This window comes from Cavia porcellus, unplaced genomic scaffold, assembly GCF_034190915.1.
Source record: "Cavia porcellus strain 051 isolate PalLab524CR breed Dunkin Hartley unplaced genomic scaffold, mCavPor4.1 scaffold_2, whole genome shotgun sequence".
Taxonomy (NCBI): Eukaryota; Metazoa; Chordata; class Mammalia; order Rodentia; family Caviidae; genus Cavia; species Cavia porcellus.
Genome location: NW_026947485.1, coordinates 26,080,120 through 26,337,612, shown reverse-complemented (window position 1 = coordinate 26,337,612; position 257,493 = coordinate 26,080,120). Strand labels below are relative to the sequence as shown.

At 40.2% G+C, this 257,493-nt stretch overlaps 3 protein-coding genes, 1 non-coding gene and 1 pseudogene across 11 annotated transcripts; 4 read left to right on the top strand and 1 right to left on the bottom strand.

Moving 5' to 3' along the window:
• Window positions 1-5,788: 5,788 nt before the first annotated feature.
• On the top strand, window positions 5,789-5,924 carry LOC111756266 (small nucleolar RNA SNORA52). Its single transcript, XR_002790744.1, has one exon. It is a non-coding gene; the product is annotated as a small nucleolar RNA SNORA52 (small nucleolar RNA).
• A 42,994-nt stretch (window positions 5,925-48,918) lies between these two features.
• LOC100736010 (ubiquilin-4-like) lies at window positions 48,919-51,093 on the top strand (annotated as a pseudogene).
• A 5,050-nt stretch (window positions 51,094-56,143) lies between these two features.
• On the top strand, window positions 56,144-81,276 carry Tra2a (transformer 2 alpha homolog). 4 transcript variants are annotated; one of them, XM_063239491.1, is made up of 9 exons: window positions 56,172-56,356; window positions 67,016-67,322; window positions 67,603-67,736; window positions 71,207-71,372; window positions 73,620-73,808; window positions 77,773-77,888; window positions 79,417-79,545; window positions 80,105-80,172; window positions 80,419-81,276. In XM_063239491.1, exons 4-9 carry the CDS (start codon window positions 71,340-71,342, stop codon window positions 80,427-80,429), a joined length of 546 nt encoding a protein of 181 aa, XP_063095561.1. In that variant the 5' UTR covers window positions 56,172-56,356; window positions 67,016-67,322; window positions 67,603-67,736; window positions 71,207-71,339; the 3' UTR covers window positions 80,430-81,276. The 4 variants fall into 4 exon arrangements, with proteins under 4 accessions (XP_063095552.1, XP_003467980.2, XP_063095557.1 ...); XM_063239482.1 differs by lacking the exon at window positions 67,016-67,322 and having other exon boundaries at window positions 56,144-56,356; window positions 79,420-79,545; XM_003467932.5 differs by lacking the exon at window positions 67,016-67,322 and having other exon boundaries at window positions 56,145-56,356.
• A 27,646-nt stretch (window positions 81,277-108,922) lies between these two features.
• Window positions 108,923-235,564, top strand: Igf2bp3 (insulin like growth factor 2 mRNA binding protein 3). Of its 2 annotated transcripts, XM_063239455.1 has the most exons (15): window positions 108,923-109,631; window positions 110,861-110,921; window positions 161,353-161,401; window positions 189,857-189,908; window positions 189,998-190,061; window positions 200,767-201,048; window positions 205,772-205,906; window positions 207,076-207,198; window positions 209,283-209,418; window positions 211,688-211,810; window positions 228,018-228,134; window positions 231,259-231,333; window positions 232,817-232,948; window positions 233,610-233,723; window positions 234,214-235,564. In XM_063239455.1, the coding sequence occupies exons 1-15, from the start codon at window positions 109,457-109,459 to the stop codon at window positions 234,310-234,312; spliced, it is 1,737 nt and encodes a 578-aa protein (XP_063095525.1). In that variant the 5' UTR covers window positions 108,923-109,456; the 3' UTR covers window positions 234,313-235,564. The 2 variants fall into 2 exon arrangements, with proteins under 2 accessions (XP_063095525.1, XP_063095533.1); XM_063239463.1 differs by lacking the exons at window positions 108,923-109,631; window positions 110,861-110,921 and adding an exon at window positions 113,903-113,928.
• On the bottom strand, window positions 212,572-247,434 carry Malsu1 (mitochondrial assembly of ribosomal large subunit 1). 4 transcript variants are annotated; one of them, XM_003467881.5, is made up of 6 exons: window positions 247,163-247,434; window positions 245,784-245,962; window positions 238,728-238,809; window positions 237,170-237,352; window positions 236,314-236,374; window positions 212,572-213,188 (listed from the first exon to the last, which is right to left on the bottom strand). In XM_003467881.5, exons 1-5 carry the CDS (start codon window positions 247,398-247,400, stop codon window positions 236,331-236,333), a joined length of 726 nt encoding a protein of 241 aa, XP_003467929.2. In that variant the 5' UTR covers window positions 247,401-247,434; the 3' UTR covers window positions 212,572-213,188; window positions 236,314-236,330. The 4 variants fall into 4 exon arrangements, with proteins under 4 accessions (XP_003467929.2, XP_013005906.1, XP_063095542.1 ...); XM_013150452.3 differs by lacking the exon at window positions 212,572-213,188 and adding an exon at window positions 228,836-232,810; XM_063239472.1 differs by lacking the exon at window positions 212,572-213,188 and having other exon boundaries at window positions 228,836-236,374.
• Window positions 247,435-257,493: the final 10,059 nt, after the last annotated feature.

Here is a 257,493-nt window from a genome sequence, read left to right as displayed (position 1 = left end):
AAATAATTGATTAAAAGATAATTAGCAAAAATAGTCACTTAAAAGGATAGTTATTAGCAATATTGTCATTCTGTACTGAGCTCGTTACCCTAATAACCAAGCACCAACCACATAGTTATAAATTAACTGACCACGTCGTTCTGCTGTTCTATAATGCGTCATCCTCCCCACCTTAGTAACCTGTTTGCTGTGTCAACTTTTGTTCCCCTTGTAAGAGACAAATGATGCTGTGTCAACCATTGTTCCCTTTATGAGAGACAAATGTTCCTGGAATTGGCAGACCAAGGGCTATGAGTTGGCTAACCACCCACTGTGAAATGCCTCTTACCTCAAGCAAAGAGGAACAAAGGCCCACCTTATTTCTGTTTCTCATCACTATGTACTTAATGATCAATGAGCTAATCATAAATGAACTATAAAAATCAGTCAAAACTCTAACTCAGTTGCACAGCTTTGCAAATTCCATCTGCACTGTGTCGCCGGGCCAGCTAAAATAAAAGTGCTTCTTCCTAAAAACGACGTCGTTCTGCCCCATCTTTTCCATCTCAGGGGTTTTGCCTCACTTTTCATCTAAGGGCTTTTTGGGGAAGTACAACAATTCAACCACAGGATATCAGCTGCATGATATCAAAGACTCAGTCTTCTCTGCAGCCTCCCACCACCTGTACCACGGCCTGACTTCGAGGACGTGCCCTCCATGAACATTTGTTGACAAAGTCAACCCTCTAGAATAGATTCCAATGTGAACTCCAGTCCTGCAGTGCGGATTTTCATCTCCTCTCTTGCCAATCTCTTTTTTATTACCTTACTTTACTTTTCCTTAGACTGTTCCTTTTTTTGGAAACTGAGGATTGAATCAAGGGCCTCATGCATGTTAAGCAAGTGCTCTGTCACTGAGCTACATCCCCAACCCTAAGCATCCATTTTCTGTCTCCTATCATGTAACCATCAGATCCATGAGAGCAATGCAGATGTGTCATCCTGTGCTCACCAGAGAAATAGATTTAATAATAATAATAATAATTATTAAAATTATTTTTTTTAATTTTTTTTAATTTAAGGAGAAAAAAAAACAAAAAAAACAGTGAAAGGGTACAAGTTATACAGATTTACAGAAGAAAAAAATGAACAGTAGGAAATCATTAGTTAATGGATTACATATTGCCATCTTAGAAATAATTGTTCAAGTCACAAAATTAAAGCTTGTAGAGTGGACATTCCAACAATGATACTGCAAACAGTTCTGTTCAATGATCCAATAAAACTTTGTGATATCATTTTCTAAATTATTATTATTATTATTATGGATTTACAAGGTGGGCTTACAATAGCCATTCTGCAGAAACATGCGAAAGAATATAAAAGAGGTGTCTGCATATTGGAGATCCAAAGGATCCAGTCAAAACTTGAAGACCTGGAGCTCACTGTAGTGTCCTGTCAAATCCATTTCAGGAAGCCGAAGGATCTGTGATGGAGCACCCAAAGTCTGTGCATGCTAGACAAACACTATACCACCGAACTATAACCCCAACTCCTTTTAGGATTTCTCTATTTCCCTGCCCCCCGAATAAGAAGTGAAGATTTTGAAAACATTAAGCACATGTTTTTTGGGTTTTGTTGTTTCTATTTGTTTGTTTGTTTGTTTAGACAGGATCTCATTGTGCAGTTCAAGCTGGCCTCATGCTCACTTTGTAGTCCAGGCTAGTCTTGAACTCACAACAATCCTCCTATCTCAGCCTCCTGAGTGCTGGGATTATAGGTATGTGTCACCATGCCCAGCCTACATCATTATTTTATAAATTACTCCTAATTAAAATCACTCCTAATTAAAGAATGACCCAGTGCTTCTCAGTAAGTGCTATAGTTTGAATCTTGAAAATTCCCCCAAAACCCATGTGTTAAGTCTTGTTTCCCAAGGTGGCACTACTGGGGGGAGGTTGGAACTTATGAGCGGTGGGGCCTGGCAGCAGGTCCTTATGTCACTAGGGTGTCCCTTCAAAGAGGATTGTGAGGTTAGGTTCTCTCATTCTTTGCTTCCTGGCCATGAGACGTGAAGTTTTCTGCCATATGCTTTCCACTACTACCACTGAACACCCCCACCAGAAGCCTAAAAGCAAGGGTCCACCTGATCATAGGCTGTGAGCAAAAATAAATATTTTCTCTTTATAAGTTGATTACCTCAAGTATCTTGCCATAGTAATGGAAAGTTTACTAGCACAAGAACTTAGAATTTTTCAAAACAGCCTCATCTTCCTTGCCACACCACCAGGTGCAGTGGTGCATGCCTGTCATCCCAGTACTCTGAAAGCTGAAGCAGGAGGATCACTATGAGTTCATGGCCAGTCTAAACTGCATACTGAAATCCTGTCTCAAAAATGTTGCAATGCAGCATTTCTTTTTTCTTTTTCTTTTACAAAATGAACAAGTTCATGGAGCTGAGACATGGAAAGGAGCAAACAATCCATGGTGGTTGGGCTGTGTCCTTCAACCAGATACAGCGAGGCAGAGGGTTATATGACCCCTGATGGGAAGTGGCACATGCAGCAGATATTGATGACGTGTGAAGAACCAATTGGCACTCTCTGTGCATGAAAACAGGAAAGGAAGTTGCAATTAAGGCTGAAGAAGGAGAAAGTGGTAACTGCATTCCCACTTTGGCCTTCCGCCACATTAGACCACCACCATAATTGTACAGTAATTTATACTAGGACAAGAATCTTTCATTCCCATCTTTATGGTTAGGAAAAGGGCAAAGACCATCCCTTACAACTTCCTGCTGGATAGAGGCATCGTGTTGGGGTCTAGAGGGTTGATGGGATGACAGTTGATGTCCACGTAGAAGATGGTACCAGGTGTTCAGGATAAGGAATTAATCACTGATGAATGCACGTATCCTGAGTCCTCCATTGAGACTTGAGGCTTGAGGCTCTGAGAAGGATACCATAATGGAGGTTGTGGGCCCCAAACCCCAACAATCTTCAGCAGCAAGTCCAAGTAGATCAGCCAGTGATGAATCCAAAGGTGATGAGATCTCCTGTGAGGGCAAGGAGTTAGAGGATGGCTTACCCACTCTCTGTGGCTAGGACAGTCAATCTTCCAGTGGCCCTTGGAATTGCAGAAGGGGCATTCTCTTGCCCAGCATCTTTTTTGTCACATTTGAGGCATGGTCCATGAGGGGCTCAGCAGCTCCACCTTGTCTCAGTTTTCCTGTCTTAGAGCTTCAAGTGTCACTGCTATGATGAATGAGGAGGGTCAGTGTTACATGCAGGTTAGCAGCGTCAAATAAACAAGTCCCGGAGGAAGGAAAGGTGGTTCATAGGCAGGGGAGCTCAGACTGGGAGTGACTCCCCGGGGCCAGCCTCTGCCATCCGAGTCTCAAGGCACCATGATGTTAGAGAATTCTGGCACAATAAAGAAGCAAAAAGTACAAAATGCACAGGTTTACTGAGTTGAGGATGCAGAAAGGAGTATACAACCCATGGTGGTTGGACTGTCTCCTTCCGATGCAGCATTTCTTAAAAGAGGTTCCCTACTATTTCTTGGATTCTCTACCAAATTACTGACACCATCCTATAAGTCATTCTGTACAGCAATTACACTCAACATGTGTGGCACCAATAATGCATTTAACTCAGTTGAACTGATGACAAGCAAAAATGTCATGTTCAAACCCCTATTTTCATCCTATTATATCCATTTCATAACTGCCACCTGGCTGACCATGATTTCACACCCTAATTTCAGAGACATTTACTTGTGGAAAAAAAATGAATCCTAGAAGTCATGTAATTCTAACATATTCAGAAGACAAGCATTTATTCATGAGCTTAAACTCTGAAATTTTATTAACTGTAAGGACGAAGAGCTATAGCTTGCACAGATGTTTGCAATAAATCATCTTTGTTGCTGTAAACTTTGTAGAAAGTTGCTAAAAGTATTACTACAGTGATTACTAAAATGAAAAGCACTTTCAAAACCACCATGCCACACATATGCAGAAAATTTTTCTCAGAATCCAAAACTTGTAAGGGGAGAAGGGACTTATAATGAGACTTTATTCCAACTATTCTACATTATGCCTGACATATGAAGGTCAATCAGTCTATTGAAACACAACAAGAAACAACAGACTCCATTAGTGATGGTAATAAACTCACTACTTTCAAATAGAGTTCAGTTCATCTTTAGGAAAGTCTCTTTAAAATTATTCCACATATCAAAAACAAACTTTTTGTTTGTTTTGTAGCACTAGGAATTGAACTAGGGCCTCACATATGATAAACAAGAACTCTACCACTGAGGTACCTCCTAGTCCTTATGAGAAATCTTCAAAGGCTATTGGAAGGCTGAGGCATGCAATTTACAAGTTTGAAGCTAATCTAGGAAACTTATAGAAAGACTTTATATTAAAATAAAAATAAAAATTGGATACATCTTAGCACCAGAGTGCTTGCCTAGCATGGGTGAAGCCCTAGGTTCAACCCTCTATGAAACATGAAGATAATCTCCCTGTGCCATCCACCTCTTGGGCTCAGTATTGTCCTTTAGGATGATCTTCCCAAGTACCATCATTCTCCATGACCCCTCTGTGTCTGCTCTTTTCTAAGGACTCCCAGTTTCCACGGAACTGGGATGAGCTCAGTGGCTCAGTCTTCCGGTCTTCCTTGGAATCACTTGTGCAGCTGCAGTCACCTGGCAGCCTCACTCACACATCAGGTGGCTGTCTCCTTATCAGTTTGACCTCCCTCTTTACCTAATCTTTTGCCCTCAGGAAGTTTAGACTTCCTTACCAATAGAAAGAGCAGAATATGCAAGGAGGACTTCTAAACCCAGACGAAGACCTCCCAAAGAGAGAGCACTGCTAAAACCACAAACAGGCCAGCTCAGGCTAAAGGGAGTAGGGAAATAGACTCCACCTCTAGGGAGAGTGAAGAAGTCAGAACACAAAGGGCCATGCACGTTGGGATGGGAGACATTTGTGGTACTGAAGCCAGGGAGCACCGAGCTATGTCCCCAGCCCTTTTTTAAATTTTATTTTGAGACATGGTCTAAATTGCCCAGGCTGGCTCAAACTTTAATACCCTTACCTCAGACTCCCAAGTAGCTGAGATTACAGATACGTGTACTCATGCTTAACATAACCATTTGTTTGGTAACTACCACATAAAGTAATAATCCTAAAAAATAATAATAATAATCCTGCTTGGTGTGGTAACACATGGATGAAATTCCAGCACCTGGGAGGCTGAGGCAGAAGGATCACCACAAATTCAATGCCAATCTGGACTACATAGTGAGACTGTGTCTCATAATCATCATCATTGTCATCATCTCCATTTTCCCCTAGTGGAATATGGTCTTTGACCCCTTTCTGTCTGCTCTTTGCTTTTTCAACATACCCCAGTTGTTCCTCCTAAACTGAAAGGCAACCAGAAATAAACAGAAAGTATCCCATAAACATGATTTCTCTTTTCAAAGCCATACATACTACAGTTTTTATATGTGTGTGTGCTAAGAATTGAACTCAGGATCTTGCACTTGCCAGGGAGGCACTTGCACCACTGAGCTATATCCCCAGTCCAGTTTCTTAATTTAGAGTTAGATGAATCCAGTGTCAGGTACCTGTAGTCCCAGCTATTCACACAGCTGAGGCAGGAGTATTGCTTGAACCAGAAGTTCAAGGCCAACCTGGGCAATAATTAGGCCCTACCTCAAAAAAGAGTAAAATAAATTGAATTCTCTTATTAATGTGTAAAATACATATATACTGCTACAGTTAAGGAATACCTGGCCCATTCTAACTCCTCCTTGTCAGCCTATGGCTTGCCAGGTTTTGCTTGTGGACCACAGCACCGTCGAAACTTGTCCCAGATGAATGAACAAGGCCTCTTGTGGGCTCATGCTACAGGAACTTCTGGACACTTTCATGAAGGTGGTCAGAGCTGCCCTGTACTCTGACTGTACCTGCCAGCTCTGGTATCTGGGGCCTGTCTGTTCCTATCCTCTTATCTTTTCTGCAGGCTTCCTCTAGAGCTCTGGGCTCTGTAAACTATTCTGAGTGCCTTCTATGAATGGGTTAAGAGCAGGGACCTAGGGTGTCAGGAGTGACCACAGAGTTCTGGACTCCTTTGCTGGACAGATGATTTTCTGGTGACATCAGGCTGGAGCTGGCAGAACATGTTCAGACTCAGACAAGTAAGATCTCTTACTGCAGCATTTCTGTCCTTGTGTTTGTGACAGGGAAGGCCAGCTCAGTGAACTTTGGCCCATAAGCTAACTGCTGTGACCAGCAATCTATGTGATCACTGGGGCAGCAGACTCCCTGCCCAGTTGCAAACATGTTTTTCCAACTTACCTCTGAGGTGAAAGCTGCTATGAGCTTCATTTCTGGAAGCCAAGCTTCTGAACAGAAACCTCTCCGTGGATTAGGGCTGGAGGGGCTCCTGCTTGTGTATAGGGGGAACAGCCTCATGTCCTGGATGAGCAGGGGAATCTTGTGATGGTGATCTGATTGGATTTGTTGAGTGTACTGCTATCCTCGGTGAAACACCTAGCTGGCACCAGCTCTGCTGTCACCTCTCCTCTGCTCTGCTCTGAAAAGAAAAAAAAAAGGAATTCCTCCGTATACGTCTATTAAAGCTAATAATTTTGTACTTAATGATAATGGTAGCAATAATAAATTCATTCACGGAGAATGTGTTTGTATATTTAACATCATGCCTGGCATTTTACTTGTGTTATTTCACATCTTCAACAACCAAAGAAGTAGATATTATCGTAATGTCACATTAGATATGCATATGGTTGGCACACTGAACAGGTGGGACTCAGAAGTTATCACTGGAAAAACAACTGTCTTTTCTCCACTTTCCGCTCAAACTTTTTCTGCAGGGATAAAACCTAAAATAAGTCCGTATAACTTACCTGGTCAATTTTTGGCCTGGTTACTTTTTTCTTATTGCTGAGACAAGATAATTGGTGCCCAAAATTAAGGAATGAAAGGTTTATTTATCTCATAGTTTGTGGAGGTTTCAGTCCATAGTTGCTTGGCTCCAAAGCAGAGTGGAATGTGGCAGAGGAGCAACCGTCTGTGGTGGCAAAAGAATAAAAAACCACAAAACAACAAGAGCAAAAAGAGGGGAGTGCATTGAGCAAGTATCTCTCCTTTCCCTATATTGGTATGCAAGCTACCCATCCCGAGATGGGTATAGCACACCCATAATCCCAGCATTGGCCAGTGAGTCAATCACAAACTCTAGAAACCCACTTCCATGACTGCATCAGGCTTTGGGGGTACATCCAGACACAAACCATAACTGTCTTAGATAATAAAAAGTATGAATTTTCAGTTTCTGAAATAGTCACTTGCAGAAATTACAAATATCCATCTCTGTAATAAATTAACTTCCAACCTCACGTTCAATAATCACAGTGTAGGGTCAGGTGTGGTGGTGCATGCCTGTCATCCCAGCACTTGGGAGATGGAGGCAGGACCATTGTGAGTTCAAAGCCAGCCTGGGCTACAAAGTGAGTGCAAGGCCACCTTAAACTACATAGCAAGACTCTGTCTCAAAAAGATCAAGAAAGAAAATCATAGCACTGATTGGCTCAGAAAAGATTCATCAGTGGATACTAAAACTAGTCAGTGAAAGTTTAGTAAGGAGCAGCAGATCTGCACTGTTTCATAATATCTGTCTGCAAGATGTGAATTAAGTATGAATGGAAAAATTGTAACTTTCTAGTGGAGAGACCTAGCAAATACCACCTTATCCAAATGATCAAAGTTAATGTGAAGAATCATGGCATAAAATGACACCAGGCATCTCCTGATATGCTGCCTTAAGAGGAACACAGCATCAGATTTAAAATGTTCATGATAAAAATCCAAAATTTGAGCCAGCCATGGTTGCACACACCTGTAATCCCAGGCATCTGAGCAGCTGAGGGAGGAAAATCACAAATCCAAGCCTTGCCTGGGTAACTTTATGACCTAGTAAGTCTCTGTCTCAATGATAAAGAAAACATGTAGTTCAGTAAGAAGGTCCTGCGTTCAATTCCTATACTACCACCACTAAAACAAAGTCCAAAACTTGAATCCAATCCTGAGGAAGTTTCAATAATTTCTAGTGGGGCTGCGGATTTAGCTCAGCGGCATAAGCGCCTGCCTTGCAAACAGGGAATCGTGAGTTTGATCCCCGGTACCGATAAAAAGGAAAAAAGACCAAAAAAAAAAAAAAAAAAAAAAGTGAAGGAGAAGCTGATTATACATACCAACACAAAGTAAATCCTTAGAAGAAGCTCAAAATGAATACAAAAGGGTCCTGAGCTTCCTGGAAGTGAAGATGGAAAAAAAATCACTGCAAATTAAGAGCTCTCATGGCATCTTATCAAGTCATAAGGAATATGTCCCTTGGTGAGGAATGTAGCTCGGTAGCTTAGCATGTACAAGCCCCTGGGTTCATTATCCAGTGGGCTGTGAGGGAGCTTATCAACTGCTATATAGAAAACCACCGCAAACCTTAGTGATTTCTGTGTGCCGAATATCATTATAAGCACTTTATATGTACTAATAAGTCTTCACAGTAATCTTAAGGTTCATATACCATCGTATTCCCATTTTATCCATGAGAAAACTCAGAGATCAAACAAGTAACTTGCCCAAAGTCTTGTAGGCAACCAGTAGTAGAGACAGGATTTGAACAGTTCCAAGGGTCTGTGCTCTTAATTTTTCTTGAAAGAAGATGGAGGCAGAATTTGAATGTATTTGTCATAAAGTTATATAAATACTTATTTTCCTTAGAATTCTAAAATTCTGTATTGTATACCAGTGGATGAACCCTAAATTTCATAGGCTAAGTTAACTGAGAAAAGCATCAGACAATACCAAGGACAAGGCTTAGCAGGCTTGCCATGAAAACATTTCTTTAATGCATGAAAACCAGAAAATGGGGGCCAGATATTTAGCTCAGGGACATAAGCACCTGCCTGGCAGGAGTGAGGTTATGAGTTAAATCCTCAGTACCAAAAAAAAAAACCCAAAAAAAATTCACATAATTTTGTTTTCCAAAATAGCTGCTTTTAGCTGTGTAAATTCAAACATCACTCCTGGCTTAGAACTGAGATGATTATACTTCTCAGATCATTTCTTCCTACTGTTGTTGTTCAGGGCAAAGGTCCTCTTTTATGGTTATTTGTACCATTTATTCCTTCATCCTCAATGCTATTCCCTCCTCTGACAGAAATCTCTTCCTGTATACTGCATGGAGCTTCTTCCAACATAATCTTCCATATTTATTTAAATAAATAGTTTTGAATACACATTAGAACTCTAATCCCAGTCTCTCTGAACTCCACTCCAACTCTGCCACTTACAAGCTATGTGGCCATGATTAAGTTACTTACTCTGTCTTAATTTTCTCAAACAAATATATGTATATATAGTAATAATTTCACAGAATTTTCATAAAAAGCTAATATTTATTTAAATGACTTAATATTATTAAGTGCTTGGGCCATAGTAAAGGTTATATGGCTATTAAGTGTCAAATAAAATGTACATTGTTTAAAAAAATGGCAGAAACAAGATGTACCTTTCCTGTGTGCCAGCAGTGACTGTGGGCCAAGAGGAGAAACAGGAAGTGCCCTTGCTGTGAGCCAGCTGGCACACGAGTTGGGAGGCAAGAAAAGCCAACCCTGCCCACACCCTGGTAAGCCATGGGCTAACTCACAGGAACATTTGATAGCAAACGAGGTACAAAAACAACATGATGCTTATATTGTTGGATTGCCTTTCAGGTCTAAAATCAGTAGTCTGAGCATCTATTTAGGGAATAATAATATGCAGTATAACAACTCAGGGAGATTTTCTTTTGTCTTGTTTTTGAAACCCCATAATGTGCTGACTGCTTTGTTTTGCTCTGTTTTACGGTTTTGTTTTATTCAATGCTTTGTTTTGATTGGTTCTATTCTGTTCCTTTTTATTATTATTTTATTATGTCTGATGGTATAGGCAGCAATTTTGAAGATAACAAGAAACATTATGATAGCAACGGTTGATTTCCTATTATCCTGTATCACTTTCACTCTTTTGTTTTGATCGGCTTCACTCTGGTTTACTTGTTTGGTTTTATTCTCTTTGAAGTAAAAAAAAATACAATTTAAAAAAGAAAACACAAAAAATGGCAGTCAGTTTCTTCTTTATTCCTCTTAATGGTCCTTTTTTGAAGTCAACTCATATTATGATATAGAAATCTAACTGCATGACACATTTTGCCAGTCAGATGCACCCTTAATGTTTGTGGAACCTGAGGGAACAGATCAAAGGAGACTGAGATATCATAGTCTAAATACTTTTAAAAGTCTTATATAAAGATAATGCTCTATAAAAGTAGATATTATATCCTTTTCCTTAATAAATATTTCTTCATAAAGACAAAATCAAAACATATCTGTAAAATTCTGATTTATATATATGTGGCATAACACAGAACAGGAATAAATTTAATTATGTTTGCTCATGTGCCATTATTTTGTTGACTGATCATACCTGGGTCAGTTAAAGATATAGGTAATTTAAAAATTAGATCATTATCCCAAATTTTAATTTTCTTTCCCTTTATTTCACCAAAATCACATGCTAAGGCATCCCAAACTGCCAATTTAACCTTAACCAATACCTAGAAACTATAGCATATATGAGATACATAAATACCAGACTTATTGCTATACTTTTCTGCTTATTTTATATTACTTATTTTATTATTTTTTATTATTTAAAGAAATAAAAAACAAAACAGAAAAAGGGTAGAAATAATACATAATTTCAAAGATAAGATAAACAGTAAGATGACTGATGATTGAGCTTGCCTCCCTGGTAAACGGTGGCAGTGTGGGTGGCAGACTGCGCCCTTCCAGGGGGAGAACCACCAGTGTCTCCTGCGATCCGCACCATGTTGAAACTTAGGACCCTGGGAAACCAAGCAAGCAGCTCGCCTCCCTGCTAAGTAATAGTGAACCTACTGGTGCACAGCCTAGAGTCAAACATCCCACTTCCCCTACCTCCATTCTTCTGTCCCCCCATTAGCAAATGGGAACCAGAAATCTGAGCATCTCTTGGAAGGTTGACCATACCAAATAAGGGGGATTTCCTTCTACCATCTCTTTGAAGGCAGATATTTTTATTACTGTTTTGCTTTATTCTGATTAATGGTACTGCTCTATTCCTTGATAAGTTCTATAATGTTCTGTATTTCATTTTGATATATGTGATTGAAAGAACAACTATTGTAAAGATAATGAAATATACTGTGATAGCTATTACTGTTATCCTGGTAACCTGCTGTTAAGTTCTGTACCAGTTTCACTGTATGATCTTAGTTGGCTTTATTCTGTCGTGTTCTGTTGTATTTTACTACTTTCAAAATAAAAAAAAAGATGATTGATGATTACATATTGTCCTCTTACAAATAGTTGTTCAAGTTACAAAAGTGAAGCATACAAAGTAGACATTAAAACAACAAGACTGCAAACAATTCTGTTCAACTATCCAACAAGAACTTAGTAATATGGTTATCAATCCTACACACTTAAACATACATGCAGTTATCCATACCTTCATGTACATTAAGATTAAACAAAACAAAGCAGGCTAAAATCACTCTGAATGAAGAATAATAGTATTGCTGGATTTCACATCATGACACTACGGGATCAGCACTGGGTACTGTGGCATCTCTTTTTCTTCAAAGTAGTTGTTCATTTCATCATGCATTATAAGATGAGTTCTTTTAAACTGTTTATATCTTCTACGTATGCATGAGTTTCTATCCTTTCTATATTAGAGGGAGAAGCAAAACAAAGCAAGACAAAACAAAACATATTCCTATAAAAACATAAAATGAAAAAGTCATATAAAACCACAGTACAAGGTGTTCTACAATGGTTACTGTGTTGTCTCTTGATATCTTCAATAGAATTGTCTATATCATCAGACATAGTATAATTGAATATAGCAGTACATAACAATATTAATAAAAACAAAAAATTGTAGCTAGTGTAAAACTTCAAAAATAGGTAATAATCAAACCAGAATGGGTATCATAGTGAATCCTGTCATCTTCAGTGTAGTTGCCTATACTCTCTCAGATTTGATTCTGTCAATCATAACAGTTTTGAATAAAATCGGTCAATACCAAGCAGCAATCTAACAAACCAGATTCAACTAAGATCAGTCATGGTAAAACAGTATAAGTTATACAAGTCTTCAGATTAAGTTAATAGTGAATTAAGAATGATTACCATAGTATGTCCTGCTATTTTCGGAATAGCTCTCTGTGCCCTCAAATCTAGTGCAAGTAAACAAACTGGGACAGAATATAATCTATCTAAACAGAGCGATGTGAGTAATGTGGGTTTTAAATCCTGATACACTATTAACAATATCCTCTGCCTTCTTTTTTTAAACTGTTCCTCCTCTTTCACTCCCACAGGGTACACTGTGCATTTTTGGGTCCCACCAACTCCCTCAGTTTTTAGATTAGTGGGGGGGCAACCTGGTATTTACCTAAGTAGTTCTGAACCTTCTCACTCCTGGACTTGATCTCAAGTTGTCTTCCTTTACCTACAAAACCTGTCTTTCCAACCTATTTACAGGTGCTGGTCAAGTTGCCCCTATTACTCTCTGGTTCCCTGCCCCATAGAACATTGCTTTCTCATATTTGATTTTCAGTCCATAAACCCTTTTTCAGGTTAATTATATTTCCTATATAGAGCATCTTGGTGGACCCTACCTCCTGATCTGTATTTCTTTTTTTTTTTTTAGTGTATCAAGGCCATCTATATTAGAGATTATAGCTAACCTTCTCTGCCTCATTTCTGCTGTGCTATTTTTCTGCCATTAGTTGCTTGCTTTTCTCTTTCATTCCACTTTCTGCCCCATTCATTGAGGCCTCTCTGCCACTGTTCCTGATACCCTGGGATTTTTTTTTTCTCTGTCTCTAGAATGTTCTTCAGTATTCTCTGTGGGGTTGGATTGGTGGTCATGAATTCCCCCAGTTCCTCTTTGTCTTGGAAGCATCTTGTTTCTCCATTAATTTCTAGAGACAGTTTTGTAGGGTACATCAATCTGGGCTGGAGGTTATTTTCTTTCATGGCTTGCAATACTTCACTCCAAGCTCCTCTTGTTTTGATGGTCTGTGTCAAGAAGTCTGCCGTGATTTTGATGGGTTTTCCTTTATAGGTGATCTGTTTCTTTTCTCTGATGGCTTTTAATATTCTGTTCTTATATTGAATTGCTGGGATCTTGATTATTATATGTCTGGGTGTAGCTCTGTTTTGGTTGTAGGTGGCTGGATATGCCTCATACATCTGAATATCATTTCCTTTTCCTATGCTTGGGAAGTTTTTCTTAATTATTTCTGTGAATAGCCTTTGTAGTTCCTTTGTTTTGACTCCTGCTTCTTCAATCACATGCTTTATTCTTAAGTTATAGATCCTCTTGTCATCTTCTAGCATTTGTATTGTTACTGCTTATTTCCTTGTTATTTTTAAGAAATTTTTCTTTTCATGATCAGACATTGCAAACCTGTCTTCAACTTTTGATAGTCTATCCTTAGTTTCTTTCAAGCAGTTTTGCCAGCTTTCAATGGAGTTTTTTATTTCCTGGTAATCTCTTTGAACCTGCTTCATGTATTCTATGTTTTCTTTATATTCTTCATCAAATGTTTCTCTCCTTTTTTGTGTGTTCCTCCATTCTTCCATCTGTGTCTTCTTGAGAGGTGCTTAGCATTTCTGTTGTTAATCTACTTATATCTTGCTTTACTAAATATTTCACTTTTGAGCTCATCTATGAGGTCCCAAAGATATCTCTTTATGTTCACTGATGCCCTTTCTGATATTGCATGTTTGCTGCCCTCTATCTCTTTTGTATTTACCTCTCCTGGATCAATGTTGTCAGGGCTGGGGGCTGGGGACTTTTTCTTGTGTCTTTCTCTTGTCATGCTTTTGATTTCTTCCATATAGGTGTACGGAGGTCCCAGCCCCTCCCCTCTGGGTCAGTCAACCTGCGGGGCCCTTCACTGCCATAGTGTGCGCTGTGCAAGCAGAATTGGTTTGGGGCAACTTACTGGGTCCCGGCCAAGAAGATCCCACCAATATGGTCTGGGAAGGGAATAACTGACTGAAGTCACTGCTGTTCCTTGTTCCTGCCAGTGCTGACTGATTTCAACATGCCGTCCAGTTGGTTGCCTCTTTCCCATGGGAGGGTTATATTCCCAGCACTCACCGTGGGTCAATGCAGGTCCCTTGCTGGCTCCATTCTCTGTTGGGCTCGCCAGCCTCCAACTTCAGCATCCTGATTCCAGCAAGTTGCAGTGGTGGAAGTTTGGGCAGCTTGGTCGAAGCAGCGGGAATTCAGGTGGCTCGGCAAGTCGTGGCAGCACAAGATCAGGCACTCCAACGAAAGCACCATGGCCGCTAATCTTAGCTGCTCCAATGGGTAGCCCCAGGACTACGTGTTTGACTGGGTTTTTTCCCTTTAGTTTCTTCCTGGGTTGAGAGGATCCATCTCCTTCTGTTCAGATTTCCCCACAATGTTTTATTCCAGCATTTGAGTTGTCTGTCTTAGGGAGCCTCTGTATTCTGATGCTTATCTATCTGCCATCTTTAGCTCCTCCCCAATATTACTTATTTTAAACTAGGAATAGTGATACACATCTGTAGTCCTCAGTATGCTTGGGAGGCTGAGACAGGAGGATCATAAATTCAAGCACAGCCTGGGCTATTGGGGAGCAGCTGAAACTGGAAATTGATAACACTTGTGGAAAACAGGCTTATGATTTAGTTCTTCATCATTTTCACTCTTTTATTGTTTGTTTTTTGTGGGGTTTGGAGGGATTCTTTGTTTGTTTGAGACAGGGTCTTGCTATGCAGTTCAGACTGGCCTCAAAATTGTGGTTGATATGGGCAGAAAAGTGACGGACTCCAAAAATTAAAAAGAAGCCCTTTATTAGTTGAGCTCAGCTGTGACACTGTCCCAGAAAAGCAGCCAGGGTAGTATGCGCCCCAGCCAGGGGCTGCAGGAAGTCAAAGGGGAGGGGTCAGGGTCTTAGGAGCAGTCGGTCCCCATAAAAGGAACCAGAAAGGTGGAACAAACAGTTACAGAAACCAGGGAGGCGGGGAGAGGGTTACATGGTGGATATGTTACAAGGTTGCAACTTAACTGGCAATTACACAAGTTTTACAGGAAGAGAACAAGTTATAATAAGTACAGCACAGCGCCTTCCTGCAAAGTCATGCCAGGAGACACAGGCAGAGGCCTCAAGGACTGGAACTCGGTGCTGAGTGTGAAATGTGCGACACCGTCTTTGGACTGAGAAGCCGCTCAGCTCCAGCAGCACCCTGCAGGGAACCCCAGCCAAGAAAGCAGCCTCTAGAGGAGAACAATCCATCGGTCACCGTGCTGAGCAGACACACCGAGAGACAGCTTTGTGCAGCCAGTGTTTGCTCTTCGGACCCCTCACCAGCTTCTGCATCCCAAAGAGCCGCAAAACTCCCCGACTCAGATAAGCCCCGCTCCTGAGAAGCTAATATGGGAAATTTCAGGAGCAAAGCACGATTGACCTGGCTGGGGGCAAGATGAATTCGACCTTCTGCTGAACCCTGGAAAATGACTGATAGCTGAGGTGGTAATGAGAACACTTCAAAAGAAAAACCTCAACAACAACAACAACAAAGACTCCATTGCATCCATTCTACCTGTGCCTGAGGTGATTATTTCTCCATTATTCAATGTGCCCCAAGTCAAAAACATACATCTGAGTGACAGTGTGTCCTGCGTTCCTTGGGGATAGACTTTACAAGCCCCTTCCTAACTATCTTGTTCATTTAATGCCATTTAAAGCATCTTTGAGAAAAAAAAAAAAAGTTCTGTGATTCTCCTCTATCCACACCCCCTCCCCAAAAAGAGAGAGAGACTGAGAGGGAGCTCCGGATGGAAAGCCTGTGAGAGAACCTGGTGATTCCTTGAGGTGTCTGTCACGTTTAACTGTTTTCCCCTTTGTTGTAGCCTTTTCTTTATGCATTGACTTAATGTACTTACTATCAGCTATGTTTGAAATGGATGAAGACAGCTTTTACGACTGTGGACCAAATTCTGTGCTACCACTAAACAAAAACTTCACTCAATGTCTTTTTAATGGTATTTGGAGATTTCAACTAAGCTTTAAGGAGAGAATAGTACAAGAAGCCCAAAATATGGACGGAATTCTTTGGACCTGATTTTGCTGCTTCAGCTGCTCTGTATGCCTCTGAAGAGCAATACTGTTTTATTATTACTGTAATTTTTTAAAGACTTTAAAGTGCCTCAGGGGCCCCCTGAATCTAATTTTATACTTCCAGGATTCCCTACAGTAGAAGGATTCATTTTTAGTATGGAAGTTGTCCCTTTTCTACTTCAGTACATGCTTCCCCCTGACACTGAATTCTCACAGGCGCATAAGTAGCTGATTATTAAATTTCTCTCAGTAAGCGCCCCTCGCCCAGTATTTATTTGGCTCCCTTTAACCACCTGAACCCAGGAACCCAGGAAAAGAAAAAAGAAGCTGGGGATTTAGCTCAGCGGCATAAGCGCCTGCCTTGCAAGCAGGCAGTCGTGAGTTCGATCCCCGGTACCAATAAAAACAAAAAAGACAAAAAAAAAAAAAAAAAAAGAAAGAAAGCTCATTAAGGCTGCATCCATTCATCAAAGGACAGTAGCAGTATAGATACACCGAATTGTACTGTGTACTTGGGATTTTGAGATGCTCCAAGAGTGGACTGTATACTTTCCAGTTTTCTTCACTCCTGAACTTTGGATGTTGGTCTCCTTCATATGACCTCAAAGTTTAGACTTGTGAAGAAACGAGTATGATGGGCATAACAGTCTTGAAAGGAGACAAGAAACAAGAACTTGACCTCTTGATCCTTTGCTGCAGGCCAGTTTTGTTTCTCAAGGGAAGTTGAACCACCTGTCCTGCTGGCTCCTAGGAGCTGCTGTTGCAAGTGGCTCATCAGGAGGTGAAATTCACGTAGTCTTGCTGGGAACATGGAAAAGGAAGAAAACCATGGGACTCTCTATTCAGTCTTGGGAAGTGTTGTAACCCACCCAAAAACAAGGCCCCATGATGAAAAACGGGGCAAGACCCCCGAGATGACAAACAGGGCAAGATGTCTTTTTAAAAGAAGTGCTTTTATTTTAGCTGGCCCAGCGACACAGTGCAGATGGAATTTGCAAAGCTGTGCAACTGAGTTAGAGTTTTGACTGATTTTTATAGTTCATTTATGATTAGCTCATTGATCATTAAGTACATAGTGATGAGAAACAGAAACAAGGTGGGCCTTTGTTCCCCTTTGCTTGAGGTAAGAGCTCTTGGTCTGCCATTCCAGGAACATTTGTCTCTCATAAAGGGAACAATGGTTGACACAGCATCATTCGACTCTTACAAGGGAAACAAAAGTTGACATAGCACATAGGTTACTAATGTGGGGGGAGTGACACATTATAGAACAGCATAGCGACATGGTCAGTTAATTTATAACTATGTGGTTGGTGCTTGGTTACTAGGGTAATGAGCTCAGTACAGAATGACAATATTGCTAATAACTATCTTTTTAAGTAACTATTTTTGTTAATTATCTTTTAATCAATTATTTTAATTTTTGAGCATCTTAGTATAACATTCCCCACTGATTTTTGTCAGTGATCCAAGTCATTGGCCCATGGAATTTTCAAGCAGTGGTATTTGTTCATAAACTTGTGTCCTTAAAACCATGAGTTTTATTGTTTGAACCCACTCTTTGACATAATTTACTAATCTGTTTATAATGCAAGGTCCAATTGTTAAACAAGTAAGTAAGATTAACAGAGGTCCAGAGGCTGCTGTGATTAACATTGTCAACCAGGGAGATAGAGAAAACCATCATTTATATCAATTCTGTTTAGCTTGTCTGGCTTGTTCTCATTCCTGTAGCTGCCTTTTAAGGCTGGCCGTACTTTGTCTGATAACCCCAGAATGATTGGCATACAAACAACAATTTTTTTGTAATGTCAGACAGAGGCCTCTTTAGGAACAGGAGATCTAGACCCCACCAGTCTTGTAAAACCATCTCAGCCAGTGAACTTAATCATCTAATTTGGAGACAGAATCACTAAGGGCTGCTAAATCTTGGCCAATGAGTATACTTAAGTGTCTATAATTTTGGTCTTTTATCTATTAGGCTGGACACTCTTAAACCTATTGACCTTTTTGTCTCAATTTTTAGTAATACAGGTAAGAGTACAGGATTTTTCTTTTTTTTTGCTCGGACTGGACTCTTTAAGTCAAAGCTAGGGAGCAAGTGATTCTTACCATTATCTCCAGAGTACCAATACACTTGGGGAAAGATATGGACTAATATGCAAAGCTCAGGGCACTGGGTGAACAGGTGATGCATAGGACAAGGAGATATACCACAAGTACAGGCAAACCGGGCTCCATTGGGAGCAACAAGGTGTTGATTAGCAGGATAGGAAAAATTATGAATCAAAGCTTAATAGGTAAGATTACAGAGTGCAGCATAAGAAGAAGTGTGTAAGGAGTAGGAGGCAGAGTAAACACAGGTTCCTGGGGTATCCTGTACATTGTCCAGTGTGAGCAGGGGCCTAGTATCCCACCAATAAGAGGTGTCATCTGTACAGGAATTAAAAGTTGATTTGCCATAAGCAATGTCCAGAGGCAAGAAGGGACTAGAGATGGTGCAGAAATCGCAGAGGGCAAAAAGGTCTCAGGAGCAGGAAGTCTAGTGGAAGAAAACAGAAGATGGGGTCTCCAAGAGTGAGGAAAAAGGTAACGACCCCCTTTATTTTTCTGTCAAGGAGATACAAATTTACAACCCCAATGTCTACAAAAATATTTTGTCTCTACAGACTGTGAACACCTATGATCAGAGGCTGGCTGTTGGTTTTGGGGGCAAAGATACCAGCCAGTGGACTGTAACTTCTTTTGACTACATAGGTCCCTGTAAGTCTCTGTTAGCAGCCAATCAGGCAGCATAGCATGCAAACCCAACAACATTTTTTTTTTGTCTAATTTTTGCTGGGATGTTATCTAATAGGGAACATAAATCTATCTTAATTATCTCATAGACAGTAGCATTGGCTACCAATAATTTACTAGTGAAATAGTCCCAGTAATTTTTTAAGTTTTAAACAGTGGGTTACAAGGTATCTCCTTGGGGTCTCCATAAGGAATAACACCTAAGAACAAGATTATCAGATACATTTGGCAATCTTAAGCTTTAAAGAATCCTTGGAGGGAACAACAGTCCACTTATCTGTAGGTTGATTGCTGTCAGAGGCCAGAACTGGCTTGAAGTGGCAATGATGAATCGAGGCAGGCTTTTTCGTGACTTTGACGGCAGTCAGAGTGCTGAGGACCACGGTGTAAGGGTCTTCTCACCATGGTTTGAGAGACTCACGGTGATGTCTCTTGATGACTAGTGTCCTGGGTTTCACTGCAGGATGTTCGTCCTCAGGATGGGCTGCAGGCAGAGGTTGTTGTTCTCGGAATAACCAGTGGATGGAAGTCAGAGCTAGCTGAAGGGCCTGAAGAAACTTAACAAGATCTTGATTAGCCTGATCAGCTAGGTTTTTTTTCTCAGAAATCTTAGGAATAAGAGGAGGAGGTCTCCCACATAGAACTTTAAAGGGGAAACAACTGCACCATAGGGGGTACATTGCACACGCAAGAGGGCAAATGGAAGGGGACTCACCCAATTCTCACCAGTTTTTAATGCCATCTTAGTTATTACCATTTTTAAAGTCTGGTTTATCCCTTTTACTTGTCCTGAACTTTAAGGCCAGTAAGCACAATAGAGTTTCCAATCAATCTGCAAAGCTTGGGTTAGTTTTTGAGTTATCTGGGCTATAAAAGCCGGGCCATTGTTGGACCCCATGGATAAAGGAAGGCCAAATTGGGGAAACTGCTATCAGGGCTGACTCAAGACTTAGTAGGAAAAGCTATCTACAAGTGCTCATTCCCTTAAAGTCCAGGCTTTTTTTATTTTTGTGAACTCTATTTCTCAATGTTTTCCAGGCATAGTCCTATGATACCAAGTGGTTTCCATTTGTTGTGGTTGCTTAGGGTTTACCAACTGGCACTGAGGGCCTCTAAGGCTCACAGACTGAGTAAGTTTTAATAACTGAGGGATAAAGAAATGATCTCAGGGCTGGGGATTTAGCTCAGCAGCATAAGCACCTGCCTCGCAAGCAGGCGGTTGTGAGTTCAATCCCTGGTACCGATAAAAACGAAAAAAAAAAAAAAAAAAAAAAAGAAATGATCTCAAAAAGAGCAGCAAGTATTGATCTTCCCATGTGAGTGGACTGATGAGCTTGTTGCATGAGTTTTCATCTCAAGGCCTCAGGGAGGAGGACTCAATTATCAAGCAGTTGGTACCAGCCCCCAGGGATATCAGACTTTGCTTGGAGTTGAGCTGCCAAATGTAAGTCTTTTTGAGTGCAAAAGGGCTCTGACAGAGTGGGTAGAATCAGTAGCAATGCCAGGACTGTCTCAATCCCCACTGATTTTGTGGGGAGCGGCATCTATTAGATTATTTAATAGCCATATTCCTTGGCATCCCAATAGCAGCTAGCAAATCCAAAACTTGGGGAGCATTTTGATCTTTTGGCCCCCTTAAGTCAATAAACCTCATTCCTGATAAATGGCCCCATGAACATGGGCAGTAGCAAATGCATATCTGCTATCAACTTGAGGGCCTCAGTGAAGGCAATGAGTTCAGCCCATTGGGCCGATGTTTTGGCTCCAAGGTTTGTTCCCATAGAATCTGAAAGTCCGTGACAGTGGCTCCCATGACCTGCTTACCTCAATAGATGTGATTGCTTCCATCAGAGAAATATGATGGAACTCCGGACATTGGCTCATCTGTCAAGTCTGGTCGAAGCCCCATGAGATGATCAGAGGGGCAAGGAGAGGTCATCATCAGGCAGCCTGTATCTTTACTCCCAGTATCTGGGATTAAAGACACTGTCCCCTTGAAACTGATGGTAGTCAGATCCAGAAGTAATTTCTGATAGTGCATGACTCAGGAGTTAGGCAGCCATTGGTCCAGGGGAGCTTTGATGAGAGTCTCCAGTGAATGAGAGGAGATAATTAAAAGTTTTTGTCCAAATATCACCTTTTGGGCCATTTTCACCAGGAGGGTCACCGAAGCAATCATCTGCAGGCAAGGCAGCCATTGGGCTGCCATGTATCAAGTCTCTTGGGAAGGTAGGCAACAGGCCTTTGCCATGGTCCTAAACTCTGGATCAGTACTTCTTTTGCTATCCCTTGTTTTTTATCAACATAGAGGGAAAGAGGTTTTTGCAACTTTGGCAGAGCCAGAATTGGAGCTTCTGTTAAGGCTGATTTCAATTGCTTAAAAGCCTGGTCTTGTGAGTCTGTAATCTAAAGCAGGCAATATCCTATGGCTTCTAGAAATTCTCATTTTGCTTTTCAGTCACAGGAACTAGAATCTGTTGAATGGCTTGCATCAGCTGGGAGGAAAGAGTCAGTTCTAAGCAAACTCTAATAACTAACTGAGGGGCATTTCCTCAAATCTCAAGCCTTTGCAATTTTTGTTTAATATCAGGACTGACAGTTACAAAGGTTTTATTAATGGCCCTTGCATTTTCAGGTGCAACCGGATCTATAGGTGTACAAATGTAATAGGCCTCTAGTAATCTCTCCAGAAACCCCCGAAGGGGACTCATCATCCAATTGTCTCACCTCTGCTACCTTGGACAAATTGGTGGGTTTTCTGGCAGCCCTTAAAGGCTTCTGAGAACAACTGGTGATACTGAACAAGAGCTGTCTGGTTGTCCGATCAGGGCAGGACGGTTCTGGCATCCAGGATCAGAGGACAGGTTTTTATTTGGAATGCATACTACTTTTTATCCCGCAGCATGAATGTTTTTTCTCTCTTCTACTGTAAACAAAACCTGCAAAATCTGCTGGCAGTCATCCCAAGTGGGGTGATGAATGGAAAAGACAAATTCCAAAAGAGAAATAAGGCCCTGAAAGTCCTTAGAAAAAGTGGGGTGAGAAAGAGGAATCCAGCAATTGTGAATGCTGATGGCTCCTAGTCCAGATGGGACTGAGAATTACAGTCCTTTTTAATTTTTATTTTCATAGGCAAATATATTTTATATATGGTCAACACTGACTTTTTACTATTATATAAACTTGGGATGACAAAGGGCTCCAGTTTCTGCCCCTTTTTAGAATATAATCTCATTTTTATGGAAGCATTTTGCAGTAAAGGTTTACTGATCCAATTCTGTCAAATTCTGAACACATTTGTTTCTTTGTTCTTACTTATTACCAATTACCTTTTCTCTAGCTTTTTAGACAACATTAAAACTTTTAACAAAATCCTTGAAGTGACTTTCTTAGTAGTCTAAAATATATTAAATCATTTTATGTCTTTTTACCACCTTAAAATGTTACACTTAAAAACTGTAATTTTTTAAACTCTCTCAGTAACAGTATGACCTGGCTTTACTTGGTAAAGTCAATATGATTTTAAAAACCATAAACATATATATGTGTAAATATATATGCATATATATTTACATTTTAACCAGAAAAAATACTTTTAAAGGCATGCCAAGGTTGTACATAATCAGTTGAGGACTAAAACATTAAACAAGGCACCACAAAAGACAAGACTAACATTAAAGACAACAAACAAAGGTTTTTCTGTCCGCGGTTCAGTGACCTAAAGGGAAATAAGTTTTCATTATGACCCTTAAGTCCAATAAGCTGCATGGAACCTGCAACAGTAGCTTAAGAGAAAAAGAAATCTGAATGTTAGTACTGAGGTAACAGATTCAAATGAACAAATGGCTCCACAATAAAAATATACCAAGCACAAAACCAAATGGATAAAAAAATCCCAAATCACAAATGGGCTAGAAGCCCTTTCCCGGAGGGCATCCCACTCCGGTGCAGAAGGAGCCAGCCAAGCTCGTCTGCAAATTCAAATGTGCCACTCAAATTACAAAGAACAAAAGATCCAAATACATACAGATGGTTCAAGCCAATCGATCAGCGAAAAAAATGTGGGGAGGGCTTCCCGTGTAATCCCAGATGAGCCCCCAAATGTTGTAACCCACCCAAAAAACAAGGCCCCATGATGAAAAACAAGGCAAGACCCCTGAGATGACAAATGGGGCAAGATGTCTTTTTTAAAAGAAGTACTTTTATTTTAGCTGGCCCAGCGACACAGTGCAGATGGAATTTGCAAAGCTGTGCAACTGAGTTAGAGTTTTGACTGATTTTTATAGTTCATTTATGATTAACTCATTGATAATTAAGTACATAGTGATGAGAAACAGAAACAAGGTGGGCCTTTGTTCCCCTTTGCTTGAGGTAAGAGCTCTTGGTCTGCCATTCCAGGAACATTTGTCTCTCATAAAGGGAACACTGGTTGACACAGCATCATTCGACTCTTACAAGGGAAACAAAAGTTGACATAGCACATAGGTTACTAATGTGGAGGGGGGTGACACATTATAGAACAGCATAGCGACATGGTCAGTTAATTTATAACTCTGTGGTTGGTGCTTGGTTACTAGGGTAACAAGCTCAGTACAGAATGACAATATTGCTAATAACTATCTTTTTAAGTAACTATTTTTGTTAATTATCTTTTAATCAATTATTTTAATTTTTCAGCATCTTAGTATAACAGGAAGATCTGGATGATTGTGCACAAGCAAAAATGACTTGAAATTTATGTACAGACACACCGCTACCAATCCATCTTCAGCTGACTGAATGTTGTATTATAACAACCATCTCAAAGTAAGGGTAGAATGACTTCCAGAAGAACGTGGCAGACAGATAACAGCAGCTACGGAGGCTCTCTGAGATACCCAGGTTAGAATCCAGGAATGGTGCAGTGTGAGGAGTCCTAAGCAAGAGAAGATATACCCTGCTGACCCAGGGATGAAATAAGCTGAGAGAAACCAACTGGAAATGCAATCCTGGAGCTATAACAGGAACAGATAAAATCTCAGCATGGAAGCTGGAACCTGCGCCACTAGAAGCGCAATTTGAATTTCCTGCCACTGGCGCTGCTTCTGAATCAGAAGGATTACTTGAGCCCAGGAGTTCCAGGCCAGTCAGGGCAACATTGCAAGACCTCATTGCAAATAAAAGAAAACAAAATCTGGTGCATGGTACACATCATAATCGTAGCATCTTGTAAAGTGGAAGCAGGAGGATCAATGTTGAAGGCATATCTAAGCAACTTAACAACAATCTGTCTCAAAATAAAAAAGGGAGCCAGGGATTTAGCTCAATGGTATAAGCTCCTTCCTAGCAAGCACAGGGTTGTGAGTTCAATCCCTGTGCCAGAAATAAATAAGTAAAAAGGGAGAGAAACTGGGGATGTAACTCGGACTGACAGTCCTGGGCTTAATCCTCAATACAAAACAAAATTATCACATAGAAGAATGTAATATAGCCATTATCCAGAATCATTATTCAGCAAACATTGAAAAGTTTGGGAAGTATATTAGTCAGCTTTGAGGAGAAAAGGTTTATTTTGACTCACAGTTTCACAGATTTTAGTTCACGCTTGGCCAACCACATTGCATTTAGGCCTGTGGTATGGCACAAACATAATAGTAGGGAGGCATGACTTTTACAAAATAGACCACATACAAATCCACAAATCTTAGTTATACAAATGAATCAAAATCACCCCATGTTTAATATCTGACCAGTGTGCACTTAAACTAGAAATCAATCACAGAAAAGTTGTAAATACCTGGAAGCTTAATACCATAATCTTAAACACTTAATGGGTCACAGAAATCAGTGAAGAAACAATTTCTAGACTCAAACAATGTCAGTAGAACACACCAGAACCTATGGACACAATGAAAGTGGTCCTAAGAGGGAAGATTATTGCAACCAAATTCAGCAGCATAGCAGGATACAAAGGCAACACACAAAAATCAATAGCATTTCTGTACACAATAATGAACTCCTGAGAAAGAAATTAGGAAAACAATTTCACTCACAATAGCATTTAAAAAATGAAATTCCTAAGAATTAACCTAAGAAAGGGAAAGATCTCCACAAACGAACTATAGTGTTCTAAAAAGGCAACTGACACTTCCAGGAGAACATGGTGGATAGATAACAGCAGCTATGGAGGCTTTCTGAGATACCCTGCTTAGAATCCCAGAATGGTGCAGTGCAAGGAGTCCTAAGCAAGGGGAGATATACCCTGACGACCCAGGAATGAACTAAGCTGAGAGAAACCACCTAGAAATGCAATCCCAGTGCTATAACAGGAACAGATAAAATCTCAGCGCAGGAGCTAGAACCCGTGCCACTGGAAGCCGCGATTTGAATTTCCTGCTGCCGCTGCTGCGTCCAAATCTTCAGGGCAGGGAGAGAGACACGCGAAAGCTCTGAGAGTGGGAATCGGTGAACGGAGTTGAGACCAAGACTGGCGGGGAGGCTTCTATCGACCTGCGGTGAGTGAGACGAACGAGGACCCTTCCATAGACTAGGAGGCTCCAGCAAAGGACATTCGGGGACCAGGCAGACTAGCCAGAACAAGACGCTGCAGCGATTTTAGTCACATATTCCTCTTCAAGCAGGATTGGTGCAGAGCGCTAGGCCTGGATGACACCACTAAGACCCATAGGCTAGTCCAAACCAGGTCCCAGCACCTAGCGGTGCACCCTAGCAGTGAAGCCTTCAGTAGGTTGACTGGAGGGGCGGGCCCAGCAGAGGCTGCCCAGGTCTGGCTCTCCCTAGTTCACCACAGTGGGCGGGAACACCTAGACGGCAGATGCAAACAAACTGTAACCAACAAAGAAAAAAACTGGGCCTCCTATATATGCTTGTATGGAATGAACAAAAAGTATGGGAAGAAGGAGCAAAAAGAAAGGGTCCTCAGTCCCCAATACTGAGAACACTGAGCCAGGAAACGTAAATGCAAAGGAGGACACAAAAAATGCAATATCAGGCATGGCACCAATAGACATAAAGCGATATCTCCGGAGCCTCATAGACAAATTCAAAAGCAAAGTATTTAATGAAATAAAGCAAGATATAAGTAGAATAGTTACAGAAATGCCCAAGAAAAAACAGATGGTGTGGAATGGAAGAACAGAAAAAAAGGGGAGAATTGTTTGATGGAGAAAATAGAGAAAACATAGAATACATGAAGCAGGTTCAAAGAGATTACCAGGAAACTAAAAACTCTATTGAGAGCTGGCATAACAGCTTGAAAGAAACTAAGGATAGATTATCAGAACTGGAGGGCAAATTTGTAATGTGGGAGCATGAAATGAAAAACTTCCTAAAAATAACAAGAAAACAAACAGCAATAATACAAAGGCTAGAAGATGATAAGAGGATCTATAACTTAAGATTTAAGAATACCAAAGAAGTAGGGACACAAACAAATGGACTACAAAAGCTATTCACAGAAATAATCCAGGAGAATTTCCCTAATTTAGCAAAAGGTAAAGATACTCAGATGTATGAGGCATACAGGACCCCAGCCACCTACAACCCAAACAGAGCTACACCCAGGCATATAATAATCAAAATTCCAGAAATCCAATATAAGAACAGAATATTAAAAGCCGTCAGAGACAAGAAACAGATCACTTACAGGGAACACACATCAGAATTACAGCAGACTTCTCGGCACAAACCATCAAATCATGAAGAGCATGGGGGAAAATAATTCAAGCTTTGAAAGATAATAATCTCCAGCCAAGATTGATATATTCTGCACAACTATCCCTGGAAATTGATGGAAAAACAAGGTGCTTCCAGGATAAAGAGGAACTAGGGGAATTTGCAACCACCAATTCAACTCTACGGAGAACACTGCAGGATATTCTAAAAAAGAAAAATACCAAGATTCCAGAAACAGTGGCAGAGAGGCCACAATGAATGGAGCAGAAAGCGAAATGAAGAAGACAAACTGACAACTAATGACAGAAAAAGAGCTCAACAGAAATGAGGTAGAGAAGATTGGATGGTAGGAACAGCTATTTTGGAGAAAACAAGACATCATAATAGCTAGTGCTGATTTAGTATCATCTTGTTTTGAAGTCCCATCAAGCTTTTATTCTTCTGTCTCCATTGGTCTTAACAGGTTGTGTCTTACTGGATTTTATTATATGTGATAATATAAACAAAAACTTTTATAGACAAGGAGAGTATACAGAAACCATTGTTCATTTTCTGTTAGTTGATTCTAAATACCCTGTAATATTGTCATTCTCTTGAATGGTTTTACATTTCTTTGATATATTTGATGCTACAGTATACGAAGTTATACTCAAAGATTTCAAGGAAAGAGACACGATGGTAACTACTTTTATGTCGGGATTATCTTGTGGTGAAACACTATTTTGCTTAAATGGTTATGTTTTGAGCTGCGCTGTTTTGTTGTTGTGCCCTCTTTTATCTCAATCTCCTTTTTTTAATTATTTACTTTTTTATTTTTATCTTTGTAATTAAGGGAAAAATTAAAAATAGCAGGATATAGTAATCCACTTTAATTTCCTATTAACTTGATTTGAAACCCTGTATTGCCCTCACCATCTTGTTTTGACTGATTTTCCCCTATTCTGCTTTGCTTGTTAGTACCACGTTCGAAAGTATAGGCAACAACTGATAAGATTCATTATGACGCCCATTCTGGTTGACTACTATCTTCTTTTGAAGTCCTCTAATGTCTCCAATGTTTTAGTCTTATTCTTTACTGTTTTATTCAATTTTATTGTAACTGGTGATATAGGCAATTCTTTTTAAGATAGCAAGAGGCAGTATGGTAACCATTGTTGACCACCTTGTATTTTGTTTTTACATTATGTATTATGTCCATCCTTTTGATTTGACTGACTCTGTTCTGTTATGTCACATTTGGTTTTACTCTCTTCAAAAAAAAGTAATAAGAACTGTGGGGGTAATAAAACCCAAAATTTGTAATTGTCATTGTACAAAAGAGATGAAAAGAAACTGCTCTAAAGGATATAAGTGCATGTATATTTAAGTGTATAAGATAGATAACCATATTACTGAGTTTTGTTGGATCAATGAACAGAACTGTTTGCAGCCTCACTGTTTGAAAGTCCACTTTATGGGGGCTGGGGATTTAGCTCAGCGGCATAAGCACCTGCCTTGCAAGCAGGCGGTCGTGAGTTCGATCTCCAGTACCGATAAAAATGAAAAAGACAAAAAAAAAAAAAAGAAAGAAAATCCACTTTATGGGGCTGGGGATTTAGCTCAGTGGCATAAGTGCCTGCCTTGCAAACAGGCAGTCATGAGTTCGATCCCCAGTACCAATAAAAAGGAAAAAGACAAAAAAAAAAAAGAAAGAAAGAAAGTCCACTTTATATGCTTTAATTTTGTAATTTGAACAACTATTTCTAAGATAACAATATGTAATCTATTAACTAGTGATTTCCTACTGTTTATTTTTGCTGAAATTCTGTATAACTTGTACCCTTTTTCTGTTTTCTTTTTCTTTTTCTCCTTAAATAAAATTTTTTTTAAAAGGCAATTGAAGGGGATATCAGAAAATGGAAAAATATCGCATGTTCCTGGATAGGCAGACCCAATATTGTCAAAATGGCGATAGTTTCAAAACTGATACACAGATTTAGCACAATATCAATCAAAATAATAACAGCATTTGTTTGATAACTTTTTGTTTGTTTTGTTTTGTTTTGCTTTTCTGAGACAGGGTCTTGCTGGCCTTGAACTCACTATGTAGCCCAAACTGGGTTTATACTCATAGCAATCTAACACTCCTGCCTCAGCCTACCAAAAGATGGGATTATAGGTCTGTACTACCACACCTGGATTAACTAGAAAAGACATTCCTAAAATTCTAATGGAACCAAAAGAAACCCAGAATAGCTAAAACAATCTTAAGCAACAAGAATAAAGCAGAGCGCCTGACTTCAAATTATACTACAAAGCTTCAATGATAAAAATGGCACAAAAACAAATACACATATCAATGGAATAGATATCAATACTACATCAGATGCAAAAACAGCCCCAAGGGCCAGGAATTTAGCTCAGTGGCCTAAACACCTGCCTGGCAAGAGCGAGCTTGTGAGTTCAATCGCTGGTACCAAAAAAAAAACCACACCAGTTCCAGACTTACTCAGCTATTTTCATAATTGACCAAGGGGGCAAAAATTTAATGTTAAAAGAAAGACAGAATCTTTACCAAATGATACTGAAAGAATGGGCTGTCCCTCCACATGCCGAAGATTGAAGCTGGATCCATATCTCGCACCATGTATCAAAGATCTAAGTATTCAAACAGAAACACTTAATCTGCTGGAAGAGAAAGTAGGTAAAACTCTTGAAGGCGTAGGGGTAAGCAGAGACTTTCTAAACAAAACCCCAATTGCACAAGAAATACTTACCAAGAATCAGTAAGTGGGATAATATCAAATTAAAAAGCTTCTGCACAGCAAAAGAAACCACTGACAGGGTGAAGAGACAACCTATAGAATAAGAAAAGATTTGCTAGCTATTCCTCAGACAGAGGACTAATATCTAGAAAATATATAAATCTCAAAAAGATCAAACCCTTTCCCAATTTAAAGACTCAGTCCAAATATGAGCATCGAAATGCCCTACACTTCCCAAATTAAGAAGTATAAATGGTCAATTAATACATGGAAAAATATTCAACAGCACTAGTTGTTTGAGAAACGCAAACTGAAACTACAATGAGAGTCCATCTCCCTGCAGAAAGACTGGCTACCACCAAGAAATCAACCAACAACAAGTATTGGCGAGGCTGCAGGAAAAAGAATACTTCACTGCTGGTAGGAGTGTAAACTAGTACAACCACATGGAAAACAGCATAAGAGATTCCTCAAAAAACAGCAATTCCATTTGACACAGATATTCTCAAAACTTCCGGGAGAACATGGCGGACAGATAACAGCAACTACCGGAGGCTCTCTGAAAACTAGGCTCAGAAGCCAGGTATGGTGCGGACTAAAGAGACATAAGCAGGTGGAGTTATGCTCTGCTGACTCAGGAACGAACTCGGCTGAGAGAAACCAACTTGGAATGCAGTCCTGGTGCTAAAACAGGAACAGAAAAGCCTCGCTGCTGAGGCTGGACCCCACGCCATTTGGGTTTCCCGCCGCGCGGTGGCTGGCTGCCTCTACATTGGCTCGGCAAGGAGAGAGACGCAAGGAAACTCTGAGAACGGGAGTCTGTGAACGGAGTCGAAAACAGGACAGGCAGGGAGGCATGTTCTGACTTGTGGCGAGGTGAGTGAGAGAAACTGACACTCCACCACAGTTTGACTCCAGCGGACTTTCTGGGCCCGGGCAGTCCTGCGGGAGCAGGGCGCCCTGGCGACTCCAGCCACACATTCCCCTGTCGGGCGGGATTGGTGAAAAGTGCCTGGCCTGCGTGACGCTGCCGGCGGACCCCGTAGGCTGGCCCAACCCAGATCCCAGAGCCTGACGGAGGCTGGGAGGGGCGGGCCCCCGCGTAGGCTGCCTGGTGTGCAGCAGTGAGTGGAAACACCTAACCGGCGCAATTCGATCAGGCTGTGGCTGACAGAGAGAGAAGCTAGGCCTCTCATATAAGCTTGCATATATAAGGAACAGAGAATATGGGAAGAGGCAGCAACAAGAAAGGCTCCTCGGCCCCCAATTCTGAGAAACAGGCAATAACAGACACCGCACCATTACACATAAGGCGCCATATAGAGAGCCTCATAGACCAATTCAGGAATGAAGTTATCAACGACCTGAAGCTAGAAGTATGCAAAATAGTTAGAGAAATACTAAGCACCACCCAAGAAAAAAACAGATGGTGGAATGGAAGAACAGAAAAAGAGGGGAGAAGTGTTTGATGGAGAAAACAGGGAAAGCATAGAATACGTGAAGCAGGTTCAAAGGGACTACCAAGAAACTAAGAAGTCTATCGAAGACTGGCATAACAGCTTGAAAGAAACTAAGGGCAGACTATCTGAACTGGAGGGCAGAATTGTAATATGGGAGAATGAAATGAAAAACTTCTTAAAAATAACAAAGAAACAAACAGCAATAATACAAAGACAAGAAGATGATAAGAGGAGCCATAACTTAAGGATTAAGAACATAAAAGAAGAAGTAGGGACACAAACAAATGAACTACAAAAGCTACTCACAGAAATAATCCAGGAGAATTTTCCTAATTTAGCAAAAGGTAAAGATACTCAGATGTATGAGGCATACAGGACCCCAGCCACCTACAACCCTAACAGAGCTACACCCAGGCATATAATAATAAAAATTCCAGAAATTCAATACAAGAACAGAATATTAAAAGCTGTCAGAGACAAGAAGCAGACCACTTACAAGGGAGCACCCATCAGAATTACAGCAGATTTCTCTGCACAAACCATCAAATCACGAAGAGCTTGGGGGGAAATAATTCAAGCTTTGAAAGATAATAATCTCCAGCCAAGATTGAGATATCCTGCACAACTGTCCCTCGAAATTGATGGAAAAACAAGGTGCTTCCAGGATAAAGAGGAACTGGGGGAATTTGCAACCACCAATTCAACTCTACAGAGAGTATTGCAGGATATTCTAAAAAAAGAAAAATACAAAGAATCCAGAAATAGTGGAGGCCACAACGAATGGAGCAGAGAACAAAGTGAAGAAGACAAACTGACAGCTACTGACAGAATAAGAGCTCAACAGAAATGAGGCAGAGAAGATTGGATGATAGGAACAGCTATTTTGGAGAAAATGACATCTTAATAGGTAATACTGATTTAGTATCATCTTGTTTTGAAGTCTCATCTAGCTTTTGTCCTTCTGTCTCCAATGGTCCAAATAGGTTGTATCTTACTGGATTTTATTATGTATGATAGTATAAGCAAAAACCTTTTAAAGACAAGGAGATTATACAGAAACCATTGTTCATTTTCTGTTAGTCGATTCTAAATACTCTGTAATGCTGTCATTCTCTTGAATGGTTTTACATTGTTTTGATATACTTAATGCTACAGTATACGAAGTTGTACTCAAGGATTTCAAGGAAAGAGATAATATGGTAACTACTTTTAGGTCAGGATTATCTGGTGGTGAAACACTATTCTGCTTAAATGGTTATGTTTTGATCTGTGCTGTTTCGTTGTTATGCCCTCTTTTATCTCAATCTCCACTCCATTATTTACTTTTTTATTTTTATCCTTTTAATTAAAGGAAAACAATAGCAGGATATATTATAGTAACACACTTTGACTTTCCATTACCTCGATTTAAAGCCCTGTATTACTCTCACCATCTGGTTTTTAACTGATGTTCCCCCATTCTGTTTTGCTGGATAGTATCAGGTTCGAAAATTTAGGCATCAGCTGTGAAGATAATGAGATTCATTATAACGCCCATTCTCATTGACTTTTATCTATTTTTGAAGACCTACAATGTCTCCAATGTTTTGGTTTTGTCGGTTTTATTCTTTACAGTTTTGTTCAATTGTATTGTAACTAACAATATAGGCAATTCTATTAGAGATAGCGGGAGGCATTATGGTAACCATTATTGATCACCTTGTATTATGTTTTCACATTATCTATTATGTCCACCCTTTTGACTTGACCGATTCTGTTCTGTTATGTCACATTTGGTTTTACTCTCTTCCAAAAAAGTAATAAGAACCATGGGAGCAATGAAACCCAAAATGTGTAATAGTCATTGTACAAAAGAGAGGAAAAGAAAGTGCTCTGTACTATATAACTGCATGTATATTTAAGTGTATAAGATAGAAAATGATATCACAGAGTTTTATTGGATCATTGAACAGAACTGTTTGCAGTATCATTGATGGAATGTCCACTTTACAAGCTTTAATTTTGTGACTTGAACAATTATTTCTAAGATGACAATATGTAATCCATTAACTAGTAATTTCCTACTGTTCATTTTTTTTTCTGCAAATCTGTATAACTTGTACCCTTTCTCTGCTTTTTTTTCTTTTCTCCTTAAATAAAATTTTAAAAAAAATTAAAAAAAAAAAAAAAAAAAAAAAAAAAAGAAAGACACAGATATTCTCCTTCCGGAATCTTCCCAAAAGAGTTAAAACATCATCCAGGTGTGGTGATGCACACCTATAATCCTAGAGCTAGGGAGGTTGAGGCAGGAGAATCACAGTGAGTTGGAGGCCAGCCTGAACTAAATAGTGAGACAATGTTTCAAAAAAAATTAAAGACATCATATTACAGTGACCTGTGCATACCCATATTTATAGCAGCATGATTCATAATGGCTAAATTTTAGAACCAGCCTGTATGTCCCATCCAGAGATGAATGGATAAAGAATATGTGGTGTTTATATATAGAGGAGCACTACTCTGCCATAAAGGGTAAACTGAAGTCACTTGGAAAATGGATGCACCTTGAGACCATAATATTAAGTGAAATAAATCAGACACACAGCTTAAATATTACACAACTTATTTTATATGAGAAGCCAAATATATAAATAAAGTACAAAATAAAAGATAGACAAGAGGAAAAAGTTAGTATAAGCCAGCATGAACAATGTATCTAAAAATATATCTTGGTTTAGTCAATTGTCTTAGATGTATCCTTTTTTAACCTATTAGTTGGGCTGTTAATCAGTATGTATGATAATTAACTTTATAAGACCTAGCCAGGCCTGGGGCTCACACTTACAAACTCAGCATTTAGAAGACTGAGTCTGGAGGATTGCCAGGAATCTGAAGCCAGCCTGTACTACACAGTTCAAGGTCAGGCTGAACTACATAGCCAGAGTCTGTCTCAGAGAACAAAGCTAAAAGCCAGGGCTCAGGGGTGTGGCACCTACCTGGCAAGCATGAGGTCCTGAGTTCAATTCCTGGTACCCAAAAACAACAAACAAGCAAAAAAAAGAAAAACTTTATAAGGACTTATAAGTAAATGAATCTGATACTGACAAGAAGAATTCTAAGGGGCAGAGAAGGAGGGGAAAAAAATTGGTATGCATTATGTACATGTATCAATTCTGCACAATGAATGTAATCATCATATCCTGCAAACATGTGCTAATAAAAACTTAAATTAATTTTAAAAAGCCAGGCCTGATAGAACAGGCCTGTAATCTTAGCACTCTGGAAGGCTGAGGGAGGAAGATCCCAGCTTTTGAACCCAACCTAAGCAATTTAAGAAACCCAGCAAAAACTTATCTCAAAATATGTTCAAAAGGGGCTAATGATGAAACAGCGTAAACACTCAAGCCAGTGATGGGGAACCTTTCAGAGCTTTCAGTGATAACAAACACCTCACAGTGGCACATGTGCCATAGCTTTGCCATCACTACTAGACTCAATTCCCACTACTGATAATTAAATAAATTTAAAAAACTCTGTTATGCGATGTGAAAGCAAGATAGACTTGCTAATTGTTCCAAAACTGCATGCTTTTCCTATCATAAAGATAGCTTTTATTTTTCTCCTACAGTACTGAGAATTGAACCCAGGGCCCTCACACTATGGTACACAACTGGCCCTTTTTAAGATTTTGAACAGGGCATCAGATAATGTGCCCAGAAGGATTTCAAACCGACAGCCTTCCTGCACCCTGCAGTCCTGAGATTATAGGCCTGTGCTACCGCATCTGGCTATCCTGTTTATTTGTTGTTTACTGTTGTTGTTTTTATGGTCATTAAGACGGGTCTCACTCTGTGGTCCAGGCTGACTTGGTATAAAGTGCCGGGTGGTCACCAACTTGTGATACTCCTGCCTCAGCCTTCCCAATGCTAGGATTGCAGGCATGTGCCACTATGCCTGACTATCTTGATATTTTAGGTGAAACTCCTAAAAACATAGCCTTATTTTTTGTTCCACAGATAAATCTTTCCATTTAAAATCTGGTAGACAGGGATGGGGATATGGTTCAGGATGGAGCACTTAGCTAGTGTGTGTGGTTCATTACCTAGCAACCAACAAAAAAACACTGACATACTGTATAATCCTGATTACATGAGATGCTCTAAACAGGCAAATCTGTAGAAATATAAAGTAGGTTACAAATTATCAGAAGATGAAGGAAAGGACTATGCATGGTGGCACACACCCATAACCCCAGCACTGTGGAGGCTGAGGCAGGATTGCTGTGATTTGGGGGCCAGCCTAGGCTACATAGTGAGTTCAAGACTGTCAGGAACAGCTGAGTTAGTGATCGTTCACACATACAGAACTGAGAGAACAAAATGCCCAAGGAAAGGAGGGGGGAACAAGCTAGTTAAACAACAGGTGTCACATGGCAAATGATTAAATAAACCCAATGCGATGATTTCCTCCCATCCAGAGAGAGGGATCCACCTGACCTCAGCTTTCTGTCTTATTTTTCCCCCAGGAACCTTGAGAGCTATACAGGAAGCAGCACAAAGCCAGCCTGAATTGCATAGTGAGACACTGTCTCAGAAAAGAAAAGGAAATGTACAAGTCTCCTAAAATCCACTGAATTATATACTTTAAATAGTTTTATGATGATTTTTTATTACCTTAAAAAATTTGTTTATCATTTTAAATTTAATATTGCCAAGTGTGAGAGAAAATATAAAACTCAAACCTATAGCTCTGCAGAAAAATAATGCTAATAAAGATAGGTTGGTCAAAAGAAGAAAGCAAAGTGGAAACTTTCATGTTTGGGGCGCTCACCCGCTGTCTCAGACCCTTGCAGCCTGGACCCCAGATTTTGAGTTTCCAGCATGGCCACACTGCCCCCTGGTGGTCGTGAGTCTCCAAAAGAGGCTGGGTCCTATCCATCTCAATTCTCCAAAGTTGCCCTCTTCTGGTTGGAAAAGATAATGCAAAATGAATTTGTTGAAAAGGCTTGAAAATCCAAGCAGCTCAGTGTAGTATCACAACCTAGGAAGCCCCCAATAACCAAGCAATCTAATAAGCACTGAATAACCAAGCAAGGCCCTAGGGAAGTAGTAGCTGTAAAATATCAGACACATCCCATTCGCTTCATTAAGTAAGTGTGAGCTGAGTTTGCATGGTGCCAGGTACCATACCAAAACCTGGAAATACGGCAGAAAATAGAACTGAAATCTGTCTTCAAGGAATGTGTGTTCTTTCAGGATAGGGAAAGATCATAAAAAATGAATGAACCAGAGTGAAGCCTGCTAGTGGTGTAGGGGGGGAGGTCACAACAGAAAACACAGCATATTTTTTTCTTTTTTTTTTAAATTTTATTTAAAGAAAGACTAAACAAAACAGGAAATAAGTAGAAATAACACATACGTTCAGAGAAAAAAATAAACAGTAAGAAATCACTAGTTGAGTTTACATATTATCGTTTTACAAATAGTTGTTCAAAGTATAACAGTGGGACATGTAAAGTGGGGATTCAAACAGCGAGACTGCAAATAATTCTGTTCAACTATCCAGCAAAAACTTAGTAACATGGTTGTCAATCCTATACACTTAAACATACATGCAGTTATTTACGTTTAGATTAAACAAACTAAAGCAGGTTAAAATCATTCTGAACAAAGAATAATAGTATTGCTGGATTTCACATCATGACACTCCATGATCAGCACTGGGTGCTGCAGTGTGACCCGGCCCGCGGGTCAATCCGGATCCGTGGGGCAGTTTCCTGGGGAAGGAACGGGGATTGACAGATTCAGGGTAGGAGACAGAGAGACTGAGACAAGTCGAGAGAGTCCTATCAAGCCTCATTTATTAATAAAGTGGTCACTGCTTTTATAGGGCAGGAGTGGGCCGGTGGGACAGGAAGAGGATATGGGGTGATCTCTGATGGGTCATTGTCACGTCCAGGTATGTGACATAAGCAGGAGAGGATTATGGTTAATGTAGGCAGACACATTATGTGCCCATAGGATAGAGAAGCGGGGAGGCAACAATGGGGCTGTCGCACTGCTCCCTACATCTCCTCCCTTTTTATATTATTTAATCTGGAGTATGGCAGGCTCTGTGAGGACAGCACTTGTCTTAGGTCAAGGAACCTCATTACATGAACCCAACCAGGCTTTACTCGTCATGGGCTTGCAGGACAGCAGTTGATCCTGTGCCTGTCTTAGGCGGCCAGTGGTGTAATCATGCATGTCCTAGTTGCCTGTCTCTGGCTGCCTGTCCATTGCCCCAGGGAGTTAGACCACATCGTTGTATGGGCCACTCATGGGAATTCTTTCCCCATAGGTTTCTTAATTTGCCATCTCCAGCTGGTGACAGTGTACCTGAATGGGCTTTGTCATAAACACATCTACCCAGTTATTAATGAGTGCCATAGTCCTCTGAAAAATACAAGGACCCACAGAGAGGAGAAGCAACAAGGCAGCTAGGGGCCCCAGGAGGGGCGCTAGGTTAGGGAAGAGCCCCCCCTCCCCGAGCATGGAGAAGGGGTTACAGGCCATTTGCGATGGGAGGTCTAAATCCACCATTGGTCAAGGGTGGTCCAAGTAGGATCTCGAGAAGGCACCACGTAATCCATCAGTTTGGCATTTTCTGTAAGAAAGCACAAGAAGTTGCCTCAGGGTATGTGTTTACTCCTGGGCCTTTTGGGGGTTATTATTTGGCTCATTAATTTGCCTAACGAGGCATTCGGGGAGCCATCTAGCCTCTTTGTCTTGGCGGGAGTATACACACACTGAACCGTGTCCCCATATGAGAACGGGGTCAGGGCCATGCCATGAGTTAGTCAGAGGGTCTCTCCATAGTACAGAAGCAAATTGCTTTTGTGTTTCAGTATGCCAAAAACGCATGGCTGCTGACTGTCCAGAAGCATCTAAATTTTAAAAATTAAGGATGAATAAGGCATGAGATAGAATATTTCTGGGGAATCCTTGTATACGATACCATGATCCCCCTTTGACTTTATCAATAGTGAGTTTGAGAGAACGATGTGCACGTTCAACAATGCCTTGGCCTTGTGGATTGTAAGATATTCCTGTTGTATGGAGGATGTTGAGGCACTTGCAGAAGTGGGCAAAGGAAGTGCCAGTATATCCAGGACCATTGTCGGTCTTAAGTTGATGAGGGTTTGCAAGCACTGATAAAGCTGACAGCACGTGAGCAATGATATGTTTAGTAGCCTCTCTGGTTTGGAGGGTGGCGAAGATAAAGCCAATGTATGTATCGACGCTCACATGGACATATTTTAGATGGCTAAACTCTGGGATATGAGTGACATCCATTTGCCACAGGGCATTGGGAACAAGGCCCCTTGGATTAACCCCTAAGTGTTGCACGGGTAGGTGGATAGCACAGGATGGGCAGTCTTTTACAATCTGTCTGGCTTGGTCACAGGTAATTTTATGGAGGAGGCAAAGGGACTGAGCATTAAGGTGAGTGTGTTGGGTGTTTAAGATATTTTGGTCTACCTTATTGCCTGGGGGATCGGAATCTTGAAAAAAGATCTGTACTCGTGTGGCTAGATCTGCAAGGTGGTTGCCCCTTGTTAGGGGACCAGGAAGGCCTGAGTGGGCTCTTAGGTGCCCAATGAAAAACTTATGGTGGCAGAGCCATATGTGGCTTTGTAATTTAGTAAACAGGTTTGTTGCTGGGGAGGCCTGGCAAATAGCACCTACTGTCTCCAATAAGGGGACAGAGTGAGCCAAATAGGAACTATCTGTATAGAGGTTGAAAGGCTAGAAGGAGAAGGCAGTGAAAACAGCCAGGATAGCCTGGAGTTCCGTTAGTTGGGCTGAGGTGGAACTGGTTTGGAAGGAAACCACCTTATCTTGGAAGGCATAAGCGGCTCTGCCCAAGGAGAAGCCGTCAGGAATAGCACCAGGGCGTTGGGAAGGGGCTGAGAGGCTGTAGCCTTTGGAAAAACGAAAGCATGGCGGTTGGCAAAATCTAAAAGCTTATCAGGTGGGTAATGATTATCAATTTGTCCTTTAAATGTAGCCAGGGCAATGGGCCAGGACTCAGTTGTCTGGAATAGCCAGTCTATTTGATTTTTAGTGTAGGGTTGGATGATGACATCGGGATCTTTGCCAAAGTAGCATTTAGCTTGTTTTCAGCCTTGGATGATTAGGTCTGAGACAGCCTGATAGTAAGGATTAAGCATTCGCTTTGGATTGACCGGCAGGTGAACCCACATGAAGGGTACCCGCTGCCAAAACACAGTGGTGGGAGAATGTTTGGTATTAAAGATGAGGAATTGTAGAGGTTGGCTATAGTCCATAAAGGAAATGGTCTGATTAGAGATGGCCTCTTCTACAGCTGAGATAGCCTGTCTGGCCATTGGAGTAAGCTGTTGGGGAGAGGTCGGATTTGGATCTCCTTGAAGCAGGTCGTAAAGGGGTGCGAGGTCATGTTTACTTATCTTTAGGTATGGAATGAGCCAATTGATGTCTCCTAGGAGTTTTTGGAAATCATTTAGGGTTTTTAAGCCATCAAGTCTTAGTTGACGCTTTGGGGAGAAGAGGCGGGTGCCCCTCAACTGAAAACCTAGGTAGGTGCATGGGTCTCTCAGCTGGATCTTGTCTGGGGCAATAGTAAGGCCTTTCGCGTGAAGGGCCTCTTGGAGATCTGAGTAACATAGGAAAACCTGTTGACGATCTTGTCCCGAGACCAGAATGTCATCCATATAATGGAGGATATAGAGTTGTAGCCAATTATCTCTCACCTGTTATAAGGCAGAAGCCACAAAAGACTGGCATAGGGTGGGAATATTTGCCATCCCTTGGGGGAGGGTGAGCCATTGAAACCTTTGCATGGGGCTTGGAAATTTTGGACTAGGACACTAAACGCAAACCTCTTTTGGTCTTCTGGGTGAAGGGGAATAGAGAAAAAGCAGTCTTTCTTTTTTCTTTTCTTTTCTTTTTTTTTTTTTTGTCTTTTTTCATTTTTATCGGTACCAGGGATTGAACTCATGACTGCACACTTGCAAGGAAGGCGCTTATGCCGCTGAGCTAAATCCCCAGCCCAAAAAAGCAGTCTTTAAGATCAATGATGATCTTATAGTGGCCTAGCGGAATAGCGGAGGGGGAGAGGAGGCCTGGCTGTAGAGCCCCCATGAAAACCATGGTCTTATTGATGGCCCTAAGGTCTTATAATAGACGCCATTTTCCTGACTTTTTTTTAATAGCAAAGATGGGTGTGTTCCACGGGGAGTTACTTGGGATGATATGCTGTAGGGCAAGCTGTTCCTGCACCAGCTGTTGGACGGCAGAGAGTTTTGATTGAGCAAGAGGCCATTGATCGACCCATACAGGATCATCTGAGAGCCAGATGATTTTGTCTGCGTGGATCACTGGAAGATCAATGGCCTCTATTGAAAATGGCCTAATCCTGTTTTTGTTAGATTTGAAATGGGGGAGATAGGGATTTTAATGCCTGTGCCCTATTTTCCTAGGCCTTGATTTGGGAGAAATCCACTTTTGAGCATTTGTGCTATGACTACCCATAATCATTCCCATTTGGGTTAGTAAATCTCTGCCCCATAGATTAAGAGGTAGTCCTGCAATAACATAGGGCTGTTTGTGTCCCTGGTTACCTTCTTGGTCTTTCCAGGTAAGGAGGTTGGCACTATTCTGTGGGTTTTTTGATTGTCCAATTCCCTGTAGATGTGTCATAGTTGTCTCTAAGGGCCACATGAGGGGCCAGTCTTCCTTTTTGATAATAGTCACATCAGCGCCCATATCTGTGAGGCCTGAAAACCTTTTTCCATCTAGTTGTAGGACCATAAGGGACTTGTCTTTAGATATGTATTGGGCCCAATATACATCCGAGGACCCAAGTGGGGAAGCATCCCTATGAGATGACATGAATGGATTGGGAATAGAGACTAACGGTAACAGGAGCAATTGGGCGAGGCGCTGGTTAGCCTTAATGGACGCAACACTGGAAGGCGTGGAGATAGTGACTATAACATTAATTTGCCCTGTATAATCTGAGTCTATAACCCCAGGCAATACTTGCAGTCTCTGTAACATGGAGCTGCAGCGCCTATAATAAGCCCAATGCATCCAGGGGGAGGGGGACCAAAGGTTGTAGTGGGGATGGCCGGGGGCCCATATCAGGGGTTAATACTGTGTCGGAGGCGGAACAGAGGTCCAGTCCTGCGCTTTTTGGGGTTTCCCTAATGAGGTCTGAAATGGATTGTTTTAGGTTGGAATGAACCTTGGTGCCCCAGATTTTTGGTAGTAGTTGGGGCCCTGGGGCTGGCCCTGATTCCCATTTCCCTGTGGGGGTAGAGGGTTACCATGGAATCCTTTTTGGACCAGCATTCATTGGCCCAGTGATCCCCTCTTTTACATCTAGGGCAGAGGCCTAGTTTTTTTTGTGGGATTTGTTGGATCTTGTTTTTGCTTTGAGGGCAGTCCCAGGCAAAATGCCCTGATTGGTCGCATTTAAAGCATTTACCAGTATTTTTTTGCACAAGAAAGACTTGTTTGACTGCAGCGGCCATAACCAGACCCTGGTGGTAGGCAGGGCCTATGTCGGCGCATAGGCGTATGTAGCCAGCTAGATCTTCCTTTTTTTTATGAGGCCGAATTGTGGCTTGGCAAGCTGATGTCGCATTTTCATAGGCTAATTGTTTAATTAGGGTCACATTAGTTTCAACGGTGCCAAAAAGGCACTCACCTGTCTATACAAGGCAGTCAACAAAATCAGAGAATGGATCTTCTGGCTTTTGTCTAATTTGGGTGAGGGAGGAGGTTACATTACCTCTGGAGGGAAGTTTTCTCCAAGCCCTCGTAGCGGCCACGTTAACTTGTGCAAAGAAGCCAGGATTATATTTCATTTGGGCCTCTTTTGTGTTAAAATCCCCAGTTCCCGTTAACATGGGAAGGGGCCAAGGGTTTTGTCTAGCGGCATTATCTCTAGCAATATTTTCACATTGTTCCATAAATTCAGATTTCCAGAGTAAATAATTGCCCCCAGAGAGAGTAGCTTTGGCTAGATCCCTCCATTCATTTGGAATGATCCAACCTTGGGTCATAGAATCTAAAACAGCAAGAGTGAAAGCAGCTGTAGGGCCATACTGGGCAACCGCTGTCTTTAATTCTTTTAGAGCTGTCACTGTGAATGGTGTATGGGTCCTAATGACTTGTGGAGCTACCGGCGCAGCACTGCACTGTCTTGCGCCTGTGTGGCGCCATCTTGGGGAGGTACGTTTGTTTCCATCACTGGAAATGCCATTTCGGGGAGGGGCCCATCCTGTTGTGGTGGAAGTGAGGCAAGCGCCAGGTTAGAGGCTGGCGCCATCTTAGGGGTGGCATCTAAATTGCTCATTCATAAACTTTGGAGTTGCAGAATGACTCTTTGTTTTTCTTGTTCTAATTGGATCTGTTGTTGCAAGTCATGAATCTCTGACTCTAAGTCGAGAAGTGAGGTAGAGGGGCCGGACAATTTGAGTATCTTATTGTAGCAAGGGGGTGGTTTTATGGAAAAGGGGGCTACGATAGAGTCCAAGTGATGTTGGCTAGCTTTTTCTGCTAATTGTTTCCAATCGACCTCTTGTAAAGGAGCAAGGTTGGGATATAAAGAGTTGTGGCGGGCCTCAGGTGGTAGGGGCTCAGATGGCGGTGGGCCACTATCTTGGGGCTTTTTTAACATATCATTTGACTCATTGGAGAGGCAAGAAGGTTTAGATTCGTCTCCTGAAGGGAGCGATGTTGGCAAAGTGAAAGCACGTAAAGCTACTTTACCTTGGGTGATTGTTTTATCAATTTGAGGGTCTCGGCAACACTGTGTAAGTAGCTCCGAGAATAGGTTCCAGTAGGCAAAGGCTGTAACTGGCACCTTTTCAGGGCCAAAGACCTGATAGTAATCCTTTAATGCATCTCCTACTCTTTCCCATCTTTTTTGCATCAATAGAGCCCTCTAAAGGAAACCAGGGGCAAAGCTTATGAATAAATTGAAAATACTGCAATAAATCTTTCTCTTTAGCCTTTATCCCTTTTGTCTTTAAAGCTTTACTTAAACTTGATACAAAGCATTTATGGTCACTTAATGCCTGACCCATGCCAGAGAAAAGGGAAAAGGATCGCCGTCCACTTACCATGACTCTAGCGGAGCAGCAAGCTCCCACCTAGCGTTGGTCACAAAACTTTTAGTTTCACTTTTACGCACGTGTCTCAGGATGGCTCCCTCATTGAGCCCTTCATACCAGGAGCCCCACAAAGGGCGCCACTTGACCCGGCCCACGGGTCAATCCAGATCCGTGGGGCATTTTCCTGGGGAAGGAACGGGATTGACAGATGCAGGGTAGGAGACAGAGAGACTGAGACAAGTCGAGAGAGTCCAATCAAGCCTCATTTATTAATAAAGTGGTCACTGCTTTTATAGGGCAGGGGTGGGCCGGTGGGACAGGAAGAGGATATGGGGTGATCTTTGATGGGTCATCGTCACGTCCAGGTATGTGATGTAAGCAGGAAAGGATTATGGTTAATATAGGCAGATGCATTATGTGCCCATAGGACAGAGAAGCAGGAGGCAACAATGGGGCTGTCGCACTGCTCCCTACAGTAGTGTCTTTTTTTTTTAATTTAATTTAAAGAAAGACTAAGCAAAACAGAAAGTGAGTAGAAATAATACATAATTTCAAAGAAAAAAATAAATAGTAAGAAATCACTAGTTGATGATTACAGATTGTCTTCTCACACATAGTTATTCAAGATACTAAACTTAATTTGAAACCCTGTATTGCTCTCACCATCTTGTTTTGACTGATTTTCCTCTATTCTGTTTTGCTTGATAGTACCAAGTTCAAAAGTATAGGCAATAACTGTGAAGACAATAAGATTCATTATGACACTCATTCTGGTTGATTATTATCTTCTTTTGAAGTCCTCTAATGTCTCCCATGTTTTGGTTTTATTGGTTTCGTTCTTTACTGTTTTGTTCAATTTTATTGTAACTGATGATATAGGCAATCCTTTTTAAGATAGCAAGAGGCAGTATGGTAACCATTGTTGATTACTTTGTATTTTGTTTTTACATTATGTATTATGTCCATCCTTTTGATTTGACTGACTCTGTTCTGTTATGTCACATTTGGTGTTACTCTCTTCCAAAAAAAGTAATAAGAACTGTGGGAGTAATAAAACCCAAAATGTGTAATCGTCATTGTACAAAAGAGAGGAAAAGAAAGTGCTCTAAAGGACATAACTGCATGTATAATTAAGTGTATAAGATAGATAACCATATTACTGAGTTTTGTTGAATCATTGAACAGAACTGTTGCAGTCTCACTGTTTGATGTCCACTTTATATGCTGTAATTTTGTATCTTGAACAACTATTTCTAAGATGACAATATGTAATCTATTAACTAGTGATTTCCTGTTTATTTTTTCTGAAATTCTGTATAACTTGTACTCTTTTTCTGTTTTTTTTTTTCTTTTTCTCCTTAAATAAAATTTAAAAAAACAGGCAGTAATCAAACCAGAATGTGTATCATAGTGGGTCTTGTCATCTTCAGTGTAGTTGCCTATACTCTCAGACTTGATACCATCAATCATATCCATTTTGAATAAAATCTGTCAATACCAAACAGCAATCAAACAGACCAGGTTTAACTAAGCTCAGTCATGATAAAACAGTATAAGTCATACAGGGCTGCAGATTAAGTATATAAGATATTAAAGATGATTACTGTGCTATATCCTGATGTTTTGGGGATAGCTATCTGTGCCCTCAAATCTAATACAAGTAGTCAAACAGGGACAGAATAAAATCTATCTAAGCAAAGTGGTGCAATAACGTGGGTTTTAAATCCTGATACACTATTAACAGTATCTTCTGCCATCCTTTTTAAGACTCTCCTTCCCCTTTCACTTCCCCAGGATACACTGTGCATTTTTGGTTCTCAACAAGACCCTTGGTTTTAAATTGGGGGGCAGGCAACCTGCTATTTACCTAAGTGGTTCTGAACCTTCTCTCTCCTGAGCTTGATCTGTAATTGTATTCATTTACCTATTAAAGCTTGTATTTCCAACCTATCCCCAAATACTGGTCTAGTTGCCCCTATTACTCTCTGGTTCTCTGTCAGAGAGAGAGAGCATTGTTTTCTCATATTTGATTTTCAATCCATGTACTCTTTTTCATGTTAATTACATTTCCTATAAATAGCATCTTAGTGGACCCTGCCTCTTGATCTACTCCATGTGTGGTTCTTTTTTTTTAATTTAGTGTATGAAGGCCATCTATATTAAAGATTATAACCAACCTTCTCTGCCTCATTTCTATTATGCTCTTGTTTGCCATCAGTTGTCTGGTTATCTTCTTCATTCTGTTTCCTGCTTCACTTGTTGAGGCCTCTCTGCCACTGTTCCTGGAATCCTAGTACTTTTCTCTCTCTCTAGAATGACCTGCAGTATTCTCTGTAGAGTTGGATTGGTGGTTGCAAATTTCCAAGTTTCTCTTTGTCTTGGAAGCATCTTGTTTCTTCATTAATTTCTAGAGACAGTTTAGCAGGGTGTATGAATCTGGGTTTGAGGTTATTTTCTTTCAGGGCTTGGAATATTTCACTCCTGACTCTTCTTGACTTGATGGTTTGTGTTGAGAAGTCTGCCATTATTCTGATGGGCCTTCCTCTATAGGTGATCTGTTTCTTGTCTCTAACAGCTTTTAATATTCTGTTCTTATATTGAATTTCTGGGATCTTGATTATTATGTCTGGGTGTAGCTCCGTTTTTGTTGTAGGTGGCTAGAGTTCTGTATGCCTCATATATCAGAATATCATTTCCTTTTCCTATGTTTGAGAAGTTTTCCTTAATTATTTCTGTGAATAACCTTTGTTTGTACCCCTGCTTCTTCATTCACATTCTTTATTCTCAAATTATAGATCCTTTTGTCATCTTCTAGCCTTTGTATTGTTACTGCTTGTTTCCTTGTTATTTTTAAAATGTTTTCCCTTTCATACTCCCACACTGCAAAATTGTCCTCCAGTTTGGATAATCTATCCTTAGTTTCTTTCAAGCTGATTTGCCATCTTTCCATAGAGTTTTTAATTTCCTGGTGATCTCTTTGAATTTGCTTCATGTATTCTATTTTTTTTTAATTCTTCATCAAATGGTTCTCTCCTTTGTTTGAGTTCCTCCCTTCTTCCATCTGTGTCTGCTTGAGGGGTGCTTAATATCTCTTTTATTAATCTACTTATATCTTGCTTTATTTGGCTAAATATTTCACTTTTGAACTCATCTATGAGGTCCCAAATATATCTCTTTATGTCCAATGGTGCTCTGTCTGATATTGCATGTTTGCTGTTCTCATTCTCCTTTTTATTTACCTGTTCTGGGTCAATGTTCTCAGGGTTGGGACCTGGGGGGCTTTTTGTTGTTGCTTCCTCTTCCCATCTTTTTTGCTTCTCTCAGGAGGCCCCAGTTTCTTTCTTTGTTGGTTACAATTCTTCTGAAGCATACTGACTAGATGACCCTTCCCACTGCTGTGTGCTAGTGAGTTGCAGACAGAGACAGTGTATGCTGGCCCCTCCCCTCCAAATCAGCCAAGTTGCTGGTGCCGGCACCATACTACCTTGCACCGCCTCCCCTCTGGATCAGCCAAACCTCCAAGGCTTCACTGGGTTAGTGTGGTTAGTGTGCACCACTGCTTGTAGGGACTTGATTTCAGATAACCTATTGGGTCTCAGGCAGGTCACATGACCCAGGCCTAGCTCACCCCACCAATCCCATTTGGGAAGGGAACAACAGACTGAAGTCACTGCTGCTCCTTGTACCTGCCAGTTCCACCCAGTACCAGAATGTCCCTGGAGCCCCCCCTATTTATGGAATGGCTCCACTCCCATCACTCACCACAGGTCAATGTAGGCACCTTACCAACTCAGCTCTTTCAGCTCGCTGACCCCCAAACTCAATGCAACTGCGCCTCCAGTTAGTCAAAGCAGCGGAATCCTGGATAGCTCAGTAAGTTGCCATAGGACCTCAGCAAGTTGCAGCGGGACCTTGATGGTCGGTAAGTTGCCTTAATTTCTTCTTGGGATGAGAGAATTAATCTTCCTCTGTTTGGGACTCCCCACTCTGTATTACGTTGAATTCTTTTTTTTTAGTCTTCTTTTTTTTGTGGCACCAGGGACCAAACTTACAACCTTGCACTTGCCAGACAGGCGCTTATGCTGCTGAGCTAAGTCCCCAGCCCTATTATGTTGAATTCTAAGTTGACTATCTCAAGGAGCCTCTGTAGCCAGTTGTTATCTATCCACCATCTTTGCTCCTCCCTGTGTTTCCCCTTAAGTGTCCACAGAGGGCCAAAGCAAAGGCCGAGGGAAGCGCCGCCTCCGCTTCCTCTTCAACCGGATCCCACTTAGAGGCAGCTGTCAAACACAGCATATTAAACCAGATATGTAAATGGAGGTAAGGCACTTGCTCCCAGTAGCACAGCATTTGCCTAGCAGGCAAAAGATTCTGCGCTCACTTCCTAGCACCATAAAAAGACCCATACCCAAAATTTTAAAAAAAGTTTACAAAATGACACTGTATAAGCTATATAACAGGAACAGGCAAGACATAAATGTTGAACAGTCAAGTCCCAGAAAGAGAGGATAGTGTTTTCCTGGGGATATAGCTCAGCAGCACAAACACCTGCCTGGCAAGTACAAGGTCCTGAGTCTGATTCCCAGTACCAAAAGCAAAAACACAAGAAATAATGTTGATTAGAAGCATTTGCTGATTTTTATAATTCAAACATTCCTATCATGGTTCATTACAAGCTACCAATAATTTAATACCCAGCTATCATAATTCCTGAAATATTGATGGTCAGCCTTTGTGAACCTTTGTGAGCAGGCTGCAGCAAACAGTGGCTGGGGAGTTAATATCATCTGGGAGGAAAATGTCGAGCTGGATAGAGCTGCTAGGTGGTGGCATGGTAGGGTGGTGGGAACTTCAGCAAATTCTCTTCTGTTTTCCTAGAGAAAAAAAAAGTAAGGAGAGCAGCTAGATATAACTTCAAGGCAAAGAAAGTCTTCAAATTTATGCATTTTGTTTTTGTTTGTACCAGGGATCAAACCATGACCTTGAACTTGGCAGGCAGGCACTTGTGCTGCTGAGCTACATCCCCAGGCCCTAAGGTTTCAAATTTAAAAAAGAGAGAGAGAAAGAAAAAGAAAGAGTAAAATAGTTACTTAGAAGACAGAAAATAAATTAGCAAAATATATTGTTGGGCAAGATTTACATTAGTAATCAAAAACATTACAAGAGTTAGCATAATTGAATTTTTAAAATTTTATTTAAGGAGAAAAAATCAAAAAAAAGAAAAAGGGTACAAGTTATACAGAATTTCAGAAAAAATAAACAGGAAATCACTAGTTAATTACATATTGTCATCTTAGAAATAGTTGTTCAAGATACAAAATTAAAGCATATAGAGGGGACTTTCAAACAGTGAGAGTGCAAACAGTTTTGTTCAATGATCCAACAAAACTCAGTAATATGGTTATCTATCTTATACACTTAAATGCATAATTGAATTTTTTTCCTCCACATTTAGCTACATAGGTGCAAGCTCTAAGCAGATGGAAATTGGATTTTATCAGAGACAAGGAAAAGTTGTGAGGGTCAATGGGTTGTCATTAATCAGATCAAAAGTTTTTGATATCAAATTGTTAGAAGAAACGAAGGTCAGAACGTGGAATGTTTGAAAGGAAGAGATGGTGGGAATGAGTATGGTTAGCATATGCTTCTAGGAGGCTGAAGCAGGAGTATCAAAAGTTCTAGCTCAACCTGGACAATTTAGCAATTTATTTTTGTTTTTTTGTCTTTTTCATTTTTATCGGTACCGGGGATCAAACTCACGACCACCTGCTTGCAAGACAGGTGCTTATGCAGCTGAGCTAAATCCCCAGCCCCAATTTAGCAATTTAGAAAAACCCCAATTGGGCATGATAGTGTACACCTATAATCCCAGCATTCAGTTTAGAGAAGAAATCTCTCAGAGGTTTAAAACTCAGCAGCAACAGCTGGTCCTGATCTTTGCAGGCAAGATCTTCAAGGATGCAGACACACTGAACCAGCCTGGGATCAAAGATGGGCTCACTGTCCATCTGGTCATCAAGACCTCACAGGAGACTCCAGATCCACCGCTTCTTCCCTGCACTGCGCCTGCTTCTCCTGTCCCCACTGCCCAGCCTTCCACTTCTGTCTGGCAGCACCACTCTGGATGCGTTACTGCACCTGTATTCTCTAGCTTTGGGGGTATCAGGGGCTGGGCGGCCTGGGCCTTGGTTCTACCAGTTTCATAGAGCTGCAGCAGCAGATGCAGAGGCAGCTGTTGTTCAGCATTGACATCTTGTCACAGGTCATGGAGAACTCCTTGGTCCAGGATATGACATCTAACCCTGACCTTATGTGCCACCTGATGATGGCCATGTGCCAGAGACAGCAGCTGATGGAGCAGAATCCAGAGATGAGCCACATGCTCAACAGCCCTGAGTTCATGAGGCAGATGGTAGACCTTGCTCAGCATCCCACCATGATGCAAGGAATTATGTGGAACCAGGACTGGGCTCTGAGCAAGCTTGAGAACACCCCCAGGGGTATAATGCCCTCTGCCTGGTATGGTTTGTGCCTAGATGCCTCCGTCCCCCCCCCCCCCCCACACACACACATACACACATATATACACACAAGCCTCATGCAATTTTAGGCTTTTTTGGAGGTGGTTGAATCTAAAGTATGTGATGCTGGGACTAAGAGTGGGTGATTGCTAAATCAGTCCACTAATTGGATTGTCACTGCTCTAATCCCAGCAGACCAAATACAATACAAAAGGGGCAGAAAGAGGTTTGTTTCTCTCTCTCTCTGTTTCTCTATTTCTCTCCTTCTCTCTATCTCCCTCTCTCTTTCTTGTTGCTTTTGCTATCTTCCACTGCCATGAACTGTTGCCCCTCTGCCATATGCCACACTTTCTTGGAACCAGCCAGTTATAGACTGGAACCTCTACAAACTGTGAGTCAAGTAAACCCTTCCCCCATTAACTTTGGGTGTCAAATATTTTGTCTCAGCAATGAGAGAAAAGTCACTAAAACATTACCCAGTGCACACAGACAGCCAAGATTTCGTGTTCAGTGCTGCCCTGCAATAGTTTGGCAATAATCATTTTCTTCCTTGGCCAGGAAACTGACCAGCTCGTTCTCCTAGCTCCCACATAACTGCCTCCTTCACTCCTGGAGCTTCTTGCCGCCACCTCCAAGGCCCGCATGTCCTGTGGGGAGGGCACCTGAGGGTCAGGGACCAGCCAGGTACACCCAACAGTCTGGAACCCCTTTGGGATCAATGCAGCTAGCCTGGAGTTGGGGATATTCAGCAGCCCAGAAACGCAGGCACTTCTCCAGATATCTGAGAACCCCTAGGGATGTAGAATGTGATCTCAGCCCCGTCTAAGCACAGCAAGAGATAAAGGCTGGTCTGAAGCCCTAACTTTACTATTTGAATGCTGCTGAATGTGCTGTTCTTTGCAGGGAACCCCAACTGCAGGTCGAGTTCCGCCTGTAGCTCCCTGACCTCCTGCAGCAGACGCTGAATTCCAAGTCCCTACTGGCCTCGCCAATCCCCCCACATCCTGTGAACGTTACTACAGATCCACAAGGACTGCAGACTATGAAGACTGAGGCCCCTGGGCTGGTCCCTAGTCCTTGTTTCTTTGGGTGTCCTGCACCCCAGCATCCTGGAAAGACAGCAACTCTGGGTCTGCAGCTGTGGGCCCAACCCTCTTGACAACTACAGCAGCCACAGCTCCTCCCACAGGGGTTTCCACGCCCAGCAGAAGCTCATGCCCCAGATGATCCAGCTTTTGGTTGGAGGTAGAATGCACGGGGCACCAACACCAAAAGTCAGATTTCAGCAGCAACTGCAGTAGCTCAACTCTAGGGGATGCATCAGTCATGAGGCCAACCTGCAGACCCTCGATTGCTACAGCAGAGGACTTCAACTCAAGTTTGCTCCTGGACTCCTGGGCTCCTAATTCCCCATGTGTCGGGCTTCTCTTTTGACTTAGTGCCAGCCTTTGGTGCTTCTGTCAGCCCCAACCCTCTGCACCCTCTGCATTCTCCCTTATCCTCCCCAACAGCAGGGTGATCTTAAAGGCATGGGTCCCAGCCCTGGAGCTCTGAGGATTTCTGTTTTAGTGCTATCTCTTGAAAGAACCTTCTCTCCTGTTGCTTCCTGAGCAGAGCCTGCTGGCTGGCCCACCTCCTCACCCACAATCCTGACTTCTTGGGCAGACTGCAGAGTCAGAGGAGGACTCTACTGTCCCACTGACTGGAACAGTCTTGCACGGGTACCACTGGGGCTCAGCTTGTCCTACAATTATTTTGATAACTCTCTTCCTTTTCCCCAGCTCTGCTCCGCCCCAGCGCATCCCTGCTAGAAAGATTTTCCACTGTGAAGGAGAGGGGCAGAGGCTATGGGCTTTCCTCTTCAATTTCTATTCCACTTACTTCATCCAGCACTTTCTCTCAGTCTGTGTTGGGACTTCCAGGAAAAAGTGAAAGATGCCTGCTCTTGTCCGAAGAGGAAGCTGAAACTTAGAGCTCTGGACGGGCCTGAACAGGCCTGGGGCCAGCCCTCTGGAGTGCAAGAAGAGGGACTAAGATTTCCTAGACAAGGGAATAGGCAAATTACCCTGAGGCAAAGCCGGGCAGTTGGCCTTGACAACTGGGATGTGGAAGCTTTTGTAGCTCTTTTTGGTCAGGAGAACTCAAGCCCAGGCCTGCCCTGGGTGTAATAAAGAGCCTGATGGAATCTGAATAGAAGAAATGTGCTCCGTGAAACTAAGCAGTTTGACCCTCAGAGAGTCATGTTGGCTTCACTTCCCAAAAACACACACATTTCTGGTCTCTCTCGCCAGAGGTAGCTGGCTGAAGGGCTAGTCTAGTGCAGGAATAGGTACATCCAGGAGAGCTGGGTTCCCTGAGCCTCTGGACATTGTGTCACTGAAAAGCAGTGTAACGGACCCCTTGTGAAGCTGTCCCGCTGCGACTGGCACCCTTACTTGCTGTCATTGCTTTGAGGAAGAGCAGAAGGGTTTCTCCCTTCAGAATTCTTAGTTCTTTACTGTTTTCTTATAGGCCAAATAGAAAGTGTTTCTATTTGTTTGGATTTTTTTATGTGTGATGCTGGAGACTGGGTCAAGTTTTCATACATGTAGGCAAGCACTGCTGTACCACTGAACTGTGCTCCCAGCAGTTCTTTCTGAGAAAGGAGAGGGGCGGGCAGAAATGATGCCTCTAATCTGGAGGTGGACACCACTCTATGCTAGCATTACCCCTCACTCACTGCATGGTCCTGCTACTGCAACGACCCCCTGGCTAACGACGGGGGTTCTGCCCCAGGTGGGAAAGTATCCTGAGCGGTCTAGAGACAGATGTCTGCCCTTTTCCTCCTGACCTCCCCCAATTCCTACACTGGCCTTTGTAAATAAAGGGTGTTTTTTTTTATTTCTCTCTTCCATTTAAAAAATTTATTTATTTTGTCTTTTTTGAGACAGGGTCTTGCTATGCAGTACAGGCTGGACTTGAGCTCAATTTATAGCCCAGGCTGACTCAAATTTGCAAGAATCATCCTGTCTCAGCCTCCCAAATGCTGGGATTACAGGAATATGTCACCATGCCCAGTTTGTGATTTTTTTAAAATAAGCTGTGACTGCAGCTCAGAGCAAAGGCCTGGGGTTAGATGCCCCTTACTAAGACAGGAAAAGATAGACACAGCGATAATGCCCGAAAGAGAAAGAGGGAACTACTGTATGTCAGTTTCCTGGTTTAATCATTATAGTGTGGTTATATAAGACCTTCAAACTTGTATAAATTGGGTGAAGGCAAATATTTTTACTTTTTGTAAGTACATATATATTTAAGCCAGGGGCTCACTACGTAGTTAAGACTGGCCTTGAACTCACTGTGTAGTCATGGCTGGCCTCCAACCCAGTGACCCTCCTGCCTCAGCTTCCCGAGTGCTGACATTACAAGTCAGCATTACCACCATGTCTGGGTATGGAAAATTTCAAATACACAAAAATAGAATAATAAATCATCTGTACCCATTATCAAGTTTTAATAATCAGTATTCTCCCCACACAGTGTTTATTTTCTGGTCTCCACCCATCCTGGAATAAATTAAAGCAAATCTCAGATATGTGATTGTATGGTGAAGTTTTTTTCTCTAAATATATCCACTGTATCACAATCATGCCTAATAAGATCAATAATTCCTAAATATCATCCAATTCTCAGTTCTTACTCAAATTTTGCCTATTGTCTCAAAAGTTTGTTTGAATCAAAGTCATCAGGGCTTTGATCCTGTATTTTAAGTCTTTTGGTTCATAACAGTCTACTCTGTCCCCATGTTTGATTGAAACTGATGTAGAAATTAGGTTCTCTGTCCTATAGAAGCTGATCATTCCCTCTCAGTGTTTTTATTTCCACTTCCCTTCAACTATGGGTTAGATATCTTGATTAGCTTTGAGTTCAATTTCAGGGCCCAAGAATACTTCCTAGGAGGCACTTGGGGTTTTCTATTGCATGACAATATGCAATTTTTCACGTCTGGTTGTCTCGAGGTTTATTGTTTTATTACTTTCAGCACTGGAGATTAGACCTAGAGCTTTCATGCTGTTTTATCTCCAACTATACCTCCCTTTTTAAATTTTGAGATAGAATCTTACTAAATCATTAAATTGTCCAGGCTGGGCCACAATTTAATCCTCCTGCCTCAGCCTCCCAGAAAAGTGGAATTACAGGCTTGTCCCCTGACTGGACAAAGTGGTCTCACTTCTAATGTACTCAAATTGATCGCTTTTGACCAGTGCTGACTGTACCTCAAGCATCCAGGATAAGGCACTGCTTCTCAGGAGCTTGGCAGGGCCCTATGAGAAGTGTACGCAGCTCAGGGAGCTGACGCACACAGTAACTTGGCCTCCCCCTGAGATAATATAGACAGCTCCAGGGGCTGGGGATTTAACTCAGTGGCATAAGCACCTGCCTTGCAAGCAGGTGGTCATGAGTTTGATCCCCGGTACCAATAAAAAGATTAATATATATATATATATATATATATATATATATATATAGAGAGAGAGAGAGAGAGAGAGAGAGAGAGAAAGACAGCTCCTCTCTTGTTCCCCATGTAACCACCAAGGCATGATGTTTTGTTGAAGATTAGGTGTTCTTCCTGTTCCAGATCTTACCCTTCCCTTCAAATTCTCTGTAAACAGCCTCTCCTGTTGATTTTATAAGTAAACACACTGCAGTTGTTGGGCGGTTCCTTTCTCCCATCTGGAGAGGGGCTCCACGTGATCTCAGCTTTCTACATCTTGACTCTTGTCTTCATTTCTTCATCCTCATCTGTCTTCCCCCTGGAGTTTCAAGAGCTGTGCTGGATGCAGCAAGAGTTGTGCATGGAATCAACCTGATGCCCTTTTCTTTTTAAAAAGGAGACATCATACATGTTTATCAATGACAGATATAGCCAAATGTTAAACTCTTACCCAGGGGTAGCAATCTTCCCAATGATGTTCCATTAACTTTTGTAACATTGAGCTATAGTTGAAGCTTTATCATCACAAAGCACTATGGGAACTAGTTTTTAAAACTGCATTGCACAGCCTGGTATAATGGCACATGATTGTAATCTCAGCATTTGGGAGGCTGAGACAGGAGGATCACCAAGAATTCAAGGCCTTTTTGGGCTACCTACTGAGTTCAAGACCGGCCTGGACTACATAGCAAAACACTGTCTTGGGGGTAAAAATTGTATTACAAAGTGCCAGAGATTTAGCTCAGTGGTGTAAGCATCTACCTGGTAAGTGCAAGATTGTGAGTTTGATCTCCAGTACCAAAATAAAAATTAAAATTAAAAATAAAAAATTCACATTACACAAAACCCAGTGCAAAGGGGCATACTTGTGATACCATCATTGTGGGAGGCTTAGGCAGGAGGATCCACGGTTCAAAACCAGTCTAGGCAATTTAAAGGTTTAGCAAAATTCATGTCTCAAATGTTTTCAAAGGAGTCTGGGGTGTACTTCATTGGGAAAGCCTTGGGTTCATTCCGAAGTACAATATATATATACATATATATATATATACATATATATATATATGTATATATATATATATATATATATTGTAGGGTGTGTGGGGCTGAGGATCTAGCTTGGTGATATAAGTACCTGCCTGGTGAGTTCGAGGTCTTGAGTTCAATCCCCGGTACCGAAAAAAAAAAAAAAAAAAAACATAAGCAGGGTGTGGTGGCACACTCCTGTAATCCCAGCACTCAAGAGATTGATGCAAGAGGATGGTTGCAAGTTTGAGACCAGCTAGGCTACAAAGTGAGCCCAAGGCCAGCCTGAACTGTATTATCAGACCCTGTCTCAAAATGACAAATATATATATATATATATATATATATACATATACAAACATATATATATATGTTTATATCTGTTTGCATTATCTAAATTCAAAGCCATCTCAGAAATTATAACTGTGGAATTCAAGTAGGTATATTTCAGAGGTCTTGTCAAAAAGGTCTTAAGGAAATACCCGTTTTAAAAAGACTAGTGGAGACGGGCCTGTGGCTTACACCTATAATCCCATCACTGGAGAGGCTGAAGCAGAAGGATCCCAAATCCAAGGCCAACCTGAGCTCCAAGGAGTTCCACGCCTGGTGGGCTACATGGGATTCTCAGGGAGAGGGGCAGAGAGAGACAAGAGACAGAATAGAGTGATGTGTCTTTTCATTACAGCTCCATCTGGGCACATTACTTCGAAGCAATCACAAGACGCAAATGTTAAAGAAAATGGTCTGCTTAATTACGCTTCCAATTTTTTTCTGTTCTCTTACTCGAGTATTCGCGTGAACACTATTTAAAGGGGGAAAGGTTATTAAAATCTCCTCCGAAGACCGAAACTCTTGAAAAGGCTCGACACCTTCGAGGGAAGTCAGAGCTCCGCAGCCCGGCGCCCAAGGAGTGGCCCTGAGACACCCAACCTCGGTCTGCGTCCACCCGTGGCGCGTGGCCGCGCGCACACAAAGCCTCGCGGGAGGCGGGGCTCATGACGTCACCTCCACGCACGCCCCCTGACGTCGCGCCCTGGAGAAGCCTGAGGCTTTCAGGCGGCGCCGGCGCCATTTTGACGGAGCCTGCGACCGAGTGGGAGTGGAGTGGGACGGCCGTTGTTGCCGACTCTTTCCTGCTCCCCACGGTCCAGTCAGCCGGGTGATTAGGCCGTCGGCCCTCGAGCCGAAACTTGTCTCTTATTTAGTTCTGGGGAACGTCTGGCCGACATGAGTGATGTAGAGGAAAACAACTTCGAGGGCAGAGTGAGTACAAAGCCGCGGGAGCCGTCTTCGGCGGCGGCCCGATGCCCGGGGTTCTACCCGGACGAGCACGGTCGGGGGTTGCGGGGAGTCCTGCAGGGCCCGCGGGAACAATCTCCGGAGCCATCGCGACTTCTTCCTCGCATCCCAAGATGGCTTCTAGGTTCCACTGCTTCCCCAGGCGATACGAATAACTCTCCGCCCCGTTTTTTGGAGACTGACCGGTACCTGGACTCTGGGGTCGCCTCCGTCCCTCCGCTGCCCGCCCCGAGGCTTCCCCGTCTCGGTTCCGAGGTGTGGGTCCCGTGGCGGGGGGGCGGGAGGCGGCGGCCGGATGGTGGTAGGTGCTGACTGCGGTGGCGGTGCTGCGACCCCCGAGCTTCGCGCAGGGCTTCGGGGTCCCCGGCGCGCGGGGCTGCGGCCCGGGCGGGGCCGGTGTCTCCTTGGCTCTCTGTTGCAGTGAGCGGCCGCGGCTCTGTTGGAACTGGCGGCGTTGCGTCCGCACAGGGCGAAAGCCTTGAGGTTGGCGGTGGGACGCGCAGTGAAGTGTGGTTAGTGATCGCGGAGACCGCGCCGGGAGCTTCTCTCCTTGGGTCCTTTTTCCTTTCGCTTCAAAATGAATGTGGAGACGCTCTAACTCCTGATTTTTCTAATTCCTTGATGTTGGTTTTTTTTTTTTTTTTTTCCTTTTTACGTATCTTAACTTCTAATGCTTTCTTTTCTTTGACCTTTCATCTAAAAGCAGACCACACCTTTATACAGGTTTCTGCAGTTTAAAAAAAAAAAAAAGACCTTCTCTGTCTGTCTTTACTGTTACATAACTGAACAAATTTCATGGTTCAGTCTTAAAAATACCTAGTCTAAACTCTGTTCTTTAAAGTTTACCTAAAAATTACAGGCGCTCTCCCCGTTTCTCTTCCCACTGCAGCCCCAAGAAAGAGGGCTCAGGAGAACGTTTTCGTTATTTAGGGTCGGAAATACAAACATCGAAAAGAATGTGTCATATTCGCGTGCATGCCCTAGAACGTTTTGAGTGTGGATTTTATTTTTGAAATAACCCTAGCAGTGGAAATTGGTGCGAGTGAATTAGTGTGAAACCCTGAAAAGAAAACAAAAGCTCCAGGCAGCATATTTGGGCTGTTTGGGTAGTCACTAGAGGAAACACACACACAAACTCTGGAGGGGTATGCTGGAGGGAATCACTTTGTCTTTTTTGAAAATTCATAATACATCCTTTGGTCAAATCAGAAGGTCGAGGAAAGAGATTTTTTTTCCCCTAAAATTCATTCTTCAGAGGAAAGAGATTTAAAGTAAAGGGTTAGAGGTCCAAGGATACAGCTCAGCGACCCAGTGCCTACTTAGTAAACACTAGACCCTGAGTTCGATTCCAGGTACCTAAATAAATGAAATGGAATGAAATACAACCTTTTAAAAGCTAGATTTAAGATTAGGTTTTTTAAAATAAATTTGGAGCTTGGATTTGGGTGAACCTCCTTATTGTATATTTTACAATAGGGTACTGATTGTCCCTGTGAATTTTTTTTTTTTTTTTTGTCTTTTTTCTTTTTATCGGTACCGGGGATCGAACTCACGACTGCCTGCTTGCAAGGTAGGCGCTTATGCCGCTGAGCTAAATCCCCAGCGCCGTCCCTGTGAAATTTTTAAGATGATGCACTAAAAATATTTGATGGTAGTTGTTTGTGTTTAGGTAGTTATAGAAAGAAATTTTTTCTATCCATTTTTATGTCGGCTTAATATAAAAGCTCTTTTTTCTTTTTAAATATTTGGTTTGGTTTGTGGAATGTAGACTGCTAATGGGACTTGGATTCCTTTCGTTCATTTTAATTTGGAATCTAGTGAAGGAAGTCCTAGGTAATTGTCACCTTAACCTACCTTAGGAAGTATCATACAGAATTCCACCTATTTTTAAAATTTTTTTAAGCATTAACAATTTATTTCATACAAAAGGGGAGTTTTACCCTTTTTTTCACTTGTAGCCATAAAAATATGTTTTCCTGGTTGCTACCTAAGTATATTTCAGTGTAAATCAAATCAGCAGATTGGATAATAAATACTTCCAGGCTCACCTGTTTTTTAGGTTGCCATAACTGTCTTTGTAATTGGTTAAAGAATTAGAAGAACGCTAGAAGCTTTTCTAGAGGTAAACTTTTTTCTTAAAGTGACTTAATATTCAGTAGTGCATTTGCTTTTTAAAATAGTGACCTTTATCTGCTGACTGTAAGCCAGCATTTTATGTAACCCACAAGATGTATTTTTATGTAATACAACCTCTATATTCTTGTGTTTGTTTCTAAAGATGTCTAAAGGTAACAATCTAGGCTCACAAAAGGATTTTCCAGTACTGTGTGTTGTTTCAGTAGTTATGCTTCTTCAAGCATATTTTTTACTAAAATTAGAACATTGTCAGGTCTGTATTGAAATGGTATGACTACCAGAAGTGTTTGTGGAAATTAACAACCTCTAGGAATTCTTCAGTGAGAGACTGCTTCTAATATGTTGACACTTGAACTATGATATCGTTAATCTACAGCATATAATGGGATGCATATGAGTATCATCTCAATAAGAAACAGTATTTAGAATTAGGTGGAAACATTCCGAAGGCTACAAAACAAACTGAAAAAATCAGCATTAATACCAATAATGCCTCCTTTCACAGCATTTTAGAATCTTATCACCCCCCAGTATCTTGGATACATTTTCTGACTTACAGCTCATGATAGTCTTGCAATTTAAAAATTAAGTACTGAGAATCAGAAAACTGCACAACCAGGAATCTGGGCAAATTCTAGTCCACACTATGCCATATGTGTTTTTATTAAGTTTTGTGAAGAGCACAGTGCTTTTGTGTCTCAGAGCCATTAATGGAATTTGCTAAAAAGCAGTTATCAAAACTTATTTTCTATTTTTATGTCTCTCATCTTGAAGGAATAGACTAAAAGAATTTAAGGGGGAAAAAAAGATAATTAGCTGGCTTCTGTTTAGGTAACATGGGGTGAAACTCTGAGTTTCAAGGATTAGCTATAGCAGGGATTTCTTTTTATTTTGACTAGGTGTTCTAAGCAGTTTGGGACACATCAAATTAACAAATGCCTTAAGTGGAAATTTTCTTTGGAGTTGAGGATAAATTGAGCACTTGTGTGATTCCTGTGTCATCTTCAAAAAGTAATTGTTGCCTAATGTTCACACCTTTAATCCCAGTTACTTGGGAGGGGGAGGTTGAAGCAGGAAGATCATCATGAGTTCAAGGCCAGCCTAAACTACACAGTGAGATCCATGTGTCCCTCCTCAAAAAAGAAATTGTTCTGCTTCACACAGCTTCAGCTAAAATTAGGATTTTGATCTTAATATTTTAGTGCCTTTTATATAAAAAGGCTCAGGAGGCCAGGCATGGGGTGACACATGCCGGTAAAGCCAGCACTTTTGAAATCTCCAGCAGGGGAATTTCTGTGAGTTTGAGGCTGGCCTGAATTACAGAATGAGACCCTATCTCCAAAACCCAAATGGAAAGATAGGCAAATATTAAGGAGAATGAAGATTAAGCTTCACAAATGTGCTTTGTTTTGCTGCTGCTTGTCTGCTTTGCAAGGCATGTTGAGGCTTCAGTAACTGGAATATTTTTTAAAAGTCTTGAATGGTAACAAACAGATGCTTGTAATCCCCAGCACTCAGGAAGGCTGAGGCAGGGAGGGGTCACAAGTTTTCCATCCTGGACAATTTATTGATTCAATGAGACCCTATCTCAAAATAAAAAATTATAAAAGGGCCGAGGGCAAAGACTTAAAAGTTTCAAACTCCAGTACTGTCCCACCCCACAGAATTCCTAAGATTCCTTCCCCTCCTTAATATGACTGGACAGTACGAGAAAAGGAAAACAAATTTATCAATACTAATTAGAGCTGAAAGTTGTATGTTGTTAAAGAATAAAAGTGATATGGAACCAGGTATGATATGGCGTGCCTATAATCCTAGAGGCTTACTGCTGTGGAGGTCAGTCTCAGCTCCATAGTGCATTCAAGACCAACCTGGACTGCATGGCAAAACCCTGTGTCACAAAACAACAACAAAAGAATATGGGGAGGTTTACCCCCAGTTTCTCTGAAATTGGATTTTGTTAATAATGAAGGGAATAACAGTAGCACATACCTGCCATCCCAACACTGTGAGAGGCTGAGACACAGGATTGCAAATTTGATTCAGTCCCAGGCCACTCAAATGTTGAGACTGTCTCAAACTTAAGTTTTCAGGGGACTAGGGATGTAGCTCAGTGTGATAACCCTGAGTTCAACTCCCCAGTACTATAAAAAAGAAAAAAGGGTTGGTGGATTGGCCAGTTTTTGTTTTTGTTAACTGAGGTTTAAATTTTTGTTTAAAACTTTTAATGTGGGTGATGTCATAGCACTAGCTTTAAAAACATACTCTTCTATAGCAATTTGATTTCATATATAATAAAATTTTAACCTATTATATGAGTAAAATTTTCCTTTCTTGGAGTGGGGATAGTATTAAACCTGAGTATCACCTTGGATTTAGTTTTTCTGAAGTTGAGTACTGTCGTTTATCTAATTTTAATGCTTTTTAAAAATTATTCTTTCTCCCTCATTTAATTAAAGAATTTGCAAACTAAAAAAAGTTTTTTTGTTTAGAGACAAGGTGTCACTGTGTAGTGGAGGCTAGCCTCAAACTAACTTGTACTCCAGGCTAGCTTGAACACTTGTTCTTTCTGCCTCGACTTTCGAAGAGGGGGTTGCAGGTGTGTGCCACCACATATGGCAGGAAATAATCATAGAGCTCATATTGTAAATTTAAGATTACTTCAGAGAAGAGCACTAATTTGCTCATTATTTATATTGAAAAGAAGCAGTGTAAGTAATTATACCCACAGTGTATATAACTGTAATTTTACAGATCTGTTTTAAATGCTCATTGTACCATTTTTTAAAATGAGACCAGAGCCTTGAGATCTGAAAGAAATCAAAAGATTTAAATATTTTAGGGATGATTTTTAACAAAGTAATTTTTGTCTGTGAACTTTTATACATGAACTGGACTGACTTAACAGTGGTATCCCTTATGTAACCCTTGAAATGATATAAATAATCACCATAAGTGGTTTCCTAGAATCTGCCTGACTGAAAAACCTTTGATAGTATCAGTGGGTACTTAGATATTTCCTAACCATGGGGGCTTTGTAAAAGGTATATATCCCCCACCTGAGTGAATTGATACTGTTATTCATATGTCATAAAGGATGTAGCAGGACAGAAGTAGAGATTAAAAAAAAAAGAGATTGGAAACACTGAAGAAAAGTTGCAAAAATACTAAAAGGAAGTATGCTTGCCTCCTTCCCCCTTGATGGCACTGTAATATATGCTTGTGTGTAATCCTTACTGTGTTGTGATAGTCATTAAAAGTATGAGTATAAGGCCCTACCTATGAAGAATGTTTTTTTTTTTTTTCTTTTTCATTGAAACTAGAGCCCTGCCATTAAGATTCATAAATATCCCAAGAAACCAGAAGATGAGAATAGAAGTAGAGAATGCTAAGTCTTAGTAACTGGATCTTGGAAATTTGGGTTTATTTACTATTTTTTGGTTTTTGATAATAGCTAATCCACTTTTGATGATACAATCTTGTTTTTTTTTTTTAAACCTTTGAAATTACCACTTATACAGTGGCTTTTTGAACATTACAATTCATTTTGGTAGGTGAGCATGGTGTAGTGCATGGCTATAAGTGGAAATCCCAGTACTCTGGGAAGCTAAGGCAAGAGAATTGCAGATTTGAGCACAGCTTGGGCAATTTAGTGACTTCGATGAGACCCTGTCTTAAAAAGGTTTTAAAATCTGAGCTATAACTCAGTTCAGATGCTGTCTCTGGCTTCAGACGCCAGTACTGGGGGGAAAATAGCCAGGTGTGGCACAGTCCTATAATCCCAGCACTCAGGAGACTGATGTAGCACCATCTCCATAATGCATTTGAGGACATTGTGGGCTACATAGTGAGTTCAAGCCAGCCTGAACTATGTTGGAAGACTGTCTCCAAAAGAATTTTTTTTCTATGTTGTGATATATGTACTGCTATGTTTATGAGCCATATTCAAAATTTGTATAGAAGGTTACAAATTCTATAGATAACTTCATGATTGTGGTATGAATTTAAAAGTGCCAATTACTAAATCATTTATAATAAATTAACAATATCTGTGGGTCTTTGCAGATAGAGACTACTTTGACAAAATGAAGCAGTTATAGTCTTTAAAAGGGAGAAATCCTTTTAGGGGAGGGATACTAGGGATTGAACTCATGACCTTGTGCTTCCCAGGCAGGCACTTGTGCAGCTGAGCTAAATCCTCACCCGTAAAAGGAAGAGATTCTTTTTTAAAAAAAAAATTTTTTTTTTTAAAGATTGGGTCTCATTATGTAGTACAGGCTGGCCTTGATTTCATTTATGTAGCCCAGGCTGGTCTCAGCCTCCCAAGTGCTGGAATTATAGGCTCTACCACCACCTGGCTTGAAATTAATACTGTGAGCAATCATTTTTTTGTTTCTAAGGGATTGCTCTAATACCAGTTAAAGGGCCAGGGGATATAGTTCAGTGGCACAAGTGCCTGCCTGGCAATCCCAAGGTCCTGAGTTTGATTCCTGGTACCAAAATAATAATGATAATAATAATAACAATAACAGTTAGATTTAAGAAAAGACTGGCTGGAAGTAATTTTTGTCAGCCTAATAATCTACAAAAGAAATACCCCTATCATACTCAAGAGGAAGAAGGCAGGATTGTTAGTCTATAGACAGGAAAATAGAAATAAAGTGAATACGAAAGGTTTTTTAAAAACATCCGAAAGGATGATATTCATAGTGTAATAAAGTATCATCAGATATTTGGGTAATCTTAAGTACATTCTTTCCTCTTTGGGGACATATGTTTTGCTAGTGTATATTTGAATAGAAACCTCCAGTTTTAAAAGTAGTAGAGAAATAATATTTTAAAGGAGTTTTACAGGTTATTGTTATATAGAATTTATATAAATGTGTGTTTATCTGGCTTAGATTTTGCCTGTCTTTAACAGATAATTGGGAATGGATTACAGTGGACCCTCCAAGTTAGGACCAGCCTGATATGAACAACTTGACCATGATTTTAATTTTAACTCAGGACCAAAGTCTTGAGTTAGGACCCAAATCCCAGCTACTTAGGCTTACTGGTGGTTTAAGATAAAGATTTAACCTTTTAAGTTTTGAGAGGAACATTACAGCATCCTTTCCTGTGTGGGGTTAATTGAGAAATTCTGGGCCACTGTCTCTCTAAAGATGTTGAGATTTGCCTGTATACAGGAGAGAGAGTTTGAAGGCTATGGAGGAGCCTGAGCCTTCTATTGACAACTTGAGTTACAGTCAGCCTCCTGTAATGAATTGAGTTCCTAAGTCAGGGATCCACTATATATATAGAACAGCATTTGTGTTATTTTGTAGTGTTTGTTGTTGTTTTGGGTTTTGGTTTTGCTTTTAATTAGTATTAAATACTAAGCATATGTATATTTTAACATTTTTCATCTATAATGATTGAATGAAAGATGCTTACTCTAGGAATTATTCATGTTCTGCAGCTGTGTGTGTGTGTGTGTGTGTGTGTGTGTGTGTGTGTGTGTGTGTGTGTAATAGGTACCAAAAAAACAAAACAAAACAAAACAAACCTGTTTGTTCGAGTTACACTGTGAGAACTTTCTGCCTAGCTTTTGATTTATAGTATCTAGACTATACTATAGACTAGACTAGAACACTATTGAAGATTTCTGTTAAACCTGTGCTATTAAAAAACCTGATAAAGCCAGGACTGGTGGCCCGAACAGTACTTAAGAAGCTAAGGAAGGAGGATCGCCATGAGTTTGAGGCCTGCCTGGGCTATATAGCGTTAACTCTGTAAACAAACAAAAAACAGTAAAAGGCTGGGGATACAGCCCAAAGTGGGGGCCTTGCATTCAATCCCCAGTACCACCAAAATACCTGATAGTAGTTTGGTGGAGTCATTAATTGTCCATTTTAATGGAAGTAGTTTGTTTTTATAGTATTGGCTACAGGAGCCAGGTTGCTGAGGAATTTGTAAAATTTGACAAGACAGTTTTAAGAACAGGTTAGTATTTTAGTGAAGACAAGGCAGAGACCACCTCTCCCCATTTATCTTTTTCTGATTGTAGTTTGGTTATATAGTTTTCGAGTGTCCTTTTAAAGAATTAACTGAACATGGTGGCATATTCCTATTTGGAAAGCTGAGATAGGACAATCACTTGAGCCATAAGTTCAAGATCAGCCTGGGTCACAAGTGACAGGTAAGATCTTGTCTCACAAACCAGTTGAAATTTTTTTATAATGAAGACAGGTCAGCAGTGGAAAAAGATTGTCTAGCATATCTTTCATAAAACATTTGTAATCTGATTTCTAATGCGGAGTTTTAGAAAATGTCATTTATTTGGCAGCCATGTTTGAGAAATAAGTTACTTTAAAATGGTAAATATGACTGCCTTTAGTATAGAGCTCTTAGATCGATGGGCCATATTTTGGTATTATAATAAAATATTTCTGAAGAATTATATGATAGTTTATTCTGAGTCTAGGAAGAAATTCAGATCTTGTGATAGAAGGACAGACAGTGTTTGTAGCATCCTGGATAACAAAAGGCAAACCTTTTTTAAATTCATGGCTGACTTTTTGAAAGACATCCAGAGCCATCTCATGGTGATACCCTTGTAATCTCAGTCAGTACTCTGGCTGAGGGAGGAAGGAACCTGAAGTTTAAGCACAGTCTGGGCAATTTAGTAAGACTCTGCTTCAAAAATTAAAAAACATCCCAGCTGATTCCTAGTTTAAAAAAAAAAATTAACAAGTGGAAATGCCACACAATGCAAAGTCTGGGTACAATCCCCAGTACTGAAGAGAGATAAAAATTTAATAGTTTAATAGTATGTTTTACATTCTAGGAGGCTGGGGCAAAGAGGAATGCAAATTTCAGCCCTGTGTTGACAACTTAATGACTTTAGCAAAAGGGGGGAAAAGTAAATGTAAAATGTAAAAAGTAAAGCTTTTAACATGGTTTTTATTTCCTAAAATGAAAGGTTTCACAGCAAAACTTTCTGATACATATGTATTATTATAAAGGCTGTGGAGTAATGTTCATAGATACTATTCCAGCCACTGCTATTTAGTAGTAGCATAAATGAATGCTACGCCAGTTTTTTGTTTTGTCTTGCCTTGTTTTAAGAAGGGAAAGGCCAAAGGGGCTATTCTTTTTTATCAGTACCTGGGACTGAACTCCAGACTGTAAGCCGCTGAGCTAAATCCCCAGCCCCCAAAGGGGCTATATTCTTAGCAGTTACTGAGCCAGCCTGTGAGGCTTGAGTTATAAGCGTATTAGCCATACATTATTTTTTTCTTTTTGAATACTGGAAGTGCTGCGCCGACAAATAGCTAAGATATGGTGAAATACTGGAGTAGCTAAATAGGAAAGATTGATATTGAACAGAAAGGCAGCTATTTTGTTTTCATCTTAAGAAACAAGCCAGCTAGTATTGTTACAATTCTTAACAAATCTTTTGACATTAAAACTTGAAATTTTTTAAAGTTGTGTCGTGGTCATGACATTGAAAATTTGTGTGAAATTACTGTTGTGAAATTGAGATAATTGCTGACATTAATAAGGCTTTAGTGGAGAAATTGTCCTGTTTGTTTTGGTCATCAGCTTATCATATCTGTCATGCAAACTTTTAATCAGTTGCAAATAATGTTCTGAAAGTTTTGATTTATACCCAACTTACTCAGAAGTTAATTTTGCTCTATAGAAAATATTGTCACCGGGGCTGGGGATTTATCTCAGCAGCATAAGCACCTACCTGACAAGCGCGAGGTCATGAGTTTGATCCCTGGCACAAAAAAGAAAAAATATTGTCACAAAAGAAAAGAGAGAATATGAAAAATACACACATACATTACAAGCCAGAGGGAAATGTTTTTAAAAATCTGTGCTTCCTCTTTTCCCTTAGTTTTTCTGAATGCTTGGCTGCAAAAGGTATCTTTCTGGTTCAGTATGATTAAGCAAAGAAAAGTAGTCAGATAAAAAATCAGGAGAGATTGTTGGTAATTTTGCTATTTTGATCTCTGGCATGTGTGCTGTAATATGTGAATTTAGATAAGTGTGTATAACTGTTTTGGCCTGCTTTGCTTTAATTATGTATTAGTTTCTTAGTGTAACTTAGTGAAAGCTTATTTTTTGAGATCAGTAAGAATCTTTAGGTCATACGGTAGTAAAAGCTTCTTAGGTGGGGGGATTACATTTCATATTAGAGTTATGTTTGAATTAAGTATATTAAAATTGTTCACATTTTAGGAACAAGAATGAAACATGAAAGGGGAGGAGGGTAAAGAGTATGGGGAAAAATTAAGAGAAATTCAATAAATTCTCTTTGTTAGAAACTACACTATTGAGCAATTTTTAAAACTATTAAATTGTTTTTTGTTTTTTTTTTAAACTAGTGATTTGCACTTTACCTGCTGGTTTTCCATTTGGTAGATAACATTCTGAACTCCAGCAGAGTTTTATAATCCCCACGTGCTTAAATATACTAAATGTTCTTTTTCCATTAAGGTTAATGTTCGTGAAGAAATTGAAGAGTTTTTTCCAAGAATGTGGAAGATAAATCAAGATAAAAGAAGGCTAATGAAAAGTATTAAAGATCAGAAAATTAAAATTGAATGGGGGAAAAAATTGAACAGAAGATTGGTCAGATAGAAGCACTTGAATATTTTTTAAGGCTATTTTGAATTGTTTGAATTGGGGAAGAATACACGAAGTATGAAAAATGAAAAAATGAAGAATGAAGAGAAGTAGAAAGCAAGAGTGAAGTAGAATTAAAAGAATCTGGAAGAATGAATGGGTCCTAGGTTAAGTAAATGTATGGCTTATGTTCCAGTGTCTGTATGATCAAGTTGTAGATGAATTTGCATGATTACTTAGTTAATAGAGAATTGGTGATCTGGTTCAAGTAGGAAATTATTGAGGACAGTTAGCAGTATTAACAGTGGGCTATTAATGAGCTGAAATTTTTTCTGGAGGGCGTTGCCTAACCATTTGTTTTTCAGGAGCAATCAATATAAATAATTACGGTACTTTAAATGTTAGGTGTTAGGCATCTACGTGACCAGTGCCATTTGTAATACTGTCTTCTTTGTTAGGAGTCTCGCTCTCAGTCAAAATCTCCAACCGGAACTCCTGCTCGTGTAAAATCGGAGAGCAGGTCAGGATCTCGTAGTCCATCAAGAGTTTCCAAACACTCTGAATCCCATTCTCGATCAAGATCTAAATCCCGGTAAGTGTCTTTAATTAAGGCAGTACTTAAAATACTTTTCAATGGAGTTTTCCTAGCAAATGAGTTTTGTCAAATCCCTCTGTTTGGCTGCATGATGTTCTTAGGTTGCAGAATTTAGTAACAAGTAATATATACTAGATAAATGCTTTGATCATTAATTACAATTACTCTATTGGATAGGATACTACCATAGATAGCATAAGTATGTATGGATTGATGGACTTTTTTTTTTTTTTTTTTTTTTTGGTACCAGAGATTGAACTCCCAACCTTGCACTTACCAGGCAAGCACTTGAGCCACCGAGCTAACTCTCCAGCTCTTGTATGGATTGATTTAAATATACCTGGCATTTAATTGCTTATCTTTATTACGATATAGTGGGGATTTTTTGTTTAAGACAGGATCTTGTTTTATTGTCCAGGCCTCCCAAGTGCTCAGATTACAGGCATGTGTCACCACACCTAAGATTTGTATTCCACACATTCTTTATTAGAAGATTATAACTCCTACATTGGAGTTAAAACTTTGGTCAGATGTAAGTGGAGAGAAGAAAAACGACCAAATGATGACAACAAAAACTTTAGTGATATGCTGCATAATTCACTGTAGCAAATAGCTGGGGTATACTCGTATGCAACAAAACTTTTAAAAACCTGGACAGCGCCAAGTGCAACCAACACTATAAGCACTTTAGGAGACAGGTAAGATCACAAGTTGCAGCACAGTCTAGGTGACTTAATGAGACCCTATCTCAAAATTTAGGCTGGGCCTAGTGGCCCACATGTGTAATCCCAGCACTCAGGCTGAGAGACAGGAAGATCACTGTGAGGCCAAGGCCAGCCTGAACTGCACAGAAATGCCCTATTTCAAAAGATATTTCTTAAAAATAAATAAATGAAAGAAAGGACTGGGGATGTACTGTTAAGTCCCTTGATTCCATCTCCAGTACCACCAAGAAAAAAAAATTTTTTCTTTTTGTCTTTTTCGTTTTTATTGGGTACCAGGGATCGAACTCATGACTGCCTGCTTGCAAAGCAGGCACTTAGGCCGCTGAGCTAAATCCCCAGCCCCTGAAAAAAAATTTTTTTGAAGGACTGCAGTTGTAGACTAGTGCAGACTTAAATTCCATCCCCAATAACAAGTGAAAATAGCAGCTGGGCGTGGTGGCTCATGCCTGTAATCCCAGCACTCAGGAGACTGAGGCAGGAGGATCGTAGTGAGCTCAAGGCCAACCTGCCCTGCATAGAGAGACCCTGTCTCAAAGAAAAAAGTGAAATAAATAAATTTGGACATAAAATGTCTTTAAATAGAATCTGTTTGCAAAGGAATAGAAGATTCAATTAAAAGACTATTTCTCTTCAAAGTTCAGTGATAGTGTTTTCTCTGTTAAGCCCAGTATCTAGTCCATGCTCTACTTAGTGACTATTCAAATATTAAATCCACATGTGCAGAATAATGCTGGATAGAATTTGAGTGTAGAAATAGGAAGTTAGCATGTTTTTTACCTTAAATTGTGCACATACTCTTTTCCTCTTTTTTTCCCCATCACATTTGTCACTGATTTGAGGAAAAGGTAACTCTCGAAATGTTTTAAATATTTCTTTTTCATGCTTGTTTAAAAATAACAATTAGGGGCTGGGGATTTAGCTCAGTGGCATAAACACCTGCCTTGCAAGCAGGTGGTCATGAGTTCGATCCCCGTACCGATACAAAGAAAAAGGGAAAAAAAAAAAGTAACAATAGGGAATATCTTATTTGGTGGTACTACACAAACCCGAGTCTTCTCCATATAAACCTCTACTCATTACCCTAAATGAAAACTTTTAGATAGCATACCACTTGCTATTTTCTTTCCCTCTCAGAACCTTTACTTTTTTTAAGAATTTACACAGTTGTTAAGCCAGGCATAGTGACACATACTAGTAACCCCAGATGCATGGGAATCTGAGGCAGGCAGATTGCAAATTCAAGGCCAAGTCTGGGCAATTTAACATGACCTAGTCTCAGAATTGGTGGAGATGGGGGCATAGTTCAGCTCAGTGGTAGAGCACTTATTTAGCCTGTGCAAGGCCCTGAGTTCAATCTGTAATACTTTCAAAACAAAAAGTGCACAGTGTCAGGCTTAGTACTTAGTTTCTAAATAATCCTAATTCCTTCTAGATTTCGTGCTCTCATGCATGCTAGACAAGTGCTCTGCCACTTAGCTATACCCCCAATCCTTTTTTGTTGTTACTGTGGTTTTAAAATAGGGTTTCTCTGAGTAGCCCAGGCTGTCCTTGAACTTGTCTGGGATCCTTTTGCCACAACCTCCCAAGAATGCACCACCAACATCTAGCTCTCTGCCTGTCTTGCCAAAGAACGTTTGCTCTTGCTATTCCTGGATCACTTTTTCCTGTCTACCTAGCAAATTCTGTTAAATCTCCCAACTTTATCGCTTGTTGCATTTGTTTCGTAATCTGCTTACATTAGTTTTATTCTCCTTCCTCTTGTGCTTTTATGCTCTTTTTAAGCTTTGTGGCCCTTAGAATTTATAATATTTATCAGCTGTCTCTTAGAAGTTATTTTGTATGACTAACATCTCTTATAGTCTCTGTACGTTATGAATGGTAAAATTATAAATTTTTAATTAATCATAGAGACCAAAAAGTAACTATTAAAATAGATGGATATTTAGGTTGTTGATGAATTAACAACAGATTGCAACAGGCTAAAGAAAGATTGGAAAGGAAATAATGATTAGCAGTGAATCTGTAGCTAATATTTTATACAGAACTATATAAACAAGGTTACAAGAATCAAAGAATTGGGGCTGGAGGTTTAGCTCAGTGGCATAAGTGCCTGCCTTGCAAGCAGGCAGTCGTGAGTTCGATCCCCAGTACCGATAAAAAAGGAAAAAGACAAAAATCAAAGAATTTTATTATGGCAATGGTAATGGTATGCTTTTCTTTTTGTGTGTGTGTCTGTCTGTCTGTCTGTCTTTTTCTTTTTTATTGGTACGAGGGATCGAACTCTTAGCTTTTCTTTTTAAAGAAAGTAGAGCTTTAACATGCTTATGAGGTGGAAGGAGTGAATTTTAGAGGGACAGGCTGAGAATAGCTTGGTTGTAGAATACAGTCAAGTATCAAGAGAAAGAAATTTTTTCTTAGAAAAGAAAAAAGAATATCCTCCATGATAGAGCACTTGTTTGATTTATGTTCAGAAAAGGATAGAGGAGCTATGAATAGGCAGGAATATATGTATACATCTATGGAATAAGGAAGACTGCTACGCATTTGTTGGAATTTTTGTTTTGGTTTTTGGTTTTGTGGGGTTTTTTGTTTTTTGGTGTTTTTTTTTTTTTGGTGGGGGGGAGTGGTTTGTACCAGGGATGAACTCACAACCTCATGCTTGTCAGCAGGCATTTATGCCGCTGAGCTAAATCCCTGGCCTGCAGAGTTGTTTTTTTTAACCTAAGTTTATTTCTCTCAAAGGTCAAGGTCAAGGAGGCATTCTCACAGACGTTACACTCGATCCAGATCCCACTCTCACTCTCATAGAAGACGCTCTCGAAGTAGATCATATACACCAGAGTACCGGCGGCGAAGGAGCCGAAGTCACTCACCGATGTCTAACCGGAGAAGGCATACAGGAAGCAGGGTATGTGGTATAGAAGTTACCTGGTTTTCTCTTTCCTGCGAAATGATAGCATAGTATCTTGCCATTGAGAGTTAGGCCCCTATTTTTGTCTTTTTTCTTCCAGTTTTGTTTTTTGTTTGTTTGTTGTTTTGTTTTGAGACAAGGATATCACTGTCTCTAAACAAAACTTAGCCTGTGTAATTCAGGCTGGCCTTGAACCCACTCTGTAGCCCAGCCTAGCCTTGAACTCATGGCTATCCTCTTGCCTCAGCCTCCTGAGTGCCAGGATTATGGGCATGCACCAGGCCCTCACCTGTGTTTTTTTGTTTTGAAATGGATTTTTATGATACTGTCCGGACTGGTTCAAATCTATATTAAGTTAGCCTCCTGTTTCAGCCGTACTACAGGGCCACATTACCAGCCCAGCTTAGGCTATTGTTCTAGAAGTGATGCTCAAAAAATTCCTCAACTAACTGTTGCTTTAGCTTCAGAATTAAAGAAAAAAGGTAAACCTTTTATTTATGCTAGAGAAATGTCACCATCCTGGCAAGTCTAAATGTACTTTATTACAAAGGAGCTATATTTTCTGGACTTTTGAGTAGGTTAAAAAGAGATGAAATTTAAAAAAAAAGAGAGATGAAATTGGGAGAAATGTTCCAAGAATGAAAGTGAAAAGCATAAACCAAGGTGAGAGAACAATATTATGTGAACATTCAGAGTTTTACCATCATGGGAAGAAGGCAAGAAAATACCAAAATCTTGCCAGGTTTGTTGGGGAACTCACCTATAATTGCAACATTCTGTCTGGAAGGCTGAAAAGAGGGGAGGATCACAGGTTTGAGCCCTCCATGGGACACTTAGGCAGACCTCCTATAAAAATATCAAAAAAGATGGGGCGGGGGATATAGCTCAGCCACAAAGCACCTACCTGGCAAATACAAGGTTGTGAGTTTGATCCCTGGTACGAAAAAAAAAATCAAAAATGTTTAGGGATATTAGTCAAATAAATACTCTTGGTCTGATCCCCATACAAGACACACACACTATCAAAATCTAAGTACTAATTATAGCTAACATTTCCATTCAATATGTAATATTCTTTAACATCTCTGAGGCAGGCTGTCATGTTATAGAATGAGAACAGTAAGTGAGAAATGTTTTTTGTTTTAACTTGCAAGCCAGCAAACCCCAGATGTTGATAGGCTGCCTGATTTTGTGCCTTTCTGCTATGCCATTGCACTTCTTCCATGTTAAGACTGCCATTTATTTCAGTGTGATAGGGCACATCAGTATTTAATGATGGTTAGAAATCTGTACATTTAATTTTAAAATATGCATCAGGATAACATTGAAAGAATATCCTTGCTCAAGAAGGAAAACTAGATACATCTAAATCAGTGATTCCAAGTAAATCACATTAAATATTAACTATCAGGGTTCAAAGGATGAATTCATATAATAAATTCTGAAAAATCACTGGCCTAGGAATGAAAATGTTTTCATTCAAGCTCTGGCTGAATTTACTTAAAGAAATTGAATTGTCTAAAAAAAAATTGAATTGCTGTGTGAACTATAAAAAAAATTTTTTTTCAAATAAGATTTTTATCTTTTTTTTTTTTGGTGTGTGTGTGTGTCTATGTGTGTGTGTGCGTGCGTGTGCTGGGGATTGAACTCATGATCACATGCTTGCCAGGCAGGCACTTATACTATTGATCTAAATCCCTGGCCCCCTTAGTTTTTCTTAGTCTTATTTCTACCTATATGTAATAGCACATACCTATAATCCCAGCAGATCAGAAAAGCTGATCCGGCACTCTGGGAAACTGGCCTGGCAATTCAAGGCCAGCCTGCAAAATAAGACCTTGTCTCAAAAGAAAAAAATAAACGAGGCTGGGGATGTGGCTCAGTGAAGCACTTATATAGCATGCTTGGAGTCTAGGGTGTTAAAAATAAATAAATAAAATAAAACCTATTTGCAAATGACTAAAAACTGTGTATTCTAAACAAAGCACTGTACTATTGGGGTTTTTTTTGGGGGGGGGGCGGAGTGGTACCAGGGATGGAGCTCATGACTTACTGAACTAAATCCTAAGCCCCGATCTTTGTTTTAAGTCTCATTATACATTTCAGGCTGGCCTTGAACTTGCAGCAGTTTTCTGACTTCAGCCCTCCTGAGTGCTGAGTTACATGAGTGCACCACCACGGATAGTTATTTTGGTTTTAATTAGGTCTTTTAATTAAACTTGTAATAATATCTTTATTCAATAGGCGAATCCAGATCCCAATACTTGTCTAGGTGTGTTTGGCCTCAGCTTGTATACAACAGAGAGAGATCTTCGTGAAGTGTTTTCTCGATATGGACCACTGAGTGGTGTCAATGTGGTTTATGATCAGCGAACCGGACGATCTCGAGGATTTGCTTTTGTGTATTTTGAGAGAATAGATGACTCAAAAGAGGTAAATTTGTTTTTATAATTTTCTTATTGAAATTGATATGAATAATAGTATTGTTACTATTTGTTGTAGTTAGGGGTTGTGCAGAGAACAATTAGAATCAGGGCATGAGGTTTATAATATATTTATAGTGGTCACTGGGAGTTAACAGAAGAAAATGCAGAAAATCTATAACATCAAAGACATAGATTATTTAGTCAAGAGCCTGATTCCCACAGCAATGTCCCACATGAGTCCAGATGAAGACCCAGAGCTCATGACATTGGTCCAGAGCCCACAAAAAGGACTAAAGCCAGTCTCTTACGGATCCGTGCCGGGAAGACCCAAAGGTCAGCGGTGGAACCAGAAAGCCTATGCCAGCTAGTGAAGGAGCTGTGCTGGTGGGATGAAGATTCTACACTGGAGCCGAGAAGTCACACTCACAACAAAGACCAGGGCTATCCTGAAAGGCACCACAGCCATCCTCAGCGACATGGAGGCCCCAAGCTGTTCCAGTGACAAGCACAGTCGGGTACATGCCAGGAAGCAGTGCTCGATGTGAAGGCCAAAGGAGAATCTCTCTCCAGGAGAATCTAACAGATCAAACAGCAACTTGCAGGAGAACTCACAATGCCTCCATGCAACAACGCATTAAACCTCAACGCCTCTACACCTCCCTTCTTCACCTATTTTGGCAACTTTCCTCATGTGGAGCATCTTTGCTCAATGCCATGCTGATGTAATCCAGCTGGCGTTAAGTTGACCACCAGTTCTTAATCCATAATAATATTAAAAGTTAACTTTTTTCAGGCTGGGGCTATAACTGAGTGGTAGAGGATTAACCTAAATTAGGCCCTTGAATTATCCTGCTTCACTGCAAAAAGAGAAGACGTAAGCCCTGTTTTTATGAGTATTATTTTCTCTCTAGCTCTGATTTAACCCCAGCCTCAGTCATTCCATTTGAATGTCCACAGTTTGAATTTTCAGCTCCAGCTTTCTGGTATAGGTAATCTAAATGAAATCTTCCCTGGTAAAATGGGCTATGCTCAAGTTAATGGAAAAAGTAGTGTGTTCTCTTAAAATGATTTTGATGCTTGGAACATGATAATTTTGTCTTAACTGCTCAAGTACAGAACCTTGTTTTTCTGTTCTCTTGATACTGATCACTGTGTTCTGTAGTTGAAAGCAAAACAGTGATACTTGGAATATAAGCAGTCACAGCAAAAATAAGTTAAATCTTTGGAGTCTGACACGCATGCCTGTAATCCTAGCACTCAGAAGGCTGAGGTAGGAGGACTACTGTGAATTCAAGGCCCAGCTTGAACAACATAGCAAGATCGTGCATCATACAGACTGGGGTGGGCAGGCCAGGGATATAGCTCAGTGGCAACAATACCTGCCTGGCAAACGCAAGGTCCTGAGTAAATAGTTTTGGCACTAGTGGGTAGAAACCAGAGATTTCACTACCCAACACTGCAGTGTGCTGAGTGTAGACACACATACCTTTAGTCCCAGGTACTGTGGAAGCTGAGGCACAAGGCTCATTTTAACCTATGAGTTTTGTACCAGCCAGGGTAACAAACCTTGTCTCTAAAAAGGAGATAGGTGTACCAAGAAGACTCCTCATATAGCATATAGTTAGCAGGCCCAAAATGTTAGTAGTTAGTGCCAAAGCTGACAGAAACCCTGAATAAATCTTAACAAAAAATTTTGTCAGTTATTTATGTAACAATCTAATGTCTTAATTTCTCAATATCATGACTTCTTTGTTACATTTGTTTGTTCCTATCCTCAATTAAGAGGCAAAAGTACAATTTAGAAATATTAGAGCATAAGCCAGACACATGCCTGTAATCCCAGCACTCAGGAGGCTGAGGCAGAAGGATCATTGCAAGTTCAAGACCAGCCTGGTCTACAAAGTGAGATCAAGGTCAGTATGAACTGTGTAGTGAGATCCTATCTCAAAAAGACCAAAAAAAAAAAGGAGAAGAAATACTAGGGCTTGCCGGTGCATACATGTAATTACAACACTTAGGCAGTTGAGGCAGACGGATCGCTATTGAGTTTAGGGCGTACCTTACATAGTAAGACCCTGTTTCCGAAAGGAAAAATATAGTAGAGCCAGCCATAGTAAGCTCAGCACTGTGGGAGGCTGAAGTAGGAGGGTCACAAGTATGATCCCAGACTGGGCCACACAGTGACTTGGGGAGACCCTGTTTCAACATTTAAATTTTAAAAAAGGGGGAAATGTAGCTCAGCATGAAGACTTGGTTTATTTCTGGATAAAATAAACCAAGGATTCTAAAAACTTCGTTTATTTCCATTTGCTAAAGTGGTTAAATTATCTTAGTATTTACTGTAACTAAGACTTAAGGGCAAAGTGATGGGGGAACTGTGAACCCAGGTGTAAAGACGTTTTCCTTTTTACTTTGAGTTCACTAGGTGGCAGTGTAACAACTGAAGTAATAGTTAAACTAATTTTAGGCTGACCAGCTGGACTGCAGTTTCTAGTTGGAATTACCTGGACTGAAATTAAGTACTGTCGGTCTCAGAACTGTACAGGCTTCCTGAGTTGTATGCTTCCTTTTCCGTAACTGTGACTGTTCCCAGTCTTTGGTTTGACCTTCTGAAATGCTTAAACGGAAGAGTATGTTGCAAAACCCAAGGCTATTGATGTATATAAGATGAAAATTGGTATATGTAGACTCATCTATTTGGGGAAAAAAATTATAGAAACTATAAACTTTTTTTAATTTATACTTTTGGGACTACAGTGTCTGTGTAGTCCAGGGTGTCCTTAAACTCACTATGTAGCACAGGCCATTCTCAAATTTATGGCAGTCCAATTGTCAGTGACTCCCAAGTGGTGAGACTACAGGTATGCATCACTATATCTGACAGAAACTTTATTTTGAAGTTGAAAATAAAAAAATCTTGGTCTTCTAGGGGTGTAACATCATTTTATTTTGAAACAGAATCTCAATAAGTGGCCTTGTGATGTCAAATCTGAAATCTTTTCGCAACCTGCTGAGTAGCTAACATTACAGACATGTATCCCTGAGACCAGCAAAAATTATAGCCTTGAGTTGATGGGGTATAATTAAATAGGAATTAGCTAGAACCAGGTATAGTGATACAGTGCCAACACTCTGGGAGGTTGAGGCAGGAGGATCACAATTTCAGGTCCAGTCTTAGCAATTTACCAACTTGGAACCGGTGTAAAAATTTAACGAAAGAAGGGGCTGGGGATTTAGCTCAGCGGCATAAGCACCTGCCTTGCAAGCAGGCAGTCATGAGTTCGATCCCCAGTACCGATAAAAAGTTTTAAAAAAATTTTTTTTAACAAAAGAAGAGCTGTAATACCAACACGCAGAGTTCAAATCCCCAGTGCTAAAAAATCTAAGAAGGTAGGGATAAAAAACAGGCATGGTAGCACCACATGTCTGGGGGACTCGGGTAGGAAAAATTATAGGCTCAACACCAGCCCAGGGAACTAAAGAGACACATACTCCTCCTCCCCCACCCTGCAAAGGCTTCCAGGTGTTGCTCAGTGCTTTCTGGGTTCAATTCATAATTCTTCATTGGTTTGTTCTGAACAAGAGGCTGGAAAGTGTTGCCTTAAATGTGTATCTCTTTAGTCTTGGTGAATTAAATATATCCCAACCAGGCATGGTGGCGCATGCCTATAATCCCAGAACTTGGGGAGACTGAAGCAGGAGGATTGCCATGAGTTTGAGGCCAATCTGAATTATATATAGTAAGAAGTATATATAGTGTCTCAAACCAAAAGGAGAAAAAAATTTAAATATGTTCTATACACTGTGGAGGTCTAGAAATGTTTATACAGTCCTCTCTACAAACTGTTTAACTGTCATTTTCAAAACTAAGTTTATTTGGATTCCAAATACTTTGTGCTTAATTTTAAGGAATAGTCACTGCAAGACTGATGAAATAAGGTATGACTTTCTATACTTGTTCTCCTTTATAGGCTATGGAAAGGGCAAATGGAATGGAGCTGGATGGTAGAAGAATTCGTGTGGATTATTCTATCACCAAGAGGGCACATACACCTACACCAGGCATCTACATGGGCAGACCAACTCAGTAAGACTTCAGATTTTTTATAAGTGCTAGGAGTGTGGCTCAGTGGTAGACAGCTTGTCTACCCATGTGCACGTTTCTGGGTTCAGTCCTCAGCACTACTTCTCACCCCCCCCCCCCCAGTCAGAGTTCCTGAGTTAAATTATAAGAGCCAGAAGTCCACGAGAATTTGTGACTTTTTATCCAGGAATGATAGCACATGGCTATAATCCCAGCACTCAGAAGGCCAAGGCAGGAGGATTCCCATGAGTTTGAGGCCAATCTGGACTGCATAGAGAGTCCAAGGCCAGCTTGAACTGCATAGCAAGATACTATGTCCAAAAAGAGGCATGAATTTTGAATTAATTGGAAGATAAAATGTTTTTTTCCTGTAAGAAAAAAAATGACTTACTACAGTCTTGGATCACTGTTTTAAAACTGACAACATATTTAATTAATATATTGGTTTTACTATAAATACATGAATACACCATTTTATACATATATTTGAGTTAGGAGCATTAATTAAAACTCCGTTCATTCCCGATTCTTGTCTTGGTAATGTGCAAGTAGAAAAATTGATGGAGGATACAGCTTCAGTGGCATAAGTGCGTGCCTGGCAAGCACAAAAGTTTGATTTCCAGTACCAAAAAAAAGAAAAATTACTCTGTGGATTTAGCTCAGCGGCATAAGTGCCTTCCTTGAAAGCAGGCAGTCGTGAATTCGATCCCTGGTACCGATAAAAAGGAAAAAGATAAAAAAAAAAAAAAAGAAAAGAAAAAAATTACTGAATACTAGAAAATTATGTACTGTTCAAAAATTTATTCTCTTTTCGGTTCATATGAGATCTAGGAGTCTTACATACATAGGACCGATTTTATTGATTGTAGCGCTCATTTTTTAAAAGATACCACAAGTAAAACATCAATGGGTTTTTATAATTTTTGAATATACAAACAAAAACAATATTCACAGGGACATTTCTTGATAATAAAGGAATACAGGCTTTCATTGAATTTGAAACTCGGGGGAAATGTGGGTTTGGGCACCAAGAGCTTATATAGAAAACTGAAGTGCAAATAGTGTTCCTTATGGGTAGGAGTGTGGAACACACCAAGCAAAAGGGTTTATATTTCATATTCACTGCCATTGGCTTAAACATCAGACCTTGTAATTGAGTGCTAAGCCTCAGTGTAAGATGTTCATTCTCTTTGGCATTTGGGAAGGCTACTTCGTTGATTTTGACATTTATTACATACTTTACTGTTAGTCATAAGCATAATTTTAGGATTTCATCTTATTTTCCTATTCAGTATTTTATTTCACCTCATTGAAAAAAATCTGATGACCTAAGCAGTGCATTAATTGGTAAACAATTTACTGTAGAGTTCAGTTTGGAGTATTTGGTGAAAGCATAGAATGAATAAAGAAACCAAAACAGAATACCATGAAAGTGAGCAAAATGAGATACTTGACATAAAAGGCACATCGTATTTAAGCGTTCCTAGAAGGTATATTTGTATTGATGTGTAATTTTTACACTTTTTTGTAGTAGTGGTGGTGGCGGGGGTGGAGGTGGAGGTGGTGGAGGCGGTGGCGGCGGCAGACGTCGAGATTCTTACTATGACAGAGGATATGATCGTGGGTACGACAGATATGAGGACTATGATTACCGGTACAGGTAATGTTATAACTCAACATTTCTGTTTCTGACTGGATAGTACAAGAGTAATATTTGGCACTTTTATGTTTGATCTGTATAAATGAAAATCTGAATGTTTTAGTCAGGTGTGATAGCCAGGCGTGGCACATGCCTATAATCCTAACACTCAGGAGGCTAAAGCAGAAAGATCACCATGAGTTCAAGACCAGCCCAGGCTGCATATGTGAGCTCTTATATACATTGTAGAAAAGAAGTGGTGCTGTTTTTGTTTTGAGATAGGGTCTTACTGTGCAGGTAAGGCTGGTCATGAACTCACTATCTAATCCATACTGGCCACGAACTCATGGCCACAATCCTGCCTCAGCCTCCCAAGTGCTGGAATTACAGACATGCATCACCACGCACATTTGTCTATATTTTTTGTTATGTCATATGCTTACTATTCTAGTACCACTGGGACACAGAACTTTTAATGGTTTTCTTGGGTATGTTATTATTCTTTTGAGTGATTTTTATTTTCATTTGTCTTGCTGGAGTGATTATGTGCTATGCTAAGTAATCTTTGATTTTTTTACAGAAGAAGATCTCCTTCTCCTTATTATAGCCGATACAGATCACGATCAAGATCGCGTTCCTACAGCCCAAGTACGTGAGCTTCACAGCATCAAAATCTCATTTCTTGCTTTTTATCGATCGGTACCAGGATCGAACTCATGACTGCCTGCTTGCAAGGCAGGCACTTACGCTGCTGAGCTAAATCCCCAGCCCCTAAAATCTCATTTCTAAATGACTTATTTTAGCATATTTGTTGTGTCTTAAATTGATAATTGGGAAAACATTGGGCAAGTTAAATAATAGTCATTTTAACTTCTTTGTTGCTTTCTCTTTCAGGACGCTATTGATAACAGAATGGTTGCAGTTAAGGACTTTTTTCCTTCTAATTTTTCTTTTTTTTTTTTTCTCTCCCAATTTCCCCAAGCTTCTCATCTTTCCTACTCCTTAAAAAAAGTCTTTGATTTTTTAATGTATACATTTTTGTCAGTTATATTGCTATTTTCCACCCCATTATTATAATACACTTACAGATGTAATTGTCATTTTTATTAGTTAAATATCCAGTAAAGAAGAATCCAGTGTTACGCTTTGTAAATGATTTTTCCTTGCCTTTAGGGAAGATTAACTGCTAGCTAATCATATGAGGGAAACCTTTGTGTCACATATTGTACTAGACATTGTATTGGAGATCTGCATTTATTACAACTCATTTTTGTTTTGTTTTGTTTTTTTTTTAACATTGTTTTAGGGATGATAGTAACATATGAAGTAGTTCAGTCATGTCCGGTTTGTCTGGGATGGCATGGAACAGTCACATAGTTGAGTGTAGAAAGTTCAGAGCTTTAGAAGAAAACACTTGGACATTTCTTTTGAAGAATGTAATTTTTGAATTCTAAAATTAAGTCACTTTTTAGAGATGAAAAATTTGTGGATGCCTTCCAAACATGTATTTTAAATATATGTTAAACTTTACAAACTTAAAATGTGATTTTTGTGTTAAAATTATTGAAGTTTTAGGTATTCCCTTAATCAGTGAAGGACAACCCTTATTTATTACCTAGAGCAATTGTATAATTTACTGTTAATGGTATTGGCACATTGGTTAAGCAGGCTATTATATAGTATTAGAGTCCTTGCACGATACGTGTGGGGGGAAGTAGTCTCCTTTCAAATAAAAGTTAATTTCTTTGAAAATGGGATTGTTTCTTTATTTCATTACAGTAGGAAACTAATAACTACATCAATTTTGGGAGGAGAATACTGTACTATACTATGTAGTATAGTTTAGTCTGGCCTTGTAGTACTTGTGGCGATTCTCTTGCCTCAGCTCCCAGGTTATTTAGATTATAAGAATGTGCCACTAAACCGGGCGTGGTGGTTCACGCCTGTAATCCCAGCATTCAGAAGGCTGAGGCAGGAGGATCTTGCAAGTTCTAGACCAGCGTAGGCTACAAAATGAGCTCAAGGTCAGCCTGAACTGTACAGCGAGACCCTGTCCCAAAAATACAAAACAAAAACAAAAAAAGAATGTGCCACTATACCCAACCATAACTACATTGAGAGCTGTTTCATGCTTTTTCCCACTCTAGGTTACTTAGTAATATTTCAGTGTTTCAGGTGTTTTTATTAGACTTTTAATACATAGAATATTATGGTCTCCTTTTCAGTCTGTAAAATCCCCCTTTTTTTGTTTTTGTAAAGTTTCAAATCCTGAGCCAGTGATACAGCTTGGTGGCACAGGGCCTGTCTGGCAAGCATGAGGTTGAGAGTTTGATTCTCACTACTAAAAAAGTTACCAATCCTGGGCTATTCAGTACTAGCATTATGCCGAAGAAAAAAACAAATTGTGGTACTTGCCTGTAATCCCAGGACTAGAGAGACAGAGTTACTGAACCCAGGAAATACTGAGTTACATTACCAGCTCTGTGTGTATGTGTGATTTTTGTACCATAGGATCCTGTCAGAACTCCCTCTCCTTGATGAGTCTTGCTCTGTTTCTGTCAGCTTTGAACTTGCCATGTGGCTGTGAGCTGTCCTTGGACTCTTGATCCTACTGCCTCAGCCTCCCAAGTGGTGAATTCACAGGCATGTGCCATGACACTAGTATGAGAAGGAACCCTTCAATACTATTGGCAGGAATCTATAAATTAATACAACCATTGTGGGAAACAGGAGAGCCCTCAAAAAATTACAAAGTACCATACACTGCAGCATCTAAAACAAGCGAACTCAGTATGTTGAAGAGATAACTACACTACCATATTCATTGCAGCATTTTTCACAATCAAAATGAGAGATCAACCTGTGTCCATCAGTGGTTGAATGAGTAAAGAAAATTAAAATGAGATATATACACTGTGTGATCCTAGTTAGCCTTAAAAAAGAATGAAATACTTGGACCAGGAATGTAGCTCAGTGGCACAGCTCCTGCCTGGCAAGTTCGAGGTCCTGAGTTTAATTCCCAGTACCAAAAAAGAAATACTATCTGGATGCAGTAGAGGACCAGAAGTCTAGATCTTGGGAGGCTGAGGCAGGACAACCATATGAGGTCGGCAAACAACGTAGACACAATCTCAGGAGGAAAAAAAATGGAAAAGAGCTGTGTTTCATAGTCTCACTTCTAGAATCTAAGAAAATTGACCCTGTACAAACAGAACATACAGTGGTGACTACCAGGAGCTGAGGTAATTGGAGGAAAGGGAGTAAAGTTGAGATGTTAAAGGATACAAACAAGTTTCAGAAGCGTAAGAAGTCTGTTGTAAACCTACTGCAGTGCTGCATCCTGCAGCCCCGGTATTTTAGGAGATAGGAAGATCAAAAATCTGAATCTTCCCTGGGCAACTGAGCTAGATTCTGTTTCAAAATACAGAGTTGGGGATATAACCCAGTGCAAAGGCTGTAGGTTCTATCCCCAGTATGCCATCCCCTCAATGCCAAAAAGTAAAGGTCTGGTGTAAACCAAGCACAGTAATGTATGTCTTACACACAACTTGGAAGCTTCATCTGCTGGCACTGGGGCAATGTAGGATGCTGGCACCTTGCTTCAATGTGCTGCTACCCTGGGCTCCTGCCAGTCCTTAATTCATTTCTGCTCATCCTGCTTCACTGCCACTGTGAGGCTTCACATGACCTCGATGAGCAGATGGACCTGCACAGGTAGCACCATTTTGTCTCAGTGTACGTCTTTAATTTTAGCACTCAGGTGAGTGAAGGCAGGATCACAAGTTGGAGGCTGATCTGGACTGTAAGGTGGGTTGTACAATATGATGACTACAGTGAATATATCATAGTCTTCAAAAATAGTAAGAATAAAGTTTTTCTCACCACAAGATAAGAGCCAGTCATGGTAGCCACATGTAATCCTATAATCAGTCCTCTGGGAGACTGCGATACTACAATGGTTTTTTTTTTTTTTTTTTTTTGAGAAGAGTCCCACTATGCAGCCCAGGCTGGCCTCGTACTCAGCAATCCTGCCTCACCCTCCTGAGTGTTGGGATTAGGGATTAGGTATGCACCACCATGCGTGGCTCAGAAGATACAGTGTTGAGCCTAGTCAAAAAAAAAAAAAGGCAGAATTGTATCTCGGTGCAAAGGCTGGTTCAATCCCCAGGTCTGCAAAAGAACTTGTCAGAACTAGGTACACATGTATCTGTTGGAGGAGTGCTCAGTGTAGAAAATTGGCAAGCATTGTGAGGCAGGCACTCGGGAGGATGATGCAAAAAGCTTGTCACAAATTCCTGCCTTAGGACAAAAAGAAAACTGGCACTTTTGGACCTCTTCAATATCAAGTTTGGTTTGGGTGGTTTTGTACCTGGATTAAACTGATAACCTCACGTTTACCAGGCAAGCGCTTGGACCACTGAGGTAAATCCCAGTCCTTCAAATTTGTTTTCTCAACTCATAGAGTAGAAGGTAAGTGAGGAACCCAAGGGGCACTGAACTACAGAGTCTCCTCGAATTGCCCATATTGACCACATGGCTCAGCATCTAAAGTAACTTGGGTAGCTAAGATTTTAGGAAAGCACCACTTGTGCCTGGCTGTTTAATTTTATTTGGATTGTGGAGTCAAAAGAATTTGAAAGAATTGCCCTTCCCAAGAAAAGTGCACATGGTGGGTGTGGTTATACATGCCTATAATCCTAACACTTGGGAGGCTGAGTCAGATTGCCAGAATTTCCAGGCCAGCCTACACTACCAAGTGAGACTGAGTCTAAGGGCATGGTGACAACGCCTATAATCCCAGGATTTAAGAGCCCAAAGCAGAGAATCATCCTACATTCATGCCATTGTCTGGGATGCCTAGCAAGATAAGAGCTGTCTCAGGTGGGGTTATAGCTCAGTGGTACGGTGCCAGCCTAGTACATGCAAGGTCCTGAGTTTGATTTCTCTTGCCAAAAAATCCTGACTCAAAAATTTGATCTGAAAAAAAAAATTGATGTGAGGATGAAGAATAAAGAAAGATGAAGATACAATATAATACCTGCTCATCGCAATGAATATATCAGACATGCCAATAAAAAATTTTTTTGTAAAAATTTTGTAGACAGTAACATGGATTTAAAGTTGTGCATGTAGTCTATATACACCAACTTAATAAGTGGTTACTCTATGGAGTATAAATGGAGAGCAGTTGAGAGGCATTTGCAGGAAACCAGTAAAACTATATAGAAATTCAGAAATGCTATTCCTATCCTTTTTAGGGTAAGAGCTGCTGCCATATATATATCACCTATAGGCTTGGGGAGAGTTAATTTTCTTTCCTTGCTGTTTGGTAGTAATGGATAGCAATTTGAGACCTGTGAAACATACATACTGCTTTCTTGTGATTGCAATTAAAAGTCCAGCATTCATAATAGTTCCAAGTATTAATATCAAATTTGAGGAGTTTTGGGTGTTGTTTGGGGTCAAATCCAGGACCCTACTCATGCTGTGCAAGTGCTCTATACCTGAGATAGTCACATGGCCCTACTTTTGATCAATTTTGTGTAAATTTCCTTTTCCCCACTGAAATAATTGGAAATTAATCAAATAGAGCCAGGTGTAGTGGTGCACAGCTATAGTCCCAGCACTTGGGAGGCTGAGGCAGTGGAGTCACAAGTTCAAGACAACTTGGCTACACAGTGAGACCCTGTCAATGGAAGTAGTCAAGAGAAAAGAATAAAAGGTCTATGTATCTTCTAAAAATTAAACATAAATAATGTAATAAAAAAGCTTTGCCAGTTTTTACTTTTAAGAAAAAGTATATGAAAGAAGCCCAAGATAGCACACACCTCTAATCCCAGCACTCAGAACGCTGATGAATAGCTAGAGTTCTAGGCCAGCCTGAACTATGTAGACCTTGTAACAAAAAAATAAAAAGGAGTCATTTTCTTTTAAAAGATATAATTGTACTGAAGAAAAGCCTATGTACTCTGAATTATTTACACTACAGAATTATTTCATAATGAATTTAATAATTTTCTAAAATGGTGTCACATTGTGAACAGAATTAATACAACTAAGGGGTATTAAATTGTAGAAACCCTGTACAATATTCTTTGAGTCTTCACAGGGTCTACTGAGATTTGCAATCCAAAGTATCTCATTGGTGGTCACTAACCTGGGAATATTTTCATGCACACAGTCTATTACAAGTACTGCTTTTTTAGCCAGCCATAGTGGCCCATGTTTATAATCCCAGCACTTGTAAAGCAAAAAAGCAGGAGGATTTCCACAAGTTCAAGGCCAACTTGGGCTTTATAGGAGTTCAAGACCAGCCTGGAATACATATCAAGGCCCTATCTCTCCCCAAAATAAAAAATACTTTGTGCATAAATTTGAGAAGATATTTCTTTGATGTAATGATCAATGGTAAACCAACATTTCTGAAAACTGCAACAAAAGGCTGAGGATCTGTCCAATAGCCTGCAGGGAGGAAGGGGTACTGGGAAGTTTGTGTGTAATGAGTGAAATTTTATTAAGAGATGAAAAAGTTCTGGAGATGAACTGAGTGTGCAGTAATGTGAATATATTTAATGCTGCAAAGTTAAACTTAGAGGTGGTTAAATTGCAAATTTTAAATGTATAGCAAAAAAAAAAACCATAAAAGGGCTGGGGATTTAGCTCAGCAGCATAAGTGCCTGCCTTGCAAGCCGGCAGTCGTGAGTTCGATCCCCGGTACCGATAAAAATGAAAAAGAAAAAAAAAAATCCATAAAAAACGTATGTGGTGCTGTGGAACTCTTAGTATGTTCTGCAATTCTGAGTCGTAAAACAGATTGGGTAGGGGCTGGGGATTTAGCTCAGCGGCATAAGCACCTGCCTTGCAAGTGCGTGGTTGTGAGTTTGATCCCTGGTACCGGTAAAAAAAAAAAAAAAAAAAAAAGAAGGTTGGGTAACCAATGAAATGACTTGCATGTGTTACGACATCTGTATCCTTGGTGCCTAGAACAGTGCCTAGTGTGGAGTAGGTGATTGCAGTGTCCCTCAGAAAATTTCCAATTAAAAAGTTCATCCAGTTAGTGTAATTTGAAGAACTGAAGTATAAAAAGCATGTTCCAGCCGGGCATGGTGGCGCACGCCTGTAATCCCAGCACTTGGGAGGCTGAGGCAGGAGGATAGCCATGAGTTCAAGGCCAGCCTTGGCTACATAGTGAGTTCAAGGCTACTCTGGACTATATAGCGAGACCCTGTCTCAAAAAAAAAAAAAAAAAGTAAAAAATGTCCAGGCTGAAAATATTTCCATCTAGTAATCTGTTGAATAAGGTAAGAAAGATGCCAGCTGGACATAATTCTAAAAGTGCTGGTTCTTAAATCACCTTGGAAATTCATTTATATGGAACATTGGGATCTCTGGTAATGTCAGGTAAGTGAAGCATTGCTTGAAATTCATAAGAAAATCAGGTGCAGAGAGGTCACAATGGAAAATGTTCTTAAAAAGGAACATGAATACATGAGTTTATTTTCAAGTACTGTATAACTTTTCCCTTTGGTGTCTGGCACAGTAGGCAAGCTCTCTACTACTGAGTCATATTCCCATAAATTAAATTCCAGCAATTTAAAAAGTGCAAGACTGAAGAGCAAAACTAAAACCATTTGCTGATTTGTATACACAGATCCTTCATCCATTTGTGTTGCTAAGGAGACCTAGTACTGTAAACATTACAATCCCTACCCTAAATGTACATGTTTACATTTAAGGGAGACTCACGAGAATCCTATTTATTGGGTGTCACCCCAAATTCAAGTAAAATGTCAGAAAAAATAAGCTTGAGCCAGGCCTGGCACATGCATGTAATCCTAGTATTCTAGAGATTGACCCAAGAAGATTACAATTTGCAGGCCAGCCTGGGCAATACAGCAGTTTATTGAGACCTTGTCTCAAAACAGAACCTAGCACCAGGAATACAGTAGTGACAGAACACCTGCCTGGCATGCACAAGGTTATGAGTTGGATCTCTGGTACCAAAAGTTTAAAAAAATAACCTCTCAAAAGAGTATGTAGCTCAGTGTAAAAACCCTGGACTCAATCCTCATGATCACCCCCTACGAAAAGTTTTGATAGTTGTCATCCTTATCATGGTGCCAGAAAAATACCTTGGAATTTAATGGAAGGCCAAAGTCACATGCAGAAGAGAAGTTTTGTTAACTGCTCATACTGTACTTAGAAAACATGGGACAGCAGACTGGGGATATAGCTCAGCAGCACAAGTGCCTACCTGGCAAAGTGCAATGAGTCTGATCCCCGAAACAAAAAAGAAAACATGGGACAGGGTGGGGGAGTTGGATGAAATTGTTCCGATCACATAGAAGAATGCATATGGGAATGAATGAATAAAACTAGGATGGAATCCAGGATGAGCTCAAGTACCCATGAAAGCATACATAATAAAGATGGCATTTCAAGCCAGACTTGATGGCCTATCCCTGTAATTCTAGTTCCTAGGGAGGTGAGGTAGAACCACAATTTCAGATTCAGCCTGAGCAATTTAATGAGTCCTGTCTCAAAAATAAAAACTGATGATTGGGCTGTGGATATAGCTCAGTGGCACAGTATGGCAAGCACAAGGTCCTGAGTTCAATTCCCTGTGCCAAAAAACCAAAAACGAAGCAAAACAAAAAAGCAACCAAAAAACAAACAAAAGCATACTTTTCAAAAAGAAAAAAAGAAGGGCCTGAGATTTAGCTCATTGGCACAAGCACCTGCCGGGCAAACACAAGGTCCTGAGTTTGATCTCCAGTACAAAAAACCCCAAAACTTTTAATTCAATCACTGATACCAAAAAACAAACAAAAACTGATGGTAGGATTTAGCTCAGTTTGAAGGTCCTGGATTCAATCTCTGATACAAAAGAAAAGTCATTTCATTTTGGTGGGAAAAAGGTAAATTTTTACAGTTGAATTACATGAATAGTACAACAACAAATATATATATTTGCCTAAGAATCTGAATTTGGACTATATATATTAGATAACATGACTGGGCACCATAGCACACACCTGTAGTCTCAGCATTCAAGAAGCTGAAGCCAGAGGATTGCCAAGAGATCAAGACCAACCTGTACTACATAATGAATTCAAAGCCAATCTGAACTACATAACAAGACCCTGTCCAGACAGCAAACAAAAAGGAATGTTAATTTTCATAAGCATGAAAATTATATTTTAAAAGAATTGAGATGTGTTACATGTACAGACTTTCCACAATGAATGTAATCATGTACTGCAAACGTAAAAATAAAAAAAAATTTTTAAAAAGTAGAAAAAAACCAGCAGTTTGCTTCTAGGGAGACTGTCATTAAAAGATGTAGGCTGAAGTATTTGGGGTAAAGTATCATGGTGATAATTGCAGCCTCTGTCACATAGTTCAAACAAAAACCCAAAGTGCATACAACTACAGAGACACCCAAAAAGGTATATGGGTATTCATTGTTATTTCAATTTTTAAGCTAGGTACAAGTTTATTTAAATAAAGATTCTCAAACCTATAATGTGAAAAAGGAGAAATATGGCTAAAGCATATTTTAAAAAGATTGGAAAAAAAACAAATTTGCTTTTGAAAGTAAAAATGGGTTAGGGGCTGGGGATTTAGCTCAGCGGCATAAGCACCTGCCTTGCAAGCAGGCGGTCGTGAGTTCGATCCCCCGTACCGAGAAAAATGAAAAAGACAAAAAAAAAAAAAAAAATGGGTTAGACTTGGTGGCACATTCCTGAATTCCAGTGCTGGGGGAAGCTGAGGCAGGAGGATCACAAGTTCAAGCCCAATCTAGGTAACAGCAAGACTGTCTCAAGTCAACAAACAAATGAAAAAGGACTGAGCATGTAGCTCAGTGCAAAGGCCCCAAATTCAATCCCCAGCATTGCAAAAACGAACAACGACAAAAACTTACAGAGGTGCTAGAAATGAAACTTGGTGTGATAGAGCACCCCTAAATTGGGTCTCTAAAACTGGGGAAGAAAAAAAAGTATGTTAACTACTCTGAGTTGATTACAATCCTGTATACACATAATCATCAAACTATAACATTTACCTCAAAAATATGTACAATTAAAAAAAATATGTACCACTCTGTGTCAGTTGAAAAATAAATTTTTGGGAAGTCACACTCCACAGTATTACATTTTTAGGGTAAAGAAATGTTCTAGAACTAGGCAGCAGTGATGGTCATACATTGTGAAGGTATTAAGTGCCACTGAATTGTTCACCATAATACAGTCAAAATGGTAAGTTGTTTTATAAAAGTGATGCTACAAAGTTTTTTTTCTATTTTCTCTCTCCCTCTCTTTTAATTTTGGTGCTGGGGATTAAACCCAGGGCCTCATTTATCCCAACCAAGTGCTATCCCAGGGCAGAGGGTTTCTTGTTTTAGTTCTTTTTTGTTGTTGTTGTTGTTGTTGTTTTTTGTTTTGCTCACTATGTAGCCCAGGTTGTCCTTGAATTCTAGATCCTGCCACTTTAAATTCCCGAGTGCTGTGATTATAGAAATGAACCACTAGGCCTGGCTGTACTATTTTTTTTAAATTATGTCTTTTTTATTACCATATATTTGTCATTTGTTTCTGTTTGGTGTTTTGTTTTGTGATAATGGAGACTGAACCAGGCCTCCTTCACCCTGAGCTACATCCTAACCCTTTTCTCTACCTACCTATCTATCTATCTATCTATCTATCTATCTATCTATCTATCTGTCTGTCTGTCTGTCTGTCTCTATTTTTTGTACCAAGGATCGAGCTCACAAGCTTGTGCTTGTCAGGAAGGTCTTGTGCTGCTGAGCTATATTCCTGTCTTATATTTTGTTTTAAAACAGAGGCCCACTAGGTCACTAAATTGCCAAGTTGCCCAGGCTGGAGTTGAACTTTCCATCCTCCTGCCTTAGCCTCCTAGAGTGTAGGATTATAGATCTATGCCACCACACCAGCTCAGAGACTACTTTTTCAGCTGTTTTGCCATTTTTTTAGGAATACATCATAAAATTTTCATCTTTATTCAGTATATTTTACCAAATGTGATTAAAAAATCACCCATAAAAGCCTCAAAGTGTAAATTAATTTCTTACATCTATTCATACTTAATCTGTGCTACAAATTCTATAAATTCGTGGAACAAAACAGTTAACATTCATAGGATTGGAACAATTTTGTATGTTTGTACCTGGTATTCTAAGGAACTCTTGAAGATCACTATGTAAAATAACCACCTTAGTTCTGTGCCTGCCACCTTGTTTTGAAGCCTGTATCGTCATTGTTTTGGGCTCTTTGCTATTGTTATTGAATTTATCATTTTTGCTTCTTGTTTTTCTAGAAATCTGTTTTATTTGTTTTGTTTTGTTTTTCCCTCTAATACAGAAAGGATAGATATATATGTAGAGACTTATACATGGCTAGAACTTCTCCTAAATAGTTTATGAGAACTGATTATATGAACAGCTACTGTGAAGAAAAAGGACATGGTAGCCATTGCTGATTCTGTATTGTCATGCTATGAAATCCAGTAGTGCTTTTATTCTTTGTTCAGTGTTTTTAATCTCTTTTGTATTGTTTAATTTTAACATACATGAAGGTCTGAACAGCTATTTTTGAAGAGAACAAGAGACATTATGGCAGCCATTGTTGATTTTCCTATTGTCTGGTTTTGAAGGCCTTTGATGCCTTCAATACTCTGTTTTGATCAGTTTTATACTATTTTGTATAAATTCATTGTGTGTGAAGATACAACTATTTAGAAGAAAACAAGAGACATTATGGGGGCTGGGGATTTAGCTCAGCAGCATAAGCACCTGCCTTACAAGCAGACAGTGGTAAGTTCAATCCCTGGTACCAATAAAAACGAAAAAGACCAAAAAAAAAAAAAAAAAAAAAGAGAGACATTATGGTAGCCACTGTAGATCTCCTGTTGTCTTGCTTTGAAATCTGTGTCATATACATTGTTTTCTGATCAGCTTTGTTCTATTTTGTTTAGTTTTATCCTCTTTAAAATTAAATTAAATTGAATTAAAGAAAATAATAAAATGATACAAGTTCATGATACACTTTGCGCCATGATCATATCGATATTGAATTAATGACTACGTATTTCACCATCTCTAGAAAAGCAAGAGCCAGGGTATAGCTCAGTGGCATAAGCTCCTGCTTGGTAAGTGCAAGGTCCAGCTTTCTAGTTCTGATACAAAAAAAAAAAGAGAGAACAGAAGAAAAAAATTGAAACCATAAAGCTTCAGGATATTTTGGTGTGGAACAATTGGTTTATATTCTTAATCCAAATGAAAATTCCAAAGAAATAGGTTCTTTATCTCCCCCTCCTTTCCCCTGGTTCCTTTCTCCCCCTCCCCCTTTCCTTTTCTCTTTGCTCCCCCTTTCCTTTCCTCTCAGCTTCCCTCCTTCCCTTCAGGGCTTAAATTGCCTCCTGCCTCAGTCTCCTGAGGAACTGTCACACATGGTGGCTCCCGCCTATAATCCCAGCACTCTGGGAGGCAGAGGCAGGAGGATGGTTGAGAGTTTGAGACCAGCCTGGGGTACAAAGCCAGTTCAAGGCCAGCCTGAACTGCATAGTGAAACCCTGCCTCAAAAAAGACAAAAAGAAAAAAAAAGGGAAGTGTGTACCACATCTGCCTTTTTTACTTAAAACAAGGTCTCCATATGCCTTTTAGTAGGTTGAGTAAACTATGTATTTGCACAAAAACAAAAACTGTATATTTGCACAAAAACAAACCAGGATGGGTGCAAACACCTGTAATCTTAGCACTCTGGAAGAATGAGGCAGGAAGATCACAAATTCAAGCCCAATTAGGGCAACTAAGCAATTTAGTGAGACCCTGTCTTAGAATACAAACCAGGATTGGGCACTAGCTCAACATGAAGGCCCTGGATTCAATTCTCAGTACCTTAAAACAAAACAAAAAACTCAGCAATTATTTTAACAACTTTTAATGAGAAGTTGCTGCATTTAAGGCTGAATATTAAATAGTATCACACATTCATTCAACAAATGCACAGTTTAAATTCCTGGGGAAGGAGCTGGGATTTTACCTCAATGGTGTAAGCACCTGTCTACCTGGCAAGCGCAAAATCATGAGTTCAATCCCTGGTACCAAGTAAATAAATAAATATTCCTGGGAAATTAGAAATGAAAAACACTGACCTCACCCCCCAAAAATTCTCCAAACTCATGAATTTACTTGGATACCAACATAAATTAGACCTTATTGATAAGTTTAGATTCATTCAAAAGTGTGAACATTTTTTTAATTCCATTTCAAAGAGAAAAAAAAATAAGATTTCAAAAGACATCCCCAAATCTTTCACCCAGAGCACAAGACATCTGCATTCAATTGTCTGAACAATATCAGCAAAAATCTTTCTCTTCAGTGAACTCAGAGAAATCAGTAGTATAACTTTTACATACATATATAGATCTATATCATATATATGTGTTGTTTCAACCTCTCACACTAATGGGACATTGCATTCATTTACCTATAAAAGTCTCCAGTTATCCCTCTTTATAGCTGAGTAGTATTCCATTGTATAAAAATACCACATCTTTTTTATCCATTCCTCAGTTGATGGGCATTTAGGTTGTTTCCAAGATCTGGCTATTACAAATTGAGCTGTTATAATCATGGGTGCACATATATTGCTGTGGTATGATGTTTTCAGTTCTTTTGGGAAGATACCCAGAAGGAGATTAACTGGGTCAAATGGGAGCTCTAATCCTAGTTTTTTGGTGAATCTCCACACTGATTTCCACAGTGGTTGCACCAGTCTGCACTCCCATCATCAGGGAAAGATTCCTTTTCCCCCACAACCCCTCCAGCGTTTGTTACTGGTTGATTTTTTTTGTTTGTTTGTTTGTCTTTTTTCCTTTTTATCGGTACCAGGGATCGAACTCACAACTGCCTGCTTGCAAAGCAGGTGCTTATGCTGCTGAGCTAAATCCCCAGCCCCAACTGGTTGATTTCTTGATAATGGCCATTCTTTCTGGGGTGAGGTGGAATCTCAGTGTTGTTTTAATTTGTACCTCTTGAATGACCAGTAATGATGAACATTTTTAAAATTTAAAGTGATAGGGGGCTGGGGATTTAGCTCAGCGGCATAAGCACCTGCCTTGCAAGCAGTCGTGAGTTCGATCCCCGGTACAGATAAAAAAGGAAAAAGACAAAAAAAAAAAAAAAAAAAAAAAAAAAAGCGGAAAAAAAAGTGATAAATGTTTTAGCTGGTGTGACAGCCTGTAATCCCAGCATTTGGAAGGCTGAGGCAGGAGGATATTCAAGGCTAACCTGGACTACATGGTTAGTTCAAGTCCAGCCTTGAGTACACAGCAAGACCTTGTCTTTAAAAAAATTTTTTGGGGGGCTGGGGGTTTAGCTCAGCGGCATAAGCGCCTGCCTTGAAAGCAGGCAGTCATGAGTTCGATCCCTGGTACCGATAAAAAGGAAAAAGACAAATAAATAAATAAAAATAAAATAATTTTTTTTTCACTTTAAAATTGTGAAACTAGAAAAGGGAGACATTATCTCTAGTTGGAGGATCAGAGATTTCATAGACTCTATCTCAATTGAGATCAGCTTACATACAAGTAGTGTGTAAACTGCAACATTTGATACATAATGACTTGTAGTTAAATCTATTGTATTACAAAATAATAAGAATGAAGAAGGTGACTTTAAAATCTATAAGTGCACAACCCAGAGCTAGAGAGATGGAAGGTAGGGGACATAAAAAGAATTAAAATGTATTATGTATCTGTACTACTAATTCCGCACTCTCCACAATGAATATGATCGTCATGTGCTGCAAACATATACTAATCAAATATAATAAAATAAAATTTGAAGGGCACCCCTGGTATCTACATTTTAAATTTATAGATATGAAAGATTTCAACATATAAAACCTAGCAGCTCAGAAATTAAAAAGACAAGTGTGGTGGTCTTATTTTCAAAAAATTCTTAGTTTTGATTTTAGATCATAAAGGCTTTTCCAGCTAAAAATATATTTAACATTTTGAAATTAAATCCAATCTTATAGGATAAAAACCTTCCATCCTTGAGACTTTTTAGGTAAATGGATGCAACTAAAGGCCATGCTCATAAGTGAAATATGACTTGCACATGTAAATATTGTGTTGTCTTCCAGTTTGAGAAGCTGAAAGAATATATATATGGTATTTAACATAGTTATACTACTATTTTCTTAGTGTATTGAAAAGAAAGGTTTGTGTTAACATTGGACAATGAAATGCAGATATCTTGTACTCTGAGTAATTAATTTGAAGATAACAATAAGCAATGTATTAATCATTGTTACCCCCAAATTACAGTGTTTTGAAATTTTTTTCTCTTTGAAATAAAATAAAATAGGGCCAGGGATTTAGCTCAGTGGCAAAAGTGCCTGCCTGACAAGCACAAGGTTGTGAGTTCGACCCCCAACACTCAAAATAAATAAGTAAATAAAACAAAATAAAAATCGTTTATCCTCTATTTTCGTTATTAATAACTCCAAAGTAACAGAGTCTGATTAAGTGTTTTTATATTTAAAGCATAAACTATAAACTAAAGCTAAATAAGCTCCTTTGCTAAATAATTATTGAAATTCTTCATTTAATTTCATGTAATAAAATTTGTGTTAACGAAATTTCCTTTCAATTTTCCTGGACTCTGAAAATTTTAGTGCCTGTCAACATGTGAAATATTATAGGTGAAACTAACAGTTAAATCCTTTTCAGTGAATTGCCCCCAAACCTTTTTTTGTTTGTTTGTTTTTGAGACAAGGTCTTGCTATACAGTTTCAGGCTGGCCTTGAGCCCAAACTGGTCTCAAACTCCCAGCAATCCTCCTGCCTCAGTCTCCCAACTGGGATTACAGGAGTGTACCACCACGCCCAGTTCTTTCCCCTCTAAATAAGCCAAAAGGAGAAATGTCTCCTAAATTACCTTGCTCTATCAAGCTTTTCTCTCTGCATCATTTTATGAGAATGAATTTATAAATTGCCCAGAGGGACTCATAATCTCAGAATATTCAGGTCTGAGTCCTATACTTATTTCAAATACTTAAAGGTAATATGCAGGTTGCTCCCCCCCCCACACACAGCTATTTAAAATTCCCATTATTTTTGTTTAGTATTTCAAGTACACCACTGTTAAAGCTGTTTTGCAAGAAAGAGCAACTATATTGAAATTCTTTAATTCTACAAAAAAAAATCCCGTGTCTTTATTGCTGCTTAAATGAATGTTTCAATTCTAAATAAATGGGGAAAGTACAAGCTAGAAATAGTCACTACATCATAAATGAAAGATTTGTCTTTTTTCTACACAATTCTTACAGAATAATTCAAGAATCTATCAAGACTAGGAGATACTTCAACATAGTTATTTGAACAGAGTACTTAAATTCTTTAAGTCTGATGTACACTGTCTAAATCTAATATTTTGTTTACTTTTGGGATATTCTTCTAGCTGGTGTCAGTAGGCTCCAATTTTTCTTCTAACAATGTATAATTTATTTCTATAAAACTAACATATCCAAATATATACTTTGTTTAGGACTTTAATGGAAGCAGAAACTAATTTTATTTTATTTTTTTATTTTTTAGAGACTAATTTTAAAGACCAAATATAATTATCACTAAATGCTCACACTGACTGATCACCTAGAAAATTGACATTTGACTCATTTTTTTTGACTCATTTGTTTTGAAATTTTGGTACTTTTGGTTTTCTTTTTGTTCTCTTATCCTACTGTTTGTAGTATGGTAATGATTTCTTACCTAAGTAGATGTGAAGTGTAGGGTCTGATTCAGACAAAAAGGAGTCTTTTTGAAAACGTGTTGTTTAATGTGGAGAGTGGTTAAGTTTCTTGTGATTTTTGGTCACAACATTGGCTTGGGTTAGCGGCTGGCATTACTAAAGATTTCCCTTACTGAGAGTTTCTCTCTGTCTCTGCCTCTCTCTCTCTCTCTCTCTCTCTCTCTCTCTCTCTGTCTTCCTCACAAACTGTTACTTAGCTGCCATATTTGCAGTCACTTTTCTTTTGTCTTATCATCCAGTACCCGGTAGCAATCCCTTGCTGTGAATGGTCTGTAAAAACTGTCTACACAGAAAAGAAGCTGGATGGAGCAGTCAGTAACTTAACAAACACTTCTTTCTCATTATTTAAAATAAGAAAATGTAGTTCATTGCAATTTATTGAAGAACTACAGGCTTTACATAGGATCTTTCAAGTGTTATCAGGAACGAAAATTTTTAGAATTTACATAGAGAGACCTTTCTATAAACTACTTTTTTTTTTTGCAGGGGGAAGGGACAGACCTCGAACTCAGGACCTCAAGCTTGCAGGGCAGGCACAATGCCATTGAGCTAGTTTATCACTTGCCCTTTATAAACTTTCTTTAAAGTGAAGTGGCCCAATAATTTCGTTGAAATACCCAGTTAGTCTTTTTGCTGAAAACCAAATTCCACAAACATTTGTTGAAGGTTCCTCAGTGCCCTTGTGTTGTAAAAAAGGTAAAGGGTGGTATAAATAGTTTACAGCTGTAGAAACGAAGGCCCAGGGAGGTGAAAAAGCTGACCTAGGGTCACAGCAGGGGCAGCTACACCCAGAAAACTGTCACCATGGCAGCACCCACAGCTGAGGAAGGCCAACTGAGCCCAAGTAAATAAGGTGAGGAAAGAACACTTTTCGTTCAAAGACGGCTAAGGACTTTGAGCTCTTGGAGGCTGTTTTACTCTTCAGTTCCTGTATCTAGTGAGGGTGAGAAGCCTGGGGTATTCATGGCCAGTGACCACATTCCCCAGGAAGAGCCGCGGCGGGTGAGTGGGGGGTCTCCTCCCCCCTCCCCTCCCCCTCCCCTCCCCTCCCCTTCCCTTTCCCCCTCCTCCACTTCTCCCCTCTCCTCTTCCCCCTCCCCTCCCCTCCCCCCTCCATTTCCCCCTGCTCCTCTTCTCCCCTCCCCTCCCCTCCCCTCTCCTGGCTGTCTCTCCGGTGGGGGTGGGGGTAGGGCACTGAACCCCGAGGCTTTTACACTGAGCTAGATTCCCAATCCCTTTTTTAGTTTTTTGAGTCGGGGGTCACGCTAAATTGCTAAGGGTAGAGCTCAAATTTTCAGTCCTCTAAATTGTGATCCTCCAGTCTCAACCTCCAGTGTAGCTGAAATTATAGGTGCTATAGGTGCGTGTCAGCACATGCAGCTTGCATCTGTTTTCTTATCACCAAAAATGGGGGGGGGGGAAGCTCTGGTTATTACTGTATCCCATTCAGGGTGGTTACAAACACATCTCTGTCCTGCCACTGAACTACAAGTGTGTCTGCATTGACTTGCTCTGAACTCAATTTCCTCAGCTGTTAAATGGGTATCCAGCCCACAACTTATAGAATCATCTTACTATGAAATGGGTTCAGCTGAATGTCATATATAAGAAAACTGGGATACTCCAGTTATTAAACGAAATAGTTTCTTTGTATAAAGTATCCAATAATTTGTAAGTCTCTATATAAAAGTTAGACATACCTTCCCTTGAAGTCTTCTAATGTTACCTCTATCTCTTTCTCTGTTAAATAAAATTGCGAACAGCATACACTTTCAAAATCTTAACTATCAAAATTACATTTTAGAGAGATTGCAACTTACTATTTACTGTGATGAATTTCGATACCTTCCGGTTCATGGGTTCATGGTTCCTTTTCCTGTTGCCTTAAACACAAACTTCCCTTTACACCTTAAAGTTTCATTCCTTGACTTTACATGCACACTCTACCCTGGAATTGGCAAACAAAATTTTTTTGAATTGAACAAATATTTTGGTATACTTATAGTGAGATTCAAAAGCCAGAGTCTACAACTTTATATTACATTGCAGAATTATTTTAATAATGTCGAAACTATGCAATCTGCTTGTAATGTATTGTTTTCAAAATGAAATTTTTGTGAATTTCTAAATATACAATATTTAATTAACTACATACACATAAAATAAACTTCTCCAACTATATACACATAAAAGAAACTGTAAGATTATCTTTTAAAAGTCAGTATAAGGGCTGGGGATTTAGCTCAGTGGCTCAGCGCCTGCCTGGCAAGAATGAGATACTAAGCTCAATTCCTAATACCAAAACAATAAAAATTTTAAAAGCAAGCACAAACCGGGCATGGTAGTGCGTGCCTATAACCCCAGCACTCAGGGGCTGAGGCAGGAGAATTGCTGTGAGTTTGAGGGCAGCCTGGGTATCATAGGGAGCTCAAGACCAGTTTGAACTACACAGCGAGGAGATTGCCTCAACAAAACAAAACAAAATATCAGCATAACTAGTTTATCACTGGGTACCAAATTATAGTTACATAGAATTAAGAGATTCTGGTATGCTACAGTAGAGTCTCAATAACCATGATAAACTATGTATCTCAGCTAAAAAAAAGGATTTTAAATATTTTTACAATAAATTATACATATTTGAGGAGATATATTTAATCTGACTTAAATATTACACAATGCAGATAGGTACATAAGATGGTACCCCATTTATATGTGTAATTTTTATGTTTTTATGTATTAGTTAAATTATTTATTATTTTTTGTAATGCTAAGGACTAAATCCTTGCCTCATGCATGCTATGCATATGTTCCATCACTGAGCTACACTCCCAACTCAATCTGTTAGCTTTTTTTTTATTTTTAAATTTTTTTTCTGGGGGTACCAAGTATCAGAAATAAGGACCTCATGCTTGCCAGGTAAGTGTGCCACTGAGCTATATCCCCAGCCCAGTTTTAATAGATTATATTGCATGCTTTCACAGAGTATTTATTTTTTGGTACCGGGAATCAAACTCATGACCTTGTGCCAGCCAGGCAGGTGCTTACTCTGCTGGGCTAAATTCCCAACCCTTCACTTTCACAGAGTAACCCACAGGTAGCAGATTTTTATAAAATGCTTAACCTTTATGTTTTTTAATTTACTGCAAAGAAACAGGGGGGGAACCATAAGAAACAAAGTAATCGTGTTTTATATCACAGTTACATTAAATGAAATGGCAAACCATTAAACAGATTTTTCTCATAAAAATTAGTAATAACATGTTAACCAGACATTCAAGCTTTTGCTCTGACAATTTTTTTTTTTTTTTTTTTGGAGACAGTCTCACTATGCAGTTCAGGCTGCCATGAGCTCAATCTGTAGCCCAGGCTGGTCTTAAAATTGCAAGGATTCTCTTGCCTCAGCCTCCTGAGTGCTGGGATTACAAACTGCGCCACGGTGAACAACTGCTTTTATGGATTTTATTTATTTATTTATGGTACCGGAAATCACTCTTACAAAATTTAAACAATAAAGACTGTAGGTTTGCCTGGGGATTTAGCTCAGCGGCATAAGCGCCTGCCTTGCAAGCAGGCAGTCCTGAGTTCGATCCCCAGTACCGATAAAAATGAAAAAGACAAAAAAAAAAAAAAAGACTGTAGGCTTGATCACTGGACTACACGATGAGAAGAAAGTTCAACTTTTAGCATAATCAAGAGTTACATAAACCTGAGAATTGGATTTTATTTTGTTTTGCTTATACATCCCCTGTATGCCTGTCTGTAACATATTTAATTCTATTAATGGCCACGTCCAGATAGTAATTCATCTTGTTATTATATTATCAGAAAATCCCACAAATAAAAAAATAAATGCATTACTTACTGTAACAAAAATAAACTTTTGTTTAAAAAGCAAATGGTCATTTTTCATCTGTTCAAAGGCTCTCAGGGTTAAAATGTTTTTTGTCCTAATGGTATATGACTTTTTCCTTCACTTTGTAATCACAAAAATTTAGGAATTTTTTTGAGATGGCAGTATTTTAGTAATCAAAGAAAAAGGGTCTTTTAAAGAACAATAATAGGGAGTATCACTTGATTGAAATATCACTGTTCATGTTGAGCCACTAATAACTTTTTTGAAATCTTCCCTGAAGTAAGATTATACTTTAAATATCAGCTTCCCTAATTTCCAATAAAGAACTAGTGTATAAAAGGATCCTGGTTTCACTTAAAATTCAAGTTTCCTTTACACATTTAAGTTTCATAAAACATTATTTTCTCAACAGCCACAGACAAGTATCTTTGGCCCTTCCATAAAGACATTTTGTCAAATAACAATAACAAAGTAAACACTGTTTACTTTGATTAAAGTATTTTTGATTTGATGAAGTACACAAAAGAGGTAGAACAAATCACATATTTATTTAGGTATTTATCTACAATTTGGTAGATGAATTAAACATTTTAAAAATATGTGAGTACTATTACTTCTATCAGGTTTTTGCTTTTTCTATCAGATTTTAGGGCAGGGCATATAGTTTAGTGGCATCAGCACCTGCTTGACAAAAGCAAGGTCCTGAGTTCAATTCCTGGTACCACACGCACAAAAAGTGCTGTCAGTTTTTAAACTGATTACATTTATGATTTAGCAGTGTTAAATATTTTGTGTATATTCCTAAGTAAACATAACAGTATTTTAAAAAAAAGATAGAAAACCACACACACAAAAGAAAATAAGGTTCAGAAAGATAAATTTGCAGATATATTTGTATTATTTAAATTCTAAAGTTTGTATACAGTCTCTTAATCCAGGTCAGTCTGTTAGTTTCATCCCTCCAGCTTTAAAAATATTTGAACATTTCTCATGGTTAAGAAAGACATTCTAAAAATAATGCTTTTCTTGCCTGTTTTAACGTGCAACCTCAGAATTTGAACACGAGTTCCATCTTGCTCTGTTCCTTCACTAATGCTCCACAAAGCGCTTCCCAGCAGGAATATGTGTAGATATTTGGTGTCCAATTGCACACCCTGATTGCATTCCATCCCAGACAAAACTGCCCTCAACTAGAAGGTGGTGGCTGTTGAGAGAATGAGTGATGCTGCCTTTAACATTACTTTTTTTTTTTTTTTGCTTTGAGTAACATGTGTGATAACTTTACTATGTTTTCTAGATTTAAACCCTTACTCAGTTTTTTTGTTTTATTAATATTTAAAACAAAATTCAATTTAATCTGTTTTAAAACCTTATAATATTGGCTCTGGATGACAATAAACTTTGAATATGTTTCTATGGCTGCCAATGATAAGAACCCAAAGTCTACTATACTAAAATTTTGATAGTTTATTTTCTGATTGTAGCATTTTTTTATATACTTAAATGAAAATCAAAGATACCTTTGAAACTTTGTAGCAAAAAAATAGAAAAACAAGGATAGTATCATAAGAGACACTGCGATAGAGCCAAAGAGCAAAAATCTAGGCAATTTTTAATAAACAAAAACAAAAGATGGTGACATTGTTTTATACTTAATTGTCCCTAATAAAATGTTTAGAATGTAATTGCAATCATATCTGTTTCTGATGTGATACAATGATATTTGTACTTCACTATGATCACATCTTACTTTGTTAGTATTATTTTTATGAATTCAATTACAATAGCTGGATTAGAATTAGAGTGCTTATAAATTAGGAGTAGATTAATAGAGGATATTCAACAGTAATGTTTCATACTAGTTTATATCAAATCATGCATATTTTAAAAAGTGTTTACTCATATTTTACAGAGCAGGATTTAGCTACTTTTAGGTAAGTACTCTACTACTGACTTATATCTCTATCAATATTTAATTACTTGTAAGTTTTTTAAAACTATTACTTTCTGGGTCAGGAGTAACAGCTCAGCTGAACAGTGCCTGCCTAGCAAGCATGAGGTCCTGAGTTCAATTACCAGTACAAAGAAAGAAAGAAAGAAAAAAAGAAAGAAAGGTTACTTTCCAAGCCTTACAATATTCTAGGAAAAACAATTCAGATTACAAGATATAAATAATTTGGCCTTCAAAGAAAAAATAAAACTAGAAAAACTATTTGACAGTAGAGCCCTCCCAATAAATTATATAACAATTGGATAGCTAAAGTTTCAGTTGATACTAGATTGAACCTTAGTTCAAACAAAATTTTTCCTTTGGGTAGGCAGTAGTAGTCTCAATTTAAAAATAATTGATTTTGAAATTTAAATCAGTTTAGAAAAAGGAACAAACTACCACCAGCTTTTACAATCTACTACATAGGGAAAAGAAAATATTTTAAAAGAATGTGATGGAAGGACAAATTCTTATAATGCTGATTTGGTAAAGATTTCAGATTAGGCTCTCTCCTTTTCTGCTATTCCTTATAATCCCAGATTATGAATTTCAGCTCACTTGAAGTAAAAACAAAAACCAAAAAAACTCTCACTTAGCTTGCTGCTTCCCTCTTTAAATTTGAGGCCATCAGGCTTCAGAGAAGCTCAGGACCAAAATGCAAAGTGAACTCAAGAAGAATGGATTTTAAAGAGTCAAAGTGGAAATGCTAACTATCCAGTCATATTCTTGCAAGTAAGAGATTTAAAGGTGATTTTTATCTTACCTAAAAAATTGAATTTATGGACAACATCAAAGATCACCTAGAAGGAGGTACTTGTGTGTGTGCATATGTATGTGTCATGAAATGTTTCATTAAGGACATTTTTAATTCCTAAGTTTACAGGAGTGGGATTCTGAAATACAAATGGTCAGGAAAACAAAGTCTAACTATGAAAACAGTAGTAAGGTTTGCCTTTTAATTATATACAATAGAAAAATGTTGAAAACTAGTTATAACTTCAGCATGTGTTTAGCCTTCAGATTATTTTAGTTGGGAGGGTATTTCTTACTGTTTTTTCCAGTGAGATTTCATGGTTCAATTACTGTCCACTTCACACCATTAGTTAATACATGCTCTCTCTACTCCATTTATCTCTCCCTGAGCAAGGCAACGTGCAAAATAAATGCATTGCAACCAATGAATAAGTTTAAATGCCTAACTCTTCCCAGTCCCCTCGGCCCCTCCCCCCACAAAAAATGCCTGTCTTTTGTTCTCTAAGGTTGATCTGCAAACACAAATGTACTTGCCAATTACCATGAAGTCTCTTCATTAAAGTTCTCATTTTTTTTCTTTCCTAGAAGTTTTCATCTCATGCTTATCTACTGCTTTAACAATTACATATAAAGGGTATCAGAGAGATAAAATGGCCATTCTTAGTAGTTGAAAATTTAAAAAGTAAATTTCTTTCAGTGAGAATTGAGTTAAAGAAAAATGTTTTTAAGAAATATTGACTGAATAAATGTTTGATTTTGAAAAAAACATTTGAAAATATTCTAATTTGTTTTGGCTTGTCTAGATTAATTGTGGAATTTATAATTACAACTTTCTCTAAAAAGGAAAATTTTTCTACATCATGTCAAAATATTAAAACTGTGGGTTATATAACTCTCAGCGTAAAATCACTTTACAAATAATTACATCTTCACATTTTAAATTTCTTAGGTTTTAAAGTTATTGAAATTATTAACTTTATTATCTTTAGTATTGTACTGTACATTAGTCTCTAAGCAGTAATTGATTTGTTCAACTCAAACCATTTGTGAATGATCCTGAGGTTTCTGAGAAACTTTACAAGAAGGCTTAAAAAAAAAACACTATTAGCCACATAAATGAGATGTGGTAGAATTATATAAAATGTTAACAAAGTATATATAATAATTATTTTTGTTTTAAAAGTTTTTCTTTACTAATTAACTCAGTTTTTAAAAGCCAATGAAATAAATATGTTAGTATTGTGGCACATGACAGTTTATATTTAGTTTTTAGAGACTAGAGCTAAATAGTACAAGAATAAACACAGTTTTTCCAAAAGAATTTATAGAAGAAGCTTATAGCATACTATAGCTAAGTTAACAATATAGACAAAAAAATTTCCAAGTTTTTGATTTAAATCAATTCTCACAAAAATTTTAATATTTATTGAGAAATTTTACCGATTTTAACCAAATTGAGCATCTTATCAAGACTTAAAAAACGAACAATTAAATTATGTGAACACATTATCAAACTATATTTCTAACTGGTACATTTCCTTTTTGTCCAAATAAAGTAAGATTGGTAGTTTGTTTTGAAATTAGATACACCAACGACATTTATACTTCCTTCTTTCTGTCACTATAATGCTGATCTTTACTTCTGAGAAGACCAATGATAACTTATTTATAGGATACAACAAATCTACCAAAGGCAACAGTCTTTGAAACACAGAACTGTAGCTCTTTACCTTTTCAATTAACCACATTAAATATGATTATTTCGTTTGTTTCGTATTTTTCTAAGCCGAATTTATATTTATTTTTTCTCACCGCCTTCATCAAACACCAGTAAAACTAGATCATTTCAGCTACAGAAATCGTTCATCTTTCACGGTCGGTCTCAGCTTCAACGAAAACGTGGTCTCGGCAAAGCTGATTTTACAGGAATTTTTCGTTTGCTTTTTTTGGGAGGGTTTGTTTGGTTTCGCTTAAAACAACCCAGTGGACCACAAAGGGGTTAGAAAGGGAGGGGACAGAATGATCCAACTATCAACGGAAACTCAGGGAAAGTTCAGGTACTTGGAAACGAATTTTGTTGTAGTCGTCTTAACACTTTCTAAAGACTCATGAACGCTAAGATGCTCCCGCCACCGGAGAGAGGCGCAGAGCCGGGACCTCGGGGCGCTGGCGTGGGGGAGGGGAGAGAAGGGGGCCCTAGGCGCCACGCGGTCAGCCCGAGAGCGGGTAGCGCTCCCGGGAGCAAAGCAGTGTCCTAACTTCCCTCTTTCTTCCCTGGGGGCTGGGGCTGGGGCTGGGGGCAAACAGTTAAAGGGCCGGGAGACAGAGAGCCTGGAGAGGGAGACCCCACCCCACGCTCAACCACAACAAAAACTACGAGGGAGCAAAGGGTTATTTTCGCGCCACAAAAGATGGAAATCCCTAGGGCGGCTCCCGGACCAATGAATGGGAACCAGCAAACGGCTCTGACGGAGCCAGCCGACGGTGATAGGCTCCCTCATCCACCAATCGGGAGCGGGAACGCCCTTCCCGGGGGCGGGGTCTCTCCCGGCGCCGGTTGCTCAAGTTGGGCTCTGGGAGTCGGCGGGGCTTCGCCGGAGCCCCGCCCTGGGCGCCTTTGCGGGCCGTCGGGCGGTCGGGCTCCGCCTAGGGCAGAGACTCGGGCTCGTCGAGGGCTTCCTGTGCCCTCTTCGTGGGTACCGAGCATCCTTGAGCTCCAGGGCGCAGCTCGCATGCAGCAGCGGAGGCCGGAGGTGCGGAGGGGTTGCCGGACGCGCGCTGCCCGTCTGTTCCCGCGGCTCGCGCTGGGAGGCTCAGGTGGGATCGCGCGGAGGGGGCGACCTGGAGTCTCCCGGGCCCGTCAGTCAGTCCCGGCCTCGCGCTCCGCCGTCCGGCGGCAGGGCCAGGGGGAGGGCGCCCAGGGGTCGGGGCCGACGGAAGACCTTCCCCAGGGTGAGCTGCGTGGACCCCTCCTTCTTTCCCTGGGCAAAGCTGGAGGAAAAAGGAAACAAAACAAACCCCTCTGTTCCCACCTCCGGGGCCACCATTTTTAACAATTTTAAGCAAAAACGAACTGCAGACTCGGGAGGAAGGGGAGAGCAGGTTACCACCGGTCACGCCTCTGGTGCAAGCAGATCAGAGTCCAGGAGAGGCCCAGGCGAGCGGCGGGCTTTGTATCCCCCGCGTTTGGGTCTGAGGCCCGGTGTGGGAAAGGGGAGCCCCGCGGTTGCCCATGCCCTCTGCTTGCTGAGCCTTCACCCTCAACCTGTGGATATGCAACGGTAACCGACCTTCATTTCTGCTGAATAGTACACCGACCCCTAAGATTTTTATTGCCTTCAGGTTAGCAGATAAGGAGAGGAGGTAGCTGTCCAAAGAGTAAAAACATGGATGGAAGGTCCTTCCTTGGTGGAATTAATATTACAAACTACAACTGTTTCAGGAAAAACCTGGAGTGGCCCATGTGCAGTTAATTTGTGTGAGATTCATTAAAAGACTGGAAACTACACGGACAGCATATTCGTTTTTTAAACCAGCAAACCAAAGAAATTTTTGTACTTGAAGTGCAGTAAAAATTTATAATCTTCTTATTTAGCCACTGAATATATGTACTTACTCCTTAAATGCTTGGAAGATTGGAAGCGGGCTGTATCCACCTCCTTTTTTTGATGTCTGAGCTTGTATTACCAGTGTGTGTTTTTAAGGTCCTGGATGGGGTATCCAGTTTGTTACAATAATACACAGATTAAGTTCACAGGAGTCCCAGGAACATATTTCATCAAAACAGCACACACTTGTTTGAAATTCCAGCTGTTCGGTTTGTTTGATAGTGACAGATAAGCACGGCTTGTATTTATGGAAAATAAACAATTTATCCCATACTTAAAGAGTAGTTATTTCCTTAGATCTTTTTTAATAAGAGCCAAGTGCAGCTAACAATCCACAGCCACCATTCAATTTGACCATATAGTTTCTCATGAAAAATTTCTTATTTCAGTGATCAGCACTAATTTAAAATTGATCTTTTAGAAAATCAAATAAAAAATATTTCTCAAGATAGCTTTTGATCACATGCAACAGGTACATGTAAAACATTCATAATTTTAACATGGACATTGCATCAACACAAGTCACAAGGGTACATTCTTTTCCTTTTTTTTTTTTGAATAATTTTTTTCTTTTAAAAACCATGAAAAAGAAAAATAAGCACTTTTAAAAAGTTAAACTTAACCACAAGTAGAAATGTAGCCACCAAAATGTATGTACTTTACAGATGGAGCTCATAATACCGTCTAAACTCTATGATACAAGAACCTGTTTGTTCCCTCTCATGGAATAAAAACATTTCACTAAATTAAATGAAAATACTGTGAGAGTGTGTTTACGTTTGTAAAGTTGGATATGTTTGGTAGTAAAGAAAAATCAGTTACAACAGTTGCATTTAAAATGGATGACCTGGGAGCTTCCGGTTACTTAGAAAAATCAAATTTTTAAAAGACAAAAATGTAAATACATTGTATATTTTAGTTTTCCCCATGTTTTAATCTGCCACTCATCATTTGATAGGCAAATACGCTTGCGTGCTACATAACATTTTTGACAAAGACGCGAACTGTAACTTTTCAATTATTGAAGATGTTCCAGTGTTAATGTTTTCTCTACTCACTTTGCTCTAATAATACGAAATCAAAGATTGTTTATATTTTCACACTGTATAGAATTCCACTTTCTGAAAATTAGCATTTTATATCTTATCTATGAAATACCTGTTAAAAATTTATCACGAGTATCTGATACAAAATTAATCCTTTTGGAGTGGAGTACACAACCATTACACGGCAGAGATTTGCACAAGATCCCCAGCACTGCCTTCGTTTCCCTATTCATGGGCTCTAGCTCTCAGTTTGTTGGCCCAGGAAGGCTCCACCGGGCCCAGACCCTCCACCCCCAACCATTGTACACGTTACATACAAGGAAAATTATGAATGGCTCGCATGGTCAAATACAGGCAGAGGAGACTGGAACAGTTTCTCGAGCGCGAATCCCACCTAGAGCTAACCCAGAGCGGTCTTCCTGTTTGAGTCCCAAGTTCTCTAACTAAAATTATTTAAACTACGAACCTACTCTCTCCCCTCTAGACGAAAGGGTTTCCCCTTAAGTACCGACTTTCCTCACTCGGACTTCTCTCCCGTAGCAGCCCAGGCCCCCTGCGTCCCCAGGCCCAAGCCAGGAACCACCGCCCCTGCGCTCCCTTCCCCCACCGGTGGCCAAGCCCGCCCCCGGCCTCATTTATCCCCGATCCTTTTCTGAATCGAGCAGCCAATGGCAAGCGCGCAGCCCTGAGCCACCGCGAGCCGAGGCGGAGGAGGTGTCGCCAGACACCCGCCCAGGACGCCGCGGCTCCCCTCCCCCACCGCCCCGGCGCCCCGCTCCCCGAAGCCCAGGCTCCGGTGAGGGTGCTGAGGGTGGGGCGCGCCTGCCCGCCCCGCTCCCCCACCCCTCCCCCTGTGCGCTTCCGTTCTTGCCAGCCTTGGAAATGTGCCCCGTGCTTGGCCGGGGTTATACTTCTCGTCATCAAAGCCACCAGACGACTTGGAGATTGTGACTCTTTGGTTTTATTTTTTAAAAATCGAACGATTAAAATTACGGTCACTAGAGCTGAGGAACTGTCTAGTTATCATCTCTGGCTCCTATTTGAAAGAAAGATAATCAGCATTCTAACACTGCCTCCTCGGATCCGCCCCGACCAGATGACCCTTACTAAACTCGGGCGGTGACAATCAGCTCCCCGCACCGCGCGCCCCTGCGCCCCGGTGCGGCCGCTTGAGCACCCCCCTTCGCCACCCCCACCTCGCGGCCCCTCGCCCCGTCTCGTTTCCCCTCCCCCTCTTCCTCTCGCTCGCTCTTTTTTTTTCCTTTCCTCCGAAACCCGCTCTAATTGAGGCGCTGGGATTCCTCACGTGAGACGTTGATTTGTAGTTTGAACACGTGGCTCATTCAAAAAGCCGGACACTCGGAGCGGATTTTTTCCGCCTCCTGCGCCTCCCTCCTCCTCCTCTCCGTCCCTCCTGCCAGTCACCCTTCGGGGTTCTTCTGGGGAGGCGGCGCCTGCCGCACGTAGTGTGATATTTTCACAGTCCGCTGGCCGTGCCAAAGGGGTTGGGGAGGAAGAGACAAAAAGTAGTTTTTTCCCCTCCTCCTTCCTCCTCCTTTCTCTTGCTAATCCCGCCTCCTCAGAGTTAGGAAGACTCGACGTTGCGTTTGGGTTGTGGCTAGATTTTTTTTTCTCCTTTTTTAATACCTAGAAAAGGAAAAACAAGAACCTTCGGATCTGATTTTCTGCTCCTGGCTCTTGGCTTGGTTCTTTCTGTGCTGTGTATTTTAAAGGCAAGAAGACGAGGGGAAACAAAACCCGCCGGATCTATCCATCACTGTGGGTGGTTTTAATTTTTCGTTTTTCTCATTAATTTTTTTTAAACCAACCACTCTTAACAATGAACAAACTGTACATTGGAAACCTCAGCGAGAACGCCGCCCCTTCGGACCTCGAAAGTATCTTCAAGGACGCCAAGATCCCGGTGTCGGGACCCTTCCTGGTGAAGACGGGCTACGCGTTCGTGGACTGCCCAGACGAGGGCTGGGCCCTCAAGGCCATCGAGGCGCTCTCAGGTGGGGCCCGCGGGCGGGCGGCGGGCGAGGCCCCCGCGCCCCTCGGCCTCGCCGGGGCTGGGGCCGCGTTGTGCTCCCTCCCGGGCAGGGCTTGCGGGCGAGGGGCGGGCGCGCTCTCGGGGACGCCGAGGACGGCGCGGGCTGCGGAAGGCGCTCGCCTCGCGCCCCGCCCGGGCTCCAGGCCCCGGCCCGGCCCCGGCCCCGCGGGCCTCGGCCCCGAGCGCGCACGCCGCCCGTCCCTCCTTCCTGCTTCTGATCGTACCAGGCGGCGCTGGCCTTGCTGTCTCCGGGCGTGGGAAGCGGAAAGTGGCCTCGACCCCGGCGGGCCGTGAGGCCGCGGGCCGTGCCTCGCGCGAGCGGCCCCGCGCGTCCCCTCCACCCGCGGGCGGGGAGCGACGGTGGCCGGCGTCCCTGCTCCGCCTCACCCGGTCCGAAGAGCGAAGGGGGCAGGTGGGCGGGGGCGGCTGCCTGTCGCCACAGAGGGAGCCGCCGCCGCCGCGCCACCCGCCTCTTGTCGGGGCCCGGCGTGGGGCTGCGGCCTCTCGGGTGGCCCGTGCGCTCGGCCCCCCGGACACGCGCGGCGCGGTGGCAGGCGGACCCGGACGTCCACCGGGAAGCCTGCGCTGGGGTCCCCTGGAGCCCAGGGCATTTCGGCTTCCCCCGATCGACTCGGGCTGCAGGCTGGGTGGCGCCTGGTTTGGTCTGTGCTGAGCTGCACCTCTGACCGATCTTTTCTTTTCCCTTCTCTGCTGGCCGACCCCCTTACTGCCACTCAGGTCCTCTCCAAACCCACTGCCTACTGTTCTTGGTGGCGCTGGTTTAAACCAGAGAGGAAGGCCGGGGCGACCCTCCTGAAGAAAGCCAGCATCCCCCTGCCCGGGTTTGTCCTCTGGGGAGTGTGCTTGGTGGCAAGAGGGGCCGCGTCGCTGCTCCAGGCCTGGTGGGGTTGGGTGACTTTTGAGGTGGGCGAGAGCCAGGAGGCTTAGTGTCACCGAAGAAGTGGTGCACATGGATCTCGCTCTTTGATAAACCCTGTGTAGACTAAAACTCGACACCCACGCAAAGGGGTCGGCTTCCCACCCACGCGGCGCCTGGCTTCTCTTTCGGCCTTGGGGGCCATTCAGAGTCTCAGGAGCCATTCTTGTTGTCACTTAGCTAGCGGTGCAGGTCTTATGGGCGGATAAAGCCGCCGAAGTTGGCCGACGGTCTCATCTTTCCTGTGTCCGCAGGTAAAACGGAACTGCACGGGAAACCCATAGAAGTTGAACACTCGGTCCCCAAAAGGCAAAGGTGAGCTAATTTTTTTTTTTTCTATTCTCACCGCCTTATTGGGGGAAAGACATAGAGATGAGCACAACTTCTTTTCCTTTTACATTTACGGGGCTGCAGTATGATTTGGCATTTCCCGTCTTTTACCCTTGCATTTAAATTTATGGTAGCGGTACGTGTTGATGATAATTGGAAGGAATGGAGTCTGCATGTGTAGGAAGCTCTCCTAGCAAATATTCTCTGCAGAGCCGGTCAGGTTACAGCAACACTAAGTCAGTCTCAACTAACAGTCTTGGGGAATCTGCAGGATTTTAGGAGGCAGTGAATGATCAGGATAGGTGAAAGCAGCTGTCCACACGCCCGGCTGCAGCGTGCCTTCCCCTCTCCGGGTTAGGAGGCCATGGTGGGCGCCTCTGAGAGGAAAGGAATTTGCCTTTACTCTGTTAGCTGAACAGTGGGTATTAGAATACTGAGCAAATGCCCAGAAGTCCTCTCATTCCAAAGTTATGCAGGTTTCTGCAAACACCGCCTTTGTCCATGCTCACCCCATGGCTTGGTGTATTTTTGCTTACAAATAACTACTAAGAGATGGCAGAGACTGGAGTATTTGTGCTACTTCAGCAGTGCGTTTTCTCTTCTCTGAGAGCATATTTAATGTGTCACTTTACAAAATATTTGCAGACAGTTTCAGGCACTGAATTATTTTGGAGAAATAGCTCTTTTCTCTAGCGTGGGCCAATTTCAGATTAACTAACTGGAAAGGTGCAGGTCCCTCCCAGTGGTGCTGGGGTAGATTTGTCCTGGGTTTTTCTAGTGGGGTTAGAGTTTCTGCTTTGCCTCCGACCCCACCCCCATCCCTACCAGGCCAAACAATAAGCTTGAAGTTAATTCAAACCAGGGCTGCCTGTATCTGTTTAAGAATTGGTGCAACTGTGTGTTCTGGAGGGCAGCAGGATTTACTCTGCAGAGATAGATGGTGACAGGAGAGAGAGAGAGAGGAAAAAGAAGGGAATAGAAGTGTGTCCTGTACATGTTCCGACCTCCTACAACTGCAAACATGTACTAATAGAAGTAAAAAAAAAAGTGGGATAGATGGGGACAAAAACATCCTCTGTGTTCCTGTTTCTAATTTGAACTCTTCCAGATAGAGCGTTTTCCTGAGTACTGTTAAGAATGAGCTGAGTTGGATTTTTGTAGATGTCTTTATATGTATTTAATTTTCATTAGAATAATTGGAAAGATATCTCAAGGATCTGGTTTAGTTCTAGAAGGGAATTTTGGTAGGGATCAAATTATACAATAGAATGGGATTCTTAAAACTCCTAAACTAATATATATGTGCTGAAAAGTATCTAAATTGATCGTCATTTCACAGGAGTTGCAAAACTGAGGGAGAAATCATACCCCTTAAAAAGAATTTTTAAAGGCATACTATGTTAATTGGCTACCTTGGAAAAAACACTGTAAGCATATTTTGCAAATTCTAATTATTTTTATGTTTAGCCAGTCTTAGTTTTCTGGTGATAGAACCCAGGGCTTTGTGCATGCTAGGCAAGTGCCTTGCCATTAGCTCCATCTTCAGCCTTTAGTTTTCATAAACGTTTGAGTAAAAAATAAGCAAATAGGTGTATTTGAAGGACTGGCAATTTAATATTTTGGAGTTTCTAAATTTAAAATATTAAATAGCTTGAGTTTTCCAGGTACATTTCATTAACCTGTATGTAATTTGCCTTATTCTTTGCTTTTCCTTTCCAATCTGGTGTTAATTTCTCCCCCATGTGTAGGGAATTAAATTAGAAACATTGTCTGGTAACAACTGCCCCTTTCTATTCTTAGAGCCTTTTGCCCAAAATTCAAGCCTAGCTTGGGCAATTTTAGTGAAATCTCTTCACTACCCAGGCTGGAGATGCAGCTCTGCAAAGATCCTGGGTTCTAGCTCCAGTTTTTTTAAAGAAAGCCACCTTCACACTCCTCATATACTTAGTTAACTTGTTACTTCATAAGGAACAGGAGTTCCTCATTTGGCAAAATGTTACCAGCAGCAGCAATTATTTATTATTGAAAGCTTCAATTTATTAACAATGTAGATGAAAATTTAAAGTTCAAAGTTCATTTTTCACTAGCTAAAATACTCAGCATTTTAAATGATACGCTTACTAGTAAAATACATAGAACGGTGCTTTTTTTTTTTTTTTTTTTTTTTTAGTGAATTCAGAGAACAATTGAATACTGTAAATCCTTTTACCGAAATGTCAAGCAAAAGTAGAGCCTTCTTGCTCTGCCCTGAGAGAAATGTCCTGGAAATTTATATTACAATATTGTTCTAGCTTTGGAGTTACCTGGTGTAGTTTTCCTTACCTGGACTGTCCCACCATCTGCATCCATTTTCAGAGCCAAGAAGGCACTGTGGTGACTACATGTCCAGTACCTATGGCAATATTAAGTGGCCCTGGTGGTTGCTTTGATAGTGAGTTGATTGCCACAGATCAGTTTTTGCTAAGTTAGCCTGCAGGATTTTGGGGTGGAGTTCTTTATTTCATTCCATCTCCTGGTCGTGTGTGTATTTGAGGCTGGCATGTCCATTGGTGCAACCATGACCTTTAATACCTGCTTTGCAAGGCATGCTGAAAACCTGGTGCTGGTGAATGCTTATGGCAGCACCCTGAAACGGATGAATGGACTTGCACTGACTACACGGGGCAGCCAGCCCAGGCGCTGATTGGGTCTTTGACAGGCTGGTCTGGCTCTGACTGAAAGCTGAGCTGGGCGGGACCCCTGCAGGAAGGGGTATTGTTGAGTTGGTTTGCACTGAGCTTAGTTCCCGATTACTGAAGTCTGAAGGGAATGTGGAAGGAATGTGGCTTTTCTGCATTCAGATATCCTTTAGGTAGAGAAGATTATAGTAGTACTGTGGAGAGACTGAGGTCCCCTGCATCCGGAATGAAGAGAAGGTTACATTGGATATCTGTGATAGTGTTACACATCGGGTTCCAAATGTGAAAGAGTCAACATGGATGATGACTTTGAGGTATAGTCTTAAATTTTTCTCTGAGGTGAAGGTGAATGTGGAAATAGTTGTGACTTTGAAAGACTGGCTGAATTTGGTCGGAAGAGCATCTGGTATCTTGTGGGGCTTTACAGAAAGCTCTGTGTGATTACATAAATAGGCTAAGCACTGTTTCTGAGTGTGTGGGCTGTTGGGCTTGAGAGCGGGAATGGCAAAATTGCTGACATGGAGAAGCTAAGAGGATGGTGGTAGTTTCTCTTTTCCATGCTGGAGCCTCATTTGTACATTGCAAGGGTTTACCACTGAACTACATTCCCAGCCCTAGAATGGTGGTTTTAGTTAAATTTACATCAACTTTAAATTTTGAAATTTTCATATTTTCAGTTTTTAATAGCTGGGTCAATTTTTATCACAATTATTCACAAAATAAATGGCCCTGATAAAGATTATATGTATAAATGATACTTTTTTTTTTTTTCTTGGTACTGGGAATTGAACTCAGGACCTTGCACTTGCCAGGCAGGCACTTATACTGCTAAACTATATCCCTGCCTTGAAATATGAGGGATAAAATGGAATATTACAGTTAATATTTTTCCAATGTGTTTTCTTTGTGTCCTTGTTTCCTTAAAAAATAAAGTGAACAAGTTACTTTCATTTAGAATCTTGCATTTACCAGGTAAATTTGGACAGAGCATTATAAAAGTCACTGGGGTTTTAAATGTTCCTTGACTTTAAGTGGCTACTTAAAAGCTAGTGTTGCATTTTAATAGCTGTTAATTATAGAATAGGATGGTGTCTTGACCAGCAATGTGCCCATTAGCCACAGCATATGACCCTTTGCCGTGGGGCCAGCTTCAAAGTCTTAGATATTAAAAGCTTTCAAACTGAACTTTTAAACATAGATATGAATAGCTGTGCTGGTCCTTATCACTGTGGTACAGGTGAATCTTGTGAATTGGCAAGTTTGTCACACATGCAGATACTTGAGGTTCTGACTTAGGAAACTTGGTAAAGAATTACAAGTAGTTATCTTTGGCGCGCTCAATAGAAGATCAGTGTGTGATTGCTTAAATGGTTGTAGCTGGAGGGAGACTTCATATCTTCTTGGTACAGTTAGAAAAATGTTTTAGTTTGGCTTTAATAGAATTTTTTATTAGTTTTTATTTATTTATTTTTAGGATTTTTAGAAAGTAACTGTTAAGTAGTTTTTACTGTGTAGCCGTTATGGTGAACCAGAGGAAGATATTATAAAAACATGATGCTTGCGCAGTGCCAGTGGGAATTGTGAATCTTGGCTTCTGTTTCTGACTTTCCTTTTGATTTGTGTGGTCACTAACATTATCTGTTCAGGCCAAGTGCCCTTATAATAAACTGCAAGAGGCATATTTTGTTCTGAGGTTTTGCCCTTCTGTTTGAAATAAATGAATTATCAGCTAAGGCTTAAAAATACCCTTTGGAATTGGAGATCTGAGGTTTTTGGGAAACCCTTTAAGAAGCTTGGCTTGAATTTTTCTGTAGGATGGCAGTAGCTCAGTTGCTTTTGCTTGCATACTTCTTGTAGGCAGTCAGCAAGTGGGGGATTACCTTTACTGCACTAAAACGCTTAACGATACACACTACTACAATTGCACTCTTATAGGATTGGGATTTTGTGTTAAAAGTAAAGCTGTATTTGAGGTGACTGCATTGTAATTGTCCTTAGCAATATTCAGGCAGCAGCTTTTCTAGTAGTAACTAAATTTTGAAAGGTATGAATTATCCATTGAGCAACTCTGGCAGTTGGTTTGGTCTGGGAGGAAGGAGAGGTGGAAAGATGTTTAGCTGTGCTATTCTTAGCTGAGTTTCCTTTATCGACTGTTGCCCCTGATTCAAGCTTCCTGAGTCAGAAGACAGGAGGTGGCAGTGTGGTAGCAGTGAGCAGGGGTAGAATTGGCATTCTTAGAATCTGTCCTGTAACTCTGATGTTTACAAATTGGCTTGGGCTGCCAGGATTTTGTTTGAAGCCCAGTGGCAAGTGTAATTTTGAGTGCTCCATAAAATTGAGTGTGTAATTTATCATGGTCTGAAGTTGCTGTTTGGCAAGTATTCAGTATTGATAAATAAACACAGTTATAAATATTAACACAGTGTGTGAATTTTTATTGCCCTGAAGGGGAATACAAAGTACATCAGCTGTACATATTTTAGAGAACTATCCTAAAACCATTCAATTTGATTAGGAAATACTTTGAAATTATCACGAAATATTCTAAGAAAAGCTAGTGGAACCATAAATGGAAGAAAGCTCAAGTTCTTAATGTCAGGCATCATCACATACTGCTATGGTATTTCAGTGATCTCTGAGACTTAATAGCTCAAAACAGCAAATCAGTACCTCTGTCTCTGTCTGTCTCTTTGGTACTGGAGATTGAACCCAGGGGTACTGTACCACTGAGCTGTATCCCCACTCTCAGCCCTCCCCTTCCTTCTCCTCTGTCTGTCTGTCTCTCTCTCTCTCTAGTCTTGCTGAGTTGCCTAGAGTGGGCTCAAAGTTAGAATCTTTCTGCCTCAGCCTCCCAAAGTGCTAGAATTGTAGACAACTTATTTCTCATCATTCTTTTTTTTTTTTTTTTTTTTGGCTTTTTCGTTTTTACTGGTACTAGGGATCGGACTCATGACTGCCCGCTTGCAAGGCAGGCACTTATGCCACTGAGCTAAATCCCCAGCCCCCTTTTTGGTCTTTTTTGAGATGGGGTCTCACTATGCAGTTCAGGCTGGCCTCGAGCTCACTTTGTAGCCCAGGCTGGTGTCAAACTCCCAACGATCCTCCCTCCTCAGCCACCTGAGTGCTGGGATTACAGGCGTGAGCCACCACGCCTGGCTTCATGATTCTTTTTTAAAATTTTGAGACAGTCTTACTAAATCACCAGGTTGTCCAGATTTTGCAGTCCTTTTGCCTTAGCCTCCCAGGGTGCTAGGATTACAGGCGAACAGTTTACTCTTTTTCATGATTTGATGGGTCTGTTAGATGGTTGGTCCAGTACCCATGTTATCCTTTAGGGTCATTTACTAAGGAGAACTAAAAGGTTTAGGTTTCACTCATGTAATTGGTTCCGTAACTTTCCTCCAGTAGTATCTCAACATTAAATAGTAGTTTTAAGTTTGTTTAGCTTTTGCACTATTGAGGATAGAACCTAAGGCCTTCACACTGAACTTTATCCTCTAGCCTTTTCTTCTTTTTTTAATTTTGAGACTGTCTCCAACTGGTTAAGTTGCCCAGGCTGAGCTTAGTTTGTAGACGATCTGCCTCAGCCTCCCAGAGTGGTGGGATTACAGGCCTGCACCATCATGCCCAGCTGCTTGCATTTTTTTTTTTTTTAAATAACAGCAACTGACCACCCTAACTGAAAATGGAAGCTTCTAATCTTTTTAAAGGTTAGAGACCTGGGATCAACACATTGTTTTTGTCCCATTTTATTGATCAAAAGAGTCATCAGGCCACCCTAGTTTCTAAGATGAGATGGAATAAGATTCTCTGTCATACATGTATGTGCAGAGAGGAGTTGCTGGTGGTCATCTTTAGATTTTGTTCCGCAAATTGGGAGAGAAGAATAGTGTCGTCAACATGCCTGGAAGAAAATACCTAAAACTTAGGGCCGGGGATTTAGCTCAGTGGCGTAAGTGCCTGCCTGGCAAGCACAAGGTCATGAGTTCGATCCCCGGGACAAAAAAAAATCTGAAACTTGTATTTAGCACTGTAAGTCAAGAGTCAGTCCTCATTGTAATATCCAGTGAGGAGATGATGGTATTAAGTGTAAAGGTAATGAGGAGTGACTATTCTCTCTGTACCTTTCTAAGAAACAGTGATGAGTTAGATGAGAGATTTGAGAAGACTCAATGATGACAAGTGTTTTTTTTTTTTTTTTTTTTTTTCTGTAAGAGCAGTTGGCTATAAATTGAGACCATTTACCAAAATGAGGAATACTGGAGGAGGAGCAAAGTCTTGAGTGGAAATTGAGAACATTGCTTTTGGCATATTGTTTCTAATATTTATTAGAAAATTTAAATAAAGAAGTTGAAGCAGAGGGATGTATCAGTCAGAAGCACAAAGCAGAGGAAAATTAAGGACTTCATTAACTTATGGTATTTGAAACCAGGGAATTGAACAAGATACCTGAGGGACTGAGTGAGGCTCTAGGAGGAAAAAGAGGCCAGGAAAACAAGACGAGGGAGGATGTCAGGGAGAGGAAAGCAGACAGAGCAGTGTGTAGAAGTGATGAAAGCCTGTGGAGCAGGATGGTAGGATCAGCTGTGTAGGGTACCACAGGGAGTTTGTTATGAGGATGAGTGAGTGGAGGTGTCCTCAAATCTTAGCCTTATGGCCCTGCTGTAAATAGATGAATGTATGGATTTTGGAGCCAAGAGTATAGCCATTTTTCCCAAATGCATTTAGTGGATTTTGTTTGTTTTCTTAAATTCTAGAAACATCTATGAGCATGTTCTGCTTATCATTAGAGCTGGAAGTATTCTAAGTTTGGCGTATCTCCTTGCTCAGTGGACAGGACTTGTTTGTGACATCTGGTCCCTGACCTACCTTAATGTATTTCAGTGCTTTTGGCCGCCGTGAGCTCGTTTTGTTAGAGGCAGGTCACTCTGCTTTTTATTAACATACGGCTGGGAAATTCTCTGAAACTGTTTTAGCCTCCAAATCAGTGACGATTAAGTCTAGGGCTTTTATTTGGTGGTCTAAATACGTAATGATTTGACAAGCAAAGGTTGAAACTATGGGCCAAAATATTTATGGAATCATGAGAGCTAGTTTTCAAATACTTTAATCCTGTTATTTTAGGATGCTGGCATAAATTAAACATTCTTTTCATTTTACTCATAAAAATTTTGCTATGGGAAATCTTTTGGAAAAAACTAAATTCTCTCAGTTTTGCATATTTAAAAATCTGCTCCTTATAAAAGAGCATGTTCCCCAAATTAGCATTCTAGAATTCTTTGGTGATCACAATAGTTGGCAAAATTGGGTGATACGTTAGATCAGTTGATTTTAAGATGGAAGATTTGGCCTGAATAATTCCTTTAAAGACTTGGTCAGCACATCCATTGATCAATAAAATACTGCTTTCAGAACATATCAAACACCTGTTTTCTTTTTTTTTTTTTTTTTTACACATTTTGGATTTTATTACTCCTTAGTTCTTATTACTTTCAAACACCTGTTTTCAGAAGGGCAAACTAATAATGATATAATAGTAGATTCTTTTGCGGTATTGGTTGCCTTACCTAAGGATTCTCCATGAAGCCCTGGGAGAGATGACCTGCTTGAGATTGCACAGGTGATTAGTGGAGCCCGTATCTGGACTGTGGCTCTGCCCTACCTACCTTTATTCTTCCTATTTAACTTGTTCAAATCCTCAAAGTAGCTTACACAGCAGCCCAGATCATGTTTGCTCTTGCAAGTCAGAGCAGAGATGTCCTGTTGGTTGCTTTCTCTAAAGCACAGAAATCTTGTTTGGCTTCTTTGAAGAGTTGATTTATTGGCTTACTTTAAGAAAAAGACAAGTTGGGATAGTCTGGAATTGAGGCTTACTATAAAATAATGTACTCAAACATCCTGTTTTAAAACAGAAAGTAAAACTTTCCTCCCTATCTTAGTGTATTTTTAAGCAATTTTATTATTCTGTAAATGAAATGTAGAGGAGGAGGCCAAAGATTTGAGGGAGGAGAGGCCACAGAGGGAGAGATGCCAGGGTTTTGCTTTAGGAAGGTGATCATGATTCTTGGGGTTGTGTTCTAAGATTGCAAAACAGGCACAAATGTGTAGGGACTCTTATCAGACCCATTTGTCCCCGCTTATTAGCAAATTCAGTAGAATCTTGCCTTGCAGAAGGATGAATTGATGATCAGTAGTTGTGCTTGGTGTCTGTCTCTTTTCTTTTTTTTTTTTTTTGCAGTACCGAGAATTAAACACTAAGCTTTGCCCATACTGGGAAAGTTCTCTATCACTGAGCTATATTCTCAGCTCTATTTACCTAATTTTGAGACAAAATCTCAATAAATTGCTCAGGCTGGTCTTGGAATCCTCTTGCCAGACTTTGGTGATACACACCTGTAATCTCAGCTCTCACAAGACAAGGGGAGGAGGATCTAAGTTCCAGGCCAGCCTGTACTACATAGAAAGACCCTGTCTCAGAAAAACCAGTTTGGGTAAAACCACAAAGATGAAACTGAAAAATACTTGTTTTTAATTCTCACTGTCTACATGTGTATTCCAGGACTTACCACTGGTTGGTTACTTGGTGTACCAAGTTTCAGAAATTCTTCTATGCTTGGTTCCATAAACATTTTTAGTATATGTACTGACAAAGTGAACACTGCACAAACATTTTGGACTATAACAAACTGTACTGTTTATAATGTGACTTAATTTTTTCTTGTGCTTGGGGGTGGGGAGTAGGATTTGAATTCAGCACATGTGAGGTGAGTACTCTACTACTGTGCTACCTCCCAGTGTGGAATTTTTATACCATAAATTTAGGTTGGAAATTGCTGTGTCAAAAGATACGCACATTTAAAATTGAAAGTGCTCTGCAAAAAAAAAAAAATACACAAACTGCCCAAAAATGAAACCACTGAGTTTCTTTTGTTAATGTGGTTAGTCATAATTTGACAGCAGAGAAAACTTATGTGAAGTGTGCAGTGAGAATTTGGAAACTGTCCTTTGAAGCATACGACTTAATAGTGTAAGGATAGCCTCAGTCTTCTATCAGAGATGTTGGGCTGACTCTGACAGGTCTGTGCCTTGTTTTACTGTGTGCCTTGTATGTAAAAATTAATTAAGAAGCTATAAAGATTTACGTTCTGATAACACAGTTAAAAATGTCTAGGGCTCATGTTCTGCCATATCTAATACATTGAGTTTTCGATCTTACCTCAGTAACTATCAGTAGCTTCTTATAGTGGGAACTTTATTGAATCACATTCTAAGGAGAAATTCGATTAAGAATTAGCTTCTAAAAAAGGCACTATTCAGTTTGTCATCCTAGCTGGGCAGATAATGGGAAAGCTTAGTTAAGAAAACCTGTGGTGGTGATAAAGCTGTTTGAAAAGTGATGGAGTTCTCCCTAGTGATTTCCTAAGTGACTATTTTCATTTTTATTTAAATTAATTAGTTTTGTGTGCTGGGGATTGAACTCAGTGCCTTGCATATGCTAGGCAAGCATTCTGCCAATAAGCTGTATCAGCCCCTTGTGTTTTTGAGATACCATTTCCCTAAGTTGCTCAGGCTGGCCTTGAACTTCTGGGCTCAGAGGATGCTTCTGCCTCAAGCTCCCTAGGAGGCAGGACTATAAGCATGCACCATTTTGCCTAGCTGTGAATGTCTCTCCATGTATCAGCCAGTTCTGCAAAAATAGAGATGCTCTTGCTGTTTTTTGCAAGTTAAATATTTGTGTGGCTGTGGATAGGTGAGCGGGCACATGCATGTTGCTGTACGTAATTGGGCATTTTTTATTGGTACTTTTTAGATACACATAACGATAACATTTATCATAATGAAATTTGTACCTCTACATGATATATCTTCCTTTTTTCCTAATCCCCTCCTTTCCCTTCAACCTCTTTATTTTCATGTTTTTCAGGTACCTTACTTTCCCACTCCTTTGTCCTGTGTTCTCCTTCCCATTTGAACATTTCCTTTTCATTACACAATATCTGTTATACATTTTGGTTTCTCACACCACAGAAACAGTGCAGTATTTGAATATGTGTGTCTGGTTTATGAGTATGGTCTCAAGGTGCATCCATGTAGCTAGAAATGTCTCAAGCTTGTCCTTTATGGCAGAGTAGTACTCTGCTGAATAAAAAAAAATCCCATCTTCTTTATTCATTTATCCATTGATAGGCATTTGGGATGTTTCCAAGGTTAGCTGTTACAAACTGTGGTGCCATAGATATGAGTGTGCATATATCACTGGTATCATGCTTTTAATTCTTTTGGGACTATACAGAGAGGGGAATCGCTGTTCAAATGGAACCTCTAGTTTTAGCATTGTGGAATCTCCACACTGATTTCCACAGTGCTTGCACCACCAGTCTACCCTCCTCAACAGTGGAAAAGGGTTCCTTTTCCCCCAGCTCTGCCAGCATTTGTTATTGGCTGATTTCTTGAAAATAGCAATTTTTTCTAGAGTGAGATGGAATCTCTGTTTAAATTTGTATCTGTTGAATGACCAGTGATGTTGAACATTTTTTTGTTTGATTTTGGTTTTTTGGTATTGAGAATAGAACTCAGGACCTTGTTGCTTCTCATGAAGTTACGTATGCCTCTGAGCTATATCCCTGGCCCCATTCCTTCATATATTTATTTACCATTTGTACTTTATCTGAGAAATGTGTATTCATTTCAGATGCCCATTTTTGGACTGGATTTTTAAATTTAGGAGATCTGATTTTTTTTTAAATTCTTTGTATATCAGTCCGTTGTCAGGAACAGCTGGCAAAAATTTTTCCCAGCACTGAAGGTTGTGTCTTCACTCTGGTAGGTATTTTTTTTTATTTTTTTGGTACTGGGAACCGAACTCAGGGCCTCATGCTTGCCAGGAAGGCGCTGTACTGCTGAGCTACATCCCCAGCCCCACTCTGGTAGTTTCTTCGCTGTGCAAAATAAGGTGAGGTTCCTGTTGATTCTTTGTAAAAATTCTTGTGCGACCCAGATTTCTTCATAAACTCTATGACTGCACCAATATCTTCAAGAGTTCTACCTGTTCTGTCTTTCAGCATCTTTAGTATTTGAGACAGGTTTCACAACACAGTTCAAGCTGGCCTTGAAGTCACTTTGTAGCCCAGGCTGGCCTCAAATTTGAAGTAATCCTCTTGCCTCAGCCTCATGATTGCTGGGATTTACAGGCATGTGCTTCCATGCCTGGCTCCAGATTTAGTATTTCTGTTTTAGTATTTAGAATTTTGATCCATTTCAGTTTTAGTTTCATGCATATTAAGATATGGTTCTAATTCTAATCATGTGGAAAGCCAGTTTTCAGGCTTCCAATGAGGATGTTTAGGTACTTTGTCAAAGATAAGGTGACTGTGAGTGTGTTTGGATTTGTTTCTCCATTTTCTAATCTTCTCCACTGATCCTCAGGTCTGTTTTTGCCCATGCTGTTTTTTTCTTTTTTAATCACAGTATAATTTCTTTTTTTTTTTTTTTTTTTGTCTTTTTAGTTTTTATCGGTACCAGGGATCGAACTCGCAACTGCCTGCTTGCAAGGCTGGCGCTTATGCCGCTGAGCTAAATCCCCAGCCCCTCATAGCATAATTTCAAGTCAGGAATTGTGATCCCCCCCTCCCTTGCTTTGTTGCCTAGAATTGTTTATTATTTTAGGTCTCTTCCTAGTTCCAAATGAACTATAAGATTATTTTCTCTAACCCTTTGAGATATGCTATTAGTATTTTGATTGGGGTTGCATTAAATCTCTCTAACAATTTTGGAAGTAATAGTCATTTTCACTGTTGGTTCTTCCTACTCAAGAACAAGGAATATCTTTTTTTTTTTTTGGTGTGTACCAGGAATTAAACTCAGGACCTCACACTTGTTAGGCGGATGCTGTGCCACTGAGCTATATATCCCCAGCCTCTGTCTATTTTCTGAAATGCTCTTTAATCTTCTTTTTCAGAGTACTGGAATTTTTTCAGTGTAAAGGTCTTTTATTTCCTTCGTTAGATTGATTCCTAAGTATTTTACTTTTTTGGATGCTATTGTGAAGAGTGTTGTTTTCCTAATTTTTCTCTTGAGTTTTTGGTGTATAGGAAGGCTACTGATTTTTTCATGTTGACTTTGTATCCAGCTAGGCTACTTTTTTTTGGTACCAGGGATCGAACTCATGCCCTTATGCTTGCCAGCCAGGTGCATACACTACTGAGCTAAATCTCTGGCTCCTATGCTACTGAATTTGGTTATTAGATCTAGAAGTCTTTTGGTGGAGTTTTTGGGTTCTATGTAGAATAGCATGTCATCTGCAAATAATAAACTTTTTTTTTCTTATCCTTGCTCCTTTTATTTCTGTCTTGTCTAATTGCTCTGGCTAATGTTTCCAGAACTGTACTGAATAAGAGTTGTAATCAAGGTGGATATCCTTGTCTTGGTTCTGGTTTTATCTTTTTTTTGGATACTGGAGATGGAACTTATTACCTTGCCTTTGCCAGGTAGGCAGGCGCTTGTGCTGCTTGTGCCCCGGCTTGTTCCTGATTATAGAGTGAAAGCTTTCAGTTTTTGTCCAGTTAGTATGATGTTACCTGTTGGTCGGTCAGTCGGTCTGTCTTCATCATCGTTGTCATGGTCATGGTCATGGTCATGGTCGTCATTATCATCGTCATCTTCTGCTTCTTCCTCATCATCTTTTTTGAAGCAAGGTTCTATATAGTTTAGGCTGGCCTTGAGCTCACCTTGTCTCCCAGGCTGGTTTTGAATTTGCAAAGGATCCTCCTGCCTCAGCCTCAGGAGTGCTGGGATTGCAGGCATGCGCCACCACACCCAGCTTGGCTGTTGGTTTTTCATAGATGGCTTTTATCAGATCGAGTTAAAGACCTTACATTTCTTTCTTTTTTTTTTTTTTTTTTTTTTTTTTTTTTTTTTTTGAGATAAAGTCTCACTATGCTGTTCAGGCTGGTCTTCAACTTGATTTGTAGCCCAGGCTGCCCTCGAACTTGCAGTGATCCTCTTGCCTCAGCCTCCCAAGTGCTGAGATTACAATTTTCTGTAGGTTTGTTTTTGTTAAATCATGAATAGATGTTGGATTTTGTCAAATGCTTTTTCTGCGTCTATTGCGATACCATATGGTTTTTGTCTTTGGTTCTGTTAATGTGGTATATTACATTTATTAATTTGACAAATGTGTTGAACCATCCCTGCATCCATGGAATGAATCCTACTTGGTCCTGGTGTATAATCATTTTGATTTGCTGCATTGTTTGCCGGTATCTTACTGAGGATTTTTGTGTCTCTGTTCATTAGGAAATTGGCCTGTAATACTCTTTCTTGTTGGGTCCTTGTCTGGTTTTGGTATTAGGGTAATGCTTGTAGGATTGAGTTTGGGAGTATTTCTTCCCTTTTAATTTCATTAAAGAATGACTTTAGATCTCCAAATTTCTTACAGAATTCAGCAGTGAATCCACCAGTGAGCTTTTGTTGTTGTTGGTAGGCTTTTAATTAAATCTTCAGTTTAATTGATTGATATTAGTTTATTTAGAATTTTTGTATCTTCTTGATTTAGCTTAAGTGATTCATATGTATGTAAGAATCTGCCATTTCTTCTGTATTTTCTATCTTACTAGATTATAGGTTCCTGAATTAGATGTTGATGCTCTTCTGAATTTCTGCAGGATCTGTTATGATTTCATTTTTCACTCCTAATTTTATGGATTTGAGTCTTTTTTTCTTTGATAAGGTTGGCTTATGGTTTGTTAATTTTTATTTTAATCTTTCAAAGAGCCAACTCTTGGATTCATTGATTCTTTGTATTGTGTTGTTAGTTTCCATTTTCTAATTTTTTTTGTTTTTATTTTTGTTTTTGTGGTGTGTGTGTGTGTGTATGGCTTTTTTTTTTTTTTTAATTGGTACCGGGGATCGAACTCACTACCGCCTGCTTGCAAGGCAGGTGCTTATGCCACTGAGTTAAATCCCTAGCCCCGTGTGTATGTCTTTTTGAGACAAGGTCTCATTGTGTAGTTCAGGCTGGCCTCGAGCTCACTTTGTAGCCCAGGCCTCCTGCCTCATCCTTTTGAGTGCTGGGATTACATATGCACTGGCCTGCTATTTTTCTAATATGAGAATTTACCTCTATAAATATCCTGTAGGACTTTCATTGTGTCTCTTAAATTCTGTATGTTGTACTGGCATTATTGTGTAATTATAGAAGTTGTCTAATTTCTTTCATTTCATCTGTGACCCACTGGTTTTCAAGAGGGTATTTAATTTCCATGTGCTCATGAAGTTTTTGTGGTTTCTTTTGCCATTGAGTTCCAGTTTCATTGCACTGTGGTCTGATAATATGCAGGGGATGATTTCAGCTCCTTTGCATTTATTTAAGCGTGTTCTTTGGGCTAATATGTGGTCTGTTTTGGAGACCATCCCATGTCCAGCTGAGAAGAATGCTTATTCTGATGTTGTGGGGTAGAGCACTGTAGACATCTACTAATGATATAGGGGAACCATACATCTGGTATGAGTTTGTGTTCTCTAAAATCAAAGTGAATTTTAGGAACAACAGAGGTTAAGAGCAGAAATATTTATTGAGAGAAAGAAAGTTTCTGTCAGAGAGAGAAGGGTCCCAGTGGATTGTCAAAGATTCTCTATTTTCTTTTTTCTTTTTTTTTTTTTTTACTTTTTATTGGAACCAGGGATCGAACTCATGACCACCTGCTTGCAAGGCAGGTGCTTATGCCGCTGAGCTAAATCCCCAGCCCCATAATTGTTCCGGTAAAATTCACCAAATCAGGGACAAACAGGCAAGTGAGTAACTTTGCAAGCCAGCATTCTTTACAGATCAGTGGTTGGGATCACCGGTGACTCCTGGCTTCTCAAAGTGATCCATACTTAATCCCCTTAAGGTTTATACTTAAGGGTGTGATTGCATTTGTTTTGCCTTTTGTCTTTAGATATGGCCCCATAGCAAGAGGTGTGTGTCTTGTCTAAGGTCACAAGACATGTGATCCTCTGTGTCAGCTTCACTGTCTGACTGCCTATAGTATTTTCTAACTAACTCAGCTGCCTGTAAACTTGAACCAAACTTCTGAACAGAAGGACTTAATTCTGATACTTCTTTGCTGATTATTTTTGTCTAGTTGATCTATTTTTGACACTAGGGTATCGAGGTTCCCCATTAAACCTGTGTTGGTACTTGTTTGATTTTTCATGTTTTTTTTTCTTTTTTGTCTTTATTGGTACCAGGGATCGAACTCACGACTGCCTGCTTGCAAGGCAGGCGCTTATGCCGCTGAGCTAAATCTGCAGCCCCTGATTTTTCATGTTAATCTTTTATATAGTTGGATGTGCTGGTGTTTGGGTCATATATATTTCATTGTTACGTCTTTCTTTTGGATTGTTCCCTTTAAGAAGATGTAGTAACTTGTTTCTCCTGATCAGGCTTGGCTTGCAGTTAACTTTGTCTACAAACACAATAGCTATCCCTGCTTTTTTCTGGGTTCCTCCTGCATTGAGTATTGTTTTCCATCCTTCAACTTTCAGGCTGTGAATTTCTTTTTGAATTAAATGTGTTTCGTGTATGCCGGATATTGTTGGATCTTACTCCTTGATCTATTGAAGCTGTTTGTTTCTTTTGGTTGTGTTGAGCCCATTTACATAGCTGGTTATAACTGATTTGTACTGATTTATCCTTGTCATGTTATTTTTCTTGTTGCTCCCCCCTGCCCACACTTCTGTTTAATTACTGGTCTTGCCTGTTGGATTCATTCTGTTAGACTATTTTGGAGTGCTGGTTTGGTGAGCATGAATTTCTTTAGTTGTTCTTTGTTACGGAAGTATCTTTTTTAAAATTTTTTTTCCGTCTTTTTTGTTTTTATCGGTACCAGGGATCGAACTCACGACTGCCTGCTTGCAAGGCAGGTGCTTATGCCGCTGAGCTAAATCCCCAGCCCCTGTTTCGGAAGTATCTTATTTCTCTATCAATTTTGAAAGATAGTTTTGTGGGGTGTATCAATCTGGGTTGAAAGTTGTTTTCCTTTAGAACTTGGAGTACTTCATTCCAAGCTCTCCTTGACTTGAGGGCTTGTACTGAGAAGTCTGCTGTGATTCTAATGGGCTTTACTTTATAGGAGATTTGTTTATTTTCTGTGATAGCTTTTATTATTGTGTTCTTGTGTTGATTTCCTGGAATCTTGATTATTATATGCCTTGGTATAGATTTTTTTTTTTAAATCATGGCTAATTCAAGTTCTGTATGCCTCACTTAGATCTGCATGTCAAATTCTTTTCCACATTTGGGAAATTTTCTGCTATTACTCCCGTGGATATGTCATTTTTATGTCATTTTGTGTTGTCTCCTTTTTCATTGACTGATTAGTCCTATGTTATTCTTCTTTGGATTATCTAGCTGTTGTCTTTTCACAGTTCCTTACTATTTTTAAGAAATCTTTCTTTGAGCACTATCACAGTCCTGTCTTCTCTATGTGATAATGTCCTGACATTGGCACGTCCTGCTGTGTATACTCTGAATTTTTAATTTCCTGGAGATTATTTGAATCTGTTTCACATACTCCATTTTTTTCCTAGGTTGGGTGTTCATATTTTTTCCAAAGCTCCTCTTCTCTAGAGTCAATAACCATGTCCTTCATTATGGTGGCATCTCTATAGTTATCCAAAAGATTATTGGTGGGTTTTTTTGAGTTTCCTTCATCTGCTTTGTTGCTTTCCCTGTTAGCACTTCAGAGTTCAGCTGGGTGGCTTTCAAATTGTTCCACTTCCTTGCTCTCCAGGTTTGCCTTTTACGAGGAAGAAGTCGGAGTTGCATATCTTCTCATTTTGCTTTGTTTCATTTTAGTTTAATTTTGTGGTTGATGCTTTTAAATTGCTGATGGCAGGTAGCTTTATTACAAATATTGAGAATCCTTAGGAAGTGACTACTTCAGAGATGTCTTCTAAATGTACCTGGCTTTTGGATTTTGAGTCTGTTGCAAATTTTTCTACCTCTTCAGTTTATTCAGAATGAGAAGTTGCTGCCTACTTAGCCTAGCTCTTGGTTTTTTGGACTATAGTATTGTTTATGACTCTTAGGCAGTCTCAGCCTTGATATCAGGAAGCACAACTGATAGAACAATTATGTCACCTTGGCTAAAGTAGTACAATAGCATTAAACAGCTTACAAAATGACAAACTGTGGTAACTATTTATATGTCACCTATATTTGTGGTTATATGTAGTCTAAAACAAACTAGAAAACTGTATACAGTAAATATGCCCTCAATATGGCAATTTTACCCTTGAGAGGAAATTTAAAAGCAGGTAGGGAAATGTAGAAATAGAAGAGGAAGTGATTAGAAGCAAGACTGGAGGACAAAGGAAGTTGATGTGAACTTTGGAAAACTGGTGAAGATGACAAGGGAAGGAGAGAAGAAAGAAAAAGAACAGACCATCAAAACTAAAATCAGTGTTCACACATGTAAAAACAAGAATAAACAAGAAAAAACAGAAGAAAAGTGTCCACTTCAAGGTGTGTCTGTGTTGTCACTGGTAGACAGAGTCCTGGTCCATGCTGATTAATCCCAAGAAGCCAGCCATAGCGTTAGGGCAGGGTAGTGGAGAATCCCAGCAAGCCTTACCTTTGGTTCTACTGAAATTCAGGCTGATTTCTGGCTGTGAGGCTGGAACCCTGTTTGTTCATCCTGCAATGCTCCCTGAGTCTCTTGCTTGCTTGAACTCTGCTCCCTGCCACCTTGAACTCAGCTCTGTGAACCACGTAGTGATTTGAACTCAGTTGTACCTCACTTTAACTCTTGAGGCCATTAGATGGAGCCAGTCTGAATTCTGAGCACCGTTGGCCCCTAAGATGCCAACCAGTCAGTTGCCATCTGGGGAGGAGGGGGGCTTCTGAACCTTAGTAACTCACCAGCCACTGCATTCCACTTCGAGTGCTCTGTTACACTAGTGTTTCTTCATGGAGGCCTTTGGGGTTCCTACTAGTTACTGTGCACCTGCAGGTTCCAGTGCTTCTCTCGTGCGTTAGGTAAGGGCTCAGGGAAAAAGTGCCACTTGCCATGCCCTTCTTGGTTGAGATCTCTTTGCTCTCAACAGGGGCTTCATCCTTACTGGGTTCTGGGTATCTATTTCCTTTCTTTTCTTCCTTACAATGTTAGATTCCAGCATCTTGAACACTAATTCTTAGAGGTTGTTTTTCTGCGGTTCATTACGCTGCCATCTTCCTGGAGATCTCTATTTCTGCATTTTAAAAAAAATTTTAAAGAGAATAAAACCAAGCAAAATAAAACAGAATAAAGCCAATCAAAACAAATCAGTGTGCCATAGGGCTTCAAGACAATAGGAGATCAACAGTGGTTACTATAATGCCTTTTGTTGTCTTCAAAATAGCTGCACATACCTTCAGACATAGTAAAAATCAAACAAAACAGAACAGAATAGAGCCAATAAAAACAAAACAATGAATGCAATAAAGGACTTCAAAGCAAGATAAGAATAAATCCAAAATGACTATCATAATATACCTTGTTATCTTTGAAATAGCTGCCCATGCCATCATATAAAATCAAGAAAAAACAGAATAAAACATAACCTAATAAAATAATGAAAATGATACTAGACTTGAAAACAAGATAGTAGGGAATAGGCTACTACCCTCGGAAGGAGAGTCCCTACAGATGCTTTATAGTGTATTGCTATCCTCTGATAGGTGATCAGACTACTGGCTTTAGACCTGCAAAGTCAGTGAAACACTAAACATTAAATTATATTTTATCTCAATAGTTATGATTGCAGCCTGTGTTTCTCTGGATCAGCCAGTGGCTTATAACGGGTGTGGGGGAGACTGCTCTTCTTGTTGCCCAGCCCATGCACTGGAGGGGGGGTGGCATCTGGCTCTCCCTGCAGCGGCCCACACATGGTGCCAATTTGCAGGAAGGGCTTGCTTCTTGTTCTCTTTCCCCACTGTTTGTGAATGGCACGGATTCATGGGAAAAGGCTGGTGGTGTCTGGCTGTCCCCTCAGCAACCTGAGCATGGTGCCGATTTGCAGGGAGGGCTTGCTTCTTGTTGCTTTTTTTTTTGCATTCTGAGTTTCATAAATAAACTCATTCTTTATCACTTAAGCATAGATTGAGCATCTGCTCATAGTTGATTACAGTCTAGGTCTCAGGGCCTATGAAGAATAAGAACCTTATCCTAGGAAAAATGCCTGCAGTACACAGGCTTTTTCTTTTTCCTGGCTGGGTCCCTGGGTGCTAATTCCTGTTTTAAGCATAGTAGTGGTGTGCTGTGACAGTGATCCTGAAAGTCAGTTAAAATCTCTGCAGTCAAAGAAACTGTAAACAGGTGATACGAATATATTTAGGATTCCTTAAGAAACATGGGTGTATGTGGAAGGGAGTGAAATTAAGCTTCACCTAGATAGCCAGGAATGGATTCAGAAAGGGAGATGGAGAAAAGCAGAGGCTCAGCAAGCAGTAAGGATGGAAGAGGCAGAAAGGACAGCAGCAGCTGCCAAGTGTGATGCACCCTGAGTATGTGTGTGGGAACCTCAAGCTGTTTAGGATTAAAACAGGCTAAAGTGTCCATAGGTGTGATCTTGAGGCTAGCCTAGATGGGGTTTCCGCAGCAGCCTGCGTGTCTTAGGGGAGTGACTGTGTTCTTACTCCTCATGCGTTTCACTCCAGGGGCTCCATCAGTTTAGTTCGTGCCGTTTACCTGTTGGTTATTTGGGTTTATTGTGGAAGGCTTGTTGTCTAGGTTAATGTTGAGATCTACTTGTCACAGAACCTGATGAACCGCTTTTGACTTCAGTGCTTCATGGGAACAGATATGTCTCCAAACATTCCATGGGATTCCGAGGTGTGCACGTAGTAACTAGGGTGAATTACTGGGATCTCTGAATTAAGATTGTTTGGGCTTACGTTATTAAGATCAGTTAGGACAAGACAGTCATCACTAGTGGTGATTAAAGGACCAGATGTTGATTTTTATATCAGGCTCAAATTATATAATGAACCTTTATAGAGAGAAGTTAGAGGCAGCAGCATAACACGGTGGTAGGAGAGCCAGTGGCCTCCAGCGAAAGCAGTAGTGGACCAGAACATGACCAGAAATTGTTGTTTTCAAACAGGCTACTTGCAATATAAAATCTGAAATATATCAGTGAACATTTTTATACTGTTCTTTTAAACTCCATTGGCCTCCTTTGCACTTTAGACCTTTATGTGTACTGAAGAACTGTCAACTTTTCATGGTGACAGATAAAAGTTTTCTCAAATTATGGTTTTTACTTAAAAGCTCAAATTTAGTGTTGGCAGCAAATGTTTTTGGAGAAAATATGTTGTGACAAGCTTACTGCATTCTTTTCTTTCAGACTCTAGAGCTTAAATAGCCATTGTTAATCTGAAGTGGTTCAGGTAGAAGAGGACCGACAGGGGCATTTTAATTTTAATATTTTTTTTTTTGGTACTGGGGATCAAACTCAGGACCTTGTACTTGCCAGGCAGGCGCTTATGCCACTGAGGTAAATCCTTGAGTTGTTTTTTTTCCTGTGCTGGGATTTGAGTTCCCATGCATGGTAGGCAAGTGCTGTGCCCTGGCCTACCCCCATCCCTTGTCAGCTGCACAGTGCTTTTTCCAGAACAGCCACAGAAGGTAGCAGCAGGCTTTCTGTGTGTTTCCCTTTTCTGCCCCCAAGTATTTTAAAATATGTGTTCTCTTGGGTTGAGATTTAATAAAATATACTAATTTATACTGCTTCAAGGACATTTTAACAAAATGTCTTTTTAATCACACATGACATTGAAGAAAGTAGCCACTGCTCCTACAGTTTAGCTCCTGTGCTTTAATTCATGCTAAGGGACAGCCATCTTAACACCATTGTTTGCATCATCAACCGAAATGTCCTCAGTGCAGTAAAAAGGGCCAAAGTGTTAGTTTGACCTCTTGGACCTCTTGAAAGTGACTGGGATCTCCCAAGGTTCATATACTGTATTTTGAGAATTGCTGTTCCACCAAGGTGTATTTTGAAATTATATAGATCAAATATTCTTTGTGAATATGTTTTTATATCATAACGCAGCAGATGGTAAGAGCGAGTGAGGACTTCATACGACTCCATGGCATGTGAGCTTTGACAGGGAACTTTACACAAGTCAGTTTGTGACAAACATGTGGGAGAGGAAGACAAGAAAAATAAACTCAAGCAGCGGGAAAATCTAAGTAAATGAAACTATGTAAAAGAGTTAAGAACTGGGCGTGATGGCACATTTCTGTAATCCCAGCACACCAAAGGCGGAGGCTGGAGGATTGGGAGGCTGAGGCAGGAGGATCCTTGGACGTTTGAGAGCATCCTAGGCTACAAAGTGAGCTCAAGACCAGCCTGAACTGCGCAGCAAGATCCCTCCCCCCCCAGAGTTAAGGAGCATGTAGAATACATATGAGCAAAATGAAATACGTTTGGGTATTGGGGCATCTACAATCAGGCTTTGGGTTCCTAGAATGAAAGTGAACCCTACATGTTGACTCCAGGTCATACTTAGATGTGAGCAACGTGTGGGATGTTTTATGAATCCTAAAACCTTAAAGAAACCTAGTTAGGAGCTGAGGGATGTGTCAGTTTCTCTTGACAATTAGATGTTTTGCGGCCAGAAGCTTGTGGTGGCTTCTTGTATTTGTAAGGATGAGCAGCTGAAGAGTTCAGCCTCAGCCAGCTTTCTTCACTGAGTAACTTAAATTTAGGAACAAAATTAGTTACTTTCTATCACTGGAGAGAGACTTTTTCTTAGACAATGATTTTATTTTGTTTTCCTAGTAGTACAAAGTGCAGGTATAGTAGTACCTGTAATCAGTATTCTGGAGGCTGAGGCAGGAGAATTGCAGGTTCAGGCTCAGCTTGGGCAACTTATTAACTTAAAAAGACCCTATTTAAAAATAAAAATTGAAAGGCTGGTGAGGGAGCTCAGCGCAAAGACCCTAAACACATCTCCCAGGACTGCAGACAAACAGAACAGTGACCTTTCGTGGTATTTCCCCCCTCATTTTCTATATCTTTTTTTTTTTTTTTTTCTGGTTTGAGGAAGCTTGATAGTTTGCTGTTTTCTTTTTGAAGTAGTTCAGTTTCATAGGACTTGGACCTTAGCAGTTTTTAAGTGATACATTCAACAAATATTTCATAGAGTCTTCATGCTAGGTAGTACTTTAGGTGTTTGTGGGACAGAAGTGATGAGAAGGTAAGAATCCTGCTGTTAGGAAACTTATGATCAGAGAAATGAGCTTAGTGGACAGTTGGCAGCTACTGGGCACGTGTTGCTATGAAGCAGTTGAAATGTGGTTGTCCAGCTGAGATGTGTAAGTATAAAAGATGCTCTGGATTTCAAAGACTTAGTTCAAGCTAAGAGCAGTCAGTGGCACATGCTTGTAATCCCAGCTACCAAGGAAGGTAAGGTAAAGAATGACAAGTCTGTGGCCAGCCCAGGCAAGTTAGGGAGCCCCTGTTTAAAAAAAAAAAAAAACCAGCTGGGCCAGGGATTTAGCTCAGGGGCATAAGTGCCTGCCTGACCAGCACAAGGCATGAGTTTGATCCCTGGTACAAAAAAAAAAAAAAGTAATTTAGTTACTATTATTTTGCAGTACTGGGGATTGAAAACAGTACCTTCACGCTGTCACGCTGTTAAGGTTCGTGGAGCTGCAGTGGGAGGGAGGCTTGTTGGTACAGGTCCAAGAGGCAGGCGGCTGCCACATAGAGTGGGAGGGAGAGGAGCGGAGCACCGCAGAATCCTTCAGATGGAAAGGAGAAGGCTGGGAGGGTTTTCTGAAAGGACCCTTCTGATCAGGTTAACTGAAAGGGGACCTCTCTGGCAACTACACTGCCAGTAAACCATGGAGTACAGGATAGCATCAGAGAAACCGGTTAGCAGCCCTCACAGTTTAGAGATGGTGATAGGGACCAGCGTTGCCATGGTGCTGGTGCTGGTGCTGATGGGTAGTTAGTGTCTTCTGTTTTGAAGCCAGTGTCAGTGCCACGGATGGAGAGGAGCTGTAAGGACTGAGGGAGCGACAGGTGCTGCCCCAGGAGTCCATGGTTCAAGCCCCTGAAGGATGGGTTTCTACTTAAGCAGGGTTGTGAGAGCAGTGCAGGTGTGCTTGGGAGAGGGATGGGTTAGCCTGGCCAGATTCTGGACATGTCCGTGGACAGGTGAAGACAGCACAGTGAGTGGATACAAGGGGTGGAGTGAAAGGAACCTCTGGTGATCCTGCCAAATGGAGTCTTCTTTTACTGTAATTGAACTCAGGGCCTTGTACATGCGAGGCAAGCAGAGCACCACTAAGCTACATCCTTAGTCTTTTTCCCTTATTTCTTTTTTTCCAGTAGTGGGGATTGAGTCCAAGGCCTTTGCACTGAACTGTTCCTCCTTTGTTCGTTTGTTTGTAGTTGTTTTTTGTGTTTGTTTGTACCTAGGGATCCAACTCATGGCCTTGCGCTTGCCAGGCAGGCACTGTGCTGCTGCGCTGTATCCCCTGCCCTGTTCATTTTTTTTTGAGACATGGTCTTCCGTATTTTCCAACTTAGTCTAGGCTGGTCTGGAACTCTAGTGATCCTTCTGCCTCTTAACCTCCTGAATACTGGAATTATAGGCATGTGCTACCTCACCTGGCCTTAACCCTTTTCTTTTCCTTTTGAGGCAAAATTTGGCCCAGTGGCCCAGTGGCCCAGGCTACATTTGAAATTGTGATTCCCTAACTCACCTCCCAGTGCCTAGGATCATAGGCATTGTGTTACCATTGACTGACGGATCCATTGATTGATTCTGGAGGCTGAGTCCAGTGTCTTCAGAATGAGCTACGACCCCACCTCTTTTTAAAATTTTTTGTTTCTAAATAAAAGTTGCCCAGATTGGGTTGGTTTTAATTTGTGATTTTTCTGCCTTAACCTACCAGTGTGCTTTTTTATGCATGTTGTTTCAGCATCTCACACTAACGAGGCAATACAGTGTTTACGTATGTGTGTCTCATTTATTTCACTAATGAGTATGGTCTCAAGTTGCATCCATTTACTTATAAAAGTTCTCCAGTTTATCCTCCTTTATGCTGAGTAGTACTCTATTGTATAAAAATACCGCATCTTTTTCATTCATTCCTCACAATGGGCGTTTAGGTTTTTTCCAAGATCTAGCTATTACAAATTGAAATGCTATAAACATGGGTGCACATAAATCACTGTGGTATGATGTTTTTAATCCTTTTGGAAGAGATCCAGAAGGGGAATAGCTGAGTTGAGTGGGACCTCCAGTCCTAGTTTTTAAATGAATCTCCACAGTAGTTGCACGAGTCTGCATTCCCATGAACAATGGAGAAGGGCTCCTTTCTCCTCACAGCCACACCAGCATTTGTTATTGGTTGATTTCTTGTTACAGCCATTCTTTCTGGAGTGAGGTGGAATGTCAGTATTGTTTTAATTTGCATCTCTTGAATGACTAGCAATGTTGAACATTTTATTTGCTGTTTGTATTTCTTCATCTGAGAAGTGCATATTCATCTCAGATGCCCATTTTTGGATTGTGTCTTTAAATCTGGGAGGCCTAATTTTCTTTATATGTTCTTGATAGTAATCCTTTGTCTGTGAAACAATTGGCAAACATTTTCTCCCACGTTGTGGGTTGTCTCTTCATTCTGTTGATGGTTTTTCTTGCTGTGCAAAAGCTTTTCATTTGTTGATTCTTGAAGATAGTTCCTGAGATCCCATTTGGGTGAGATCCCATTTGTTGATTCTTGAAGATAGTTCCTGTGGAGACTTAGCCTGCTCTTTTTCTAGAAGTTTGGGCTTCGACATTAAATTGTTTATGTGCTTGCTCTGTTTTCCTAATATGGGCATTTACTGCTATAAGTTTTACCTCTTAAGACTGCTTTCATTGTGTCCCACAAGTTCTGGTATGTTGTATTGTCGTTATCATTCAACTGTAAAAGCTGTCTAATTTCTTCTTTAATTTCATCGGTGACCCATTGGTTGTTCAGTAGGGTGCTGTTAATTTCCATATGTTTTTGAGGTTCTTGTGGTTTCCTCTAGCAGAGATTTCCAATTTCATTGCACTGTGGTCTGATAATATGCATGGGACAATTTCAGTTTCTTTGCATTACTTAAGCATGTTCTATGGTCTGTTTTGGAGACTGTTCTGTTTTCAACTGGAAAGAATGTGTATTCTGCTGTTGTAGGGTGGAATACTATAGACTTCTACTAAATTTTTGTTCAAAAGTTTGATTTAGTTCTAATATTTCATTATGATTTTTTTTTGTCTAGTTGATTTGTCTTTTTGTGACAGTGGGGTATTGAGGTCTCCTAATACAATTGTATTAGAACTTATTTAATTTTTTATGTCCGTCAGTAATTGTTTTATATAGTTTGGTACATTGGTATTTATTGCATATATATTTATGATTGTATCTCTTCCTCTTGGATTGTTTACTTTACCAGGATATAGTGATCTTCTTTAACTCCCTTGATCAGTTTTGGTTTGAAATTCACTTTGTTTGCAAATAGAATAGCAATCTCTACTTTTTTTCTGGGTTCCCATAAAATGCAGTATTGTTTTCTATCCTTTGACTTTCAGTCTATGAATTTCTTTTTGAATTAAGTGCATTTCTTGTATACAGCATATTGTTAGATCATGTTTCTTGATCCATTCTGCAAGTGCTGTTTCTTTTGACTAACTGGTGAATTGAGACCATTAACATTGGTGGTTATAAATGATACATATTGACTTATCTTTGTCATGTTATTTTCCTGTTGTTGGTTCTCCACATTTTCCCCCCTAATTGTTTGCCTTCCCTGGTGGATTCCTTCTTTTGGGGTTCTGTAGTCATTATCTCTTTCTAGAATGTCCTTTAGAACATTTTGGAATGCTGGTTTTGGTGGTCATAAATTTCCTCAGATGTTCTTTGTCATGGAAGTATCTTTATTTCTCCATCAGTTTTGAAAGATAGTTTTATGAGGTACATCAATTTGGGTTGAAAGTTGTTTTCCTTTAGAACTGTGAGTACTTAACTAGAAGCCGTCCTTGGCTTGAGAGTTTGTGTTAAGAAGTCAGCTGTAATTCTGATGGGTTTTCTTTTATAGGTGATTTATTTTTTTTTCTTTAACAGATTTTAGGAGTCTATTCTTATGTTGAATTTCTGGAATTTTGACTGTGATATACCTGGTTGCAGATTTTTTTTTTTTATTGCTAATTGGAGTTCTATATGCCTCATTTATCTGTATGTCAAATTCTCTTTCTCTTCCAAGGAAGTTTTCTGCCATGATATCTGTGAACATTTTTAAAATGTCATTTGTGGTATCTCCTGATTGACTCCCAATTAATCTTAAGTTATTCTTTGACTTGTCTAGCAGCTGCAGGATTAATTTCTCATAGTCTCTTGCTAGTTTTAAGACATCTTTGTTTTTTGGCAACTAACTACAATCTTGTTCTCAGTATCTGAAATCCTGTCCTCACATAGGCCTAATTTGCTTTGAATACTTTCAGTGGGGTTTCTCTTTTCCTGGATATCTGTGTGAATATGCTTTATGGCTTCCATTTCTATCTCCTATGCTGATCTATAATTTGCTTAAGCTTGTCTATTTTTTGTCTTTGTCTGTCTAACTTTGCTAAGTATGGTATGTATTTTGGTAATCTCAGTAGTTATCTGAGAGATTATTTTCGATTTCATTTTTTCCAGGACCTCATTCAATTGCTTTGTTTTCGTTTCAGCGAGACCTGGGGTGGGGGGGGGCTTTTGGATTGTTCCACCTCGTGGCCCACTGGGCTTGCCTTTGAACTGGAGGTCTGGGGTTGCATTTTGCTTAGGTGTCCTCTCATTTGATTTTTTTTTCTCTTTTTAGTTTAATTCCTGAGGTGATGCTTGTATGTTGCCTATGGTGGGTTGTATTTAGTATTTAGGACCCTTAGGTGATGATTACTTCTCTGACCTATCTTCCAGGTGTAGTTAGTTTTTGGGTTTTGAGTCTGTTGGAAGATCTTACCTCTTCAGTTTGTTGGAGATGAGAAGTTGTTGCTTATTTGTCCTAATCCCTGGTTCTTTGTGCTGTGTCACCGTATTTTCTGTGTTCCTTAGTTAATGTTAGTCATGGATTATCAGGACCAACAGCACCAGCCAGTGCATTCTTACATGTCTGCTGTTCCTTTCTGCTTCTTTGTCTCCCAGCAGCGGCCTCTGGGATTGCCAGCTGACACCATCAGTGTCACCATGACTGTGCGTCCCCAGGTTTGAACAGCTCCTTTCACTCAGTGAGTCCTGTCTCAGGGCCAAGGTTCCGCCGGGTACTGCCTTCTTTTTCCTTGAAGTTTTTCTTTTCACCTGTTTTGATTTTTAGGACATGGTTTTAGTCTGCCCCCTAGGCTGATGTCAAAGTCCTGGGCTCAAGAGATCCTTCTGCTTCAGCTTCCCAGGAAGCTGATACATAGGAATGGGCATCTCAGGTGCAGTTTTCATGGAGTGATAGGATTGATGAAACTGTTGTGCATTTTTAGAAGAATGAATATATAAGAGGAAGCAGAGGCAGTGAACATGGTTAGGGTTTCAAGGAGTTTTGTTGTAAAGATACCAGAGAAATAGTAAGGTAATTGGATGGCTTAAAAATATTTTATTTCAGTTTGCAGACAAGTTGTAAAAATGATACAGATTGTCTTTATATCCTTCAACTAGCTTCCCTGAATCAACTGGTCTGATTTTTCTGGGACCTTTGAGAGTAATTTGGGCATATACTGTTGCACAGAAATTGCACACATAGCTGTAAATATTGTACTGTGTGTTACCTAAAAACAGGGATATTCTGTTAAATGACTACTGTACAGTGATCAAAATAAAGAAAATTAGTATTGACACCACAATGTTTAATCTCCAAATGTTATTCAGACTTTGTCAATTGTCTAACTGATGTCCTGTTTCTGGCCTGGACCTGATCCAGGATTACATACTGCATTTAGGTGTAATGTTTTTGGTCTCTTTTAATTTGCAGCATTTCTTTAGTCCTTGTCTGTCTGTCATGTTCTTCATATTTGTGAAGCTAGTTATTGTAGAATGCCTCTCCTCATGGACTTGGCTAGGGTCTCCCATCTTAGAGTCAGGTTATTTTTATTTTTCCCCCAGTGCTGGAGATCATACTAAGGGTGTACCACTGAGCTATAATCCCCAGCCCTCAGGTTATATGGTGTTTTTTTTGTCTTTTTCCTTTTTATCGGTACCAGGGATCGAACTCACGACTGCCTGCTCGCAAGGCAGGTGCTTATGCCACTGAGCTAAATCCCCAGCCCCAGGTTATGTGTTTTTAATAGATTACGTTAGGCGTACCTCATCAGGAAGCATGTGTTGTTGATTTTGTTTGTATAGTGGTGATCATTTTGATCAGTTGTTTAAGTAATGCCTGCCAGGCCACTCCAGGGTAAAGTGGCTGGTTTTTACCTTTGAAGTAAGAACCTTGTGTGTGGGTTGACTGTAAAGAGCCTGTTTCTTTTTTCTTTCCTTTTTTTTTTTTTTTTTTTTTTTTTTTTTTTTTGTCCTTTTCCTTTTTATCGGTACCAGGGATCAAACTCACAACTGCCTGCTTTACAAGGCAGGCGCTTATGCCGCTGAGCTAAATCCCCAGCCCCAAGAGCCTGTTTCTTAATAATACTTTACTCATTTTAGCATACATGGATGGTTCTTGTCTAAAACTATTATTAGGGTAGTAGCTATCAAATGGTAGCTTCTTTATTCTGCATTTCTTCACTTATTAGGTGAGGTTTTAAGAGTTTTTCCTTCTTTCCCATATATATATTTTATGTCAATAGGGGTTTATGGAACTCTTCTGTTAGATTATAACACACTGGCTGGGTGTGGTGGTGTACACCTGTAATCTCAGCACTCAGGAGGCTGAGGCAGGAGGATCGCTGCAAATTCAAGACCAGCCTGGGCTACAAAGTGAGGTCAAGGTCAGCCTGAACTGTGTAATGAGGCCCTGTCTCAAAAAGACAGAAAAAAAAAAAACAAAAAACATGGTACAGTCATTATTTGTTGCTCAGACTGTTAAAATGAGGGTTTTGAAGATAAGGAGATATTTTAGCAAGGTAATGGTATGTCAAATCAAAGCACAGATGGAAAAGTGATTATGATAATCTCGTCTTCATAAGGTGAAACCTTTGCTTAGGCATTTTTAAAAATAGGGTGTGGCGGGGGCACTGGAGATTGAATTCAGGACTTTGGCACTCAATTACATCCCTAGCACCTTTTTTTTTTTTTTTTTTTAAAGTATATGTTTGTAGTACATAATGATTATATTCATTGTGGAGAATTCACACATGTATATATCACATCTTAATTCTTCTTTCTCTCCTATCTTTTGGTCCTCTTATTTGCAGAAGAGAACCCTTTTTAAAATTTTATTTTATTTTATTTTTGTCTTTTTCCTTTTTATTGGTCCCGGGGATCGAACTCACGACTGCCTGCTTGCAAGGCAGACACTCGCTTATGCTGCTGAGCTAAATCCCCAGCCCCCTAAAATTTTATTTTGAGACAGGCTCTCACTAAGTTGATCAGGCTGAGCTTGAACTTGTGATCCTCCTGCCTCAGCTTCCTGGATCCTGGGTTTATATTTATAGGTGTGTATCATCATGCCCGGCTTTTTTTTAGATGAGTATTTTCTTGCATACTTTAGTTACATAAATGCAGTAACTCTAAGATATTTTGTTCTGCAATAAATCTAGGATATTTGATTTCTTTTCTTATGTTATCTGTAAGTTATCAGGTCATTCTTTATGACTGATACATTGTCTCAAATTTGATAATGTGCTTACAGAAAGTACATTAATAACTTGCACATTAGGTATGCCACTTATTAATTACTGTTACTTGTTTTGCACTGTGTTGTGTTGTTTTGTATGAGATGGTCTCATTATGCAGTGCAGGCTGACCTTGAACTCACTTACGTAGCCCAGGCTGGCCTCGAAATTGCCATGGTCCTATCTCAGCCTTCCAAGTGCTGGGATTATAGGCATGTGCCCCTATGTCGGACCTATATATGGCACTTACAGTTTAATTATCTGCAGGTTATTTTTCCATAGGAGACTAAGTTCATGACCATGCATTTTTCCTAGTCTATTACATTCCAGTGTACAATGTATGTAGTAACTAAAATTGGTAGAAACATTGTCACACATTTCTTCACTGTGCCTATTTACTCTTAGGTCTTGGTTAATGGAGTACTTATGGAATCAAGTGGAATTTCAAGCTATTTTCTTTTTTTTTTTTTTTTTTTTTTGTCTTTTTCCTTTTTTATCAGTACCAGGGATCGAACCCACAACTGCCTGCTTGCAAGGCAGGCACTTATGCCGCTGAGCTAAATCCCCAGCCCCTCAAGCTATTTTCTTGAGTTATGCTGTATACAAAATGTTCATAGGAATTAAGTGAAACTAGTTTTTTTCCTGTGGTAATGAAAAAGATTGGAAGACTTTAAAAATGTAGAGTACCTATGGCAAAATTTAAAACAGAAATGATTAAAATTACCTTTTTGCTTTCCTCAAATGCAGCCACTGTGCGGTTTCTTGTGTTCTTTAGGAAAACATACAGTGACATATGAACATCTATAAATGTATACTTTTTACAAAAAATACTTCTCTCTATGCACCATATTTTTTGCAAGATTTAAAAGCTTTTTAAGGGCACTTTGGAAGGTAGGATGGAGAAACAGAATGTTTGGTACCGTTAAAGTAGTTAATCTGAATTTAGGAGAAAAGTATATACAGACCAGTAATACATTACAAACTATTTAAAGGTCTTTTTCTTAATAATGTAATATGTTAGGTTTCATTGTTAGGATTTGTTACAGATTTTGATCTTCAGAAAGCCCAGGCATGTGGTTTACTTCCATCATGAGTTATGATGGGAAGAAAGGGAAAGGTATGTGTAGCGTTTAACTCCCCCGCAAAAGAAAAGCTCCCTTTCCTGCCCCCAAACCTCTGAAAACTAGAGCAGTCCTTCTAAATAGCGTGTCCTTCTCAATAGCATTGTATCAACTAGAACTGCTTAGTGCTCTAAAGTTAACTGTAAGAAATAGAACTTTTTCTTTTCTTTTAGAAAATTGAGACTGTGTTTTAAACTTTTGGGGGGGGGGGTATGGGGATCAAACTCATGACCTTGCACTTACCAGGCAAGCACTTGAGCCACTGAGGTAAATCCCCAGCCCTTAAACTTTCTTTTAAACATTTTTTGAGTTGATTATATTTTGGTGATAACTGGGAATTCGCTCTGCCATAAACCTACATCTCTATTCCCTTTTCTGTTTTTATTTTTGAGATAGCGTCTTTCTAAGTTGTCTAGATGGGATTTAAATTTGCAGTCCACCTGTCTCAGCCTCTATCAGGGCTGGGATTGTAGAATACTGATGTAAGGCCTTGAACTCACTTGGGAGCCCAGGTTGACAGCAATCTTCTCCTTTGTCTACTGAGTGCTGGGATTACAAATGGAAGCCACCACCCCAGTCTTAAAATTAGTGTTGTTGCAGAAAAATTTGTGAATTTTTTGGAAGCATTGATTGGCTGGAAAATATTGAGATTCATTTTGTAAAGTTAAAGGAAACAATTAATGAATCTTCAAAGACATAGTTTTCATGGGGATGACAATGTGCATGTATGTACCATTCTTGCCCTGATTGGCGTATTTTGAAATTTTTCATTTTTTTTTGTTTTTTTCCTTGAAATAAAATGGATTTGGAAAAAAATTAGTTTTCAGTGTTCGACTGTTAGCAACATACATTTTTTTTTTTTTTTAAATCGGTACTGGGGCTTGAACTCACAACCACATGCTTGCAAGGCAGGCACTTATGCTGCTGAGCTAAATCCCCAGCCCAACATATGTTATTTTCAAAGTGATAGATTTTAATCTAACAAAATACAGTAGTGCTGTGTCTTAATTCCGTAGAAATCCAAAGTCTTTAGTGTACACTGATCTAATTGTGAATTTACCTACTTGTTTAAGCAAATAGGTCTCCAGTAAAATATGTAATTAACCTGATAATTTCATGCTGCATACTATACCTAAGATAGTTGTCTTTAAATTTAGATTCATTTTTGTCTTTCTTGGGGGCACCAGGATTAAGTTCATTTTTAAAATCACCATTTATACTGTATAATACATAAAACTAACATGATCTAAAGTAAAAATATAAGCATATTAAAGTATCCTTTTCTCAAAATGAGTTTTTAGTTTTATGATAGTATAACTAAAATAAACCTAAAAAATTTCTAAGCTGCTTTGAAATAGTTTAGCTAAACAACGTTCTAGTTTTTGGTTTTATGGTAAACTTTAATTTGGTTACATATTCCCACCCTAAAGCTGGGTTTGTCAAAGGACTAGATGGTATTTGGGGAAAATAACATCATAATACTTCAAATGAATACTTTAGCTTTCGAGTTAATTGCAAAATACTACAACTTTGTAGGATCTGGAGATGGCTTTCAGTAAAATGTGCATATATATGTTATTCTAAAAATGAAGAAAACACAAGAAGGGGATATCATTTTTCTATTATTGACCTTGAACTAATGGCATTAATTAGCCACTTAATAAAGCTTTTTAAGAGTTGCATTTGAAAGTTAGTGATATTAGCTGGGTGTGGTGGCTCATGCCTGTAGCCTGTAATCCCAGTACTCGAGAGGCTGAGGCCGGAGGATCGTTTCGAGTTTGAGACAAGCCTGGGCTACAAAGTGAGCTCAAGACCAGCCTGAACTGCATAGAGAGATCCTGCCTCAAGATGGGAAAAAAAAAAAAAGTTAGTGATACTGCTGTTTGTCCACTGTTATTTGCAGTTTTGTTTTCTTTCAACTATCTGTTTAGTCTTGTGAAAGACAACCACTGTGTGCAGGTGCTACAGGGAGACAAAATCATTAGCTTAATTTTTTTTTTAGCTTAAATTTTTGAAAGAAAAATTAACACTTTACAGTACTTTTAACAATTTGTGAAATGCACATTTATGTGAATATGAGCATTGACATTTGTAACCATTCTTATGCTTGGCAGTATTTGTTTTACATACATAGCTGGACTGAATTTTTCAAACTGATAACTTGCAATTTCTAAATTTCTAGAAGAGGTGGGAGCTGTTAAGTACCATTGCCTCCTTTCTGCCACCCCATGTTTTAAATCTACTGAGTTTGAGATGTGTGACTTGCTGTGTAAGTACATTAAATCTGGCTGGTTGTTTGATGATATTTACCCGATTTCCTAACTGTCACGAGTCTTGAAAACATACACCAGGAATATTTTTCCTAGTGCTTTTCCTGCCTGTAGAATTCTGCATCTATTTTTTTTAGTTATCCACTTTATATATTTAAAGCCTTCCCAAGTTCCAAAATTCCAAAAATTCTAAACATGGAGTTAAATAACTATTTAAACGATACTCTGCAGATAAATCTGGAGAAAGGACTTTAGAATCCTAAATGCTTGTAGTTGATACTGTATTATTGTTAAATTTAACATGTGCTCAGATTTTGATTATCAATAGAGTAAGTAAAATTTAAGTATATGTGTATGGTGCATAAATCATTAGGAAATAAAATTAGAACTTTGATTTAGACTTTCCTCTTTGCTCTAGGATAGCCTGTGTAAAAATAAAAATGACCTATATGGACAGATGGTGGTTGTTAGGGGTGTGGCAGAGTCCTGGTGTGCTGCCCCTGATGGACAGCCTGTTCTGATAGCTTACATTTTTGCCCTTGCTTCTGCAAGTCATTCTTTACGTAGTTATTAAAGTGTTTGGCTGATTAACACATTCTTAAAGCTTATGCATTTTCAAAACATTCATTTCAACATTTTTACAAGGTGTTAAAATCTAAAGCTCAGCCTACTAAAGTTTAATGTTCTGTATAGATTGTTAATGACAGATTTAGTTTATGATCCTATTTCTCATTGTAAAGCTTTCAAAAGGGTTGGAACGTTTTGGCAAGGACAGGGCCATTTTAAAATAAACTGTTGTTGTCTGTTAGAGAGAAAGCCGAAGCATGGGTAGAGAGAGGTACTCTTTATACACAGGGTATCGTAAATACTGTGTAAAGTTGAGTCACACATTAATACTTTTGGTTCTTGGTGCCCACTCCTTCCCGTTTGTGAGCTTTTTGTTAAAACATTTTGGCCTCTTGCATCAGTATTGCAAAAGGACACCTTTGAGGAAATTGTATCTTCTGTGGGCTTGGAGATAAGTTGAAGTTATTCTATACATTTATATATGATAACACTGACAATGAGTACAATATCATGCCCTAGGTTATTGTAACAGGAATAGTTTTAGCTCATCACTTATAAAATTGAGTAACATGAAGTTCCTTGGTTCCACAAATAGGGAGACCCTCCACCACTGTGCTATAACCAAGCCTGTAACCTTTTCTTAGTGTGTGGCATAGACACAGAAGTTTTAAAGACTTTTACAGTGTAACCAGTTACAAGCATGTCAGGCCCTGGGAATGACTTCCCAGGAGAAAAGGGAGCAGCTTGAAGCCCGACTGCATGCATCGGCTCTGACTCCCAGTTAATGCGGTTACTGTCTCAGTTGCATTTCATCACGGCGGGTGAGGCTGGCTGTGTTTATTTTGAAATGATCCATTCTTTGAGCTTCCTTTCTAAAACGATGATGTGCATTGGATAGCTTTGAGTATTTCCTCCCGGGGTTGGGTTTCTTATTGTTGTGATTACATTGCAGAGTTTTCTTGAATGTGTGTGTTTTTCTCCTTACACACAAGCTAAATAGTTATCTTTAAAAAAAAAGTAGAAATAATGTGGGCATTAGCGTCATAAGTTTGAAGTTGGCTTTCAGTTACTTTTTAAAAATTTAATAAACTTTTATTTTATTTTATTCACGTTAGTGGTACATGTTGTTTATATTCCTTGTGGGGAATTAGTACATGCACACAAAATGTCTTAGTTCTTTTTTCATCCTCTTAATCCACAAAGTTAGGGCCTTAATGTTGCTTTGGTGTAGGATACAATGAAACTGTATTTCAAGTGCTTGGCAAGCGCAGTGTTTTATCTACTAGGAGTCATTGAGTAAGTGATATTTCATACTAGGTATTTTCATTCCCAATAGTGATGACGTTTTAAATTTTTTGTTAAATTGTTGTGGTTTTAATGTCTAGAAATGCTTGATCTTCTTGGATGTTGCTGCCTTCCTTGCACTTGCTGGGAGACACAGCTTCCCATGTATATATAGCAACTCTTTCTGTGTATCAGAATTGCTGTAAATACAAATTGTGCAGAATTATTACCGTAATGTAGTACTAGATACTCGAGATGAACACAGATAATTTCATTAATATATATACTTATAATTTATAGAACATAGTGGGGCATGGTGGCAAATACCTGTAATCTCAGCACTTGGGAGGCTGAGGCAAGAAAATTACCATGAGTTTTAGGCCAGCTTGGCCTACAAAGTGAGTTCAAGGCTGAACTGCATAGCAAAACTCTGTATCAAAAAGACACAAGACGGGGTTGGGATTCAGCTCAGTGGCATAAGTGCCTGCCTGGCAAGTGCTAGGTTGTGAGTTGGATCCCTGTACCAAAAAAAAAAAAAGAGACAGAAAACAGAGCTGAGCTTAGTGGCTCACGCCTGTAATCCCAGCATGTGGGAGGCTGAGGCAGGAGGATCATTGTGAGTTTGAGACCAGCCTGGGCTACAAAATGAACTCAAGCCCAGCCCAAACTGCATAGCAAGACCCTGTCTTAAAAAGACACCCCCCCCAATAAGATTTACAAAACAGGAGTTTTGTGAATACCCTATATTTGACGTTCTGCTGAAGTTATCGAGGCATTATGAATCTAAATGTAATGTCTGTTGAGGTGATGGAACGAGGTGGACGATTGTGTAATGCAATATTTAGAAAAGCGTCTAGCTTTCTGTAGGATGTGGGAAATGGTGATGTGATCTCAGGTCATGTGAGTGAAAAGAACGTGTATCTTCTTTAATATCAGTGATGTAAACTTGAATCAGATTTTTTCCTAAACATCTTCTTCAAGGTACTAGAAAAGCCCAAATTTGATTTTTAATGAAATTTACCATTTGTGAAAACAGCAACTTACAGATTTTTGAAGTGGAAAAAAAGGTAGAAAGTTCAAAATTACTGTAGTAGAAGTGATCATGTAATACTGTGTGTCCCATACCCGTCACTTTGCTTTGGTAATGAGTCCCCCGCCCATGGCATCCCCAGCCCGTGGCCAGTTTCATTCAATGTTTCACAGCAGTGTCACACCGCTTCCAATTATTCTGAAACAGATTCAAGGCAGGAAGTATATTAGCTTCCTAAATTGTTCAGTGTGTAGCTCTAGCCCATAAGGATATTAAAAACCACAGACTGTATTGTTACAACATGTTAAAAATGGTGATAATTAATAAATTTTCCAGTTTTGGCAGGGCATGGTATTACAGGCCTATGATCCCAGCACTCAGGAGGCTAAGACAGAGACCTGCTTGGGCTATGAAGTGAGCTGAACTGCATAGTGAGACCCAATGACCCCCCCCCCCAAAAAAAAAAAAGGAAAAAATAATTCTAGTTTTTGCTGGTTGTCTAATTGTTTCTTTTTTTTGGTGGTGGTACCGGGGATCCAACTCATGACCTTGCCCTTGTCAGGCAGGTGCTTATGCCACAGAGCTAAATCCTCGGCCCCTAGTTTCTTTTATACTCTAAAACTTATTTGAACAAGGATTTAAATAAGTTCCCTACATTGTGATTGCTTGATACATATCTAGGTTCTCCATCTAAAGTTTTTGTAATTTGTTAGGAAACTTAGGTGTCTGTGCTGGAAACTTGCCAGGGGCTGGTGGCTAAGTTGCTAAGACTGAGCTGGAACTTAGATCATCTTGACTCAGCCTGATTTCCTGTGTGCAGATTTTGCTGACAGTGTCTTTGCAGCATCTTACCATACGTTTCTGCCCTCAGAGGACATGCTGGGTCTACACACTTGATCATTTCCAGGACTGTTTTATTGTTTTTGTTTTTTAAAATTGGCACGCATGACATACATGACAAATGAGGATATTTTAATGCAGTGGCCAGTGTTTTATGTAAGGGAATAATGGATTAAATGTGGAGGAGTTCAGGTTTGGGAAAACATTGACAGAGATGAGAAAGCATGTTGCTTGTGTTAGCTTTTTATTATTATTATCTTAAACTCTATTCTTAACTTACCAGTTTTCCCACACTTGAAGGTGAAATGACTTGGCTAAGGAGGCATTTGCTGCTGTCGGAGCCTGGCAAGGTCCCACTGCACTTACAGCATGCTTCCTCCAGGGAGAAGAGTCCCCGACTGAGCCTAGTGGTCATTACACATTGGAAGAAAAGAGAGTTGAAGTGCCCGAGACAAGGAGAGTCTGCAGTGTGTTTGAGTCTAACTTGTCTTCCTTCTACCTTCCTTTTTCTCTTTCTTTCCTTTATTTTCTTTCTTTCTTCATTAGGCTTCATCAGCTGCATTAAACAAAAATTCGCCTACTGATGCTCTTCAAGCTGCAACAATTTATTTTATTTCCATGATTATACAAAACTTAAAAATTGGAAATATAAACCTTGTGGGCGACATAACTGCTTCTTGGAAAAATTCTTCAAACTCAGGTAGTGAGATTATTGTAGTTTATAAAATCGAGAAGATAGCATAATTTGATAATGATCAACTGCAGCTTTCTGACTTGGAACACAGCAAAGAAGCTGCTCTTAGCAGTAATGTGAAGTCAAAAGTGTTAATGTGGAAACACTTACACGTTTGAAGTACAACATTTTAACAGTTTAGTCACCCCTGGTCCCCACTCCTTCCCCCTTGATACTGGAGATTGAACCCAGGGTCTCACATGGAGCTACATCCCAACCTTTTTCATTTTTTAGTTCTCCCTAAACTAAAGTTGTGTGAGGCTGATTGAGAATTTAGATCTTCCTGCCTCAGCCTCTCAGAATGCTGGGATTAAAGACAGATGTTGCCATCTCTGGTTTACTTAAGTCATTTTAAAATACCCCTGCTTGCAGGTGTAGTTCACTTAGTGGTGCTAATTCTTATGTGGAAAATTGGGCCAGGGATATAGCTCAGTGGTATAGTGCCTAGTGCTTGCCTGACAAGTGCGAGGTCATGAATTCGATCTCCAGACCCAAAACAAAAACAAAACAACAAAAAGAATGGGATCTTATGTGGAAAATAACTATTCTATAAAATCTTTTTTAATCTTCAAGTATCTTTGATATAAATGAAACTTAATCATGTAACTTCCTTTGAGAATCAAGTACACTGAGTTTTAGATTATCTCTAACTGAAATATGTGAGAATATACATAATGTAAGCTTTCTAGTAGCTACATTAAAAGCATACTAAACAGATGCTATTAGGGTTTTACACAACTCAATATATCTAAAATGTGAATCTTTCAATATACAAACAATAAAATGTTGAAGCCAGGGTGTGATGGTGCATGCCTGTCATCCCAGCACTCAGGAGGCTGAGACAGGAGGATCCCTGCAAGTTCAGGGCTGGCCTGGGCTATAAAATTAGTTCAAGACTAGCCTGAACTGCATTGTGAAACCCTGTCTCAAAAATAGCACAAAACACAAATAAAAAAATAAGATGTTGAAGTTTTCCTTTTTTTTTTTAAACCTGACTCTTCAGAATACATGGCACACTTTATGTTTACAAAACAGCTCTAGTTGGACCGGTCACATATCAAGTGTTCAGTAGATACATGTGGCCGGTGACTTTGCTGTTGTTGTGGGTAGTTGAAGATACCCCTCCTGCCCCCCACCCCCTTTTTTTTTAATGAGACAGTCTTGCTATACCTAGCAGGCTGGCCTTGAACTTCTGCCTCAGCCTTCCGAATGCTGGGATTACAGGTGTGTGCCATTGTGATTGGTTTAAAGGGGAACAGCTTTTAAAAACACTGTTAAAAATGTTGACTCTTGCTGGGAAGAAAATGAAATAGTATTTATAAAGTTAGTTTTCAATATGAAAAAAATCTAGAAATGATTATAAAATTAATTAAATCAAACATTAAAGGTTTTGTATCAATTCTTTATTTGCTGGTTACCACTCTTTTCTAGAAAGATGTATGTAATTTACTATATGGTGTTGATGTCAAACTTTTGGAAAGACTACATTTTGAGTCATACAGTAATAAAGCTTTTATTTCAACAGTAACATTAATGGCCAACTACATATTTGTTACTGTTTAGTTGTTGAAATATTGGTGGTAACTTTTGCATAGTGCTTATTTTTCAGGTAAAATCTTTCATGAAGGTTAGAGAAATCTTTAGTTTTTCAGGGTTCAAGGATCATTCTGTGCTGTGTTTAAGCTTATTTTTCTTTAATTTTTAACTGATAAAAACAAAATTGTATATATTAATGGTATTGTTTTGATGCATGTTGGTTTCATTATATAATGTTTAAATGGGGTTAAATATATCTATCTCTTTAAACATCTGCCTGGGTGGTGGGGTGGGAATTGCTGGGGATTGAACTCAGGGTTTCAGACAATGGTGTGTCCTCCCAATTTGCACATGTCTTAAGGAAGTGTGAGAGCTTTGACTGTGTCTTTGTCTTAAAGAATCACTTAGTTTTCTTAAAGATATGATAACTGGAGGTGAGGGTCAGTGGTAAATCACGTGGTTTGCATGCACAAGGCCCTGGGTTCTGTTTTGAGCATGCGCACATGCATGTGCTCGCGCACACAGCAAAAGCCAGCACCTGTAGTTCCGTTACTTGAGTGGCAGGCAAAAGAGCTTGCACCCAGAATATTGAGGCCAGCCTGGGCAATACAAAAATAGCTAAACTTTGTTTTTCCAACTCTGTGTTGTCTCTTCACTCTGTTGGTGTTTGTCTTTTTTTTTTTTTTTTTTAAATTTCCTGTGAGATACAAGTTTTGTTCATAAGCTTTTCTTTTTTTTTTTCTTTTTCTTTTTTATCGGTACTAGGGATTGAACTCACGACCACACACTTGCAAGGCAGGCACTTATGCCACTGAGCTAAATCCCCAGCCCCAGTTCATAAGCTTTTGCTTACACAAATTCTTCAAGCATTCTACCTATTCTGTCTTCCAGTAGATTCAGTGTTTCTGTTTTAATATTTAGATCTTTGATCCTTTGGGTTTCAGTTTAGTGCATGATATGAAATACGGGTCTAGTTTTAATCTTTGACAGGTAGGAAGCCAGTTTTCAAGATTTCTTCCAGTGAGGATGTGTGGCTCCTTTGTTAAAGATAAGGTGGCAGAGTATGTTTGGAGTTGTGTCTTTATCTTGTAATATGTTCCACTGATCCTCAGGTCTGTTTTTTTTTTTTTTTGCCAGTACCATGTTGATTTTATCATAGTAGCTTTGTAGTCTAATTTCAAATCAGGGATTGTGATGCCCCTTGCCTTGCTTTTGTTGTTGTTGTTCAGAATTGCTTTTGCTATTGTAGGTCTCTTCTGGCTCCAAATGAATTGTAAGATTGTTTTCTCTAATTCTGTGAGATATGCTATTGGTATTTTGATCAGGATTACATTAAATCTGTGTAACAATTTGGAAGTGTGGTTATTTTCACTATGTTGGGTCTTCCTACCCAAGAACAAGGGATATCTTTCTATATTCTGATGTTCTTTTCAATCTCCTTTGTCAGAGTACTGGAGTTTTCAGTGGTCTTTTGCTTTCTTCTTTAGATTGATTCCCAAGTATTTCACTTTTTGGATGCCATTTTGAAAAGTGTTGTTTCTCTAATTTCTCTCTCAGTGAGTGTTTTTCAAGTACAGGAATGTTTCTGAATTTTGAGTGTTGACTTTGTATATGGCTATGCTAATGAACTTGGTTATTGAATCTAGAAATGTTTTGGTGGAATTTTTGAGGTCTGCTATGTAGAGTATCATAGCCACAAATAATGGTAATTTAACTTCTTCCTTTGCTATCTTTATTCTTTTTATTTTTTATTTTTTATTTTTTCTGTTGTCTCATTGCTCTGGCTAATGTTTCCAGAACTATGTTGAATGGGAATGGTGGCAGTTGACATCCTTGTCTTCTTCCAGATTTTGAAGTGAAAGCTTTCAGTTTTTGTCCACTTCATGTGATGTTGGCTATTGTTTTTTCATATATAGCTTTTGTCAGATTGAGTTTACGAACATCTTTTCCAGTTTTTTGTAGGATTTTAAAATTATGAATGAATATTGGGTTTTGTGAAACGTTTTTCTGTATTTTTATGATCATGTAGTTCTTGGTTCTGTTATATAGGGAGATTGGCCTGTAGTTCTTTTTTGATTGGATCCTTCTCTGGTTTTGGTATCAGGGTTAGGGTTGCTTCCAGGAATGAATTTCTTTTCTTTCAGTTTCATTAAAGAGTTTGAGAAGTGGTGGCTTCAGCTGTGAAAGCATCAGGGCCTGACTTTTCTTTGTTGGTAGGTTTTTAATTACACTGAACCCAGGATCTGGGTTCTGCACATGGAAAATACATCCACTGAGCTGTATCCCCAGCCAAAATGTACAACCTTTTAAGGTAATTTTTTTTTGGTACCAGGAATTGAACTCATGACCTCACACTTGCCAGGCAGGCACTATGCCACTGAACTGTATCCCCTGCCCTAAAATAATTTTTTAGAGTATTGAGTGTTGAACCCACAGCCCTTTACATTGAGCTATGTTCATAGCCATATATATGGCTATATAAATATATTTTATATATATATATATATATATATATATATATATTTTTTTTTTTTGTACTAGGGATTGAACTCATGACCTGCACTTGCTAGGTAGGTGCTTCTGCCACTGAGCTAAATCCCTGGCCCCTTATATATTTTATTTTTAGACAGGGTATTGCTAAGTTCCCAGGGGTTGAACTTTTTCTTTTTTATTAGTACCTGGGATCGAACTCACAACCACACGCCCGCAAGGCAGGTGTTTATGCCGCTGAGCTAAACCCCCTAGCCTGGGATTGAACTTTTGATCTTCCTACCTCAGCCTCCCAGAATCCTTGGATGGCTAAGATGTGCAACTTTGAAAGAGTAATAATACAAAAACTAACACATACATTTTTGTATGAAGAGCTCAGAGCTGGGGGTGATAGAATCACATTAGATTTTCACTTAGAACTAGGATATTAAGAGACTAATTGCCTGTTTGAGTAATCTGTTGACCACTGGAGTGTAGAACACTGACTACAATAGAAATAAGTTTGTCCACGTGGGACTTTTGCTGTTAGTAAGACCTCAGTAGCTCCCAAGGTTGGGTATGTGTGTGTGTGTGCATGTAGGTAGCCACCTTCCCTGCTTGTTAGAAGATCTGTTGGGACTGTGGATCTGCTTTTTTTTTTTTTTTTTTGTCTTTTTCATTTTTATCGGTACCGGGGATCGAACTCACGACTGCCTGCTTGCAAGGCAGGTGCTTATGCCGCCGAACTAAATCCCCAGCCCCTGGATCTGCATTTTAATACGCAAGATCAGTGGTGATTCTTAGACTACAGTTGGAGAGACACCTCCTTGTGCACCGAGGGGGCTGCATACTTTCTTTTTCCTTTCCCTTGATCCAGTATGTCTCCAGAATCTGTCATGCTCTTTAATCGTTGCACAAACTGTTTTTCTTGAGTACCTGTGACCCTCTGTCGGCTCTGTAGATGTGATTCTGTGATTCAATTTTTCAGAGATTCCTGACCTAAAATGTATGTGTTCTTCTGAATCTTGAGGTTGATCCTCTTCTTTTTACTGATCATCTTTTTTTAACTGACTTAAAATGTCTTAATTTTTCTGCTAGACTGTGAAATTTTAGATGAGGGGAACTGCTATCAATCACTAAGCTAGTTAGAATTGTTGGAATGTTAACTGATACCTTCAGAGTTCATTCTGATGTTATATAATAGGCTGCAAATAATAGCTTATTTCCCTCTTAATGAATAGAGTTTATTATAAAACACAAAAGCTAAAAGAAATTTAAAATGCTCATGGTTCTACCAGCTAAAGCATGTGACATTTAGTATCTTGGTATTGTATTTCTTTTCTGTATTTCTATTGATTTTGCATGTGTGTATGTATCTGTCTACTTGTGTATGCATGCACATGTACCAGTATTATACATACTTTTCACTGCATGGATACTGTCTTGGAGGAGGGTGGTACTGGGGATTGAACTCAAGGCCTTAGTACCTTCACACTGATCTACATTCTGCCTTTAGAAATTTGTTTGTTTTTGGCATTGGCATCTCACTCACTATGTCACTATGTTGCCCAAGTTGAACTTGAACTCAAGATCTTCCTGCTGCAGACTGGGATCACAGTTGTGCCCCACCAGGGATACTTATGCTCTTTATTGTGGTAAAGCATATTTGAAAATTAGATCATTTCTGTATTCTGGTTTTGCTTTTTTTTCCTGTAAATAATATCGTAAACATTTTTTCAGGTTTACAATGTCCCATGAGATTTAGTTTTATATATTTAATTTATTTGGTGAGTCTTTTTCCTGGACCTCCAGATTCTTCCTAGTCGTCACCATTTTCAAGCGTGTTTCATTTACCTATGTACAAGAAAATCTTTGAAGCAGAAGTGGCACCTAACGTCAGTGGTATTAAGAGACTGCCAAATCAATAGTGACGCAGTTAACGGCAGGCTACAAGGCTGGGAATGTGATAGTGCTTTGAAGTATTAGCCTTTTTAAAATTGAGGTTGGTCTTTTAAAGAACTAATTCCCAACTGTGTAAGAGGAAATAGTTCTAATGTAACCATTACTGAATTTGGCCAGGCGGAGCAAATTCCTTTTTGGGCATGGATTTTGTTAGTTAGGCACAGTGCGTATCACAAGTTGTAGCCAACACAGAGTGCCACCAAGTGGTAGGTTGGAGAGGTCACACATAGTTGGAGTTATTTGAAAATGAATGATCTAAACGTGATCTGTCTCTCAGCCTTTACAAAAGGAAATGAGGCAAAGCAGAATGAGTTACACATTAGATTTGGCTCCCCCCACTTCTCCGGTCTTCAGCTGGTGTTAGTATTATTAGTAAGGTAGCCAGTGAGAAATTACAAGCCAGGTGATGAGGCTTTGTTTTTGTTTTTTTTCAAACAAGCTGCTAGGAAAAAAGGGTAATTTGTAGATTTGTGAAGCTAGGGTTTTTGGTGTTTTTTGTTTGTTTGTTTGTTTGTTTGTTTGTTTTTGTACCAGAAATCAAGCTCAGGACCTCATGCTTGCCAGGCAAATGCTGTGCTGCTGAGTTACATCCCCGGCCCAAGACTAGAGTTCAAGTAACCAAACTCAACATACGGGTATTATGTTAGTACTAGTTTGAACAAACCAGTTAACTTTTTTTTTTGATGAAAATTTGATCACTGTCTACTCTTTTTTTTTTTTTGTCTTGTTCCTTTTTTTTTTTTTTTTTAATTGGTGCCGGGGATCGAACTCACGACCACACACTTACTTGCAAGGCAGGCGCTTATGCCGCTGAGCTAAATCCCCAGCCCCTGTCTACTCATTTTTATAACTGCTAACTATGCTGTCTACTTAAAATCATTTTAAAGAGATGCTGGTATTTGCAAATAAAAGTATTAGAATAATAAAAATTGTGGGTGATAATTACATTTTTGGAGGAGGAGAGAGAAGCATACAGGTATAGATATTTTATGCCTTATAAAATATTAAACATTTTTGCATATCAAATTCAACATAGCACACAATTATTAAAGTGACAGGGAATCTAAAAGGTAAAATCCAAAATTAAATATCAGGATGTATGGTATGTGATTGCTAAATAATTGGAAAAACAGGGCAGGGGAATTGTCAACTCCACGCACGTTGTATTTGTGTATATCTTGAGATCTTGAGACGCAACCACATGAACGAAAAAAGATACCAAGCAATTGAGAGAATAAACATTGAGTGCATCTCTGATAATGAGAAATCTTTATTCACTTATTTGCTTTTAGGTGCAATAGTGGGGTTGTGGTTATACTGAAATACGTTGTTATTTTACTAATCTACCTCAGCACTGCTGTGTAGGGAGGACTTGTTGGAAGAGTGGTGCAGGAATAGAACCAGTAAGATCTAACTGATCATGCTTAATAATGGAAACTGATCGGGGTATGTGGCCCCCTCCCCGCTTTCAGTGTGTGTGGTATTGAGAACAAAATCAAAGACCCTGTGCTGTGTTCCGCAGCCCTTTTATTTTTCAGTTTTGACACGGGGTCTTGCTAGTTGCCCATGCTGGCCTCAAACTTGCAGTACTTCCTCGTTCTCCCAGGTGGCTGGGATGGCAAGAAGTGCCACTGTGCCCAGCAGGTGTAAAAGTTTTTTTTTTTTTTTTTGAGATAGGGTCTTGTTATGTAGTTCAGCCTGACCTTATATGCACTGTGTAGCCCAGGCTGGGCTCGAACTCACAGCAGTCCTTTTACCTCAGCTTCCCAAAGGCTGGGGTTATGGTGTGTGCCACCATAGCCAGTGGTTACTAAAATCTTGAAGGTGCTCTTTGGCATGTACATGAGCCTCTCTTGTTGGCTTTTTACCCTATATTTAAACCTAATTTTTGTGACTCTTTAATTGACTTTTCATAGTAACAATTCCAGCACAGGGCTAGGGATTTAGCTCAGTGGCATAAACACCTGCCTGGCAAGTGTGAGGTGGTTAGTTCAATCTCTGGTACCAAAAAAATAAATAAAAAACCATAATTACAACACAGTATGGCACTGAGGAATGAACCTAGGCCTTGTGTGTGCTAGATGAGTGTCCTACCACTGAGCTATGCTTAGCTCTGCATGGGGCACTTTTTAAAGGATGTTGTTTGTTGGTCAGAGATCTGTACGGCAGTTATTTTGTTCCTTTATCCGCTGTAAGAAAATCTTAGACATGTTAATAGTTTCCTAACAGTGGGGCGATGAGCTTTTGTGTTTTTGTTCCCCCTCTATGTACTGTAAAAATTTTAACTACCAGTTGAGTATTCACAAGGTGCCAAGTAGTGTTCTGGACCTAGAATACATGGTGAAAAGAAGCCTGGTCTCTGTTGTCACAAACCGTGTGTTCTGTTGACTGCTATTCATGTGTGTTATAGGAGGAGGTATTTTGCTGATAAGTTTAACTCTAATAACAGTATAGGAGGTGCAATCTATTAAAACGAATATTTTTTTCTTTAGAGTTTATCGGTGGTGGTTTGCTTTTCTGGGACAATGACTTGCTATGTAGTTCAAACTGGCCTTGTACTCATGTTACCCAGGCTGTCTCCAGACTCCTTTCTGCCTCAGCCTCCCAAGTGCTGGGATTTCAAGGGTGCAGCGCTACGCCTGGTTGTGAATATTTTCTTGACTCGTAAATACTGAGAATCAAACCTAAATCAAATGAAATTCTGAACGGCTGAGTGCAGATGTTCAGAGAAGCAGTGTTTAACTGTGTGCAGCCATCTCAGTAACAGAGCTGAGGGGCCAGGGGTTCCCCCCACCGGAACCTCATGTTTCTGCACTGCCTGGGTCTAGTCCTGCCTTTGGTTGCTTCCTGTTCCTGTTGAGCTTTCTGGTTCTTTTTAAGAGTGGAGCAAAATCTTAGAAGCCAGCGGGGAAACTGTTGGTTCCTGGGTAAATGGGAAAGAACAATTCTGGCTGTCAAAACACTTAACTCTAATTGAAATGATTCTGGATGTTTATCTAAAATGAGACTTGAGCAATTCAGATATGGAAACTGTACAACCATTTAAGGTATATAATTATTCTGGATTAAATTAATTCATTCTGGATTAAGTTAATGAATGTTGGATGTACATTTTGAAGAACAGAATTTCCTTGGGAAACATAGCTAATAGACTACTTTTTTGGGAGTTTAGTTTGGTTTGGAGACAGTCTCTCGCTATACAGTTCAGGCCAGCCTTGAACTCATTTATGTAGCCCATGTTGGCCTTGAACTAACAGTAATCCTCCTGCTTCAGCCTCCTGAATGCTGAGATAACAGGTGTGCACCTCCTAACCTGACTAGATTACTTTTAATGTTCAAAAACTATTCTGTTTAAAGAATTTGCTAGAAACTGTGCAGTAGATACTTGTTTTTAAAATATGAATTATTAACTTCTAATTGACTTGAACTCTTTACATTTACCTGTGTACATTTTTGCAAAAAGTTTTGCTAACATAAATGCTCTTCAAAAATTAGTTCCTTGAGGGTGAATAGTTTCTTAATACTGCTGCTGTCTTTGCTGTGTAAGGTACTTGGTTAAAATAGATTATTATTATTTGCATACGTATAACAAGTAATTCTTTTTTTTTTTTTTTTTTTTTTTTTTGTCTTTTTTCCTTTTTATCGGTACTGGGGATCGAACTCACGACTGCCTGCTTACAAGGCAGGCGCTTATGCCGCTGAGCTAAATCCCCAGCCCCATAACAAGTAATTCTTACTCCTTAGTTACGCAGAATGTTTATGTAGCATGAGTAATTTTTATGATAGCTAAAGCAGTGTGTAGCAGCATGTTAGAAAACTTTTTTTGGTACTGGGAATTGAACTCATGTCTCCTTGCACTTGACAGGCAGATGCTAATGCCACTGAGTTATATCCCTGGCCCCTAGAAAACTTTATTAAGAGTGTTACTTGTTTGTTTGGCACTGGAAAATTACCTAGCCAGAACCTTCATACTGAGCTATATGTTCTTTCTTTTGACAAGGTCTTGCCAAGTGGCTGAGTTGCCTAGGCTTGGCTGAAACTTTAAATTCTCCCACCTCGGCCTCCCAGAGTGTTGGGATTACAGGTGTGAGCCACTACACCTGGCTTCTATGGTGTATTTTTAAGCATTCATTGATTGGTTTGTCTGATGGAGGCTTCATTCTATAGTCTAGACTTCATTTGTGTTAATTGGCTTATGTGATTTTTTTTTTTTTTTCTTTCCAACCTTAGCTTCTTACTTAGTTGAGGCTATGGGTGCTTAACATCATACTTGGACTTTTCTCTTAAAAAACCTTTTATAGAAAAGTAATACCTGCTCTGCTTATGAGCACAAGTTACTTTTACTTTTTTTTTTTTTAAATAAAGGAAAACAATTTATTAAAAAAAAAAAAAAAAAAAGGAGCAGGAAAGGGGAAGCTACACAGCTACCCCAAAGTGTAGGGGGCCCTAGAAAGGCCCCCGCCATGAGCTAGTTTTAAATCCCAAATTAGCACTTATCTGGAAATTCTAATAAAGTAGTATTTGATTTTTTTCTTTTAAATTAACACTCTTCTCTTAGCATTAAGTATAGTCTACCCTGATGATTTGCTTTTTTAAAAATTCTGTCATAGTGTTTCTCCCGTTGCCCCTCCACGTTACGATTGCACACTGAGTACCGTGTACCTGGATTTGGCTCGTTTTCTGCAGAGTTCAGGCAGCAGCTGTGGCAATCATTCTCTTGCTTTGGGAACAGGGAAGAGACAAAGGACTAATCTGTGGATCTAATCTAAACTGGTGTTTTGTGCCTGGAAGGAGCTCACTGTAGTTCTAATTTTGTAAGAAATTGAATTATTTCACCTGAAATGTTAAATTCAATTAAGAGAGTAATTAGTTGGAGGCACCTATAGTACGTTCTGTTTCTTTGTTACCCCCTGCCCATGCGTGGGATGGGGGGATTTGAATTAAGTTGGGGTCCCCCCCCCCCCCCCCCCGTATTAGGGATTGAAACCAAGGCCTTCACACTGAACTACCGCCACATTCTTTTTTAAAAGTTTTTTTTTTTTTTTTTTTTTTAAAACAGCTGGGTGAGGTGATGCACTCCTGAAATCCCAGCACTTGGGAGGCTGAGGCAGGAGGATCGTTGCAAGTTCGAGACCAGCCTGGGCTACAAAGTGAGCTCAAGGCCTGTCTAAACAGCATAGCAAGACCCTGTTTCAAAAAGAATTTTTAAAAAAATCAAAAAAACTTAAAAAAAAAAAATTTTTTTTTTTTTGAGACAAGTTCTCACTAAATGTCTAAGTTGGCCAGGCTGACTGGGGTTAAAGTTGTGATCCCCTGCCAGCTGGGGTTCCTAATGCCTTTTGTAGTATGTGGACTTCTTTGGCAGTCTGGAAATTATGAACCTCTTCTTAAAGTTTTTAAATACATAAAATTTATAAGGTTATCAAGGAAACATTTCAAAATAGCTAGCAAACGTAAAACTTGAAGTAATATGTGCTTAACACAAGCAAGAGGTTCTAGCAGAGTATCTAGATTTCATTCACAGCATTAAGTGTGGGCAATGTTTAAAGACCTGCAACAACTTAATGAAGCATAGAGATACCTGATTTATATTGATGTCAAAATCATAAATACTGTCCTGTGATGGTTTATTGCCTCCACTCATACTGAAGACAGTATTAAATTTCAGTCAGGTGACAGTGAAAATACGTGATTCTCACCTCTTCTCAATTCTGAGTTCCCTGAACTCAATTCGTGGTCCCCTTGGCTGTGATCTCAGAATAAAAACATCTGGACTAAGGGAAGGCTTTGTGTCCTGGGAGGCTTAAATAGGAAGAAAAAGGGTTTCAGCTCTGAATATAGTTATCAGATGAAATGTTTTTCAAACATTTTATGTGCCAGTTTTAGCAACTTTTAAAATATGTCATAACAGTCCAACAATGCCAGACCTCCAAATGGTCTCAATATGCATCCTGTGATTAACTTTCTTTCTTGTTTCCTTCTTGGACTCTATTTTTTTTATATATTATATAGTTAATATAAAATTAATATTTTAAATGGTTTCTAAACTTCCTTGTTGGGTATTAAGATCTTGTACTTTTATATGTTGTTTTTCTTTAAATATATTTTTAAAATTCTTCCACAGGATTCGGAGACTCCAGATACGAAATATCCCGCCACACTTACAATGGGAGGTAAGAATCACTTTATTTAAGATTATCATCTAAGTGTCTAAGCCTATTATTAATTTTTCCTTCCTTCCAGCTTTGGGTGTAGTGGAACACAAAATCCTTCTTATGGTCTGTGTCTTAATGTGGTCTTTTCTTTGTAGGCATATGGAACATTCTTGAAAACTCTGCTCTCTGAAATATTTTGGGAAAAAAAGTTGGGCGTTTTGTATAACTGTATTATCTTCCTCCTTCGATCCAGACAGGCTCGTTTGATAACAGTTTTTCTACTGGGTTTGTCAACTATTGTATATTTAAATACAAGCCTCTGTATTTGGGCAGTTTTTAAAAGATAAATAGTAGCTATTTGTTTTATTTTTTCACATCAAGTCTTATTCTTTGAAGAATGGTTCTAAAATATCACACTAAGGCAGACTAACAACTTTTAAAATAAGAGTTCTGTGAGGATAAGTTAAAATGATGCAGGGAATGATTCTGTGGTGGTGAGCTGAAGGATGCTCGTCTGAATTTTGATTCCCTTTCTCATAATCATTTGTACTCAGAATATTTTATATACACAGATTCCTCAGTATTACATTTCGTCTTTGCAAGAAGTTGTGCTTTGGTATACAGAAAGGATTTTCAAGTTACATAATGTATTTAGAAATACCCTGTAGAGGGAAGTGGTGACTTAAGATTAAGCTCCACAAGTGTCTTTTTTCAGGGCCTTTACACTGAGCTGCACCCTACCCCTTTGAATACTATTTTGAGATAGGGTCTTACTAAGTTGATAAGTTGCCCTGGCTGTTTTTGAACTTAGAGTTCTCCTGTCTTCAGCCTTTCAGGGTGCTGGAATTATAGGTATGCATTACTGTGCCTGCTTATAGAAATCTTTTAGTGCATTCATAATGCCAATTGAAATTTAGATTATGGTGACTTCACAAGCTCTTAGTTTATTGCACATACACACACACACACACACACACACACACACACACACACACACACACACACACACACACACACACACCCCCCATTCTGGCTAAAGTCTAACCTAAAAAACAAACTTTTATTTTGCTGTGTCTGATTTTTTTCCTTAACTTTTGTAATTCATTTTACTCTTCCCATAGTCCTTTGGGGGCACCGTTAAGTTGGTGATACCTCTGTTTTCATGTGTCAGATGTAGGGACACAAGATTAAAATTATTATTTACATGAGAGAAGCTTAGAACTAGACTTTGGAACATCTCACTGTTGACCCTTTTAAAACATTATTGATCATTTGATATACTGATCAACAAAAGCAAATTTGCTGATGGTTTGTTCGGAGTGGGATGAGCTCTACGGCATTGTATCGAAGACAGGGAGTGTTGTGTTCACTTGGGAGAAGGCTCTCTGTGTGTCCTCAGGCGTGCCAGCTGTTTTCTGTCAGCACTTTTGGAAGGTCGTGGAAAGTTAGCGCTGTTACAGTGGAAGCATTAGGTTCTGAAGCCATGGTTAATCTGAGGATCACTGAAAATGAAACAGCCAGACTTCTGTGCCTCCTTATCGTTGCAGTAGGAGAGACCTAGTGCCACAGACAAAAAATACTTTTGTCTAAAAACAGGGTTTGACTGGATTGTTTCAGACTGAGGGGTAAAATGAATGATGCAATGAGAAACAAATGGCCAAATGGCGTAAATGATTCTGTTTTGCTACACAAGCTGTGGCATGAAAAAAGAAGAGTGGGCCCAACAGGTAACTTAGGAAGATAAACAAGACATTGCAGAGTTAGCTGATCTTGTTTCATTTTTACATCTCTAGTTATCCCTCTTTTCCTAGATTATTTAGAAGCAAATCTTAGGCCTTATCTCAGTTCATCGTAACATGCTAAAGCACATATCTCTAAAAGTTAACTGTCTCTGTCTTAGTTAGCCATGGCTGCTTAACAAAAGTGCATAAACCATGCAGTTTAAACACAGAAACTCACAGGGCGAGGTGGCTCCTGCCTGTAATTCCAGCATTTGGGAGACTGAGGCAGGAGGATCTTTGTGAGTTCAAGACTAGCCTGGGTTACAAAGTGAGCTGAAGGCCAACCTGAACTGCATAGCAAGTTTGGCTGTCAAAAAGCCAATACATGCATGCATACATACATACGTACATACATACAGAAACTTACTGTCCAGCAGTTCAGAAGATGAAGTCCTAGATGCCAAAATGTTGTCAGGTTTGCTGCTGCTTGAGGGCCAAGAAAGGAGGAGTTGTTTGTTTTGTGGTATAGAGCATTAACTTGGGGCTTTCATGCTGAGCTTCAGTCCTAGCCTTTTTTAAAAAAAAATTAAAAAGTACAGTGTTACTCATTTACTTGTGTTACTGGGGAATGAACTGAACTGTACTGAACTACATCCTTAGCTCTTTTTTAAATGTTTAAATTTCCATACAGGATCTCACCAAATATGTATAGACTGGGCTCAAGCTTGCAGTTCTTTTGCTTTGTCTTCCTAGAATTCTGGGATTAAGGTGTGCGTCACCAAGGATTACTGCTTAGATTCAGTATTGTGTGGTTGCAGGATGGTGATAGTCTAGCTCTATTACCACTTCATTTGTTTGTTAGAACGCTTTTGCAAAGAGTAACTTGTTCTCTATAGTTACTTGATTACTTAAATATAAGCAGTTTATATTTAAAAGTGGCATAACCACATACCCCCAACCCCATTTAGTATCTTTTATAAGTATGGATGTCTTGGCATCCTACAAGGCTGACCAGTGAGTTTTCAAATGTATAGCTACAAGCTCGCAAGTTTACTGTATTTGGATTTCATTATTTGGACCATTCTTATGAGTACTTTGAGTGGGTGTCACTCAGCACATTTTTGAAAGAATATGCGTTAGGATAACAAATTGAATTATAACCATATATCTTACCTAGAAGGGAAGCAGGTAGTTTAGAAGTTGTTCGTAAACCAAGCAGATTGCCAAATAGCTCAAGCTGCAAAAAAGAGACATAAAGAAATGAGGTATGGAGTGAGACTGAAGTGAGGAATAAGGTTAAAAGCCTCACCACAGCCTACACTGTGCTTTGGATTCCTTCTTTCCTTTCTTTTTTGTCTACTGTTTTCTTTCTATTTTTTAAAAATCACAAAAATGTGTTTATACAAAATTATTAATCCATGGTTAAGTTTTGATTTTGTGTGTGTTACTGGGGATTGAACCAACTGAGCTACAAACTCCAGCCTTTCTTAAATTTTGGAAGGGTAAGTTTCCCAGGGTGGACCAGAACTTGTGATTCTCCTGCCTCGCATTCTAGAGTGCTGAGTTTTACCAGCATGTGCCACCATGCCCACCAAGTGTTCAGTTCTTAGAAACCTAAGTTAAGCAGAGAGAGCACTTGAACTGAATGAATCGGATATGAACTGGGGTCTAAGTAATACCACGATATAAAGAATAGAGGATCAAATTAAGTAGATTTAAATCTTGATGAAAATCAAAATGAGATTTAAGAATTAGCTTATGGAATGTCTGTGCATCTGTTTTTTTTTTAAATGGATGATTAGAGAAAAACGAGGTGACTATTTCAAAATGTTGAGAGGCAGTTTATTCATGTAAAACTGTTTCAGAACAAATGTAACGTGACAGGCGTAGGAGAGCAAAAGCCAGCGCACTGCCTAGTATTGCAGCGGTCTTGTGGGTAACTTTCCTTTTTGGTGCTGGGGTAGAACTGAGGGCCTTGTTAAGCACAAGCTCTGTCCTGAGCTACAAGCCCCAGCCCTGGTGACTTCGTTTTGCTGCTTATGTCAAGGATTCTAAAAAGGGTTCTCAAAAGGGTCATCTGAGATCCTTTTGTTTTCTTATAAAAGGAACTTAGATATTTTTAATTGAAGTGGATCAACTATAAGAGTAAATTTAATACTCATTTGATAGGGAACCAAAATATAGATGAATTACTGAACTGAAGAAGAAAAGAGGGAAATAGATCTCATGTTTAAAAAATTATTCAAGATTGATGATCAGGAGCACTTTGTTCATTACACATAAACTACATGGAGCCCGTCTCGGCTTCCTTGGGGTGAATGAAGCTGGAAGTCCAGTGGAGGGCACACCTTTGGATCCATGGGGTTTCTGGAAATGGGGTTTCAGGACAGACAGATCAGCAGGCAGCTGACTTGGACAGCCCTGAGGGAAGATGCCAGTCTTACTGGCTCTGTTTATCTCTGTGTTTTTGGTGGCTTTAAGCCCCTGTCTTATTATAATAAAATACAGAATTAATTTGTGTGAAATGAACATACATTAAACTCATCTGTTTTTTCCTCAGGTATACAGTTCTAACACATGTGTAAGATACCACAGTCAGGATGTTTGCCAGCTCCACCACACCAAAAAAATTCCTCATGATTCCGTGTTATAGTTCTATTCTTATCCCTCCCCCTACACACCTAATCCCTGGCAACCTCTGATCTTTTGTATTTATATTTAGCTTTGCAAGATGCCTCCCAGATTCTGGGATTACAGGTGTGCACCACCATGCTTGATTTAACTCTTTGTTAACCTGGCCAGAGATTTATCCGTTTTTAACTACACCCTCAAAAATTTGGAGCATTTGATTTCATTGATTTTCTTTTCTTTTCCTTTTTTTTTTTTTTTTTTTTTTTTCTCTTTTCTCTTTTTTTTGAGACAGGGTCTCACTGTGCAGTTCAGGCTGGCCTTGAGCTCATTTTGTAGCCCAGGCTGGTCTCGAACTTGCAGTGAATCTCCTGCCTCAGCCTTCTAAGTGTTGGGATTATAGGCATGTGCCACTACGCCCAGCTTCATTGATTTTCTTTTAAACATATGCTTCCAGTTTTCAGGTAGTACTTACGCAATTTTTCTGTCAGTGAAAATGTCTTGCAGATTTCTAGGTTTTTCCTTCCTTCCTTCTTTCCTTCCTTCCTTCCTTCCTTTTTTCCTTCCTTCCATCCATCCATCCATCCATACTGAAATCGGGAGCCTCTGATAGCATTTGGGAGATTGAGGCAGGAGGATTGCAAGATCCAAGGCTTGTGTAGGCTGCACATTGATACCTATGCTCAAAAAATTTTTTGTTTTGGTTAATATATCCTTCTCACTTTTTTTTTTTTTTTTTTTTGGTATCTGTTTTAAGATAGAGAAAATCTGTCTTGTTGTTGTTGGGTGATGCTTTATAAATGTCAGCCCCAGTTGGTTGCTGAGTTTTGTATTTACTTGTTCCATCCATTGCTGAGAGTGGCAAATTAAAATTTCTCACTGCAATCATGGATTTGTTTGTTTTGGTTGATATGTTTTAAAAACCTATTGTTAGGTCCATTAATATCTAGAATTATTGTATCTTTAAGGTGAACTAACCACCTGTCTTCTTGGCAGCAACTTGGGGCAGGGTCTTACTATGTAGCCCAGGCTGGCCTCAAACTCATGGCAATCCTCCTAAGCCTCCTGAGTGTTAGGATCACAGATATGTACCATCACATGCGGCAAACTAGCCCTTGTATTGTGAAATAATGTCTTTCTTTATTTCTGGTCACTTTCTTTGCTCTGAAATCTATTTTATCTGCAATTAAATATCATTCCAGCCCTTTTTTTAAATTAAGGCATGTGTTTTTTGATCCTTTTACTTTGAGACTGGCTGTATAGTTATGATTGATTGATTTTGTTTTGTTTTGTTTTGTCTTTTTGGGACTGGGTCTCACTATGCTGTTCAGGCTGGCCTTGCAGTCACTTTGTAGCCCAGGCTGGTCTCAAACTCAGTGATCCTCCTGCCTTACAGGAGTGCACCACCACACCCTGCTGAAATTAATTTCTTAGAAGACAGCATGGTTGTGTTAGTAGCGTCCGTGGCCTCTACCCTAGTAGATACACCAATGCTGCTTCCCAAATTGTGACCATTAAGAATGTTTGCAGCTGGGTGTGGTCACACTTGCCTATAATCCCTGTACTAAGGAGGCTAAGAATTACTGTGAGTTCAAGGCCAGCCTGAGCTGTATAGTGAGACTGTGTTTCAAAAAACAAGTGTTTAGAAACATTGCCAAACACATCTTAAGGGCAATGTAACCTTCAGCTGAGACCACTGCACTTCAAATGATGTCATTTTCTTGTGTTTTTTTTTAGATTTTTCTTTGACTTTTCAGCAGTTATGTGTCAAGAGGTAGATTTCTCTGGGTTTGCTTTGTTTTGGGTACACTGTATATTTTGAATTCTCTGTAGGTCTATGCCTTTTGCATTTGGGGGAAAACTCTGAACCATTATTTAGGAAAATGCTTTCCTTGTAAGTATTTTTATTATTCCTCTTTCTAAGCTACCGGTAATAATGAGGCCTTTTAGTAAGTGCCTTTAAAAGTCTTTGTCAAGTAATTTCAGCATCTGTGTCATTCTTGTTTATTCTGTGTCATTCTATTTTTATGTGAGTTGAGATTCTTCCTAGTTTTTTTTATGCCACGTAATTCTGGATTGTATCTAGGACATCTTAAGTGTTGAGGCTCTAAGTCTTGTGTAAATAGTGTGGAGAATGCTGACTTTTTTTGTTTTTTGTTTTTGGATGCAGTTTACTTAGTTTGGTTCAAGTTACAAGTTGTAACCAGCCTTGTTTGGACTATAGTTCCAATTTAAATTCTGTATTTGAAGCTTCTGAAGTATTTTTGGAATTGACACATACATATCACCCAGTGATGGCCAGTCTGAGGCCTGGATGTTGACTTACTTCATGGTTAAGTTACAGGAAAAGACCTGTAATCCCAGCACTTGGAAGGCCAAGGCAGGAAGGATCACTAGGAGTTTAGGCCAGCCTGGGTTACAAAGTGAGTCAAGGCCAGCCTGAAATGCATAGTGAGACCCTGTCTCAAAAAAGGCTGGGAGGGGGGCCTGGGGATTTAGCTCAGCGGCATAAAGCGCCTGCCTTGCAAGCAGGCCGTTGTGAGTTCGATCCCTGGTACCAATAAAAAGGAAAAAGACCAAAAAAAAAAAAGAAAAGAAAAAAGGCTGGGGGAACAGTTCAGGGTGGACAGAAGGTAACAAAGCAGCAAAGAAGGCCCACAGCTCTTTCTAATCTTTATATCTAATCCAGGCTACATAGGATGAGTGGTTATCGTTCAAACCCTTAGTTCTAGTGCCTTTGAGCCTAGCATTGCTCCATGGATCAGTCTCAGCATCACAAACAGTAGAAGAAGCCATTTCTGAAGAAGATCCACCTCTGGCTGCATGAGACTTGGGGGAGATGGACATCTGGATACAAGCCATAACATTCTTCCCATGGCTCCCCAGAGACCCATGCATATTCCTTTATGCAAAAGGCATTTAGTACATCTCTAAGAGCTGCTTAAGTCCCAAAGGTTTCAGCATTGCTGAAGAATCTAAGTCCAAGTCCAAAGTCTGCTCTGAGATTTAAGGCTGTGAGTCCCTGTACAAAGGAACGAAAGTAAACACTTCTAACATTTAATGACACAAGATAGACATTTCCATTCCAAAAGTTACTAATGAGGGGTAGCAAGGAATGGGAACACAGCAAGACCAAAATCCAGCAGGGTAAACATTAAATCCCACTGTTCCACTTCACCATTCCCAGCAATGTGTGGCAAGTTGTGAATTCTTAACGGACCTGGGTGAGACTGCCCCTACGATATTTCTGGTGGCTGTACTTCCTATAGCCTTTTTCTTTGGCTGGCTTTGCTTGCTTCTTGCAGCATTTCTTGCATGATCCACATTCCTGTCTTCTCCAAACTTCTGGAGTCTCCACAGCGTCTTTGGCTTCGTACTCACAGCTTCACACACTGCCCTCTTAGGGACACACTACCTGGTCTCCCAGGCCTTCTTCTGCCATCTGGGTGGAAGCCTTCCTGACCCCACAACTCTTACATTCTGTATGTGCCTAAAACTAGCACCATGTGGTTAAGAAGCAGCCAGGCATCCTTCCCGCTTGGCTGTAGCAGTCCAGTGACTATGAACCAAATCCTAAGGAACAGCTTTCCTAGGCCACTCCCATCCTGGAACATGGTGCTGTGGGACTCTCTTCTCAAAGCAAAGTCTTTCACTTTTGGAATTTTAAGGCTGCAAAAGGTAGAGTCCTGCTGCTGATTGTGATGTGCTCACGCCATCTTTTCTGTTCTATTGCTTTTCAGCAGTCAAGATCTTCTCTGCTCCTCTCTGCTGTCCCCAGCTTTGTTGGAGCTTCCTTCCTGGCTGAACTCAAAACATTTTAAATCATTCTGCTGGGCTCTTTGCTCTTGATTCTCAACAGTAACCACGCCACCACCTCAACATTAGTCTGCCTTGAAATTTCTTTTACTAGTTTAACTAATTAGCCCACTGCCCTTAATCTTGGTCTCAGGCACAGTCTGCACCTGAGCAAAGTGTCTGTCAAGGCATAGCACAACACTATCTGGAGTCCAATAACCAATGCAGTCCTTTTCCCTAGCAGAAACCACCGAAGCCTGGTCTTACCACAATAATTTCTGTCAACATTCTGGTCTTCTGATGACTAGAATCTCTCACTGAGTAATGCCTAACGTGTTCCAGCTCTGCTTTTTATGCTGGCACCTCCAGACCATTCCTAACTCTTCCCATTCCCACAAGCCAGCATCAAAGGCTCCTAACCCACATGGTCAGGCATGGTCATAGCAGTGATCCTATTTCTCTGGTAACAAATACTGTCTTGCTTTTCTTGTTGCTGAGACAAAATATCTGACACCCAAAGTTAAAGGGGAAAAGGTTTATTTGGCTCCTGGTTTGTAGAGGTTTCTGTGCATAATTGGCTGGCTCCAAGGCAGGTTGGTACACCAGACAGGGCTTGCAGAGAAGAGACAGTTCATGGTGGGCAGAATGTAGCAAAGCAACAAGGGGTGACCACAGGTCTTTTTTTTTTTTTTGTTACCAGAAATTGAACTTGGGGCTTTGTGCTTGCCAGGCAGGTTCTGTGCCACTGAGTACATCTCCAGCCTGACTGTAGCTCTTTCTAGCTTGGAAAATATTCAACATGCTGTTTAGATTCAGATTCAAACATCCATATTTTGGGGCTAAAAGTAGCAGTTGCTAATAACTTGCCTGAGTGCATCCCTCTCCATGATTGTATTAGCATTTTAGGGTTCCCTGGGCTTCTCTTTTTGTTTCTCTAGCCAGAAAAACTTAAGTACCCTGTTTGGTTGTACATTTCCTACACCCCCATGTGCAGGGTTTAAGTGATCAGAGGCAGAGGAAAAAAGCAAGATTCAACATGTCCTCTCGGAATCATCTCCATTGCAGTTTTAGGGAACTTCTCTACGCTCAGGCGAGGACTGCAAGGCTTCTCAATTCTTTCCACCTGGGTCCGCTCCACACCTTATGGGTTTTGCACTGCTGAGTCCATGCTGCAATGTACCAGGGAGAAAGAGAGGTAAACAAACCTCCTTAGCTTCTGCAATACTTTACATCCTCCATTTCCTTCTCAAAGTCTTCAAATAGCCACTTCATAATTCTGTGTAGATTTTATTTACAATTGCATTGAATGGGAGAAGCAGGGTGGAATGTGCTAAGTTTTATCTGGATTCAAAGCCTGGAACTAAAGTTAAAAAAATTTTTTTTTTGAATATGGTTTTTGTTCCTTCCAAATTTTAAACGAGGCAGATGGAATTTTTTATCTCAAGGACAGAATGCTACTCACAAGTAATTGCTTGCTTGCTTGTTTGTTTGTTTATTGGTACCAAACATTGAACTTACAACCTCTTGCATGCCAGGCAAGCGCTTGTATACTACTTAGCTATATCCCCAGCCCCTGATTTATTTTTTACTTATGGATAACCTTGGGTAATTAAGGCTGCTTGGGGGCTTTAGCTGTCTTTGAAAAAAGAGTGTGTATTCGAGTTAATGGTGAGATAGGTCTTCATGTGCATTTTAAATTGTGCAAAACCTTTGTTGCACTTTGCCCTTCACTCTCTGCCTTCGATTTTAATGAATAAAATACACAAGGTTAACATGGAGGAAGGGAGGAGTCTCCAGGTAGGGATTTAGAGCAGTAAATCAGTTGGAAATGGCAGGGAACTCTTAATCCTATTTCTAATTTTATCAGCAACCAGAAAAGCCTCAGTAGGAAGGAGGTTCCCCACCTCTCTCTGCTTTTGCTTGCTGAAGAATCCTACATCGTTTTATGCCAGACACAATCTTACTCTTAAGAGTTTGTCCCTTTAGGATGAGAAAACTTCTTATTGCCTATGGTCTTTCCTAATAGAGATATTAGAAATACTAATATCTTTATATTGACAAGTTATTATCAGTGTTCTCAGGCTTTTGTTTTTGTTTCCTATGTGTGGCTTAGTAAGCTGGTTGAACTGAGGTATGTGATGCTTTTTAGAATTCATTCAACTCACATGAGATTTCTGTGTTCCTCTTGTTACTTTTGTTTGGTCTAGTGTTTTGTGTCCAGAACCCCTTCCCTCCTACATGTGTCATTCAAATGTGTACATATATCTTGTTTAATCGGCTTGCTCTGGTTGGTGATAATGTGGTATTTTAGACTTTCTTTTCTTCTTACTTTATCTATTTATTTGGTCTATTTTGAGACAGGGTCTCGCTATGCAGTTCAGGCTGGTCTCAAGCTCACTTTGTAGCCCAGGCTGCTCTTGAACTTCAAGGGTCCTCCTGCCTCTGCCTCCCGAGTGCTGGGAATACCGACATGCATCACTGCACTTGGTTTAGACTCTTAACAGAGCTTATGTTTTGCTTGTCCATTCATTTATTTTTATGGTTCCTCACATTCCTAGCTCCCTCTTCATTGTTCAGCTTTTGTGTTTCAGGTTAACCTAGTGTAGTGTACACGTAGGGCGCACTGATCTTGTAAGGGGCAGTATGTGGACCTCCGTAGTTGTTTTTTCAGTTGCTTCTTTTAGTGAGCCCTAAATATAGGAAGAAGATACCCTAGTGGTCTACCTGCTGTGGAGAAGACTGGGTTTGGTTAAGTTTCTGAGGACTCAAACTTGTGATCCTTGTGCTTCTGCTTCCAGAGTCCTGGGGTTATAGGCATCATCACCATGCTGGGGCATCAGAAGGGTTTTCATTTTTTTGAGGTAGGGTCTCATATTGCCTAGGTTACTTACTCTTGAGCTCCAGCAATTTTTCTGCCTCAGCCTCCAGAATAGCTGGGACTACAGGCCTCTGGCGTGGTCTCTGGCTTCTGAAGAACCTTTTGTAAGGGTCGCATCAAGCTTGCTATCCTCTAACCTCAGTCTGGGGTTAACTGCAAGTAGGTGGGATTATAGTGTGTACCACCATCCGCGGCTCAGACTCAGGGCCTTGCCACTGGACTTGCAGCCTTAATTTTTTATTTAGAGACAGGGTGTTCCTGAGTTTACCAAGCCGACCTCAAATTCGTGACCTTTTTGCCTCAGCCCCTGAAAGCACTGGGTTTATTGGTATTTGCTACCACATCTGGCTGGTTTTTGACTTTTTACAGAGTGTTGATTAGAATTGTGTTCATGGATTTACTATGTGTGATCAGCAGAAAGTAATGCAGTACTTGGGAAAAATTTTTTTTTGTGTGTAGTTTTCGTTTTTATCGGTACCAGGGATCGAACTCACGACTGCCTGCTTGCAAGGCAGGCGCTTATGCCGCTGAGCTAAATCCCCAGCCCCTAGGAAAATTTTTGCACATTGTTTTGCTCCATGATCCTCTGCCTGAAGAAATGGGTTATACACAAAAGTTTTCCTCAGTTGCTTAGCTCCCTTGTGTCTGCTATACTGAGAATATATTTAAAGATGTATTATTATTATTATTATTATTATTACTATTTTAAGACTGTGCCTGAATCTTCATGTAGTTCAGGCTAGCCTTGAATTCATGGTGATCCTCCTGCCTCAGCTTCCCAAGTGCTGGAATTACATTCCGTGTGCCACCATGCCTGGCTAAGATGCATATTTTTTCTATCATGTGTCCCTTAATCACCAGCCAGTAGCTCGATACAGTGTTAAACTAAAGAAACTTGCTCCAATGTTGGCAGAAAACTCACTTACCTGGTTTTGATGAGGGATAATATCGAATGTGGTACCTTCCTTAGGAATTTAAGTGACTTTTTATAATGCTATATTTTGCAAACACACAGAGAAAATGCCATAATGAGCTCCTTGTGTCTTTAGCTTTAAAGATTAGTAACTGTTCTTGTTGTATTCTAGAGCCCCTTGCTTTGGGGGAGGTGAGATACAATGACTTGTTTTTAAGCAAATCAAGGGTGACTGGTGTCATAGAAAATATGCTTTATGTGTGAAAATAAAGCAAGAGTAAGTCACAGGTTCCCTGTGGCTGCTATAACAAATTACCACAAACTTCATGGCTTAAAGCCACAGAAGTTAACTCTTTTGAAGTTCTAGAAGCTAGGATTCTGGAACCCATCCAGTGGGTGTCTATAGGGCTAGTTTCTTTTAGGAGAAAAATCTTTCCATCTCTGCTTTCCAGGTTGCCCGGGGTGCCTGCTCCCTTACCTTGAGATCTCTTCCTCACCCTCAGGGAGAGTCCTTCCCTTCTTCCCTCTGTCCTCACGTTGCCTTCTTCCTCACTTCTTTGCCGCCTCTGCCTTTTAGAGCAGCCCTGAGTGTGTCAGGTAAGCCCACGTGACTCCCTGTCTCAGGCTGCTGCTGAGCCAGCCCTGCACAGCCTTTTTTGCCACCTGAGAAACAAGGATAGGTTTCAGGACAGGAGGCCGATATGGTTGGGACCAGTTCCCCGTGCACCATGGTCAGAGCACAGTTAGTCAGCACTTCAGTGTCACAGAGATGGTGGTAGAGCCGCAGCCCCAAGAGTGGGGACTCTAGTCAGGGACATGCATGAAAAGAAGATTCTCCAGGACCTAGAGGTCTCGGTACAGAGCACATGTTGTCATTTTTCAGGGCAGATGTAGCATTCCTAGCAGGTGAGCAGGTAGAAGGAGGCGCATGCTGGCGTCAGGCTGGTTGACAGCGATGCCTTTTGAGACATGAGAGAAGAGACAGCTGCAGCCAGTTGGGCGTCAGCGCTGGGGTGGGGGGTTTGCGGGCCTTGGCTTCTCAGCCTTGACCTAAGCCAGCTGACTGCACTCCTGGGCCTGCTGCCATTTATCTCCCGTCCTCAGCTGCTGACTTGGCTCTCCCTTAGGCCTGCTTCTGCGTTTTTCGTAAGCCTTTCGTGAATTTAACTTGAGTGCCCACTGTGTGCTGGCGGCAGATATGAGGCAGTAGTTGTTTCAGTTTTTTTTGAGATGGGGTCTTGTTATGTGGTTTAGGCAGGCCTTGAATTCACAATGATCCTCCTGCCTCAGCCTCCCAAGTGCTGGGACTACAAGTGTGCATTACCACTCCTGTTTAATGAGGAGTTTTGATATCTTACCCAGGTCAGCTTTTCTGGACTCTCCTACCTCTAGATTCAAAACTGAATTCTTCTAGCTTTGATTTTCTAAATCTTTTTTATTCTCTATGTAAAGCTGAGAAAATACTTTTAAACTGTAAGGTAGGGCAGTGGGGTTTCACAGTTTCTGTGTTCAAACCTCAGAAGCCCAAAAATGCTGGAGTGGAGTCTAAGGCACCTTCCTACTGGCTGCTAGGCCACGTAGAGCAGAGAGAGTCAATCTTTTGCATACATGTGAAGGGGATCAGCAGTGTGGTCCCTTCAAGGTCCCCTCCAGATCGCACAAGTGCCTTGCAGCTGCAGCTTGAAATTCTCATGATCCACAGAGTGCTTTACCCTGCAACCCACTTCTCTATTCCAGGGCATTTTGCATACACTGGCTCTGTCAGGCATCCCTGCTCCTTTCCCTTGTTAACTCTCACTAATTACTGAGCCCGCAGCTTAGATGCCATTCATTCCCCAAAGCCTTCACTTACCTAAGCTCACACCTGGTTCAGGTGTGTCTGTGTTTATCTCATTCTGACTTGTCTGTTTTCCCTCACCAGACCCTAAGCTTTTGGGGACAGGAGATTTTTTTTTTTTTTTTTTTTTGCCCCAGATCAGTGCCTAGTGTGTGGTTCACTCACTGAATGTGTCTTGGTCAGCTCTATAATAGGGCACTGCATTTCTTAGTAGTCCACTGACGTTTTATGTAGGGGATGGCTGGTATAAGAAAGTAGGGCAAATTTACTGTACCAGGTCATCAAGTGCCAGTAATGTAGCTAGGAATCAGTTACTGAAATTTTTGTTTGCTTTTTCTTTTCTGTTGGAGGACAGTGGAAATCTTGGTGCCAGGTCTTCATTATTGGGGAACTCTTGCTTTGAAAAGTTTATCTTGTGAGCTTTTTTTTTTTTTTTTTTAAATCAGTGATTTGGTTACTTTTAATCTTTTATGTAGCTCAGGTTTCTGTGGTTTGGCTTTCCAGGGATAGTTTAGTTTAATATTTAGCCTAGTCTTTTGGGGAAGCTTAGTTTTTTTTCATCTGGTTTTTTTTTTTTTTTAAAGGAAAATCTTACAAGTTTTGAAGGAATAAGTCCCAAGCGGGAAGCCTCAGTGAGCAGTGTTCACAGTGAGGAGTCCCCAGCTGCTGGCCTCATTAGGGGGATTAATGCTAAGCCCCCGGAGGTGACAGCCAGCACTGCTCCCTGTCCCTCTGCCTGGCAGATCTGCTTCCCCACCCTGGGAGCTCCACTGCCCTGCTCTGGGGCTGCTGCTCTCCACTGCTGTTTCCCAGCTGAACAAATATTTCCGATTTCAAATCATAATCTATGTGACTTCTCTCCCATAAAAGACATGGCTTTAAGTTACTTTCTTGCTTAACTAAACATGGACAAATCTTTCAACAGTCATTGCTGGGTTTCCATGTGGTGGAAGTTTTATCCAGACTTGCTGTGTAATGTTTGTTTTAAAGGGGACCTTTGCTCACAGGCTGCCTTTTAGAGCCTACTTTACTTCTTATTGACTAGGAGTCGAGTTCCTTTACTGTGAGCTGCACCCCAGTTCCTTTTACATTTTTGAGATATGGTCTTGCTGTCTCAAGATTTGCTCAGGGTAGGCTCAAACTTGAGACCTTCCTGCCTCAGCCTCCCAGAGTTGGAATTGCAGGCCTGGGCTGCTTTATCTGGCATCTCTGACACCATTTCTTTTGCCCCTTCCCTACCTGCAGGATGCTGGGTTTCCCCACCCTTCAGGAGGGAAAGGAGCAGCCACAGTGCCCCAGGCCCTCTTTACAAAAAGGGATGAGAAGTCACAGGGATGCTGCTTCCCATTCCCATGTCGGCTGGCCTTCTCCCAGCAACAGGTGAAGCAGGGAAAGGCAGCCCTCTCTCCCCGCAGCCCCCGGGCCTAGCTGGGATGGGGCAGTGGAATTTCAGGCTTCTCTGTGCTCCCCACATATGTGCTCCAGGAAGGGGAAGGGAGTGGTCTTTGGAGTTCCTCGATGGTGAGAGTCCAGGAAGAAATTCTGTAAATGGAGCATCCTCTGAGTAAATCCAGGATCCCCAATGGAAACCGGTGGCTCACACGGCTGCCATGCAGTTTGAGGACCACTACCCCCTGATCCTCTGGCGGAGGCCGTGGACCCTAAGGTGCTGCACTGTCCCCCCCATAGCCCCTGCCTCTCACTGTTCTGAGTGGCAGCGATGTGGCCTTTTCCTCCGGGGCCTTCGGTGGCTCCCCTTTGCCCCCCTTTCCTTCTCAGGATTGAACCTACGGACTTTCACTTTTTAGTTTGAGATAGTTTCTCCACATTGTCCATGCTGGGCTTTAACTGGGATCCTCCTGCCTCACAACCACACCTGGCTTTTCATTTTTAACTGTTAACTTCCCTAGCTCTGTTTTCCTTTCATGGAAATCTTGCATTTGTGAATTGCTTCATCCTTACTCGGATCTGAAAAGTTATGATGTACCCGTGTGTGGGATAATTATTCACTTTACCAGAAGCCTTGATAAGAGGCACCTACCGACTTACCGTTGTAATTAATAACTAGGCGACCTCTCAAGGATCCAGCTCGGCCCATGGTGTAGGGCCAGTGTTGGGGACCTGACATGCCTCCCCTGCCTCCTTCCTCCCACTGCAGGGGCTCTCAGGGGAGGCTTTCCTGACACAGGGCTCCACGTGATCACGGCCAGCTGTTGGCAGCTGGCATGCAGTGAACACAGTGGTCTCCTTGGGCTGGGTGGTCTTTTCGGAGCCTACCCATCTCAGCTTTCATTGCGTCTCTGTGTAGTTCTGCTTCTCTGACCACGGCTGCTGCCTTTTTTCTTGTACAAAAGTCTTCCCAGTAGTCATGTGTGGTGATGCACAAATGTAATCCCAGCACTCCGGGTGGGTGTGGGAGATTGAGGCAGGAAATGCAAGTTTGAGCACAGCCAGGGCAGTTTAGTGAAATGCTGTCTTCACAATGAAAAATGAGCTGGGAGCTAGACGAGGTGCATGCCGGTAATCCCAACACTCAGGAGGCTGAGGCAGGAGAATTCACTGAATTCTAGGCTAACCTGGGCTATATAGTGAGTTCAAGGACAGCCAGAACTATATAGAGAGACCCTGTCTCGAAAAACAAAACAAAACAAAGCAAAGCAAAACAAAAACCTGGGACTACAGCTCAGCACTAAGTCCCTGGGCTCAATCCCTAGTAATATACCCCCTAATCCTCTCGATATGTTGTGTCATTCATAAGAGAAAAGCCTATCTGGATCACTTACCTGTCTTGCCTGTATTTTTCTTGCTGTGTTTTACTCCCCTGATTCTCAGTTTGTTTCTTTCTGTGAAGGCACAGCTTCTGGATCCTTGAGAGGATTCCTATGAATCCAAACTGTACCTTTTACAGTGTGATCCTAACTCCTTGACATCTGTTTTGTGGATGGGAAGTTACACATCCATAGTCTTGGACATGAGAAATCCACTGATAACCGAATGAGCTTTGGGGCATTGAATATTAATGGATTATATATTAAAAAGTACTTGCCAGGTGAGGCTTTTGAGAATAAAGTATAAGACTTCATAACTGTGCTGCTGGGTGTCAGCATGGTTGAGCAGTCAGGGTGACCAACAGTGGACGGTCTGGTGACAGCACAGACTGCCCAACCTCAGGGCAAACTGCTCCCAGAGGTTAGAGAAGCTTCTCCCTGGTTGGTTGTTCAGTTCTTTCTCCCAAAATAATAGTTTAGGGGTGGTTGGCCTTTCCTTGGCCTCAGCCATGAGTAGGATCTGGGGTTCGGGCATGTTCACAGAAATTACTGGTTTTCTCATTTAAAACTTAACCAAGCTTCTGGACCCCCCCCCCCCAAACACACACACACTATTTTTTTTTTATTAGTACGTTTGTAGTACATAACGACTGCATTCCTGAGTATGTGGGAGTTGTGCGTACACATGACATATTTCAATCTTTTTTCATCCCATTTCCTCCTCTCCCTCTTTTCCCTGTCTCTTGGTTCGCTTCCCTTTTGCAAAACAACAGGACAGAACAAACAAAAACTCCCTTTTTCCTGTTATACCCATGTTTTATTTTGCTCTTTATATTTCAGGCTCCTCATATAAGAGAAATCAGGCAGTGTATCTGATTTATTTCGCTTAACATGGTCTTAAGGTGGATCCATTTTCCTACAGTGGCTCAGGTTTATCCTTTACAAGCAGAGTAGCGCTGCATTGTGTATAAATGCCTCATTTTCTTTATCCATTCATCTGTTGATGGACATATAGGCTGCTTCCAACATTTAGCTTGTTGGGATTGTATTGCTCTAACATAATATATGTGTATCCCTGAAAGTGTGATGTCTTATCTCTTTCAGGAGGATACCTAGAAGGGCAAGAGCTGGATTGAATGGAATTTCTAGTTCTAGGTTTCTGAGGATGTCTGTACTGATTTCTACAGTGGGTTGTACGGGTTTGCATTCCCACCAGCAGTGTGCAAAGGCTCCTTTTCCTTTGCCCAGCAGCCTCACCAGCACGATTTGTTTTGTTTTGTTGTTGCATTTTTTGGGACAGGATCTCTCTGCATAGTTCAGGCTGGCCTTCACTCACTATGTAGCCAGGTCTAGCCTCACACTCACAGCAATCTTCCTACCTCAGTTTCCTGAGTGCGAGTGCTGGGATACAGGCGTGAGCCAGCACACCTGGCCAGCATTCGTTACTATGTTTTTGGAGATGGCTTTTCTTTCTGGAATGAAATGGAATGTGTGTTGCTTTTATTTTCATTTCTCTAATGGCCAGAGACATTGAATGTTTTTCATGTATTTATTGGCTATTCATACTTCTGAGAGGTATCTGTCCCTTTTGATTGCTCACTTTTTGATTGGGTCTTATTTAGGAGGGTATTTTTTAGTTCTTTACACATGTTCTGTATATTAGTCCTCTGTGTAAGGAGTCACTGGCAACATTTTTTCCCCATTCTGTAGGTTATCTTCACTCTTAATTTCCTTTTCTGTGCAGAAGCTTTTTAATTTGATATGATCCCATTTGTTGGTTCTTGGTGTTATTTCTTATGCAATTGGGGATCTTAGTAAAGTCCTTTCCTATGCCTCTGTCTTCAAGAGCTTTACCTATTTTTTCTTGTGGGAGACTGTTTCTGTTTTAGCATTTAGATCTTTGATCTATTTTGATTTTAGTTTAGGCAATGGTGTGAGAGACAGTCAGTCTTCTGCGTGTGAATAACCAGTTTCCCCAGCACCATTTGCGGAAGAGACTGTCTTTCCTCCAGTGACTGTATTTGGCTGCTTTCCGAAAGATCAGAGAGCTGAATGTTCCTGAGGTTGTTCCTGCTCCTCTCTTTTGTTCTTTTGACTCGTGTAGTTTTGTGTCAGTATTACGCTGTTTTTATCACTGTAGCTTTGCATTGTGATGCCTCTTGCTTTTTCTCTTGTTGCTCAGGATTGGTTTTGCTATTCTGGGTCTCTTCTGGGTCCATATGAATTTTAGGATTGGTTTCTCTAGTTCTGTGAGAAACACGGTAGGTATTTCAATCAGGGCTAGGCTAAATCTAAATGTTAGTTTGGAAATAGGACCATTTTTACAGTGTTGATTCTGCCAGTGTTGTCCGGAAATAGGAGATGCTTTTTCATTTGCTAGTGTCATTTTCAGTCTTCTTTTCAGAGTGCCACGCAGTTTTCATTATAGAAGCCTTTCTCTTCCTTTTTTAGATTGTTTCTCAGGTATTTAAATTTTCTGGATGCTACTGTGAATGGTATTTTTTTCTGATTTCTTTCTCAGTGAGTTTGTTATTGGTGTATAGGAGCACAATATATATATTTTTTAAATCCTGCTTATACTGCTGAATTTGGTTATTAATTCCAGCGCTCTCTTTAGGTTCTCTGTGTAGAGGATCGTGTTGTCTGCAAATAGTGGCAGTTTTGACTTATTCTTTTCCTATATGTATCCCTCTTACCTGATTGCCCTTGCTTCTTGCCCAGTTGCCCAGGCTCATGTTGATTACTGGGTTAGGCCAAATGTGGTGGCACATGCCTGTAATACCAGCACTCGGGAGAGTGAGGCAGGAGGATCACTGAGTTTGAGGCCAGCCTCGGCTACATAGAGTTCAAATCTAGTCCGAATTACCTAATGAGACCCTGTCTCAAAAAACAAAACAAAACAAAAATTTGATGTTGGTTGTGAGTTAGACATAAAGGTTTTTAATCATTTTGAGATAGGATCCTCCTATATGTATTTCCTTCAGGGATTTTTATCACGAATGGATGTTAGGTTTTTGTCAAAGGCTTTTTCTGTGCCTACTGAGATGATTATGTGATTTTATTCCTTGCTGCTTTTTATGTGATATGCTACATTATTGATTTGCATGTGTTGAACCATCCTGCATCCTTGGAATGAATCCTACTTGCTTGTGTGACCTTTTTGATGATTTGTTGCATTTAGTTTGCCAGCATCTTACTGAGGATTTTTGGATCTGTGTTCATTAAAGAGATTGTCCAGTAGTTCTCTTTTGGTTGGATCTCTGTCTGGTTTTGCAATCAGAAATTAGTTCCCTGATGAGTTTATGGCTAACTGTAACGGGGAGTGCAGCCTGGCTGGAGGAGGTGGGTCGGGGAGGTGCGGCCTGAGCCTCTCTCTTCACCCTCTTCTTTCCCTCCCTCCCTGCGCTCTGCTTCCTGTCTGCCTTGTCAGGAGCTGTTTCTCTTCTGCCATGCTGCTTTGCCTTGGAGCTAGCTTCTATGGACTGAAACCGCCACAAACTGAGCCAAAATGAACCTCTGCTTTAATTTGTGGGTCTTTCATTGTAACAGAGAAATAGTGGTGTTAGATCTTCCTGAAGTTTCTGTAAAATTTAGTGGAAAATCTTGGTTATAAGGCTGTGAGAAGACCTCTCCTCTTCTTGACCGTGTCTGCTACACTGAGAGACTACAGGACTCTGGTTCAGTCTTGTGTGATGGACATTTTCAACATGGTTGGGTCATGTTTTATATCCTGTTATGTTTTAAGCATTCTTTTATTTTTAAAGATAGAACTAAACTTCATATATCATAAAAATGCATCCTCCTGAAGCAGTGCAATTCAGTAGTTTACTATTTAATGTATTCACAAGGCTAGAAACTGTTACTAATATCAGAACATTCCCATTACTCCCAGACTTACTGTGTACCTAATTCTTTTTCTTTTCTTTTTTTTTTTTTTAAATGGGTACCAGGAATTGAACTGAGGACCTCACACTTGCCAGGCAGGCACTGTAGTTTGTGCCTAATTCTTATGGCTAGAAATTACTGTTAAATGGATATACCACATACTGTTTATTCATTTATCAGTTAATGGACATTTAGTTTGTGTTTTTGCTATTATAAGTGATATTCTGTGCATGTTTTGTGTGAATACAGTTTTTCGCTTGTTGAATATATACCTAGGAGTGGAATTGCTGGGTCATGTGATAATTCTAGTTCTGTTTTGAGGAACTGCTGTGTTACTGTGTATAGCCGCTATACCAATTTTATAGTCCTGAACAGTATTGTGTGTGTTCCATTTTTTTCCTACATCTTTGATAGTGCTCCTTGTGTTTAAAAAAAAAAAAAAAGCATTGAAGCCATCCTAATGAAAGTGAATCGTTATCTCTTTGTATTTTTCAAAATTTTCATGTTGTGGACATGTAAAGATATCTGGAGAGGACCCCTTTCCAGACTGAAAGTGGTTTCTTCTATTATTAGAGGTTTTGGAAGCAACTTGATCAAAAAGGATCCTAACTTTATATTTGTTAGGAGGTTTAATGAGTTGCTACAGAAATTAATGTGTTTAATACCTTCGTTTGACTCAGATATGTATGTGGAAATGCAGTACTTGAAATGTAGGCTGGAGAAGCTTATTATTGGCACTGGAAGTAGATAAAGCTCTTTGTCTATGAAAAGACAACTTTGATTTTCCAGTGCAGGTGATGCCAAATTTAGACCGAGCTGGTGTCAGTCTCGGTGTTCATATTTTACTTTAATTACATGGGGAAATGAAACAACTTACTAGCCCAGGTGGTTAAGACTGTGGGTTGTGGAATCTGACAGCTGTGGTTTGAATCACTTTTGTTAGTCCTTAACTATCCGATTCCTAATTCTGTTAGCCTCTCACTGCTGCAGTTTATCCATGTATAAAATGGGAAAGTGTCACCGCATGGGTTTGTGTGGGTTCAGTGAGTTAAAGCAGATCGGATTATTGGGATGGTGCAGATGCTAGAAAGCACTCAAATAGTCATGACCAAAAGAAGGCTCGTGTTGGAGAGGAGCACAGTGGGTCACACAGGGACTTGGGGGCATTTGTTTAGGTATTTTGGGTCCGTCCAAAATACGAAGGGCAGTCCTTAGACTTCAAGGAAAGGTACGATTTGATGAGCTCAGCTTTTTTTTTTTTTTGTCTTTTTCCTTTTTATCGGTACCGGGGCTTGGACCCACGACTGCATGCTTGCAAGGCAGGCGCTTATGCTGCTGAGCCAAATCCCCAGCCCCCGGATGATGATGAGCTCAGCTTTTAATAAGCAGTTTAGAAAGCAGATGTGGTGAAGCATACCCATAATTCCAGCACTTCAGAAGGCTGATGCAGGTGGATCCCAAATATGAGCACAATTTAGACAACTTGGAAATTTAGCAAGACCCAGACTAGGGAGGGGGAGGCAAAAAACTCATTGTCTTGGGTTCAGTCCCCAGCCCAGTACCACAAAACAAAGATCAGTTTAGCTCAGCACTGTCTAATAGAAACATAAGTAAGCCACTCACGCTCCTGATGCTCCTGAATTTTGCGTGCCTGGTAATGCTCTGGGTTCCTCTGGTGGAATGACTTTTTGAATCCTAGTATGCTGCCTCAGGATCCTCTTGCCTCAGCCTCCCCATGTTACCTTTCTGAATGTGTTAGGGTTACTAGAAGGCTACCTGCTCTGTGCGGCTCAAACACTTTAAAATCCACACGGAATGGTAGGGCTGAGCTGCCCCTGGGCTTCTCCAGTGCTGAAGGAGAATGCACAATAATGAGGTTAGACTGCGCGTGTTCCCTGAGCACAGGCAAAAGAAGGGCGTTTTCAGGGCTGGGTGTGGGGGAAGGATTTGAATGTTTTTAGTTTTTTTTTTTTCCCCCTTTTTATTGGTACCAGGGATCAAATTCATGACTGCCTGCTTGCAAGGCAGGCGCTTATGCCGCTGAGCTAAATCCCCAGCCCCGGAAGGATTTCAATGTTCCCAGTTGTATTGGTAATATTTTAGAGAAAAATAGTTCAGTGATTTTTAAATTTTGCTGTTTAATTTTGATCCAGTATTTACTGGGAATGATTATTAGGACAATGATGAATTGTTCTTGTGTTTCTCGCAGATGGAGGTAAATGACCAGGTTCTGGAATGTTTTAAGCATACCTGACAGGTAGTTCTGTTCTTGTAAAATGTGTTGAGCTGTGTTTGAAAGAAGTTTGCTTCATCCTGTGTTTTTATCCTTCCAAAGCTGGTCCTGTGGAGGTGTTTCCCTTGTCTTGCTGCAACAAGGAGCAGTCAAAATGACTTTTCTGATAGCCCCATGAATTTCTAATTCACACCCATGAATTAAACTGCTTTTGGTGTTTGGAAGGATACCAGGGTGAATGTGTTTTTTTTTTTTTTCTTTCTCTTTTCTTGTTTAAATTATTTATTTATTGAGTCAGGTTCTCACTATGTAGTTCAGGTGGTCTTGAACTCATGACAAACTTTCTGAGTGCATGCTAGGATTACAGGCTTGGGCTTCTACCACACTGGGCCTTATGTGCATGTTTTGCTAAGGTTTGTCTTGAGGTAAAAGTACATTAAACGTCTTTGCTTTGAATTTTACTTCAATTTCACGGCAGTTTTATAATGTTTTTGATTTCTACTTTTTTAGATATAGGTATGAATTCATAACAAACACCTTCTTTTACCCTTGGGTCAAAAACTATTCTGTGACATTTAAAAAAAAAAAAAAACCCTTATGTTTTCTCATTCTTCACTGAGCAAATCATTGACTTCAAAGGTAAGACATGGCCTTTCTCTGGGAGGTTGATGCAGCTGTGTTTGGAGAACTTTGTTGAAGGGATAATTCATTTCCACAGGGCCTTTGGTATGGGTCCATGTATCCAGTGTAATGTCCTGCGGTGTCCCCTTGTCTTCTGAAACACAGAAGGCGAATCTAACACAGACAAATAAGGCTTGGCATGGAAGGTCCTATGTATACAACCGAAATTACTTGCCAGCTTGCACGTGGGAGCCAATGTGACTATCAAGAGCAGATTACTTGTGACACACATCACTAAGGTTAATAATCATTGGTCTAATTGGGAGACTAAAGATAAGATAAGATATTATAAAATGATACTGCTTTCCAGAAGCAGGCAGGGAGAGAGTGTGCCCATCGCAAGGGCATCACTGGAGCACGTGGAATGTGTGGCGGAAGGGCTGGTGTCAGGAGCTGACAGCCATGTTGAAGTGTGGACAGCATAGCCCTGGCAGCGTGAAGCCAGTGAAGGGTAGTAACTTCCAGCAGGACAAAGCTGGGCTGGAGGCAAGCATGTCAGTCCCTGTCTCTCGTCTCAGGCAATTCAGAGATGAGGAGACTTGAGAGGTGGCTTAAGGGAAAAGTAGCCAGCAGAAGATTTCGTGTCCCTAGTGATATCTGCAGAATTTGCATCATGCCCTCCTAGCGGCATCAGCTGAAACATAGCTAGTTTTGTGGAATGCAGCACTGCTTGGGGCAGCAGAGGAAATCATACAGTTTTCAATTATCTCTATTGGAATGATCATGTGTATATATAAATAGACTGAGATTGGAGAAAGGCATGAAGAAACTCCATTGTCTTGATGGTAGTGATGGTTTCATGAGTGTATGTATAATACCACAATGGATCTAGAAAGAGTGAAGTGTACCTCAATGGTGGAGCACTTGCCTAGTGTGCAGGAGTCCCTGGTTTGATGTACCGCACCACTAAAAAAGTTGGGCTGTTAGTTTGTAATGTTAATCTAAGTAAGGAAATCCTGAGCTGTGCTGCAACATGGTTGAACTAAATGAAGTAAATTAGTTAGTAAAAGATAAATGCTATATGTGACTCCATTTATATGGAGTAACTAATCAAATAGAAATAAAAAAATAGCTATTATCAGGGAACAGTTGTAAAGGGAAATGAGCTTCTGAGTGGGCACTGAATTGTAGTTTTGCAAGATGAAAAAATGAGATCTGCTGTACAGTGTGAATGTGCATAGCATCACTGATCTGCACACTTAAAAAGAAATAAGATATATTTATCTCCACAATTAACAATACATTTTTTTTAAACCTAAACTATATACAGGTACAAATAGCCTATGATGAATATGATCATTATGTATATCAAAAGTGTATCAATCAAATTGATTTTTAAAAATGTAAAAAATAACATTGCTCTAAGTAGCTCTAGTGAGATAAATTTATATACCATACGATCCACAGTGTAAAGGTAACGATTCATTGATTTGTAGTACGTGAACAGATACATCTATTACAGCATAAGAAGACTGGCCCTCCGTAGCCACAGCCCACTTTCTGTAGAGGTCCTTGTTCTAGGTATTTCATCCAGATCATAGAGTATGTGGTCTTCATTTAGGTGTGGACTTTGAGAGATTTGTGCAAGTGTTAGTAGTGTGTTCTGGGAGCCCCTCTTTAAACAACAATGAAAGAAACATTTGTGGCTGATAAAAGAGAGAAAAATGTGGGTAGGTATTCTAGGAGCTGAGAGGAAACAGAAGCAGAGAGATAGGTGGTGTATGTGACTGGTAACAAGAACTAGGGCCCGTCTTTTTACATAATGCAGAATGAGCTGAAGTGTCAGAATTTACCCAGAGTAACTTGTGTTTCCTCTAGATGACTTGGGTGGATTGGAGGAGCGTGGTACCATTTGAGGGTTCACTTAACACGAAAGACAAAACACCTGATTTCCTTTCAAATAGATTGGAGGAAAACTGTTTAGTAGTGTGAAGTTGTAAACCTTTTTGAGGTTTAGGAATCCTCATGCTGTTGACAGTTGCAATGATCCCTAAAACTTGTGCATAAGCCAGGCATAGCAGTGCACACTTGTAATCCTAGCAATCTGGAAGGCTGAGGTAGGAGGATTGTAAGTGTGAGCCCAGCCTGGGCAACTTAGTGATTTAGTGAGACCCTGGGTCAACATTTTAAAAACAAATTAAGAAAAAGCTGAGTTGAGGATTCTAGTGTGATACAAAGGCCCGGTTCAGTTCTAAGCACTGGTCGGGAAAAAAAGCCAAACAAAACAACAACCACAAAACAATTTATGTGTAAAACTTTGTATGAGACATCAGAGATTCTCTGGAATCCATCTTACACTATGGATGTGCCATTAATTTGTTCAAAGCTAGATACCAAGATGGATGCTAGGCCTATTTATTTTAAGGAGTATAGTGGTTTTGGTTTTAGAGTTAGGTTTATTGAGATACAGTTTATATACAATGAAGTTCACTGTTTAGTTTATTGGACTGTAGTACCTTTCTAGCTATTTTACACAGTATAATTGACCAGTAGCAATTATATATAGCTGTAGAAGCAATTTTGTTTTCAAGATGTTAAATGTATGTAATATAGTGAAACATTTTGCACATATTGTATTTATTTACTTGTTTTGAGACAGTTTCACTATATAGTTTAGGCTGGCATTGAACTCACCATGTATAATCCAGCCTAACCTCAAACTTGTGATGATCTTCCTGCCTCAGCCTCTTGAGTACTGTGATTATAAGTGTGCAACACCACACTTGGCTTTTTTTTTTTTAAATATATGTATCATCTGTTTAATCCTGGCATTGGGGAGGCTGAGGCAGGAGAGGCTCACCATGAGTTTGAAGCCAGCCTGGGATACATAGTAAGTTCAAAGCCAGCCTAAAATGCATAGTGAAATGCTATCTCAAAACAAACAGAAAGTGTGTGTGTGTGTGTGTGTGTGTGTGTATGTATGTATTCCCTTTGTCAGTACAGCTTTTAGAAAATGTTAGCTTCATTAGCATTGTTAATATATGTTCAGTCTACATTATTTATACAGTGAGGTATTTAAATTTTATAATGTGTCTGGAGTAATAAAAGTTAAGGTGGCATGAGCTAAATTGTGGAAGCTACTTATCAATTACTGAAAAGATTGCATTTCAGAAGAATTCAGAATAATTATTCAAGTAAGCATATTTAATCAGCACGTGAGTGCCTGCAGTCCTATCTGTGCTGCCACCTTCACTGTTCCTGCCTCTGGTAGATTCAAGTTTCTGCAAAGCTCTATGATCAGTGCGGCTTTTAATCACTGCTAAAACCTAAGTGGAACCTCCCTATCAGAGGCACCTTCCTGGCTCCATTAGTCACTTAAGATACGATGAACTAAAATGCCTTATTAAAACTCTAATTACATATGAAATAAGACGTTGGCTATTTAATAATTTCTAATTAGTCTTCAGTTATTTTTTTTTTCATTTTAAGGAATTGTATGTTTTATATTTTCTCTTTGGTATTATAAGTTTCTTTTGCTGCTGATTGATTGATTGATTTTTTTTCTTGTTTTGAGATAGGGTTTCACTATGTAGTTGAGGCTGTTCTTGAACTCACAATGTAGCCCATGCTGGCCTCCAATTTGCGGTAGTCCTCCTGCCTCAGTCTCCTGAGTGCTGGGATTACATGTGTGCACCAGCATGGCCACCGAGGTTTTTTTTTTTTTTTTTTAATTTTTTGGCCTCGACATAAAAATGTGTCCATGATTAAGACTCTGTGTATCGCAAGTTGACCTCTGAAGAGAGGGTGAGAGTACTTTTCCTGATGAGCTATTCCTGGGTTCCCTTCCTCTTTTCAAATACTGTAAAACACTTGAATATCTTTTTTTTTTTTTTTTTTTTGGTGTAAGTAGTGAAGATAGAAAAGTGAGCAAAAAATTGCTTTTCTCATAGATAGTACATAACAGTGGCTTAAACAGATGAATGAAATTTTCATGCAGTATCATTAAATGCTCAGAAGAAAAATATAAAACTTAAGCTTTATGATTTAATGATGGCTATAAATACAATCAGATTAATGTGTTTTTATTGGTATAGCCCACTCAAGGGAAAGTCACTAAGTCAAAACATAACTATGAAAGAGTATTCCATTTACAAGTAAGTATTCTTACTTAAAAGGGAAAAAAAGCATGTTCCTAGATGAACCTTGTTAAAGGTTTCAAACAGGAATCAGTAGATAAAAGCATAAAACATAACGTATAAGATAAAGGATCATTTAGAAGAAGTTTCTTAAGGTTTAATAGGAAATTGTCAGGCTTCTTAAGAGTTTAGTGTGTTCTAGAACCAGGAAACATTTTCAGAGGGCTGACTTTCAAATTTTGAAAGTAAACTGAGTTAAGTGATTTGTTACAAATTTATAGAAAACTTTTCAAGAAAATTGTACAGAAGAAGGGCAGCTGAATTTGGTTTATATTGATAAGACACACCTTCAGTTGATATTATAAATAAATGTATAGTTAATGTTTTAATAGTTTTTCCTTTAGAATAATACAGAGTGATAATACAGCTACAGGAAAGATGGTGAAAACCTCTTCAGATTGACATTTTCTGTAGATTTTCAAGTGTTTACTTTTTTTGTACCTTGTATTATCCACATGCTTATTACTACTTTAATCTTAAATTCAAGTTTCCAGTAGTGTCCAGCGGACTTCCATCATTTTGCTAGTCTGCCTTGAGGCAGTTCATTGCCGTTCACTTAGTTGAGCTGCATTGGGAAGTTGTTTGGAAAGGAGCATCTTACAGATGAAACCAGCCGCTGAGCGCGCCCCTTGTCTCATGACTCTGTGTGTCAGGCGGAAGTGGGGCTGTGTGTGTGTGTGTGTGTGTGTGTGTGTGTGTGTGAGAGAGAGAGAGAGAGAGATACACACTTTGTGTCCGCCAGCCTCAGGAGTCAGCCGGCTGTGACTGTGAACACAGTTACTTCTTAGCCAGAGAAGTCAGGAGAGGGAAGTCCAGCTGGTCTGCTCTTTCTGCTGCCTTGTGTTGAGTCCAAAGTCCCAGTGTTTTTGTTTTGTTTTGTTTTGTTTTTCCTTTCTTTTCTCTCTTTTCCATTACAATTAGTGATTTGAAAACATTCCTGCCCTGGCTAATAACGTGGGAAACTCAAAATTTATAATTTTCTCTCCCCCTCCTGCTAGGTGCTGGATAGTTTACTAGTCCAGTATGGAGTGGTGGAGACCTGTGAGCAAGGTACATGTCTTCTGAATTGCTTTCAAATTTGTAAAAAGAAGGAAATAGAAAGAAAACTAACTACTGTTTTTGTTTTTCTCTTCCTTTAGTGAACACTGACTCGGAAACTGCCGTTGTAAATGTCACCTACTCCAGTAAGGACCAAGCTAGACAGTAAGCAATTTGAAACTTTCTATCTGTATATAATAACTAAGGTAATTACAGGAATTTATGTTTTGTGGATTTCTAAATTGTAGAAAGGCCGGTAGATAGCAAAAACAACTTTATTTTATAAGTTTGGACACTGCAGTTATTTCTTTTTAAGCTTGAATGTCTGTTAAGAATATGCATTGGGCCAGGCATAGTGGTGCATGCCTGTAACCTTTGCTAGCCCAAACTATATAGTGAGGCTCTGACTCAAAAAAAAAGTAAAGGAATGAAATTAAATATGGGGCTGGGGGTATAGTCACTAGTAAAGCCCTTGCCTGGCATTCATGAGGCCCTAGATTATATGCCCAGCACCCTCACCCCATTAAAGAATATACATTAGTTAAAGCTGTATTACGTTTTCAGTGTATCTCTTCATACCATTTTAGAGTGATGTAATACGAAGCTGAACTATATGTGCGAAATGACTCAGGCCTGGGCATTGTTTCAGAATTATGACTTTTTGTTACCAGTATGATATATTGTTGCAATTTTATTTAATGCTGGTGAGTTCATCCTGTGTTAAACCAACAATAGTCCAACATGGTCTTCTGACTCCTTTCATTCTCTAATGATTAGTATTTATCATTTAGAAGTAGACAGACGTGGGGCTGGGGGTTTAGCTCAGCGGCATAAGCACCTGCCTTGCAAGCAGACAGTCGTGAGTTCGGTTCCCGGTACCGATTAAAAGGAAAAAGACAAAAAAAAAAAAAGTAGACAGACGTTGGACCAATATAACTTCCTTTTAGATCTATGGAAAAAGTATATTCAATGGAATTAACAGATCTTCACAGATCTGCCTCCCCTAGAAAAAGACAATTCTGCAGGTTTTGAATGACTTAAGGAACTGACCGAGTGTTAGAAAAAGAAAATGAGGGTCCCCCAGGCCTTGATAGCTCCTCTGAGACATGAATGTGGGGAAATAGCTGCCAGCTACTTGCCAGCACAACAGTGTCCTCTGGCCGGGGAAGTCTTCACCACCTCCAGATATGTGCAGCCAGAAACCCGCCTGTCCTTTCTGAAAGAAGAATGAAAGGAAGGGCCACATTAGCTGAACCTGACTCCTAAAGAGGAAAAGTAAAGAAGTTTCAGCTAGATTACCAAACCAAGTACCCACTCATGGAGGGACTAGGACAGGAAAGAGAGGCCTGGGAGGGAGATGGAAGTTTGTATTACACAAATGGAACGTCATTTTAAAGTTGGTAATTGACCATCGCACTGGTGCTGAGACATATTACCTGACACTACAAGGGAGGAGAGTTGGTTTTGGTTCATGTTTCATTTGGTAGTTGACTGGCTCTAAGGTAGGACAGGATGGTAGAGAAGAGCTGCTGACAGCATGGTGGACAAGATGCAGAGAGATCAAGGCAGGAGCCAGGAAGGGAGGAGACACCCCTTCCAGGTCACATCTGCAGTGGTCTGCTGCTTCTGACCACACTGCATCTCCCAGCTACAAGTCAGCCATACTGTCCCCCATAATCCAGTCACCTTCCAGACAGACTTAGATCTAGACCATAACAGTGATACTCATGGCTTATAATTTAAATGACTTAAAGATCTATGTAGAACCCATTTTCCTCCTAGTATTGTTTTCCAGCTGCTTCACCCTCTTTGAAATAATCATATGAACGATAAATACACGTTCATTTTTTCTTCCTTATATAAATGATACTGTAGCATATGAGTGTTTTGTACACAATTTTTTTTTTGGTAGTTCCATAGAATGTGATTGTTTGGATATGGGATGAATTAGTTATACCAGATTTGGGTGTTTATGAACAGTGCTGTATAGAACTCTTCTGATGTGTGTCACTTTGCATGTGTGTGAGTGTATCTGTAGGGTAAATTCCTAGAGGTAGAGTTACATTTTTAATTGTATTATGCTTTATAGATTTGAACTAGTTTAAATTGTCATTGGCATTGTGAGATTGCTTCTCCATACTTTCCCCAATACAAGATTTTATCAAACATTGCTAGTCTAGTAGGAGAAAAGTGATATCTCACTGTTAAGCTTTTACTGAGTTTTAAAACTTTTTTGCTTCTGTTTGTATTTGTTATGTATTCTTGTTTTTATTTATTTATTTATTTATTTGTACCAGGGATCGAACTCATGTCCTCATGCTTGCCAGGCTGGTACTTACACCACTGAGCCAAATCCCTGGCCCTTTTTGTATTTTTTTGAGACAGACTTTCACTGAATTGCCCAGTCTGGCCTCAAACTTTTTGTGATCCTCAGGCCTCCTACATAGCTAAATTACAGGAATGTACCATTGTGCCCAGTCTGTTAACATTCAGCAGGTTTATGTGACGTTTTGAATGGTACCAAATTGTCATATCAGTATTAAGCTGATATTTTATAAATTTCGTTCTTCATCTGTATCATATAAGATTTCAAAGAAGGAGGAGGCAGTAGAAAAACGGAAGTTCTCTGCCTTTTTACTCTTTCAAAAGCCTTACTGAACACTTAGTAAAGCAAATCCTTGTTCATAGAAAATTGAGACGATAGGACAAACTCGGAGTATTTGAAGATTGTCAAAGATTTATCCTAGTTGACTTATATGCAAACTTAACTAGCAAGGCTAGCTAGCACTGAGCTAGCAAGGTTAAGGGGGGAAAATATCAATTTAAACAGTTAAAAGCAAGAACATTTGTTGGAGACACAACCTGTACCGCTTTGAGAGGCATAAAAAGAACTTCAGTAGAGAGAGACAAGTAGTTGACAGTCCCCCTCTATAATAAATTTCAGAGCAAGCAGAATTGCACAACAGGAAGTGCAGACTTGTTGGTCAAGGCAGAATCCTTGTTGAATGTAATCCTAACATGAATGCAATGATGTTATTGTTCTAAAAATTATGTATAATGATAGAGGTTGGTAGAGTCTTGCTGATTCCAAGGAGGGTTGTTAGGAATTGTGATTTAGGTAATGTAAATCCTAATACCCTAATAAATTAGGCATTTCATTAGTTTTTGTTCTAATATACATCAGTTAGATTTATTAAGCACTAATGATTGCATGCAAATCGCCAATGAGTAAAGGCAGTTTTAGCCTCAAGTCAGGCCTCTCAGTGGTGAAAGGAAAGTGCTCTATTTGATGAACGCAGTTCCTGTCCAAGTTAAGTTGCCCTATAAGATTGTGGCTCCCAAGACTTTCAAAGATCAAAGAGAATTAGAATTGAATATTTAAAGAAAGTTAGTAGGTCTAAAGAACAGAAAAACTCAATTTTGTGAGACTGTAATGAAAATTAAGTCGTCCCCCCCCCAATGAAATGTGCTTTCGTTCAACTCCCTTTCTCAAATGGGTGAGGCTGCTGAGAGGAGCGGGGATAATGCCTCTGAACTTGGAGCGCAATGCCTGGGTGTGGGGAGTGCACAAGTTAGCAGCGCTTGGCGTTTTTGTGAGATGTGCCATTGCTGCTGGGAGTCCCTGCTCTCCAGTATGCGCCACTGGCCTCTGACCCTGAGGAGCTAAGGACCACACTGAAGTGTTTGCAACTGACTCTTTTTGTTACTTAAACCTCAATGATGTCCACTTTACAGAGGACTTCTCAGATATGGCTGTGGCTCTAAGTCAGGCTTTACCATGGAAATTTCTGCCACCTTGTGGCTGAGAAAAATGAAAGGTTCATAGCACCCATATTATTAGAGGTACAAGTGTTGGTGTTAAACTTATCTTGAATTATTAAATGATTAAAGTAATGAAATTAATAAAAAAAAGTTCAAAGATAATTAAAAAGAGAACTGGGAGTTTAGTGGATGAACTCAGGGCAAAAGAGGCCTGAGTCTCCGGCTTTCCCTCGTCTCCCGGGGCGCTGAGGTAGAGCTGTCAAGCACAGGCAGGACTTGCGGGAGGAGGTGTCACCTCTGTCAGAGAAACAACCTTGAATGTGTAGGTGTTTCGTTTTTGTCTTCCACAGGTTTCTTATTTTTGATGTTTGTTTTTGTTAAAGAAAACATGTCGGTGGGAATGTTGAAGAGTTTGAAGCGACTTGGCTAATGGGCACGGGGAGGAAATTCCCATTTAAATTTCAAAAAAAAGTGCAAATAGGTTTATTATGAAAAGAGATAAAGCAGTGAGACAAAGGCATTTCTTGACATTAAAGATAAATACTGTTAAATTTGCCACAGTTTCATAGACATTGTCCTGTGCAGCATAACTTTCAAAAGATCATTCTGTAACATATTGTGGGGGCAACCTCCCCCTGAATTTATTTAGTTTTTGAGGCAGAGTCCAGGTTGGCCTTAAACTTTTTAGTCCTTTTAGTTTTGGACTTTGTTTTTTGTTTGCTTTGCTTTTAGAACCAGCTTAATCTGATATTGAGATTTAGCTAAATTCTAGAACAGTAAAAGCATTCCTCATAGAACTAGAGAACAGAATCCTAAAATTTGGGCCAGGGTTAGCTCAGTGGCATAAGCGCCTGCCTTGCAAGCATGCAGTCCCCGGAATCAAAAAATTTAAAATTCCTAAAATTCATGTGGAACCAGAATAGCAAAAACAACAGTGGGCAACAAGAGCAAAGGAGGAGGCCCCACAGTCCCACATTCAGAGCTACGTTAGAGAGCTACTGTGGCAAAGCAGCGTGGCCCTGCACCAGACAGGCACGCGTGGCTCAGTGGAGCAGAACAGAGGAAGCAGGAACGACCTGGGCACATGCAGCCGTCATCTTTGGCAACGGCTGAAAAACTCAGAGCAGAGGAATGTCAGCGTCTTCAGCAAACGGTGCTGGGAAAACCGGCTGTCCAGGTGCAGGAGACTGCTGAGTCTAGGGCCATGTTTCTCACCATATACTAAACTAAAAATGAATCAGAGATCTACATATCAAAACAGTGTGCTAGAAGAAGTGTAAAACTCTTGAAAACACTGTTTTAGGGATGGGCTTTCTGAATAGAACACCAGTTGCACAAGAAATTATATAGAATCAAATGGGATCATATAAAATTTAAAAGTTTTGTACAGTAAAGGAAATAACCAACAGAGTGAAGGGACAATGTATATAATAGGAAAAAATTTTACCAGCTATTCCTTATAGCACTAATATCTAGAATATATAAAAAACTCAAAAATAATTATCCCTCCCCCATCAGAGAGCCAGTCAAAAACCGGGCAGCTGAAATGAACAGACAATTCTCAGAGGAATTACAGATGGTCAATAATTACATGAAAAAATGTTCAGCATCTCTGGCCTTTAGAGAAATGCAAATTACAACAATACTGAGATTCCATCTTCAGAAAAAATGGCTGTTATCAAGAAGTCAAATAATAACAAATGCTTGTGAGGATGTGGTGGGAAAGGAACCCTTCTATGTGGCTGATGGGAATATAAACTAGTACAACCACAGTGGAAATCAGTATGGAGATTCCTCAAAAAACTAAAGCTAGGAATTTCATTTGACCCACCTATTCCTCTTAGGTATCTCCCTGAGAGAGAGAAAGACAACATGTTACAGTGATATATGAGTACCCACATTTATAACACCATAATTCATAATAGCTAAATCTTGGAAGAGACCTGTATGTATATCAACAAATCAGTGGACAAAGAAATGTGGTATTTGTACAGAATGGTGTACTACTCTGCCGTAAAGAAGGATAAACTTGAGATGTGTAGGAAAATGGATGCATCTTGAGACCATGTTAGGTGAAATAAGTCAGACACAAGCTTAACTATTGCCTAGTTTCTTTAAGAAACCCAAAATATAAACAAAGAGCAAGAAAAAGATCATAGGAAATGCAAAGGGAGATGGATCTTTTACAGACGGGAAGGGGAATAAGAGGGAAAGGAGAGGAACGGGATGAAAAGATGTTAGGTACATGGACCAACTCCCCACGAGAAATGTAATCATATATGGTAAAAAGTAAAAACTGAGACAAAGCACTAGTTTAATTTTGAAGTTCTTCGTATGTAACTCATTGGGCCACATCCATAATTTGTTCCTTAATATATATCCCTGTAATGTATTGCCAGGCTTTTGATCATTACTGATGATCTATTAACCGATTACTCTTTGTGTGTCTTAGTGTGTTTTCTGCAACTGTCATTGAATACCACAGACAGCTTTGCAAACCATAAAGGTGTACTTGGCCCACAGTTCTGAGGGCGTACTTAGCCCACCCTTCTAGGAAGTAAGCTCAGGTAGCAGCCTCTGGTGTGGTCCTCCTTGCTTGTGGGGACTCTGCCGAGCTCTGAGGTGGAGCAGTGCCTCATATGGCAAGGCAGCCTGTCCTAGCTCAGGCATCTCCTCCTCCTCCTCCTCCTCCTCCTCCTCCTCCTCCTCTTCTTCCTTCTCGTTGGATTAAGGTCTCAGCCTTATGGCTTCATTTAATCTAATTACCTCCCAAAGGACCCAAATATCACAACCAATTGAGCTTTTACCCTCTTAATATCTCCCAGGGTTAAATTTTGACAAGTTTTTGTTTTTCCCAACATGAGTTTTTGTGGGGATGTTCAGACAACAGTGTTACATGAGAACCACATTTATGGCTTTTCAGTAACAGGGGACTTCATCTCTTAGGGCCTATAGAGACATAGCAGTGACAGCTGGGGATAAGAAAGTGGAGACTTTATAGGGGTAGGAGTGTTGCCCAGTGCTAAAGCATGTGCTGAGGGTGTAGCTCAGTCCTAGAGTATGTGCTTAGCATTTGTAAGGGCCTGAGTTCCTGCCCCAGCACCAGAAAACAAAAACAAAACCCATCAACCCTATGTTTTGGCTAATGCCAAACGGGAAGTGACCTCCGCAGGGTAACGTGGCTGCTTAGTGTTCCAGCTAGAGCCCTGGTCTCTAATCAGACTCCTTTCACTCTTCAGTGTAGGGTCCGTGGAGTCCTGGGGAAGTTTTGTCTTCTTTGTTACTTCTTTTTTCTTTCTCTGCCTCCTACTCACCCTCAAATTGAACTACTATTCTATCACAGCCTTTTTTCACTCTAAACTGTAGTACATGCCAAAGAACTTTCTACCAATACAGTGAAGTGCTGGCAACCAGAAAAATTACTCAGCATCTTGTGCATGACTCTTAGAAATACATCAGAGTGGAGCTGAGGAATGATGGAGACAGGATTCTGAGTAGTACATTGGATACACGTCCTCAAGTTCTGTTGAACTGAATGTGCATGTTTTGAATGCTTACAATGACAAGTTTTCATGTCTTGCATGTGTTCTTGGTAAAAATATTACTAAGAAATCTCAATAACTTAGAATACTATGCGACATAGCTGAATATCAAACTTGCTTCACTGAAAGATTTCAGCTATTGACTTAAAATTCACGACCCTCTTTAGCCATAAAAAGCTGTTGCTCTGCAGCTAGGTTACCCTTATGCTCTTCAGCTGTATCCAAGTTGGGAGCACACTATGAGGGGTGGGCAACTCTGCTTCACGATAGCAGCCTGTCTGCTGTCCACCTGGAGCGGCCTGAGCTCAGGACCTCTCAGTCCCCAGTGCACTGGGTCTTGGGACACTGTGCCTGCCACCTGACAGGATCTTTTCTTTTCGCCTCCAAGAGAATATATATTTTTTTAACAGCAGCACAGTGAAATGTATCCACTGCGTGCAAATTATTTCTTGGAAGTCGAATTATTTCTTGGAAGTCGTGTGACTTGATTCAGACTGCACAGAAGCACCTGACAGTCAGGTGTTTACCTCTGTGTACTCACATGGGGGAAAGGATGAGTCAGGACTTCGGAGTCACTCATGAAATTATTAACCCCTTTGAAACATTACTAGCTTAACTCCATGGTCAAAGTTTACTTCTGAAGCTAGCAGTACTGTTTTAAAATGGGGAAAGGTATTGGTAAACACTGACTGACACTGCCTTTTATGTCAGAAGATGTAGCTTTTCCTTCATTTACCTTGCACCTTACGCACTAGGTAAACACTCTTTATCACTGAACTGTATTCTCAGTTCTTTACTTCTTATTTTGAAACAAGGTCTTGCTAACTTGCCTAGACTGCCATTGAAGTTGCAATTCTCTTGACTCAGTTTCCCAATAACTGGAATACCAGACAAACACCACTCTATTCAGTGGGGTTCAGGTTTTGTTTGGCTTTGAGGAATGATGAACAAAATCTTGACCTTCAAAACGGCTTAAAGTTGCTTCGAATCTTTAGATGCTTGAAACTTCTGTAACTTTAGCTTTCTATAATATATACTGTAAATATTAATAAAAGCTTTTAATTTCTATCTCCTTAGAAACAACCACAATATTTTAGGGCCTTAATCCACATTCCGTTAAAAGGGGAGAGGAGCAGGAAAGCACAGCACCGTTTGTTAGGGTTCTGCTAGCAGACCATTGGTAAGATGCAGTATGAGCCTGTTATTATCCTCGGACGCTGATGAAGGGAAGGCTTGCTGACACAGGAGTGCATCCAGACGTTGTGTTTGAGAAACAGCCACAAAATGGCACACACCATGATGCCAGTCAGGTTTTTGAAGAGGAGACTGAGCATGTCCCCACGTTGGTACACATCACAGCAGTGCTGCGGACCACAGCCGACTGGCAGGAGCCCTGGGGGCTGGTGGTAGTGATGGAGCCCGTCGGTGTGTCTGTGTGGCTGGGGTCTCTGACAGCGAGGGCTCATGCATGTGCTGAGGACTGAAGTGAGGAAAGAGGCAGACTTCTGGGTCTGAGATGCTCAGGGAGCCTTGGTTCCTGCTTGCCTGGGTGTCTTTTCTATTCCATGCTGTCCTGTCCGTCTTTGATCTCCTGCTTTCATGTAAGTTAAGAAGCGAAGTGCATTTTCAAATTAAGGAAGGAGCATATAAGCCAGAAATGACCACATGGGGCAACTGAAGAGAGAGCATTTAAATTTATGTGTGTATGCATGTATGTATGTGTGTCTTTGAGACAAAGTTTCACTATGCAGTTTGGACTGATCATCAGCTCACTTTGTAACCCAGGCTGGTCTCAAACTCACAGTGATCCTCTTGCCTCAGGCTCCCGAGTGCTGGGATTGCTGGCATGCGTCACCATGGCTGGCAGAGAGCATTTTTATGTCTGTTTTTCTTTTCCTACTCTTGCTGAATTCAGGTCCCATTGGAACAGTCTGGGAAACCTAGTTAAAAAGTATGGGACCTTGTTTTTCATTTTATTGTGCACTGGGGAGTTAAATGCGAGTTATTAGATGTATGTATATTTTTGAAACCTTGTATATATACCCTTTATGCCCCATTTTTCCTTTAAAACATGTAGGTAAGGGTAGAACACAACAGTTTGGATGAATGTTATAGAGGTAATAAAAGATACATGTACTAGAGAGTACATGTATCCTCATATACTTGGTAGAATTTTAAAATATGCAGCATTAGCCCATGGTGGTGTCTGTGGCAGGGCTACTGTGTTGGTCAGGTTACTAGAGAAACAGATATAACACAAAATACACAAATGTATAAGAAGTCTGCACTCTGGAGGCTGAAGGGGTCAACCCAAGGGCTGGAGCTTACTGCAGCAGTGCCCTGTGCAAGTCTCTTACCAGGAAGCCAGTGAGTCTGCGATGGAACACGGAAAAGTCTACCCTGGAGGGCTGAAGGGTCCCAAGCAGAAGCATTGACTGGAGCTAGAGGTCTTTCAAAGAATCAGCAATCAGTCCCTCCTCTTTTGCTGCTCTTTTTCTTTTCTTTTTTTTTTTTTTTTTTGGCCTTTTATTATATGCAGGCTGCTGCCCTGGGGCAGGTGTAGCACTCTCACCTTCTGCAGGCCCTCTTCTTGCATAGGCTGAGGGTAAAAACCCTGGCCCCCTGCCGAATCACTTAGTTAAATTTCTGATACAATTAAGAGCATTCTAGAGCAGTAACTGCTTGTCCTCTACTTAGCAGGATGCAGAGCTGCTGAGTCACTTAGTTAAGCTAGACTTCTCAGGTTGAAGCAATGCATCAACCATAACAGATGCTTACTGCTCGGAAAGCCTGGTGGGCCCTGGAGCCCCTCCTGTGTTCCTGTCATGTGTTCACCTTGTGGAAATTCCTTGAGATGTATGCTAAGAATTGGGTGCTTTTCCATATAAATTTATAAAGCTGAAAATGGGAAGAAAGCAAAATTCTCCCCAAGTAGATATAAAGTGTGATGAATGGGTAGAAAATATTTCCCGCTTCCTTTCTCCTCTTCCCCCCCAAACCCTTTTTGTTCTCTTTCTTACTCATCGGTTCCCTGCCTTTCTTCCCAAATCAGATCATAAACTCTGTAAGATCAGGGACCACTGTTTTCTCAGGAGCTGTCCATAATAAATCACTGAAATGTAATTGAGTATCTATCTTGAATACTAAATTCTACCTATTTTCTGTAGTGGTTGGGAGGTACTTGTCCATTGATTTCTTTAAATGCTTGAAATTTTTATATTTTAGAGGGTAAACTGAGGAGGGTATGTTTCTAACATCCTTTCCATTCTGATGTGGGGACACAGTAATCAGAATAAGAATTGCCTTTTATTTATTTTTCTCTTGCTGCTTGAGTATTTCTAAGCTTCTGTTAACTTCTTGTGTTAAATTCAAGAGTTAAATAAAATGGGTTTTTCTTCCCATTTTTCATTGGTAGATGGCCAGTGTATTCTCTTTAGAAACCTGTCAACCTTTTACCCCTGTGTGAACTTCAAAGCAAAGGTGTAGGTGGTGGTAGATTACGTGTGCCCAGGTTTTTGCTGCATGTGTAGTAAACTTTTTCTCCCTCTCCTCCTGTGAACTTTCAGAGCCTTAGACAAGCTGAATGGATTCCAGTTAGAGAACTTCACCTTGAAAGTTGCCTATATCCCCGATGAAGTGGCCGCCCAGCAGACCCCCTCACAGCAGCCCCGCGGCCGCCGTGGGCTGGGACAGAGGGGCTCATCGAGGCAGGGGTCTCCTGGATCAGTGTCTAAGCAGAAACCATGTGACTTACCTCTGCGCCTGCTGGTTCCCACCCAGTTTGTTGGAGCCATTATAGGAAAAGAAGGTGCTACCATCCGGAACATCACCAAACAGACCCAGTCCAAGTGAGTATCAGTGAGTATGTGGAAAGCATTAACGTCTTCTCCTTTGAATCTTAATCTGGAGTATGCTGTTCTGGTGCTTAAGCCCTCTACAGGATTGCGACCCTCTTTGTATATAGTATGTGAGTATATAACAGAAGAAAGCAAGCCAACCCCAAACTGTGATTTGACTTAGGATTCATCTGTGTAAAATGTCAGAGGGAACCTCACATTTTCACACAAGACTTAAAGCAAATGATATCTGATCTCCTTCAAATGGAAAAAGGTGCTGGTGGACAAATGGGCCTCGGCCCTTCCTTGCTGCCAGTCTTGAGTGATTTTAGAAGTCGCTCTCTGTGTCAGTCCACTCATCTGTGGCCTCAACAGTTTTTCAGTCTTGATTTCCTTCAGATTCCTAAAGATTTATTCATCTTATGTGTTAAATTCCTCCTGTGATTAGCCCATGTGGTTTAGAAGGGATTTTTCTTCAGGATGATCTTGTTTCATAGTTTTTTTGATTAATCTTTTGTTTTTGAGACAGAGTTTCACCATGTAATTCAGGCTGGCCTTGAACTCACTGTGGAGCCCAGGCTTGCGTTAAACTTGCCATGATCTTTTTGCCTCAGCCTCCCAGTTGCTGAGATTACAGGCATGTGCCACTCGGCTTAGTTTGTTTGATAGTTTTGAACAGGCAGGTTTTAAGGTATTGGAAGATTCCTGTTTAAACGATGGAGCCAACTTCTCTGAAGTAGGAACTGTTTTATTTACCCCCATACTCCATTGCTGAGGCCGTTGCCTAATAGGGAGAAGGCTCTTGCCTTTGCCAAATGAGTGCAGTGGCTGTATGAGAACTGTGAAGACTTTTCTGTGTCTCTAAGTTGCTTTCAGTTGAGAAGTTCCAGGACAGTATACGCTAATTAATTGTTTTGCCTTCTAAACCACACAGTTGTGCAGTGTGTGGGTATTTTGACCCAAAGAAGCTTGGCGACAAACTCTCTCTACCCCTATAATGTGCAACAAGCACATCTCTAGGCCTGCATGCCTGTTGCCTGAAGATGCTTGTACAAACGATGACATTCTGCAAGCTACAGAGATACTTGAGTGTTTTGACTTTCAAATTTAGTGAAAGGGGCTTTATTCTTTATCTACTCTTTCTCTGAAAATTGAACTACTGTGTTTATGTGTTTGTCTCTTGCTTGAGTGTTTGTCCACCAGGCTTAAGAGGTATCCACATCCATCATAGGTGCCTTGTCTGCATTGAGCTGGCTGATTCATTGTTCATGCAGAACTCAGAATTGTATTTAATAGTGATTGCGTGCCCAGCCACCCCCACTCCTTCATGTCGTCCTAGCCTGACTTCCTTTGCTTTGAAGCAGGAGACACTGGCTGGTGGGTACCTGTGTACAAAATTAGTGGCCCTGACCTCATAATGTAGCAGGTGGGGAAAGCAGTTTAACCATAATCTAAATCAGTTTGCTTGACTTTAATCTTAATATATAAGAGCTTCTTGTTTCCCTTGATCTGTCCACCATTACCTACAGAAATGTATTACATGGTTTCCCTACTTTGTCATATGGCAGATTAGACTTGTTCCTTTTTGAGCTGTTCATTTCCTTGTCAGATGAAAGAGCTATGACTTAAATTGAACTGTTTTACTTAAGGCAGGAAGTGGGGGTAGAAAAGAAGGGAAGTGATATTTGATGATTCATTTGCAGAGCTCTGCCAGTGGATCTAATTAACTCTTGGCATTGCAGCTAATCATTATCAGAACCTTAGTTTCTGGAATAGTCTCAGGGGGACACCCTAATCACCAAAGTAACATTCTCTTCTCATGGGATCAGAGTTTAGTAGTCTTTAACAGAGTGAAAGGGTGGAAATACACAGGAGGAGGGGCCACATTAGCATGTTACCAGGAGAAAAGTGCTAGTGAATTGAGATTGAAGCTGATTAGGAAGATGTTTCCTGAGACTGAGACTTACCTAACACATGAGGGTTTTTGTTTTGTTTTGTAGTTTTTTCTAGGTAGATTTGTTTCATTTCTATGTTACCCATATTTTTAGTTACACATTCAGGAGCAAAACTTCAGCCTAGCAAAACTTTTCACCTAGACATTTAGAAAATGAAATTCAAACTGATTTTATTGGTATCAGTGGTTATTCTCAGGGCCATGAGTTATTTAGTTCTTTGTGTCAAAGACACATTCATTAAAATTTCTTTATCTCCAGGGTGCACAGATGCACACATTTGGGGGTAATTCTTTTTCTTATACTTACTAAACAACAATCAGTTTATTTGTATTTAATTCAAAATGTACAAATAATGCAAATTAAAAACGAAGAGTTACAGTTCACCTTGAGTTAGTCCTTAAGTTGGGGCTGTATCTTTATAGAGCTTGTTCCTTGAATCTGGTAACATACGTAATGTTTTCTTTGATTAGATATGAAGTCTCAGTATATTGCCCCAGGAGGCCTCAAATTCTTGGGTTGAACCAGTCATCCTCTCTCAGTCTGAGTATCTAGACTACAGGCATATACCATCAAGCCTGGTAAATGTGCAACTGAAGTCATTATGGTACAGTTTCCAGTTTTTTTCTCTTAAGGTCAAGGACCGCTTAAAGTATGTCTAATTTGATTACTTTTTTTTAAATGTAGCTTTATGGTGGGCTGGAGATATAGCTCTCATTAGTAGAGTACTTGCTGAGCATGTGCACGATCTTGGGTTAGAGTCTACCACAGGACAAAGCAGAACAAAACCAAACCCCATGGCTGTACAATGCAGACGCATTGTTATTTGACCATGTCTTTCTAATGAGCATTTTCAACATAATTCCAATTATTTTTGTCTGTTAAAAATAGTGCTCCCAGCAGGGCGCGGTGGAGCATGCCTATAATCCCAGCACTTGGGAGGCTGAAACAAGAGGATTGCTGCAAATTCAAGGCCAGTCTAGATTACAAAGTGAGTTCAAGGCCAGCCTGAACCATATAGCAAAACCCTGCCTCAAAAAAGCTCCAGTGAATGTTATGTCAGTGACTCTCAATTAGACTGATTTCCCCAATGAAGACATGGCTATATCTGCAAGCACCATTGGTTTGTTAACACTAAATGGAGGATACTGGCATCTTGTGGCCAGGCTTGTTGTAAAACATCCTACCTTGCACAGAATCCATGAAAAAAAATAGACTGGAACTAAACTTTCAGTAGTGCCAGACGTGTAAAACACCACTGTTAGCTCACATATGGCACTCTGTGTTGGTTACTTTTCTCTTGTTGCTGGGACAAAATATCCAACATCCAAAATTAGGGAAGGAAAGGTATATTTATTTAGCTTACAGTTTGTGAGGTTTTGATCCATAATCGTCCGGCTCTAAGGCAAGGTGGCACTGCACAGAGGCAACTGTTCTTGGTGGCAGATACCAAAAAGCAATGAGAACAAAAAGGGAGGATAGCTGGGGACATAGCTCAGCAGCATAAGCACCTGCCTAGCAAGCACCAGGTCCTGAGTTTGATTCCCAGTACCAAAAAAGGGGCAGGGTGGAGCATGAGAGCAAGCCTCTCTCTCTTTCACAGTGTATGCAGGCTGCCTGCCCCAGGTGGGTGTAGCACAGTCCCAGCTTTGGACCATGAATTAAACACAAACTCTAGAGACCTGACTCCATGACCAAAGGAGGCTCCGCAGGGGCATCTAGACATAGACCATAACACACTGTCTATAGGAGGTGTTATGAGAAGTAGGATTCTTGAGTCAGTGCTCACTTTGACGGTACATATACAAGAATTTGTGGGGCAACAGGTCATAAGCATTTCACCTGTGATGGCTCCTGCCAGTTTGCTACGAGTGCCCACCAAGAATGTGAGTGTACACCATTAACCCTCTATCTCACCAACACTTGGTTTAATCTCAGAATATTTGCAGATCTGGAAGAAAATGGTATTTTAACTGTTGAGTGAATAATTACTAGTTTTGAGCACAATTTGAGTTTATTGGCCATTTGCTCTTCTTGGAAGCAGAAGTACCACCTTTGGGTTACACATTCTTCGCTATTTGTTACTGATCCTGCTCTATCTGGGAGGCAAAATGCACACAGTAACACCAAGTTCATACACTTCCCTTTGCAAACAGCTTGGTTGACAAACAAAGGTGTTCAGCAGAAGTTTGCTTCTGTTCTCAAACTCTGCATTAGTTGACTAACAGCCCTGGCCATCTTCCCCCACAAATAGAAATAGTCATCTTCCCCAAAACTGTAAAATCAATCAATCAATCAATCAATTAATTAGTCAATCCATGAACTGCGGTATGACTCTATTGGGAGAGCCTCACACAAGCAAGGCAGATGAATGAGATCTAGTCAACAGTGACTGGTGGCTGTTCTGTGTAGAACCAGGGCTTCAGCCTTGGCCCACACTCCGAGGCTGTTTGTTTTAGCTCGGGGAAAGCCTTTTGTCTGAATTTTAGGCTCTGTGGTATGAGGTTTTTGTTCTTTGGCATCTGAAAGGAAGCTTTAAATACAAAGCTTGGGCAGCATGAAAAGATGTCTCTGCTTGGTTGGGTTGAGGGAAGAGAGAGTGTTCTTAGAATTAAAATTCGTTTTTCAGGGCCGACAGCTCATCAGGAGTTTCTGCTCTGGAGGGAAATGAGTCGTGTACTCTTCCCCAGTGGTCCAGTGACTTTGCCGTTGTAATTAGGGTTTCTTGTTAATACACAGCAACAATTCTTGTTTTCCTCTCTGTTTGTGTCCACTACTATCAGAATCGATGTCCATCGCAAAGAGAATGCAGGGGCTGCTGAGAAGTCAATTACAATCCTTTCTACCCCTGAAGGCACCTCCGCGGCTTGTAAGTCTATTTTGGAGATTATGCATAAGGAAGCTCAAGATATAAAATTGTAAGTAAAGAGAACTAACCTATGAAAGATGTTATATGCTGTCTCTCTTTGAATTTCTATGACACACTTCTTGGGAACTGCTAACAGGCAAAGGGAAATGGAATCCATTGAGCTGCAGTGTTTGATACTTGATTTGGTTGTGAAGCGTAAAGTCTTAAATGTTCCATTTTCATCCATGTGTGGATATGGATCAATTGTTGATAATGGGCAAGAGAGTCCAGCTGTGGAAGAAGGCACCTAGAAGACATAGAAAACTAACCTAAGACCAAGAAGTGTCCTACCTCGAGAGGGGTCCTAGATCTAGAGTCATTCGTTACTGAGAGCTCACTGGAGCTCTGAGCTTGCCCTCTGCCTAGTGCTAGCCCTCGAAAGCAGTGGCTCTGCAAGGTGAGGAAGTCAGTGATTCTGTGCTATGGTAAACTGGAGATTCAGTGAGGTGTTGTAGGTGGAACTCTTTAATATCTTTTGCATAGGAACTTGAGTGGAGGTTGGATTCTATACCACTTAATGTCCAGAATAACACTGTGCTACAAGTGTAATTCAGAATAAGCCTCTTAGAATCTAGCCTGGGAACCTCAACACCAATACTTAATTTATAGAAACCTTTAAATATGCCCTAGTAATAGTGTTATACATGAATGGTATAAGAATGTAATCATTTCTTAGTAGAGACAAGGCAAAGCTCACTGTTCAGTAACCCTAGCAACTTTTAAAAACAGTGGTATGTGTATGGTTTAGAAATTCCAAAAGGTACAGAATGCAAAGTGAAAACCTCCACTTCCTGCTCATATGCTATCCCCCAAAGTATGACTGCTGTGGATTTTTGTTTCCTTCATAAATTGTGCATGTCTTCTAGGTATGTATTTTTACATTTTTACTAGGATTGCACTATTTTGCCTTTGTACATTGGGTTCTGGTTTTAGGGGTTTAGGAATATAGATTAAGAGAAGCCATCATTAAAGGTAGATACCCTGAAGTGAATGAAAGAAAAAGCATTTTTTAAAATGTTTTTCACACCCTCTATTTGTGTGTTCTTAGCATGTGGCCCAGTTATCAGTATGCACCTAGCATAACATTTCCCGTATGGTAGGTAGGTAGTAGTGTTTAATGAATGAATATTATCTTTTTATCCAAGAGCAAGTTAACTTTCATAATTTTTCTATTTATAGCACAGAAGAAATCCCACTGAAGATTTTAGCTCATAATAACTTTGTTGGCCGTCTTATTGGTAAAGAAGGAAGAAACCTTAAAAAAATTGAGCAGGACACAGACACTAAAATCACAATATCTCCGTAAGTACTGCTTTGCTTTAGAATTAAACTTTCACACACATTATTTATAGGCTGTCCGTTGTTCTGTGCTTTACTTTCCTGTCTTTCCAGCTGCTACGGCCAGCTGTTACACTTGGATGTCATTTCTCAAATTCAAGTCTGTTGCCTACTGTCTGTTTCTAACCCATATTGAAAGCATTACCTCTGTCATGAGGAGGCAGGGATAACTGAATGCTTTGCATTCATATTTTCTAGGTGAAGTCTTGATGATGCTTTCTGACACTGATTTCCAAAGTTGAGATGTGTGATCAGTCTAGTTCATTATCCTTTGCTGTATAACAAGTCATTCTGGTGTTTGACAGCCAACATACATTTATATTGCTCAGCCAGTTCCTGTGGGTCAGGACTTGAGGCCCCCTGCTTCTGACTCGGGCTCCTTACGCTGCTGGCTGCCGCCAGTGGTTGGTGAGGCCTCAGAGCTGCTCGGGTGAGTGTTTGCAAGTGGAACTATGTGCTCGCTCGGAGGAAGAGGTCTCAGACACAGCCAGGTGGAAGCGGCACTGTGGCAGAGGTGCAGAAATGCTGCCATTTTGCTGACACTGCTTAGGTGAGTCAGCCCTCTTCATTGTGTGCAGGCACTACAGGAAACAGGAAGAAGGGAGACATCTTGGAGGGAGCTGCCACACCGAGAGTCCAGAGCACTCTGAAACTCTGTGATTCCGTTAGAGCCCCCCTAAAGGTGGGAAGAGACTGAGGAACTGAAAAAGAATGATACAGTTATAACACAAAATGCTTGGCAGGCCTGGGGGAGCCTAGGGATGAGTCTAAATAGTCTAAAATGAACAGCTTTTATTTGCTTCATTATATAGTTGTTTTACATTTTTAGCAATTTTGAGAAAGAATTAAGGAATAAAACCCCATTCATCTGACTCAAGGTTAGTCTATGACATTTTACTAGTAGTGCAAATAGTAATTCTGAGTCTAAGAATATAAAGGAAAACTGTGCCAGTATACCTGGTCCTTTCCGTATACATTCTTAACCAGTTTGCAGTTATGTTTCTTTCTCATTACTTTTCTTCCAAGGCTGTTCACCAGTTTGTTAGGCTTTAGGTGTCCTCAGAATTGTCAGTGGATCTTTGAAGCATTGGCAGGACCTGGGTTAAATGGGAAGTCTGCCTCTGCCTGCCCGCCTCCCTCCTCCCCCTCATAAAATTTTATTGGTACATTTAGATATACATAAAGCTCACATTCATCATGTATATACAGGGAATGTGTACCTGTACATACTATATCTTGCTGCCTCTTTTTTCCCCCATTCCCCTTCCTTCTACCCCTCTTCTGCTTATGAGAGTTTATCTTTTTTTGTACTCTAAATGGTCACCAGTGGACTATCTTTAAAATGTAGTTAAACTGGAGCTGGGTATAATGGCACAAGTCTATAATCTCAGCACTTTGGAAGGCCAAGGCAGGAGGGTTGAAAATTCAAACCCAGTTTGGATCATTTATCAACTAAAGGAGAGTCTGTCTTAAAAAAAAAAAAAAAAAAAAAAAAAGTCTGCAGATACACATAGTTTATTGCAAAGCCTTGAGTTCAATCCAGTACCACAAAAAAAGTTGAGTTGGATTGATTTATATTATTTCCCCCAGTCTGCTGCTAAATTCTAAAAATATACTATTGAGGCACGTGAATTCTGGATGACTCTGTGGGAATCCTGCCATGTGATTCTCTTGCTTAGTGTCCCTGAAAATGCAATTGGCATGAGTTTACGCTAAAACTGTACATCCTTCTGATCAGTCCATTTCAGTTCTCTGTTACCTTGTGAAAGTGATTCAACTTATGTGGGCAAGTTAGCTGTGTCTAAGACATGAAATTAAACTAAATATGTACAGTAATTTTTGGAGGGTGAGAGGGTAAATATTTCTTTTCCCTTGCAGCTTTTATAATTTTTGGGCTTTTTTGGGATTTCTCATTTCTTCATCATGTTTGACCACTCACTTTTACATGCCCATTAACAGAGTTTGGTTTTAATTGCCTTCTGTGGCTGAATTATTGACTCTTTCTTCTATAATTTCCCTTTTTTTCCTTCTCTTTTTTCAATCTGCAGATTGCAGGAGCTGACGCTGTATAATCCAGAGCGCACCATTACTGTTAAAGGCAGTGTGGAAACGTGTGCCAAGGCTGAGGAAGAGATAATGAAGAAGATCAGGGAATCTTACGAAAATGATATTGCTTCCATGAATGTCAGTTTTAAGTGAAGCACGTGTCTTTATTTTGATAAGTAGTTAAAAGATGATTTTTATCGTGTTAATGTTAATTTCTTTATTGACAATTGCATGAGAAGTGGTTTTAATGGATTTTTAGCACCATAAGAAAATCCCTGGCACCGAAGGGAAGGCACTCTTTGACAGTTTGTAGGTTGTGGCTTCTTTATCTGTGAGGAAAGCCTGGTATTAGAGGGATGTGACCTAGATTTGAATCCTAGCCCAGGATTTGTGAGCTGTAACTTTGTTCTTTTGGATAATTTACTCATTATCTCTGAGCCTTTTTCTTCATCTGTGAATGGAGCTGCAGTGTACTTTGCATGCTTACTGGAGTCGCAATAGCTGTGCAAGTTAGTATAAAAAATACAAGTTTAGGAGCTGAGAGTGTAGCTCAGTGCTAAAGCACGCCTACCATGTGTTAAGACCTGGGTTTGATCTCTTAGCCCCACAAAATAAACAAAAACATTAGGTTTAAACTTACTTGGTTACTTAAAAATCATAGAGATAGAGATGATTTTAAGTGATAACCCTGTAATCTCATAGTGAGACCATGTCTCCAGAAAGAAGAAGGGGCTGAGAGGAAAATATTTCAAATGACAAATTTGTATAGTGTATCTAAGGCGATTAGAGCAAATTACTAGCATTTTTCAGTGGATGGAATGGTGCTACAAATGGAAGCTTCAAACGTCCATCAACCTTGCCCGGAGTGGTCATACACACCTGTAATCCCAGGGTTATAGGGGAATGAAACTTCCCAACCTACTGTGTCTGATATGAGTTCGTGTTCTCTAAAATCAAAGAATGAATTTTAGCAACAATGGAGGTTAAGAGCAGAATATATTTATTGAAAGAAAGCTTCTGTCTGAGAGAGAGAAGGGATCCCCAGAGGGTTGCCAAAGATTCTGTATTTTCTTGGGGTTTTTATAGAATAAAACCATGAGGTGAGGTGAGTCTAAACTGGAAAAAAGTGGGGAACTTGCTATGTTTAGCCAATAAGATTAATAGCTCAGGTAAAGTGGATTAAATTTGAAACAAATGGGGAGGCAAGTCACATAGAGAGCAGGTATTCTTAAGAGATGAGTGACTCCTTCTATAGGGGATTGGGATGGTGACTCTTGGCTTCTCAAGGTGATCCAGATTTAATCCCTGATGATTATACTTGAGGGTGTGGTTGTATTGGTTTTGCCTTCTGTCCTGAGATCTGGCCCCAGCAAGAGGTCTGTCTCCTCCAAGGTCATCAGACATCGGGTCCACTGTGCAGGCTTCTTGGAGGGCCTGACTGCCTGTATTTCTATCTAGCTGGTTCCCTGTAATACCAGCACTCAGAAAGCTGAGACTGCCGTGAGTTGGAGGCCAGCCTGGGTTACATAATAAATTCAAGCCCAGCCTCAATTACATTTTGAAACCTGGTCTCAAAAAAAAAGTTCATCTCAAATTTTGAAATAAGTGATATAGTGAAATTCGCTAGGGACACCTGTCTTGGAACTGTAAACCTGAGAGAAAGGAAATGTGAAAGTCCTGCCTTTGTGAAAAGAGCTACAGTGCTGATCCTTTCACCAACATGATGGTGTGTCAGCCCTCACATCATCACTGCTGCTTTAAATGTTTCAGAATCAGCTGGGATTAAAATCAGCTCCACAGACCTTTAAAAAGATTATCGAGCACACTCAAGTTTTAATTCTCCTCACCACCTTTTTAAAACTTCTAGAGTTAAACAAAACCAGAATCCCTTCTCTGGCCCCGTATTCATTCCAAAGATGTGTCGACTTGCAGGTGTTACGTGGGAGCGGGACCTGATTTCCAGTGGGTTTGACTGTCTGAGGCCTGTAAGACCTGTGAGTGCCTAGTTTTGCCAAGGAGTAAAGATGTCTTCATAGTTGCTCCTGTGTCCTTGATACACTTTTCAAAGAGCAGATCTTGCTTGTTTACCCCTCAGCTAACGCACCGCTTGTGGTGCACAGCTCAGTCCTGGCTCAGCACTGAGCGGTCCTGCGGGCCAAAGGAGGTGACCTCAAGGCCGTCACTGTAGCTGGGGGTCAAGGCTGCGACAGACCAGTCCACAGATTTAAAAATGTCAACAGATGTAAACTATTGAAGTATAGTCTCTTGGAACATCTGATCTGAACTTTGAATCATGATACAGTTTTTAATTCATTACACAAGGTCATGATCTGAATACTGTCACTTAAATGCTCCCTTTTGCTTTATTCTTCTAATGTCAGATTAAAGGACCTTTTTACTATTGCAGCTTCAAGCACATTTAATTCCTGGTTTAAATCTGAATGCCTTGGGTCTGTTCCCGCCCACTTCAGGGATGCCGCCTCCCACCTCAGGGCCCCCTTCTGCTATGCCTCCCTATCCACAGTTTGAGGTAAGGTCACTGGTTTGGCTTTCTTTGTTAAGAGGGATTCATCAGACTTTATCGCCCCCAACTTGTGTGACATTGGGTGCTCATTGTGGAAAACCTTAAGGCAGAGCCTTGAGCCCACCTGGTCTCTCCTCTGTCAGAGTTGTTGTGTTCTCTCCATTTTTGTCAGTAAAATTTTCCATTTGACCTGAGTCCAACTAAAAGACCCAAGTTACTGGGCCAGGGATTTACCTCAGTGGCACGAGCATTTGCCTGGCACATGTGAGGTCCTAAGTTTGATCCCTGTACCAAAAACTAAAAAAAAAAAAAAAAAAAAACCACCACCCCCTAAGTTATGTTGAAGATGTTAGATGGCAGAGTTATTAGCATGTGTTCCTAAATATAAGATATATTAGGGGCTGGGGATTTAGCTCAGCGGCATAAGCGCCTGCCTTACAAGCAGGCAGTCGTGAGTTCGATCCCTGGTACCAATAAAAAGGAAAAAGACAAAAAAAAAAAAAAGATATATTGACACCCTATGTCGAACAAAAAAACAAATAGTTTGTGATTTTGAAAGAGGGGATGGGAAGTTGATTATTTTTCAGCACTGCAGAAAAGGATTTTATTAACTTTCTTTTGTCACCTGCTTTTGTCACATTTGAGAGTGAGTATGTACTTAAATTCCAATATAGCCATTCGTTTTTGTATTACAGGTGAACAGATTTGTTACAGGGTTGGGTTTAGGACAGAGGAATCCATGGCACTTCAAGAAAGATCAGACACGATTTCATTTTGAGTGTTTGCTGTTTTATAGAGCTAAGATAGTTTTGTTCACAATTCTACGTGGGTGTTGGAGGGATACATGTGCACACAAATCTGCAAACATAATAAATCTGTGTTAGAAATGTGTTATGTTTATATCTATCCTTTAACAGTAGTATTTTCTGTAAGGTCAGAAATAGGAAAATAGGAAATAGGGGTAGTATAAAAATAATTGCAACACAGTAGACATTCGACAGTAAATCTGAAAGTAGTTAATCATTCAGTTGCATTATTAAATCAACACCGATTGCTGGTAGGTTTATGTGAAATAAAATCAGCATTTTAGAATCTTCTGTCATGAATTTGGTTGTATATCCCTTCTATCTGGTTTGACTGTCTTATATTTTGAGTGATATATACTAATTCAGGGAAATGACCAAGTGGAAAAAGTTGAGGATTCCATTATATCATTGCCTAGAAAAAATGTATTGGTAGTTAAAGCGCTTTAAAATTCTGCAGGAAACACTACATACTCTCATTCTGTGTCTCTGTGGCTCTGTCTCTGATATGTCTCATCCTCACTGTGTAGACCAGGGCAGTCTTGAACTTGCTGCAGTCTTCTTTTCTTAGCTTTCTCTCTCTTTTTTTTTTTTAAATTTTATTTAAGGAGAAAAAGAAAAAAAAAGTAGAAAAAGGGTACAAGTTATACAGAATTTCAGAAAAAAAATAAACAGTAGGAAATCACTAGTTAATGGATTACATGTTGTCATCTTAGAAATATTTGTTCAAGTTACAAAATTAAAGCATATAAAGTGGACATTCAAACAGTGAGACTGCAAACAGTTCTGTTCAGTGATCCAAAAAAACTCAGTAATATCATTGTCTATCTTACACACTTAAGTATACATGCAGTTATATCGTTTAGAGCACTTTCTTTTCCTCTCTTTTGTACAATGACTATTACACATTTTGGGTTTTATTACTCCCACAGTTCTTATTACTTTTTTTGGAAGAGAGTAAAACCAAATGTGACATAACACAACAGAGTTGGTCAAATCAAAAGGGTGGACATAATAGATAATGTAAAAACATAATGCAAGGTGATCAACAATGCTTACCATAATGCCTCCCACTATCTCAAATAGAATTGCCTATATCATCAGTTATAATAAAATAGAACAAAACAGTAAAGAACGAAACCAACAAAACCAAGACATTGGAGACATTACAGGTCTTCAAAAGAAGATAATAGTTAACCAGAATGGGCGTCATAATGAATCCCACTATTTTCACAGCTGTTGCCTAAACTTTCGAACCTGGTACTATCAAGCAAAACAGAATAGAGGAACATCAGTCAAAACAAGATGGTGAGAGCAATACAGGGCTTTGAATCAAGTTAATAGAAAATCAAAGTGGGTTACTATAATATATCCTGCTTTTTAAATTTATTTTTCCCTTAATTAAAAGGATAAAAATAAAGAAGTAAATAATAAAATGGAGATTGAGATAAAAGAGGGCATAACAACAAAACAGCGCAGATCAAAACATAACCATTTAAGCAAAATAGTGTTTCACCACAAGATAATCCCGACATAAAAGTAGTTACCATATTGTCTCTTTCCTTGAAATCTTTGAGTATAACTTCGTATACTGTAGCATCAAATATATCAAAGAAATGTAAAACCATTCAAGAGAATGACAATATTACAGGGTATTTAGAATCAACTAACAGAAAATGAACAATGGTTTCTGTATACTCTCCTTGTCTATAAAAGTTTTTATTTATACTGTCACATATAATAAAATCCAGTAAGATACAACCTATTAAGACTGATGGAGACAAAAGAACAAAAGCTTGATGGGACTTCAAAACAAGATGATACTAAATCAGCATTACCTATTAAGACGTCGTTTTCTCCAAAATAGCTGTTCCTGTCATCCAATCTTTTCTGCCTCGTTTCTGTTGAGCTCTTTTTCTGTCATTAGTTGTCAGTTTGTCTTCTTCATTTTGTTTTCTGCTCCATTCATTGTGGGCTCTCTGCCACTATTTCTGGATTCTTCATATTTTTCTTTTTTAGAATATCCTGCAGTATTCTCTGTAGAGTTGAATTGGTGGTTGCATATTCCCCTAGTTCCTCTTTATCCTGGAAGCACCTTGTTTTTCCATCAATTTCCAGGGATAGTTGCGCAGGATATATCAATCTTGGCTGGAGGTTATTATCTTTCAAAGCTTGAATTAAGAAGTCTGCTGTAATTCTGATGGGTGTTCCCTTGTAAGTGATCTGTTTCTTGTCTTTGACGGCTTTTAATATTCTGTTCTTATATTGGATTTCTGGAATTTTGATTATTATATGCCTGGGTGTAGCTCTGTTTGGGTAGTAGGTGGCTGGGGTCCTGTATGCTTCATACATCTAAGTATCTTTACCTTTTGCTAAATTAGGGAAATTCTCCTGGATTATTTCTGCGAGTAGCTTTTGTAGTTCATTTGTTTGTGTCCCTATCTCTTCTTTTATGTTCTTAATTCTTAAGTTATAGATCCTCTTATCATCTTCTAGTCTTTGTATTATTGCTGTTTGTTTCTTTGTTATTTTTAAGAATTTTTCATTTCATGCTCCCATATTACAAATCTGCTTTCCAGTTCAGATAATCTATCTTTAGTTTCTTTCAAGCTGTTATGCCAGTTTTCAATAGAGTTTTTAGTTTCCTGGTAACCCCTTTGAACCTGCTTCACGTATTTTATGTTTTCTTTATTTTCTCCATCAAACAATTCTCCCCTCTTTTTCTGTTCTTCCATTCCACCATCTGTTTTTTCTTGGGTGGTGCTTAGCATTTCTCTAACTATTCTGCTTATGTCTTGCTTCACATCATTAATAACTTCATTCCTGAACTCATCTATGAGGCTCTGGAGATAGCGCTTTATGTCTATTGGTGCCGTGTCTGCTATTGCCTATTTTTCAGGATTGGGGGCCAACGAGCCTTTCTTGTTGCTCCCTCTTCCCATATTCTTTTTGTTCCTTATATATACAAGCGTATATAGGAGGCTCAGCTTCCTTCCCTGTCGGCCACAGTCTGATTGAATTGCGCCGGCTAGGTGTTCCCGCCCACTGCAGTGCACCAGGGAGTTACGGACCGGGCAGCCTATGTGGGTCCCGCCTCTCCAGGTCAACCTACTGAAGGCTTCACTGCTAGGGTGCACCTCCAGGCGCTGGGACCTGGGTTGTGCTAGCCTACTGGGTCTCAGCCAGCAGCATCACGTAGGCTAAGCACTGCTCATCAGTCCCGCTTGAGGGGGGTATATGTGACTGAAGTCACTACAGCGCCCTGTTCCAGCAAGTCTGCCCTGCTCCAGAATGTCCTCTGTTAGAGCCTCCTAGACCGTGGGAGAGTCCCAGTTTCCCTCACTCACCGCAGGTCGATGCATGGCTCCCGCCCGTCTCGCTCTCAACTCCGTTCACTGATTCCCATTCTCAGAGCTTTTGCACGTCTCTCTCCCTGCCGAGCAGATTCAGACGCAGCCGCGGTGGCAGGAAACCCAAATCGAGGCTTCCAATGGCGCAGGCTCCAGCTTCCACGCTGAGGCTTTATCTGTTCCTGTTATAGCACCAGGATTGCATTCCCAGTTGGTTTCTCTGAGCCCATTTAGTTCTTGGTCAGCAGGGTGTATCTCCTCTTGCTTAGGATTCCTCACTCCGCACCATTCCTGGATTCTAAGCTGGGTCTCTCAGAGAGCCTTTGTAGCTGCTGCTATCTGTCCACCATGTTCTCCCGGAAGTCCTTGCCTTAGCTTTCTGATTGCTGGTATTACAGGTATGTGCTGGCATGCCTGGATTGTTTATCTCTTAGAAATGAGAATTTCTCTTCCCCATCCTGGAATGCACCAGGCTAATCAATGTTCTGAGTTCTTGCCCTCTTTCAATGTGTTTCTTCCTTTATTCTCAGCAGCATTGCGTCCTCCCCCTGCCATTTCTATGTGCGTTCAAGCCTGGGAACCATATAACTGATCTGAGGATAGCCACCAGTACTTCCATTACATAGAAGCTGGGCATAGTAGTGCATCCTCACCCCAGATCTCAGGGTAGTCACCAGTATTTCAATGAAATATAAGCTGACCACGGTGATGCATGCTTTTCCCAGGAACTTGGCTGGGGCAAGAGAATCACTTAAACCCAGGAGTTCAAGGCCAGCTTGGGTCACATAGCAAGACCTCAAACAGAATTTCAAGCAATTGTCAAGTGTAAATAGATTCATTATGCCTCACCACAGGCTTGCCAGCACAGCTAAAAGCAATCTGAAGTAGCTGGTGCGTGTAAGCCTTGGTGCTAAAGAGCCTGGAGTCAGAGCACAGGTGTAGCTCAGCTTTTTGTCCTGAGTTTGTCTCAGCTCAGGGCAAACTCCTCGGCTTGGGGGTTTGTTTTCTTGCCTGATACTTTTTGGGTCAAACATTTCTAGAATTCAATAATGTGAAAGTTGGGGACAGAGGTAAAGTCAAAAGTAGAAATTTGAGAGTATATGTATGTAAGTTCCAGTATACCCACTAGTTTCTGTATTACAAGTGGACATATATGTCAGAGTTGGGTTTAGGAAAAAGGTGTCCATGGCACTTCTGTGTACAGTGACATTTGTCGAAAGCCCCAGTGTGCTGATGGAGAGTGTAACTGCTAGGGAAGTTTACATGGGTCTCACGTGCCTGATGTACGCCCCGCTGGCTACCCTGTGCTGAGGGCTTTCTCTGCTCTGTACCCACACTCTCATGTTCCCTCAAGTCTTCTCTGCTGGTGACAGGCTTGTCAGAAAAGCTTTTCATGTGACAGTGGTAGCCTATTGGGCTTTCCTGAACATCTGTCTTTCACATTTTTGGATGCTTATGTAGGAAAGATTTCTACAATGAATGGTTAACTCTTTTTAAAATATAGAAATAAAAGATCATAGGTAGTTTCAGGATTCAGTCAATTTTTTGATTCCATTGTACGGTTCTTTTGAATTCTTGTGTTACTAGAAAAATGACTATTTTAAGGGAAGTGAGATCTTGTATTAACAATTCATATTTCCAAAGTGCTTTTACAGTCTCAAATGTTTGATTTTTAGCAAGTGTATGTTTGTTTGAAGTGCAACATATTAGGGATTGAACCCGAGGCCTTTGCACTAACGCTATATCCTCACCCATCTTTTTATTTTTGTATTTTAAGAGAGTTCCTCACTAAGTCACTAACTTTCCCAGGCTGGGCTTGAACTTGTGACTTCCTGCCTCCACCTCTCAGAGTGCTGGGATTACAGGCACGTGCCACACCCAATTGGCAGGTTTTGGGGCTTTTTTTTTGCTTTTTTTAAGAATGGAGGAAGAGGCCAGTGATGCTACTTATTCTACTTTAATGAGCCAAGAGTAAATGTAAGGAGAATCTTACAGGAATAGGTTGATCTTTGCTTCTGCTTACAGTTAAAATAAGTCAAATTAGGTGCAATTGGAAACAGCCAATGAGAACACAAGAATTAGGTTTCAAGGACAGACAAAGGAAATGTTGGTTCTAACAGGAGTAAAACATGGACGTCTTAAAATCATTGCAGTACTAGTGGACATTTTACTTTACATCTATGTGCTTTTGGTAAAATGAATTCCTCAAATTTAAATCCTCAAAATTAACCATCATCACCAGATACCCTCTGAGGAATCCCCCCAGAACTGTCTGGATGAGAGCTATAGAGGGGACATGCAAACAATGCTTCTAAAACCCCAGGTGACTCTGATGTGAAGCCGGGGCTCGGGGCTCATGGCAGCTGCTATGCAGCCTGCGGGCTGAAAATTGTGCCCCACTTCCATGAAATCCATGATTAAGACATGGGTGGGGAGCAGCGAAGGGAATCTGTGGTTTTATAAAGGTTGTCTGGACTCTTTGGCTCCCTAGTCAAAGTCAAGAACTGTTGCTCTATGAGGGAACCCTAATTATCAGAAAGAATACTGTCTCTCAGCACCAGTGTGTGTGTGACAGGTTTGAGGTAAGCATAAACACCAATCACTGGTATGTGTTCCTTTTTCTTTCTTTGTTCCGTTTTATTTGAGCGTTGAGGAAAAAAATACACCCCAAAAACCAAACCTCTTATCTCTGGAGCACCTGTCATCCCAACTCTTTGTTGGCATCTAGAGAGCAACAAGCCTCTGTGGGATGCTGCCACCAATCTGTCTTTGCTCCTCTGAGTCTCTTTTGGCACACGGATGCACCAGGGTGTGGTTTGGCTGTGTGTTAAAGGGGAAAATGGCTTCCTGAGTTTTCTCTTTCATGAGAAGACTATATGGGTAGACAGCGTACAGCTGTCAGTGGTGCTGTCCACGTTCTAGGACTAGTGTCCCAGTGGCCTCACATTCCACCCCCGGCCCACAATGGCTGTTTGAGCTCCAGCCACCGTGTTTGATTGCAGCCAACAAGAACATAAAGGGTCAAAACTTGATGGCAGCATTATTTAGGACAATGCTTGAGGATCGCTGTTTATACATCCACTGGCATTGTGTTGGCCAGAAAATAAGGCTTGGGCTTGTCTAGCTGCAAAGGAAGCTGGGAAATAGTGTCTAAAGCACCACCAATGTACCCACCATTAAATAGATGGCCCAAAATTACTAAAGACAAATAGATGTTTTGGACATGCCCTGCTGGACTCAGTGTAATTTCCTGTTAAAGAAACCTCCCAGGAACCCAAGGTGGTGGGACAGACTTGTGGTCCCAGCATTCTTGGAGGCTAAGGCAAGAGGATCATAAGTTCAAACTTAGCCTAGGCAACTTGATGATTAAGCAAGACCCTGTCTCAAAAAAGGGCTGTTGAAGGTCCCAGGTTCAATCTCCAGTGCCCCCCACCCTGAAGGGGAAAGGAAAGGGGAGGGGAGAGGTAGGGAAAGGAAAGGAAGAAAAAGAAAGGAAACCTCCTAAGCTTTTAAATTCTTTGAAAAAGAGAGGACTGTAATGGCTGGGGATGTAGCATAGTGGGAGGCACTTGCCCAGTATGTGCAAGGCCCTAGTTTGAATCCCCAGTACTGCAGGAACAAAACACCAAAAACCTTGTAAATTCTGTAGGAGGAAACTCCATGTTCCAGATTCCTGTGGGTTACTTTAATCAAAAGATAAATGCCATTATTCAGAGAATTATTCTGTGTCTCTGGATACCAGTTAGAGTGAATTCTATTTTTAGTAGCTGTCAGGTAATATTCCGGCCTAACGGTTAAGGGAACATTCTGGAAGTTTTGCTGTAGTATATATAACTTAAAGGTTGAGTAAGATATCACTACAGAGTTATAAGAGCTTTGTTCACTCTCCCTAGATTTTTTTTTTCTACTCCCACATCACTAATACAGTAGTTGCTCTCATCCATGGTTTTGCTTTCCATGCTTTTACTTGACCTGTAGTCAGCCATGGTCCAAAAATAACTAGTGTCTTCTTGACTCTTTCAAGAGACACCTAGGAGCCCAAAGCCAGAGAACCAAAAATTTGAGCTTAACCTGGGCAACTTAGTGACTTCAGGAAATCCTGGCTTAAAATAAAGGGTTGGGGCTGGGGATTTAGCTCAGTGGCATAAGCACCTGCCTTGCAAGCAGGCAGTCGTGAGTTCGATCCCTGGTACCGATAAAAAGGAAAAAGACCCAAAAAAGGGTGTGGGGGGGGGTTGGGGTATAGCTTAGTAGGAAGGTCCTTGATTCAGTCCCCAGCAATAAGAGAGGAGGGGGAGACCACCTTCATGAAAATTTAGTTATAAAATTGTTCTGTTATACTAAATATTGTTACTCTATCTGTGCCTAATTTCTAAATTAAGCTTTACTCTATGTAGCTAGGTACATTCAGGAAAAGCATGATGTATGTAGGGTTCAGTTTTTGGCTTTCGTTTTTAGGTAAGGTCTCTTATGTAGTCCAGAATGGTCTTGAATTCACAGTGTAGCCCAGGCTGGCCTTAAACTCATGGAGATCCTCCTGTCTCAGCCTTGCAGGCGTTGGGATTACAGGCACACACCAATGTGCCTGGCTTAGGGTTCCATATCATCCACAGCATCAGGCATGGATTTGGGGCTTTGAGCTCCCTCTCCCTTGGAGAAGTGAAGAGCTACTGTAATTAACTATTATGTGTACCTAATGGTCATTACTTTTTGAAATTGAAATACATTATTGTTTTTAAAGGCAATAATTTTACAAAAGCCTCAGTTTCTCTGGACTACAGAATTAATGGTTGACAAGTATTTGTTCCCAGGGTTTAGATGCCCCTCCGTTGGCTTCTGGTATCTACACTTGCTCATGAGAAGCTTGCCATTCCTTAGATGCTCTCTCAGAGAAATCAGATTTACTGAGTAAAGTCATCTTATCTTTGATGTCCCATGAATCTCTGCTTTTTGTTAAATGTATATTACTACCTAAGAGGTTTTGACAGGAAAATGTTCCAAAGGAACCAACTCAATATTTTTCTACAGTTTCCTCTTTTAGAATTGCCTCATTTCTGTACTCACTTTTCTTCGTCTTGCTTTGTAACATGAAAGCAGAATGCTGTGTCTTGTTTTTGATGAGACCGCTTGTCTCTGTTCCATTGCGAGCTCCCCCACACTACCCCGACATTCTCTCTTTCCCGGAACCTGCCAGGTTGAGTCTTTTCCAATACAGCCAAAGAGTTGGTTCTTCCAACAGACAAAAACTCTCTAGTTACTGCCTGGCAGCTGGCTCACACAGTACTTCATTGGCAAACTTCTAGTTTATAAATGACAGGAAATGCTCCTTTCAGAAATGCTCAAATAGTAGGGAAGAGGGACTTGGCAGCCAGTGAAGCAGTGCAAGAGCTGGAGTTGGCATAGCGCACGCTGCCTTAGCTGCGTCGTCTTGGCAGTGTGCTGTTGGCTTGGCAGAAGCAAGCCTGCAGGCTGCTGCTTCATAGTGCTCATACCCAGGGGGGCTTCCCAGAGTCTCCAGAGTGAAACTGTCACCTTAAAATTGCTAACTTGCTGCTTAAGGCAGAAGCAAGAAAGATGAACACATTTTTTAGGTCTTAGCTAAATTATCTTTTTTGGGGTGTGTGTGTGAGGAATCGAACTTAGGACCCCACACTTGCCAGACAGGTGCTATGCCACAGAGCTAAATCCCCAGTCCCAAACTGCTCTTAAAGAAGCAAAATGCAGTGTAAATTAAAAGGAGTATTTAGATCAAGTAACTGTGTCTTGGAATCTTTTAGTCCTGGGTGAGATTTCCTGTGGCGAGTACGCCTCTTTTATTAAAAAGTTCCCAAGTGGGACACCTCACTGCACATCATGGCATGGCATTATGTCTAAGAGGCTCGGTCACTTAGTTTTGGGCAGGAACCTTTTTGGCTCCCCCGCCCCCTTTAAGGACTTCACTGTTTTGTTCAGGTCATGGAGTTGAATAAACTTAGTTTCAGTTCCATATTAAAATCCATGTAAAAACAAACCCCCAAACCCACAGGAATACCTGTTTTACAAGCCAAAGGAAGCAGTGGCACCTTGCCAGGTTCCCGGAGGCTGGTCTCCTTGGCAGGCACGCCTTTATGATCTTAGATTTTGTTCCCCACAAAGCAAATAGACTTAACCTTACTGTTTGCTCATACTTGTATCTCTCAGCATAGATGACTAGGAATTACTCATTGGCAGACTTCACCAGTTATGCAAACTTTAGGTTGAGCATCTTTGTTCTTCTGTTATTTCAAGCCATAGCATAGAGTTTGCCAAGAAGTCCAAAGGAAGTTTTGCCCGTAGGCATCTGGCAGAAGTCCACTGGGAAGCAGCTTGTGTCCTGTGAATATCCTTGAAGAATGTATCAAGGGTTTAGAAAGAAAGGTTCAGAACAATGCAACTGAACATTAACTTAAAATGCAAGGAATGTGTAAAAAGAAAGTGTAATGCTAGTTGGTTTTATCTAAGTCTCTTGAGACTTAAATTCACAGGTAGAAGAGGCTTTTTATAACTATTGTTCTGGCTGTTTAGGTAAAAATGAAATTATCTGCTTATCTGGGACATCCAAAGCCTGAAAACCTGGCTTGTTATGCCAAATCCCACATAAGAATGAATTTGTACCAGCTTGTCAAGTAGACAGGATGTTTATCTGAGCTGACTTATACACTCAAGGAAAAAAGTAGTTCACAGCCAGGAGATGACTGGTAGATAAGAAATGGGAGCAAAGGGAACTGGGTGATGTTCAGAAGCGTCATTAAGCTTCAGATGCTTCATGAGACCATTTTAAGTCACGGTTGCCAAGAGTACGTGCCGCTGTGTCTGTCAGTCCAGGGCACCATGTCCCTCTCCCAGGGCAGAGAGCTTGTGTTTCTAACTGCTTTTTCTTTTTGATGGATTCTGTTGCTTCTGTTTTCATCCTACTATAAGACATTAGATCTGTGTATTGACTCTTAACATATTTGCCCTTTATGTATGTTTTGGTCCTTTCAACCCTTCTCTGCTAACAACCATTTCTTTTCCAACATGTCACACATTTGTCATCATTTAAGCTCTGCCACCCCCATAGGGGTTGAACCCGTGGAACACTGAGCTGCATTCTTGTGTTCCTCTATCAAGACAGGGTCTCAAGAAGCTGCATGGGCTAGGCTTGAACTTGTGATCCTCCTGCATTTGGCTTCTTGAATAGCTTGGATTACAGGTGTGCAACACCACACCTGGCTTTCATAAATTGCTTTTCATCGTGGATTTGTACTTCTCATCCACCCCTAAATCAAACAAAAATATGGTAGCCTTTTATCACTATGTCAGCAAGATTATTTTGTTCAGCTTTTGAGGCTGCCACTGAGTTTGTGCCTGAGCTTTCTCACAGCAACTGTCTGAAGTCTTCAAGGTTAAGACACCTGCTAAGGCTATGCTTTTGGGATGCTGGAGCTCTGAGAATTGCGGATGCTGCCTGGTAAATTAATGTTGAGAAGATTTAGAAATCGCTCTCTGGAATTTATACCTGGGAAAAAACTTTTCACAGAGCAAGTGAATACTTTGTCCTCTATGTGCATGGTAAATTATGCTACTGATGTTTTTGTGTTTTGGGCAGCTAGAAAGCGTGAAGCCAAATTTGTAATAATACTATTTTTGGCTTCATATTGTCCTTACTGTGCAGGTTCCTATGCTATTATTTCTTCACTATCCATTATTTTATCCTTTTAGATTGTGTGTATTTTGTAAGCATTAAAAATTTTTTTGGAATGAGCCCTAAGGAATAATTGCACAGTCATGATGTACTGCGAGCAGTTCAGGGCTAATTACACATTAAATTTTGTCTGAACATTAAAAAGGACTTTTCCAGCACACAAAATGTGTATGTGTGTTTAAAACATTTGGCCAGGTGCAGTAGTACACAACTGTCCCTCGGCTTCTAGGGTGACTGAAGCAAAAGATTCAAGCTTGAGCCCAGCCTACCAAAACCCTGTCTCAAAATGAAAAGTAGATGAGTCTGGGAATATAGCTTAGTATGAGGTCCTGGATTCAATCTCCAGTGCTTGTAAGTTGTAAAGAACATTAACTTGGCTGTACCACACCTAATGACACCTGTGTTAAAAAAGCGCAAAATCTAGTGATCAGAAACAACTCAGAAATACTTCCTGACACTGAATTTTGGGTTACCTCTTACATGCATATATAAAATGTCACTAAAATACGTTGAATGTTTAAATGTTATAGTAAAACCTTGCCATTAATTTCCTTCAAATGACTCCCTCTGGAAGTCCTCTTTAATATGAGGTCTGTATGGGGTGTGGCCAAAACTACAGAGAATGCTGGTACCAAGTGCCATCCAACAGAAAGACAGCCTTGTAAAACACATTCCTCCTGTCCTCATCTGCCTTCCTCGCTGGATTTGGCATTGCATGACTTTTTTTTTTTTTCTTTTGGTGCCGGGAATCAAACTCATGACCTTGCACTTGCCAAGCAGGCACTTACGCCACTGAGCTAAATCCCCAGCCCCATTGTGTCACTTTTAACTCTTCCAAAACTCAGTGGAAAGTAAAAAGTTTGAGTCAGTTCAGGATATCAGGGCAGCCTAGACAGCAACAAAGACAGCGATGGAAGATGCCGATAACTGAAGAGACTTATTAGAAAATGTCAATGATTTTTGTGTGTGGAAGAGTAGGCGGGAGTCCAGAATCATATCTTGCTTTCTTCTTCATGAAAGTGAAAGACATGGTTTATACTAAAAGCACGTTTTGCTTATTTTTAAATAAGTTAATTGATCATAAGACATAATCTGGAAATGTCAATTTTCAACTACCCTAGCAATTCTTTACATAAATTCTCAGAAGTATTTTATACGGGCATAAAGATGGATATTTTAAAGATCTGATCACTTTCTCTTATGAATTAGTGACAAACTGGAAGCTGATTTTGTTGAAGGTCTTTATAATAAAGCACTTTCTGATAAATAGCAATCAGCTGTGAGGCAAAGGAATTAAAATTTGAGTTTGAAGTCACTGTACCTTAGACATGCAAGATGTGTGCAGCTGAGATAGAAAACCTGCTTTGAGTTCCTTAAAATTTAGTCATCCTTATTCTTAAAAACTGTTTTAGACTGTACGCCTTTTTAGTGTGTTGTTGACTTTTGATAACTGTCTACGTAAGGAATTTCTTTTGACTCGGAAGTCCTGCTAAGGCTAGTGGAGGGAAGGGTGGTGGGGGAGGAGAAACAGCCCAGCCCAGATGAGTTGTCAGCCATTTTTCTTTAGGGCTTACATTTTCTACTGTGCTTGGTGTTTCAAAAAAGCACACCATACATATTAAAATAAGGACACTTAAATGTGTGTTCATGGCTTAGGAGATGAACCAAGTTTGCCTCCTAGCTCTACCACCTCTCAATGGGCAAAAGACTTTCTCATCTTTTAAGATGAACACCTTGATAGTTTATCATCGGTTGTGTCAGTGAGGTCATGTGCACACAGTACCTGGCACCAAGGAAATGCAAATGGACCCGCTACAGATACCATATACCCCACTCCCTCAGACTTGTTTTCCTCTGAAACCTGGTATTTTATTGTTCCATATACCTAGTAAGTAGTGGGTTTTTGCCTGCCACTACTCTGTATTCAGTTATCTGTGGACTAAGCTGGACAATACTTTGTGTTAAAGTCTGTTGATTTAAAATCAACTCTGCTGGTCTCTGTTGCCTGCTGTTCTACTTGCAAGAATATGTACCATAGACATGTTTGAAAAAGGGCACAAAGATTTGTGTACAGTGGTTCAGTTGAGGCATTATATGACTTAGATGAAAATATACTGTGGGGATGAGATAAATTAGATTTGTATCTGTCAGTAGTATGAGGTAGGGCCATGTGAATGGCGTGGAAAGATAGCCAAGGTGTATTCAGGGAAAAAAGCAAATTGGAATGTTACTTGCACTACGTCTGTGTTTCCACAGAGTTCTAATACCTTTTCCACCAGGGAAAATAGCTGGTCATTTCTAGTTCCTAGGTCCATATATTCACTGGCATTTTCTAAGGTTCTTCCTGATCATTGGGCTAGAAAAAATTAGTAAAACTGTGTGTGCTTGGTACTTTTTTTAGGTGACTAGTTGATTATAGTTCTAAATTACTTGATGACTGTAAGTTTTTCTGATTTATAATTTCTACATACTGTTGTTGACATCTTTGTATTTGTAAATATACTTTAACTTTTACCTTGTCTAGGTGTTATTTTCCATTTATTGTTTCCATTTTATTGGTAAATAGGCAAAAGTTACTTTTTACAGTCAAAGAACTAACACTTTTGTTTCTAGAGTGTTGACTAATTTTTTTGAAGAGCAGCAGGGATCTGGTCTAGAAGTTTTAAAATGTGATTTTTTTTTGTTTTTAAACCCATAGATGTCATAGGTCTAGAGAACAAAACTTAGATTAAAATTAGCATATTTAAAATTCTTACCAAGAAGAGGAATACACCAGCCGGTGCAGTGTGCCCTATGCTAAGTCTACACTGAGGGATAAATAGAATCATTATAGATCAAACTGTGGGCTGTGTTGGTGACTGTCAGGATATTCATGCATTTGTGGTGCCTGTGCCAATTCTGTGCCCTTCCTTGGGGCTGATTGCCACTAGTAAAATTCAGAGATGGGGGTTGATAGGGTATTGAACTCAGGACTGTATGTTTTGGTAGAAAAAGTCATGGTGTCATGGTAACAATAGTGATAGTTCGTTGTACAGCTAGTAAAAATGTGAGAACCCTGTGTTGCTGTTGTGGCATAGACAAAAAAATGTCTAAAATAATCAAAATTGTAAGCATTCCCCTGGTTTAAGAAATTGAAAGTAAAACTGTTGGGATACTTTTGTTTAAGAAGTGGTTATTAGGTTAAGACATAGCTGTTTTACAGCTATTTGTAATTGTGGGTACATATTACAGTATTAGGAGTACCTAGAAACTGAATTCCCAATAGTAGAAAAGAGTTAAGATTCAAGAGAGAACTCTGAAGTGTTCACCTCATCATTTATCTATACATTTCTTACCATGAACATCTTCTAGTACCTCTAGAAATGTTAAGCTTATTAGGTATGTACTTTTTTTTAAACAAGTGCATACTGTACTTTTAGTGGCTTGTTACAGATATTCTAGTAATACATTTCATAAAGAATTAACTTATCCTTGGAACTGCTAACTGTTAGATGGTGAACAAAGCATCAACTGGATGTATCTGAGTAGTGTTCCTGCATTTTGGAACTTGGGGCTCATGTGTTAGTAAACCTTCCGCTGACACAATGATAGATCCACTTGTTGAGCTCTTGAGTGCTGCGTGCTCTTCAGCCCGGCCAGAATGTGCAAGGAGCATGGGGAGGGCACCGATGGTTTGAGGTGGTGAAGGAATGAGGTATAGAGATCAAATCCATGCGTACCCATTTTGGAGTTAGCTTTAAAATGGTTTTCGATGTGTATGCAAGATGCTAAAGAGGAAAAAAAGAAGAAATGCTAAGAGAAGCCAGACGATATGGGAAAGTATGTTATGGTATTTTACTATGAAAATCATTGTCTTCTAATCCTGCTTGTGCTTGTGTATGAAATGAGTGTTAAGTTTGCACATGACATAGTCATATATGGTGATTGGGGGGCTTTTCTCTTACAGAACAGTTCACTGTATATAAGAAGGAAAGCTTATGAGTTGGTGTAATGTCTACCCATCTTTTAACCCCGTAACTTAGTGACATTTTAAGCTTTTAATAATATGTAAAGCGAATTTTTTTTTGTCTTTTTTTCCTTTTTATCGGTATCGGGGATCGAACTGGTAACTGCCTGCTTGCAAGGCCAGCGCTTATGCCGCTGAGTTAAATCCCCAGCCCCCTGTAAAGTGAAATTTTAAATACAAATGCTTTCAGAGTGATACACACATTCAGTGTTAAACTCTCATTAATGTGGTAGATTTCCTTTTCTGGTATTCTTTTAAGAATGTGCTCATTCCAAAGCCAATGCTGTAAAAAGGTTAAAACGCATAATTTGTAGCACATAAGTACGCATGTCCTGGCTTTTTTTTCTGACAGCAATCAGAAACGGAGACTGTGCATCTGTTCATCCCGGCCCTATCAGTCGGCGCCATTATCGGCAAGCAGGGCCAGCACATCAAACAGCTTTCTCGCTTTGCAGGAGCTTCAATTAAGGTACTGTTCTGCCAACTGTGGCTCTCCTGGTTCTTTAATGAAATCACAGACGAATCTTCTTTCCACTTTGTAACAGAAAATATCCCAAACAACAGTGGCTTAAACGAAGCGAATTAACTTCTCTTCCCAGGAAAATCAGTTTGGAGGTAAGCAGTCCAGGGATGGTTGGTGGCTCTGCCCTGTGAAGGCCTTGGACCCTTCATGGTTCCAGATAGTACCATTCAGTGCTCTGAGATTTAATCTGTTGTCAATCAGTAGGAGAAAACTAGCCATTTTACACCTGGGGAAATTTCCTTAGCTGCTTTGAGAAACATCTACGTATATCTCAATATTAAGACATTGGCCAAAACTGGACAGAGCTGAAGAGGCAGAGAAATCTAGTCTATTTAGCTTGGTAAACATTTTGTGCCTTACTACACAGCAGAGGACAACCAATAGTATCTGGTGTAAGAGATCATTGTGTATTCTGAACATTTTGTATTTTGATGTGCTGGGGTATTATTAAACATGATTGTTTTGTTTTAGGGAAACAGACTGACAGGCTCAATATGAGAAAGCTATCAGAAGTTTTGATAATGTTTTATAAACCTTTTAAAAAGACTGATTTAACGAGTATATATATCATATAACCCATAAATCTGCTCCTGAATACTGACCCAAAACATAGATGAACATGCAGAACACACACACATACACACCCGTACACTTCTATGAAGTCTTTATTGTAACTCCACAAATAAACCATTCAAATGGTGAATGGATAAAGTATGATCTACCTATCTACACAATATTACTGAGCACTATAAAGGAACCATTCATAGCGCTGAGAGGAAGAAGGCCATACACTGTGTGACTAATAATTCTAGAAAAGGCAGGCTATAGGGAGAGTTGGTGGTTGCTAGGAAAGGAAGGAGGAGGGAGTGAAAACACAGCTTCAAGAGGAGAACGAATAACTGGTAGGTGATGGAACCAATCTGTATTTTAATATTGAGGTAACAACATGAGTATGCATTTATCTTCCTAGACCTAGACACCAAAAATGACTTACAGTATGAAAATTAAATAATTAGAAGTCAAAACAGAAAAAGAGTCCTTACATACATCCTTGCAGTAAAAGGTAATGAAATCCAGGACCAGGAAACCTAGCCAAAGTGGGTAAAGTGAAAAGACACAGTAAAAGATCAAGTGAAGACCTGACTTTACTATTGTACTACTTCATGATTAAGTTCAAAGAAGCAAACAAACACCTTTGAGGCTAGGAGAGGAGGTACAGGCCTACAGTCCCAACATTGGGAGGTTGAGGCAACAGGACTAAAAATTTGAGCTCAGCCTGTACCACACACACAAAATACAATCTGTGAGATGTGCTCAAACACAAACCTGGTAGATCCATTTTGGAAAATAACTGAGCAACAGTTCTTAAATAGGAATTGGTTATTATTAAAAGCTCATTTATTTTTCTGTTGAAGTCCTTCTGCCAGTTCCTGGTGTCAACCCCTGATGTCTCCCGCTCTAGAGATCAGACCCATTGCCTTCACACTGAGCTAAATCCTTAGCACTTTGAGATTTTGAGATAGGGTCTCTAAGTTATACACACTGGGTTTGAACTTGGGATCCTCCAGCTTTAGCCTCCCAGAGTGTCAGGATTACTAGCATGTATCACCACATCCAGCTATGAACATTTCCAGGTGAGGTTGAAAAATGTTTCCATAAAGTCTGAAATATGTAATCTGCAAGGATGACCACAACTGTTAATACTTAGTATAAATTTACATATGGGTACATCTCAAAACATAGACATTATTAGGCATACATGTGGTCACCAGGCCATGATATTTACATTCCTAATTTTACCCTGTACAAGCAATCCGATGATAAGTAAAATGAGATAACCAACTTCAGACTTATAGAAGTAGACACTGGATTAAAGGGCATGTGCTTTTTTCAGGTTTGAGAGATTATATACAGCAATTTATATTCCTAACTTCAGTGCATGAGTTCCGTTCGCCCCAGCTCTTGTCACCAGTACTGACAGATATTTACAAAACAAAACACACAGTGAGTGAGCAATGTAGCTATGTGGCAAAGCACTTGTCTAGTTTGCATGAGGCCTTGAGTTCAATCTTCAACACTACATACAAAAAAATTGGAAAAACTCAAAAATTCCATTGTTTGAAACTTGAACAACGATACTTTTTTTTAAGCGATGATTTCTTTTCTTTTCTTTCTTTTTTTTTGGTGGGTACCCAGGAACCAAACTCAGGACCTTGCACCTGCCAGGCAGGTGCTTATGCCACTCACCTATATCCCTGGCCGATTAATAGTGATTTCTTGTGAATAATCTCGAGCTTTTACTAAACTCAAAACAAGTCCGTACACTTCATAAAGGAACTTCGCTCTAGGGGACAGAAATGTTAGCTTTGTTGATGGAGACAGGAAACATGACTTCATTAAAAAGACATTAATATTAAACACACATGGGAAAAGGTCTAGGGAACAAAGTAATCCTTAGTGGCAAAACTTAGGGTAACTTGTATTTTTGCTTTTTTTTCTCATAAATAACCATGCTTTTTAAAAATTTTGTTTCACATAGTAAGGATTATTTTGTTTTTTTCACAGCAACTGTTTAGTAAGTTTTTCTTTTATGGTGATTGACAACTCCCTGGTTGGGAGTCATCCCTAAATCTTTCCTGTGACGTGAGAAGGCTGGTTTCTGCCTGCTGTCTTTGTATGTGTGTGTGATTTATAAATCTGACAATGTATGTAAATCAAGTTTTCTTTGTAAATGATGTGAAAGGAGCTCAGACATTATTTTTAAAAAGCAGTGCCCTTTCCTCTGACAGAAAAAGTCATAGAATGCAGTAGTCTCAACACAGGGTAAGGCTTAGATGAGATGCAGATAGGCTGCGGAGCACACTTGAGTGCTGCTAGTGTAGTGATTCAAACCCCAGGCAACCCAAACAGCAGCTGCCCCCTCTGCCTTAGTTACTGTCTGATCAAAGACTGGGCTACTACGCCAGGCTGCATTTCAGTCAGTTATGTGCAGGTGTCACATTGGTTGGCCTAAGGTTTCTATCAGTGACACCAATAAGTTTAACAACTTGTTGCTGATGGTCTGTTACAGATTGCTCCAGCTGAAGCACCAGATGCTAAAGTGAGGATGGTGATCATTACTGGACCACCAGAGGCGCAGTTTAAGGTATGTGCACAGGTAGCAAATGATGGGGTGAATGACAGTGCTTTTGCAGAACAGGTATGTGTATGTGTGTATATACATACATATATTCACTTATATACAGTAGACAGAATCTGAAAATTCATGTCTAAGATTAAGTAGAACCATAACCAAACATCAATTATTGCATGTTTCTCTTTAGTGCTTTTATTTATAGTTGGAATTACTGTCTTGCAATTATTATATGCTTGTATGGTAAGAGATTCAGTTATTTCCATGTTTCCTCAAATGGTAATATTACAGTCATCTTACAACTAATACTCAAGAGCAAGCCTGGTGGAGCACACCTGTTAATCCCAGCACTTGGGATGTGGAGATAGAAGGATCACGCTAAGTTCAAGACTAGCCTGAACTCTGTGTAGTTGAAATCCTCTCTCAAAAGCAAAAAAAAAAAAAAGAAAAAGAAAAAAAGATTAACACTTAGAGAAGCCATAATGTTTAAGTCACTCACGTGATCAGTGACTATTCAAAATGAGTACTTTATGTTAGTAACCTAAGGAATAGTTAACCTCCTATCCTATGTTTTCTCTCACAAATTTTAAGAGCTTATGTTTTAGACAACATTGAACATTCCTGGAGTTCTTTGACCATGTTGGCTGAGACATTAAGGTTGGATGGAATACAGTACAGATAAAATTTTGTCTTTAATCCTCTACAACGAGCTTAGCATTTCTACACCAACAGTGTTTTTGTGCATTGTTCCAGTCAGATTGGTCTAGTCAGATTAGATCAAGTTCTATTTCCTATGGTGCAACCACAGCAAGTTAACGAGTGTACCTAACAGAAGGTGCTACGTGTAAGTGTTAACTTGAGTTTGGAGCTTCTTAGCAGAAATCGCCTGGCTAAGTAGTAACATGTTTACACAGAATATTCCTCTCACCAGGTTTCTATCTGGTCATTAAGACAGGAGCATTTCTCTTTGTGAGTGTGGCACAGCTGGCTGTGTAGTTCTTTCCCAGGTTTTTTTGTTTTGTTTTTAAATATTAGGATATGAGTACCTTTTTTTTTTTTTTGAATCTGGCTGTGCTGCCCAGGCAAGTGGTGCACTCAGCCTGGTAGCTCTTGCCTCAGCCTGGATAGCTGGGGTTATAGCCATGTACCACAGTGTCTTTTTCTCAGTCTCTTTTGCTCAAGAAAAATGTAGTTTATTTCTTATACCAGATGAGTTTTTATTTTTCAAGCATGGAGTATAGATGGCCATTTGCCCACAAAAAAATGTGTTTTAGCCAGACTAGCAGTTGCCTTTGGCTGCTTTCATAAAAGAGTATGGCTTCTCTTTCATCATTCATTGTTGCCTTATATGTGGTGCATGCAGTTATTGTCACTTTCCAGGGCTCCTTAACTTCTCTTATGATCTTGTATGCTATCTTCAACATTCCAGTTAGATTCAGTTCAACTTTTGTGTTTCAATCATGAAAGGCACTAACAGGTTGTACTTTGCCTGCAGGCTCAGGGAAGAATTTATGGAAAAATTAAAGAAGAAAACTTTGTTAGTCCTAAAGAAGAAGTGAAACTTGAAGCTCATATCAGAGTGCCATCCTTTGCTGCTGGCAGGGTTATTGGAAAAGGAGGCAAAACGGCAAGTACTTCAGCAAAACCCGTGCGGTGGTATGAAAGGGAAAGTGCTGGGAGGTACTTAGGAGTTTCAAGTCTCTGAATTTTGGCTAATTTATAAAAAAGCAAGACCATCTTGACCAAGGTTTGGAGAAAACTGAGTAATACTGGAGTGCTGGTGTCAGCTACTAGTGAAAGTAATGTCTTTCAGATGACTGACAGAAATGTCTTGCATTGTAAATCATTCAGCATCAATTCTGTTGTTACAACTGAAGCTCTTCATTCTACAAATGCTAAAGAATGTGAATGAACTGAAGATTTTAAAATTTCATCGTGACTTTGTTCAAAAAAAGCAAATGGCCTCCAGTCTTCTTCTAACATAATATGTAGGTCATTTCCAAGGCTACTTAAAAATTTTAAAATCATTAAAAACATATACTTTGAAATCATATTACCATGATTTGAATCTGTTTCCCATTTACTTGTGTAAATGGACAGATAACTTCTTATGGCTGAGTCTTGAAGTTCTAATTATCTTAAAATGGGGACAATGTTATTAAGCTCAGAATTATTAGTGACAGTATGAAACTTACAAAGCCATAGCTCAGTGTCTGGTACATAGTAAGTGCTTCAGAAATGGTAGTGTTTTAAAACGCTACTTAACAAGATGTGTGTTTCTCTTTCAGGTGAATGAACTCCAGAATCTGTCAAGTGCTGAAGTTGTTGTCCCTCGTGACCAGACACCTGATGAGAATGACCAAGTGGTTGTCAAAATAACTGGTCATTTCTATGCTTGCCAGGTAAGTGGGCACTAAAATAAGCCAGCTCTTTTGCGTATCTCTGAAGTGGAAGCAGTTCTCACACAGGTCTACCATCCATGAAAATATTTAACATTGTTTGATGCTCAACAGGTTTTTATTTGTAAGAGATTAAGAGTCTCAGTCTGTTTAGGCTGGCCCAGAACTCCTGGCCTCAAGGACTGATCCTTCTCCCCCACCCATGTACCTGGGACCACAGCCATGTGCCAGTGTGCCTAGCTTTTTTTTTTTTTTGTCTTTTTCTTTTTTATCGGTACCAGAGATCGAACTCACAACTGCCTGTTTGCAAGGCAGGCGCTTATGCTGCTGGGCTAAATCCCCAGCCCCTGTGTGCCTAGCTTTTTAGTAGGTGATTTCAGAGATTGCTAGCCATTATCAGTATGTATCTAATCTTCAGATGGATTTTTGAAGTTGTTAAAATGAAAACAATAAAGTCAGTTCTGATTAGGCAGATTTTTCTGTCTTTTTGCAGGTTGCCCAGAGAAAAATTCAGGAAATTCTGACTCAGGTAAAGCAGCACCAACAGCAGAAGGCTCTGCAAAGTGGACCACCTCAGTCAAGGTGGAAGTAAAGGCTCAGGAAAGCCCACCACAGAGGCAGATGCCAAACCAAAGACAGATTGCTTAACCAACAGACGGACTTTGACCCCATCCAGAATCACATGCACAAGTTGTTACCTAGCCAGTTGTTTCTGAGGACCAGGCAACTTTTGAACTCCTGTCTCTGTGAGAATGTATACTTTATGCTCTCTGAAATGTTTGACACCCAGCTTTAAAGAAAAGAAGAGAAAAGAAAAGGGGAGAGGGAGAGAAAGAGCTCTGCACTTCCCTTTGCTGTAGTCTCACAGTATAACGAATATTCTAATTTTTCTTAATATTCCCCCATAGTGCCAGAAATCGGCTTGAATGGTGCATTCACTAAATTCATCAAAAAGATTGCTCCTAAATCCAATTGTTAAAATTGGATCAGAATAGAATTATCACAGAAACTTTGATGTTAAGCCATTAGCATAGAAAACCTGTTCTTTTATTTTTAATCTAACACTAACACAACCTAAGGGAAGTGCTGAATGGTGTTGGCAGGGGTATTAACGTGCATTTTTACTCAACTACCTCAGGTATTCAGTAATACAGTGAAAAACAACTCTTTTTGAAAATTTTATATACTTTATAAAGCTAAAAGTCCAACTGTTTTTTAAAAAATAAATGTAAAACTTAACAGCTGTCAGCTAACAGGCAAATAAGTGAAAAATAATTTTACTTCTGGCTGGTGACAGTAAAGCCAGAAAATTTCAGGTTTTTTGAGGCTTCTGACACAGTTATTAGTTGAAAATCCAATAAATGTTCAAAGATATAGAGCAGTGCCTATATTCGGAGAGCAGCGATGCCACTTATTTGTTTATAGTTGGAATGTTTTTGGTGGTGCTAACAGCAAAGTGGTGGCGGCAGGTTTTGGAACACCTAGTTTTAAATGGCTTTAGGAGACTTCAGGTTTCTTGATTAACTATATGATTGAATACATAAATGCTTTGTGCTTTGACTATCTACCTGAAGAAAGTTGTGTTGATAGCAAAAATAGGACTTCAAACAGGCAAAAAACAAGCTTCAACTTGTCTTACAGGATGCTTAGTTTGCCAGTAACCTTTAAGAGCAAATTCCAAAAGAATTGATTTGTGAATAATACAACAGGACAGTGACAGTTTAAAATAACAAAAGGCTACATTTCTTTGTGCCTGGCAATGTCAAAAGCCTTGCTAACCTACTTTTAAGAAATGGATGATTTTTTTTTAAGTCTGCTTAAAATATATAGATTGTAGCACACCCTGTGCTCGTTATCTGAAAGTAAGTCAGAAGTTAGAGGACTCAACAAAAATGTTACGGGAATGCAATTTCAATGCCTGAGAACACCTGATCTTTGAAACTGAACTCATTTACCATTCCTTAACTTGATGGCAAAGCCCAGGATTGTGCAGTTGTGTGGGTGGTTTGGAAGCCACGCTGCTCTCTGAATTGTTTTGTTCCTTTTCTTCATAAGATGATCACAGTCATCTCATTACACTGATCTCAAGGGCATTATATAACCCTTTAAAATACTGCCTCATTTGTATTTCAAGATGAATTTCTACACAGACTAGTTAAGTTTCATGCAGACTCAAGTTTTTCTGAATATCAGCAATATCAATTAGACATTTTGAAAATCATTTTCCTAAATATTTTCAGAAGACCAGTTTATTTTGTAGTTTTAGCCAAAAAGTGCCCTTTTTGTCACTGAATTCACCTTTTTTTTCATACAATGAATTTAAATTGCTAAAAAAATCATGGACTGGCTTTCTTGTTGGGTTACAGGTGAGATGTACTTAAGGCCAGAGCTCTTCCTCAAAATTTGATTTTTCTATTACTTGATTTAAAAAAATACAAGTAGGTGCTACATTTACATCTGCTGGTATAAATTCTGCCATATTTTTCACTTTTATCCTTGTGTGGCAAATCATGTTTTCCTTTTCCTTTAGCATTGGTAATTTTTGGAGTATCTGGTACTAAGAAATAATTCTGTAATTGGGTCTTGTACTCACCACGAATGGATCATTCCTCATCTATAAAGTGCCCCAAGTGCAGCTTCATTTTCCAGATACCCTGATACAGAATAAAATTTTTCATCATTAGTTACAGCTTGTTGTGTAGTATGTTTTCAAATGAATGTGAGTGTTCAAATTTGGTCTGCAAACAGATTTTTGAGAGGCCAGGGTTTAGCTCAGCAGCACAGGGGCCTGCTTGGCAAGCACAAGGTTTTGATACCCTATACCCTGTAGCCCCCCCCCAAATAATACTACATCAATCTCAATCTGTATGACTATTTACTGTTAAATTATTTTCTCTGGCCTATGGTACATTAATACAGACCTTGCTTATACTGTTCATATGAACCAAGAACTGTAGATGCCAAAATTTTCCTTTTTGCCCCTGTCACAGAATATGTTAGAAGGGAATAGAAGTCCTATCCTAGAAAAATATCCCGGTAGTTACTATTACCTTCTGTCACCTCAAAGTAATAGAATCACTAGGCAGTGGTGTATTTTGTTAAAATTTGTGGCCATACTATTTGTAGTACGTACTTGCGTATAAACAAAATAAATAAAACTGAGCAGAAAGCTCAAGTTACGCACAGGTAGCAAGCAGTATTAGCTCCAGAAAAGTCTGCTGGGATCTCACAGATAAACAGATGGTGGCATGTTCAAGTTTTGGTTGGATAGTACTTATGTTAGCTCATTTATGTATCATCTGCAAGTCAGTGGGCAATGAGGTGAGGTAGGCAAGACTTAGTCTACTGGCAGCCTAACCCAAGGAGGTTCAGCTTCAGAGAGCTGTATTTCCCAAGAAGTGACTGAATCCAAATGAAATGGCTAAAACAGTTTGTCTACTTTTATTCACATTTGAACTCCACTGGAGTCACCAAGGAAGTGTCCTCTTCTTCTATTCCAAGAATGAAGTCTTCAGGTAATGTCTCAGGCGGTATCTGAGATAACTGGTCATCATAAGAGCGTAAAGTCCATAATTTCTCTAATTCGTATGTTTCTCTGGTTTCTGGAAGCATTAAATGAATCACCATGCTGCCTATTCAGGGATAAAAAGTTACAATGAAGAAATGATGTATTTGCTTTATATTTGTGTTTTAACAACTCTGTGCCTAACTCTAGGAGCTAGAGCAATTATTATCAGAGGGCAAACTGTGGACCCCATCCCAGCAAAATTTACCACAGCAGTGATGCTGTGTTTTTCTTGGCATCCATTGTACCGGGGGTACATGGTACAGTGCATCACCATGCATCAACACTGACAAAGTTAACTCTGCCACTGACTGACAGTGCTCTCAGGTTTCTCTTAGGAGAAAGTGCTCCATGCACATCACATTTCTGTAAATCTTGTGAGCAAAGAAAGTACTGTGGTTCTTGTTGTTGTTTTGTTTTTTTTAAGGCTATTTATTGGTGAACAGAAAAAAATAATTGTTTCCAAAACAAAGGCAGCTCTACTTAGAGCTCTGATTCTCAGTCAAGGCAATATGAGCAGTGTGTGAGGAACCTGTCACAATTAGGAGGATACTGACTATTAAGCATCCTATAAAACACAACTCAAAATATTCGTAGTGAGAAAGCTGAAAAACCCTTGACTTAAGCCTAGGTATCTCTTAAAACAGCAAAAGTAGGCCTGTGTCCTGCAAATTGCTTTCTTTTTTTTGGTACTGGGAATCGAACTCACGACCTCACACTTGCCAGGCAGGCGCTTACGCCAATGTGCTATATCCCTGGCCCTCCTGCAAACTATAAGACTGTTCTAGTCCCTGGGCTGCCCTAAGAAACCTGGGGCTTGAACCAGTGTCAAAAATAGCACAAAATCAGTAGTGCTGGCTACAGATGCAAGCAACAAATTGTTTTTGTCTCTTAACTTGTGTCATCTATCAGAATCCAAGTTACTGTTCCCCGCTTTCTCCTGCACTCAAGTCCCCCAAGAGCCTTATGTCCTCACAGGTGGCTGGATTATGGGGGCTCAGCGCTTACTTGCTGTTAAGAGGCAGGTCCTTGGGGGCCCACCCTGGCAGGGTTTGTCCTCTGGGAGTCTATGCTTGCCATCTGTAGTTTATTCCTCTGCCACACTGCTCTGCAGCCAGCCAACTGTGGGCTGAAACTTCTACAAAGTGGGCAAAACTTTTCTCGAGGTTGCAGGTGTTGAGTATTTTGTCCCAGTGATGAGAGTGACAGAAGTGACTTAAGAAAATGTGTCTTCCTCCAAAACTATATTACTGTACCTAGAGTACTAGGTGAGATTTCAGAGATGAAAACCACCAAAGTTATAAATAAATCTTGTTACTTGAAACAGATTTCAAACAATCTTACATATAAATGCTCGGTGATTTTATGTGAATTGTTTGTACCTGAGAATACTGAAGTATCTAGCTTAGTAGCAGTATTTATATAGAGTCAAACTAACTTACCAAAATCCACACAGAGCCAGTCATCGGTGTTCTTGCCTTCAATCTTAACATGAGGCTCACTTTTGCATTTCAGGCATTTGTACTGAAAAAAGGCCAAACCACAGATTAAAGACAGGAGGAAGCTCGCCCTTGCTGAAGATCGAGTAGCATTTTTCTTGGTCTGAATTTAGGAACTAAGTTACTCATTTCCCATAGCTATACTTTGCCACATGGTTAATAAGTTAGGAGAAAATACTTATTCTTTCCCTCCTCTCTCCTGAACCTTCTTGACCAAATTCTGAGAAGGCCGTGCTACTCATCACCAAGGTGCCTCTGAGACACAGAGGCCGCAACATACTAAACTTTTACGCACAGGTAGCAAGCTACCTCATCCTTGTACCCATTCAGCTTCCTTCACTCAGGAAAGGCAGGTGACACTTTCCTGTTTTAAGGCTGGGTCTTCTCAGTACTACTGATTTCACCTCATCTAGCTTTGAGACGTGTTAGTGGGACTTCATCCATGTGTCTATTCTAAGACAGCTGTGAGTGGTCTCAGTTCTTAGCATAACTGTTGGTGTCAACAAAAGCTAATGGCAGACAAAACAGAATTTAAGCCAAAAGCTGTTAAAAGAGACAACAGACATTGGACAAAAGAGTTACCTTATCAAGACAACAATTATACGTAACACCAAAGATCTACCTTCTGTATATAAAGCACACTGACAACTGAAGGGAAAACAGTAGAAGCACGGTAAGACTTTACCCCACATTCCCTAACAGAACAATCAGAGAAGGAAGGAAAACGATGACCTTCCCCCCACCCCAGTTTTGTGATGGGGTCTTGCCCTGTAATTCAGTCTGGCCTTGAACTCAGTATGTCTCAATCACAGGGATCCTCCTGCTTCAGCCTCCCAAGTGCTGGGATTACAGGCATGCACCACCACATCAGAGAAATGGATGACTTGCACAACACTATAGTGATCAATTAGCCCCAAAAGACATTAACAGAGCTCTCTACCCAACAAAAGCAGAATACACTGTCTTAAAATCAAGGGTACAAGCAATGTTCTCTAGGATAATTTAACAGGTTACAAAACAAGCCAATGAAATTACACTATTTTCTGAGCACAACAGAAAAAGCACCTAAGTAGGAAATTTAAGACAGGAGAAAATTACCTTATACTCTATAAAGACCTAGAAAAAAAACATCAAAAGCTAGCAGAGGACAGGAAACAAACTAGGGGGAAAAAAACAGTGAAACTAAGATGTGGTTCTTCAAAACAAAATTCAATAAAATTGCTAAATCTTTAAATTGAGTACAAAAATCCTAAAATCAGAAATAAAAAAATTTTTAAAAATTCTGTGACTGGGCATGGTGGCACACACCTAAATCTCAGCATTTGGGAAGCTGGAGCAAGAGGATCACTGAGTTGGAGGCCAACCTGAGCCTCCACAAGGCCCGCCTGAACTGAATAGTGAGATCAAATAAACAAAAAACCACCATAGAGAACTATAATTAGTAGATAACTGAAACACTTACTGGAATTTCCTAATACAGAAATTGGGTCAAAGGTTTATGGATGAATTAGGAAAATTACTTCCTCAAACTTACAAAAATTAAATAGGGGAGAACATTTTCACCAGTTCTATGAGATCAACTTCTGACTGATGGGAAAGCTAGACAAACATACTACAAGAAAAAAGAACTAGTCAGATGTAGTAGCACATGCCTATAATCCTACTATTCTGGGAAGCTGAGGCAAGAGAGTCACAAGTTCACACCTAGCCTGGGCAATTTAACAAGACCCTGTGTCTAAATTTAAAAATAAAAATTTTAGAAGGGCCAGGGATATAGCTCAGTGCGAAGGCCCTGTGTTTAGTCGTAACCCTAACCCTAAGTACTGCTTTTCCCACTCAAATCAACCGCTGGTGAACCAACCAAGTATCAGCAAACCAAACTTGGCAACATATAAGAACAGCCAGACATTTGGGGCTCATATCTATATCCTACCTACTTATGAAGCAGAGGTAAGAAAACAGTTCAGGTTGGAGGTCATCCTGGGCTATTTCAAAATACAAAGGGCTGGCTCGGTGCTGGAATGCTTGTTTAGTATGACAAGTCCTAGGTTCAGTCCCTAGTTCTGGGTGGAAAAAATAACAATTATGCACCATGACCAAATGAAATTCCTGGCATGCATACATTTCTACATATGTCAATGTAATATGTTAACAGAATAAACAAAATCCACATGGTCACTGATGCATTTCACTAAATTCAACACTCTTTCATGAAAAAAACATTACTTAATGAACTATGGTGAAAAAGAAACTATCTCAATGTAAGAAATACCATGTATGAAAGGCACACAACATACCCTTAGCACACTCAAAAGCTTTTCCTGAGATCAGGACCAAAACAAGATGCCCATTTTTGCTACTTCTGGCCAATACAGCATTGAAAAGATGTAGCTGGGGCAGCTACACAAGAGAAAAAAATTATCTTTGTAGACAAGATGATCCCATGTAGAAAACCTTAGAATATGCAACAAAAAGCATGGTTAGGACTAATACATTTGGGAAAGCTGCAGGATACAAAATACGCAAACGTTGGTTGAACTGCTGTACACTAATAAGAAATCTGAAAGAGGAATTTAGAAAATTCCATTTACAACAGCATCAGGAAAATATTTACAAATGAAGGCTGAGGCTTGTATGCTGAGAACTATAAGGCATTGCTGAAAGAAACTAAACAAATGGGAAAATGTCCTGTATTTGTGGATCAAAAGACTTAATATTGTTAGGATGTCAACACTATCCAAAGCGACCCATAGATCAATTCTTTTTTTTTTTTCTTTTTTAAATTTGTTTTTTTTTTTGGTCTTTTTCCTTTTTATCGGTACCAGGGATCGAACTCACGACTGCCTGCTTGAAAGGCAGGCACTTATGCTGCTGAGCTAAATTCCCAGCCCCTTTTTTGTCTTTTTGAGACAATTTCACTATGTAGTTCAAGCTGGCCTTGAACTCGCAGCAATCGGGGCTGGGGATTTAGCTCAGCGGCATAAGCGCCTGCCTTGCAAGCAGGCAGTCGTGAGTTTGATCCCTGGTACCGATAAAAACGAAAAAGACAAAAAAAACAAAACAAAAAAAAAAACAGAACTCGCAGCAATCTTCCTGCTTTAGGCCCATGAGTGCTGGGACGATAGGCATGCACCACCACTCCCAGCTTCCATAGATCAATTCTATGCCCATCAAAATCCAAAATATATTTCTTGAATTTTTTAAAAAATCCATCCTAAAATTTACATAGAATCACAAGGATCTTGAATAGCTAAAATCCTGGGGAAAAATTTAGCAATGGTAACATTTCCTGATTTTAAATCTGACACTGGGGCTGGGGGTGTAGCTCAGTGGTAGAGTGTATATAACATATGCAAGGCTCTCAGTTCATTCCTCACCAGCAAAACAGCAACAAAACTTAGTACAAAACTACAGTAACCAAAGCAGTATAGTTCTGTCATAAAAAGATACATAACCCATTGGAATAAGGAGTCTGGAAATAAACTTGCACAAATCATGGTTAAAGGACTTTCAACAGTGATGTCAAGACCATTCAACAGGGAAAGGACAATCTTTTCAATAAAGGGTGCTAAGGAGGCTGGATATCCACACAGTTTTAAACTACCTATGAAAAGCAATTTGAAATGGATTAAATACCTAATCATGGAACCTAAAACCATAAAATCTGAGAAGAAAACAAAGAAAGCTTCATGATATGATTTTGGCATCGATTTTCTTGGACATGTTATCAAAGGCACAGGCAACAAAAGACAAAGCTAGACTCATCCAAATTAAATACTTTTTCTTTTTTGTCTTTTTGAGACAGGGTTTCATTATGAAATTCAGGCTGGCCTTTAACTTGCAGCCATCCTCCTGCCTGGCCTCCCCTGAGTGCTGATATTACAGGTGTGGGCCACCATGCCTGGCTCAAATTAAATACTTTTGTGCATCAAAGGATGCTACCAACAGAGTAAGATAAAAGACTCATATTTAAAAAATAGCTCCTGGGGCTTGGGATTTAGCTCAGTGGCATAAGCGCCTTGCCTTGCAAGTGCACAGTTGTGAGTTCAATCCCAGTACCAAAAGAAAAAATTAGCTCCTATATCTCAACAGTATCATACCTGCTCAAAAATAAGCCAATGACTACAAACATTTTCTCCAAAGAACATCTATGAATGGCCAATAAACAAAAACATGCTCAACATCATTAGTCATTAATCATTATGGAACTGCAAAACTGAAATCAAGGAAATTTATACCCGTAAGTATGGCTATTATAAAATTAATCAAAAACTAGAACAGGTTCAGTGGTGAGTACCTACAATCCATCACCAGGGACATTAAGGCAGGAAAATGGCCCAACCTAAACAATTTAGCAAGAAACTGCCTCAAAATAAAATTTTAAAAAGGGGTAGAGGTTGCTGTAAGTGTGCCTGAGTACTTTCCTGGGTTCAATCTCCAGTACCCCCCACCACACTACTAGTGGAATTTTAAAGTTGTGTAGCCACTATGAGAGAAACAATGGCCAAAAAAATTAAAGGTACGATTGGCATATGATCTAGCAATTCCACTTCTTATGTACACCCAAAAGAATTTGAAGCTGAAAGGCTGGGCATGGTGGCACACTTCTATAATCCCAGCACTTGGGAGTCTGAGGCAGGAGAATCATTTGCAAGTTCAAGACCAGCCTGGGCTACAAAGTGAGCCCAAGGCCAGCGGGCTCACTGAACTGCATAGCCAGACCCTGTCTCAAAAGACCAAAAAAAAAGGAAAGAAGAAAAAAATTTGAGGCTGGGACATGAACAGATACAAAGCAGCTAAAAGTTGTAAGCAACTCAAATGTCCATCAATGAACAGATGGATAAACTGTGGTATATATGGTACAAACCTGTAGTATACAGTAGGTTATTATTAGTCTCAAGAAAGAAACTCTGCCACATGTTACAGCATCCACCAACCTTGAAGAGAGGTGCTAAGTAAAACAGTCACAAAAGGGCAAATACCATAGACTTTTCACAAGAGATAAGCAGAGTATGAAATTCACACAAAGCAGAATGGTAGCTGCAGGGGAAGGGGAACTAGAAGCTACTGCTTCAGTACAGAGTTGCAAGGTGAAAGTTCCAAAGATGGACGGTGGTAGCAATTAATGTACTTAAAACCAGTGAATTATTCACTTAAAAATGATTTAAAATGGCAGAACTGGGCTGGGGATATAGCTCAGTGGTGTAAGTGCCTGCCTAGCAAGTGCAAGGTTGTGAGTTCAATTCCTGGTACAAAAAAAAACCCTGCCATTTTGTCAGGACCTACATTATGTACGTTTTTACTACAAACAACAAAATTTATTGACCTTACATATCTCTCCCTTCTCTAAAAGTAATGTTTAGCCCATCATTTGTCCTCTTCCTGAAACTTGAACACTTCCTTTCTTTTTATATTCTGAAGTCCAACAATCACTACTAGGTCTTTATCTTACTCCATCCCTCTGTCATATCTGATTTTACAACTCTTCTCCCATGCTATCCTGGTTCTTTTCCTATCTCTCCAATCATGTTTTTTTTTTTTTTTTTTTTAATTTTATTTAAAAGGAAAAAGAGAAAAACACAGAACAAAACAAAGCGGTGTAAGGGTACACGTAATACAGAACTACAAAAAAAAAAAAAAAAGACAGTAAGAAATCACCAGTTAATAGATTACATATTATCATCTTAGAAATAGTTGCTCAAATCACAGTATCAAAGAATACAAAGTGGACATTCAAACAGTGAGACTGCAAACAGTTGTGTTCAATGATCCAACCAAAAACATTAATATGGTCAGCTATTTAACACCCCTAAACACACTTGCTGTTGTATCCTTTAGAGCTCTTTTTTTCTCTCTCTTTTTTACAACAAAATTTACACATTTTGGGTTTTATTACTTCTTAGTTCTTATTACTTTTTTGGGGGGGAGAGAATAAAGTCAAATATGGCAAAACAAAGCTGTCAGTCAAAACCAAGGATAGACATAGCACATGATGTAAAACATAGTACAAGATTATTAACAATGGTTATCAACGATGTCTCTTGTTTCCTTAAAAAGAATTGTCTATCTCTTTTTTTTTAAATCAGTACCTGGGATCGAACTCAGGATCACCTGCTTGCAAGGCAGGTACTTATGCCACTGAGCTAAATCCCCAGCCTCCTCCAATCATGGTTTTGGAATCTTCCTCTGCTCTGTTATATTATACCAGAGCTGTCTGAAATCCCATCTTATTTTACAACTTCTCCACGCACACAATTATTTTTGTTTTGTTTTGTCTTGTTTTGTTTTACTTTTGAAGACAGGGTCTTGCTTTGTAGTTCAGGCTGATGTTGAACTTTGTGTGGAGCTCAAACTGGCCCTGAACTTCAAAGGGCTGGGATTACAAGCATGTGCCACCATACCTGACTTCTTTTGTTGTTAAAAACCCTTTCAGCCAGCGCCATGGGCACACCCGTAACTGCAGAATGGTGCCAGAATAGCTGAAAGCATTGAATATAGTTTTTTTCCCCTCATTCTAATGCAAGTTAAGTCCATCAGGAAAAGGAACTGCTTTTCTTTTTCTCTATTAGAGCGATGAATGTAGAGGATAAGAACTGTCATCTATATCATTTTTACCTTGCTGATAACTAAGCACGATGCTTGGAAACACTGGACATGCTCAAGCAGAATTACTCGAGCCTGGCACTGTGCAACAGAACATTTTATACTCAATGGAAATGTTTTATGGCTGTTCAATAACAGCATGTGCTGGACTGTGGCTACCACATTAGACAGTGTTGTTCTAGAAATCCCTTTGGCTTACACTGTCTTTTAGCTTGTCTCAGATTATTTTTCTTTTTCTTTTTGGTCATAAGAGACAAGAATTAGAAATATCTTGACTCAATAGTGCTTTTAACAGACTTTTTTCTATCAAAGAACACAACATAAAACACACACAGGCTAAGGCACCTGGCATTAATTACTCCACTCAATGGTGCAAAAGAAAAGAAAGCATCTTACCATTTTCACAATGTAGAAGGCCATGGCATGTAAGTGTCGGGTGGAAGTTCCACTGCTGATCACAAAGTAATCAGTGTATCTCATTTCTGGAGGAACCTTGATCACACAAATGTCTTTTGCATTTTCTTGCCTCAGAAGCGAAACCAGCATATCGATGTCAAACTTGGGACTGGCATTATCTGAAATGCACAAGTCGTTTGTTTGTGACAGATGCCCAAGTAGGAGACAGACCTGAACATACCCAGAGGTGCAGTTGTGTCCCAGGGAAATCAAGTAAGTGGTCCTCCACAAGAATGTTTAGATCCAAAATGCTTTGTAAGTTGGCAGAGTCCAGACTTCCCAGCAGCTGAACCTCCGGGTAGTTTCATATTGCACTGCTCAGCTTTTATGGTCAGAGTGCTCGGGTAACACAGAACCTGCATGCCCTTTGCTATTCGCACACACAAGGAGAACCACGTATCAGAGACAAATGACTGTCTATTCAGTAGTAATGAGCAATAATGCTATACAAAAAAAAAGAAAAATAGTAGCCCAATTTTGGGAAGAGGTGATATCCTGATCACACTAAACGGAACCCTAGGTATAAAGCATTACGGAATTCAAATGTGAACTGGAAATCAGTCAGTCTCTCTCTCTCTTTCCCAGACAAGATCCTGCTAAATTTTCCACACTGGTCTATAACTTGGGATCTTCCTGCCTCAGCTTCCTGAGTGCTGGGATTGTAGGCACGCACCTCCATGTCTCTCAGATTTTTCTTATAAAGCAATTTGGTTTGTAAGAATAACTTGGTTATTAACAATTTTTTAATGAAAATGTAACTTTTCTCCAAAGACTTAGTCATACTATTCTTTAGTTTGAAATATTAGCGTCTGTAAATTTATAGCTCTCCTGAATTCTAAACCTGACTCCAAAGCACCTAGTAGCAAAGCCTAAGAAAACCTCTCCCTTTCAAATTCGGTAATTTCTGTTATGATTTGTTCACCATTTTTCATGTCTCTAAAAACGTTTGCAGCAACTAGAGGATCTAAAGTAGGACCCATGTCCTAGTAGCGTTTCTTGCACGTCCCCTTGCAACAGTCCCTAGCTCTCTCTCGGAATCCTCACGGCCCAACACTCCAGCAATTCCATTTCCCAGGTTCCCAGGTAGACCGGGAAGGGAGGATGCTGGGGGGCACGGTGCGGCCAATGTGTTGGCTGGGTTTGTGAGCACTAGTTTCTCCACTGAAAAGGGAGGGCTGGCGGGGTCAATCTCTTGGGTTCGTTCCAGCTCTGGGTCTGTAGTTTTGCTAGTCGTAACGGAAACACAGCGCAATCAGAGCCTTCCGCAAAGCTCTCGGCTCGCAGCTGCGCAAACTGCCTTCACTCCCCCACGCCAGTACCTGCAGCGCCTGGCTCCGGGCGGCCCTCGCCGTCCGTCCGCTCCTCCCGTTGAGGCCCGCCGCGCACAATCTGCGAAGTCAGGCAGGTCCGGAAGAGCGCCGGTGCCGCGGGAAGCCGTCCCAACGCCAGCAGCTGAAGCCGGGGTGTCGCAGCTGCTGCAGGCCAAGCTCCCCGGGAGACAGCCCCGCGCCACAGCAGCGACCCCACTCGTAGCGCCACACAGCCACCCAGCCCCATCGCCGTCGCCGGGCGTGACGTCACGAGGCGGGCTCCGCGGGGGACCCAGGCTCTACGTCTTCTGATTGGCCACACTAATTAGCGCAGTCAGGAAGTTTATGTCGTTTGTGGGCGGAGCCAGGGCCTGAAGCGGGGATTTTGGGCGGAGTCTAGAGCAAAGGCGGGAGAATACAGACTAGGCAGTTTTGATTTGTGAGGTTTGGTCAAAGGGTGCCAAGCAAGAAACAGGTACTCCAGAAGTGTTTGATATATCATTTAATTTTCTTAAAGCTACAATAATCCAATACTGCTGTGCCTAAGAACACAAAGAAATCCGAGCGCAGGGACACACGTCTCTGAACCCAGCATTCTCAAAGGCTGTAGCCCAGGCTCAGCTACTTAGCGACTTACCTGAAAAAAAAAAAAAAAAAAAGGCCCAACGTGAAACCCATGGGTTTGTCCCCAAGTAATGGAAAAACAAAAACAAATAGAAAACCCTCTACGTACTAATTGGGGGGGGGGATTTTATAAAATACAGAAACTAATATAAGTACCTCTGTTTACCACTTTAAATATTTACGATTGTTTCAAGTTATTTTTGACAATTATAAAGTTAGTTCTGTGTTCTTCAGTTCCAAACTCATCTTCTTCAATTTCATTTTTTTTCTAAGCACGAGTTTGGTATTTCTCCTTGTTTCTGCCATCCTTTCCAAGTTCCCCACTTGTCTCCAAGTATCCTAAACCTGCGTATCTGTCTGTATTTGCCATCAAGAATGATCTGTGCATGCTACAATACTTGCAGGTAGTGAGCATAGGGAAATTAGTACAGTCTTGCCTCACTTGATGGGTATTTGTTCTGAAAAATGTATCGTTAAGTAGTTTCGTTGCAAATGTCAAACTAAGACAGCTAAGATATTACTAAGTGATATTGGTCTAATCTTATGATACCAACACTGTGTATGTAGTCTGGCATTGATAAAGGCATCAATGTGTGTTGCGTGACTGTATCATCTGTTTACAAATTGACCTCATGAGGAAGAAATACTTCAGTCATTCTGATAAAGCCTACCAGAAAAGGACCACCAGGAATGCATGCATGGCCAATTACAGGGGAGATTGCAGGATGGAGGTGTGTCTCAGTAAAGGCAAGAGAAGGGGATTTGCTTAGGACTTGTGCTTCTTCTTTAGTCTGGGAGACTAAAGAAAGTGGGATCAGCTGTGAAGTGGGTGCCAAAGCTGAATCAGTGTACAGCAGTTGTGTCTCTTCAGTAATCTGTGGTCAAGAAATAGGAGAATGTTCCTAGAACTGGGGATGTCATTGGTCACAAGGATTGTATGGTCTGGGAAACATGGGGTCCTGTTAGAAACATTGCTTTACTTTCCATTAAGAACATCACATCTGATTACCAGGAGGGTTGAGACACCAGAAGGTCTCTGGCCCTTATTCTGCAGAAATGTAACACTTAAGAGAAATATAGACTGTTAGACCCGAGGGAGGAATGATATCTATGGGGGAAAAAAGAAAATTACAATGAAAGCAACGCTGAGAGAGGTTTTCTAAGTAGAGTCTGGAGGCCAGGAGGGAAGCAAAATGTCTGCATGGTTCAAGCTACTGCCAGGGAATCAGGCCACGGTCAACTCTTTGATTGCAGGAACAGATCCTTAAAATGTGCCCAGGGACTCAAAATGCATTCAAGAGGTTATTGAACTTTTTTTATGGACATCGTTATGAAGTATGTGCATGCTCTGGTCTTCTATCAGTCACATAGCTCCTGTTTTACAGCCCCTGTTCTCAACTCTGACAGTTTTCCCTTCCAGAGAATTTGGGGGGGGGTACCAGGGAATGAACTCACTCATGACTTCACACTTGCAAGACAGATGCTTATGCCGCTGAGCTAAATCCCCAGCCCCACTTCCAAAGAATTTTTACTGCCTTATCACAGGTTTGCTCTTCTAAGCTCGCATCTTCCCTGCCTTTGTCAGAACACTGCTTCAGACTGTCTGAACTTGTGTCTCCTGAGCTGCAATGCCTAAGACCACAAAGAAAGATCTTTACTTTTACAGTTTCTGAGTTTACATTGATTGGCACGCAGAAGTCCTGTGTCTGTGGTGTGACCCCTCATGCCCACGCATGGTAGCCAAGCTCAGTATGTTCCATTCACGGGGAAATGATCCCAAGCAGCAGTTTCTCATCAGGCAGGGACTCAGAGACAGAGATTGTCAGCCCTAAGTCCTCGCTGTGAATCACTGCAAACCATTTTATAGGCCACGTTTCCAACTGAGGAAAAACTTGGGAATAGCTGTTCCCCTAAGAGAGGTCACTCTTGCACAGCGCCCCACCCTGTGAGAGCTGGAACCTCTACTGTTGGACTCCGACTTCATTTCAGATAAAGGCAGAATCAGAAGGGGGGAGCAGTTTAATAATCCCTCCCTCCTGCACCTTAGGCTCCCAGGGGCTATGGGGGTCTGCATTTGGTGTTGGACTCTCCAAGCATATCCTGTGTTCTCTAAGGACAGGGAGTCCCACTTAGAGTGGGTACTGAGGCCTGCATAAAGTGAACATTCACCTGGGGCAGTGGTGCATGATTGTAATTCCAGCTTAGGCAGGAAGATCACACATTCAAGCCTGGATGGGCAATTTAGCAAGACCTTGTCTCAAAATGGAAAGTAAAAATGGGTTGGGATATAATTCAGTGGTTGTGTCCCCTGGGTTCAATCCCCAGCATGGGTTGGGGCAGAAAGAGAGAGGAACAGAAAGATAGACAGACAGACATGTAGAAGGGAAGGGAAGATACCTGCAAGCTTCCAGGGTACAGTTAGAGCACACGTAAGGCCTGGCAGTTGAAAGAGGGTGATGAGGGCTTCGATGTGGGTAGTTAACAGAGGCTAGGTCCAGAAGGCTGCTATACACTGGAGGACTTTGGGTTTAGCCTGGTGGCACTGAGGAGCCACTGACATGAAAACACCTACCAGGCGAAACACAGGCAGTGACAGTGAGTGACAGGCAGAAGAATACTAGATCTGGGGCCACCCTTGCTTCTGTCTTAGAAGCTATTGGCTTGCCCTGCCCATCGGCCAAAGTCTGAAAATAGTTGTTTCATATAGTTGATTTGGTTTTCCAATTGCTTCCAAGGAGAGGATAATTCCTACAGTAACAAATCCTTTGTGGGTAGAAGCAAATATCTCTCATTGCTGCTGGCCACCTTCTCACAGTGTCCTCACATAGCCTTTCCTTGTGTTACTGTGTCCTTCCTATCTTTATGAAAGCACCAGCCCCACTGGATTGGGCTCTGTCCTTCTGATTTAACCTGAATTATTCCTTAAAGGCACCAGCCCCAGACGCAGTCACATTGGGACTAGGGCTTCAGCATATAAGTGGGGGGTTTGGTTCATAAAGTTGTCTTTATTGGGGCTGGGGATTTAGCTCAGTGGCATAAGCACCTGCCTTGCAAGCAGGCGGTCATGAGTTTGATCCCTGGTACCGATAAAAATGAAAAAAAAAAAAAAAAAGAAAGAAAGAAAGAAAGAAAAAGTTGTCTTTATTGGATGCTCCCGGGTTTATGATGGGGATGGATGACTGTAAACTCATTGTAAACTGAAAATATGGTAACTCAAGACTAATTTCAGTAAACCTCACCTACTGAATACAGCACACCATAGAGGAACAAATGTTTTCCTTTGCAATCATGTGGCTGAGGCTGACTAGTACTGCCTGGCCTCTGGAAGAGTGTTGTGCCACATATCACTAAGCTAGGGAAAGATCCAAATTCAAAATTTCATGTATGGATTCTACTGAATATGTGTTATTCCTGAACAACTGGAAAATCAAAAAATCCTAAGCGGAACCTGAGGTTGAGAACATCTGTGTATTTCTTCTTCACTGAAATGCCTGTCATCATCAGGTACAGTGGCCACTGCCTGTAATCTCAGCTACTTGGGAAGCTGTTGCAGGAGGATCGCAAAATTGAGACCAGCCTGGGCTACACAGCAAGACTTTGTCTTAAAAAACAAAAAGGGCTAGGACTTTAGCTCAATGCTCTCTGGGTTCAATTTTCAACAACAAGGAAGCACTATGTCTTTGCTTCTTTTCTGTCTTGTCTGTCATTATCATGTTGACTTGTTATATGTATTGAAGGCATATTTTCATCTACTTCTAGTTTATGGCATGATGTTTTATATACTTTATTGTGTCTCTAATGAAAGATTTAAAAATTTATTTTATTTTTTGTCTTTTTCTTTTTTATCGGTACCGAGGATCGAACTCACGACTGCCTGCTTACAAGGCAGGCGCTTATGCCGCTGAGCTAAATCCCCAACCCCTAAAAATTTTATTTTAAAGAGAATAAAAGCAAGCAAAAATAAAACAGAGTAAAGCCAATCAAAGCAAATCAGTGTAAAGTGACACAGGACCTCAGGACAATAGGAAATCAACAGGGGCAGGATTTAGCTCAGTGGTCTAAGCACCTGCCTGGCAAGCGCGAGGTTATGAGTTTGATCCCTGGTACCAAAAATAAAAGAAATAGGAAATCAGTAATTGTTATCATCATGCCTCTTGTTGTCTTCAGAATAGCTGCAGATATCTTCAGACATAGTAAAAATCAAATAAAACAACAGAATAGAACCAATAAAAACAAAACAATGAATTCAATAAAGGACTTCAAAACAAGATAATAGAGAATTAAGAATGGCTACTACCTTTAGGAGGAGATTCCCTATAGATGCTCTATTGGTGCATAGGTGAACAGATGATCAGACTACTGGCTTTAGAACTGCAAAGTCAGTGGCAAACTAAACACTACAAGCATTAAATTATATTTTACCTCAATAGCTATGATTGCAGCCTGTGTTTCTCTAGATCAGCCAGTGGCTCATGGCAGGGTGTGGGGGAGGGACTGGCTCTTCTGGTTGCGCAGCCCGAGCACTGGAGTGGGCTGGCATCTGGCTCTCCCTACAGCAGCCCACACATGGTGCTGATTTGCAAGGAGGGCTTGCTTCTTGGTGGCTTCTTGCTCTCCCTCCCCGGAAGCCCCCTCCCACCCCTTCCTGCAGTCTACAAATGGTGCTGACTCATGAGAAAAAATGAAAGATGTTTTTGATTTTAGTGAAGTCAAAGGTTTGCCTTTGGTTTGAGCTCCCATTGTCTTGTTTAGGAAATCCTTTCTTCCTAAAATCATAAAGATGTCTGCATAGTCTCCCAAAACTTTTAAAGTTGTATCAGTTATAGTTCAGTTTTTGGTTCATATGGAAATGATTGTTTTGTGTATGGGGTGTGTGGCAAGGATCCTTTCTTAAACATGTGGACCCATTTCTCTCAGCAGCATTTATGGGATGATTCCTCCTGTCTCTGTTGATCTGCAATGTCAGCCCATTGGGTCTACATTCCTATAAATCTGTGTCTGCACTTCATTCAGTCCCAGGGGATTTCTTTTCTATCCTTAGCCCAATATCACAGTCTAGGTAATGGTTCTCTCTCTAGCTATGTCCAATCTTTTGTTAAACCTTTGGCTTTATTTTTTGAGAGTCTCTCTATGAACTTACTATATTTAGGCTGGCTTGGGACTCAGTCTGTAGCTCAGGCTTGGAACTCATTATGGTGCCCAGGCTAGCCTCAAACTCTGTGACCTTTCTGCCTCAGCCTCCTGAGGGCCAGGGTTACAGGTGTGCACTACACCTGACTGAATCCTTTTTAAAGTCTAAAACAAACTTCAAAGTAATTATGAGACAATGAAGGAACTCTGAACACTAACTGTCGGATGTAGAAATTATTAATTCTCTTATATGAGGTAATCACATTGAGGTTTTGTTTTTATAAACAGTTCTTATGTTTTAGAAATATATATGAACTTTTAGACAAAAACAATTCAGGAGTTTTCTTTTGATATAAAATGATTAAGGATATAGGTAAAATAAGGTTGGAAATAAAGTGAATAACTGCCGAAATTAGATTATGTCTACATACTGGTTTTTATTCCCTATGTATTTGTAATTTTCTACTCCAAAAAGTAACAATACAGCAACCTCATAAGCTGCTGTTTCTTTTAACGGTTCATAAGTCAAGAAGCTTTTAAATACAAGTCCTTTAAAAAAAAAAAGTCCTTTATGCCTAAGTTGGTTATCTGTTGCTGCTTTTACATATTTTCAGTTTTCTTGTTGTAGCTCTAAGTGTGTAAAATACAATTAGCTTTTTATTTTTAAAGACAGGGTCTGGACAACCCAATCAGGACCCCCTCCTGTCTCTTAGGAGGTATTCTTATACCCCATTCTCCTCCTCCAATAAAGGTTCCCATTCTTTAAAAAACACAAGACAAGACGGACGGACATCTCTCTGAGCATGGTGGTGTACTCTTACAATCTCAGCATTCTGGGAGACTGAGGAGGATTACAAATTCAAGCTCAAATTAGTGAGATCCTGTCTCAAAATAAAATGTAATAATAATTTTAAAAATAATAATTTTATAAGGGCTAGAGATGTAGTTCAGTGCAAATTTCCTCTGGGTTCAACGCCCAGTAATGCAAAAGAAAGCAAAACAAGGTCTCACTCTGTTACCCACGCTGGTCCTGAACTCCCTGGCTCAACTCATCTTCCTGCTTCAGCCTCCCAGGTAGTGACCACAGGTACACGCCACTGCGTCTGAGACATGATTTATATCTTACATCTGACAATTCTAATATCCACAGTGATTGCCAGTCCGATTCTTTCATTGCTCTCTTGACCCATTTGAAAAAGACGAGTGAGTTGCTTTTAATAGAGGCTTCAAGTTCCTGCAGCGAAAGTCTGGGGGGTCTCTGCGGGCAGACCGGACGCTCCTCATCCAGACCACTGTACATGAGACCTGAGTCCCAGCTGTAGGTCGCGGGAGGACGGGCTGTGGTCAGGGGCTCCGAGAGGGCACAGCAGCAGCAGCAGCTGAGCTCTCCACCCCGAGCCCTGCGAGGGTGTGTTTTCCGCAGCTCCACCTAGAGGGCGTTGTTTAGGGTCCCGGCTTCAGGACAGGGCCGGAACAGCACCCCCACCCCTCACCCCGCACCCGCACCCCCAGCCCCACCCCCACCCCCACCCCCACCCCCACCCCCACTTCCGGCCTCGCCCCCACAGTCCCCGCCCCTCCCCGCAGGCCCCGCCCCGCAGGCCCCTCCCCTCCCCGCAGGCCCCGCCCCGCCCCCGCTCCCCGCAGTCCCCGCGTGCCACGTGCGGATCTTTATCCCAAAGCGGGGCTGGGAGGTGGGAGGTGTAGGGGGCTCCACTCTCGCTCCAGGACGCTCGGGCTGCGCCTGCGACCCAGCGGAACTGGCCCAGGGGTGCTGCCTTCTCGAGATCGGTGTTTCCCGAGGCTCTGGTCATGAAAGCGTCTCCAGTTTCCCGATAGCTCAATCACACACGAAAGAGGTTGGAACGCTTTCGCCAGGTATTTTTAGTTGCATCGCAATGGGAGAGGTTTCTCTGAACATCTGCACCAAGCTGCTGGGAACAGAACTGACAATCGGGATGCAGACGGTACATTATTCCTCCCAGAGTCAGTGTTTACCCTCGGAAAACATAACTTTGAATTTACTGCAAGGACTAATTGCCATCCCTAAGGATAAAATTGGTTTAGTTGCCTGAGAAAATGAGGAACCTGAGAAACAATACACGTTTCCTGGTGCTGGTGAGATCTGAGTCATTTTTTTCCCCCACTGCTACTTTACAAATGCTTAGGTGAAAAAAATTATTTTTCTTTGCCAGTCAAATGTCTGAAGCCACACAGGCACAAAGCATACCAAAGTTACGTTACACCCCTGGTAAACCAAGGAGGCAACTGATGAACGTAACAGTGAGGGAATTAGACACATTTTGTCAGTTACAGGGCAGGCAGAAGTCCAAAACCAAACATCACTGTAACAGAGAATACTTTTAAACTATTTTTCTTTAAGCTAAGGATATACCAAGGGAAGAATTAGGAAGATGCTTCAGCAATCAAGATCTTTTGAGCCAAATCCAGTGGCACGTGTCTCAAGAAGCAGAGACGTGGGAGGCTGAGGCAGGAGGATCACTTGGGCACAGAAGTTTGAGGCCACCTTGGGCAAGAAAGAAAGAAAAGGCTGAGGAGAAGGAATGGGGCGGAGAGAGGAAGAGAGAAAGGAAGAGAAGGAGGGGAAGAGGAAGAATCTTATGGAATCTTATGTCAGGATAGAGCAGTTTATTTATTTTAAAAAGCTGCCTGGCAAACATAAGGTTATGAGTTTGACTCCCAGTACCAAAACAGAAAAAAAAGAAAGATTTACTTTTTCCTTTGTTTTCTGCAAAATATACTTTCTGAGATTTCTTAAGCAGCAGGTTTCTGTGGAAGAGGCTTCCTCACTTGAGCCACACTGGGGAATCTTTGTTTTCTCCTTTGCTCCCATTTGTCCTGCTTAGAGTTTTAGAATAACCTGATTACGGAAAACTACATAAACACATGGAAATTAAATAACACCCTCCTGAAGAACCAATGAGTCACAGATGAAATGAAAGAAGAAATTAAACAATGTGATTCAGCATAGCGGAACCTGTGGAATGCAAAGACAGCAGTCCTAAGAGGGAAACTTACAGCAGAGAATTCTCACATCCAGAAAACAGAAAGAGCACAAAGAAACAAAAACAACCTAATGCTGCACCTCAAGCTAGAAAAAGAAGAGCAAGTCAAAACAAAGCTCATAGAAGAGAGGAAAGTTTAAAGGTCAGAGCAGAAATTAGTGCAGTTAAGACTGAGAAAACAGTACAAAAATTAATGAAGAGTTGGTTCTATGAAAGAATAAGCAAAATTGAGAAGCCCCTAGCCACCTGGTTGGTTGATAGCCAACTTCATCAAGAAAAGGAAAGAAAAGCCTCAAATTCATGCAATGAGGAATGAAAAGGGTGAAATTACTACATACTCTGTGGAAATGCAGAAAATCATCAACACCTACTTTGGAAATCTTTACTTGCATAGGCTGGAAAACACTGAAGAAATAAATTCCTAGAAATGTATGAATTACCAAAGCTGAATCAAGATATAAAAATTTTGAACAACCCAGTATCAATTACTGAAATTAAAAATGTAATTAAAAACTTAGCAACAAATGGTGCTGGTGATATAGCTCAGTGGCATAAACACCTGCCTGGCAAGTGCAAGGTCATGAGTTTGATCCCTAGTGACCTCCCAGAAAAACAAAAAAACAAAAAAAAATTACCAACGAAGAAAAGCTCAGGTCCTGATGGATTCATAGCTGAATTCTATAAGAAATTTAGAGAAGATTTAATGTCAGTATTCCTCAAACTCTTTAATGAAGCTGAAAGAAAAGCAATTCTCCCTAACTCATTGCTGGAGGCAACTATTACTCGGATACCAAAACCAGAGAAAGATCCAACCAAAAAGGAGAACTTTTTGGTTGAGAACAACCAAAGGACAATCTTCCTAATGAATATAGATGCAAAAATCCTCAATAAAATAGTAAACAGAATGCAGCAAATCGTCAAGAAGATTATACATTATGACCAAGTGGGATTCATCCCAGGAATGCCAGGATGTTTCAACCTATGCAAATAAATAGACGTAGTACCACATCAGCAAAGCCAAAGACAAAAATCACCTGATCAATTCAATAGATGCAGAAAAAGCATTCAATAAAGTCCAACACTCATTCATGATAAAAGCCCTACAGAAAATTGGAATAGTTGGTCTCTGTCTCAAACTGATAAAAACCATCTATGACAAGCCAATAGCCAATGGCATATGAAGACAGACAAAACCTGAAAACTTTCACTCTAAAATCAGACACAAGACAAGGATGTCTACCATCACCGCTCCTACTCAATATAGTTCTGGAAACATTAACCAGAGCATTTATACACGAGAGAAATAAAGGAAATAATCATAGGAAAGGAAGAAGTTAAATTATCATTATTTGCAGATGACATGATACTCTACGTAGAAGACCTTAAACAAAAACTCCACTAAAAGACTGCTAGAGTTAATAAATAAATTCAGCAGCATAGCTGGGTACAAAGTCCTCACTCAAAAATCAATAGCATTGCTGTACACAACAAACTCAGAGATAAATTATGGAAATAACACCTTTCACAATAGCATCTCAAAAATGAAACACTTAGGAATCA

Coding starts and splice junctions, on each gene's coding strand:
- Tra2a (XM_003467932.5), top strand. CDS start 56,321: ATGAGTGATGTAGAGGAAAACAACTTCGAGGGCAGA. Junction 77,889..79,416: donor TACATGGGCAGACCAACTCA/GTAAGACTTCAG, acceptor ACTTTTTTGTAG/TAGTGGTGGTGGCGGGGGTG. Junction 79,546..80,104: donor GACTATGATTACCGGTACAG/GTAATGTTATAA, acceptor ATTTTTTTACAG/AAGAAGATCTCCTTCTCCTT.
- Igf2bp3 (XM_063239455.1), top strand. CDS start 109,457: ATGAACAAACTGTACATTGGAAACCTCAGCGAGAACGCCGCCCCTTCG. Junction 161,402..189,856: donor CGCCACACTTACAATGGGAG/GTAAGAATCACT, acceptor CCCTCCTGCTAG/GTGCTGGATAGTTTACTAGT. Junction 233,724..234,213: donor GTCATTTCTATGCTTGCCAG/GTAAGTGGGCAC, acceptor GTCTTTTTGCAG/GTTGCCCAGAGAAAAATTCA.
- Malsu1 (XM_003467881.5), bottom strand. CDS start 247,400: ATGGGGCTGGGTGGCTGTGTGGCGCTACGAGTGGGGTCGCTGCTGTGG. Junction 238,810..245,783: donor CCTTCTACATTGTGAAAATG/GTAAGATGCTTT, acceptor GCCTTTTTTCAG/TACAAATGCCTGAAATGCAA. Junction 237,353..238,727: donor CTGGCTCTGTGTGGATTTTG/GTAAGTTAGTTT, acceptor ATCCCTGAATAG/GCAGCATGGTGATTCATTTA.